General features: G+C 32.7%; 3 protein-coding genes and 2 long non-coding RNA genes across 7 annotated transcripts; 1 reads left to right on the forward strand and 4 right to left on the reverse strand.

The window, feature by feature from the left end:
• Positions 1–61,870: 61,870 nt before the first annotated feature.
• LOC114334746 (cytoplasmic phosphatidylinositol transfer protein 1) lies at positions 61,871–98,196 on the reverse strand. The gene is made up of 7 exons (XM_028284834.2): positions 97,887–98,196; positions 97,678–97,826; positions 77,502–77,598; positions 75,436–75,507; positions 74,528–74,782; positions 67,962–68,121; positions 61,871–62,100 (listed from the first exon to the last, which is right to left on the reverse strand). Exons 1-7 carry the CDS (start codon positions 97,935–97,937, stop codon positions 61,970–61,972), a joined length of 915 nt encoding a protein of 304 aa, XP_028140635.1. The 5' UTR covers positions 97,938–98,196; the 3' UTR covers positions 61,871–61,969.
• A 1,605-nt stretch (positions 98,197–99,801) lies between these two features.
• On the reverse strand, positions 99,802–100,731 carry LOC126891052 (52 kDa repressor of the inhibitor of the protein kinase-like). Its single transcript, XM_050660232.1, has one exon. It carries the CDS (start codon positions 100,729–100,731, stop codon positions 99,802–99,804), a length of 930 nt encoding a protein of 309 aa, XP_050516189.1.
• Positions 100,732–106,469: 5,738 nt separating this feature from the next.
• Positions 106,470–215,498, forward strand: LOC114334747 (histone H3.v1). Of its 3 annotated transcripts, none has more exons than XM_028284836.2 (15): positions 106,470–106,889; positions 114,923–115,056; positions 115,213–115,351; positions 126,698–127,059; positions 132,736–132,817; positions 132,928–133,015; positions 138,221–138,488; positions 145,301–145,564; positions 149,964–150,067; positions 157,410–157,448; positions 165,166–165,288; positions 185,252–185,503; positions 189,018–189,041; positions 205,141–205,197; positions 215,248–215,498. In XM_028284836.2, the coding sequence occupies exons 1-15, from the start codon at positions 106,814–106,816 to the stop codon at positions 215,267–215,269; spliced, it is 2,034 nt and encodes a 677-aa protein (XP_028140637.1). In that variant the 5' UTR covers positions 106,470–106,813; the 3' UTR covers positions 215,270–215,498. The 3 variants fall into 3 exon arrangements, with proteins under 3 accessions (XP_028140637.1, XP_028140638.1, XP_028140636.1); XM_028284835.2 differs by having other exon boundaries at positions 106,474–106,889; positions 205,138–205,197; XM_028284837.2 differs by lacking the exon at positions 157,410–157,448 and having other exon boundaries at positions 106,472–106,889; positions 205,138–205,197.
• LOC126878897 (uncharacterized) lies at positions 121,683–125,116 on the reverse strand. Its single transcript, XR_007695865.1, has 2 exons — positions 124,949–125,116; positions 121,683–121,990 (listed from the first exon to the last, which is right to left on the reverse strand). It is a non-coding gene; the product is annotated as an uncharacterized LOC126878897 (long non-coding RNA).
• A 55,910-nt stretch (positions 215,499–271,408) lies between the features above and the next one.
• On the reverse strand, positions 271,409–274,897 carry LOC126878905 (uncharacterized). The gene is made up of 2 exons (XR_007695869.1): positions 273,068–274,897; positions 271,409–271,801 (listed from the first exon to the last, which is right to left on the reverse strand). It is a non-coding gene; the product is annotated as an uncharacterized LOC126878905 (long non-coding RNA).
• Positions 274,898–288,358: the final 13,461 nt, after the last annotated feature.

Consider the following 288,358-nt stretch of genomic DNA (forward strand, 5'->3'; position numbering starts at 1 on the left):
AAACTACAAAATTTCACAAACTTGGCATTAGGATTTTTGACTATATTAGATAATTTTTTTATCGATTTTTAGTACATTTTGATAGTATCAGTTTTCTACTTTCATTTGGCATACGCAGAATTGCCCTATCTTCATTATTTTCTCTCTTATGTTATTGCAAAATAAAGGTCTCTGGGATAAACAATTAGAATAACTCTTAAACTAAACACTAAAGTTCTAAGGTAGTTTTAGTAGAAATTATTAACAAATAACGATTTTCACTTATTTTACCGTTTGCGTAGCAACAAATTAACTTTTTAACTTTCAAAAATCGGAATTTTGACGGTTCTTTAATGTTCTAAAAAATTAAATTTTGTAATTTTATGTCAACTCTTTAGCTTTTGAATGTGGTGCACAAAATCGAAAAAATCGCAATTTTTGCACTAAATTGTTAATAAATAAAAACCGGACGCGAACTCTAGGCATTAAACATGTAGGTTTTTATCCTATAGGTATACATTAACTAAAAAAGTAGTCAGCTACCTGGATCTTTGAGTGTCCCGAACATGGTCTATTTCTAGCTTATTACCCTGGAGTATTAGCTGCTTGTTTCACTGCGTTCCTTACTTTTGTTTTGTTCCGGGTTGCTTTCTGTGTTTGCCGATCTATGAGTAAGATACCAAGCATCTGTCGTTCCATGGCTCGCTGAGTTTTCCGAATCTTGTCAATGTTAATTTTTGTGAATGTCCAGGTTTGATCTCCGTAAGTGAGAACGGGAAGCATACAAGAATCGAACACTTTGGTTCGAAGGTTTTGTGTTACCTTTTTGTCTTTAAGTATGCATGAAAGTTTTCCGATGCGGCCCATCCCATTCTTACTCGTCTGTTTATTTCGGTAGTTTGGTTTTCTTTGTTTACCTTGATATTCTGACCCAGGTATATTTATATATTCTTCTACATGTTCCACTTTTGTACCTTGGATGGTGATCGTCAGTTGATCATCTTTTTTCGACATTAGCTTAGTTTTGCTGAAATTCATTTTCAGTCCTTTTTAAGGATTGTGTATGAAGCTCATCGATCATCGTCTTCAGTTCTTTCCAGCTGTCGGCTATTAGTACTACGTCATCTGCATATCTTAGGTGGTTTAAATACTTTCCATTTATCGAGAGTCGCTTCGTTTCCTAATTTAGTGGTTTAAAGATGTCTTCAAGTGCGGCAGTAAACAGTATTGCGGATATGGTGTCTCCTTGTCTCACTCCTCGGTTGATTTTATTGGCTTCGTTTTTCATTTCGTTGTCCATCATGACTATTATTTCAGCTTTTATTTTTATTTTATTGGCTTCGTTTTTCATTTTGTTGTCCATCATGACTATTATTTCAGCATGTTCATATATATTGTTATATTTCTATTTGATATGAAAATTAAATTGTGATAATTATAAACAGAATTCAATTTAATATAAAATATTTTCAATTTTCTCAACCACGGGCATATAAATTTAGAACAACCTGTATACAACAAATTGTTATATTTAATTTTAAGAAGTGATTAAATAAGACTCAAGTGAAATCGTTAATAGGTCATTATCGTTTGTTCGCGGAAGGATCGGTCATTAGCCGATGCTAAATAAGACTAAGTGGAAATAGAGAATAGGTCATTAAAATTTGTATATAGTAGAAAGTAATTTTAGAATGGGAATTAACTATTTTCTTTGAAATCCATTAAGCATATTTAGAAAGTTTAAAAATTGGTTTTGAGGAATACTGCGAATGAGAGTTGGTGGTGGAAGTTTGATTTGTGAATCTGGAAGGGATATTTAGAAAGTAGGGGAATGAATGACAAATAGAGAGCAGAATGTTTTGAACTGTCGAGAAGTGAAGTCGAGTCGTAGACGGTAGTGTACGGAGAGTGAGAAAGCCGGTGTAGTTCCGTGAGTGTGGAGTATCTATCGTAGAACGAGAGGTAGGCCAAGTTGAGAGTAAAAGAACCTCCTTGAGCCAAGAGTTCCCGGTAGCTGATTGCAGTTTCGAAAAAGGTAGAACACAGCATCATGACAGAAGCAGGAAACGAGAGCTATACGAGCTAGTTTCGGAGGAGAACATTACTGGAAGCCAGGACGAGGTTTTGATTGCAGCCAAGGATAGCAGGAAACGGGTCTTGTGTGAAGACATTCTCAGTGCACCAGAAAAAGGTCAGTCTCATTTGTTTGGACATGAATGTATGGGTTTTTCGTAGTAAATACCACATTTAAAATTGAAAAAACATAATCAATAATATCAGAAAAGCTTCATCAAACTTAAATAGAATTGTTGCTGATAAATCATAATAGTTAAATGTTAATAAAAACTTTCAATTGGAAATCAAAAGAAAATAAGATTCCCATGTATAAATGTTATGTTTAAGAATAATAAGATATAGCAAATATTAAGCAGTGATTGCCATTTAAATAAAATAAACAATATTTTGATTACAATTGTAACCCATATGTGTTATTATTTTACTCTTTTCTTTCCTATCCCGATTAGGAACCATTAAGAAATATTTAGAAGCCACGTATGTAAGTAATTAATTTTATAAAAAAAACCCTGAGATTGAAAACATATTGATATGTGATCTGGTAAATTAATTAGATTATTATTAAAGCATTGATTAAATTAAATGACATATAAAATTATTATCTCATATCAATAATCAAGATCACAACAACTGTCGTCCAACGTGGAGGGCATTTGAAAAGTATTTCTAGTGGCAAATTTGAAGGATAGATAGAGTAAAGCCGGTATTTGAAAATTTATATGCCTGTGGTAAAAAGTGAGATACTTACATTTGATAACATAAAATTTTAGATCTCTTTAGGTACAAATTTTACATAACTGATTTAATATTTTATTTTTACGATATTTACATTTGATATATTTATTGACAATTTATAATATTTGGGTGAGAAAAAGTCGTCTTGGTAACATACTAGTAAAATTTCATATTTGGCGGGGACAGTACTTCTTGAAAACAAATGTCTGTGACAAGAAGCCAAAGCAAAGACAACAAAAAACAAAAAGAACATTCAGACCAAGAAGATATTTTAGACACGACAATCATGGCATCAGAACAGCAAGAATTATCAGGAATAGATAAACTATTACAACTGATGCAACTCCAGTCACAAAAGCTGGATGACAATCAAAGAGAAACAAAACAAGCAATGGATGAAGCAAAAAGGACAATGGATAAAAATCAGGAGGAAACAAAACAAGCAATAGATGAAACAAAAAGAATAATGCAAGAAAATCAGAAGGAAACAAAACAAGCAATAGAAGAGAACAACAAGAAAATGGAGGAACGCATAGGAAAGTATGAAAAGGAAGTAAAAGGATGTTTGACAACAATGAAAAACGAGATGAAAGAACAAGAAATGAAAATCCAAAATAGAATAAAGGAGATAACGAATTGCCAGAAAAAAGAAATGGAAAGTTTGGAAAACAAGTTGCAAAACGCTATTCAAGCAGACATAGAAGAAGTGGAAAGAAAGATTGCGGAAATCAATACTCAACAAAATGTCGGAGAAAGAAGAGAAATGGTTATACATAGCACAGATGACGTGAAGATAAGGTTTGGCGGGGACGTAAGAAGATTACACCCAGTGCCGTTCATAAATAGCCTGAAAAAGAAAATACAGCACATCGGAAATTTCGAAACAGCAAAAGAAACTATCAGAAACCATCTCAAATATGAAGCAAGCCTATGGTTCGATAGTAAAGAAGAAGAATTCGGCAATTGGCAACAATTTGAACAAAAATTTTTGAATTATTTCTGGGGAAAAGTCCAACAATTGGAAATTAACAAGGAATTGCAAAATGGGAAATACAATGATAGGATGGGTGTATCAGAAAGGACATATGCTTTGCAAATTTACAATAATGCAAAACATTTACAATATAATTACTCATCGGAACAATTAGTCGAACTGATTGCAAGACATTTCGAGGAAACGCTGGAAGACCATATCACATTGCAAAATTACAAAGACATAGATAGTTTATGCCAATTCCTACAAATAAGAGAATCACGTCTAAGAGAAAGAAAATCAAGAAGGTCGCGAGAAGATTACAGGCCCCGAGAAACACAAGATTACAGAGATAGAAATCAAAATAGGAGGGACTATACAAGACGAGATTTTAATCCCAGAAGGGAAAACGAAAATAGAGACAACGGAAGAGGAAATTATGAACAAAGAAATAGGCAATGGAATGAGGACAGAAATCGAGAATACCAGAATAGAAACACCACACGCTCAAATCAAGAAAACAGAAATAATGGTAGACAAAATGAACAGGGATATCGAGAAAACCGAAACAGATCCGACAGACCAAGAGAAAATAGAAGAGAAGTAAATAATACCCAGACAGATGAATATTACGGAGAGAGACATTATGACGAAAATATAAACAACGATGAGCAACCGGCTCATCACAAAAATCAAACAGGAATCTTTTGTCACCCCAAGGAGTTTATTAAATTGGCAGGAAACAACGAAAAGAAAAATGGAGTTAATTTAAAATTTGTGGATGGATTTATCAACGAGAAACCAATTAAAATTATGATAGACACTGGATCTGAAATAACATTGGTCAACAGAAAACTAATAGAAGAAGTTAACTTAACAAATTTAATTTATAAAATACCTAGGGTAAATTTAGTGGGCGCAAACAAACGGACATTGGCAACTATAAATGAAGGCATACGAGTAATGGTACGACTGGGCAAGAATATGTATGCACTACAATGTGTCATAATGCCAAACATGTCACATGACATGATAGTAGGAGTGGACGAATTGGCAGAAAAACATGTAGTGATAGATTTTAAAAATAATACGATGAAACTAACAGAAGAAAAAGAAAAAGAACAGGACAAGGAACATGAGAAACAAATTACGGACGAATCAGGTAAAGAACAAACAGTGGAAATGAATTTGGCAGCGAAGCAAGGACAAAGAAGAAAAAGGAGAAAAGGTCAGAAAAAGATAAAAGAAAATGAAACCTGTGGCTCCTCAAAAGAAGAGTTGAGCCCAGAAGAAGAAAATTTGAGAGTATCAGAAACAAAGGAAACCTGGGATTCCTCAAAAGAAGAGACGGGCTCAGGAGAAGAAGAAATAAAGCTAAAAAATGAAAGTGAAAAGAATATGATTGAAACAGTGGTATTTGAAGAGGAGGTATATGCAAACGAGGATGCAGAATGCACGGTAAACATGTGTGAAGAATCTGAGGAAAAAGACAGAAGATTGATATGGGAAAAAGGGAAAGACAACATAATAGCCGACACTCTAATACAGGATGAGGACACTGAAAATAAGGAAACAATTACTCTACAGGTGGGACTAATTAGAGTAATACAAGAAGAAGGGGTATAAGACGTAGATTAAAGTAAGGAAATATACAGGGAGTTGGTTTTGCCTCGAGAAAATTTATTTAAAAATGCAGATAAATTTTATCGAATACAAGGCGGGGATTTGTTATATTTCTATTTGATATGAAAATTAAATTGTGATAATTATAAACAGAATTCAATTTAATATAAAATATTTTCAATTTTCTCAACCACGGGCATATAAATTTAGAACAACCTGTATACAACAAATTGTTATATTTAATTTTAAGAAGTGATTAAATAAGACTCAAGTGAAATCGTTAATAGGTCATTATCGTTTGTTCGCGGAAGGATCGGTCATTAGCCGATGCTAAATAAGACTAAGTGGAAATAGAGAATAGGTCATTAAAATTTGTATATAGTAGAAAGTAATTTTAGAATGGGAATTAACTATTTTCTTTGAAATCCATTAAGCATATTTAGAAAGTTTAAAAATTGGTTTTGAGGAATACTGCGAATGAGAGTTGGTGGTGGAAGTTTGATTTGTGAATCTGGAAGGGATATTTAGAAAGTAGGGGAATGAATGACAAATAGAGAGCAGAATGTTTTGAACTGTCGAGAAGTGAAGTCGAGTCGTAGACGGTAGTGTACGGAGAGTGAGAAAGCCGGTGTAGTTCCGTGAGTGTGGAGTATCTATCGTAGAACGAGAGGTAGGCCAAGTTGAGAGTAAAAGAACCTCCTTGAGCCAAGAGTTCCCGGTAGCTGATTGCAGTTTCGAAAAAGGTAGAACACAGCATCACGACAGAAGCAGGAAACGAGAGCTATACGAGCTAGTTTCGGAGGAGAACATTACTGGAAGCCAGGACGAGGTTTTGATTGCAGCCAAGGATAGCAGGAAACGGGTCTTGTGTGAAGACATTCTCAGTGCACCAGAAAAAGGTCAGTCTCATTTGTTTGGACATGAATGTATGGGTTTTTCGTAGTAAATACCACATTTAAAATTGAAAAAACATAATCAATAATATCAGAAAAGCTTCATCAAACTTAAATAGAATTGTTGCTGATAAATCATAATAGTTAAATGTTAATAAAAACTTTCAATTGGAAATCAAAAGAAAATAAGATTCCCATGTATAAATGTTATGTTTAAGAATAATAAGATATAGCAAATATTAAGCAGTGATTGCCATTTAAATAAAATAAACAATATTTTGATTACAATTGTAACCCATATGTGTTATTATTTTACTCTTTTCTTTCCTATCCCGATTAGGAACCATTAAGAAATATTTAGAAGCCACGTATGTAAGTAATTAATTTTATAAAAAAACCCTGAGATTGAAAACATATTGATATGTGATCTGGTAAATTAATTAGATTATTATTAAAGCATTGATTAAATTAAATGACATATAAAATTATTATCTCATATCAATAATCAAGATCACTACAATATATAATCAATATATTATCAAATTCCCTTCTACCCTATTGGTATCGGGATTACAATAATAACTTAGATATTGTGAACAAATTTACGCCACTGACTTCTATTTTGTGCCAAGACTCTTTCCTGGATTTGTCTCTCTTTTGCAGAACTTTTCCAATAGCTTGGTCCCATATTTCTCTTGGTGTTCCTCTCTTCCTCTTGATATTTACTCTCGCTTATCAAATCATCTTTACTGGTCTTCTATCGTCTAGTCCTTGTAAATGTCCCCACCAGCTGATTTTTATTTTTTTTTTTATAAATTATAAGATTCATTCCACTTAATTGCAATTTGCAAAATTAAAATCGGTTAACCGCCACGGGCGCGGCGTCAGGAATTTTTTTAAATTAATATTAATTTTTGGTGCTACGCGCAGGACAGCGGATAGTTTGGTCTGAGTGGGCATTCCAGTGACCTTTGATAATGATTAATACATTTTAATTTTTAGTACATTTCGATATAAATAAATAAATTTGTTTATTGCAAAATAAAAACACATACTCTGTCCTTTGAAATAACACTTTTTAGCAAAAACTTTATTTGTTCATATATTTTAACTTATAGAATAAAAGTTTATTGTTTTTAAACATATGCAATTGTTTAAACAATATTTCACAAACAATAATCAAATTAGTTTGATTTTTGTGGAAATAAAATATTAAAATACAAAGAAAATGCGTAAGAAAATAATATATTAGATAAAGATTGTAAGAAATTTTGGTGGAAATCAACTTTTGTGAATCGAACAACGCTCTCCTGCGCGTAGCACCAAATATTATGTTTATTTAAAAAAATTCCTGGCGCCGTGGTAGTTAATCGATTTTAATTTTGCAAATTGTAAATGAAATGTAGAGTATTCTTCTATATGTAAAAAAATTACAACTTGCTATCTGCTTTATTTTCAGTCCTGCAAAATTTGGAAAATTGATTTTTTTTGCGAAAGCTGGAATGCAAAATTAATTTTGCAAAATATTTTGAACCGATCTTAATCAAATTTACAGTATTGTTTGACTATATCATATAGCTTTTTCGTGTAAAATATGAAGGTGCTAAGTGTAGCATAAATGCGTGATAAACGATAAACGTAAAATGCGACTACTTGTTTTTTTAATGTTTTTTCGCAATTATTGCTATTTTGCAACAAGGGTGATAATTTTTAAAAATTTTAACCAATTCTATATTATAGTAAATTTAATTACGCAACTTTTATGTCAGTGCAACTTTTCTCGGGAGTGAATACTTTAAAAGTTATAATCAAAAAACGAAGAAAAAATCGAATTTTTCCTTCATTTTTTGACTACTTAAACAATGTTCCGGACCTTTCTGAGTGGGAGGATAACTCAATTATTATTATATTAGTTAATTCCAAGCAATTTCTGCAAAAAAAAAAGATAAGTCACCTTTCAACGTCCATTCCAAAAAAGATGCGCCCTGGACTATAAAGTTTTTGAGCAATCTAGTGTCGTAAGTGTCCAGACTAACTATTATAAGTCCAAGCATTGAAATAGTGATGTGTATGACTCAATAATCGGAACTGAATATAGGTACCTACCACGTATTAAAGAAGGCAAATTTTATAGCTACAAAATTTCAGAAATGTGTTTCATAGCACGCTGAATTACCATTCAGAGCGGCAGTTAAGGACTTAAAAATAAATATATTATTATTATCATCAACTTTCAAACGAATATAATGCTTTAAGTAGGAGACATATTTGTTATTCTCTTATTTTATGGAAGTCCTGGAAACAGTTGCAATTTATTAGTATTAAAATATGTATTTCTGAATACCCGATTATGTCAAGATCACTCCAAAAAATACGTTCTTCTTAAATTATTTCGAGAGACGTAAGATCTTAAGCATCGGCAGCTTTTCCTAGAAAGATTATTCACTGGCAAGGTTAAGATGACAGCGGTAACATGAGTAGAATATTTTAGCAAGAATAATCAAATTTCTGAAATAAAAATCTCATTTTTATAGGTCGAGTTCAAATAAAACTTGGCAATAATTTTTATAGCGTTCTTCTTCTTGTAAAAGCAACACATAAATTTCAGTTGTAATAAAGTGGTCTTAAAATTATAGTATGCAATGGGCGAATGAAATCACACATATGTGATATCAAAACATCAGAATACCTACACCATAAAGATAAAAGTCGAAAGCTTACAGTATGACTCCACAAGATACCTATTCCAAAAAAGAATAACAGAAAGAAGCGGAAGCATACATATCACAGAAAGTAATGCGGTTGAAGAAAGCTGGCTAAAAATGAGTCTAATATCTTAGCCTCGACCAAGTAAATTCTGGATGAGAGAAATATAAATAAAAATAAATCGTTCCCAAGGCGAAGAACTCCATGGTTTGGTACAGAAGTGAAGAAAATGAGGGCATAAAAATAAACGGTGAGTTAACCAACAATATAAGATATGCCGATTGCACGGTGATCCTTGCCAGTAGCATAGATGAATTAAAACAGGCAATAAAGATGGCTAATTCCGCCTGTGGTGACAAATGCACTGAAAAAAATATTGTACATAGTACCAATGAACGCCAATCATTGACTTTTTTTACATTGATTCAATGAAAATTTCGTTAATACTATAAACACGTAGCCATTAAGTAATGACCATATTCATTATTACAATGTAATTATATTCATTAAAAAGTAATGAATAGAATTATTAATCCAATGAATCGTTTTGTCTATGCAATGACTTTTTTCATAATACTAATAATTTTTTCATTGTATATATGAAACTATACATCAGGATTATGCGGTTAAATTAATAAATTTAAAACGTTGCACTAATGTACAGTGTTCTTTAAATTACGAACTCGTTTATTGAATCAATGTTTTCGTAACATTAAATCAATGTTTTCGACTTTGATTAATAACTCGATACATTGTTTTGATGTAACGCAATCATTGTATTAATGTAATATACCTGAATCAATTATCAATACATTGTAGCAATAATCTTGTACATAAACCGATACATTTCTTAAAACTCTATAAGTGTTTTTATTGGTGTAAAAAAATCACGTGAGAACAGTTGCAGCTTCCTAGCAGACAGTCACCCTGCAGACTCTGAGGAGCGGTGTTTGGCACTAGTGATTTGGTTGATTTTTCTAAGGTATGTATTTACATATATTTTTAACTATTTATAAATTATTTTGTTGGATTTCTATAAAAAAAAAGTTGTACTTCTATTTCCACTTTTGCAGATTGATATGGACATTGGAGTGGCATTTGGAAATGGAAATGGACTTATTGATGGATGGGACAGCAATTTCGAAAGAAGTATCTCCTTTCTTCGGTGTGAAAGTCATATCAAGGATAAAACAAATAAATTTTTATTTGAAAAGACTACCCATGAAGACATTACGGAATGTAAGTACCTATTTCATTATTCAATCCTGCATATCTAGTATTAATTAATTTTTCTTCTCTGTAAATTTTTTCAAAAGCTAATTCGACACATAAGTAAAAGAAAATAGAAACCATTTGAAAATATTTCTAAATGGTGTAATCTAATAAAAGATTAGTAAATTAAATTTTTAGGTGATTAAACCGTAAATAATTGAAAAATATTATTAACTCTTGCAGTCGGTAGTATCTATCAAAGTAAAAATAAACATCTCAACATCTAGCAATTTTTTTCAGGATAAATTATTTCTATAAAAAAAGTGATACCCAAAAATACAACTATGTTCACTATTTAGATTAATTTTTTTATAATAATTATTAATATAAATTGTAGATGGCTAACATGCAGTTCTTCTTTGGGTTCTACATCGATATTTTGTACGAACTAATAAAATGGTTAAAAAAAGATCTTAATGGACAACCAAATATATAATAAAATATACCATCAGAGATTTCGAGTAATCATTCTTACATCGGGAATACCCAGCAAGAAGTCGAAGATCATATTAGATTTTTGAAATCAAAGAAAAATGCCATTTAACCATTTGTTTTTTGTATGGGTGGTGATAATTAATCCCAGAGAGATGTTGTATTTATGGAGATGTTATTGTAGATGTATTTATTTTCACGATATTAGGTATACATTTTTTATATAATATAAATATATATATATATATATATATATATATATATATATATATATATATATATATATACAGGGTGGTTCATCTTATCCGCCTCGGTCTCTGTACAGAAAACCACTTGATATTTTAAAAAAATTTCTTCACAGAAATATACAGGGCCTTTAATACTACAACCTAAAAATAATGTGAATTATACAGGGTGTTCCAAAAAAGAGTGGTATATCAAAGTTATATTTTTTCTTATGGAATGCCCCTATATCTGATGACATTATTGAATTGACCTTAAAAAATAAGCTATACTTTCATAAGGGTTCCCTATACCTAAATACAGGGTGTTTTGATTTATTTCGATTTTTATAAAAATGTAACGTTTTAGAAAAAAATAACTATCTACGAATCTAAGAAGCAGTAACAAATTCTTTCTTGGATCTTAATAATAGACTATTTAGCATACTTAAACAGATGCTTATTGCAACAAAATTTCTTACAGGGTGGTCAAAATATGAGATTGTTCTATTAATAAATTCAAGCTGTAATAACTTACTTATTTTAAATGGAACACCCTCTATCTTACTAGTCTATCGCGTAGAAAATTTACTTAGCTTTCAATTTGTACTAGGGTTTCCTATACCTATCTTTTTACAGGGTGGTCAAAATATTAGATTGTTCTATTAACAAATTCAAGCTGTAATAACTTACTTATTTTAAATGGAACACCCTGTACCTTACTAGTCTATCGAGTAGAAAATTTACTTAGCTTTCAATTCTTATTAGGGTTTCCTATACCTATCTCCCTTCATTTTTTAAATATTTAAAGATTTCCTAATTTGTAAGCTTTAAAAATTAGAATTAAGTACCTATGTCGTGGTTATGTACAACACATCACCAACACCGGCAATATACTTAAATATCTCAGTCAAGATAGTTTCATTAATAAAATTCACATTTTTGTCATTTAATCACACAGAGTGTTCTTATTTTAAATGACATACTCGATAATTTATTCTTTATAATGGAAGATATTTAAAATCTCTTCAATTCCATGTTAACATTCTCAATACACATGTTATTCTGTAGATATAAATTCCCATGTTATTCTGTAAATACCCATTTTTACATATTTTTGTACAATAGGCTCGTTTTCGTCAAAGTAGCCATTGCATTTAATTGTTTGTAATTGCGATTTAAAGATTCAAACAAAAAGTGGCGTTCTTAAATTTACTTAATAACCGTTGGGTTAAGATATGGAAAATACCCTTACGGAATGAAATATAATTTAAATATCTTCCAGAATACGGCATCTAATATAGGGTATGCAGTTTAAAATAAACGTATTATTCAATTTCACATGCAGGCCAAAATCAACTAAAATAATACAACACTTTGTGTGACTACATGATAACACTGAAAATTTCATTAATGACAGTATCTTGTCTAAGTATATTGCCGGTGTTGGTGATGTGTTGTACATAAACACGACATACGTACTTATGTAATTCTAATTTTTAAAGCTTACAAATTAGGAAATCTTTAAATATTTAAAAAATGAAGGGAGATAGGTATAGGAAACCCTAATAAGAATTGAAAGCTAAGTAAATTTTCTACTCGATAGACTAGTAAGATACAGGGTGTTCCATTTAAAATAAGTAAGTTATTACAGCTTGAATTTGTTAATAGAACAATCTAATATTTTGATCGCCCTGTAAAAAGATAGGTATAGGAAACCCTAGTACAAATTGAAAGCTAAGTAAATTTTCTACGCAATAGACTAGTAAGATACAGGGTGTTCTATTTAAAATAAGTAAGTTATTACAGCTTGAATTTGTTAATAGAACAATCTCATATTTTGACCACCCTGTAAGAAATTTTGTTGCAATAAGCATCTGCTTAAGTATGCTAAATGGTCTTTGATTAAGATCCAAGAAAGAATTTGTTACTGCTTCTTAGATTGGTAGATATTTAATTTTTCTAAAACCTTACATTTTTATAAAAATCGAAATAAATCAAAACACCCTGTATTTAGGTATAGGGAACCCTTATGAAAGTATAGCTTATTTTTTAAGGTCAATTCAATAATGTCATCAGATATAGGGCATTCCATAAGAAAAAATATAACTTTGATATACCACTCTTTTTGGAACATCCTGTATAATTCACATTATTTTTAGATTGTAGTATTAAAGACCCTGTATATTTCTGTGAAGAATTTTTTTTAAAATATCAAGTGGTTTTCCGTACAGAGACCGAGGCGAATAAGATGAACCACCCTGTATATATATATATATATATATATATATATATATATATATATATATATCGAGAAAAGGAGTACGACCGTTAATCCAATATAAATTAAGGATCACTCGAAGAGTGGAGGGTTTTTCGGTCAATAGGTGGAGAAATAAGACAAAGAAGGTGGCTACTTCATCTATTTATTCGAAGACGTTTCGCTCTCTGATCAAAGAGCATCATCAGTTCATCTAAAAAGAACAATATGAAAAAAACCAAACATCCATAGAGAAGTTAATATAACAGTGTTACCTCAAAAAGACATGTAGCAGTCAAAGGTATAAAAAGTAACAAAAGCTTGAAACAATGAACCATTGAATCGTTAGGTGTAGAAACAATCAATAATACTAAGTACAGTTTACAATTTAACAAAGACTTAGAACAGCAAAAGAAGTATGTGGTTATCATACATGTATAAAAAAAATTTTATGTAAAAAACTTGTATTCGCCGAGAACTAGTAAGATCACCAAGATCAACCTTCCAACAAAAGCATATTAATTTAGTTTGATTTTGACTTTGGGTAACATTATTAAAATGATTGTAAAAGTTTAAAGTTGCAAATTAATAAAAAAGTATTAAAAGTTACCACAAAAGCTTCTACACTATTCAAATTCACTCGGCAAAATGGGCATTTCTAAGAACAACGAACCATCCCGTAAAAGACAGTGACCTTGAAGTCAAAATTGACAGCAACAAGGCGAAATACCAACCGCTAATGCATTTGAGCGGTAATTTTAAAGATGTATTATAATATTGTAAAGAAAACTTGTTGTTAGTTCGAAACATTAAAAAGAAAGTAACAGGTGGTTAACAAACACCATTTAACTTTCAAGGAATGGTTCGAATAAAAAAAAAAAAACAACCAAGTGAGGAACGATCTTTCCCAATCACCATAAGTGACTCGGTTATAGCTGGTTAGCCAGCCAAACGAAATTATAAACTCATCCAACTTCCACAGTCCAAGGTTCATCACACTATAGAACTGAGTAATTAATGAGAATTATGTAAATCCAATTAATTTAAAAATTTTTATTAAACTATTTTATCAAAAATTTTCAGCAATAAAAATTAAGTTAATAATAGTTATGGTTAAAGTAAAAAATTTTATTGAATATATTTAAGAGTGAAAATGTATACAGAAACCCACCATAGGGGACCATAATAAAGTAGACACTGATAATGACTAATTCTGCAATATTAATGCATGATAAATTTGACTCAGGTTACTAATGTCCGTTCTTTTATTAAGAGCATTGGGGTGCTTCAGTATTGAACACATTTCCAAGAACTGCCTTTTCACGAGATTGCGTTCATTGCCAAGAATCCTAACTTCATTGAAGTCTACCTTGTGTTTTGTGGTAATCGCATGCTGAGAAAGAGCACACGTATGCTTGGATAAGTTAATATCACTGCGGTGCGTTGTAAGACGCCCCCTTAATGATCTCCCTGTCTGACCGATATAGCACGAGTCACACTCAGCACAAGGTATGTGATAGATAACGTTAACTTGTTCCAAAAGGGACAAGGGTGTTTTAGTTTTAGAAAACAAATTTTTGACCGTCCTGGCATTCTTAACAGCAATTTTGACAGGAATGTTGTTATTTTTATACAGTTTAATCAGTTTTTCAGTAACATGAGGAAAATATGGTAAAGAGGAGTAATGGGTAGTTGGAGTCCCAAGTACAGTAGTAGGCAGAACAGTGTTGTTTGATATTGATCTGAGTTGGTCACCATTGGGTATGTCATTTAAAGAAGAACCATAACTCTGTGAATTGAGGTATTTGTTAATAAGGGAAGATGGGTAGGAATTCTCAATCAATATGTTTCTGAGCAGTATAAGGGATTCCCTTCGATTAGTCGGATGTGTCAACCTATTAAGCCTGCAGCTTAAAGCTTTAATAAGGTTTAGCTTATATTTCAAGGGATGACAAGAATGGTAGTTGAGAAACCTATTGGAGGCCATTGGTTTCCTATACCAACTTGTAGTTAAAGTATTGTCTCCCATTCTTATGACACGCATGTCTAAGAAGGGAATACTTTTAGTGGTGGGATCCTCAAGTTCAACAGTGAACTGTAAGTGAGGATCAAACTCATTGAAAATAGACAAGGTGGCCTGTATCTTGTCTGGAGGTAAGGCTAATAGTAGGTCATCAACATACCGCTTAATAAAAGGGACTTGGAAATCCAAAAGACTCAAACGGTCAGACACTAAATCATCCAGTACAAAGTTGACTAGGATGAGGGAGAGATTCATGTTGAGAATATTTTGTCTCATGCAGACAGATCTGACCTTCTATCTCTTAGGTCTTCTTCCAACAATATTCTGTTGAATTTTACTAAACGCCCTAGACAACCCATATCGGAGTTAGATAAGATATACAGGGAGACGGTATCGTTTTTAAAAACCCACCCTGATCTTCTCGTTCTCACTAGTGACAAAGGTAATGCCACTGTACTCATGGATAGAGATCAATATCTCAGTCTTAGTCAATCTTTGTTAGATGATGATAGGTACTACCAACCTCTCTCTACCAACCCTTGTTCTAAATTCACTAATAAAATTAATAAATTCATTACTCATCTTAAAAACATAAAGATCATTGACCAACCTCTAGCAAAATCTTTACATAACTATGATGGTTATGCTCCTAGATTTTATTGTCTACCGAAAATACATAAGCCTACACTCAGTATGAGGCCCATTGTCTCTTCAATTAATTCACCCAATATAAATATTGCTAAATTTTTGACTGACATCTTGTCAAAATCTTACAACTATAACAATGATTATAACATTGTAGATTCTTTTCATTTTAGTGAATTTATTAATGACTTTAAACTTCCACAAGGTTACATTTTAGTGAGTTTTGATGTGGTATCTCTCTTCACCAATTTACCTTTAGCTAGTGTCACTACCTCTTTAAGAAATCACTGGAGCTCCATCCAACCTAACTGTCCTGTGTCCTGGGATGTATTTGCAGAACTTTTGCAATTAGTATTTGACACCAATTTTTTAGTCTTTGACGACAAATATTACCTACAAATTTTTGGGACACCTATGGGTTCCTCAATCTCTCCCATCCTAGTCAACTTTGTACTGGATGATTTAGTGTCTGACCGTTTGAGTCTTTTGGATTTCCAAGTCCCTTTTATTAAGCGGTATGTTGATGACCTACTATTAGCCTTACCTCCAGACAAGATACAGGCCACCTTGTCTATTTTCAATGAGTTTGATCCTCACTTACAGTTCACTGTTGAACTTGAGGATCCCACCACTAAAAGTATTCCCTTCTTAGACATGCGTGTCATAAGAATGGGAGACAATACTTTAACTACAAGTTGGTATAGGAAACCAATGGCCTCCAATAGGTTTCTCAACTACCATTCTTGTCATCCCTTGAAATATAAGCTAAACCTTATTAAAGCTTTAAGCTGCAGGCTTAATAGGTTGACACATCCGACTAATCGAAGGGAATCCCTTATACTGCTCAGAAACATATTGATTGAGGATTCCTACCCATCTTCCCTTATTAACAAATACCTCAATTCACAGAGTTATGGTTCTTCTTTAAATGACATACCCAATGGTGACCAACTCAGATCAATATCAAACAACACTGTTCTGCCTACTACTGTACTTGGGACTCCAACTACCCATTACTCCTCTTTACCATATTTTCCTCATGTTACTGAAAAACTGATTAAACTGTATAAAAATAACAACATTCCTGTCAAAATTGCTGTTAAGAATGCCAGGACGGTCAAAAATTTGTTTTCTAAAACTAAAACACCCTTGTCCCTTTTGGAACAAGTTAACGTTATCTATCACATACCTTGTGCTGAGTGTGACTCGTGCTATATCGGTCAGACAGGGAGATCATTAAGGGGGCGTCTTACAACGCACCGCAGTGATATTAACTTATCCAAGCATACGTGTGCTCTTTCTCAGCATGCGATTACCACAAAACACAAGGTAGACTTCAATGAAGTTAGGATTCTTGGCAATGAACGCAATCTCGTGAAAAGGCAGTTCTTGGAAATGTGTTCAATACTGAAGCACCCCAATGCTCTTAATAAAAGAACGGACATTAGTAACCTGAGTCAAATTTATCATGCATTAATATTGCAGAATTAGTCATTATCAGTGTCTACTTTATTATGGTCCCCTATGGTGGGTTTCTGTATACATTTTCACTCTTAAATATATTCAATAAAATTTTTTACTTTAACCATAACTATTATTAACTTAATTTTTATTGCTGAAAATTTTTGATAAAATAGTTTAATAAAAATTTTTAAATTAATTGGATTTACATAATTCTCATTAATTACTCAGTTCTATAGTGTGATGAACCTTGGACTGTGGAAGTTGGATGAGTTTATAATTTCGTTTGGCTGGCTAACCAGCTATAACCGAGTCACTTATGGTGATTGGGAAAGATCGTTCCTCACTTGGTTGTTTTTTTTTTTTTATTCGAACCATTCCTTGAAAGTTAAATGGTGTTTGTTAACCACCTGTTACTTTCTTTTTAATGTTTCGAACTAACAACAAGTTTTCTTTACAATATTATAATACATCTTTAAAATTACCGCTCAAATGCATTAGCGGTTGGTATTTCGCCTTGTTGCTGTCAATTTTGACTTCAAGGTCACTGTCTTTTACGGGATGGTTCGTTGTTCTTAGAAATGCCCATTTTGCCGAGTGAATTTGAATAGTGTAGAAGCTTTTGTGGTAACTTTTAATACTTTTTTATTAATTTGCAACTTTAAACTTTTACAATCATTTTAATAATGTTACCCAAAGTCAAAATCAAACTAAATTAATATGCTTTTGTTGGAAGGTTGATCTTGGTGATCTTACTAGTTCTCGGCGAATACAAGTTTTTTACATAAAATTTTTTTTATACATGTATGATAACCACATACTTCTTTTGCTGTTCTAAGTCTTTGTTAAATTGTAAACTGTACTTAGTATTATTGATTGTTTCTACACCTAACGATTCAATGGTTCATTGTTTCAAGCTTTTGTTACTTTTTATACCTTTGACTGCTACATGTCTTTTTGAGGTAACACTGTTATATTAACTTCTCTATGGATGTTTGGTTTTTTTCATATTGTTCTTTTTAGATGAACTGATGATGCTCTTTGATCAGAGAGCGAAACGTCTTCGAATAAATAGATGAAGTAGCCACCTTCTTTGTCTTATTTCTCCACCTATTGACCGAAAAACCCTCCACTCTTCGAGTGATCCTTAATTTATATATATATATATATATATATATATATATATATATATATATATATATATATATATATATATATATTATAAGAAGAATCAATTTCTGTTATATTTAATTATTCGGTTTTTCCAAATTACATTATAAAAAGTTTTTTGTGTTAATTAAAAATATATGTTTTTTCTGTCTTTAAACTTATAGATACTTAACATTAGTTTGAGAATCGGCAAAAAATCGGTGCTTCAACCTATATTTGTAATATTTATGTAGATATTAAGTCGTCATTTTGTTTACTTATTAACTATTTGTATGTTATATACAAATATATATGAAGATGACATTCGCTGAACCAAAAAAGTACGTAAATATAATAAAAAAAACATTGATTCAAAAACGGGGAGCATTAATTTTCGTCCAAAGATCAGTATCGTTGGTCCATTGTAAGTAGATACATTAACTAATGCTCAAAAACATTAACTTCTATGAATTAGTACGTTCATTCAATGTACTTTCTAGTTAAGAATTAATGTACCAATACATTAATTCAATGTACCGATCCATTGATTCAATGTACCGATACATTGATTCAATTTACCGATACATTGATTCTGAACTAGAAAGTACATTGAATTAACGTACTAATTCATAAAAATTAATGTTTTTGAGCATTAGTTAATATATCTACTTACATTGGACCAATGATACTGATCTTTGGACGAAAATTAATGCTCCCCGTTTTTGAATCAATGTTTTTTTTATTATATTTACGTACTTTTTTGGTTCAGAGTGGGTGGATCGAGTAGCTCAGGAGTCAACACTGTCGGTCCTAAGCCCGGATAAAGGAGGAAGGTTGGGCAGTGGGCTGACAAGCCACTCCCGGAAAAATCACACTGTTACGAAACCTGAATATTTGCCTCGGAATACAGGACGGAACTTTCGGAAACGACTCAAGCTACGAAACATGGAATATGCATTTGGAAACTGGAATGTGAAAACGCTAAATAGGCCAGGAGCTCAAACCGCACTTCTGCAAGAACTAAAAAGATATAAGCTCATGATTACTGCTCTTCAGGAGACAAGATGGCTGGGGAAAGGTGTCACGGACACTAAAACTCACACATTTTTATATAGTGGGAAGGAACAAGGAAGAAAAGAATGTGGAGTTGCATTTGTGGTGGATAATGATTTTAAGTCAAAAATCATAGACTTCCAGGCAGTCACTGAAAAGATATGCAAGTTGAGAATGTGCACCCACTTCTTCAACCTTACAATGATAAACATTCATTGCCCAGCAGAAGAACAAGAGCAACATACAAAGGAAAGCTTCTACCAACAGCTGGAGGTAGTATATGATAGTGCGCCAAAAAATGACATCAAGATTATAATGGGTGATATGAATGCTAAAATAGGCAAGGAGCCGCAGTTCTATGGCACAATAGGAAAACACTCACTGCAGCATGAAACAAGCGAGAATGGGGAGTTTTTGATAAATTTTGCCACCAGTAAAAACATGGTTATAAGTTCCACATGCTTCCCACATAAAGACATACATAAACTGACATGGATTTCACCAGGTGGAACCACAACAAATCAATTTGACCATGTGCAGATAGACAAAAGGGCAGCCAGTAGTATCTCCGATGTAAGAACACGACAAGCATACACAAAGCATCTCAATAAACATCATATTACAAATAAACCTTTTAATAATTAAATGCCCGTGGTAATGTTTGTTTAATAAATACGAGTAACCTAGTTTTGCATGCTAGTATTTGATACAAGGTCGAGTTGCAATAATATTCAGTGGGTGTTTATTAACAGTCAGCACTTTAAATCACGGTCACCTCGGCTTACCAAAACAGTAAATAAACAATAACCGACTTTAATTATATTTTTACGAGAACAGATAAATCAATTAGCAGTTGAGATTCGACGGGGTAACATCGATTTCAAGTAAATAATATACCACCAGTTATTTTCTGTGATATATTTAACGTGTAAATAAATGTCTTAACAACGAACTATATTTACTACATCAACCCTCATAGTCGGGGTAACCACCCCTCAGTATCCAGGGTGGCTCAGAAGGCGGGAGCCACCATATGGCGATCCAAGACCAGGCGAGAACGTAGGGAACAAACAGGACTGGTAGACGGGACGAGTATAGAAATGGAGAAAAACGTCAATGTTCCGGCACCTCGACCACCCTAGACAACAGTGTGGTACCTACATGGAAATAATGGAGACATCAGGCAGACGCGGAGCTGAATGGAACGGAATGGAGACGGAACTACCATATGGAACATCGTGGGACAATGCTATGGAACGTGCAGCGAGAACTTTTGGGTGATACGAACACAAACGTATAAAAGTGGTGAGTCCATATTATCTATTTTTATGGTATTTCCTGATTCGTATAATATAAAATATAAAGTATAAAGTAATATTAATGTAATTATCATTTAAGACGCACATTACCTTTTAAGTTTTACCTATTTTTACTTAATTATTCTATTTTAATTTCCTTATGATACCAATATTTATAAAAAATATACAGAATTTTTTTTTAACCCTGATATTAGTTATTATAGGACGTAATGATACATTTTATTTGATACTGATTTTTATATGATTTTTTATATATTTACCAACATATTTTATCTTTGCTGATTCTTATCCATTTATTATTTGACTACTGATTTTTATTACATTTGTATTGGCTAAGCAGTAGACCCCTTTTTAATGGTGATTTATATTGAGTGATATACTGATTTTTATGGCAATTTACTATATTTTTACTATTTTTGACATAATATTTTTCATATATATTTACTATACCTCGTAAGACTGTCAAATTTATGCGTTCGTTACGGGTACAGGAATAAGAAAATTATGAATAAATGAGTAGCAACAAAGTTACTTGGGAAGATTTCATCAAAATAGTTGAGGAGATTACGCAAGAAGTAACAAGACAAAGTAGAAGGGTCTTGAAGAAGAAAGTACCTAAATCTAAGGATATACAAGAAGAAGTAACGACACAGCTAATTAAATTGTATAACAAATTCACACATTTAACGAAGAAAAATTGGGAAGCGCTATCGGACAAACAAAGAGAAGCGTGCAACAAATATTTCGGAAAAATAAGAGACAAAGTTATACGCTCATTTCAAGCTGTAAACTTAAGGACAGTAGTTCCAAGTTCAATACATCAACTAATCGACAAGGAAATAGAGGAAGAACAAAGCGACGAAGAAGTAGAAGAGGAAAAAAGTGACGAGGAGATAGAGGAAAAAATTGACGAGGAAATAAAAGAGGGAAAAAGCGACAGAAAACAAGAGATAAAAATATTAAACATGGCTCTGACAATCAACGAATTTTTGAATATTGCAAGCAAGGTATTGCCCAACGAGTTTGATGGAAGCGCAGGGAAATTACAACCATTTTTAGACGCATTAGAGTTACTTGGAAAAATAGCAGAAGGATCCCACTTATAGCAGCGGCACTGAAGAAAGAATTAAGAGGTGACAATCCGAAAACGATAATAGACAAGTTAACAAAGAAAAGGCAAGGAAACAAAGATGCAGCAGTGTACGCATCCGAAGTAGAGGAATTAGCGGAACAGTTGAAAGTAGCATACATAGCGGAAGGAATGCCATTGGAGTTAGCGAAAAAATACACAACGGAAACAGTTGTAGCAACAATGAAGCGAAACGTTAATACGGATAGAGCAAAGTTAATACTGGAGGCAGGTAATTTCACAACACCGCAGGAAGTAGTATCTAAATTTTTATCGATTGATACGACAGAGGAGAACACACAGGGAAGAGTGTTCAATTATAGGACGAATTATGAAAATAGGAGAGGACAACAGCAATACCGAAGAGGATACCACAACAAATACGACAGAGGAAGAAGAAATAACTTCGGACAACGGAACGAAGGAGAAGAAACAGGAAACCAACGGAATTATTCCAACAGAGGATATAGACAATTCAACAACCAAACGTACAGAGGAAACCAGAGAGGAGGACGAAACAGAAACGTAAGGCTACTTGAGTTAGAAGACAGCCAAGAGGAACCAGAAAACCAGCAGTTGGGGTTTTGAATGAACGAAACAAGGAAAGTACATAGTCAGAAGTGGAATATAATATTTACAACTTCGACTTAAACCTAACGAATTTTGTACGAATGAAAACAGGAATCCTAGAAAACACAAATACCTTTATCATAGACACAGGAGCTGATATTTCAATACTGAAATGTTCACAAGATTTTATGAAGGAACATGTGAAACCAAACACAAAAGCGAAAATAAAAGGAGTAACTAAAGGAGAATTACAAACAATGGGAGAAGTTGAAACAACACTAGAAGTAAAAGGATCTCGATTTGAGCATATCTTTCAATTAGTGGAACCTAGCTTTCCTATTCCAACCGACGGAATGATTGGGAGAGACTTCATTTCAAATTTTCAATGCATACTAGACTATGCTAACCTTAAAATGCACATCAAAGAGGACAACGATTGTTACATTAGTACAAACATTTTGGATAATATAGATAATGACACGATAATAATACCGCCCAGATGTGAAATTTACAGAATCGTAAAAATTTTTCAAACGCTGAAGAACGACAGGATAGTGGAACAACAAGAAATACAACCAGGAATATTCATAGCGAGAGCAATTATTTCAAGTAATAATCCGTACATCAAAATTTTTAACACAACCTACGAAACAGTAAAAGTAGAGACAAACGAAATCAAAACATTAGACATTAAATTATTCAACATATATAGACTGATCAACGACAGCAAGGATAGGAAAAAGGAATTACGGGAATCATTGAAGTTAGACATTCCAGAATACATACGCGATAAGTTAGTATCTTTATGTGAAGATTATTCAGATATATTCGCCCTAAGGCACGACATGCTAACATGTAACAACTTCTACGAGCAGAAACTGAGAGTTAAAGACCAAACTCCGGTATACATTAAAAACTATAGGACACCTCATGCACAAACAGAGGAATTAAACCGGCAAGTGCAAAAACTGAGAGACCAAGGAATAATAGAACCGTCTACATCAGAATACAACAGCCCAGTAGTACTGGTACCGAAAAAGGCGATAGATGGAAATAAAGCATGGAGATTATGCATAGATTTTAGACAACTGAACAAGAAAATAGTCACAGACAAATTTCCTTTACCAAGGATAGACTCGATACTAGATCAACTAGGAAGAGCGAAATGGTTTTCGGTTATAGACTTAATGTCAGGTTTTCACCAGATACCATTAGAAAAATCATCGAGAAAATACACATCGTTTAGCACAGAAAATGGAGCATTTCAATTTACCAGATTACCTTTTGGATTAAATGTAAGCCCAAATAGCTTTTCAAGGATGATGTCAATAGCATTTTCGGGATTAACACCAGACAAAGCATTTCTTTACATGGACGATATAGTAGTGATAGGAATATCTGAAAAACATCACCTAGACAACCTGAAAAAGACATTTGAGACATGTCGAAAATTCAATTTGAAACTTAACCCAGGAAAATGTCAATTTTTTAGAAGAGAAGTAACATATTTAGGACATGATCTTTCTCAGGAAGGAGTATCACCAGGCAAAGCAAAATATGCAGCGATTGAACAATACCCGACACCTAAGACAGCGGAAGAAACAAAAAGATTGGTAGCATTTTGTAACTATTATAGACGTTTTATTCAAAATTTTGCTGAAATATGCAGACCACTCAACAGATTATCAAGAAAAGGAGTAGAATTTTTTTGGTCAGAAGAATGTGAAAAAGCATTCAATAAGCTTAAATCATCTCTGATGAAGCCACCGATCCTAAAATATCCAGATTTCAATAAACAATTCATCCTAACAACAGACGCATCCAACGAGAGTTGTTCAGCAATTTTAAGTCAAGATTATAACGGAATAGACCTACCTATAGCATACGCATCAAGAAGTTTTAATAAAGGAGAATGTAATAAACCTATAATCGTTAAGGAATTACTAGCGATTCATTGGGGAATTAATCATTTCAAATGTTATTTATATGGAGCACCAACATTTTTAGTAAAAACGGATCATAAACCACTAACACATTTATTTGCAATGAAAGAACCAACTTCGAAACTTACAAGAATCAGATTAGATTTAGAGGAATACGATTTCGAAATAGAATACATAACAGGGAAAAATAACTATGCAGATAGTCTTTCAAGAATAACATTACATCAACTAAAGAACCTATACATAGACAATACCCATATATTAGCTATAACACGAGCTCAAGCAAGAGAAAATAAGAAGGAAGCAAGGCAAACGAAGGCAGAAAGCGAACTCGCACTACAGCCAGAAGCCCACAAACAGACAGTAAGAAAGGTACTAAATAATTTAGAGGCGCATAGACTACCAATTTTGTCTTTTGGAGCAGAACTAATCTCACCAAGGCTGAGCATTAGGGTCAAAAACAAAATAAAGTGCAGCAAGAGCATAGCCACAGGATTCAATCATTTCGATTTAAACCAAATGTTGGCACAGCTTGATAAGCTGGCGGTAGAGAATGCAGTACGTAAAGTAAAAATATACGTAAATGATATTATTTTTAAAGTGTGCACAATTGAGGAATTTATTAAACAAGGAAACAAAATATTAAAGAATGTTGAAATATACATATGTGAAGTACCAGAAACAATAGAAGAAGACAAAGAAAAACACAGGCTAATAGAAGAATATCACAATCATCCGATGTTTGGAGGACACGTAGGAAATAACAGACTCATAAAGAAGCTAAAAGCAAGCTTTAGATGGAAAAATTTGGAAAAAGACGTAAGAAAATACGTTAAACAATGTCATAAATGTCAAATTAATAAACCGAAAAAAACACATGTCGAAGAATTCGTGATATCGGACACTTCTTCCAAAGCATTGGACATAGTATATATAGATACGATAGGTCCATTCACTAAAAGTAACGAAGGTAATAGATACTGTATAACAATGTTATGTGAACTTACTAAATACGCGGTCAGCATACCCGTGTGCAATAAAGAAGCAGATACAATAGCCCGAGGAATTTTTGATCATTTCATACCAACATACTGACTCATGAAGCAAATAAGAACAGACCAAGGCACAGAATATAAAAATGAAGTAATGCAGGAATTAACAAAGCTATTAAAAATAGAGCACAACTTCTCAACGGCATACCATCCACAGTCCATTGGAAGTTGCGAAAAACTACACAGAACATTAAACGAGTACGTAAGAGCATTCATAGATGAAGACAGAGAAAATTGGGATGTGTGTTGCAGGATGTTCACATACTGCTACAATACAACCCCTAACGCGTACCATGGTTACACACCGTTTGAACTATTATATGGCAGGAAGGTTAACCTACCAGAAGACCTTACACAGGAGGTTCAACCATGTTACAATATAGATGCTTACTACAATGAGTTACGTTACAAACTACAAAGCGCACACGAGAGAGCTAGAACCTTCTTACTAAAGCACAAAAAAGAGCGACAAGAAAAGAATAAGCTCAAAGCAACACCACAACAATTTAAAATAGGAGACCTAGTCCTGGTAAAAAGGGAAGAGAATGGTAAGTTTGATAGTCTTTATGTAGGCCCTTTCACAATAAGAGAGGTAAATAATGTTAATTGTAAGATCAGATCGGAAAACAATAAAATCAAGGAAATACATAAGAATAGACTATATGCTTACAATCCGAGAACACCGTGAGTGACAAGTGAAACGGGAACAGTCTAGATAACGAACATTTTCACTTTTATTTTTTGTATCTAATTAGTATTTATAGGAAAAATGTATATATTGTACTTCGTAAAACGCAGCAAGTAATTAGTGGTACTATTAGAAAAATTTTCTTCCTTTTCCGTAGTCAGAAAATTTTCGGGGGAAGGGGAAGATGAATTGGGATACACAGCATCTCAATAAACATCATATTACAAATAAACCTTTTAATAATTAAATGCCCGTGGTAATGTTTGTTTAATAAATACGAGTAACCTAGTTTTGCATGCTAGTATTTGATACAAGGTCGAGTTGCAATAATATTCAGTGGGTGTTTATTAACAGTCAGCACTTTAAATCACGGTCACCTCGGCTTACCAAAACAGTAAATAAACAATAACCGACTTTAATTATATTTTTACGAGAACAGATAAATCAATTAGCAGTTGAGATTCGACGGGGTAACATCGATTTCAAGTAAATAATATACCACCAGTTATTTTCTGTGATATATTTAACGTGTAAATAAATGTCTTAACAACGAACTATATTTACTACATCAACCCTCATAGTCGAGGTAACCACCCCTCAGTATCCAGGGTGGCTCAGAAGGCGGGAGCCACCATAGAGCATGCTGTGGATCAGACCATATTTTACTAAAAACCAAATTTAGATGCAGAGTTAACAGGGAAAAAAACGAAAGACAACAAAGGACAAATAAACTGGACCTGGAAAAACTGAAGATCCAGGAATGTAAAGAGAAGTTTGAACAAGAAGCCGCAAATGAGTTAAGGACGCTAGAACTCTACTCCATAGAGGGCAAATGGAGAAATCTAAAAAAAAGTACTGACAGCAGCAGCATCCACCATGGGAAACAAGAAAAGGGAGAGAAGAGGAGCATGGTTTGAAGACGAGTGCAGATAAGCAGTAGAGGAAAGAAATGGAGCACACAAAATGTACATAACAAGAACACGGGAAAGACGAACATTATTTGAAGTCGCAAGACGGAAAGCAGACAAGATATGTAGAAAGAAAAAGAGAGCCTATGAAAATGGACAAATAGAAAAAAATGGAAGAAAATTTCAAAAACAACGAAATTAGAGGGGCTCACGAATACCTAAAAAAGATAAGAAGTGGGTATAAACTTCAAACAAGTCTATGTAAAGATGAAAGTGGGCAAATAATCAGTGACCAACAGAAAGTCACAGAAACCTGGAAGCATTATTTTCATGCCTTACTTGGAACACAAGTAGACATGGAAGATGAAATGGGTATGAACTACGTAGAAGAGAATGAAGTAGGTAATGGAGTAGAAGCTCCAACTATAGAGGAAGTTCTCGAAGCTATTAAGGCCCAGAAAAACAATAAAGCTCCAGGAGTTGACGACATACCAGCAAAACTGTATAAGGTAGGTGGCGACAACCTAGCAAATCACATCCACGCGCTCATCAACGACATATGACAAGAAGAGAAAATACCCGACGACTGGAAGAAAAGTATAGTATGTCCGATCTATAAAAAAGAAGACAAACTCCAGTGCAAAAACTACCGTGGAATCTCTCTACTATGTACAGCGTATAAAGTCCTCACGTATATTATAAACCAGCGGCTCCAACCACTAGCAGAAAATATTATTGGAGAGTATCAGACGGGCTTCCGACGGGGAAGATCAACACTGGATCAAATATTTGCAGTCAAACAGATCTTGAGCAAATGATGGGAACACGATATTGATGTTCACAACGTGTGTTTGTAGACTTCAAACAGGCATACGACTCAGTCAAAAGGAACAGACTATACTATATATTGGCTGAAATGGTAATACCACACAAGCCAATAAGACTCATCAAAGCCACAATGGATGAAACTCAGGCATGTGTACGAATACAAAAACACCGAACAGACTTTTTCAAAATTTCGCAGGGACTAAAGCAGGGAGATAGGCTGGCCCCCCAGCATTGTTTAACCTGGCACTGGTATGCGGTTAGTCAAATGCAAACTGGACGAGGAAACCTACTGACCAACCGAACGGTTCAACTGGCCGCTTATGCCAATGATATTAATATTACGGACTGGGACGTTTCGCCGTCGCCGTTTCGCCGTCGAGCCACTTCGCCGTCGGCCGTTTCGCCGTCGAGCCAGTTCGCCGTCGGGCGTATCGCCGTCGCCATCCCGGCATTGGTTAAGTTTACAAGAACGTGATAACACACTAACTTTTTTTATAGTAAATGTCGCAAGAACGTGATAACATACTAAGTTTTTTTATACTAAATGTCAGTGTAAATGAAATGCTGATGTTGCTAGTAAAACCAAGTTATATTTTCGTATTCAACTATACATTGTTTTCTTCTGAAAAATAAAATATTTACAGTATTAAAAATATTTAAATAGTTATATTTCATAATTATGAAATCTGATAATTATGACTAATCTTAAAATTTGCTCATCGCGTCCCTATATTTTTTCTTTTTCAAGGTTTTCTTTAATTAAAATGCAGCATTAAATAGATAAATATGACTATTATCAGATTCCCGGAAATAAACAATATGGAGAAAAGGGATTTCAATTTCAATTGTTTTTACTGTATCAAAAATAAAAAAGAATGTGTGTGTACTTTGTACGCACGTAAGAAGTTATACTTCTATTATATGATTATATGATTATATGATTATAAACGAAGTTAATATACTTTTTATTTATATTTTATTTAAATATTAAATTAATTTATACTTAATACTTCTCAAACATTTTTATCAAAACAGTGCCAAAAATTAAAATAATAAAAAAATAAAACACACACAAACACATTAAAAATGCCACAAATGATTTCTGAACATTAATTGTCGGAAAAATTTTTAACTAAATACGTATTTTCTGAAAATAAAATTATATAATAAATATACTTACAATCATAAAATGTATAAAAAAAAATAAAAAAATAAAAGTTTTTATTGGGATTCGAACCAACTTACCACGCGGCTGGTATTTGCGTTGTATTGGGATTCACCCGCATTAAAACTGCGCCACAGAGACAGCTTGTCATTATGTGCGAAGATCGTCTAACTAAACAGATTAACCTTTTGACATTTTTAACTTATGTAAATCAAATTATTTTGATTTTGAATTGAAATGATTTAGAATTGAAAAAATACAACAAAACATAGGGTAAGAAGACAATATATTAGGTGAATATTGATAGAAATTTTGATGATAATCAAATTATGTAAAAAAAAGTATTACATACTACTTATGTATTTTGGTAGGTTCAAGGTAGGTATCGGAGCCCGTATAACGACTAATAAATTTCGCAATCACTTGCGTCGTGCAAAGTGGCTATGTTCAAATATCATAACAAAATTTGATCAACTATTTATAAAACACTTACCAGTGAAAGATTCTTTAGCTTTGAATAAGCGAGATCTGCGGCACTCATACTAGGCACAGTTTGATGAGCTTTCACATTGGCATGCAACAATCATCTCTTCTATGTAAATAAGTCCAAAAATATAATATGAAAACTATTTAAAAAGGCAGTATAACCATTAACTAACTTTTTGTTTGTTGTTTCTCTTCCCACAAATTTTAAAACGCAACAAGCATACATTATAACCAAACACAGTCCCACAGCTGTGCCTGGCCACAGCTGCCATATTGGATAATTTTTGTCATGTCATTTGAACATCCAATCAGAACAAAGTTATAATGCGCATGCGCCCGGTCGCTAGGTTTTCCCATATAAAATTTCACCGTCATTACGCCCGTAAAGAAGTATAACTTCAAAAAACTTCATTATGCAAAAGTGATAGTATATAATCGTTCGAAAACCATTCAAAACTTACATACAAGTAATGATCATCCCGAAATTATAAGTACGAATGTTAACAACGAAATGGCGACGGCGAAATGGCTCGACGGCGAAACGGCGACGGCGAAATGGCTCGACGGCGAAACGGCCACGGCGAAATGGCGACGGCGAAACGGAGACGGCGAAATCGGCTGTTCCAAGTAGAAACACTGTAAGCGCCAATTCGAAAAATGTTCACCAGAGTAGAAAACGTAAAGTGGTGAAGTGAAGATGGAATGTGATATAATGTGTTTCATAGCAATGTTAAATTGCGGTTCTACTCATTTTTTATTTTTTTTTTCTTGGTAAATGGTAGATAACAACACCCTAAATCCAAAAATGCAATAAAAGTGATTTTGAAAAAAATGGATATACAGTGTTTCTACTTGGGGCAGCCGAAATGTCCTAGACCCTTAATATTATGAGTAGAATATGAACAGGAGCACAGGAAACATACGCAGAGTTAAAAACACAAACAAAAATGCTAGGTCTAGAAATTAACACAGAAAAAACAAAAATAATGTCTCAGACGAGAAGAAATATAGTCCCACCAAACATTATGCTTGAAGATGGCATTAAATCGGTTGGAAAATTTACATACCTGGGAGTAGTAAATATATGCCGACGGATCAGAAGATGGAGAAATACGGAAGAGAATAACGCAGGCAAACAGAGCTTATTTTGCTCTCTCCCATATATTTGGGTCTAAAAATGTCCACCGAAATACAAAGATGAGAATCTATAAAACTTTAATTCGACCAATAACATGCCATGGCAGTGAAGCCTGGGTCCTGAAAGAAACATCCAAACAACTCGACACATTCGAAAGGAAAGTACTGAGGAGAATATTAGGACCTGTGAGGGAAAACGGAATCTTCAGAAGTCGATACAACAACGAACTTTATCAACTTTATAAGGAAGCACCCCTGTCAGACTTCATTAGAATACAAAATTGCAATGGGCCAGACATGTGATAAGAATGGGAGAGAATAGGCTACCAAAAAGAGCACTGAATGCTAGAATGCAGGGAAAAACACCGGTTGGAATGCCAAGAAAGCGCTGGGAAGACACAGTAAACAGCGACGCACAAGCCCTTTTAGGAGTCCGTGTATGGAGAAGAGCAGCCACAGACAAGCAAGAGTGAAGGCAAAAAATAAAGGAAGCCAAGGCTCAATTTGGGCTATAGCGCCGTAGAAGAAGAACAAAATAAAATGACGTAGACTTCTGAAATAGTCATAACAGGTGACGTAATATTGACAGCTGACGTTACAGAGCCAATTTGACCGATAATTTTAAATGGGATATTATGTCTTCATCTGTCACTATTAAGCGGCCTGTTATGACTATTTGAGAAGCCTACGTCCGTTTATTTCGTCCCTCTGAATTTCACTATTATAACTAGTATAAGTATAACCGATCAAAAGATACGAGGGAGTGAGGAGACTTTTGGCTAGCACTGTACACACCTAAGTTGACCTAAGTCAACCTCACCTGCTCGTGTGATGATCCAGATCGTGGTCATCTGGTACATCCTGCTAGATAACTAACGAGGCTCTGACGTCCGAGTGATTGCCGGTATAAGCAATCCCCCACTTACTGACCAACGGCTTCGGGCGGATGAGTTGGTAAGTGGTAGGGCACCAGTGGCGAAGCGTCCATGTAACCACTGTTACCATTGGTAACAGTTACAAATCTTACAAATAAATATTTTATGACTACTACGAAATAATTCCATTTAAATTTTTTACCAACAGAAATACTTGTTAATAGTACCTAATTTAGTAAATAGCCAACTAGACGCACGAAAATATTAGCGAGATATGTGAATCCATGGCACGTTATCATAATATATTATTATGCTGTTACCAATACTGGCACTGGTAAACGGTACGCAGGAGAAACCCTCGCTATCGATCGGGACTAGCTCTGAAAATTTTGTATATATCAGTAGTGTCACCATTTTGAAGATTGGTAACGTTGGTTTAGTACCTATTACAGATTACAGTGTGCGTGCATTTAAACATGGAAGAGTATTGCTACGTATTGCGTAATTGATCAACTACTTGAAAAGTCATTCTACTTGTATATTTTTTATATATTATTTTAAAGAAAAAAATGATATTATTGAAAATGGAAGAATTAAAATATAAACAATAGTTTTCAAAATCTGTTCTGTTTCCTACTTGTTCATTATTTTATGTTAATTTTATGGTAGAATAATATGTTTTAGGGGAGTGCAATTAGAACGAGAAGATACAATGTTTCGGAAAAAATCAAACAAGGTTATATTTTTCTAAAACTTTTTTTGTTAGTTTATAAATATGTTAAAGTAAAAAGTTCTACTCACAAATTTCGCCGCTAATTGTTTATTAATTGTTTAAACAATAACAATTGTTTTGTATGAATAATGTTAAGAATATGAGTGAATTCAACATTTTATTTTGATAAAAAAGTTTTTATTTTAGTTTTGATTATGCTGAACCCGAATCTGACATTACAATTTGCAAATTCAAAATGGCGGATTCAAAATGGCGGATTTTTTCCTAAAAATTCCTTAAAAAGCAGTTGTAAAATCCGAATTTTTTTTATAAAACGTGTTTGTTTACATATATGTGGATATTTTTGAGAGGTTGCTGAAGCTGAATCAAATTTTGATAATTTAAATTATAAAATGGCAGATCCAAAATGGCGGATAACTTAAAAAATAGTTGTAAAATCATAATTTCTTTACAAAATGTATTTATTTCTACATATATTTATTTTTGAGAGCTTTGATAAACCTAACTTAAATGTTAACATTATAAACTATAAAATGGCGGATCCAAAATGCAAAATGGTCTTTATTTTTAACAGGTTGTTGAATCTGAATTAAAGATTAAAAATTTAAATTTCAAAATGGCGGATCCAAAATGGCGGATATTTAAATGAAAAACAAGTAGAATCCAATCAAACAAATATGGAATTTCATTCTTAAAAAAAAAATAAACAAATAATTTTCACAAAAATATTAAAAATTAAAATGTATTAGAAAGAAAGAACCAATTATTCAAAATCTATCTCTTCAATATTCAAAAAATTGTTGCAATGGAATCATAAATAAAAAGTTATTCTTAGTAAAAAGCTCTGCATATTCTAAAACTTTAAATGCAATCATAAAATATCAATTTTTATCAATTTTGTACAAGATATGTCAATAAATAAAAATTTCAGTTAGGAGTAAAATACATATATTTTTCATAATACTGAAAATTGTTATTATGGAAAGTTGTTCAGAATTAAAAACGATGTGTCAATATGCAATTACACTTTTATGCAATTTTTTTACATAATACCTCGTATAATATTGATAAAATATAATATTTTATATTTGCATATTAAGTGTTAGACCATGCACAGCTATTTATGACGAATAACTTTCTTCATAAAATTAATAATAAATCAGTTATCATAAATAATAAGTGAAAATTTAATGATGTTTGGTATAATTAATTTGAAACAATATTAAAAAAACAAATGTTCGATTAGAAGGATATAATTACATATTGGAACATAGTTTTTAATTCCAAACAACTTTTCTTTATAAAAATTTTCGATATTGTGAAATATAAAGGTACTTTACTCTTGAGTGAAATTCATATTTTTTGACATACCTCGTACAAAATTAACAAAATTTGATATTTGATGGTTGCACTTATGTTATATACGATGCAGAGTATTTTATAAAGAATAACTTTTTTTCGTAAAACTGATATTAAAAAAGTTAACAATAGGTTCCAAGTTACGCAGACATACTGTATAAGAGCTAAAAAAAATTTTTTTGTTGAACATTTATTATTTTTGAAGCTTATTATTAAATTAATTTTAGGTAAGTTTTACAGAAAAAAAGTTTTGATCACTCTGTATATACATTTTTTCAGTTGGTAATTTTCGGTTTTTGTATTACATTTTTGTTATCTTTCTTAGTTTTCTCAAAAAGAAATTGTTTATTTCATTTTTAATCTAAAATAATTCAGTGTTTTTTAAAGATTACATCCTAGGCTTTAAAAAAATATTAAAAAAATTGTATTAGATTTATTCAAACTTGAGTAATACCGTCTTAAAGTGGTGGGAATTCTGTAGAACTACGAAGTTTTCAAAAATTACATTTTTTGAGACAGCGTATTCTTTGAATTAAATTTTTGAGATTTTTTTTAATAAAACATCGTTTAGTAAGATGATTGAGAGGTAAGTTGTGCAAATTTTAGAGCTTTGTAAGTAAAATTGTATTAGTTACACATTTTTAAATCATTTTTAAACAAAATTCATGTAAGTCTCACTTTCCGCCCACACCGTACTTATGTCCATACGTTTTATTTCTTTTTATTACAACCATAAGATAGCTTATTTGATCTTCTTTCATGTCCAATTTGTAAAATTTCTTTTGATCCATTAGTTAAAGAATTACATTAAAAAAACTCAACCGTGCACTTCTTCCAACGCTAGTTTACATTGCGCCAATGTGTGTGAGAAGGGTGACTTTAGCGTTATAAATAAAAAATTACAGAAGCTAGAGATTTAATTTTAGAAAAATCTTTATATAAGGTTTTTTTTTGTAAAATTTTCTGAATTTTTCAATGGTCAATTCAGTTTTTTTCTAAAAATTATATTTTCGGAGTTATTTAAAAAAACATCTAACTTCGCTGTTCATTTGTTTAATAAAAAATGAAGCACCCACTTCTCGAGTAGAACTTTTTGATATGTTGTTTATTAAACATTTCTTAATGAAATTACAAAAAGTTTTATCTTGTTTGATTTTTTCCGAAGTGAAAATCTAAATGCACTCCCCTATTTAGTTTGTTTATTATTTATTGTTATACCTGTTACATATACATAATTACATACATATAATTTGGAAATAGTGATTTGTTTAATTTTATCCCACAGGATTGAAAACAAAAACTTATATTTGGGCGGTTCAAAATATTTTTTTTAAATAAGATTTTTTTACATCTGGTTTTGGTAACACTTTAGAAAAACTCACGCGTCGCCACTGTAGGGCACTCTTTTGTCCTGGGGTTGGGAAACTGGCCCTAAAGGCGGATGAGCTAAGATATTAGCCAACGGCATAGGAATACAGAAGGCAAGGGGAAACCACTGTATTAAAGGTCGTAAGATATTTTTAGTCGAATAATCATGAAATGAGAAGGCAGAGTAAGCAGACGGGTACTGATCATGGGTATCAGAGACCAAGATCCGGCAGGAAAGGAGTCAGGACATTTCAGGTCGTCAACCAGCAAAATCCCTGCAGAAAAAGAAAAAAGCAGACCGTGAATTTAAAATTGGAACGTGGAATGTAACCAGCATGTTTGAATCAGGAAAAACACACAATGTAATCCAAGAAATGAAAAGAGTTAAAATCAATATTTTAGAAATAAGTGAAACCCGATGGATAGGAAATGGAAAATGTCAAGTTAGAGACCATACGATATACTATTCTGGTAATAATGACACACAACATCGACATGGCGTAGCAATTATACTGAACAATGGAGTCTCACAACACGTGCAGAATTTTCTACCTTTTTCCGAAAGAGTTATGCTACTACAACTAAAAACGACAGACAGAAAAATAAACCTAATTCAAGTCTATGCCCCAACGGCCGAAGAAGATGACGAAGAGGTGGAATCGTTCTATGAACAAATTCAAGAGGCATTTAGAACTACCAAAGCACGTGACGTCACAGTAATAATGGGTGATCTAAACGCCAAAATCGGAAAGGGTAGCAGAAGTAACGTAGTGGGAAATTTTGGATTAGGTGATAGAAATCAAAGAGGAGATAGGTTGATACAATTCTGCCAAGATAATAATATGATTGTTACAAACACGTCCTTTGAATTACCTAATAGACGCTTGTACACGTGGAAATCTCCAAGAGATAATGAACATCAGAAAATGAGAAATCAAATAGATTATATAATGATCAAAGAAAGATATCGGAATAGTATTACAGCAGTCAAAACACAACCTGGAGCAGATATATCATCTAATCATAATCTCTTAGTAGCTCACATGAAAATTAAAATGAAAAGAATAGAGAAAACAGCAAAAGAAGAAAGAACTGATATAAGTGCACTAAGAAATCCAGAAATCAGAGAAAATATCAAAGGATTAACGAACGTCTAAACACCGTACAGATTGAGGGGGAATACAGTGAAGAAAATATCAATAAAAACTGGGAAAAAATAAAGGCTGACTTAATAGAACCTTCAAGAAAGTATCTACGCAAACCCAAAGAAACGAAAAAAGATTGGATGACAGACGAAATACTAAACATAATGAACAAAAGAAGAGCATATAAGGACAAAAATAAATCGTTATACCAGCAAACACAAAACGAAATACGGCGACAAATTCGCATAGCAAAAGAAAATTGGTTAAAAGAAAAATGTGATGAAATAGAAGTGCTACAACATAAACATGACAGCTTTAATGTACACAGGAAAATAAAAGAATTAACTAGAAAACCAGAATACAAACAAAATGTACTAGTTGATGAAAATGGAGACATAGTAATGGATACAGAAAACAAATTGATGGTATGGACAAACTATATAGAACAGCTGTTTAACGACAACCGAGACACAATAGATAACGAATATTTCGTTGAAGAGACTGGACCAGAAATAACAGAAAGTGAAGTAAAACACACCATTAAAGAACTGAAAACTGGAAAAGCTGTAGGACCGGACGAAATACCGACAGAAATATTGCAACTTATAGCCGACTGCAATATACATGAAATTGTCGAATTATTTAATATCATATACAGAACAGGTATATTACCTAAAGAATGGCTTCTATCAACATTTGTGACTATGCCGAAAAAGAGAAACGCCAGACAATGTTGCGAACACCGTATCATCAATCTAATGTGCCACATACTCAAAGTATTTCTAAAGATTATTCATCGTAGAATATACAAAAAGTTAGAACAAGACATTGTACAAACTTAGTTCGGATTTAGAAATGCTCAAGGAACCAGAGAAGCACAATTTTCAGAAATGTGCTAATACAGAGATGTTCAGATGTAAACCAGGACATCTATGTCTGCTTCCTAGATTATAACAAGGCATTCGATACGGTGAAACATAATCCGTTAATAAACCTCTTGAGAACAAAGAACATCGACACACGGGATATAAGAATAATAAATAATCTGTATTATGAACAAGAAGCTGTCATAAGAATAAATAATTTAAACACCAATAAAATAAAAATCAAAAGAGGCGTTAGACAGGGTTGTGTCTTGTTGCCATCACTGTTTAATGCATACTCAGAAGAAATATTCAAAAAAGCATTAGAAGATGAAGTAGCAAGCATAAAAATAAATGGCCTACCCATATGTGAAATTAGATACGCCGATGACACAATACTAATAGCAGAAACTATTAAAGATCTACAAAGAATTTTAGATAAGGTTGTTGCAACGAGTGAAGAATTTGGTCTGTCACTAAACATAAAGAAAACGAAATTCATGGTTATATCAAAGAAAAATATTAGAAACATCAATCTACACGTAAATAATAAGACGATAGAACGAGTTCAGAATTATAACTATTTAGGGACGAACATTAGTGAAACAAACGATTATACCAAAGAAATCCAAATACGAATAGAAAAGGCTAGAAGTGCATTCACTAATATGAAACAAATATTATATAGTAGAGACCTCAGCCTAAATCTTAGAAAGCGAGTACTAAAATGTTATGTATTTTCTGTTCTTTTGTATAGTGTGGAGACATGGACTCTCAATAAACAATGTCTCAATAGATTGGAAGCATTTGAGATGTGGACGTATCGAAGAATGCTGAGAATCTCCTGGACAGACAGAATAACCAATGAGGAAGTACTAAGGAGAATACAGAACAGCAGGGAGATACTGGATTCCATCAAAATAAGAAAACTTCAATACTTGGGTCATATAACACGTGGTGACAGATATGAACTCCTAACATTAATTATGCAGGGAATGATTCTAGGAAGGCGCAGCATAGGTAGGAGAAAAATGTCCTGGCTGAGAAATCTCAGAGAATGGTTTGGATGCAGCTCAACTGAACTCTTTAGGGCTGTAGTATCGAAAGTGAGAATAGCAATGATGATTGCCAACCTTCGTCGCGGAGATGGCACGTAAAGAAAAAGCACACACCTCTTGCGTAAATTACATAATTTAATTAAATAATTAATTATTTAATTACACTGAATAGAGAATTAAATAACCTTTCAAATGAGCTAACACACAACCCCTATCCTCATTTAAAAAATTATCGACTACGTCTTCACACCCATATGGATAACGTCGCTAGTATGATAAATGTGTTCTCCAAAAAAGTTATAATTTAAAAATAAACATTGACCTTATTTAATTAAAAAAGACACATATTCCTTAAATTTTGTGATTTGTTTACTGACAAAATTACCACTCTGTATTCATATTTGGATCGAAGAATCAACTTGTCAAATAGTTCAAATAAAATGATTGCCATTTAGTTCTATTAATAAACAACAGTCTACCATTAGTGTTTCATTGACATTAAGACTATAAGTATGTACAGTATGTCCCTGTAAGTTGGAACCATATGGAAAACTTTTTTATTACCTATTAACTTTACGAAAAAAGAAGTTATTTCTTCATAAAAAGTTCTGCATGGTCTAAAACCTAAGATTCATCCATCAGATATCAAATTTTATGAATATTATACGAAGTATGTCAAAAACTATGAATTTCGCTAAAGAGTAAAGTAGCTTTATTTTTCACAATATTGAAAATTGTTATTATAGTCTGTTCGCTAAACGCAGACGCAACTGGCTATTGATTTTAGTAGGTAATTTTTTTGTTTCTGGCCAATTTTGCTAAAATTGTCAAAATTACTAACTATTTAGTAATTATTAACTAGTTAGTAATTATTTTTTTTTTGCCAATTTTACCAAATTGGCAAAATTAATTACTAAAATCACTAGCCAGTTGTGTCTGAGTTTAGCGAATCGACTATATGAAAAGTTGTTTGGAATTAAGAACTATATTCTAATATGCAATTTCATCTTTTTAATGGAAAAAAATTTCTGAAAATTTTTCTTAAATTGTGGATAACCATCATTATTTTCAGTTATTTCAATTATAACTTTTATTGTTAATTTTGTGAAAAAAAGTTATTCTTTATAAAATATTCTGCAAAACACAACCATTTTATATCAAATGTTATCAATTTTTTACGAGGGATGTCAATAAATATGAATTTCTCCCGAGTAAATAAAATACCTTTATTTTTCACAATATCAAAAATTGTGAAAAATCCTTCTAATTCATCCTTCTAATTGAAATATTCTGAACTATAAAGGTACTTTACTCTTAATCGAAATTCATCTTTTTTGACGTACCTCGTATAAAATTGATAAAATTTCATATAACATTTTAGACCATGCAGAAGTTTTTATAAATAATAAATTTTTTTCGCAAAATTAATAATAATAGAGTTACCATAATTAAAATAACTAAAGTTGGTTATCCATAATTTAAGAAAAATTTTCAATTTTTTTTTTCAATTACAAGGATGAAATTGCATATTAGAATATAGTTCTTAATTAGAAACAACTTTTCATAATAACAATTTTCAATATTGTGAAAAATACAGCTACTTTACCATTGAGCGAAATTCATATTTTTTGACATACCTCGTATAATATTCATAAAATGTGATATCTGATGGTTGAATCTTAGGTTTTATATCATGCAGAACTTTTTATGAAGAATAACTTGTTTTCGTAAAATTAATAATAAAAAAGTTTTTCCATATGGTTCCAACTTACAGAGACATACTATATAAATGTATATACAGGGTGTTTGGTAACGAATGGGCCTTAGCTTGGGGCCGTGTCAAAATTAAACTTTATTTTATTATAACAATACGAAATTTGGTAAGCGAGGCTTTTTGGGACGAGAAATCTAAGTTCGCCACCAAACATGATGTATTACCCACTCTACATACTTTTTTAATCAAACCTTTATTCTCTTAATAATTTTACTTAAAAAAGATATACTACCTTCATCTCGCTAAACTCAATAATAATTGTGCCAGTTCTCATATTTACGTCACTGTATCGCAAATTCCATTTTTAAAGAAATTTGGGATACATTTTTGGAAATTATTATGGTTTTAAGTTTATTTTTCGGGTGTAACTAGAATGATATTATGCAATAAATTATTGTTGTTCTGAAGCTATTTTCTTGTGGCATTTTTACAATTTTAACTATTTAGAATGGGAAATAAGCCACAATATTATTAAAAAATGATTTTTATTAACGTTTCGACGCCCAAATCGGGTGCCGTTGTCAAAATACAAAATACTATTAATATAAACAAAAATGTTGTTGCTTAGTAAAAAAATTCTTCTAATAATTTATTTAATTTGACTCATTTATATCGGCAATTCAGATACATATGATACATTTTAAAGTAGAAGACTTTAAAATGATATTGCCAATATTTATGAGTTGCGTTCCTGGGACGACTTTACTGAAAGATAGTTCATTCGATTACATGAAATCAACCCCAACTCAAGAATATCCGTCACAAAAAATCATAGCATGTGATCTGTCTTTAAAAAGACAACCACATGCAACGGTGACATTAAAATTCTCGCGTTAGAGATCTCATAGTAAATCACGAGGGAAAACCAGGAAAAACCTCGTGATACTATCCCGACATCGTAAGTATTTGGTCTTACATTTAATTTACTCTCAAAATTAATTAATCGAAACGTTAATAAAAATCATTTTTTAATAATATTGTGGCTTATTTCCCATTCTAAATAGTTAAAAAAGCAATAAATTATGTTGCCTACAATGCGTTTATTTCGAAAACGGTTGAGTTTAGCAAGATGAATGTAGTATATCTTTTTTTAAGTAAAAATATTAAGAAAATAAAAGTTTTGATTTAAAAAGAATGTAGAGTGGGTAATAAAAAAAATTGAAGGTATTAAATGAGCGCTGAACGACGTATGTGGCGCCCTCTGGGTAATACATCATGTTTGGTGGCGAATTTAGATTTCTCGTTTCAAAAAACCCCGCTTACCAAATTTTGTGTTGTTATCCCATGCGTGTTATGAAATATTCAAGAATAAATAAAATAAAAGTTTAACTTTGACACTCTGTATTTCGGTTATTATCAACTTTCGTGCTAAAATAAGTTTGCTTAAATCGACCTATTTTAACCTCAGAAATCTAAGGTTAAGCTATGGCCCATTCGTTGCCAAACACCCTGTATATATACATACATACATACACACATACATACTTACAAATAGAAAAATAATGAGTTGAAAGACTGATAGGTTTTGTACACACTTGAAATGAATGAAAGAAGTGAAAGAAGTATATTAAAGTGTGTAAATGTATTTTAATTTCCTTAGCTAAGCGCTTTCGACATAAAAATCATCTTCAGAGCTAATGGTCAATATATAAAAAGTACCAGCTACTTAGGAATGTATTTTCTTGCATCGCATTAAGAAATTTGTAATTCAGGTGCACTGTACAACTCCGGCTGATGAAGTAACAGCCGGAGTAACAGCCGGTGTACAACTCCAGTGGTTGTTTTTATTGTTTTACCATAGAAAAACTAAAAATTAAAACTAACTTTCATCAGCCGGAGTTGTACAGTGCACCTGAATTACAAATTTCTTAATGCGATGCAAGAAAATACATTCCTAAGTAGCCGGTACTTTTTATATATTGACCATTAGCTCTGAAGATGACTTTTATGTCGAAAGCGCTTAGCTAAGGAAATTAAAATACATTTACACACTTTAATATACTTCTTTCACTTCTTTCATTCAGAAAAATAATGGTAGAATTTAATAAAAAAATATAAGCAATTATTTAAAACAGAATCAATATAAATAATGATTTTATCAACAAATTATTTTTATAGAAAAATTCATTATGCTAACTGTTGCTCTACACTAGGTTAACAGTCAAAAACGATTCAAACTTAATGCTTAGATCAAACAGGTAGCATTTTATGTAGGTTATCTGTCACTGTCAAGAATAAAATATATAAAAACGGGGATTTCATTTATTTTCTTTTTTTAAATAAATTTTATTTTAAATTAATTATTAAAACATCGAAGAACATCAAAAGCACATCGAGACAGTGGTTTGCATTGGCAACAAGAAGCAGCTTGTACGACATGGACATCCAACCCTTACCCTCCTCATAACCCTGAGCGAAAACGAAGACGTCTTCATGATGACTACTTGGGAGGTAGATTAGAGATGGTTTGTATATGAGCAGATGAGCCTGGTTTGGAGGAGAAACGTATAAACAGGGCGAGAGCACGACAAACACTGGAGGCTGAAGAGAATCGGAAGTTGGAGCAACATGGTATTGGAGAGCCGCGGTCATAAAATCCACATCGACGTTGCCGATATTTATATCGCTCGACAGATCGTTATTTAATTAAAAAGAAAAAGAGATAAAGTGCATTATAATTAATTTTGTTTTCTGTCCGACGAAATAAAAATATTAAAACGGTAGCAAACAATAACAAACTACGGGTAAAATCTAATGAATAACTAAAGATACTTGATGGATTCGACGCTTACTTGATGAAGGTTCATTTTATCTAACAATAAACCACGGAAAACTTTTGTTTTCAATAGTTCCACTAAATTTATTATAAATTAATGTTACTACAGCTGTTTTGGCAGAGTGCTTTTCTCAAGTGATATATTTTTACTATGCGTCTACACTTTATAGCAGGGGTGGGCAAAAACCGGCCCGCGGGCCGGATCCGGCCCTTTTGCTTATTTTATCTGGCCCGTTGAAAAATCCCGCAAGCAACTTTTTTTAATTTCTTTTATGCGATTTTGTTGAATTAAGAATATAGGTGTGCGTAGTGTTCATATACATAATGAAATATATATATAAGTAATAAACAGTATTGTAATTTCGAACGGCCGTAACCACATCCCTACTTTAAAGTATGCAACATACTTTCATACAGCGGGGGTCGGCTGACTACATAGAATTGATCGTGCAAGGGGCACTTCTCTCCGAAAAAAATTACGAATAACCGAGGACTAATCATCCCGAACGAACTGAAAGAACTAATTAAGGAAAGAAACATCACCAGAAGAAAATTCCAAAGAACAAGTAGAGAAGAATTCAAGACATACGGGGACGAACTCTCTGAAGAAATAAGGATAAGACTCAGCAGCCTCACCGAGGGCAAATGGCACAACAACATCAGGAAAGTACAAGAAAATCATGAAAATGTTTGGAAAATGCTGAGAGCCAAGAAAAGAAGAAAACAAAAGATGCCCCAAATAATCGACGAGGAAGGAACCCTTTCGAAACACAAGGAAAAGTGGGTGCAATCCCAAGAAGAATGGCAGAAGTACATAGGCAAAATCAGAATATGTCAGATCAACAAACCATCGAAGAAGTCAACAACGAATACTACAGGATGACAAGAAGAAACCAATTTTTAGTAGAGGAAGAAGACTTCCTAAATCCAACAGAAGTTGCTAAAATCATAAGATGATTAAAGGAATCAGAGCTCCAGGAATGGAAAGCATCCATAATATGGTACTCAAGGAAATACCGAAGAAAATGATAGTAGAATTGTACTATATTTTTAGATTTTGCCTAGAAAATGCGTATTTTCCGAACAACTGGAAACACGTAAAGATCGTCCCTCTACTAAACCCAAGGAAGGACGGAAGAAAACCAGAAAGCTACAGGCCATTATCCCTACTGGAATCCGTAGGAGAAATATTAGAGTTCATCTACAGAAGACTGGTACGGAAGTAACATACGGAAAGAAGAAGAATCATACAGGAGGGCCAATTTGAATTCAGAAAAGGAAGAAACTGTAAACTACAACTAGCAAGAGTTATCCACAAAAGTGTTATATACACAAAAACCTGGTTCAACAGGAAACAGAAGACAGGAATGGGAAATGGGCATCCTCGACATAGAGGAAGGAAGGCCTACGGCACGGAAGAAAGTCCTAATCTATGTATCAATATAAATTATTTATATCGCTAAGAGATAAATAAATAACAAAATAAAATCTTTATGACCATTAATTTTAATAACCGTTAATGGATCATATTTCTTTAAAAATTACGTGACATATTTTACTGGGCACAAATTGTTCGCATGTAGGTACACCCAAGTAAGACAATTTATTATTACTATTATCTCTTATTAACAGTCCAAATGCTTTAAAATGATACTTATAATATTTATGTCAAAAAAATTTCTTAATCAAGGAAAAAACGGTATATTCTGGCCCGGCAGACATTTTGAAAATTTCATTTTGGCCCGCGCTTAAAAGTATTTGCCCACCCCTGCTTTATAGTCTTTAACTTAATAAGTTCATGAGGCGGAAGCTGTTTATCTCAAGTGGGCCGTTCAGAATTATATCTGTATTTTTTTCTTCTTCTTCTTCTTTCTAGCATGATCGATCATTCTAGTAGGCTACTGCCTGTTCATTTCCATTAAGTCTTACCCGGTCGATGAGGTTTTTGTCCGTTTTGGTGGTCTACCTTGTGGTCTTTTACCTACTGGTTTATTCATTTTTGCGCTTTTAACGAGTCTGCTCTCCTCCATTCTCTTTATATATGTTTGTTCCAACATCTTTGTCTCTGTCTGACCCACCTTCCTATGTCCTGTATTCCACAGTTTTGTCTGATGTTTTCACTTCTTATTGTGTCATGTAGAGTTTTGCCCTGTATACTTCTTAGTATTCTCATTTCAACTGTTCTCATCATTTGCAACGTTCTATTTGTGTCTGGTCTTGTTTCTGCGGCATATGATATAGTAGGTCTTATTGTTGTATTATATACAGTATGCGACAAAATAAACAGTACTGAAATGAATATTGAAATGTTTATGAGTATTTAGAATATATCTAGTATGATATAGCCGTGCAAACATTATTCACGACGATGCACGTTCCCAATAAAACAGATGTTAAAGATGCCTTCTGGCCAGTGGCGGATCTACGGGGAGGAAAAATGAGGAAGTTTCCCCCCTAACAAGATCCAAAATTAAAGAAACAAATTTGTTCAAACATAAAAATATATTAGCAGACATGAAACCGAAACCACAGAAAGACATATTTAACCCAATAAACACAAACACGCTAGTTAGGAAAATTAAGGGAACTTAATGCCTATAAGTTATTATTTGTGTCTTTTATGTAATCTGAGTTTATCTTTATACGTCTTTTGGTTGGTTTTTCATTGGAAGTTCCCCCTAACGCAAATTTCCCCTCTCAAGGCAAATTTCTTGATCCGTCACTGCCTCTGGCATGAAAAAATCTTTAATTCTAGTCCGCAATTCCGAAATGGCAAACTTTGGATATGTCTGACGCCTTCAGAATTCCCCATGTGTACGCATCTGGTGGCGTTAGTTCTGGTAAGTGGAAACTCTTAACATGATCGCGCAGTATTCGAAGAGACTCCCTGGCAGTGTAAAAGTTGATCCCCTCCTGCTGAAACCATTGTCGATTTTAATCTTGGACCATTTTCTTGGTATTTTCCGTATGACCGAAAATAGTACTTCACCATAAAAAATTTTTCTGCAAAACTGAGTAGCATTCTGAAGCATCTAACATTATCATGACATTCACATAGGTTATAACGACCTTCGGAAACCACTCAGTACGTTTCGGCGCCTATACATACAAACTTGAGGCATACGATTTTCAGTATTGTTTATTTTGCTGCATACCGTATTTTGACTTTGCTTTCAGCAGGTATTTAGATATTTGTTCTTCCATACGATGTCTTTCAGGCATCCCGAGATTCTAGCTGCTTTCATTGTTTGTTCTCTGACCTCTTTTGAGAGATTTCCATAGCTTGTTATTTCCACGTTAAGATATTTAAAATGATTCACCTGTTCCACAGTTTTTTAGAGTTAATTTCCAGTTTGCATCTTATCGGTTCCTTGGAAATTACTAGGCACTTAGTCTTCTCGGTGTTGATGGGTATATTGAGTTCCTTAGCTTTAGTACTAAATGCATGCAGTAGCCTTTGGAGATTGTCATCAGAATTGGCGATAAGGACAGCATCGTCAGCGTTGTCAAATGTCCTACTCTTATTTTTGTTTTACATTGTTTGTTAATATCGTGTACAATTATTCGTGTAATTATTTTTGTATAAAAAGGGACTATACCTATTTAACGTACTTTAAAGAACTGAAATTGGACTATTTGAGCGGACCCATGAATGTTTTAATAATATATTATGCAACGAGCATTTCATGATGGTCATTATGAAGCAAGTATGAGGGATATGAAACGAGCCGCCTAGCGGCGAGTTAGAGTACGAACTTCATAATGATAATTACCTAAATGCAAGTTGTATACACGATTTTTTCTATGATTTTCATTCACAATAAAAAATATATTCAAATCTATTAATTTTGTAACGCAAACAAATTAAGTAGTTTGTCAGTTTGTTTACATATTGACAACTGTCACAGGGTATGTATTTGACTCGCCATTGGTCACTCCGCGTGTGCCACCTTGTAATGAAAATCTGTATCATAATGAAGTTCATTATGATATAAGTAATGAAATAATAATTGATAAATTATAGTATGAGAATAGAAAAAGTTAGAAACAATTTTTTGGCTTATAAATAAATTGAAAATCTCGGCAAGTATTATATTAAATTAAATTAAAAAAACGTTATTGGAAAGGACGTGACAGGATGCTTCTTTTAAAAAAGTTGAATTGCGATAAGTGGTTCCTGAGATACAACCGGTCAAAGTTGACACGAATTTGCGACGAAGTTATAAACAATAGGATGGTAGTTTTCAAACCATTACCTTTTTATTTTGGTCCCCTTTCCATATGCACATTTTCATATCTTTAAGATACTCATAACATATATTATAATATCGGTATTACGCGTGAAAAATACCAAAAATACCAAAATCTAGGTTGAACAAAATAGAATTTCAAAGTTCAAAATCGCTATGCGGTAAAAATGTTTTTTCTCGGCTTACCACAGAGCAACTTTCTTTCATTTTTTTTATTCCCAAGTAAGAGCACGTTCACATAATAGGCGCTTAACGCGCCTCTCATGTCAAGAACGGTGTGAAGTAAAATGTATGTAGTTGTAATCGCGCGTTATCAAAACGCGCGTTAAGCGCCTCACATGTGAACAGCTTCTAACTCGAGTAGAGACACCTAACTAACGCAATACCAAATTCCAAAGGTGCTTTAGTTTTAGTCTAAGAGCTAGTGAACCCTCCGACTAACGGTCTTTCTGTAAGGCTAGAAATTTGTATAGTGATAATTCATAGCACACCAAGGCTAAAAACCATGACGTGGCAGGCATCAGCCGTGCACGTGTATCTACCAGGTGAATCGAAAAGTGCATAGTTTAGGGGGAAAATAAACATTCTCCTGTAAAGTTTAAATTTAAGTATGTGTTTGAGTAAGTCATTTAGAAGAAATGTGTACAATGACAGGCGATTCTGAAGAGCATAAGACCTTGCCAGGCGAGGGGAAATATTAGAGGTTTTTTGAAGTTATATTTCTTTACGCGCGATACCCTAACAACACAAAACATTCCAGGAATGTACTAATAAAGTTCTATCAATATTTGAATGTCCTGGACATTTAGGGAACATTCGGTGAACATCTGTTTAAATTATTCCTGGAATGTTACCATAAGACATTCTGTGAACATACTACCAATGTTCCTATATTTTAAGTAGCCAAATAATACATACGTGTAACAGATACAACATTACTTATAACATACCAGACAAACTAAGTGACATTTTAGGCCTACAGTGCAATTTGGGATGCGATTTTGTTAATAAAAAAAATACTTATAACTTGTGCAAAACCGAAGAGAGGCATTTATATTTATTTCTTTTGCGTTCATTTTCAAATTCGCCGTGCATATATTTTTGTGCATGGCGCTTGAGGGGGCATCACGTGACTAAAAACGACCAACCAACGACCTCGCTTCGGCCATCTTGGCCACCTTGCCCGGCCTTGCCAATGATCGTTGTTTATGTTATTTGTGCTTTTTAAGAATATTTTTTTAATTCGGATACTTTTATAATAGCTTTATTAGTATTATTTATTAACATAGTGCATAATATGGTGTCCTGTTTTTAACGCAGTTGGAGTAGCAGAAACAAATGTAGATAAAAAAATCTGCAGGAATAACAAAGGTTAGTATGCAAATATGTGAACAAAGGCATGCCCTGTATTTCAGAAAATAAATTAATACTATTAATACCCTAATAATACTATTCATAAAAAATCTTTTAAGTAACGTAGATATAACAAAGTGAATAAAAGGCATAAATCAGAAGAATTATTTTATTTTATAAGTTAATAATTGGTCATATCCATTTATTATTTTAATAATAATTGTGAATAAGCTCAAACTACAGACTTCGCTTATTCCTAACTAAAATAGTAAATAGAGATAATAACAAAAGGATTTGTCAAACTAAAATAATTCTTTTTGCGTTTTTGCTAATGTATGCGTTTATAAACAGGATGGTAGACCACACACTATAATATGTAGTACCAACTAATGAATACACAGAATATTATAGTCGATTTGCTAAACTCAGTCTCAGTACTACTGAGTCTCGGACACAACTGGCTAGTGATTTTAGTAAATAATTTTGCCAATTTGGTAAAATTGGCAAAAAAAAAATAATAACTAAATAGTTAATAATTACTAAATAGTTAGTAATTTTGGCAAAAGTGGCCAAAAAAAAAATTACCTACTAAAATCACTAGCCAGTTATGTCGGAGTTTGGGGAACCGACTATACTAATAAACAATTTCTAAGCTGTTTTATAATATTTTGTGAGTTCATTAATCATATTTTTTATTTAAAACTAAAATTTGTTAATAATGCTTAGTAATGCATATATTTTGTAATTTTAGCTTTCCAGAAGATACTACGAAGAAGGCATGAAGTATAGATCAGATTTGTTAATAGAGGAGTATGTTCAAAACACTTTTTAGAAAAAGATATTGACAGAACTTCACTTTCATCTGTTCGTTTGAGAGACTGTGCTGTTCCAATATAGCTTATGTCACACAGGTAATATGCATAACCTAATTAATAATACAGTCCCTACAATATAGATACTGTTGTAATTCATTATCTACATCTGAGATCTAAGTTGACATTGTTGCCCAATTACAAAACATTTTTGAATTCATTTTAAGTCAAATATATCACATAATTATTGCGAAGTAGATTATACAACAAAACAGATTAATATTCAATGTAAATAAATAAAAACATCAGAAATAGAAAACAAGAATTAAGGTATAATCTTATGTTATAGTTATTAAGGTACCAAGGGTATTATAAGGATAATAACGCTTGAGGTCAATGGTGTTTTTAACAAGGGCCTTCGGCCTGAGGGATATACATTTACCGAAAGCTTTATTATTATAATACCCGTGGTGCCTTCACCGTTTAATGTCCGACTAAATTATTCTTTATATGCGAAAAATTTGAATGAATTTTTAATTAATTAGTTTTTAAATAAGTACATTTAATACCAGTAACAGTAGTAACGTAATTGTGGTAACCATAGTTTTACTTAGGTTAATATTTGTCAACTTGACAGTATCTAAGTCGTTATTTAAATTTAATGCCCAAGGGCGTTATATCGTACTTAACAGACTTCGAAATGTCATTATTTGTCAAATAATATACCAGTCGGACATTAAAGTAAATAATAAAAACAATAAATATAATGAATACTAAATACTTATTTGTTTGTGAAAAAGCTATTTCTTTGTGGCTTTTTTGTAATTAACTATTCTAATGGGGAAATAAGCCACAATTTACTTGAAACAATAATTTGTATTAATATTTCTACTTCCACATCGGATGTCGCTGTCAAAATACAAAATGTTCATTATTATTATTTTATTTATTACATATTATTTATTATTTATTTAAATATTATTTAATATTTATTTTTTTATTATTATTATTTATGCGTATTATTACCTGTAAATAATATTTCTTCTGATTGTTAATTGTAAAGGATAGAAAAATTACCTTTTATTTTATTTTCTTTTAGAATTAGCTGAGAGAAGTGGTCTACAAAAAACCAGGAAGGAAATGGAATATGTGGCTACGAAAAGCAAAAGAAAGGTTTACAAAGCAAATGTGACACATTTTTTTATAATATTTAGGAATGTCAGTAAATTACATTAAAAAATGTATGTAAAGATTTTTTGCAATAAAAATGTTTATATTTATCAAGGATGTATTATTTGGTATGGCCACATATCGTCAGTGATGTGACAATACCTCGTATCTGTTTTTTCAAGAGATTTGTAAGATAGACTAAAAACTTGTTTGGGCCACCTCCTGTTTTCATATATTTTTTGACTTGTTTTGCAGTAAATTCAACTATCTATTTACTACAAAAAAAAGTCAGAATACGTACGAAAACAGAAAGTGACCTTAAAAAATGTTTTTCGTCTCCTGCAAACCTCATGAAAAAACATATAGGAGGTATTGTCACATCACTGACGTTATATTACAGTGAATGTCTAAAAAATATACTGTGAATGTTCAAAGAACGTTCGTAGACATTCATGGAATGTTCCAACAAGACATTCAGTCTGAAAAATATACTGTGAATGTCCAAAGAACATTCATGGAATGTTCCAACAAGACATTCAGTCTAAAAAATATACTGTGAATGTCCAAAGAACATTCGTAGACATTCATGGAATGTTACAACAGAACATTCTAAGAATATTAAAAATGCTGACACAGCACTTTCCTGGGACTTTCCAGGGACATTCGTGTGCATTTGGGGACATTCCAGGAATGTTTTCAATGTCCTGTGTGTACCTTCTAGGAACATTCCTGGAATGTTTTGTGTTATTAGGGTATGAGGGTGAATTGTTATATGTTAAAACCTACGATCCCGGCGCATGCGCATTATAACTTTGTTCTGATTGGATGTTCAAATGGCATGTCAAAAATTATCCAATATGGCAGCTGTGGTTTGGACGGTTGACGGTTTGGTTATGTATGGTTGTTGCGTTTTAAAATTTGTGGGAAGAGAAACAACAAAGGTTAGTTAATAGTTATACTGCCTTTTTAAATAGTTTTCATATTATATTTTTGAAGTTATACTTCAAAATGTTTTAATTTATGTATGTATCAGTCCAGAAAAGGTGTGGAAAGAATATATTAGTGTTTTTAAATATATTTTTCTACAAACGTGTTAAAAATGCAATTTTTAGGACTCCATAGGAGCGTTAAAAATGCTACTTTAAGGCACTAGTGCTTTAAAAATTTTAAGGCACTGCAGTTAAAAGTGAATTGTCAAATTGTGAAACGTCAAAATATTTATATTTCATTTATTAACATTAATATTAATAATACAACTTGCACAATTTGAAAAAGGTGGTTTAAAAGGTTTTTTTATTATAATTTTGTGTTTTTGGATTTGTCTTCCTTGGGCGTAAAATAATAAAACATCTATTTTTATATTTCACTTGTCACCGTGATGTATAATTATGTATATCTGAAAGGTAACTAGCATGCGGCTTGATGGCCTTGTTGGTAGAGCATTGGACCAGAGATCAAAAAATCGCGAGATTGCGGGTTCAAATCCCGGACGATTCATATTTTTTTCTTTTTTTTTTTAATATTTGGCATTGTTAAGTTTTGGCTCATTTTTGGTAATTATTGTTAATTTTTTGTATTGTAACTGTTAAGTAGGTATATTTATTTCGTTGAAATTATATTATAATAAAAGTATAACTTCTTACGTGCGTACAAAGTACACACACATTCTTTTTCTAAAATTATTTTTTTGCATCGAACAAATTTTTTTTTAGGTTTTTTGAATCATTTCAAACAGAAAAGGTCTTTAGTGACTTTTCCCTTAGAATAATAGTTTTTGTTATATAAGCGATTAAAAATTTTGAAAATTGCGAAATCGGCTATTTTTAACCCTAAATCGGACATTTAACTAAAAATTTCAATATTGCCAAGGTAGGTAGATATTCTTTAAATATTGATTGATAAAATCCCGAAGAGTTTTTTGCAATACAATATCGAAAACCCCTTTGTTTTTTAATTGCTAATCAAGCGGGCGCAAAACTATAGTATAAGTGAGGACGTTTGAGTTTGCATAAATTCATTACCTCGAGAATGGGCAAATTTGAAGAGAAATCCTCAGACAGCTCGATTTTTATTCTTAAGTTAGGACTTTTTGGCATATATATATATATAATACTAGTGACGTCATCCATCTGGGCGTGATGACGTAATCGATGGCTTTTTTTTAAATGAGAGTAGGGGTTGTGTGATAGCTCATTTGAAAGACTATTTAATTCTCTATTCAGTAATATAAATATTAACATAATTATTTATACAGGGTGTACAAAAAAAATTTTTTATTACATTAATTTAGACAAAAAGAAGAAACAAAAACAAAAACAAAACAGTGTATATTTCAAAAATCTGACGATTTGAGCGGGACGTAAGGAAATGAGTGAGTCCCAAAGTTTCACAAGAAAAAAGCGAATATTTCGCGAAATGAATGACAAATCCAAAAACTAAAAAATACCTGCTCAATATTTTTCAAAAATCTATCGAATGATACCAAACACGTCGTCCCACGGAGAGGGAGGGGTGAATTTAATATTTTAAATACTAATCCCGCGATATTTCGTAAAATGAACATCAGATCGAAAAACTGAAAAATACACTTATTCAATATTTTTGAAAAATCTATCGAATGGTACCAAACAAAATCCCCCACGGAGGTGGGGGTTACCTTAAAATCTTAAATAGAAGCCCCCATTTTTTATTGCAGGTTTGGATTTCTTACGTAAAAATGAGTAACTTTTATTCAAGACATTTTTTCGAATTATGAATAGATGGCGGTGTAATCGAAGAAAATATTTGTTGGAAATGGAAAATTAAATTAAAAAATGGAAAGTCCCCACTTAAATGGAAAACTTTACTTAACTTTTTTTGGTTTTAGGACCTACTCTTCACAACGCAATAGGTCCCCATAACGCTCGAGTGACTGCACATTTAGCATACTTTACTCCCCTACCATAACTATTAAAACAATATTTGTTTAAACAAATTAAAAAATTTGGATATAATAAATATTTATTTATTATAACAAAACTGAAGCATTTTTAGCATTTAGTCATCGGCTCTACTCGAGGTGCTTCGGATTAAAAAAATGAAGAAAATTGCTCTATGGGAAGCCGAAAAAATACATTCTTTTAACGTATACCGATTTTGAACTTTGAAATTCTATTTTCTCCAACCTAGTTTTTTTATGGGGTTTTTGTATTTTTTATATTTTTCAAGCGTAATACCGATCGTTTTTATTATTGTAATATATGTTATGAGTCCCTTGAAGATATGAAAATTTGTAGTAAAAAAGAGGACCGAAATAAAAAGTTATAAGCTATACTCGTATCTATCTAGATTACCATCCCTTAGTTTATAACTTCGTCGCAAATGACGGTCAACTTTGCTCGGTTGTATCTCAGGAACCAATCCTCGCAATTTTCAACTTTTTTTCTTTTAAAAGAAGCGTCCTGCAACGTTCTTTCCAATATAGTTTTCTTAATTTAATTTAATCTAATAATAATTGCCAAAATATTCTATTTATGCTGTTATTCTTATTTATTCTGTTTTTTATAAGCCCAAAAACTATTTGTAACTTTAAAATATTCCTGAGACTCAAACAGTCTGTAAAGTAGATATATATAGTAGATATATAATAGGTAGATAGGTATAGTGAATTTTTATACAAAAATCATAGTTATTCTGGTGTATCATAATTATTTCATTATTATATTATTGCGACCGTAAATTTTTAATTATTTAATTTAATTGTTGCTAAACTATTTATTAGATTGTTGTTGGTTTCCGGAAATAAAATCTGCTACCAAAAAGCTTTTATGTATATTTTAAGATATTTAATTATAATAAATAATTACTTCCCCAAAATTTTAGTTAAAAATTAAAGATTTTATTGGGAAAACCCGGATATTCCGAGGAAAATTTACGTCGAAGGAAATCGAAAAAAAAATTCTGTATGCAGAATTAAATTACGGTGAATTTTTATCTGCGTGTTTTTGGTTTAAAGTTAGAATCTTCGGAGTTACAGAGCAATAATTGAAAAAAAAAAGATTTCGGAGCGCTAATTTGTTTATAAACAAAATAGCACACTTTTTGCGGACCTATATTACAAATATAATGCAATCTTAAGGTAACCAGACTATTATTGTAAAACTGAAATTCCACAAATAAACTTCGGAAAAATATTTTATCTAAATATCTTTAGTATTATGTTTAAATATTTCCCAAAAATAATTTCTGTTCCTTATCAAAAAACACCTGTAAGAGTAACCAGCATTCTGCAACCCCGCGTGTTATTTTCTGACCATAGTCGTCTAGAGGACAGTCCTAAGAGTCGTGAGAGAGCAGATGGATGGAAAATTCTGAGTTTGAGCCGTGAATGGTGAATGAAAAGCGTGGAAGAGGCGGAGCCGACTGGCACAGAAACTGGAACTATCAACGAGAGATCAGGGACGGCGACCATTACGCCGCGACACCAGCAACTTTTTGACGGCAAATTAATGAGCTGCAGTTTGAGAAAGATCAAGGATAGTGTCTCGGACGCATGTTCTATAAATCGGGATGTCTAGGTTTGCACGGTAACAAATAGAGTCTTAAACTGCTGAAACGGAAAAGAAAAATACTTGAGGCGTTCATAAATTTATACTTTTGTCAAGAAAATTAAGGACTGAAATATATTTTATAGCTAACCGTCACTAAATTCATTCATTATTGTACTCATTTGCCCTCATTTGCGGCAGTAAAGTAACACTTTATTGTACTGAAAGAAGAATTTTACTTTACCTGCCGCGATTAATCAAGATTAAATGTAAGTGGGCGATGGCAGTAATCGATTATTTATTTGAGTTAACTTACAATTTATTTACTTTAATTATTAAAAATATTGTACAAAATTTACGACATTGTTAATTAAATTTATGTCAAAAAGTGAAATTCTGTAGTATTTTGTAATTATATTCATATAAAATAAATAAAAACTTTATAAAAGAGGGTATATAATATACCCTCGTTTTCCCTATTTATAGTAATGTCTTTAGTCGAGACATTAAAGCACAAAAAAAGGCCTTACTGTCGATTTTTGGCGCAGTAAGACGGATTTTAATGCAGTTTGGTGCGTTGGATTCGTGAGAATGTCAGGAAATTTTGTGAACTAATATAATGAATAAGAAATCTCAAATTGCATTTGTGCATAAGAAAAATGCATTTCAAAAATGCATTTCGGTAAATAGTGGGAAAAATTGACTCAATTTTCTTACTCGGGGGGTTTTTGGGGTCGCTGAAAACGAATATGAGGTCGGCGAGAGTGTGCAAACTACCTGGTGCCTGCAGCGGGTGTAATAAACGTCTTCCTCTGGAGTATTTTGGTAATTTATCATATAATTGGCTTAAAATCATTACTTGGGGGTTTTTGGGGTCGCTGAAAATGAATATGAGGTCGGCGAGAGTGTGCAAACTACCTGGTGCCTGCAGCAGGTGTAATAAACGTCTTCCTCTGGACTATTATGCAAATTTGTTAAATAATTGGACCAAACTTGTTACTCGGGGGTCTTTGGGGTCACTGAAAATAAATATCACAACGCCTAAATTCTAATTTCATATCATTTAAAGCAGTTTGAATTAAGGCGCAAGTGGATAATGTGGTTTTGCCTTGAGATAAAATTACTAGATACAGAATGTACTTAATGGCTATTGCAAAAATAAAAAGATTGTCATTGGAAAAATTATTTCATCTGTTGATGCATTTACCCAGCATTATGTTTACAAACACAAATTTGGCTGCATGGAGAGGACAGTAACATGAACCCAACCGATTGGTCATGGGAATTACAATATAATGTATTAATTCCAGTTAGAATGACTCAGCCACCTGGTCCTCCAAACATTTTAAATTCAATATTCTGTAGTTGTAAGTCAGACTGCGGCAACTCATGCGGGTGCAGGAAGCATGGGTTAGTTTTTAATTTAGCCTGCAAAAATTGTGCAGGCTCTGATTGCACAAATATTGCATTGGACTCGAGAGAGGAAGGCAATAATGAAGAAGAAGATGATAATGATGAAGAAAAGAATTTTAAAGATAAATTACGATAAATTTTGTATAATGAACTTTTTTAACCATAAATATATTATATTAATAAAAATTTATGTTTATTTATAATAAAAATACCTCCCTTTTCGATCACTATAGTTACATCGAAGAAAATAGATTACCCCAAAGACCCCCTAGTAACGAGTTTAAACTAATTATATGATAAATTACCATAATACTCCAGAGGAAGACGTTTATTACACCCGCTGCAGGCACCAGGTACTTTGCATACTCTCGTCGACCTCATATTCATTTTCAGCGACCCCAAAAACCGCCGAGTTACAAGTTTGGGCCAATTATTTAACAAATTACCATAATACTCCAGAGGAAGACGTTTATTACACCCGCTGCAGGTACCAGGTAGTTTGCACACTCTCGCCGACCTCATATTCGTTTTCAGCGACCCCAAAAAACCCCGATTAAGAAAACTGAGTAAATTTTTCCCACTATTTACCGAAATGCATTTTTGAAATACATTTTTCTTATGCACAAATGCAATTTGAGATTTCTTATTTATTACATTAGTTCACAAAATTTCCTGATATTCTCACGAATCCAACGCACCAATCGGCATTAAAATCCGTCTTACTGCAAAAAAATCGACACTTCAATTCTTCGAATGCCTCGACTACTTATTAAACACAACCTTGATAGGTCTCTGATCGATATCGTTTTATGGGTTCTTAAGAGGTTTTTTTTTCTTTTCTTTGACTCTATAATGACCTGTTTGCAATAGTAATTAATAGTACACTTTTTTATTTAGTATTAAGTAAATTAGAATAATATGTATTTTATAATTTGTATTAGTTTTAATAGTTTGTTTTTTGTATTAGTATATTATTATTATCAACATAACATGTATCTGGCTAAATAGCTAAGTGCTAAAGCCACAAAAAAACTTTACCGATTTAGTAATTATTCAATATCGATAACTGCCAATTAAAAATCGAAAGCGGCTATCATGCAAAAGTCATTTGTCATCACTGTCATGAAATTTGTATATAATATATAGTTTAGCTGGTTTAGCTCTCCAGGGCCCAGAGCACGCCAAATAGAATTCTATTTTGCTGACGTCACAAAATAGAATTTCATAATGGGAGAATCGACGGTTGCTAGGCAACGTGACGTCACTAAAATAGAATTCTATTTTAGTGACGTCACGTTGCCTAGCAACCGTCGCGTCGATCCTCCCATTATGAAATTCTATTTTGTGACGTCAGCAAAATAGAATTCTACTTGGCGTGCTCTGGGCCCAGGCCTAGAAGGCCATGGCTTGGTTTACTATTCCTTTCCAATCTCTCCTATTTGCTGCTTTATTTTTCCAATTTGTGATTATCAGTTCTTCTATGTCTTTTTCAACATATTTCTTCCATCTGGTTTTCGGTCTACCTTTCTTCTTCTTTCCTCCTATTCCTCCTGTTAGTATTCTTTTGGGAAGTGTCGTGTTTGGCATCCTTTGGATATGTCCCAACCATCTCAGTTTTTGTGATTTTATGATCCCTACTATGTTTGGTTCACCATACCTCCTCTCCAATTCCACATTTGGTCTTCTTTATCCACATTCCATTCCATATCTTTCCGCCAAATATTTTTCTTAGGACTTTTCTTTCCCACACTTTAAGCAAGACTTGCTCGGATTTATTCATCGTCCATGTTTCACTGGCATACAATACTATAGGTCTTATCACTGTCTTGTATATTCTTATCTTAGCCCCTCTACATATGTTCTTATTTCTTAATAAGTTGTTTAGAGCAAAGACACAACGATTACCAGCCATAATTCTCGCTTGGATTTCTTCTTTTATAATGTGGTCTCCATAGTGAATGTCGCTCCTAGATATTGGAATCTCTCTACTTCTTCGAATGTATATATTTTTGCCTCTGTGCGTTTATCGTCAGATATTGTCCTTGTGTTTATTCTCGTTCTGTCCATTCCATATATTTAGTCTTTTCTTCGTTTATGTATATCCCTTTCTTTCTTCCTATCGCCTCTAGTCTTTTTAGTATTTCTTTTAATTCTTGTTTACTTCTGGCTATCAGTATACTATGTCATCAGCGAATGCCAAGCATTGGTGTTTTCGTTGGTATACAAGTCCTGTCCTGTTAATTTCGGCTTCTTTGATGACCATTTCAAGAAGGATACTGAACTACAATGATGACAGTGGGCCTCCTTGTCGTACCCCTTCACGGACCTTAAACTTATCTGTTTCCTTTCCATTTATTTTAACCCTGTTAAGGTTCACCAAACATGCTACAGTTTGTTGTATTCTAAATATTCTAATTTGTTTGTTGTATTCTAATGACGTTTCTTGAACTTGCCTCATTATAAATATAGCGTAGGTGCATAATTTTTCAGACCTTAAACCTTGCTGTTATTCTGCTGTTATAATTTTATTCAGTTTGTTACTACTTTGGTTATTAATTTTAATTTTGTCCGATTTGTCTCCCTTTTTGAAGAGGGGTATTGGGATGATGATCTTTATTCTTGTGGTATTCAGTTTTGTTCTGTTCTATTGTTCCATTATTTTTTGGATTAGTTTTAATAGTTGTTTGGTCAGATCTTGTCCTTCGTACTTTAGGAGTTGATTCGATATTCTGTCCTTTCCTGGCGAGTTTCTATTTTTTAAATTTCCTTAATGCTTTATTTACCTCTACTTCTTCAATGTTTATTTCTTCGTTTGTTTTCACTTCAGGTGTTGGTGGTTCGTTATTGTCACCTTTAGAAAATACAGATCAAAAGTAGTCTCTCTCCGTTTCCTTCAGAATGTATTTCGTTTTTATTAGTTCGTTTTATCACATAGAAAACTATATAACTTTATAGCGTTTGTAACAAACCGAGGTCACGGAACATCTCATTTAAAAGGTGAGCCCCCCTCCCTCTCTACATTGCATTCTTTATTTTGTAATACGTCATCCGATTCACCTAAAACCCCAAAAAACTTTAAAACTCAAAAATGAGGTTAATGATTGTACACTAAATATTTTTAAGTTTACACTTTATATATATTGAAACAGGAGACGCACTTTCGCAAAATAATTTTGAGTCGTTTATTTTGCACTCAAGTGTATATACATTGGTAAATTGATACTATTGAATTATTGCTAATTTATTTTGATGTTTTACCGACTTCCCTCCTCCTCCAAAGTGTCTTCTCTATCGAAGTTGGCGATCAATATGGCAAATTTCTCTCTGTTCTGGGCTTGATGAATTAAGTAATTTCCTATTGTTTGGGTCCAATCTCTGATGTTTCGTACTCTTTATTTCAAGTTAAGAATAGAACATTACGCTTACGGAGATCAGTATTGCCAAACCTATCGCGTACGGGTGGATACTCGACTGCCGATATACGATTCATTCTAGTCAACACGGCATGGCATCGCCGCGCTGCTATCACTCGTAAGAAATACATGGCAACATCTCCGCAATGTTCTATTCTAAACATGAAACGCTCCATAACCAACATTTTTTCTTCCTTCCTATACCCCTTTTACCTTATTCGATCTTGCCGAATCTAATATTACCTTCTTCTTCTTAAAAGGTGCCGAGACCGCTTGTCGATCGTTGGCTCTCATGTTGCCCAGCATATTTAACAATCACAGTTGCACGAAATAGTTCAGTGCTAGTTTTCCCAAACAATTGGCGTAGGTTTTTAAGCCAAGAAGTTGTACGGCGGCCCACACTTCTTTTTCCCATTATTTTACCTTGCATGACAAGGTGAAGTATGTCATATTTTTCTGGGTGACGCATTATATGACCAAAGTATTCCAATTTGCGCCTTTTAACCGTGTTCACTACTTCGCAACTTTTATTCAAACGTTGCAAAACCCTTTCGTTTGTGACTCTTTCTACCCAACTGATCTTCAGAATACGGCGGTAGACCCAATCTCAAATGTTTCTAGATTTTTTTTAAAGCGACTCTGTCAGGGACCATGCTTCAACCCCGTAAAGTAGTACTGGGAATATATAACACCGAAACATTCTTATGCGAAGTTCCAAATTTAGATCATGACTGCACAGGATTTTCTTAAATTTCATAAAACTTGTTCTTGCTTTGGCAATTCTACGTTTTATTTCTGTACTAGGGTTCCAGCTTCCATTAATATGAGTACCCAGATATACAAGACTACTTACTCGTTCAATTGAGTCATTACCGATTGTTACGTTAAAGTTATTATTATTTACGGCTGCCTGTTTACTAATAACCATAAACTTTGTTTTTCTTACGTTGAGTTTGAGTCCATATATCGAGCAGAACGCCACCATTCGGTTCAATAACGCTTGAAGATGTTCAATTGATCCTGTCACTAACAAGGTATCATCTGCGTACCTGATATTGTTCATAACCATACCATTAATGAGTATGCCCTCTTTTGCGTTTTCCAACACTTCATTTAAGATTGTTTCAGCGTTAAACAACATTGGTGACAATATACAGCCTTGTCGAACTCCACGCTTGATTTTTAGTTCTTCAGAGCACTGATTCCCAACCCAGACACAATACAGCCTGGCCCCAATACAAATTTGCGATTATTCTAATGTCTTGAGAATATGTAGCATTTTTTCATGGCGAACTTTATCAAAGGCCTTTTCAAAATCAATCGCGCACATGAAAACTACATGATTTACATCTCTACATCTTTGAATTAAAACTTGGCCGACAAGTTCCAAGGCCACAGCGAAAACCGAATTGAGTACTTGAGATTCTTTCCTCAATTTTTCAATACATGACTCATTAGGGTGATGGTACGATAGTCGCTGCATTTTGTGGCTCTGTTTTTTTGGTAGTACAACAAATGAGGATTTAAGCCAATCTTTAGGAATTTTTCCGCTTTCGTAGATTAAGTTGAATAATTTCGTAAGTATCTTAATGCCCTCGGTACCTAAAAGCTTTAGTGTTTCTACGTGAATTCTATCTGGTCCGATCGCCTTGCCATTTTTTGCGTTCTTTATAGCGTATTGCACTTCTTCCTTAGTTATTGGAGGACCGCTTATGTCATTTAGCGTTTCTAGTTCGCTTCGTTCATCATCGAATAATTCCTTTATATATTCAGTCCATCGTATTAGTTGACCTTCGATATCGATTATAATTTTTCCGTTTTTATCTTCGATTAGTGGAGGTTTACATTTTTTATTCAGTCCTGCAACTTCTTTCAGTTTTTTGTGCATATTGAATGCGTCGTAGATACGCTAATATTACCTAGAGCTGCTCAAATTGCCTATGGCGCATTATGTGTCCTAGATATAACGTATTTTTAATTTTGATAGTATTGAGCAGACGATGAACGTGTGTTCATTATTTTCAGTACTTCTTCATTCGTAGTTTTGCTAGTACAACTTATTCTTAACATTCGGTGGTACATCAACATTTCGAATGAATTCAATTTGTTCACGTCATACTGTTTTAATGTCCATGTGTCACAAGCATATAGTAATAGACCACACATAACATTTTAGTATTCTACGACTATACCTTTTAAATAAAAAAAACATTTGTAAAAAACTGTGACTAGGTGACTAAGAAATAAAGTTATGAAAATTATTGAAAACTTTATTAATAAATTAGCTAAATAAAAAATGTACAACAGAATAAATAACATTGCACAATGAATAACTACATCTTCAACAAGTACTATTTAAAACCAGTTCGAGAAATATCCCTTTTTTGTAGGGGATTTTGGTGTTTCTGGTGGTGTTACTCCTAATAGAGATTTATCCTGTAGTCCATCGCCTCCTCCATCAACGCCCACTAACGACGCTTCTGGACCTGAAACATTTTTAATAACTTTAAAGACTTAATTATTTAAGTTGAATAACAACAAAGTTGAACAAGAGAAGCTAACCATAATAATAAAATTCCTCAGGTGTAGTGTGCCTCACCATCTTCTACTATCACGAGTCGCCCCTGCTATTGAAGTTATTTTAGCAACTGGCCACGGCGACAGCCTACGGGTGGGTTCATTATGCGCTACGCTAGAAAAAAAATGCACGGGTCGCCCGTGGCGTCGGCGTGTGTCAGGTCTCGGCGCCCTCGGCTGGGTTCAATATGAGTCATGCCTTATTGTAAGTTATACCATACGTTTAGATGTTGATTAGAGATAGGGCGACTGAGGAAAGCGCTAAAATTGGCAACATTGCTTATGAGAATGAGTTGCATTGCTACTGTAGAATCGATGAATTACTGAATAAATCGGCGTGACTCGAGTGTGGGAAGCGGGGAAGCAGTGTTGCCATGAATTGGATGTATTCCTATATCTAACTTAAAAGTAAACACACGGTATGTTGCTCTACCGTATCCATAGATTTTGTATACGGTATTTAGTAAACTAATGCCTATGCATGTAGTTTCTGCAGTATTTCTGCTATCCTTTGTAAATAGAGAGATTCCACGAGTTTGGGATTTTGTATTTCTGCCTGCACATTTTGAAAAAATGTAAAAATCATAGCTGTTTAAAAACAGACACGTAATTACAAAAACTACAATGAATTAATAAATTACAATATGAATCCATTTAGGATAGACAGACATCTGGAGCCACTTATTGTTAAGAATATTGTTTGATAAATAAACCAAACTAATAGAATTGAGCCCATCTAAATCAAAATCTGCTAAATCTTAAATTGTTCGTTTTCCATTTTTTTACACATTTTCAAAGTTATATACAGTTCGTCTAATATACTTACCGTTGCACGTCATTATCTACATCAGAGATCTAAGTTGACATAGTTGCCAAAGTATAAAAAATACTGAATCCATTTTAAATCAAATAGATCACATAATTATTGCAAACGTGGATTATACAACAAAACAAATTAATATTGAATGTAAATAAATAAAAACTCTTTAGAACTAGAAAACAAGAATTAAAACCTTGATTACACGTAACGAGTATTGTAGCGAGACAGTGTTCTCGGCCGAGTGCTCGTTTGGTATAAACATACTAACGAGTACTTGGCCGAGTACTCGACCCCGTCACAGTATAAAGAGGGACAGTGGAACCACTCTCCGAAAAATTGGACGTAAAATCTTTAGTCGCGCATGGCGACCGCGCAATGTTCCTAGTCGCTTTTACCCCACTCTCGCATTGCTAGTCGCATAGAAACGTACGGGTTTTAACAGGGAAAACCCGCATCCACCACTGGTGAATTACCAATTGCGTACTGCCGGTATTACTTCTTGAGATCAAAGTGCCGACATGGAAGTGGTTTTACTGTCCCTCTTTATACTGTGACCCAGTCATATGGCGAGACAGTCACTCGGATCCTGTTCTATTTACTAGGCCGAGTCTTCGACCTCCCACTCTTCAATCGTATACTCGCCAATCCACTCGATATGTGTAAACGACACTCGCTGTGCAACTGTGCATATTACCACTTCATCCGAGGAGACGACTTGTGTTAATCAATGTGATTTGTGATTCTCAAAAATAGCTAACAAATGGAACTCAGATAGGACAATAAAGTTTAGTTTAATTGTATAGATAAGTCACACCCGTGCTTATGAAATTTCAAATCTTTGGAGTAGGTATAAAAATAAACAAAAGCGTGATACAGCATATGTATCGATTGTAAAAGAAATAAATATTGTTGGTTTTAAAACTCAAGAAGTCAAATAAAAAAATGTAAATTCGACATAAATACATATAGATAAGAAATAAAAAAAATCAATGAATCGAGAAAATCCATTGTCTATAGTCCAAAGACGCTTATCTCCTTCTCATAATATATCCGTCAATTCTTGTATAAACAGTGGTATAAGCCGTTTGATATATTTTTAATGTTAGCTTTACGATACATAAGTACACTACTCCTTGTTTTTGTGAATCGAAACTGAACTGACTCGCCTCCAAATTCAAAAATTACAAAATACGTATAAACCATCTCTCGCCCTCACCACTGTCTCGGCCTAGTAACAGTTTGCTGTCTCGCCACTGTACTCGTTACGTGTAATCAAACCATTAGTTATAATCCTACGTTAAAGTAAATAATAAAAACAGTAAATATAATAAAACAAATAAATATAGTAAAGCATAAAAACAAATATGAAGTGTCATCACCGCAACTGTCAAATACATGCCACCAATTTATGCCAAAATGTTACCTTTGTTCGCTCGCAGTTATAGTGTAATCCGAACAAGTGTGCTTTATAAAAACGCTTTATATTCCACTTATACAAATTAAATTATGAAACAAGTTAGGGTATGTGTCTTTAAATGTACATTAATACAAATATTCCAATATTATTTCTACGCGTATATAATAAAATATGTCTAGTAGCTGTAATTCCAGTGTACTCGACAAAATGATTCTAAAAAAGAACACACCTACCGCCTAAATATTCCGTGTTGGTATCATGTGACGTCAGGGGCTATGACGCGGATGCCGTGCAACGGTAAGTATATTAGACGGAGTATATTAATCTACAGGCATACAGTTTCGGCTCAAAACCTTCTACATCGGCTTTAAAATACCAGTGGAATGTTGACGTTAGAATCAAACAATGATGTACACTCTTTTATGAACAATAAAATAGTTCTTTTTCTTGTATATTTTGTATGTTTTCCTATCAAAATGGTTCAATACCCACTTTAAGTGCAATAATTGCGCCTAAAAGCAGTTGAAAATGAGGAATTTGGACAATATTATGTGGGCTTAGAATCAAAATCTGCTATACCTCGTTTTTTAAATAGGAGGAGTAATTCAAATTTACCGCGCCGTAATGCTTGTTTGTAATTGGTCCAACTACAGGCAAGTTTACTCCAGTAAATTGGTTAATTAAGTTATATCAGCGATTTTTTTGTTTTTTGCCATATTTCTTTAATTTTTAGATTTTTAATCTGCGTTTATTTAAAAAAACAGTTGTTTTTAGAACTTTTTAGCGACGTATTATCTAGTATAACATTTATAGACAAGGCGAAAACGGCGGGTTCGTTGGGAAAAATATTCCCATGAGATTTTTTTGCATAATTACATTCGTGAGACATCCCAGAATAAGGTTCAAGAAGTCGCCCACGTGAAAAGTGGGCCAAATTTTTTTTAACAATATTTTTTAATCAAATTGCAAAAAATCAATATTTTTGACAGGGACAATTTTTTTGTAGGTTTTTGGACCATTTTGGGTAAAAAAGGTCTCATAATTTTTCTCTAAAGTTGATCGTTTTCGAGGTATAAGCAATTTAAAATTTAAAAAACGAAAAATGGCGATTTTTCAAGGCTTAATAACTCGGTTAAAAGTTATTAGTATGAAAGTCAGAAAGTAACTAAATCAAAGTTTAATGCCCCCCCCCCCCCCCCCCGCCACCCCATACAAGATCCCGAAGAAATTTTTGTCATTATTTTACTACTAATCTGTTATTTTTAAGTAATAATATTGAGCGCCATGCACGTGGTAGCCGGCCGCAAATGCTGAGTGCGAGAGAGATGCCACTCCGGCAGTCCAATTGTGCATCTTACTTGCACTCACATTTACGGCCGCCTACCACGTGCAGGGCGCTCAATATTAGTACTTAAAAATAACAGCTTAGTAATAAAATAATGACAAAAATTTCTTCGGGATCTTGTAGGGGGGGCATTAAACTTTGATTTAGTCACTTTCTGACTTTCATAATAATAACTTTTAACCGAATTATTAAGCCTTGAAAATCGCCATTTTTCGTTTTTTTTTTCAATTTTAAATTGCTTATAACTCGAAAACGATTAACTTTAGAGAAAAATTATAAGAGACCTTTTTTATCCAGAATGGTCCAAAAAACCTAAAAAAAATTGTCCGGGCCAAAAATATTAATTTTTGCAATTTGATTAAAAAAAAAATTTGGCCCACTTTTCACGTGGGCGACTTCTTGAACCTTATTCTGGGATGTCTCACGAATGTAATTATGCAAAAAAATCTCATGGGAATATTTTTCCCAACGAACCCGCCGTTTCAACCAAAAAAGAAGATGGATCTGGTTATTTTTTTTAGTGACATTATTGGGTGTGAATATGTCGTTTTTACTCCTCCTATTTAAAAAAAGAATGTGTGTGTACTTTGTACGCACGTAAGAAGTTATTCTTCTATTATATAATTTCAACGAAGTAAATATACTTAACAGGTTATTTGTATTTTATTTAAATATTAAACTTTCTTATCTACCACTTTCAAAAAATTTTTATTAAAACAACCAAAAATTAAAAAAATATATGAATCGTCCAGGATTGGAACCCGCGACCGGTGCGACCTTTCAATCAGTGACCCAACGCTCTACCAATTACGCCACCAGAGCTTCTTTAAATGACACGTACGTTTCGGATATAATTACACAACACGGTGACAAATAGACATATAAAAATGTTATACCTACATATTTTATTATCTTACTATAGAGAAAGACAAATCCAAAAATTATAATAAATAATACATTTACTAAAAACACTAAAATATTCTTTTAATGACGTATTTGCGCTGATACAGATACATACATACCTATCTTGAAAGATTAGCAACGAACTATTACTGTCTGTGTGCGCATGCGCGCAGATTTATGAAATTTTACTCTCAATCGCATCGCGCCTAAAGAAGAATAACTTCAAAAATAAAGCGTAAATCCAAACTAAAAGTACAAATTTCTGAAGATTTAAATTTAAACGCACAAAAATGACTATACCAAATTAGTGTGCCATTTTATGACATTTATTGATGCCCCTTTGATTGAGAAATGCCGGATACTTTTTGGAAAATTTACATTTTTAATCGTTTTTTAGTCTCCTGAAAAATTTCTAAACATGGATCTAGCAGGTTTTGATTCTATAGCCTCAATTATTCAATTTCGTATAGATTGGGAGTTTAAATAGATCTCGATGAAAAGAAAGTGAATAATAATAGATGCAATACAATGGATCTGAAAATATAATAATAATAATAGTCCTCCGTTTTATACCGCTCACGTGGCTTTGGGAGTATAGCAGGGTAGTCTGCTATATCTAGGGCCTACGGTATACAAGGAAGGTAACAGGGCCAGTGCTACGCTTCAACCGCCTATTATTACCCCTGGTTTTACCCAAGGTACTCATTTTATTCAGGCTGAGTCGACCTGGGGCCTATAAACATTTTTAAAAATGTCTAGTTGTTCTTGCCGGCGCGGCGGTAGGATTTAAACTCCGGCCAACCAGCACGCGAGCAAAGCATACTACCGCTTAGCTACGCCGGCCCTGAAAATAAATTAGGCAAAATCACACTTGAAGGAATACTTATTGAAGTAGTTAATAGTATCACACTAACGAAGTAAATGGAAGAATAAGTAGGGTAGTTATATAAAAAATGGTGAAAATTACTAGACTTCACAATAAAAACGCAGTACCTGGGCACAGGTAACCTGTAATTGTAAGTAAGGAAAAAAGAAAAGAAAAAATAGCAATAAAAAGAAGAATCCGGATTAAATGAAAAAAAAAATGATTTGGTTTTATATTTTATTTTATAGATAGAATATGTTTGCATATAAACTTCCAAGCTTTTATTTATATTAGTCGCTTTACTTCGATCAATGTTGCTGTTTATCTAAAAGTCATTTAATTTGATGTATAAGAGAGCTTAAAAAAATAAAAATGATGTGAGATGAGGACAATTTATATTGAAACATGCGACTGACATACCTGATGTTGATGGTGATCCCGCTGACTGTTTTAATAAGGAATTAGTTTGCGATTGTAGTTGTGACTCATATTTTCTAACATCCTCCATATTCATTTCTACCCATTCGTCAATCCATGTAAATGCCTGTCTATGGCCCAAGAGAAGAACTTCTCTTATACACTAAAATTTACACATAGGCATTAATAGATTTTATATTTTTTTTTAAAACAGGGCTGGACAGGCAGGCAGGACAATGCTATTTTAAGCAAGCCTGGTGGAAAAAGAACATCATAGCTGAAATATCTAAGACAATGGTACGGAAAATTGACTACATCGTTATTTAGAGCTGCTCTCAATAAAGTCACGATAGCGAATATGATAGCCAACATGATATCCAACGATTGATAACGATCATAGAACTAAAATAAAAAAGACTAATAGTTTCCTGATTTTCGATCTTGTTTAAAATATACCTGAAACTACTTCTGGTAGAAGACACAAAAACATGAGAATTTTCCTATATAAAAATTAGACCTGGATCCCGCGTACCAAAAAAAAAGTTGATTAATAGCAAGCTGAAAATTTGTTAATAGCTTAACGGTGTCTAGTCGGACACGGACAAACTTTGATGCATGGAAACACTGGAACAGGTTAAGTTTTAATTGTGGAACAGGTTAAAAATTTGGAACGTCCGACTACGAAAACATTCCATGTATTTTGTCGGACAGAACTTCCAATTGATTTGTTACCATTTCATTAAACTCTCATGCAAAAATCAGACTGGTGTTTATCACCAACTGGGCATTTTAATGAGTGGAACACGAAGAACATGTTAAATGACAGGAATCATGTTGGTTAGTAATAGCAGTCTGATTTTTGCATGAGAGTTTATTGAAAGGGAAACAAATCAATTGGATGTTCTGTCCGACAAAATATATGGGACGTTTTCGTAATCTGACGTTCCAAATTTTTAAACTGTTCCACAATTAAAACTTCCCCTATTCCAGTGTTCCCGTACATCAAAGTTTGTCCGACTAGACACCGTTAAGCTATTAACAAATTTACAGCTTGCTATTAATCAACCTTTTTTTTGGTACGCGGGATCCAGGTCTAATACGATTACACTGTGAAAATGTTATCACATGTCCACTCGATAAAGCACCTGCCTAAAAATATAAAGATTATTTCATACAGAGTAAAAATCAAACCATCATCATTAGCCCATAGTCGTCCACTGCTGAACATAGGCCTCCCCTAAAAACTTCCATTCAGATATATTTTGAGCTGTTTCTATACAGTTTGTACATATTCTCTGTGGCATATATCTGGACGCACAGAAGTTTTAGAAATTCAAATTGAATTCGTTTTATATTTATGTTCGATTTGAATTTGATTCAATGCCAAGAAGTGATATTAGGAAAATAATTGGTAAACACGAGAATATAAATGATGTCGTAATACAATAGATATTACTATTTCACGACCTTGTATAAATAAAGCAAGTCGCAGATTAAAAGTGAAGAGGTAGATAGAAAGAATTCAATTCGATTCTTGATCTGGGTCAATTGCACCTATGTTAAGTTGATGATGCGCAGTGATGAGCGCGCTAATAACCGGCAGAATAACGCAAAATATGGAAAACACATTAAGTTGTGAGATAAAAAGAAATGAGACTAGTGGAGGTGGGAGATTTAGCGATAAAAACCTATAAATTTACATTCTACTTATTGTTTCCCACCTTTAGACGTATCGGACGAGTTTGGCAACTGCCACTATGACAATGATAGTTTTAGGTGACATACTCCTGATACGTCTAAAGGTGGGAAACAATAAATATAATGTAAGTTTACAGGTTTTTATCGCTAAATCTCCCACCTCCACTAGTTTCATTTCTTCCCAAGTAACACAGAACGGGTTTATTAAGTCTTTTAAGGATGCTTTAAAACTGTAGAATAAAACTAAAATTAAAACCAATTGGTTTTTAAGTAAACTTTAAGGTTGCAATAAAACCGCTTTCAGCATAAAAGGGTCCACACTGAAAGAGGTCAATAAAACCAAAAATAAAAACCTTTTTAAAACTTTGTTTTCTTAAGGAACTGGTTTTAAAGCAGCTGTGAAGGTGCTTTTAAAACCATGTTAAAAGACACTTTAAGTGCAGGCAGTTTTATAGCAAACTTAAAAAGGTTTCTTTAATGGAGACTTTTAAAGACAATTTACCATATTAAATGATTCTGTAAACCCATATGCTCCATATAGGATAACAAATTTTTACATGTGTTATGATAGGTAGATACGTATTTGTAACCATAAAATAATAAAAAGTAGTTGGTTATTTCGGACTGTCAAGGTAGAAAAACACTTGCCCTCCCAACTTTATTGATAATGTTAACAAAAATAGGTCTAAATAACTCACGCGCCCTAAAATTTCTGACTTGTGGCGATTAAAAAATAATAATAATAAAATAATTTAAATCCGAAAAATATTAATTTGAAAGAAATATAATTTTATCTACAGTTTTAATGTTTTAATGTTAAAATAAATTGAATTTATGTAGGACGAAGTAGTTTTCAATCCTAATAGTAAATTATTAATATTGAAAATATTAAAAATATTACTAAAAGATTTTTAAATTGAAAACTTATTGGTACACTTTCCTGGTGACACCTCCAAGACTTCTACAATTTGCAAGTCAAATGGATGCTGCAGTGAAGACGAGAGGGAAGGAATTCTACACTATGCAATTCACATCCCCCGTCTGCAGCTGGTAAAGTTCCAACGGAAAAATGCACCTAGTTACTCTACGGAGTAATACGACTATAAAATAAAAATGTATACCATTTTTATTCAGTTGCAATGCGAAGGCAAAACAATCCTACTTTTCAATTAGAATACGGAGTGCAGTCCACTCCCTTGAATCGCGATTTTCGGCTCTTATTGGAGCCTTCATCGGAAGGAACGTAGGCACTGTTCTCCATATTTTAACTGATTCGTATCGAGAGGTTTTCCCACCCATTGCAACTGAAGTGATGATAGTAGGTGGCTAGCGCCATCTGGAATTGAAAGACGAAGTAGTTTTCAATCCTAATAGTAAATTATTAATATTGAAAATATTAAAAATATTACTAAAATATTTTTAAATTGAAAACTTATTGGTACACTTTCCTGGTGACACCTCCAAGACTTCTACAATTTGCAAGTCAAATGGATGCTGCAGTGAAGACGAGAGGGAAGGAATTCTACACTATGCAATTCACATCCCCCGTCTGCAGCTGGTAAAGTTCCAACGGAAAAATGCACCTAGTTACTCTACGGAGTAATACGACTATAAAATAAACATGTATACCATTTTTATTCAGTTGCAATGCGAAGGCAAAACAATCCTACTTTTCAATTAGAATACGGAGTGCAGTCCAGTCCCTTGAATCGCGATTTTCGGCTCTTATTGGAGCCTTCATCGGAAGGAACGTAGGCACTGTTCTCCATATTTTAACTGATTCGTATCGAGAGGTTTTCCCACCCATTGCAACTGAAGTGATGATAGTAGGTGGCTAGCGCAATCTGGCATTGAAAGACGAAGTAGTTTTCAATCCTAATAGTAAATTATTAATATTGAAAATATTAAAAATATTACTAAAAGATTTTTAAATTGAAAACTTATTGGTACACTTTCCTGGTGACACCTCCAAGACTTCTACAATTTGCAAGTCAAATGGATGCTGCAGTGAATTTATGTCTTTAAGTCGCTTATTTATAGTTTTTTTTGTAAGCCTTATATTGTAATCTATCATGGTTTTCAGCATCTCCAGAAAGAACATCAATCGACAGAGAATTGTTCAGATCAAATGGTTTTATTTTATACCTTTCCAATAGCATATAAGGTTGCCTTGGAATTAAAACCTTTTAGTTTTAATGCTGCTGTCAATAATGCCAGTCGGTTTTAATGTGACTTAAAATCGAGGCGTCGTAGTGCTGTGTGTTGTATTCTTTGAAAAATAAGCCGTAATGACCAGTTAGTTTATATTTTAAGTACTTGCGACTTATTTCTTCCATACTAACTGTACTTTCACTTTTTACAACACACTACACCACTGTTTCGCTCTAAAACAAATGGCCGACCATTTTGGAGATGAAAAAAGAGTAGATGAGTTTAGTTTTATTGTTTCTAACAAGAAGTATAGTTTAGTCTTTACGATAACCAAATTGATTCAGTTAAGAGCGTTTGGTTTTAATATAGCCTAATAATTGCTTTTAAGAAAGCAACTTTAAAGAAAACAAAAAAATAGTTTTAAGGCATATAATTTACAGACATAATAGTCTTGAGATCAAGTAGTTTTAATAATAGGTTTTATTAGTCATATTAGGAGAATCTTTAAAACTGCAATAAAACTAAATGGTCACAAACTAGAATCTAATAAAGCCAAATAGTTCGGAAGTTCTTCATAAAACTGATTAGTTTTAAAGTTAACTTAGAATAAACCATTTTAAAACTACAATAAGACAAATTATCTATTAAGATTAATTAGTCTTATTTGATACTCTTATTAGATACTTTAAAGCTAGTGACAAATGCTTAACAGTTTTAAAGTTCTGGCAGTATATCTACAAGGTAACTTTAAAACCAGTATCTTCTTATTTACCACAATAAAACCTTTATAAACCTTAAATAAAACTAAAATGTTTTTATTGTGCTACTTGGGTTTTATCTCACAACTATATGTTATGTTTTCCATCATTTGCGTTATTTTGCCGGTTATTAGCGCGCTCATCACTGTATAATAAATTAAAAAGTACAATCCGTCTTTCTTTTGGGAATAGTGAACATGAAAATGAGTCCGGCTATGAGTCCTACACAACACCTCTTTATGTCATCAATCTATATCGTGGGCGGTCTTCCCGAGTTTCGTGTATCCGCTCTTGGTGGCTCAGTATGTGATTAACCTAGTATAACCAACTTTGAATTTTAACCTTGCTCAACATTTTAATTTTAATGATGATGGTCTTTTTAGATCGAAAACGTTCGGTGATTTTGATGTAGCCCTTTAAGGGATTTTAATAAATTATATACCTTTTATAAAGGATTTTCAATTATTTTTTCTTATTACATATTATGTATTTCACATAGAGTTTAGTTTTGTTATCAGTTAAAGTGGCGATTTGATCAACTTTATAATCAAAATTGTATCGTAAATAGTGATGCTGTTATTGCGCTAATAACCTAAAAGGTTGATGCCCTTCATAGATATATAATACTCTAGATTGCGACTTGCGATCTTAAAATGGGTGACGGTTGCGACAGAGATAAATGAGCCTATTTGGTCGGTAGTCTCTTTTTAATTTAAGGGTAATATCGACGACGTGAATATCCCACTTTATCGAGTAATATGTGTTGACAGTTGGAGCGGGTGGTGACGGGAAATGGTCTTTGGTCTTCGGACGTGGATAATCGTGGTTCGAATCCCATACCAACTTTACTTTTTTTATTTTTATTTAATCAATATTGCGTTTATTAGATATTTTTACATCTGAAAAATGGACCTAAGTAAATCTAGCAGATAATAAATGTATGTATAGTAAGTTAATATTGGAATACATAATTTGTGAACTGCATAGTAAAATAAAAGTCATTCGTTATTAATATAAATTCGTCCTTATTCGAATCATATAAATGTTTGTTTTGCTTCTACTTTTTTAAAAAATTGTAACAATAGTTTCATAAATAAAAATAATGTCTAATTACTTATAATTGAATCGGTCATTTCAAAAACAGCAAAGTCCACAATTTTCAGAAACTAACTTTTTGAGAGGAATAGACTCCTTTAAGATAAACGTTGTGTGCAAAAACGACACCAGTCCAGTAAAAACATTAGGAACAAAACTACAATATAACTCTGAATTTTGATGTCATCCATTTCATCCATCTTTCGACTATATAGTTAGTTTTCTTTGCTCTTCTGTAAAATTAGGAATATGTGACTCATGTTGTTTTTTAAATGACCGATTCAATTAATAAATCGATGGTACATTATGTTGATATTAATTATTGGTAATTTTTTACGAATATTTTTAACAATTACTTTACACTATTCTACAATTAACTTATTAAAAAAATAACATTGGCTTTTATATTTTTAAAAATCTATAGGTACCTACACAGTTTTTCTTATTTGTTATATATTTCTTTGCATAGATTTACTTTAGAGATGTAATAATATCTAATAAACGCAATATTGATTAAATAAAAAATAAAAAAAGTAAAGATTGGTATGGGATTCGAACCAGGATTATCCACGTCCGAAGACAAACGACCAGTTCTCGTCGCCATCCGCTCGAACTGTCAAACCATCTAAAATACTCGACGACAGAGTAGGATAGTGACGTCGTCGATACTCCCCTTGAATTAGAAAGAGACTACCGACCAAATAGGCTCATTTATCTCTATCGCAACCGTCACCCATTTTAAGATCGTAAGGCACAATCTAGAGTATTATATATCTATGATGCCCTTTGGTATTTTTAGAATACAAAAACGAATCGGTATTTTGAGTAATATTGTAACAATAGGAACAAGCTAGGTTAAATACATACCGAATGTATAAACTCTTCTACTTTAGTCTGTAGGCCGAAAACTTCAAATGAGGCATGTACCAATTTATATGAACACATTATTGGTTGGCAGTTACTCCTCCAACCATCGACCAAGGGCCCTCTGTGTGTTTTTCGGGATTGAAAAAATCGAGGATCTTCTTCTTCTTTATAGTGTTTTGCTGATACTTCATCATATGCAATATCGATATGGTCGACTGTTCTTTCGGCTAATTTTTCCGGAGATAGGCCGAGACACTGAAACATGTTTATAAATATTAGAAAATGGTCAATTGGTTAGTAAATAACTAATTATAATTTATATAAATTAGATATATCCAAAGAGTGACTTCACTTTAATTTTTTCTACTACTTCTATTCAATATACGAGATAATAAGAAAATTGTGTAAAATAAATGGATATAAAATGGTAGAACAAGACAATTGATACTATGAAATACAGCAATTATAAAAAAGCCTGTATCTGAATGTAACATAAATCCTTGCTTGTTCATTGGCGAATTGATAGCTCTACGGAAGGTTTTCACTCCATTTTGCGCGGTTGTAACAATGGGCCTCTCAGCGGATCAACGGGTAAGGTACCGAGCGCGCATTAATTCCAACGCACTCCCACTAGACTCCCTCCACTACCGATGGATGCCAGGTGAGGGGCCGCCGACATGGTATTTAAGAAGAGAGCCGAGGAAGAAGAGGCAGTCTTGCGGCGTTAAGCTATAGCCTCCCTGGCTAACGAGTGTAACGAGATTAGTTCTGATAAAGTTTTATTTTTAATATTGTTAATATTAAAAGTAAAACTTTCGTTCGTTATAAAACCTCGGAATGTAATCGTTTCATGGAAATTTGTAACAACTTAATTATGGAAAAATATTTAGATAAAAAATATAACTTACATTCTCTGTACACCCATTGTTGTTCTCATATTTGGTTTCAATTGATATGTTAAATCTGGGAATAAAGGAACACTACAAAAAAAATAACAAATGTAATCGATTAAAACAAATGAGGCCGTGAGAGCCAGAGTGGCCTAACTGATTTGAACATTACTTTACATAATCAGAAGCTAACAATGTCCGATTGTTGTAGTAATTGTATGTTGACCAAGAATCATTATTGGTCAACATACAATTACTAAAAAATCTGACATTGATAGCTTCTGATCATTTTCTTTGATTATGTAAAGTAATGCTCAAATCAGTTAGGCTACTCTGGCTCTCATGGCCTCAAATATATAATGACAAATAACTTGTAGTAAAGTAATTGGATAAAGTCTCCTTTTAGCTCAATACAACGATTCCTTCGATTTCCCAACTTCTTTATACCGTCCAAAGAGTATTATTCTGGAAGCTCTACAAAATAATAGGTGTTTGTTTCGTCAAACACATATTACAAGCAGTCTCTTCAGATTTGGAAACACATAATAATCGGAGGAAGTCAAATAACGAGAATAAGCCGGATGCGAAAACAATTCGAAGCCAAATTCATGAATTTTTGCCACTGTCTCAGCGCTCTTATGAGCCGGTACCTTATCTTGAAGAAACCACACTTTTTGTGCTGTATATGGGGCCGACTCTCGAGAGTTCCTGCTTCAACTTGTTCAATAATGTACAATAATATAGGCCATTGATAGATTTAGCTTTTCATGACAATTAAATTCTTGACAGTTGTAACGTTACAAACGTCACATCTTTGATATTTTATTTTTAAATAATTATTTTATTTTATTTTCTTTAATATTTCATTAATAATTATTTTCTATTCGTTTTAACTTGCTTTTTCGTTAAAAACTTGTTTCTATTTACTATATCTCTTTTCATTTAAATCATCAATTGAACATACTGAACGTACCCCGTATATTCTTACTCTGTAAATATCTGTCTTAATACGGAACATGCCTACCTTTCTACAGTTCACGCTGTCATCTCAAAATGGTGATGGTAATCTTATACGCTGTGAGCTCGTACATAGAGGGGATATTTACAAATTCGCGAGCGCCAGTAGTGACAAGTCTGTAAACCTTTACCGGAAAAAACATTAATTATAAAAAATATTAGTTGGTCAAAGCTGTGGTATATATTTTTACCTTAAATATACTTACGTTTTAAATACTGAATTAAGTTTTTTTACTGTTCCGTAATATGTAATTATAAATTATTCTAATAATCTTAGCGCCATCTACACGATAATTGTGAAAGTATCCGAAGTAAGAAATTCATATTTTATCAATAGAACGTAAAAATGATTGGCAAAATCTTAAAAAAATCGATTACAATTAAATTACTTTTTTGCGTTGTAAATATTAAGCGATAACAATTAAATAATAAATTTAAAAATTACCGGTGAAAGTTGAATTAGTAATCCGCTAGGAGCGCCACCAGCGAAGCTCAGAGCGTATAAAAGGCAATTACAGAGCTGATAATAGCTATCTATTTCCCGACTTATTATTCTCTTAGGGTGAGTTTTGTATTCTAAGTTTTTTATAGTCTACTTTTAATTTTTTATAATGATGTTTTTACCTAACCTCGACGTTACTCTCCACGTGTATTAGTATCTTAATTTTGCATATTTCATTGCATCTATTGATAGGCTTTTAGTAATCAAATTATTTAACTATTCCGTCACTATTAATTATATTTTGTTCCTTTGCCAATGACTACTTTTTACGATTATTTGGCAAAGGCTCGTTTTTGATTTTTCTTCTTGATGTTTGATATGAGTTTTTATCTTATAGTTTTTTGGGAATAAAGATCACAGTCCTCCCTTCGGGAGCTTCAAGCCTATCACCGATGATGGAACTAAGGCTGACAAGAACAAAGATGCATCTCTAGACAGACAGCAGCACCCAACATCTAAGTACAACACCACCAAGACCGTAGCTGCAGGGACCTAGGGCCACAACATCTGCCCAGGTCTACCTAGCCTTAGAGCAAACAAAAAAATATATAAATTATGTACTTACTGTATATTCAGTTATAGTAAATGGATAAAAGTTCCATGACTTCTCTGTTACATAAAATATCTTTGGAATGACAGACTGAACCCAATATGGAAGACGGCTAAAATAGAAAATGTAAATAATATAGTCAAGTCTGAAACGAAAACTAATAAATAGGCGATAGGAGAGGCGGAGACAAGTTCCCACCCCGGTTGATCGGAAAAAAGTTATTGATTTCAGTATGTCATGTATTTTCTCGCCAAAAAAAAACTCTAAATAACGAAAGAACTAAAATTTAGTTTCTCGTTTCACATACTCTCGTTGTGATTTCTTAATACAATAAGCATCACAATTAACGCACCACCTTAAAAATGTGACATTTTTGATGGCTCGTATTTCCTAAACTTGTTGTCCGATTTTAGTGATTTTTTTAGTATATTATAGCTTTATTCTTCAAGAACATGAGGTGTAATAATAATATTGCTAAGTAGGTAAGTTTCATTGTATACCGGGTGTAACAATGATAGTGTGTTTTTTCCTCAAAGTTTGGAACACCCTGTGGAATATTCTAGCGTATATAAAATATTGAAATTAAAACTCAACTGTAGCCTTAGGCTTTTTTAACCTTTTGCTTTTTGATTCATTCGCTTATGTGGGATAATAAAAAGTTAGGTACTTTAACAACTAGCCATGTTATTCATCAATACAGAGTGTTTCTAAATAAGTGCGACAAACATTAAGGAGTGAAAACATGAAAAGAAGACATGAAAAAATAATGACCGTTTGTTTTATAAACATATGTCCAAAAATACTTCGTTTCCGAGATACGGGATGTTGAATTTTTTCTTACAAACTGACGATTTATTTATTGCTCTAAAACCGGTTGAGATATACAAATGAAATTTGGTAAGTTTTAAGAGGTAGTTATTGCGCATTTTTTGACATACAATCAAGAGTTTTATTTCACCATTGGCGTGCATACGGTATGTATCTAAAATGTTTATATCCGTATGCAGGCCAATGGTGAATATAAAATTCTTAGTTGTATGTCATAAAATGCGCAATAACTACCTCTTAAAACGTACCAAATTTCATTTGCATATCTCAATCAGTTTTAGAGCAATAAGTAAATCGTCAGTTTGTATGAAAAAATTCAACATCCCGTATCTCGGCAACAAAGCATTTGCGGACATATGTTTATAAAGCAAATGGTCATTATTTTTTCATGCAGAATTACCCCATAAAGTTTGTCGCACTTATTTAGAAACACTCTGTATTGAATAACATTGCTAGTTGTTAAAGTACCTAACTTTTTTATTATCCAACATAAGCGAATGAATAAAAAAACAGAATGTTAAGAAAGCCTAAGGCTACAGTTGAGTTTTCATTTCAATATTTTATATACGCTAGAACAGCGGTCCGCAACCTTTTTGATATACCGAACCCAAAATTAAAAAAAGAGTTATGAGCGACCCCAGAAAAAAATCACTACATTAACAAGTGCAAAGGTTGGTTCAGGACGAAATTCAGGTAAACTTCAATTATCCTCCATGTTGTACTTAGCTGTTTTTCTTTCGTAAATTACGTTGAAGAGTTTATTTATTTTGGAAAGTAATATTAGAGCAAACTATGCTTTTAACATAATATTTATGATGGCATTAAATGAGACAAGCAATTATTTTAACATTTTATTTTTTTAAAAAATAGGTACATATACGTAAGTTTACAAACTAATGTGAACCTTGTGCTTGCACACTTGCAGTCAGTATATTAATTCTAGGTGATATATTTTCAGAAAGAGACACCCTCAAATCGGGTTCTACGTTAAGTTTGGAGCGATATTTTGTTTTTATAACAGTCAATGTGGAGAAAGCTGTCTCGCACAGGTATGTAGAAGCGAATGGCAGCAATTTCAGCAGAGATGTTTTGTATAACAGTGGATATTCCTTTTCCATCATTATCCAGAACTTGGATAGATCCGTGGTTTTGAAAATAGATCGAAGGCTTTCATCGGACAATAAATCGATCAGCTGCTCCTTTTCTTTTAAGTTGATCTTCACAGTGTTAAGATCACAAGTGAATGGATTAATTATCCATTGGTCGCCGTGTGACGTATCTGGGAATCATATTACCAAGTCTTGCTTAAGGCTTGTAAGATGCATAATGATTTTGGTTCTAATTTCCTCTTCGAGCTTTATATTGTTTTCTTCAGAAAATTTCTCCAAACATGACAACATCTCGTAGTTTTCATCACTGATTTCGTCTATCCACAAACTTATTTTCCTACAAAAGCTTTTATTTTGTTAGCCAAAATCAATACATTTGTACTCTTCTCTTGTAACGATTGATTTAAATCATTAAATTTTTCAAAAATGTCCGAAAGATAGCCAACTGTTGCCAGCCAATTTTCATTCAAGAAATATTCCGCTAGCTTTGGTTCCCGTTCAAGTAGAAATATTCTGATTTCCTCTTTGAGATCAAATACACGTTGGAGTCTTTTTCCTCGCGATAACCACCTGACCTCCGTATGTAACAGTAGATTTTCGTATTCTGATCCCAATTCGCGAACATTATTTTGAAAAGGCGACTGTTCAATGCGCGAGCTTTAATAAAATTTATTATTGTTACGACTTGTTCTAACACTTTATTTACATCTGGTTGCAAATGTTTTACTGCAAGGGCTTCACGGTGAATCATACGGTGAACAAAGCCTACGTGAGGTGCAATCTCATTTACTACTTTTGCTTTGAATCCTGTTCGGGAGCCGGTCAATGCAGCTGCGCTGTCTGTATACACAGATACACAATATTCCCACGTTATATCATGGATTTCAAATTATTTTCGATTCTCTCCGTTTTAAAGACATTGTGTAATTGTGGAAGTAAAGAGAGGTTATATTTTGGGCATAAACCTTAATAAAACTTGATAAATACAGGACCTTGTTGACTTGGCCAGGGTTGCGGACCGCTGCGCTAGAATATTCCACAGGGTGTTCCAAACTTTGAGGAAAAAACACACTATCATTGTTACATCCGGTATACAATGACACTTACCTCTGTAGCAATAATATTATTACATCAATATTCTTGAAGAATAAAGCTATAACAGACTAAAAAAATCACTCAAATCGGACCACAGGTTTAGGAAATACTTCTTCTTTAAGTGCCATCTCCGCGGTGGAGGTCGGCAATCATCATAGCTATTCGTATTTTAGAGACGGCTGCTCTAAAAAGTTCATTTGATGTACATCCGTACCACTCTCTCAGGTTGCGCAGCCACGATATTCTGAGTCTCCCTATATTTTTCCTTCCTTGAATCTTTCCCTGCATAATCAATTGGAGCAAGCTATATCTCTCTCCACGTGTAATATGTCCGAGATATTCCAATTTTCTTGTTTTGATGGTATTTAGGATTTCCATTTCTTTATTCATCTTTCTCAGAACCTCTTTGTTTGTGACGTGTTCTGTCCACGATATTTTCAGAATTCTTCTGTACACCCACAACTCGAATGATTCTAGTTTTTTCATTGATGCAGCATTCAAGGTCCAAGCTTCCATTCCATAAAACAAAGTCGAGAAAACGTAGCACCTAGCCAACCTAACTCTTAGCTCCAACTTCAAATCTCTTGTGCAGAGCACTTTTCTCATTTTGTTAAAATTTGCTCTAGCCTTGTTTATTCTGATTTTGATTTCCTGTAAGTAATCTCCTGTGGAGTTGATCATTGTTACAAGGTATGCATATCGGTCGACTCGTTCGATATTGGATCTTGAGTTTTCGATATTCTCATAAACTTTGTCTTCTTGACATTCGTTGTTAGCCCGTATTCTTGTCCAAACTCTGCTATTCTGGTCACCAGTCTCTGAAGATTCCCAATATTTTCAGCTAAGATGATAGTGTCATATGCATATCTAATGTTGTTAATGGGAACTCCATTTACCTTTATTCCAGCTGTTTCACCCTCAAGAGCTTTTTTCAAGATCTCTTCCGAGTAGGCATTAAAAAGAATTGGCGACAACACGCATCCCTGTCTCACTCCACGTCTGATTTCAATTTCCTCTGACAGCTAGTCGTTAACACGTACTTTTGCTCGTTGTTTATAGTATAAATTCCATATAATCCTCAGGTCATTGTAGTCTATCTTCTATGATTTCAGGACATGCATTAATTGTTCATGTCGTACTTTGTCGAATGCTTTATTATAGTCAATAAAACACTAGAATAAAATAGAAATACTAGACATCAAAAATGTCCCATTTTTAAGGTGGTGCGTTAATTTTGATGCTTAGTGTATTTCAGTTTAACACAATGAGAATCTTATGCCTGGTTGCACCAGCAGATCTTAAGCTCTAGCTTAGCCCAGCTCAACGTATAGATAAAGCCGCCTTGAGTATCACTTACGTTGCGCCATAATTTTGGATTCATATCTTATTATCAATTATATCTGTTATTATATTATAACATTCTTATTTATTATATTAATTATTATCTTATTCTCGTCTTAAGCCTAAGATCTATTGGTGCAACCAGGCATTAGAACCGTAAATCTAAAACTTCTATCGTTGGAACCAACATTCTGGTGTCAACCTAAATCCGTGCTTTCTAAAATTTGCAAATCAAACGAATGACAAATGAAGCAGACTAGGGGGAATCTAAGATTGCACTTTACATCCCGTCAATTTATCTAGGTAAAATTTTATCTAATGTTGATTCCGTTTATTCATAATAGGAGTAAAACTAAGAGAAAATGAAAGACAGTCAATATTTCATTCTGTTTCAGAGGCAACCACCATCCTCTTACGTCTGTTTCACCCTTTTGGGATCTTCAGAGAGGCCTGTGGTCTGCTCTGAATCAAAACAAAAACCAACTGTCCTATTACTTTGTACAAAATATTATTTTGCTTACTATAGTATATTTTAACAATTTCAATTTAACTTTATCAACATAAAATAATTATGTAATATGTATCTAAGCATAATATCTAACCAACAGAGGGTTAAGTTTTATGTCGGAGCTGCTTTCTGAACACCCATATAATCGGCAATAGTTTGCTCTAAATATAATATGTCCGCAAACACGTCGTCTATACATTCATAAAAGCTTATTTCGAATACTTGTAAGCATTAAGGTACGATTCCAAACAAAACTGCAAACCGCAGACCGCACACCGCAGCGACAGACCTACTGGTTCATATGGTTTCTTATGAGCTGTGTGCCGAGTACAGCGGCACTGTCGCCGACGCACGCAGAACGTCGCCACCGCAGTACCGCACCAGAACCAGTAGTGTCGCCGACCGCAGAGTGATAGCACGTATTTTTGATGTTTCCAAATTGACTGAAAAGTGAAAAGAATTGAAATTCTTTTAAAAATGAGTTTTTTTTCAAAAAAAGAAGAAGACCATTTAATTAATTTTGTAGCAAAATATTCAGTTATTTACGACGAAAGCCACGTTAACTATTATCGTAATAATGTCATTAAAGAAAATATTTGGAAAACTTTAGGACAGGAGCTAAATAAATCATTCATCGCCGTTCATTGCGTCTGACATCTTACTTATACGACTTTTAATACTACTATACATACTATTATAACTTCCCATCGAGCAATGCTGTTGTCGCTCTTATGTAGATGCAGTTCTGCTCGGAATTGGTCTGACCGCAGACGACACTGCCGCTGCAGTCTGTGGTTTGCGGTCTGCAGTCACTTTCGGAATCATACCTTTAAGAGGACACATCAGCGCGTAATCAATATTCAGAACTGTGATGTATCAAACACGTTATAAATAACGTGCACGTTATCCTGCATTTACGTTAAATTCTACAAATTGATGATGTATGACAAATAACGTTTCTCAAAAACGTTATCTGGTAACATAACAGGTTCATTTTAACGGGACCTATTTAACCTCTTGTTATAAAATAACGTATGCTATAAAGAGTAAATAAATATAAAAAATGGACAATTTAGTCCAGAATTTTGTCAGATTGTAAACGTCGGGTTATTAAAATACATAATTAGATGATGCTATTAGGAGGTTTGTTAAAGTTATTTTCTATAAAAAATAGTGTATTATTTTTTGAGGTTATGTTATTTGTAAACAAAAACATTTTATTCATATAAATGAAGAAAACATACAATACGGACTATAGACACCAGTTTGGTCAGATTGGGTAAATCCATTTGAATGTTCGTTTTGTAGTTTATTTCAATCCTTGTTGAGCCATTTTATAATATAACAACACGACAAGCAAAAATTAAATAAAATGCACAATAGAAAGAACACCTCACGGACCGAGGACCGGGAATTTCAAATAACCTCTTGGTTTTGGTGCTAGATATGCGATTAACAAGATGCGTATTACGCTGCACGCTGCATGTTTATGTCTGTCTTCCTCTAACTTATTCAATTTCTGTATACTGTTATTCTTGTCGCGCAAGACGATACTTTAACGTTTTGAAAATAACATGCTCGATAACGTGCACGTTAAAAACATGATACCTACATCACATCTAATTTTTGGCAACACGTTATACAGGCTGTTATAATCAAACGTTATGATAACATAACGTGTACACGTTATTTATAACGGGTTTGATACATCACAGGGCTGATTACTTCGGGGGATAGTTAGTAGCACATCCTTTTTCTAACTTTCTGCCAAACTTTGGCAACAGTGCGTCGGCTATATTTGACAGTGTCTAGATGAAGGGACAATATTGTGACAATATACTCAATACTCATAGGCGCGCTAAATGGAATTAATAGAAATCAATTTTATTATTAGCAAATAAATATTTATAAAAATAAACCAAAATAGGTGAAAATTGTATGTTAACATAATAATATATGTATTTGCCCGAAATAATAATAAAACGGGATTGTCAATCCCCCCATATTTCGTATTTCGATGTAACACATGTGGAGGTGTGCCGTAATAAGACTACATCAGAGTGTAAAAACATACAACTAGCGTGACTCGTTCCCTGTTCAACTGCTGTTGGCGTGCATATAATATAGTATAATATACTATATTATAGCTTGTCTCGGTAAGTTCGCATTGATTATGCATACTCTAGAGAACAGATGGTTGCAAACATATATCTGTTATAGGTTTAGGATCGTAAAACAAACAAAATTTGTAATTTGTTTAATTTAATCGTGATAATAAAGGAAACCAATATGGTACATATGCTGACGTTAGTTTGAAGAACATAATAGAAATGTTGTGAAGGTTTTTGTGTAAATGTGACAATTAATAATAATCTATTTGTTTCAAATAGTCCAACAACTTATTACACAATAGTTCTATTACACAAAAATATAATAAATTAATTATAAACAAACACTAATTCCCTATGGATCAACACTAACGAATTCCAATATCTTAGAAAACAATACACTACTGCACTGAACAAATATCGATACAGATAGCAGAACAGATAAGAGAATTGTGCTATTACATTTAGAAAACCGACGCAGGTTTGTCAAAATGACAGTGACTATTTCTGTATGTTGTCTAATCAGTTATTAGTTTTAATATATTCGATTTCTTGTTATAGATAATCAATTTTAGTAGATCCAATGTGACAGAAAATCTAGGCATGGGATAAACAAGTTTATTTGAAGAAACTGTATTTTTGTTCTTCATAATAGCGGTAAAGGCTCGTTTTTGTAATAATGTTAATTATAGTTATTTCCACATACTAAAACATTTCTTAAATTGGACTCTGCACCGCCATTCTTTACTAAATTACGAATATGTGTGCCAAATATCTTAACAAAATATTCAAAATTAAAGCTTCAATCTTGGAACGCGTTTTCCGTTTTGATGGCGCGCTGATGTAGCCTCTTAAGATGTTTTATTTTTTGTATGAAAACCATGTCTCGTATGGAAAAATGGGAAGACAGATTTTTTGTCACAAATTGAACGAGGAATTCAAAAATTATTTTTAATTTGAAATACCTCAGTAGCGTACTATATATTTCTTTAAAAAAATTGAGGCCATTACATTTATGAGGGCCAATGACAAATATAAAATTCTTAATTGTATGTCAAAAAATTTGTAATAACTACCTCCTCAAACTCACCAAATTTCAATTGCAATCTTAACAGGTTTTAGAGAAATAAATAAATAGATGAAGTTTCTGTTGGAATTTACCAGCTGAACAGACGGGGTCGTGAATTGTAAGTTTTTTGAATTCCCTCTTGTCTTCTTCGCTTCAGCATCCATTTGGCTTGCAAATTTTAGAAGCCTTGGAGGTGTTACCAAGGAAATTGACCAATAAGTTTTCGACTTAAAAATCTTTTAGTAATATTTTAATATTTTCTAAATATTATTAATAATGCTATTAGGATCGAAAACTTCATCTTTTAATTGCCAGATGACGCTAGTCACCTAATATTTTCACTTCAGTTGCAATGAGTGGGAAAACCTCTAAGTGCTGATCAATTGGGGTATGGAGAACAAGCCTACGTTCTTTCCTGAGGCTCCAATAAGAGCCGAAAATCGTGATTCAAGGGACTGGACTGCGCTCCGTATTCTAATTGAAAAGTAATATTGTTTTGCCTTCGCATTGCAACTGAATTAAAAATAAAATTTTTATTTTATTTTTATATTGGTCTTTACTCCTTTGAGTAACTAGGTCTATTTTCTGTTGGAATTTACCAGCTGAACAGACGGGGTCGTGAATTGTAAGTTTTTTGAATTCCCTCTTGTCTTCTTCGCTTCAGCATCCATTTGGCTTGCAAATTTTAGAAGCCTTGGAAGTGTTACCAAGGAAATGGACCAATAAGTTTTCGATTTAAAAATCTTTTAGTAATATTTTAATATTTTCTAAATATTATTAATAATGCTATTAGGATCGAAAACTTCATCTTTTAATTGCCAGATGACGCTAGTCTCCTAATATTTTCACTTCAGTTGCAATGGGTGGGAAAACCTCTAAGTGCTGATCAATTGGGGTATGGAGAACAAGCCTACGTCCTTTCCGATGAGGCTCCAATAAAAGCCGAAAATCGCGATTCAAGGGACTGGACTGCGCTCCGTATTCTAATTGAAAAGTAAGCTTGTTTTGCCTTCGCATTGCAACTGAATAAAAAATAAAATTTTTATTTTATTTTTATATTGGTCTTTACTCCTTCGAGTAACTAGGTCCATTTTCTGTTGGAATTTACCAGCTGAACAGACGGGGTCGTGAATTGTAAGTTTTTTGAATTCTCTCTTGTCTTCTTCGCTTCAGCATCCATTTGGCTTGCAAATTTTAGAAGCCTTGGAGGTGTTACCAAGGAAATGGACCAATAAGTTTTCGATTTAAAAATCTTTTAGTAATATTTTAATATTTTCTAAATATTATTAATAATGCTATTAGGATCGAAAACTTCATCTTTTAATTGCCAGATGACGCTAGTCTCCTAATATTTTCACTTCAGTTGCAATGGGTGGGAAAACCTCTAAGTACTGATCAATTGGGGTATGGAGAACAAGCCTACGTTCTTTCCGATGAGGCTCCAATAAGAGCCGAAAATCGCGATTCAAGGGACTGGACTGCGCTCCGTATTCTAATTGAAAAGTAAGATTGTTTTGCCTTCGCATTGCAACTGAATTAAAAATAAAATTTTTATTTTATTTTTATATTGGTCTTTACTCCTTCGAGTAACTAGGTCCATTTTCTGTTGGAATTTACCAGCTGAACAGACGGGGTCGTGAATTGTAAGTTTTTTGAATTCCCTCTTGTCTTCTTCGCTTCAGCATCCATTTGGCTTGCAAATTTTAGAAGCCTTGGAGGTGTTACCAAGGAAATTGACCAATAAGTTTTCGACTTAAAAATCTTTTAGTAATATTTTAATATTTTCTAAATATTATTAATAATGCTATTAGGATCGAAAACTTCATCTTTTAATTGCCAGATGACGCTAGTCACCTAATATTTTCACTTCAGTTGCAATGAGTGGGAAAACCTCTAAGTGCTGATCAATTGGGGTATGGAGAACAAGCCTACGTTCTTTCCTGAGGCTCCAATAAGAGCCGAAAATCGTGATTCAAGGGACTGGACTGCGCTCCGTATTCTAATTGAAAAGTAATATTGTTTTGCCTTCGCATTGCAACTGAATTAAAAATAAAATTTTTATTTTATTTTTATATTGGTCTTTACTCCTTTGAGTAACTAGGTCTATTTTCTGTTGGAATTTACCAGCTGAACAGACGGGGTCGTGAATTGTAAGTTTTTTGAATTCCCTCTTGTCTTCTTCGCTTCAGCATCCATTTGGCTTGCAAATTTTAGAAGCCTTGGAAGTGTTACCAAGGAAATGGACCAATAAGTTTTCGATTTAAAAATCTTTTAGTAATATTTTAATATTTTCTAAATATTATTAATAATGCTATTAGGATCGAAAACTTCATCTTTTAATTGCCAGATGACGCTAGTCACCTATTTTCACTTCAGTTGCAATGGGTGGGAAAACCTCTAAGTGCTGATCAATTGGGGTATGGAGAACAAGCCTACGTCCTTTCCGATGAGGCTCCAATAAAAGCCGAAAATCGCGATTCAAGGGACTGGACTGCGCTCCGTATTCTAATTGAAAAGTAAGCTTGTTTTGCCTTCGCATTGCAGCTGAATAAAAAATAAAATTTTTATTTTATTTTTATATTGGTCTTTACTCCTTCGAGTAACTAGGTCCATTTTCTGTTGGAATTTACCAGCTGAACAGACGGGGTCGTGAATTGTAAGTTTTTTGAATTCTCTCTTGTCTTCTTCGCTTCAGCATCCATTTGGCTTGCAAATTTTAGAAGCCTTGGAGGTGTTACCAAGGAAATGGACCAATAAGTTTTCGATTTAAAAATCTTTTAGTAATATTTTAATATTTTCTAAATATTATTAATAATGCTATTAGGATCGAAAACTTCATCTTTTAATTGCCAGATGACGCTAGTCACCTATTTTCACTTCAGTTGCAATGGGTGGGAAAACCTCTAAGTGCTGATCAATTGGGGTATGGAGAACAAGCCTACGTTCTTTCCGATGAGGCTCCAATAAGAGCCGAAAATCGCGATTCAAGGGACTGGACTGCGCTCCGTATTCTAATTGAAAAGTAAGATTGTTTTGCCTTCGCATCAAGCGCGGCTCCTCCTTAGGGTCAATTGGTCAATGACCCCCCTAAAATAATCTCATAAAAATACCAATTTTATTAAAAATATCTTTTATCTAAAACTTCACTCTGAAATATAAAATTCTCTCTCAGCAGTCTGCATTGGCAAAACAAATATAATAGATATAATAACGTCGCGCCTCGCGCTATACACAAGCCCGTGGCTGGGCCGTATTTTAAATTGTCTATATACAGTTCTTATGGCTTATGGACAAATGCATGTAAAATAGAAAAGAGACGGCAGATAGCAATTTCGTGGGCGAGAGTGGGAGTGACCTTTCCGTCGTATACCTCTAGTAGAGTCGACGGCCTCACGTTTAGTTAGTTACCGTCTGCTGACCGCACTTCACGGCAGGTCTATATCGATCGCGGCGTATTTGCGTAATTTATTTTGTTTTGTTGGATTTTTTTGTGATTGTAACAAAAACAAGATGAGTGTTGTTGACGAAATAATTGCCTTAAAATCTGCTGGAACACTAAATTATGAACGGCGGCTTGAGAAAAAAGAAAGTGGTCGACCAAAACCAAACATGAATTTAAAACAAACAACAAAGGATAGGGGTAAGGACATTCAAAGATATTTTAAAGAATCAATGTACAATTTGTGTGATTGGATTTGTGGCTGCAGTGTGAGAAATGCATTTTTTTGCTATCCGTGTTTACTGTTTTCGAATGACGCTGTATGGGCGAAAAATGGAGTAACTGACATTAAGCATTTAAAAGTGAAAATTACAAAACATGCCTCTTCAACTACTCATATAAATTCATCAATGAGTTACGCAAGTTTAGGACGTGTTAACATAAGACAGCAACTTGATAGTGTATATCGTAAATCTGTGCATGACTTTAATGAATTGGTATCTAAAAATAGGTATATTTTAAACAAACTAATCGACTGTGTAAAATTTTGTGGAGTTTTCGAAATTGCATTGCGCGGTCATGACGAAAGTGACAGCTCCAATAATCGTGGAATTTTTCTGGGCCTTATCGATTTTGTTTCTGAACTGGATTTAATGTTTAAAGAACACATTGAAAAAAGTACAGTATTTAAAGGAACATCGAAAACAATTCAGAACGATATTTTAGAATCAATGTTAGCCATTGTGCATACTCATATCATGAAGGAGATTGGCCAGACAAATTTTGTGGCCATTCAAGTAGATGAGACCACAGACAGCTCCAATAAAACGCAGATGATTATCATATTGCGATATGTATTAACTGGTATTGTACATGAAAGATTTTGGAAATTTGTTAACCCCCTAGGTACTACAGCACAACATTTAACTAATGTAATATTGGAAGAACTTCAATTATTAAAAATTAATGAAGCACCTGAAAAATTGATTGCCCAAAGTTACGATGGTGCATCAGTCATGAGCGGTAAACTGGGAGGAGTACAAACAAAAATTAAAGAAATATACCCAAATGCACACTTCATTCACTGCTATGCCCATCAATTTAATCTTATCCTCCAAAAAGCGGCGAGTCAACACAAACCGATAAAAATATTTTTTGCAAATTTACACGGATTTTCGTCCTTTTTCGGCCGATCTCCAAAACGTACGATGGTTCTGGATAGAGTGGTTAAAGTAAGGCTACCTAAAGCTGCGCCTACTCGATGGGCTTTCAATACAAAATGTGTTGAAATTGTATACACTTATAAAGATGATTTAAAATCTTGCTTAGAGGAAATTATTGATGAGGAGCAAGATGGTAACAATATAAATCAAGCAACTGGTTTAAAAAGACATTTGGAAGATGAGCATTTTTTATTTTGGTTAAATTTTTTCCATAAAATAATGCCCCATGTTGATATATTGTTTAAACAATTGCAAATGCGAGACATTGATGTTATATCTGTCAAAAATTGTATCCTGTCTTTTAACAACAATATCCAAATAATTAGAAATACTATTTTGGAATCAGAAGTACCAAGCACATCAACAGCAAAAAAAAGAAAAACTACTGCAGAGGATCCAAAGCGACGAACTGCACTTGAAATTTGTGATATTATTATATCTGAAATAAATCACAGGTTTAGTTTCAATGATCATCTCATGATTTCACAGTTATTCTACATAGAGAAATTTGAAGCATACACTACCAACTTTCCGCAAAATATTTTAAAAATGGTGACGGCTAATTATCCCACAGTGAATATTTCCAAACTAAAATCGGAACTTGAAGTCTTATATTGTCGTGAGGATTTTCGCAATAGTGCTGGTGCAGTAGCCATACTTCAGCTTTTTATTAACATGAATTTGTCTGAAACATTTTCTGAAGCAGTGAAGTTATTAAATATTTTGTGCACACTCCCTATGACAACCGTGGAAAGTGAGAGATGTTTTTCTACTTTAAAAAGAGTAAAAACATTCCTGCGTAATACGATGGGACAACCTAGACTTAGTGCCTTGTCTATGCTGAGCATCGAGAAAACGCTTGTCAAGAGCATTCCAAATTTCAATGAGAAGGTCATAGACTATTTTGCAGAACTAAAGGATAGAAGAATTGACTTAAAATATAAAAATATTTAAAGTAAGTTTCGTTTTAATAAATTTACAATTTATTATACTATAAATATTCCTATCTATATATCAGTCAATAACCTGTTCATACCATTTTTCCTATATTTTTTAAAAGATTTACTCTAAAAAAAGACAAATTTAATTTTCGGAAAACTAGGGTAAATAGTATTGAGTTTTATCTAAGTCTGTATTTTTTATCTAAAATATAAATGCTAAAAGATCTTTTAAATACTTTAAAAAATCAACAGTTTGAAGTTTTCAAACCAAAATGACCCCCCTGAAGATTGACCCACGAGCCGCCGCTGCTTCGCATTGCAACTGAATTAAAAATAAAAATTTTATTTTATTTTTAAATAAATAAATCATCAATTTCTAAGAAAATTTTCAACAGCCCGGATCTCGGAAACGAAGCATTTGCGGACATATATTTACCTAGCAAACTGTCATTATTTTTTCATGCAGAATTACTCCTTAAAGTTTGTCGCACTTATTTATAAACACCCTGTATACAGGGTGATTCCTTAAGAATGTCCAATCTCTTAGTTATAGATTCTAGAACTCAAAATTTAAGATTTAACCCAAATCACTTAAATAAAATTTGCCTCGTTACTGAGTTACAGGGTGTTTTATTTAAAAATTTAATCACAATTTTTACCCAGTATTTTAAAAACTATTTGACATATCCTTGTCATACTTTGCAGAAAATGTAGTTACCGTACACCTTACTAAATTATGATAAACAAACGTTTCTGGATACTACAAGAGGTGTACGACAAGGGTAAGTGGATGGTTTACCCTTCGCAAATGGTACGCCACTGGCGAAAAGTCATTAGTTTTCGAGATATTTGAAGTTGAAAATAAAACGGCACAGATCTTTTGAGTAATGAATTGCGCTCTTTCATTTTTAACTTCAAATATCTCGAAAACTAATGATTCTATCGTTACTAATGAAGAGTACATTATTTACATAGTAAGTATTGGAGAATCTAAAAATTATGCTAAAATAAAAATTCCATCAGTGGCGTAAAATTTGGGAAGGGTCAACCATTCAGTTTCCCCTGTATGCCTCTGGAAGTAGCCAAAAACGTTTATTTAACATAAATTAGCAGGGTATACAGTACCTACACTTTTTGGCAAATATGATCAGGATATGTCAAATACTTTTAAAGTACTGTGTATAACTAATTATTTTTAAATCAAATATTCCTATTACATAAGTGTTAACTATTTGTATCCAATACTTTAAAAGTATTTGACATATCCTTATTACACCCTACTAAAATATGTTAAATAAACCTTTCTGGCTACAATCAAAGCCGTACGACAGGGGAAAGTGAATGGTTGACCCTTCCCACATTCTACGCCACTGGCGGAATTACTCTTAGTGAAATTTTTGGATTCTCCAATACTTTCTGTGTAAATAATATACTTTTTATTCCTACCGATAAAATCATTAGTTTTCGAGATATTTGAAGTTAAAAATCAAGAAGCACAATACAATAATCAAAATAGCTGTGCAGTTTCATTTTCAACATCAAATATCTTGAAAACTAATGACTTTATAGTTATGAATAAAGAGGATATTATTTACCTAGAAAGTATTGGAGAATCGAAATATTGTGCTAAAATAGCAATTCCGCCAGTGGCGCAGAATTTGGGAAGGGTAAACCATTCACTGTCCCCTCTCGTACGCCTCTGGTAGTAGTCAGAAACGTTTGTTTATCATAATTTAGTAGAGTGTACGGTAACTACACTTTCGGCAAAGTATGACAAGGATACGTCAAATAGTTTTAAAGTACAGTGGAACCCCGATAAGTCGGCCCCCGATAACCCGGAAGTCCGGCTAACCCGGACCGATTTTCATCAGACAAAAATTTAACAAATAAACAATTTAACAATTTTATCAAATAAAAATGTATGTAGGCCAAATAATATTTCAGAGATAATGTGTATTTGTGTAATTTGAACACATAAGTACAATAGTAAAAATGATTCATGCACACGGTGGCAGCCAGAGCGACCGTCTCAGCTTATCGGAAAGAACAGACACCTGTCTGTATTCCTTTTTCTTTATTTATGTCAAACTGTCTTAGCATTGTTTAAAAAAGACGTGACTATTTAAAAATTCTTGTATTGTGTGTAGTACAGCCTATTAATCACTTCCGTTCTGTAATGTAATCGTGCTTCAGATTGTGTTTGCTTTGTCTACGTAATGGTAACAAAACGTAAAAATGTTGCAGTGACAATGGAAAAGAAACTAGAAACATTAGGTAGGATTGATAAAGACGAATCTTTAAAATAAATGTATTGCAGCATCATAATATAATATTATGCTACCATAGGTCTGGATCCCGCGTATGAAAAAAAAGTTGATTAATAGCAAGCTAAAAATTTATTAATAGCTTAAGGGTGTCTAGTCGGATAAACTTTGATATATGAGAACACTGGAACAGGGGCAGTTTTAATTGTGGAACAGGTCAAAAATTTGGAACGGTCAGAACACGAAAATGGCACATTTGTTTTGTCCGACAGAACAGACTTAAACTCTCCGAACAGAGATTAAACTCTCATGCAAAAATCAGACTGCTATTTATCACCTGTCATAATTCCTGTCATTTGACATATTCTACATGTTCCACTCATTAAAACGCCAATTTGGTGATAAATAGCAGTCTGATTTTTGCATGAGAGTTTAATCTCTGTTCGGAGAGTTTAAGTCTGTTCTGTCGGAAAAAATACATGTGCCGTTTTCGTGGTCTGACCGTTCCAAATTTTTAACCTGTTCCACAGTTAAAACTTCCCCTGTTCCAGTGTTCCCATATATTAATGTTTGTCCGACTAGACACCCTTAAGCTAATAACAAATTTTCAGCTTGCTATTTATCAATTTTTTTTTGTACGCAGGATCCAGACCTACCATATTATGGTGTCGGTACATCTCTACAGTATGACTGAGTTTTTTACCAAGAAATGAACAAAACTCTACACTCTATACAACTATACGTAATTTAGATGTGTACTGTGCATATGTGTTTCATGTTTTTGTAATTGTAATGGAGGTTTTTTATTAATTTTTACTATATTCTCCGGCTAACCCGGATTTTCGATAACCCGGATCGGCCGCGGTCCCGATTAATCCGAGTTATCGAGGTTCCACTGTACTGGGTAAAAATAGTTATTAAATTTGTAAATAAAACACCCTGTAACTCAGTAGCGAGTCACATTTTATTTAAGTGATTTGAGTTAAATCTTAATATTTTGAGGTCTTAGACAACTTAGAGATTGGACATTCTTAATGAATCATCCTGTATATAAAAATTTTATGGCCGCTAATTATTTTAATTTCATTTAAGCTTAAAATACTTTGGATTTATCTATGGAATCAGTTGTGTGGTAGACATTCATGTTAACTATATGAAAACAATACGAACATCCTTTTTAATTGCCACTAAATTGAAAAGTGATTTTATACTTCTGTTTTATTGATTTTTTTAATTAAAGATTTGAAATTGATTACATAATCTTATGTAGAAGTAAATATCCAAAAATGCATAAAATAAAATATATTATATTAAATTTCATTTTTTTATTTTTAGCATATGGCTACATCACAGTTTTAGTCCGGGATGTAGCGTCAGATTTGACCTGAACATTTTGGCATTGCTGTTTTTTTATACAGGGTGTTTCATTGGGAAAGTAACATACGTTAACTGTAGAAAGAGGACACTTAGGCGGTCTCAAAAATACCATGCTTGATGCCCTTTTCTTCAGAATAGAAAGATTAGCATCAGATACAAAAAAATATTTAAATATAAAATTGTACCTTAAGAGGATGGGTAAGTATTTTCGGCTACCATGCTATTCAAATGGAGATTAATTCTTTTCGAATCCTGAGTATTTTTAAAAAATTTAAACGCAGAATGAAAGATTACGTTATTGGCGAGGGCCGAATGTCCCTGAGAACTTCTATAATGTTTATTTTAATAAGTTACAGGGGTGAAAACCTAAGACAAAATTTAGTGTGATATTTAATTTAAAATATCTCATTCAAAATAAACTTTTTATTTATTCTAAGGGACTTTCGGGCCTCGGTAATTCTTTTTAATCTCGGATTAATTTTTTTCGAATCCCGAGTATTTTTGAAAAATTTAAACGCAGAATGAAAGATTATGTTATTGGCGAGGGCCGAATGTCCCTGAGAACTTCTATAATGTTTATTTTAATAAGCTACAGGGGTGAAAAACTAAGACAAAATTTAGTGTGATATTTAATTTAAAATATCTCATTCAAAATAAACTTTTTATTTATTCTAAGGGACTTTCGGCCCTCGGTAATGATATAGTCTTTAATTCTGCATTTAAATTTTTCAAAACAATTTATTGGTTTTTTCAGTATCCGAAAAAAATGACACAATGTCCGTGGTAATATTTCCAAATCTATCTTTGTCATACAATGCACTCAGTCGAATAGAATATTGTCAGCATACTGTCGGTCAGACAGTGACAATCAGTGACAATTTTAAATATTTGACATGGCATCGGGAACATTTTGAGTTGTTGATTAAATAATATTGATATATGTATAGTGTATTTGATAAATAATTGATTTAAGACGTGAACTTAATAAAAAGTTATTTATTGTGTATTATTTGTGGAAGAACCAAGCAGAGAATACATCAGGACACAGAATAAATAACCATATTTATATGGTTATTTATTCTGTGATCCAAGTATTTTGTTGTTAAAGATGTTCAAAATTGTAAGCGTTCCATAGTAACAATATGTTATTAAAAAATCACTTTAACAGTTTTCCTCTTTTCTCGATTGAGTATTAGTGTTTGTTGTACATATACCTAAATTATTACAATCACTGAATACATAATTAGTGAAAAAATTATCACATTTATTAACTGAATTAATAATTTGCAATTATAAAAATAACAGTTATCCAATAACATTTAAATTAATGATGACATTTTCAAGTAGAATGACATTCTAGTAATGTTTACATATCCATACCAGTGTGAATTTTACTACATGTAATTTGCTGTGTAAAGACAGAAAAAGTAGGGATTCCCGTAAAATATTTGCGAATTATGTACCGATGGCCTTAATTAATTCCCCAGAATAAGGTTAGCAAAAATGTTTTCTGTTGTAATAATTGAGTGAGCTATTAATTGACAATTAAAACTTGTAATAACATGCAAAAACCACCTTTACCAACCCTTTTACAGTCACCTCTTTTTGCGACTGAGGGTTTTAAAAGGATTTAATATTAATAGCCTTAGAGACCTTGTAGAAACCTACAAAATTATTTTTTACCAAACTTTCTAGGATAAAAAATAAAAAAAGTTATGATTAAAAAATCAATATATTTTTTTGAAAAAAAAAGGAGAAATCCAATTGGAAGCACAATAATGTAAGTTAGCGGTGTTTTTAGTCATTGGCCTTATTCATACTTCTTTATTTATGTATTAGTAATAGATTCTAGAAGTTTGACAGTTGTAGAATGATTGGTTTTAAAAAAACTGGAGTCAAAAGCGAATAACGTATTTTTGTAGTTTGGTAAAAATGTAGGTTATTTAATTCCCAAGAACTTGGTTTGAAAAAAATTTTCTATGACAAAAATTGAGTGAATTGTAAATGAGTATGATATCAAAAAACATTGATTTTTTCGATATAAAACCAACACTTTCGATAGCGAATAAATCGAAAAATATTAATTTTATCAAAAAAATGTATAGAACATTTTTTGTTTAAAATGAATGTTTTTATCAACTTTTGAAGTCAAAATATAATAAAACGTTTCCACCCCCAAGATGGGGTGGCAATCACCTCCATGGTAAAAGCGCCTTTCGGTATCATAGAGATTTTGATCCTTGGACTATCCACTACTTATTCTCAAATTTTCAAGCAAATCGATCCATTCTGTAAAAATTGCTAGGTGAAAAGCTTCGGTTCTTGGACTAGGAGTACTGGAAGGAGAATGTCATTGATTGAAAATTCTAAGGAACTGGTTTAAATGCAGTTCCATAGAACTCTTCAGAGCAGCGGTAAATAAAGTTAAGATAGTGATGATGATTTCCAAGCTCCGATTGGGAGATAACAATTAAAGAAGACGAATAGGTATAATATAAACATCATTGTATCCCATACACATCAAGTAACACAGAAGTTTGATTTAAATATGTCCACAAAAAAAAAGAACTCGAAGACTAATGGGTCCTAGAGCCCTATTTGGAGATTCTATTTTTAGTTAGAGAACAGTACCTCTTAGCTTTAGCTAGATGTTTATATCTTATAGAAACCAATATTACGAAAGGTTAAATAGTGGAAGCCTTACTATGATTTCTTATCAATCAATACGAGCCAAATGCTAAATAGTATGGGGGATATCCTCATAATGGTTATGGTTAACCTGTTATTACTACTAGGCGATTAATTTCCTTTGTTAATTTTTTGCCAAATCTGTGCATGAAAGCGGACAGTAAATATAAGCATAATAAAGTAACTTGTTTATGTTAGTACCTTGAGAGATGAATTCTTTTTTCTGTGAATTGTCCTTTGCCGTGTTTTTCGTCCAAACATTCCCTGTTTTCAACTACTTCCACTCCTTCGCCATCCCCAGATTGTTCTAAACTATGTCTCGCTATCATATAAAGTTGTCCTATGTGATACTTTTAAAAAGAAAACATAATTACTCTTAATTTAATAATAGGAATTTTGCTTAATATTACCTCTTCCACAGTCATGGGCATACATATTCTGTATTCTTTCGTTAGCACCATTGTAACAATATTATGACAAAGATAAACGGTTATTGTAAGTTTTTTAAAAAAATAAGAGGATTATTTATAAAAATAATCAATATTCACTGACCAGAAATTGAAAATTTAAAGTTCATTTCATTCCTTCCATTGGACTGTTTGTTGACTGACTGTCAAAATGCTGTCAAATTGCAAGACGTTCAGCTGACAGTTACTTGAATGACGTCAAAATGATCACATGGCAACACTGCCAAACTTAACTTTCGTTCTATGTATATCACTTATCACTTCGCACCATCAATAGGGCTTTTCATTCACAGTCATTTGTTTCGAGCTTCTGTCGTATGTCGTATAATCCGTGTATATTAATATTATACACAGATTATACAACATTTGACAGAAGCTCGAAACAAATGACAATCGATGAAAAGCCCTATGCAAGACTATCACAACTCAAAAATTACCATTTTTTGTTTTTTATGAATCTGTAATGGTAATGGGTAGTCTAACATAATGAAAGAGTATTATAACTCAAAATTTAATATAAGACATTATTAAACAATATTAAGTTATAATACTCTTGCATTATGTTAGACTACCCATTACCATTACAGATTCATAAAAAACAAAAAATGGTAATTTTTGGGTTGTGATAGTCTTGCATTGATGGTACGACTTATACTCCATCTAATTTACTTACCGTTGCACGTCATCCGCGTCATAGCTTGTGACGTCACATGATGCCAACACGAAATATTTAGGCGGTAGGTGTGTTCTTTTTTAGAATCATTTTGCCGAGTGCACTGGCATTACAGCCACTAGACATATGTTATTATATACGCGTAGAAATAATATTTAAAGATTTCTATTAGTGTTAACTTAAAGAAATACACAATAATTGGCTCCGTGCGTCTCCCCTCTACTTACAGTCACGTGACACGCTGTCAGATTTTGTCAGGACGTTTTAACATTGAGTCTTATGGGATTATTTTGTTAAACTTGAATATTTTATTTTGTAGTGATAATAACCGAATACAATTGTTAGAATTCATTAGTTATTAATTTATACTGTAATTTATAGTGCAACAAAAATATTTTCTTTTTCGTTAATAAAGATTTATTGACATAAACTGCGATAGTGAGATTATGTATACAAAATCAAACTGATAATCAATATTGGAAATAGAAGAATTTATATCAGATTAAGTGCGTTTTTATTTTCTGTTTATATTAATACATATATATCACTAGCGGGACACGGCATTTTTTTTAAATGTCTCATTTAAACATACACGAAGCGTCCTGATGAAATTTCAAAAAACCGCCACCATGAGCAGGTCGGTCGATTTTGCTTTGACACTTTGTTAACGCTCAGAGCGAATATGTTTCATTTAATACACTGTAACTATAATAGAACAAAGGTGATGTTTTGGCATAAATTGGTAACATTTATTTGACATTTGCGGTGATGACACTTCATATTTGTTTATATTCTTTACTATAAGTATTTGTTTCATTATATTTACTGTTTATATTATGTACTTTACAGTGGCGGATATAGGAAAATATTTTGGGGGGGGCCCAATAACCGGGGAATCCGGGGGGGGGTATGGAATAAGCAGAGGGGGGTTCGGGTATACTCCCACGAAAAAAAAATTTAAAAAATTGGTATATTTTTATTTTAATTTAATATTTTAAGTTTACAACTTTATTACAACTTTTATATTTTAAGTTTACAACACAAAATCAAGGTTTCTTGGTACACTCGCAAACTTGTCAAGAACTTCTTCATTGCTTATTGCAAAGTCTCTGTGGATTGAAAGCAACGCTAGCCCATTAAGCCTATTTTCCGAAGTGCTATTTCTCAAGTATGTTTTTAGCCTTCTTAAACTTTAGAACGATCTTTCCACGGTTGCCACAGAAACAGGCAGAACAGTTTTAATAGAACATAAATGTTTGGGAAGAAATCTTGGTCACATTTTTCAAGAGAGCTTACGGCTGACTTGGGAAGATTTTCATACTTCTCTTGGCTCCACCTTTCTTTCCACAGCATGAACTCGCTTTCCACAACCTCATTATGGGACAAATCCTCTTCATAGGAATTGAAAGCAGGTTCCAATGCACAGAAATCAGTTTTGATACAAAATTCTGGAAGGATGTTTTGTAAGGATGCAACTGTTTCCTTGTGAGACTCAAAGCGTTCCTTCAGCGAATTGCAAAAATCGTCTAGGTAAGGTAAATAAACAGCTCGGCGATAGTACTCTTCTTGGGTACTGTATGGAACGTTGTTGCGGGCTGTTTGAAGGCGGCAAATTCTAGGAACCTCCTCTTTAATCTTAAGTTTGTCAGCCCGCTCCTGTATTTGACTATACAGGACTTTAAAGTTGTTATCGGCATTTTCCCTTTCTTTTGAAAGCAGATCTAAGACATTCGAAACATTTTTCACAGCCTGTGTGAGATCTAAGTTCTTTTTTTGAAGATTCTCAGATAAGTTATGTGTTTTAGACAGCATATGGCTCAAAACAAAAGTATTTACAAGAAATTGAAATTGAGTGATAGAACTACCTAGAGCGTGTGCCTTAGGCGCTGAGTCACTTGATTCTTCTTCAATTTTCAAAAGGGAAAGACTGACGGGTTCCAATAGTTCCTTAAATAAAAGCACCGAGTCATGCCTCTCCACCCATCTTGTTTCACATAAAGAAATAAGTTTCTTTTTCTTTTGTTCAGGACAACATTCAGTAATGGTTAATTTTAATACTTCAGTTCTTTTGGCTGACTTATGGAAGAATGCGCAGACTTCTTTAATAACGCCCATGCAATTTTTTATAGAAGGTATGTTACTTGCATCTGATAAACATAAGTTTAGGGTATGTGAAGAACAGTGTGTGTACAACGCTAGAGGCAGTTTCTGTTTGATGCACGCTTGCACCCCTCTGAAGGGCCCTCTCATCGTGGAAGCACCATCGTACCCTTGGCCTCTCAATTTGTTCAGGTCAAGCCCTAAGCTTGACAAGGTATCCAAAACTGTGTTAGCTAATGCTGCCCCAGTAACGTCATACACTGGAACAAAAGTCAGGAAATCTTCTCTGATTTTATATGATGAGTCGTCGACATACCGTACACAAAGAGAAAACTGTTCAACTTGACTAATGTCAGTTGTTTCGTCTGCCAAAACAGAGTAAAAAATAGATTTTCTGACATTTGTGACAATCTGACTTTGTATCAAATGACCAAACGTGCTAATCAGTTCATTTTGAATAAAAGAACTTGTGTACATACTCTTACCACCACTGCTCAATAATTGAAGTTTTAGATCATTGTCTCCACTGTTAGCCCTGTATCTGAGCAATGATCGGAAATTTCCATCATTTTTTTCTGGCTCTTCTAAGCCTATTCGTCCACTGTCACGGTGGCCTCTTAGTGCTATTTGTTGCCTCCCGCAAAATCTTATACTTTCTATTATAGGAATAAGCTTTTTCCTGTTTTCTTTAATATCTATTATTCTTTGAGCATTTAGTTGATTGATAACACTCTCCGATTTTTTAGTTACAACAGATTTTGTATTTTGAGCTACCAAAATTGATCGTTTGTGATATGTACATTTTTCGTGTTTACCAAATACTTCTTTTGCCTTTTTCAAATTAGTGAAAGCCTTATTTACCAATGCCCCTGACATTTGGTGGTCTCCTTTTCCTACAGTTTCGGAGTGAGAAAATATTACGCAGTATTTACAAAATGACCCAGATTTTTCCTCGGAATATGCTAACCACTTAAATTCTTCTAGCCATTTCATTTGAAAAGATCTAGCATGGTTTGAACTAGAAATAGTAGGAAATTTATATCCAATCGGAGGTTTCCAAACATTTTCTAACAGTGAATTTTTTTCTTCATTTGTTAAGCTTTGAGTAGAGTTGATTTGACAATAGTGTCCAATATCATATTTGTTTGCTCTTACTTGTAATAAGCCTAACTGGTTACGGTCCTCTGCTACTGGAAATGGATCGGTGCTCGTAGTAGCAACAACAGAAGACGCAGCATCATTGCTAACGGCACAGTTAACTTCACTAGGTTCACTTACGTTTAGCCTTTTCGTAAAAAAGGTTTCAATTGAAGCTTGTCTCTTCATAACGAAATGAGCTGAACTATATAACAACGGATAACAACAAACGAATAACAAATAAAGCAAACTCAACACCACTTAATTGCAGTTTGTAACTGACGCTTCTCTGAAAACAATCAACACAGCATGCGCCGAGAACGTTCCGCACAGCGTTGCCATATCTCTAAAATTAAAGCGGTAGTAAGTAAAATGTACTGGCTCCGTTAAGAACGACTCTGAGCAAAGTTGCCGTTTAGGGAGATCCCAAAAAAGGAAGGGGAGAATAATGCACGGACGTAAGTGAGGGGTTACCATAATTAGCACCTACTTCCGAGTCCGAGCTTTTTCCCCTTTTTCTTGTTTAATGTCTTAACAATTTTTCTATTACATATTTTTCAAAAATTTTGGAATTCATTTGACAATGATAATCTCCACTATAAAATAGTAGTGTAGGCTCTATAAACCAGTTATGCTCCTTGGATAAATCCTTCCGAACAGCCAGCATGCACAACAAACAGTATATATCAATCTCCATAAAATCAATCAATCTCCATCCACTTCAATATTTTGTGTTAACTTGTATTTTTTAACTTCATCAACCATTTTTCATTTATTTATTTTTATTTCGGGAGGGGCCCGGGCCCCCTCGGCCCCCCCTTATATTCGCCCTTGGTACTTTAACGTAAGATTATAACAATTCTTGTTTTCTATTTCTAAAATTTTTATTTATTTACATTGAATATTAATTTGTTTTGCTGTATAATTCACTTTCGCAAAAATTGTGTGATGTATGATTTAAAATAAATTCAAGAATTTTTTGTAATTAGGCAACAATGTCAACTAGATCTCTAACGTAGATAATGACGTGCAACGGTAAGTAAATTAGACGAACTGTAGCTAACTTCTCGGACCCCATAAATCGATGGCTTAGTGTGAAAACCTCTTATCTCGTTTTACAGAAAACTTGAGGGACGGAGGGACTTTCATCTGAATTTCTGTAGACTCTAACCTAAGAACAAAAAACTGTTTTTAGATATTTTTGATTCTGAACACATTAAGATCGTTACAATAAATTTTTCACAAATATTTTAGGCGAGAATATGCAGAAATTCAGTCAGGGCCGTAACTACCATTGGGGCAACCGGGGCAGTGCCCCGGGGCCCCCGGCTAAGGGGTCCCGTAGGGATCTCTTTTTGTTGGCCGTACATTGATTTTAACGAGGTCAAATAATAAACTTTTTAAAGTACTTTCAGTCAAGTTCTACTTCGAGTTGTCCGGTTGTAAAAAGTACACTGCATAAATTAATTCTAACAACTTCAAACATCGATTTTAACCTTTTTCACCTGCACCATTATAAAAAATTTTGTCACAAAATCTCTCCATGAATTAACCTCTTTTCTTTGCTTTCAAACCACAAAGCAGCTTCGTCTTTTAGATGGCTTCTTATAATGTCTTTGCAGTCTTCGAAATTCTGCATATGTTGGAATTTGTTTTTTAACACTTTAAGGAAAGGTGCCGGATGTCGTTTTCTAATATAACCGCCAAATTGAATTCTGCTCTCTTAGAGGATCCGAGGGTCTCCTCCTTTTTGACACTTCCTTTTTGGCGATTCCCGAGAATCTTCTCCTTTTTGACATTTTCCTATCTCATTCAATTTTTCTTCCACTTTTTCCTTTTTAGTTTTCTGTATCTGCTCAGCAATCTGGTTTAATTCTTCCTGCATTTTCTCTAAATAAACCTTTATGTCTTAATATTTTTACATTCGGTTTTGAAGTTTAAAGACATTTTCTTCTTATTGTTTCATTACATTATCCGTTTTTGTTTTATCTGTTCTGTTCATTTTGTTGTTTTACTTTTAAATCCTAAGGCGTTTTCTTATCTTTCTGCTAATAGCAGAAAGACAAGAAAATACCTTTCATTTGTCGTTTATTTTCTTCTTTCATTGCTTGCATTTGACTTGTTTGTCTCTATATTAAGCCTATTCTTGTCTTTCTGTTCATAATTTATTTTCTTCTTGTTGTGATTTCATCATTTGAAACAATTGTTCAGACCTTGCTGATTCTTGTTTGTTTCTAAGTTTTCATCTTTATTTCGTTCTTAGTGTACGTTATTAAGATGTTATTTGATGGTACAGTGGAACCCCGACAAGTCGGCCCCTATAACCCGGAAGTCCGGCTAACCCGGACCGATTTTCATCAGATAAACATTTTGATTTTCAATATTTTGTATTTTTCAATTTAATTGTGGCTTATTTCCCATCAAAATAGTTAATTATGAGACAAACCTTTCAACAATAAAAATGTATGTAATATAATATTTGAGAGATAATGTTTATGTGTGTAATTTGAACTATACGATATTAAAAATGGCTCATAGCACACGCCGCAGAAACAACAGCCACCTGTCTGTAGTACCTATTCCTTTTTATTTCAAACTGTCAGCATTGTTTAGGAAAGACTATTTAAAAAATTCTTTTATAAACAATGGTCTTTAGTTTTCACTGCTCTTAAATAACATTGATCGTTGTGACTGATGTATTGTGTGTCTTGTATTGTTCGCTTACGTTTGTGTTTGGTGTTTTTTTTAGTAATTTTAGTGAGTAGGTACTGTGCATATTTATAAAAATATTACATGTTATTTCAATTCTAACAGAGTTTATCTGTAAGTATACCGTGTTTTATTAATTTTTACCATATTCTCTGGCTATCTCGGATTTTCGATAACCCGAATCGCCCGCAGTCCCGATTAATCCGAGTTATCGAGGTTCCACTGTACTTGTAAAATGATTTATCTTAAAATAACGTGATTTCGATTTTTTTTTTGTGTTGGTCAACTAAAATAGCAATACATAGGTACAAGAAACTTCAGTCATGGAATGCATTAAAATGCGTTTTCAAGGGGTTAAATAAAAAAAAATTCCGGAGCCCCCGGTAGGGGCGCCCAGATCACGTGTGCCCCGGGACCCCCAACATTGTACTTACGGCCCTGAATTCAGTTTAAAGACTCTCCTGTAAAATTTTCTGTAAACTGAGGTAAGAGGTTTTCATATAATAAAAGCCATCGAAATGTTGCCATCGAAACATGAAATATTTAGGCGGTAGGTGTGTTCTTTTTTAGAATCACTTTGCCGAGTACACTGGCGTTACAGCCACTAGGCATATTTTATTATAATATACGCGTAGAAATAATATTTAAAGATTTCTATTAATGTTAACTTAAAGAAATACACAATATGTTTCATTTAATTTGTATATATATAAATGGATTATAAAGCGTTTTTATGGAGCACATTTGTTCGGAATACACTGTAATTATTATCGAACGAAGGTGACATTTTGGCATAAATTGGTAACATTTATTTGACAGTTGCGGTGATGACACTTCATATTTGTTTATATACTTTAAAGGCCGCGTCTCACCATCAAATAATTTGATCAAACAGTTTGGGCAAACTCCGGAAGTACGTCAAAGTGACGTCACAATTGCAGTTTTTTTGAAATTCTAAAAATCCTGTGCTCTCACTATCAGTCTAGTTTGAACAAATTTTTTGTATTGAGTTGTCTAACTTGTTTGTACTTTATTTAAAATTAAAATTTTTCATTATTATCCACAATGAACACTCAGGATGTGACGTCACTAACTGTCACTTTCAGTTTGCTCAAATTATTTGATGGTGGGACGCGGCCTTAAAAGTATATAAACAAATATGAAGTGTCATCACCGCAACTTTTAGTTGGAGAGCCCACCACTAAGTATTTGTTTCATTATATTTACTGTTTTTATTATTTACTTTAACTTAAGATTAAAACTTAATTCTTGTTTTCTATTTCTAAAGTTTTTATTTATTTACATTGAATATTAATTTGTTTTGCTGTATAATCCACTTCTGCAAAAATTGTGTGATGTATTTGATGTAAAATGAATTTAAGAATTTTTTGTAATTGGGCAACTGTCAACTTAGATCTCTAACGTAAATAATGACGTGCAACGGTAAGTAAATTAGACGGACTGTATACCTCTAGGATTAGACGGACTGTATACCACAGATTATATAACTGTCATTGTCAAATATTGTCAGCTTCTCTTTAAATTAGGGATTCCAATGAATTGTCAGTGGTGGCCGGTGGATGGCTAAACTGACATGGCCATAGACATAGATAAGGGGGGTGGTCCTCGCGTATCTAATGTTTACATTAAATATTGACAAATTTGTAAAGAATATCCTGTTTGGTTTTGTTTTTTTGTTAATTGTGTAGCGAAATCTGTGAAATTGTGATAGCAAATTAAATATGAAGTGGTTTAATAATTGGATACGCCTATGGATGACAGTTTTGCCATCCAGCAGCCATATTATATCACGTGATTTGGAATGCCTAATTAGGCATTCCAAATCAGGTGATATAATATGGCTGCTGGATGGCGAAACTGTCATCCATAGGCGTATCCAATGTTTAAACCACTTCATATTTAATTTGCTATCACAATTTCACAAATTTCGCTACACAATTAACAAAAAAACAAAACCAAACAGGATATTCTTTACAAATTTGTCAATATTCAATGTAAACATTAGATACGAAATGACCACCCCCCTTAACTATGTCTATGGCCATGTCAGTTTAGCCATCCACCGGCCACCACTGACAGTTCATTGGAATCCCTAATTAAAACCGATTTGAAGTTTGAAGTTCAAGTTTCAAGTTGAAGTATTTTGAAGCTCGTTACAAGTTTATGTTTGTGTAATTTGTGTTTTTGATGCAAGTTTAAATAATTATAAACTTTTAAAGTGAAATTAAAAATGGGACGAAGAAAAAGATCTAGTGTAGAATCACTATCACTTGACCAATCTGAAAATTACATAAAAATGGAAATTGGTAAGATTCCCATTTACTTTTTTCAAATGATTTTCACTATAATCAACTCAAATCTACCTACAATTATTTCTAAAGATAAATACCGATCAAATTTCGTCCAGTCTGGTTCTACATTTTCGATTTATTATATAGACTATTTACCATCTTAGGATATTAATTCAACAAAAAATGACAGTAAAGCTTGTTTTTATTTTTCAAATACCTACCTATGTTGTACTGTTGAAAATAAAAAATATCTCGTTTAGAATACCTACCTGAATATGAAATTAAAATAAAATAGTAAGAAAACTTATGATTATATTAACTATAGCTTGAATGAGTGTTTTTTTTAATAGAAACCCTTGCAATATCAATAATTTATTATACTCTTCACCTTTTTATAAGTTATTTACTTATAAAAAACTAGTTCCATAATTTTAAAATAAAATGATTTCTTTTTTCTGTATCAACCCCTTTGAGAACAGTGGGATTGATGACAATAAGTAAGATGTGTCTATATTCCAGAATTCCCTCTATTGGTTCCTCATTATTCTGTAAGTCAGTCTCCTATTTATTTAAATTTGGTTGTGCCATGAATGATTTTTATGTTACATCATCTGAAATAGTAAAACAGCTCCCACCAGACACCATGTCACTTTTGTTTCTTGAGGTATCTTCTAACTACTCACTAATTTTCATGAAAATCGATGCAGGTTCAACAAAATCAGAGAGGAAAACCTTCAGTCACTTCACTGTGCTATTTCAAATGGTGATGAGTCATTCTGAATTTTTACTGTTGATATCATGGTGACCATTGTCAGTAGGGAACTTGCACATTTTTTTTATTAGATAATAATGTTCAGTTTTGTTTAAAAATGAGATTTCCAAAATTTCACGCTTCAAAAACTCGTAATAACTTAGAAATACATATTTAAAGTCTTCAGCGGTATAAAATAGTTCAAACGGCATGTGACGTCACATAGTTTTGCATTAGTTTTTATTATGGTTATATTTCGCTGTGTCTAGGTACACGCTAACGTGTACGCAAATAAAAAAGTTAGGTAGACGCGAATTAAACTTCATCAAGCCAGTGACATCATTATTTAGCTTGCGCAGTTACTATATATTTTGGTACATGCTATTTTGATATGTTTAGTATTTGTTTGATGGAAACATATTTGTTAAGGGACGGGAAGCAGAACTATTCAGATGTTTCAAACTTAATTGTAATAAATCAATGTGTATATTATAAAAGTATATATTTAGGTTAGCAAAATAATTATATGTATTTAGTTGACATGACATGTAGGTACAAAATATTGTTAAAATAATTTTTATACATAAGTGAATTACTATAATCAACTATTCTAAATGCAAAATAAGCCACAATTTAACTAAAAAAAATATGTGTGTGTGTGTGTGTGTGTGTGTGTGTGTGTGTGTGTGTGTGTGTGTGTGTGTGTGTGAAAAAATGGCTTGGATGCGAGTCCGTTAGCCACAGATTTTTATTTTATTTTTACCTCAATTTATTAGTTTTGTTATATTTATACGTATTTCACTTAAATGATTATATTTGTTTCTTTCAAGTAGTTTATGAGTAATTTAAATATTTCCATTTTATGACAACTTAGTAGATATTCTATACTAATTGGAAAATGAACTTGTGTTTGTCGTAAATTGTAATATAATTGATTTATATATCTCTCGTTAATTTTGCATTCCAAGAAAATATGGTTTAAATCTCTAATCGAAACATTATCACAAAAACATACTGATGAATTAATTATTCCTAATTTGTGCAGATGTGCCTCATATTTCCCGTGTCGAGTTTTTAATCTGACGATAGTAGAAATATCTTGCTTTGGCAGGTTATATTTAAATATGTATTCAGGTGACGGAGGAAGTTCTTGATGTAAAGAAAAATATAAATTTTTTGACATGCTTGTAATATTTTTCCATTCTTTTTTCCATATTTTATTTATTCTAACTTTGACGTCATTTATTGCATCTGTCGATAAGATGTGAGTTAGTATCTCACCTTTTTTTATTGCATCTTTGGCCAACTCATCCACTTTCTCATTACCCAGTATACCGACATGCCCTTTTGCCCATATAAATACTGCTTCCACTTTAGACAAATTATTTTTTATATTACATAAAATTTTTTATTTGTATGAACTAAAATCAGTATTTTCAATTGCATATATTGCAGATCTGGAGTCTGTTATTATCACAGCTTTTTCAATATTATTCTCTTTGATCCATTCTAGAGCTTTTTCGATGGCTATAATCTCAGCTGTAAAAATACTACTAATACTAGATAATTTGTAATTATTATGTTGATGGGTATTTTGCACATACATAGCACATCCTACTCCTGTTTGATTTTTAGAACCGTAAAAAAAATATGTTATTAACGTTTAGACGTCCAGATCAGATGTCATTGTCAAAATACAAAAATTAGTCAGATTAAATAAAATATTGGAAAAAATTTTTTACTAAGCAACAACATTTTTGTTTAATTTAATAATATTTTGTATTTTGACAACGACATCCGGTTTAGAAGTCGAAACGTTAATAAAATCAATTTTTTAGTTAAATTGTGGCTTAGTTCCCATTTAGAATAGTTGATTACAAAAATGCCACAAGGATAATAGCTTTAAAACAAGTTAATTATTATTGTGAAAGCTTTAGGTCTTCCTTTTATTTTAATCTTTTACGGTAATACTATTTCATTTATAACTAAAAAAATATATATTAATTTATAGTCTCTTATCTTTTGCATACTGTTTTAAAATGTTCTTAAACTCATTAAAAGAACTAAATAATTGTCCGCACTCCGTAGTTAATTTAAAAACAAACACTAAACAAATAAAAAATAAGAAATCACTGACACTCTAACTTTTTTATTTGCGTACACGTTAGCGTATACCTAGACACAAACTTATATTTAGGTATATTCTTCTTCTCATTCTTTAATTTATTGGCCTCAACCTACTTGGGTATTTGGCAAGCTCATCGTCGTGGAATAAGTCAAAAATATTTATATTCTAATGACATTTATCGTATGTCATTGTAATAATGTATACCAGTTTGTTAAAATTGTAGTTTTATACTGTTTTTGAAGGAAAGGAACGAAGGTTTACTATTGAAGATAAAACCATTTTGTAAAAGTAAAAATTTTCTATGAATAGGTCAAACGATCAAAAACACTTGTAACGTCACATAAATGTATTTTCTACTGACGTTTATAACGTCTAATTTAAAATTCTGTTTACTTTATTGGAAAAATGTAAATGTAAAACCAAGTGACGTCACGATGCGTTTTGGACCACCTGTTTGAATTTGAATTTTTAATCGTCTTTAGGGGCCAAACGAAAGACAAACAAAACTTTTTTATCTTTGATACATGTTTTAAATTATGTTCTGTTGTGATTTATAACATTTTTTTCGAATTTAAAAATTTATGCAAGTTCCCTGTTGTATCATGCATATCGAGTTTTTTTTTAATTAACTCATTCATAGCATTGTAAAGTCTTATGACACTGTCATGTAAACGATGTGTAGTGTCTCCTATTCGTCTCAATATGAATATCAGATCTTGGGTACTCCTTCCTTTTCTGAAGCCATGCTGGGATTCTTCTAATTTTATTTCTAGTTGTTCCCTTAGCCTTTTTTCAATTATTCTATTGAATATTTTGGCAGGAACGCTTGTCAATGTAATACCCCTATAGTTTTCGCAATTTCTTGCGTCTCCTTTCTTAAACAGTGGTACTATTATATCTGTTTTCCAATCAGATGGTATTTCCTTTGCTGTGATTATTTCATTTAGTATTTCTCGGAATTTTTCTTTTGAATTTTCACCCATGTACTTTAACATTTCAGCTGTGATTTCATCTTGGCCTGGAGATTTTCCCAATTTTAATTTGTCAATGGCTTCTGCAATTTCCTCTTTTGTTATTTGCTGCATTTCCTCTGTATTTTCGATCATGTCTTCCTCTTTTTCATGTTGATATTGTTTCCATTCTGTTAGTTCTTCAAAGTACTGCTTCCATCTTTGCATTATTGCTCTTTCTGTAGTTAATATATTTCCTTCTTTATCTCTTATGTTTCTTAATCTATGTGTTGTCTTTTGTCTTAGCTGTTTCAATGTACCATAGAACAATTTCTGGTTATTAAAATAGTTTTCATTCATTTTGTGTCCAAAATCTTCCCAAGACTTCTTTTTTGCCGTTTTAATTTCTTGTTTAATGTCGTTTCTGGCCATTTTATATTTTTCGAAATCATCCTCTGATTTGGTTTTTAGATACTTTTTCCATACTTTTTCTTTTCTTTCACTTTATGTTGTATTTCTGCTGTCCACCATTTACTTTTCTTCGAATATATGTTTGTGATTTTAGTTGTTCCGCATACTTCTTTTGCTGTTTTCAATATGATTTCCTTAAATTGCTTCCATTTATTTTCTATTCCTGTGTTAATTGCCTTTATAGTCTCAAACTGTTTGGTTAACTTCTTCTGGTATTCCTCTTTACTATCTATTTCTCTTAATTTGTAGCTTTTTATTTTTTCTTTAGTTATCTTCTTTCTTTTTTCTGTTGTGTTATGTGTGTGCACCCTTAGTTCCATTATAAGCAAGTAATGGTCAGTGCTTATTTCAGCCTCTCTTTTTACCTTTACGTCTTTTATCATCTTTAGGTCTTTTCTTTTAATTAGGAAATAGTCTATTATGGATTTTTCTTTTCTCGATGAGATGTCTCTAGTATATTTGTGTATGTCTTTGTGCATAAATTTTGAATTCGTTATAACCATATCATTTGCTATACATAGGTCTATGATTCTGTTTCTGTTATCATTTTTCATTTCTTCTCCATGTTGCCCTAAGTATCGTTCAATCCCTTTATTGTCTCTTCCCACTCTACCATTTAGGTCTCCCATTAATATAATGTTTTCTCCTTCGTTATCCATCTCTGCTCGTAATATTTCAAAGAATTCATCTTTTTCCTCTTTTTTAGCATTATTTATCATTTGGCCCATATGCTACGATTATGCTGGTTATATTTGTATTTTCTAGTTTTACTTCCACTACCAATAATCTTTCGTTTATATATCTTTCACCTATTATGTTATTTATCTTTTCTGTTTTTACTATTAGGCCTACACCTCCCGCGCCCCATTCTTTTAAGTCAACTCCTGACCAATATAAGCGGTAATCCTCATTAAGATCTACTATTCCTCTACCTTTCTTTTTTATTTCAGTTACTCCCAAGTAGTCTATATTTTGTAGTTTCATCTCTTCAATTATTTCCTCTTCCTTACCGTTAATACCTCGCACGTTCCATGTAGCCATTTTTATGATTTCCTTTTCATTTTTCTTATGTTCCGTATTTTTATATATCTCACCATTTTTGTTCCTCGCTATATTTGTAGCTTCATATATATTTTTATTCGTGTCCATTTTATTTGCTAGGTTCGTTGTGTTTGATTTCATGTCGCTTTCAATTTCTGCTATTCGTTTTTTGGATTTATTACTTCTAGTTTTTTCATGTAAACGATGTGTAGTGTGTATTCAAGGCTTCTAAACGAGTGAGATAGAAGTACCATCTGGTGTACCTCAGGGTACGCACCTAGGTCCTCTTCTGTTTAAAATCTATGTTAATGATATTGTCTCCTGTTTTGTCCATTCACACTCTGTCATGTTCACAGATGATTTAAAACTTAATAAGAAAATCATGAATATGTATGAATACAACCTACAAGCTGATTTGAACCGTTTGAGCCACTGCACAGTGGTTCCAAATGCTGAAAACGTGGTAATGAGGTAAAATAAATAGTCCCAGGACAAGTGAGCCATGTACAACTTTATTTAAGAATGCATATTATATTGAACATGCTGTAAAACGTTTTCTGGGTTATAAATTTAGTGCTGTAAAGCATACTCTTCTTTTTTAAATATGTATTAATTTAAGATAAAAGTTGACTAAAGATTTGATAACAATAAATGCCTAAAATTTGTTAATGAATAAACAGTAAAAATATTCGTGAAATAATCAAAATTTCATAAAAATGCACTCAAAGTACATAATTCTATGATTAATGTTTGTTAATCCTAAAATGTTCAGTCAGAAGAGATACAGAATCACATTGGTTTAGCTGCCTTTAACACGTTCTGTACTGATGGCATACATGTGAGCCACATGATGCCTTTCATGTATGCCGGATGGCACGCATGTATGCCATTGATTATGCACATTTTAAATATGTATTTTTTGTCAGTCATAAGTCTAAGTCTTAGAGTCAGACACCCGCACGCAATGTATTAACTGATTTTGCATTGTTGGCAGTTGTTTGAATACAAAAGTGTGAAATGACGTATATTAGATGATTCTGGCGATTGTTGCATATGTATGGGCGGTTGTACATAAGTAATATTATACTTCAAAAAGAAAATGTATTGGTAATCAGCAATTTCAAAACTACCTTATATAAAATAAATAATATAAACTAATATAAAATTACAAAAAGATATGCGTTTAAAATAAAATTTTCGAACTGCTTTCGACCATATTGGATCCGCCATTTTGTTTTGCACACTTCATTTCACTTTACTTCATAATGTCGTTTTTATAAAAATTCACTTTCAACATTTTTCCCAATCGTGCCTAAAGAAATATACAGTAGAATGTTCGGCAAATCCAAACCAACATAAAGTGAAAAAAATTAAAAAATTCAAGACAAAAACTTAAGAACATGTTTATTAGAGAGAGTAAAACCAGAAAATTGAACAATCTGGGATTAATAGGTCTTTAACTCACTCACTTTTTTATAACGCATGGAGGTGCAGCGAATTGATTAAGCGATGTTAAACCATTTACACATAAACATTACATTGACCGGTAACGCAGCAGAGTTCTGCTCCACATAATACAGAGCCACACCCAGGGTTTTAGTGGGATCTCCGTGTGACACTCAATATGGTAGGGAAACTTCTTCCTCACTTTCATCTTCGTTAGGGTTGCCTTGAGGTTGAACCAATGAACTGTCAATACGGATGGAATAGGCACGAAGACAATTAATGCGGCCATGATACAAGAGAGAGGTCCTAGAGAGAGACAGAGAATGTGCTGGAAAATTTAACAGGCCGTGTAATTTCAGTTGCCTATATCAACTTAAATCGGGGAAATAGACCTCATATTTTTAAAATTTTATTAACTTAACTTAATTTTTAAATACTGCCTATCAGCCCTGATACCAAGTTAAAAAAATATGAGGTCCATTTCCCTGATTTAAGTTGATATAGGCAACTGAAATTACACGGCCTGTCAAATTTTCCAGCACATTCTCTGTCTCTCTCTCTAGGACCTCTCTCTTGTATGTTGGTGGCAATCTCGCTTCACTATTTGAATGGGACAGGGCCATTCCATCCGTATTGACAGTTCATTGGGTTGAACCAAGTCTAGAATGTCTTCATCCGTAAATTCTTGGTACCCATTGTCGTCAGCTTCAATCCATTCTATAATTGTACTTTCTTTTTCGTTTTCTCATCCTGTTGCTGTATGACTTCTAGGTCATCTTGTAATGGAGCGTGGAAAAATGGAGCTTCTTCAAATTGTAAATCTAGCCAGTGAGTTAGCAACTAAACACAAACAATGACACTGGATCTGCATCAATGACATTAATCTGAGATGGGTGGAAGAGGGAGAGAGTGAGACAGGTGCAGCGGCTTAAAATCAACGACAATGAAAGCTTTGAATTATTAGTTAGGATTAACTAATTAATGTTTGGATTAACTTTCGGATAATCTGAACTTTTCGGAATCCGAACAGACTGTCCCCCCAATTAGTTCAGATTTGCGGAGTTCTACTGTAAATTCAAAAACATTCAAAATATTGTGTTGTCAAAAATTAAGATGTTTTGAAAATTGCTGCCCAAAATATGTTTACCCTGTGTAAATCAGTCTTCTTATGTTACTACTCTTATTTATAAACGAACCATAGTAACATTAGATATATTAGTAATATTACCCATTATTTACTTATATACTTTTCTTGTTTTAGACAATCAAGCTTTGAGAGGAAAAAATAAAGTTTTAGCTCAAACTGTAGCTAAAATTCAACAAGAAAAAGCTTTATTTCAAAAACAAGTCACACATTTGCAAGAAGAATATTTTGCGTTAAACTCAAAATATGTTGTAAGTATATCTAATTAAAAAAAATAGATTAATTAATTTAATCCTTAAAGTCGCCAGTTTACGAAATAACGAATTTATTCCTTTCATTTGCATCATACTGTATATGTTATGAAGAAAGTATTGTCAATTTTAATTCATATTTTGTTTGTTTTTTAGAATTTAAGAAATATCTTCAGTAGAATTGAGAGCACTACCAAAAATTCATGCTTTCCTAGAATTGCAGAAGCAGTAAATGATATGGCGCAAATAATGCATTTATGTGCCTTAGGCTCACTTGTTAATGGAGCGGGAAAAGGTGAATTTAAAAAAATATAGGTATATACACTCACGGACAAAAATATTGCATATTTGGAAATTAACGTGTGAAATAATATTTTTTGTGCTGCCCCCAGTGTCACAGAAATAGGCTTTCTTTTCCGAGTGCGATCTTTTATTGTATCATCACCGACTCACCACAGGACCACAGCGACTCACCACAGGAATCACACCAAATGGCCTGTATCGATCAGAAACCGCCAGGCTTTGAACTGCCCCACAATACATGGACGGCGCTGAACAGAATAGGAACAGGTACCGGTAGATGTGCTGACAGCTTGCATAGATGGGGAAAGACCCTTACTCCTGAGTGTGACTGTGGTGCGCAACGGCAGACCGTCCGCCACATTATTGAGGAATGCCCCCGAAGGCGGTACCCTGGAGTTTTCGATGAGTTCCTGAATGCGACCGAAAATGTTTTACATTATATTAATACATTAGATGTTCGTTTGTGATACTTCATGTAATGTTTTATATACTTTTTGAAGTTATACTTCTTTACGCGCGATATGAGGGTGAATTTTTATATGTTAAAACCTACGATCCGGGCGCATGCGCATTATAACTTTGTTCTGATTGGATGTTCAAATGACATGTAAAAAATTATCCAATATGGCAGCTGTAGCACAGCTGTGGTGTGGACGGTTGACGGTTTGGTTATGTATGGTTGTTGCGTTTTAAAATTTGTGGGAAGAGAAACAACAAAGGTTAGTTAATAGTTATACTGCCTTTTTGAAGTTATACTTCTTTAGGCGCGATTTCATTGAGGGTGAAATTTTAATAATCTGCGCACACAGGCAGTTCAGAGTTCGTTACTAAATGTTTTAATTTATGTATTTATCAGTCCAGAAAAGGTGTGAAAAGAATATATTAGTGTTTTTAAATATATTTTTCTACAAACGTGTTAAAAATGCAATTTATAGCACTCCATAGGAGCGTTAAAAATGCTACTTTAAAGCACCGGTGCTTTAAAAATTTTAAGGCACTGCAGTTAAAAGTGAATTGTCAAATTGTGAAACGTCAAAATATTTATATTTCATTTAGTAACATTAATAGATATTAATAATACCTATTTTGCCCAACTATTTACCGGGTTGCAAATTTATAATAAATTGCCTATTTCAAAATGCACTTTTGAAATGAATTTTTCTTATGCACAAATGCAATTTCAGATTTCTTATTTATTACAATAATTCACAAAATTTCCTGACATTCTCACGAATCCAACGCACGAAACTGCATTAAAATCCGTCTTACTGCGTCAAAAATCGAGAGTAAGGCCTTTTTTTGTGCTTCAGTGCCTCGACTAATTCGGCCAGAGATCGAGAGGTCATGAGTTCGAATCCAGTGCAAACCTATACTTTTTTTTATTTTTTTGAAAGCGGTAAGCACAAAATTAGTTTGGTGTTTAAAAAAAATTAAAACAAACTGTTTAAAGTATATTTATTTTTAAGAAATCATATAATAGAAGTATAACTTCTTACGTGCGTACAAAGTACACACACATTCTTTTTTTAAATTATGTGTTCTTATTGTATCTATGCCGTACGATAAATAAATAAATATTGTATCATAAATATAAAGGTTATAATCGGATGTAAATTTAATATGGGCTATATGGTGGCCAATATAATTTTTAAATCGAATCTCATCAAGGTAAGTATTTACTATTCTACTGACATGAAGACTTGCATCATGGTGCATTAACACGAAGTTGTTATCCAATATGGCTGGCAAATGGAAAAAAATGATCTTCTAAAATGTTTTTTAATGTACATATCAGCTGTCATTCACTCAATCACCTCCACCAATTCGGTCTCTCCTTTCCAAGAAATACCACTCACCATATGGAAGCAAGATTTACAAAACTTGTTGGCGAACAGTATGTCAGTTGTAACCTCATACAAAGCGTTAGTTTCGGTGGTGGCGGCATAGTGCTAAAAAGGGTGTATTGCTTTGAAAAGACATACCGAACACGTGGAGGTGACTAGGCGAATGCCAACTGATATGTACCATGAAAACATTTTAGAACATCATGTTTTGCTATTTGAAAGCCTATATTAGATATGATATATCAGTGCTAATGCACGTCTTCATGCTGTTAGCATAGTGAATTGCTGTATTACTAAAGATTTTTCGTTTATCATTAAGTACTGGCACTTTCCCAGAAGAGTGGAAAAAAGTTATATTTCTCCTATTTTTAAGAATGGTAGTAAACCATGTATAGAAAATTACAGACCCATTTCCAAAATTTCTATTTTTGCAAAGATTTTTGAGTCAATTATTGCTTCAAAAATATTTTTTTATGCCGGGTAGGTCTACAACCACAAATCTAGTGATTTTAGAAGAATTCATTTTGGATGCCTTTGGGAAGGGGGCTCAGGTCGATGTGATCTATACCGACTTCTCAAAGGCATTCGATCGGGTTAACATCAAGATTCTTATTAAAAAACTAGAAGCACTAGGAATTCATGGATCCCTACTTGAGTGGTTGGAGAGCTACCTGACAGACAGGCTTCAGGTTGTCAAAGTCAAGAACTATCTTTATGAAGAAATTTTAGTTAGGTCTGGCGTCCCACAGAGTGGTCATTTATCGACTATTCTTTTTATTTGTTTCATAAATGACATTTTAGAAATCTTTGAAAATTGTGTTATTTTGTTGTATCTGATGATTTGAAAATTTTTAGAATTATTAAGGATGTTAGAGACTGTGTAAAAATGCAAAAAGATGTAAACAATTTCTCACAATGGTGTACAAATAATGATCTTTCACTTAATATCGATAAATGTAAAATAATGCGCTTTTTTAGTAAACTCACAACCTATCTGTTTTAATTACTCTATAAATAATATATTTCTGGAACCAACAAACACTTTCAAGGATTTAGGTGTATTTTTTGATCCCACTTTATGTTTCAAAAATCACTATAATTTTATTTGTAATAAAGCTTTTAAATTACTTGGATTTTTGAAAAGAACCTTGTCAGAATTCAATAATGTGGATTGTTTTAAAAGTGTGTATTGTTCTATGGTTAGATCAGTTCTGGAAGATTCCAGCACTATTTGGTCTCCTTTATATAAATGTCATATTAAAAGCATTGAGAGAGTTCAGAGAAAATTTCTACGCTTTATAGGCTATAAATTAGGGATTTCTTCAGAAGATATAGTGTATTGTGACATTTTAAAATTGCTTAATATACCAACATTAGAAAATCGTCGTTTAATGCTAGATTTGGTTTTTCTTTTCAAGATTGTAAACGGAATTCGCCTCAAATTTTGCAGAGTGTAGGTCTTAGGGTTTGTCAAAGGTGCACAAGATCTAAGGACGTTTTTCACTTAGAATACCAACAAACAAACTATTGTCTAAATAGACCTATAAGACGGATGTGTCAATCTGGAAATGGTTTAGATGTAGACTTTTTTTCTAGCTCTCTGAATAGCTTTCGAAAAAAACTGAAAAAATCTGTTTAAAATACAATGCAGGCTGTCACTGTAAACTGTCATTTATGTATTTATTCTATTCATTTGTTTTGTGTAAATTGTATGTAATTATTATTGTTCTAAAACTGTTAATATATGAATTATTGAATGATTGTAATTATTGTAATTGGTATAATCGTAAATAAACTATTTATTTATTTATTTATCTATTTAATACTTACATTGATGCGATTAGCATTAGCATTACATATAGCCTGATATAGCCCAGATCAGATTTAAATCCGATTATAGCATTTTTATATACTTTAAAACATCGCATTTGGAAAAGAAATCTTATTCCTATGATACAGGGGGCTAAGGATAGCAGCATAAAAAATTTCAATTCATTATGCAATATTTTTGTCTGTGAGTATATTTTGCTTGTAATTTAAAAAAACAGCAAATATCGCTAAATAAAATTATTGAACCAGTTATATTCTCTTGCAATGATTATTAGTTCTTAGTTCTCGCGTGAGTGTCATTTTTGAGGGGAAACTCATCAATTTTTTCCTTACAACTATTTCTGCACATTTTTCAAATAGCTGCAATTCCTCAGATTTTTTGATTTTTGATTTGATTGTGTACTTTTACGGAATGTATCGCCTTCTAGTTGTTGTATGATGTTCATCAGGATCTTCTCTAACTCACTCCATTTTCTGTAAAAATAGCAAATGTTATTATTGTTTTTTATGTTGCGAGCAAAACCTCGTGATACTATCCTGGTTTTTTCCTGGTTTTCCCTCGTGATTTACTATGGAATCTCTAACACGAGAATTTTACTGTCACCGTTGCATTTGGTTGTCTTTTTAAAGACAGATCACATACTACGATTTTTTTTGTGGCGGATATTCTTGGGTTGGGTTTGATTTCATGTAATCGAATGAACTATCTTTCAGTAAAGTGGTCCCAGAAACGCAACTCCTAAATATTGGCAATATCATTTTAAAGTAGAAAACTTGTATAATATATGTCTGAATTGCCTATATATATATATATATATATATATATATATATATATATATATATATATATATATATATATAGGCAATTATATATATATATATATACATACCAATCGGACAATTAGAAGCCCGGAATACTTAACAGACAACCCACAGCCCGGGTGAAATATTCATCTTATAGGAGTGTATTTTCTATTAAAATGATCAGGGTAACGAGCTTATCAAGAGAAACCTGAGAGGGGAAATAATTTCCTTCATTTATTTTTTTATATGTACTAAATAGACTATTAGTAGCCCGGAGTATAATCCAGCAAATCGAAGCCCAAATGTGTAAAAAAGTATACTTAATACATTTTAGGAAGCCCTGCTGTGTTGCCAGCTTACTTTACGACCCGGGCTTTGAATTGACTGTGTGCTCTTTACATGGGATCACGCATTATATGTTTTTTGTTGGTTCTTTAGTTTATAGCAGGGACTCCTAATGAGTGTTGGTCAAGTCCTTTGGAAGTTGAAATTCACAACAGTTACAAGTCAAATGTGACTAAAATGGAATTAGACCATTTTGAATTTCCACTCTTCAATTATTGTTTAAGGCCATCGGTACATAATTCGCAAATATTTTACGGCTATCCCTACTTTTTCTGTCTTTACACGGCAAATTACGTGTATTAAAATTCACACTGGTATGGATATGTAAACATTACTAGAATGTCATTCTACTTGACAATGTCATGATTAACTTTAAAGAGATGGCTTTTAAATGTTCTTGGATAACTGCTATTTGTATAATTGCAAATTATTAATTCAGTTAATAAATGTGATAATTTTTTCACTAACTAGGTATTCACTGATTGTAATAATTTATATGTACAACAAAAACTAATACTCAATCGAGAAAAGAGAAAAAATGTTAAAGTGATTTTTTAATAATATATTGTTACTATGGAACGCTTACAATTTTGAACATCTTCAACAACAAAATACTTGGATCACAGAATATATTATCCTGATGTATTCTCTCCTTGGACCTTCCACAAATAATACACAATAAACAACTTTTTATTAAGTTCACGTCTTAAATCAATTATTTGTCAAATACACTATATGTATATCAATATTATTTAATCAACAACTCAAAATATTCCTGATGCCATGTCAAATATTTAAAATTGTCACTGATTGTCGCTGTCTGACAAGCAATATGCTGACAATATTCTATTCGACTGAGTGCGTTGTAAGACAAAGATAGATTTGGAAAATATTACCACGGACATTGTATTCATTTTTTTCGAATCCTGAAAAAAACAATAAATATTTTTGAAAAATTTAAACGCAGAATGAAAGACGGAATTATTGCCAAGGGCCGAAAGTCCCTTAGAATAAATAAAAAGTTTATTTTGAATGAGATATTTGAAATTAAAAATCACACTAAATTTTCTCTTAGTTTTTCACCCCTGTAACTTATTAAAATAAACATTATAGAAGTTCTCAGGGACTTTCTGCCCTCGCTAATAACGTAATCTTTCATTCTGCGTTTAAATTTTTCAAAAATACTTATTAGTTTTTTCAGGATTCGAAAAAAAACAATTAATCCCCATTTGAAGAGCATTGCAGCCGAAAATAATACCCATCGTCTTAATGGTCAACAAACTCACTCCCAATGTTAATTTGTATTATTTGTGATTAACTTCAATGGATTAATCTGTAAAGCCATGAGAAACAAAAAGTTTGGGAACGACTGGTAATAGGATCAAATGCATATTGAAAAGTCTGACAATGTGATAAAATGGTTTATTAATTTAACACATCCTATTTAAAAAAAAGGTTATATTCGGTAGAACAAACATGTGTGTAAAAATAGAAATAAACTAAAGAAAAAGTAAAATATCTTATTATATAACTATTAAAGAAAAATGCATTCGGTTAAACTAATAAACATTTCTAATTTAAAATGAAAAATGGTAAAATGGGTCATTTTGCTCTAAAAGTATTATACACTAAAGTCTTTATTTTCAGCCAGTCTTTATTCTTTGGAAAGTCCTTATATTTAGGGATGCATTCTGCACACTCGCCTGTTTTGGGCGCAATTTTCTTCTGAATATGATCCTTAAAATAATGACATACTAGTGACTTTTCTGCCTTAGACCACCGTTCACGCCCAGCGTTACTTTTCTTTTCTACAAAAAAATTGATTATAGTTCTACATGTTTTGTATAGTGTGTTCATCAACATTATTTTATTTCGAAAAATAATTCAAAAAATCTGTCGAGTTTTACTTTTATTGTAACAGTCGTTTATTTATTTTATAAAACACCTTGTATATTGTGAACATATTAAATAGCACTTCCTTTGTATATTGTGCCAATGTGTGCTTTTGACCTGTGGGTGAGTTTCACCTCTTCTCGGGGGTGAAAAATATACGTTTAAAATAAGTCCAGAAATGGATAAACTGACTAATTATAAGTAACTTTTGTTCTATTCTATAGCATTTTTTCACGAAGTTAATACTTTTCGAGTTATGTGCGAGAAAATAATATGTCACACTTTTAAGTTATTGAGAAAAATGATGTTAAAATTTTTATACTAGAATTTTTTTACTATAAGATCAAAATATAGTAAATTTATAGAATATGTAGTCCTAAAACTAATATATTTGTTAATAATATTTAAAATAATAATTTATTATATATTTTTTATACAGTGATGGGCGTACTAATAACCGGCAAAATAGCGCAAAAGATGAAAAACATATTAAGTTGTGAGAAAAAAGAGACGAACACTAATGGAGGTGTTAAATTTAGCGATAGTAACTTATAGATTGACATTATATTGATTGTTTATCACCTTTAAACGTATCGGACGAGTTTAAGAAATGCCACTGTCACAGTTACAGTTTTAGTTGACATACTCCTCTGATACGTGTAAAGGTGGGAAACCATCAATATAATGTAAATGTATAGGTTAATATCGCTAAATATCCCAGCTCGACTAGCTTTATCTTTTTTTATCTCACAATTTAGTATGTTTTCCATTTTTTGCGCTATTTTGCCGGTTATTAGCGCGCTCATCACTGTATAATATGTAATTGTGTACATAGGTCCTTTATGCAGTTACATTTTAAAAATTTACTGTGTACATAGATCCTTTACACTCTAGAAAATATTAATTTTAAAACGTGTTTGACTTCTTTGAAAGATCTCTAGGTTCGAACAACGTACTTTTAACATAAAAAACATATTTTGAAAAAATTGTCACATACACCCTTCATGAACTTGTGTCTTCAAATATAATAATAAAATAGAATAATAAACCTTATTCTTATTGTATTTTTAATTTATTGCAATTTTTTGTTTGCATTTTATTCATAGATAAAAATAATAATTTATTTATTTAATTAAATTGTCAATATTAACTAATGTATTTATAGAAGACGTTTAATTATTTGATTTTTTAAATAATTGAAATAAAAATTATATATTAACAAGATGCCTAGTTGCTACTAGCAACTACTTACTTATATAAAATCTCATTACCAGTTTACCATTCACCGTTTATTTTTTTAATATTAACATAATAGTAAATTTAAGATTTTGTTCACAGTGAATATTTCACAGGTAGTGAATTTTTGATCAATTCTAAAAAAATGTCCGTACCTCATTTTCATTAATGCCGTTTTGATTGGCATTTATTTTGGCCATCGCTAGCATTCTTTGAGATCGCTTCATCTCGTTATGCCGGCACAACCTATTCATTAGAAGGTGATATTAAACAAATGATCTAATATCTTTATCGAGAAAAATGAAAACATGTTGTGTTACTACGTAACAGATTTAGGGCGTCGTAAAATGCGTACAGCATATATATCTGGGTCTGGGTAATATATCCGGTTTATATACCGGCTAGAACAGAGGCTTGCGCAACAAATGCATACCGAATTTTATTCGAATATTCTAATACATTATATTTAAAAAAAAAACTGTTATTTTCGGATCTCAAAAATGAAAAAAGAATTTGCTACAGCTATAGACAAGAAAGTTAATTTTTCGATAAACAATAACCCTTAAATAAATAAAAAAAAAACCGCAAATACCTTGCATAAGTCAGTGGTCCGCGCTTAGTTAATATATTTTTTATTACACTGGTTTTAAAGAACTAGAAAAAGAGATTTTAAAACTGCTTGCCTTAAAATAAAATCATTTGTTGATTCCAGAAATGCCATTAGTTTAATTGAATCAGATTGGGTGCTTGAGCCATAATAATAAATTATAATTGTAAAAACATACGTTTTGTAGTTAAAAGCTAGTTTCTATTTTGTAATAAAGATGTTGATCATGCAAATCGTCCAGATTTTTAGCTTTTTAGCTGCTACATCAAACAATAAATTAAAAAGTCAAATATTTCAAAACTATATGACTGAAAAAAAAAAATAAAACGATAGTGCTTAATTTTCACTTATTTTTGAAAGAATTCAATTACAAATATTTTCAACTTATTTTCAAAAACATCGATGAAGATTCGGGTATGTTTCGGGTGTTTTCTTCAAAAGATATGTACATTTATGAAGTAAATATAAAAAATTAGCTTAACTTTTTAACTTAAGTGCACTTATGTTAGCACTCCTACACATTAATCTGAAACCTCATGTTAAGTGAGTTTATCCTCCGGTTGACCTAACCAAAAAATTTTGTTTACGATCTCTAATTCCATTAATCTTGATATAAAAAAAGCAAATGAAATATATTTGAATTTTTAATATAATTTTTCTATTCTACTGTCATAAATTTGAAAGAAAACAGGGACTTTCTCCAACAAAGCTTGTCCAATTCGGATTTTACCAGCCTCTACAACACAAAATAGGACCTATATTTGTTATCCTTTTAAAAATAGTACTTGTTTGTATAAATATGTGCAAGTAATGTGATATAAATCCATGAATCGATCTTAAAAAAGTAGTTTTAAAACATGTGGATTTAATCTTGTTGAGTTAACCAGTCTGATTTTCACTTAAATTGTGGTACACTTAAATTAGTTGGGCTATGAGATGTAATTAATTATAAATTTCGACTGTAAAGCGGAGTCATATGGGTGGTTTATGTGAAATTTATTGAATTTATCTATTTAAAAAATATACTCACCTCACTTCCATTTGTCCTGATTTCATCTTCATGACTAGCATTTACCATTGCTACTATTCATTGCGAACGCTTCATTGGGGACGCACAAGGCCCGCACAACGTATTCAATCAAACACAATGTATAATCACAGATTTGTTATCTTTAAGATGAAAAATTAAAACATATGATATTGCCATGTTGCCTTTTTTAGGGCTTCGTAAAATGCTTAAAACATAAATCTGTATAAAAACATATACACCGACTACAACAGCGACTCCGCGGCAAAAGCTTGCACTAAATGGTGTATATATAGATATAAACTCCATCATTATGAAGCCCGAAAAATTGCAGGTTTTCTAATATTTACTCATTATATATGCGAACTTTGGGCAACTTAAAGACGGCAAGCTATTAGTAACCCCCCAATACATGTGTGTGTTCGACCAGCTCCTTCCCCTTCCCCCTGTAAGTCTAAGAACGACAAGAAAATCATACGAAGCCCAAAATCGGGCTTCGAAAAGGCTGGAGGGCTGTGAATAAGCCGTAGAATGTTCACATTTTGGCTTCCTATTGCTGGTTAATATGTATATATATATATATATATATATATATATGAGTCAGATTAAATAAATTATTAGAAGAATTTTTTACTAAGCAACTAGTAATATTTTGGACATCTTGGATAGTAGTGTACCCTATGTAACTCACAGCTGAATCTTATGTTTGTGCGTCACAGTGTTGCCATGTCATTTCTTTCATAATTTCAATCAATGTTAAATGTACCTACAAGAATAATAGAATAAGAACGTTTACTTCTCTGTCATTATACTAGGTAGAATGACAAATGAGGTGTCAAATGAAAGCTTATAATCCAAGGATAGTACTAAAGGTGAGAAATTAGACCTAGATTGTCTGCCCTCAAAAAATAAGCGTGATATTGGGGATTTCTAATGGCCAACATTAAAAGTTGCACTATTTTTTTTCTATAAAACATTTTGATCTAAAACTTACCAGAAAACTTCTTTGTACTCTCTACTTTCAAATAAACGTGATTAAGAAGCTAAATTTTAAACTTCGTCACACAACTTTTACGATTAAACTTTGCAATGCACAAATCCGCACCTCTTTCTTTGAAAAATTCATAACCTTTATCATGATAAGAATAAAAACTTGAAGCAGGTACCTTTGTCTTCAGAAATATTGGAGCTGTATACTGTAAAAATTTCAGAAAAAATATTAAAATGGAACAGAGATGTAGCGAGGTAAACGCAAAAAACGTGATTTCATTTTTTTTTATTTTTAGGTTAAAATTGCGATTTTGACAATGTTCCCCCACATAAAATTCAAAATAAACATCATTTTCGTTTTCAGCACCCTCGAAAATATAAAGTATGAATAAAATTAGCCATTCACCCCTCCGTGATCAGTATCTCGAAAACTAAACGCTTTTTTGAGGGTGCCCCGCTCGTGTATATCACAAAAAATTGTAACGTGATAGTATAAAAAAATAGAGGATACGGCAACGGTGTTACAAGTGATGGTCGGATCCAATGCCAAAATCTACACAGACATATTAGGGTGCACTAATATCCAAGATGTCCAATATTTTGTATTTTGACAACGACATCCGATTTGGGCGTCGAAACGTTAATAAAATTAGTTTTTCAAATTAATTGTGGCTTATTTCCCAATCAAAATAGTTAATTATAAAAATTCCACAAGCAAATAGCTTCAGAACAACATACATTATTATTTCTTTAATTTTTCAGATCCAAAAACTTTAAGTGTCAAGCCACATACTGTAAATGGAACGGTGATACAAAACCCAACCATAACGCTTTCACGCTTTAATGACTTAGACTTAGAAAGTAGCAGGTCTACTAGTTCCAACAGCAGCAGACCAAATTTCGCTCGAAACAGTATTCCAACAGGGATGTCCATGAACAGAACAAGTGGAAGCCCAAGTACTAGTCGAGCTTCTGAAGAAAATCCTGTTGAAAACAGTCCAAATTCCCCCCTGTTAAATAGTCCAGACTATATTTCCTTCAGCAGGCGAAGTAGCAGAAGAAATGTTGTATCTGACTCTGGACCAAATACCACGGTTGATGAAAATGAAGAAGAAAATAGCAGAGTATGTATACAAAGTTATTTAGGTTTAGAATTAAGCTACTCATAACTTCCAATGCAGATTTTCCAACCTATAGGTGAACTCAAATTTCTAATGTCATAATTGCCCACAATTTTGCTCTAATCAGTTAACGTTTGCCATATGTTTTAGTACATATAGCGAGGTCTATCTCTTCGGTACGCCATTATTTTGGTTTCCGTGTCCAATAATGATCTATTGCCATCTTCTAAACGTAGCACTTTTTTGGCGAAACAATGTTTTTTTCAATACCGACGAAATTTCTTTGGTCGTATTGAGGTTTTGAACGACACAATAATGTATGGTGACATCTTCCGGAACATTAAAAAAATATCCCTACTGGACTATTATATTTTTGACTCTGATATTAGCGCATATAACTTTTTTTTGTATTTTAAAAGTTTTATTTTAAAATCCTTTTAACCACTTAAAATCCAGTGTTTTGGCTATATGTCCAGTGTTTTTGCTATATGGGCAAATTTTTAGCCAAATCGAAGTATATGTATTTTGGGAATGGAGGAAAATGTAAAAAACGGTATTTTAACGTTTTTTATACTAAAATTTGGCCAAAAACTTGTTTTGAATAAAAAATTCTAGTTATAATGCCTTATAATGACATTTTTGATTCCCTTCTATTCAAACATTATTTTTTCCATTATGATAAAATGTACAAATTTGTTTAAATAAATACCAAATCACTGTAAAATCACTTAAAATGATATTTTGAGAAAAAAAAAACCGGAAGAAGACTATTCGGGCTTAAATGACTTATTTTTACGTTCCGCAAAAGCTATACACCAAGTTTCAGACAAATCGGAGATCAACAAGTTTTTGTCTGATGTCCGATTTCACCAACGATACCTAAGCAGTTGCCTTATTAAGTAATTCTTATCGATAGGCACTTCCTAAGTCTATACTTAAGAACAATAGCGTTTCACAAGTAAGAGAACTGCTTATCTAGGAAATTCTTTCCTAGGTATTAATTCGGGTACGTTTGAACTATTTTTGATAAATAAAAAGAAGAATCAGATGACATTACATTACTTTTTCGATTATTTGTCATTATTGTTTGTTTGCCAAGTTGGTTTTATTCCATAGATAAGGTATATATAAGTAGAATAGATAGGCAACTCTTTAATACGTAAAATTGCAATGTATACAGCGCCCTCTGTCCGGTTTAGTCATGAACTAAATGGACAATGGCGGGAATTTTAAACGTTCAAATAAGCTTTGTTGCTAATTATTGTAGTAAAACAGGATTCTATAGCATAATGCAAATTATAAAAATAATCTTCACACATAAACATAAAAAATAAAAATAATCGACAATTGTTTCTTACATTAGCGATTATTTTTTGTAATTTGCATTACATTATGGAGTCTTTTAATGCAATTATAAATATAGTTCATACAATAGGAAAGGTAGAAAAACAAAATTCAAAAATTAAAATGTTTATTTAAAAAATTAACGGCACAATTTACAGGAAAGTACCAAAATTAAAGCTCATAATAAAATTAAAATATTTCCAGTATCTTTTTGTAACATTGCCGAGTTTATAAACACATCAATCATGACATTAAGGCAGCGCCGAAATTAACACAAAATTTTTAAATTACATGGATGCAAAGTAACCCAAAAGAATATTCCTTACTTCTCAGTCCTGTTTGGTACACAGCATTTAAACACCATTTATTCAAAAATTTGCACACAAACTGAATATTTTACTTTATAGTAAGAGAACAAAAGTCTTTGTTAAGCTAATCTATAAGTAAAAAGTAAAAAAAAACAATTTAAGAAAATAAATCCAAACGCGTATGTAAACAAACAACGATGTCACCAGATGCCATTGACAAGACAAAATAAAATGACATTTCTGCACAGCGTTGCCACATTTTATTTAGAAAATCTACTGTAAGTCTGTAAGTTTAGCTAAAATCTACTAAATCAAAAACTGAAATATACTATAAAACTTTATTAACGTATTTGTATATAATGTAGGACTTTTTATAATAAAAACAACAGCTGACTAACTAGAAATTAATATAATATGAATATTTGTAAAAAAACCAAACTTTTTTAGATTTTAACTGGGAAAAAACTAATTAATTTTTATCAGTTTCATATTTAATATTTGTATATAATATTTTGTCATCCACTGATTTCTGCATGTCAGGATCAAATTCTTCACACAATTCTTTCGCATTTTACATTGGAAACACGTACACACAACATTTTTTGTTTTGCAAAGTTACATATATGCTTAGATATTTTAGTTTTCCATCGTTAGCTTCTTAGGCTCACCAAATGCCATAACTCTTCAATAACACCTTATATACTGCTTACACTGCTACTTGAAATCTGCAAGTTTGTTGAAACTGAACCAGAATCCAGTTTCATTTCTCTGTAAATTCATCATCTACGTCCTGAATCTTATTTTCGGTAATGACATTGGGAAATTGTAACAAAATGTCTGAAAACTAATTTAGAAATGGGGTAAATACTATAACAAGCAAATTTCTTTTCAGTCATAACAAAATGTTGAAATATACCAAAAATTTACTAAAAAATATTGTCTATATACTAGAATTTTTTAAACAATATCAAAAATCTACCAAAAAAGTAGAAATCTACTATATGTGGCAACGCTGTTGCAGTTTCTGCAGATGCGATGACATGCGCATTTGGAAAAGTCTTTAGTGGCGCCACCTTTCCAGTTTAGTCAAGAATTAAAGAGAATGAACCGTAATTGCCATTAAGGATAACAGTGCATGGTTTTATTCAGTTTTGTACTGTTTAGTTATTTTATTTAGTACATAGTTAGTTATTTGTGAATTAAGTTTTGTATGTTATTTGTACAGGGAAATGGAGGAAAAGAAAAGAGTTGTAAATTTCACATAGGTATGACGAAAAATGAAAGTTAGTTGAATTGTCATTAATGAAATCATTTTAAAATAAATAATATGTTGAAACTTGTTTCTTTTATTATTAATTTTTAATGACACACTTTTAATGATATCATGAATGGGTTTTTGAAACACAAAACTAGTTTGTTAGGTAGTAGGTAGACTACATAATTTTGTCAATAGACCTGTAAAAAACTCTAAATGATTTTCTATATTTTCCAACACATAATATATTATTAATATAAAATAAAATACACAATTACAACTAATATACCTAATATTACAGAATAACAGAAAAATTCAGGTAAATTGCAAATTATTGACAAACGTCACAAGTACATTAGTCAAAATTGTAAAAATATAACCTGACTGTCAACGATAAGTAATACCTAAAGTTTAGGGAGATCGAAAAACGTATCCTACCGTAAGGTAATGCTTAAGCGGTTTAGGCAATACTTATCGTATGGTGAAATCCGTTTTAGAGTTAGGAAGTACCTAAACCCCCTTAGGTAATTCTTAAATATTTAGGTATCGTTGGTGAAATCGGGCGTGAGTGATTTGACATGGAATGTGTCATATACAATCTTAACATTCGATTTCAGCAATAAAATAACTGCTAAAAAACGTTTCCTGGCTTTTACTAATTTTCTCAAAGTATATCTAAACGGATCATCACCAACAGAGATGAACTATTACGGGTAGTAGAAGACTTCTATACAGAACTATACCACAGCTAACAAAACCAAGGTGAGCCACTAGACGATTCAGGAAAAAGATTAGTAAACCAAGGATCAGAATGCCTGATATAACAACAGACGAAATAAAGAACGCATTGGGGAAAATGAAAAGGAATAAAGCTCCGGGAGAAGACAATATCGTTTTAGAAGCCGTAAAGGTTGGAGGAAACAGACTTTTAATGAACATAAAGGAACTGTTCAAGTTATGTCTGCACCAAAGTGAAACACCTACAAGATGGCACAGTGCACTTACCATCTTATTACACAAAAAGGGCGATCCAACAGACCTCCAGAATGACCGACCCATAGCCTATTAAACCACCTCTACCAGTTATTGAATAGTGAATTGAATATTATAGAATAGTGAATACAAGAATAATAAGAAATAGACTGGAAACAAAATTAGATTTTTATCAACCAAAAGAACACACAGGTTTTAGGAAAAACTTTGGCACTAACGACCACCTCTACTGCATAAAAGGGTTATAGAAAAATCCATCGATAGTCCAGGGAAATAAGATTTTTCTCGTGACACATCCCCCTCCAGGCCGAAACCAAATTTTTTGAGTAGTATGGACATCTATATTAATAACCTATATGTTTCCTGCAGCCGATTTTGATGATATACATAGATTATATATATTAGATGATATACAATGATATACATGATGATATAAACAAATGAAGATAAAAAAACGGTAAATTTTCGCTTTTTTCGTCTATTACCAGAAAGTTAAGCATTTTAAAGAAATTTGAGAGTAAGAAACTCATAAATCGTCTAAAAAATTTCAATATGGCTTTCGCTAGATATGTCTATCCTTATTGGTTGCTTAGAAAATTGCAAAATAAATCAAAAATTTTGGGTTTTTATAAATATTCATAACATGTAAAAATTAACTTAGAACCTTCTTATTACACGAATTGCTGAGACTTCTGGTGCTTAAATTATATTTTAAATTTCAAAGCAATTGGTCAAATAGTTTAAAAGTTATTTAATTTGTTTATCCCAAATTCATTTTTTTTGCAACACTATAAGTCAGAAAATTATGAGGTTACAGTAAGTCTTCTAACAGTTTATGTAAGAACATTTATACTAATGACTTAATTAAAAAAAAAGGACAAAAAGTAATTTTAAACAGTGTAAAATTATTTTGCAAAAACACGTCGGTTTTTGCTTACTTATAAACAATTAGAATAACTTTTTAACCGTTACCCGTAGAAAAAGTTTTTTTTCATATTTGGAAAGACTGAATTTTTATACACATTTAGAAAGAAAAACAATAATTGTCCTAGGACAATTACGGACGAAGTTAGCCCCCCTTTTTTTTTAATTCACATGTTTTTGCACAATAATTTTGCAGTATTTAGAAATATTTTTTGTCATTTTTTTAAATTAAATTAATAGTATAAATCTTCTTTCATAAACTATCCAAAGTATTAGTGTAAGTTCATCATTTTCTGACTTATAGCGTTGCAAAAAAAATTAATTTAGGATAAACAAATTAAATACCTTTTAAACTATTTAACCAATTGCTTTGAAATTTAGCCGCAGGGGCGCGCCTGATAGAAGAACTGACATAAAACTCCCACAGGTTGCTTCGATTATTATTATCAATATTATTAAAGCACAGATAAAAAGAAATATACACTAACGAAATCTATATAACCTTCAAAACACAATGTTTTTAAATACAAACAGTTGTTTCTCTTTCAGTGTTGACTGACAGTTCGTTATTCTCTTTTCCTGGAACGAGCAGCGTGACGTCACATAGCTTTTCGTGTTGTTTAAAATGGAAAGCTGGCGATCACAACTTTAAATGCTCGTTGTAAATTAAATATTGCGATTTGAGGGTTGATGTTTGGTATGCGTTGTTTCTATATGTAGACAAATACAATAAATAAATAAATAAAAAAATGTCAAGTTCCCTATTAGGGAAGGCCTAAACGAATTTCCCAGTAAAATATCAATCTAAAGTATATTTTAGAAATATATTCTATTATCCTATTTGTTTTTTTTTAGATTGATTTTGTGTCTCGTTGTCGTAGAAGAAATGCATTAAGCCTGCCGAGGGAACATGTACCGGAAGAAGAACATGAAGAATGTAAGTTATCTTATATTTTTTTTTATTTTGTACTCTTGTGAAAATCGAGTACATCTACCAAAATGTATATTTTCAGTAATGCCCTATTACATGATGAATTTGGTTTTCAGTTGATTTTAGTTCAAACCTTGCCATGGAAGAGGAAGATGATGAGTTAAATGAAGAAGATGTTGAAAATAATGAGGAAAATAATTACAGGTATTGTTTAATTACTTTTTGATTCGTAGTATTATAGTAAGAAGTCCATAATCCCACCGTCAATATCATTATTTAATTCGCTTTTATATTAATTATACAGTGAGGGATAAAATTATGGCATAAATTTAGTTTTTCGAGAATGGGCGACTTTGGAGACCTATCCTCAAAAAAAGTCGGAAGAGCTCCATCCAACTTTTTAGAGCTGCCATAAATAAAGTAAAAATTGCCATGTTGAAATCCAACCGTCGCCGTCGATAGAAAAACAAAACTTTAAGAACGGTCCAGGACGCATCTGTAAAAATATGAGTACAGTTGGATGTTGAGAGGTGAGTCCTATTTTTTACAAAAATTGCTTGGAAATATAATAATTGAGTTATCCTCCCACTCAGAAAGGTACGGAACATTGTTTAAATAATCAAAATGTCAAAAAATGAAGAAAAAATTAGCTTTGTTTCTTCGTTGTTTGATTATAACTTAAAAAGTATTAATTTTCGAGAAAACATGCACTGACATAAAAGTTGCGTAATTAAATTTCCTACAAGATAGGATTGGTTACATTTTTTAAAAATTGTTACCATTGTTGCAAAATAGCAATAATTGCAAAAAAACCATAAAAAACAAGTATTCGTATTTTACTTTTTTCAACCATTTATGCTACACTTAGGACCTTCATATTTCACTCAGAAAAACTGTATGATATAATAAAACATACTGTAAATTTCATTAAGATCGGTTCAATAGATTTTGCAAGATACATTATTTCGCAAAAAAATACAATTTTTCAAAATTTTGCAGGACTGAAAATAAAGCAGAGAGCAAGTTAAATTTTTTTACATAAATATAGAAGAACAGTGTGCCTTTGCAAAATTAAAATCGGTTAAATAGCACGGCGTCAGGAATTTTTTTAAATAAACATTATTTTTTTTGCTTATAAACAAATAAAATATCTTTTAAACTACGCGATCAAATTAAATTTATAAAAGCTCATTGGAAAGGTACAGTCCGCCTAATTTACTTACCGTTGCACGTCATTATCTACGTTACAGATCTAAGTTGACATTGTTGCCCAATTACAAAAAATTCTTGAATTCATTTTAAATCAAATACGTCACACAATTTTTGCGGAAGTGGATTATACAGCAAAACAAATTAATATTCAATGGAAATAAATAAAAACTTTAGAAATAGAAAACAAGAATTAAGTTATAATCTTACATTAAAGTACATAATAAAAACAGTAGATATAATGAAACAAATACTTATAGTAAAGAATATAAACAAATATGAAGTGTCATCACCGCAACTGTCAAATAAATGTTACCAATTTATGCCAAAATATCACCTTCGTTCGATTATAGTTACAGTGTATTCTGAACAAATGTGCTTCATACAAACGCTTTATAATCCATTTATACAAATTAAATGAAATATATTATTGTGTATTTCTTTAAGTTAGCATTAATAGAAATCTTTAAATATTATTTCTACGCGTATATAATAAAATATGTCTAGTGGCTGTAATGCCAGTGTACTCGGCAAAATGATTCTAAAAAAGAACACACCTACCGCCTAAATATTTCGTGTTGGTATCATGTGACGTCACGGGCTATGACGCGGATGACGTGCAACGGTAAGTAAATTAGATGGAGTATATTTAAAAACGCTTCTTTTAAAAAAAGTTAGGTTATGTTCGGTAGTTTCTGAGATACAGACTTTGAAAGTTGAGCGCCATTTACAACAAAAGTATAAACAATAGGTGATTTTTTCTTGCGCCAAAATGTTTGTCATTTGAAGGTCTTTCTATGTACAAACTTTCATGTTTTAAAATCACAAACACCTTAAAAAAAATAATAAACATATTCCGGATCAGTAAAAAATACTAATTATTGAGCTGAAAAAAAAAATGGAAACTTTTAAAATGGAAAAATAAAAAAATTTCATTATCTTGGGTTCTACTGAAGCGATTTTTATCATTTTTTTAAACCGATGTAACTCGAAGCGAAAGTTACGAATAACGTATTGATAAATTTTAATTTTTAGTTCATTTCGATATAAATAAAAAAATTGTTTATTGCAAAAAACACATACTCGTCCTTTGAAATAATACATTTTTAGCAAAAACTTTCTGTGTTCATATATTTTAACTTAGAAAATGAAAGTTTATTATTTTTAAACATTATTTTTAAACATATGCAATTGTTTAAACAATGTTTTTTAAACAAAAACGATAAAATCCTTTATAAAAAGTATACTAATTTGTTAATTTTAATGTGTAATTTTTATAAAGGATTTATCATTTTTGTAATATATGGTACAGCCAACTACAGGAAAACTTTTTCCTCGTGATTTTTTAAACAAATTTAAAAAATAACGAAAATTAGAGCACACAATTTATATTTTTGGTTATAAATGAAAATAATAATTAAATTATGTAAATATTGTAGTACAAAAAATTATAATTCAAATTTGTAAAAAAAAACAGTGGTTTAATGTAATTGGTAATGGTATAAAATTTACAGTATTGTTTTATTATAATATCATAAAGTTTTTATGGGTAAAATATGAAGGTCATAAGTGTAGCATAAATGGTTGAAAAAAGTAAAATGCGAATACTTGTTTTTTTATGTTTTTTTTTTCGCAATTATTGCTACTTTGCAAAAAGGGTGACAATTTTTAAAAATTTTAACCAATCCTATCTTGTAGGAAAGTTATTTACGCTACTTTTATGTCAGTACAACTTTTCTCGGAAATGAATACTTTTAAAATTATAATCAAAAAACGAAGAAAAAAATCTAATTTTTTGTTCATTTTTCGACATTTTGATTATTTAAACAATGTTCCGGACCTTTTTGAGTGGGAGGATAACTCAATTATTATTATATGAGTTATTTCCAAGCAATTTCTGCAAAAACATATGAGTCAACTCTCAACATCCATCTCAAAACAGATGCGCCCTGGATTAGAAGAAGTATATTCAATGTTCATATTATTTCAAGTATATAAAAAGTTGTTGATGCTACGTGATTAACATTAGAGTCTTGTAATCCAAAGGTCTTGGAGATAAATTCCGCTTACCTAGTCACATTGTTTCATTGAATCTTGGACCCTCGAAACAATGGACAGTCGAAAAGAAGAAAGATAGACGCCACTGCAATGTTCTGTTGGAGACGAATGTTACGAATTCCTTGGATCGACCAGACCGTACGATAAATAATTCAATTTTAAGATAGCTAAAAGTTAGCCAACGACTCTCCATAAAGTCCATCTCCAACAATTAAAATATTTTGGACATGTTATGAGAGCAAACACAGAAAACATGGAAAGACTCATTAGACAAGGAAAGGTGGAAGGCCGAAGATCACGAGGAAGATTCCCAACAAGATGGACTGGTCAAATTACAGTAATATACAAAAGACCTGATTGTCTTGACTTCTTATTCATTTTTCTTCCTAAGTTTTTACTATCTTGTTGAAAAAATTATCTTCTCGATGATTCAAAACATGATTGTGTAACCGCTTCTCAGCTGTGTTTGGACCTTGTAAGGTCCAATCCAAAGTGGCAAAGAAGCCATTTAAAACTCATCCGAACCTCACTCTTTCTATATCATGACATTACTCTAATAAAGACTATTAACAGCAGAAATAAAACAGTTAATGAAGTTAGTTTTCAATCCTAATAGCAAAATTAATAATATTGAAAATATTAAAAATATTACTAAAAGATTTTTAAATTGAAAACTTATTGGTATATTTCCCTGGTGACACCTCCAAGGCTTCTACAATTTGCAAACCAAATGGATGCTGCAGTGAAGACAAAGGGAAGGAATTCTACACTATGCAATTCACATCCCCCGTCTGCAGCTCGGTAAAGTTCCAACGGAAAATGCACCTGGTTACTCTACGGAGTAATACGACTATAAAATAAAAATATATACCATTTTTATTCAGTTGCAATGCGAAGGCAAAACAATCTTACTTTTCAATTAGAATACGGAGCGCAGTCCAGTCCTCTGAATCGCGATTTTCGGCTCTTATTGGAACCTCATCGGAAAGAACGTAGGCACTGTTCTCCATACCCTAATTGACTAGCGTCGAGAGTCTTTCCCACCCATTGCAACCGAAGTGAAGGTATTAGGTGACTAGCGTCATCTGGCAATTGAAAGATGAAGTTAGTTTTCAATCCTAATAGCAAAATTAATAACATTGAAAATATTAAAAATATTACTAAAAGATTTTTAAATTGAAAACTTATTGGTACATTTCCCTGGTGACACATCCAAGGCTTCTACAATTTGCATGCCAAATGGATGCTGCAGTGAAGACAAAGGGAAGGAATTCTACACTATGCAATTCACATCCCCCGTTTGCAGCTCGGTAAAGTTCCAACGGAAAATGCACCTGGTTACTCTACGGAGTAATACGACTATAAAATAAAAATGTATACCATTGTTATTTAGTTGCAATGCGAAGGCAAAACAATCTTACTTTTCAATTAGAATACGGAGCGCAGTCCATTCCTCTGAATCGCGATTTTCGGCTCTTATTGGAGCCTCATCGGAAAGAACGTAGGCACTGTTCTCCATACCCTAATTGACTAGCGTCGAGAGTCTTTCCCACCCATTGCAACCGAAGTGAAGGTATTAGGTGACTAGCGTCATCTGGCAATTGAAAGATGAAGTTAGTTTTCAATCCTAATAGCAAAATTAATAACATTGAAAATATTAAAAATATTACTAAAAGATTTTTAAATTGAAAACTTATTGGTACATTTCCCTGTTGACACCTCCAAGGCTTCTACAATTTGCAAGCCAAATGGATGCTGCAGTGAAGACAAAGGGAAGGAATTCTACACTATGCATTTCACATCCCAGACGGCTCGGTAAAGTTCCAACGGAAAATGCACCTGGTTACTCTACGGAGTAATACGACTATAAAATAAAAATGTATACCATTTTTATTCAGTTGTAATGTTTAGGCAAAACAATCTTACTTTTCAATTAGAATACGGAGCGCAGTCCAGTCCTCTGAATCGCGATTTTCAGTTAATATTTGATGAATGTCGGTGTTTTGTCATTTCTTCCTTCATTACCTTCTCTATAAACTTTAAGCGTTATAAGTCACACTCAGACTATCATACCTTGTAGAGTCATCAATGATTCATTATGCTATGGATGGATTTCTACTTTAATTTTGTATTTTATTTTAGCCAACGGCTTATGACAATTGAGGAAGTCGACGAAACTGATCCATCGATGATAAGCAATCATCCATCGATGGTAAGCAATCGATCGATGGTAAGCAATCCATCGATGGAAAGCAATCATCCATCCATGGTAAGCAATCATCCATCGATGGTAAGCAATCATTCATCCATGGTAAGCAATCATCCATCGATGGTAAGCAATCATCCATCGATGGTAAGCAATTCATCGATGGTAAGCAATCCCTCGCCAATTAGGGACCGTATTAGAGAGGTAAGTTTTGATCTACACTCACCGGCACAAAATTTCGCCACCCAAAATTTTTGATTAAGTTTTAGACAAGGCAAAAACGGTGGGTTCGTTAGAAAAAATATTCCCATGAGATTTTTTTGCATAATCACATTCTTGATACATCCCAGAATAAGGTTCAAGAAGTCGCCCACGTGAAAAGTGGTCCAATTTTTTTTAACAATTTTTGAAGATATTCTTCTTTAGGCGCGATTCGATTGAGGGTAAAATTGTACATAAATCTGCGCGCCTGCGCACACAGACAGTATGTAGTTCCTTGCTAATCTTTCAAGATAGGTATTTATGTATCTGTATCCGTGCAAATAAGTCATTAAAAGAATATATTAGTGTTTTTAGTAAATGTATTATTTATTATAATTCTTGTGTTTTTGGATTTGTGTTTCTCTGTAGTAAAATAATAAAATATTATATAAACATAACATTTTTACACTACTTATCGCCGTGTTGTGTAATTATATCCGAAACTTACATGTCAATTAGAAGTACCTCGCTGGTGTAGTTGCTAGGGCGTTAGCTCCGAGATTGGAATGACGCGGGTTCGAATCCTGGGCGATTCATATTTTTTTTTATTTTTGGTTGTTTTAATAAAAATTTTTTGAAAGTGGTAGATAAGAAAGTTACTTTAATTTTTAAATAAAATACAAATAACCTGTTAAGTATATTTACTTCGTTGAAATTACCTATATAATAGAAGAATATCTTCTTACGTGCGTACAAAGTACACACACATTCATTTTTTTTAATTAAATTGCAAAAATCAATATTTTTGGCCCGTACAATTTTTGTTAGGTTTTTTGGACCATTCTGGAAAAAAAAAGGTCTCTTGTAATTTTTCTCGTTGATCGTTTTCGAGTTATAAACAATTTAAAATTGAAAAAAAAAACGAAAAATGGCGATTTTCAAAGCTTAATAAATTGGTTAAAATTTATTATTATGAAAGTCAGAAAGTGACTAAATCAAAGTTTAAAGCCCCCCCCCCCCTACAAGATCCTGAAGAAATTTTTGTCATAATTTTATTACTAAGATGTTATTTTAAAGTAATAATAATGAGCACCAGCACGTATTAGGCGGCCGTCTATGGTGAATGCGAGAGAGATGCCATTCCGGCAGTCCAATGGGGCATCTTACTCGCACTCACATTTACAGCCGCGTCAATACGCTCTTACGGCTTATTGTTAATAATTAAAAATAACAGCTTAGTAATAAATTAATGACACAAATTTCTTCAGGATCATGTAGGAAGGGGGGGGGGGGCTTTAAACTTTGATTTAGTCACTTTATGACTTTCATAATAATAATTTTTAACCGAGTTATTAAGTCTTAAAAATGGCCATTTTTGCGTTTTTTAAATTTTAAATTGCTTATAACTCTAAAACCATCAACTTGAGAGAAAAATTAAAAAGAGACCTTTTTGTCCAGAATGGTCTAAAAAACCTAAAAAAAATTGTCCAGGAAAAAAAATAATTTTTGCAATTTGATTAAAAAAAATTGTTAAAAAAAATTTGGACCACTTTTCTCGTAGGCGACTTCTTGAACCTTATTCTGGGGTGTATTACAAATGTGATTATGCAAAAAAATCTCATGGGAATATTTTTTTCCAACGAACCCGCTTTTTTCGCCTTGTCTATTTGACAATTTATAACTGTATTATTTTTACTACGATTTTTCAAGATTCTTGCATCAGTTTGTAGGTACGTGTATTTTGATGTCGTTTGTTATTATTCCAGTAATAAAAAAGTTTTGCTTAGATGACTTTATACGGGGGTGAATAGATGCGTTGTATTTTGTCCAAACTTTAAAAAATTCTGTGGAAAAATTAGAGGGCTGATTTTGTTTTATACTCCTTTTGTATTATCCTTGAGGTATCCCTAAGATTTTGTTTTTTTAATTATCCGAATATCTATTTTCTTGTAAAAGCTGTAAATAAAAGCACTGCTTTGGAGGTTTATTTAATTAGAAATATCAAACGCACTAAAATTAACAACACAAAAACAAAATTAACAACAAAACAAAACGATTCAATAGCGGCTATGTCCACCTCTCGCAGCAACGACTGCTCACAATCTGTTTGGCATCGAATAATGATGTGTTATTCTTGCCTGGGGGATAGCCCGATATTCCTCTACCAGGGCCATAACTGTACCAAATTTTCTGGAGGCCTAGGATGACGGCGAATAGCTATTTTTAATTCAGCCCATAAATGCTCAATAGGATTGAGATCTGGGCTGCATGCGGGCCATTCTAATCTTATCAATCTAACCTTTATTTAAGATATTTATGTTTATGAGTCAATCAGTGTTTTTATTCACAAAAAATTGTACAGCTCTTAGCTCTTACAAGAAAAGAAATATTCGGATAATTCAAAAATAAAAATTTTAGTGATGCCTCCGGGGTAATATGACAGGACTATGAAACAAAATCATCTACATCATCATCAATAGGTTAGGATAAAATACAACGCTTCCATTCACCCCCGTATAATGCCATGTCATCAAAAATTTTTTGTTACCGGAATAATAAACGATATCAATACATGTACCTACAAACTGATGCAAGAATCTTGAAAATCGGAGTAAAAATGATAAAGTCATAAATTGTCAAACTTAATAAAAAATGTTGGGTGGCGGAATTTTGTGACGGTGAGTGTATATTAAATTGTTCATTTGTACATTAAATTTTGAAGGCTAATTTTTACATTGAAGAATAGAATAGTAATATGCTTTAATGTAATTGAAAATTGTATAATTTTATAGACACAGCTTACAAAGAGTCAGAAAAAGAAACAATAACAAATACAATTTACTAAATTCATGAACAAAAACAATATTTAAATAAATTGAAAATTTCATAATATACCTTAGGAACTAATAAGTTTAAGGGGAAAGGCGCAAAATGTCGCCTGTCAAAATTTTCAATGTGTTTTAAATGTATATATTTATATTCATCTTTTTTCGAATCCTGAGAGAACTAATAAATATTTTTGAAAAATTTAAACGCAGAATGAAAGATTACGTTATTACTGAGCGCCGAAAGTCCCTTAGAATAAATAAAAAGTTTCTTTTGAATGAAATATTTGCAATTAAAAATCACACTAAATTTTCTCTTTTATTTTCGCCCCTGTAACTTATTAAAATAAACATAGAAGTTTTCAGGGACGTTCGGCCCTAAGTAATAATGTAATCTTTCATTCTGCGTTTAAATTTCTCGGGATTCGAAAAAAATTAATGCATTTAAAAAGCATTGGATCCGAAATTTTGTGAAATTATTAATGAAACATAAATAAATTGGATATTAAGTTTATATAAAATAAATAAGATGTTTAAAAATAAAGTTTGAGTATAGTTTAAAAATAATTATTAACAACTAACTTTAAAAAGGTTGCATAAATACAAAATTTACTACTTTATCAGTACTTAATTAAACCTTTTGCAAAATTGATAAAAATATTGGTTCCTTTATTAAGAACAAGCTGAAAATGCGAGCAATATCATAACGAAAATTTTGTTTATTTATGTATTTTAATTCATAATATGGAAAATTGCTATTATGAAAAGTAGTTTAGAATTAATAATTATGTTTTAATGTGCAATTATATCATTCTAATTTAAATGTTATGAACTATAATGGTAGTTTACTTTTGATCGAAATTCATATTTTTTATATACCATAGTTTTTATGAAGAATAACTTTTCTTCGTCAAATTAAAAATAAAAGAGTTATAAATGAAAATGTTGTTGGTATCCATAATTTGAGAAAAATCTTCAAATATTTTTTTCCATTAGAAGGATGTAATTGCACATATCAGACCATAATTTTTTATACCAAACAATATTATTTCATATTCTGTCGGTTCGCTAAACTCAGACACAATTGGTTAGTGATTTTAGTCAATAATTTTGCCAATTTGGCAAAAAAATAATTACTAATTAGTTAATAATTACTAAATAATTAGTAATTTTGTCAATTTTGGCAAAATTCTCAAAAACAAAAAAATTACCTACTAAAATTACTAGCCAGTTGTGTCGAGTTTAGCGAACCGACTATATTTTAATTTCTTAGCAAATGGAACAGTCCATTTATCATAAAGGAGAGGCCGTATACCCGTATAAACCTTTTTAAAGCTGTTAATAAATAATTATTGCTTTTAAAATATACTCAAATTGTATTTTTGAACATCTTATTTATTTTATATAATAATTAAATTCACTATCAAATGTCATTGATGTTTTATTAATACTTAATTTAAAATTTAGTTTGACATTCACGAAGTGTCAAACTCAAATGTAAATAGCCTATGCTTTGCTTAACAAATTGAGATTAAAAAACTAGCCTACTTAATAGCAACGATTTCAGCTGGACGTCTAATGTGTCGGCAGAAAATAAAACGATTGTGACGTCACATTTTAGACTTTGAAGTCGATTATCTCGAAGACGGTTAGAAATATCGAAATGCCGTTTTCAGATTTGGATTCAGAAGAAAAAACTACATAAGAATCCATTGATAAATCTGATCTGAGTATTGCAGGAGCGGCAACGCAATAACACACACACTTTTGCGAATTTATAAACGAAATGTTTTACTTGAAAAAAATATAAAGCATTATGTTACTTTATAATATATTTAGTCGGTTCACATGCAAGACTTTTATTATTTCAAAAATGTAATTTTTAATTCTTTGAAAGCTTGTTGATTCTAAAATTTTGAAAAAATTGGGTGGGGTGACTGTAGATGGCAATTGTTTGGATATCCCGTCGCATGGCGACGTTTAAAATTACTAGTGAATAATAAAATATGCACTGTTTATAGCTAAAGCTTTTAAATATTGTTCTGAAGGTATTTTCATGTGGCATCTTAATGCAATTTAGTATTTTTGGTGGGAATAAGCCATAATTTAACTTTAAAATTAAGTTTATTTGATGTTTCAATACCCACTCCGAAAAACTTGTCTGATTGTAAGATTGTACGATTTTATTAAACATTTACTATATACATTACATTTTTTGTTATTTATTTTTAATATACAGGGTGTTAACTTACCTTAGTACAAATGTGCTCATAAAAAAAGCTACAGCCGTTTGAAGTTACAAAATGAAAATGGTTTTTTTTTTAATATATGTATATGTATACACCGTTCTTAGGCGTCAACGCCCTTCGGTAGGGATCTATGGAGGAGTATCACCAAGCCGGAAGCCCTTATCCCTTCCCGTACCGCTCCTCCATAGGCCGATCAGACGCCAGTTTATTCCAGACCAAGCCGTAGACTCTATTGAGTTTTATACTACGGCGTTGGCCTTTTATAAATTTCATGACCTAGCTGAGGCTCGAACCAGCGACCGCAAATCGTAAATCCACTAAACTTGTCGATCGACTGAGCCCCAGCTAACTGGACCGTCAAGACCGACAATATATCGAAATTTTTTTAATATATCGAAAACTATTAGAGATATTTTATTGGAAATGGACATGGGGCATTCTTATGGCAGGAACATCTTAAAACAAAATTATAGTGAAATTTGTCCACCCCATCAAAATTTAATGGGGGTTTAGTTCCCTTAAACCCCCCCAAACTTTTGTGTACGTTCCAATTAATTCACTATTGTGGTACCGTTAGTTAAACACAACGTTTCTAAAACTTTTTTGCCTCTTGGTATTTTTTAGATAAACCAGTTTTTATCGTGATGCGGCTTCTTTTTTAATATGTTTACATAAAAATTTTATGAGGGTTTTGTTCCTTTAAACCCCTCAAATGTTTGTGTACCTTCCAATTAAACTATTATTGTGGTACCATTAGGTAAGCACAGTGTTTTAAAAACTTTTTTGCCTCTTAGTCTTTTTTTGATAAGTCACCTTTTATCGAGATGTGGCTTCTTTTTCAAAATATACCTATTAATGTAAATTATAAATAAATTTTCAGATTATTAACAGCTCTCTATAATCGTACTTTACCATATACAAATATGTGGTGGATTCGGCAAATATTCAAAATATCTCGATAAACACTGGCTTATCGAAAAAGTACTGGGAGACAAAAAAGTTTTAAAAACATTGTGTTTACCTAATAGTGCAACAATAATAATTTAATTGGAACGTACACAAAAGTTTGGGGGGTTTAAGGGAACAAAACCCCCATAAATTTTTTATGGGGTGCACACATTTCACTTTAATTTTTTTTAAGACGTTGCTACTATAAGAATTCCACATGTCCATTTTCAATAAAAAATCTGTAAGAGTTTTCGATATATGAAAAAAAATCGATTTTCAGTTTGTAACTTCAAAGGGCTGTAACTTTTTTGTGTGCACTATTGTATATAGGAAAGTGAGGTTCAATCAACGTATTTTTGACCCCAGGATCTGTGGTATAATTTATGACCAATCTTTTGGGGACACCCTGTATAATATAATAATTAACGACTACAGATGCCATTTTTTGATAATACATCTATTGAGATATCAGTGGTTTAAAAAATTGGTGATATAATCCATTGGAGCATAATTACTTAAGTGATTTTTTTATGTATTTCCAAAAATTTTGAACTAATTAACTATGTAGCTCCTAAATAAGCAACTGTTTTTATAATATTTAGTTATTATTAAAATATTTAGTTCCAATTTTGGAAAATGGCTAAATATTTCAACCTCCTATTTCTCGATACGATGATTTCTGACTTAAGAACTTTTACCTCGTGACCACAGTTATTAAACATCATATCGAAAGTCATCATTATTTATAGTTGAGCTTTAGCTATTAACGTTACACATTTATGACCTTTTTTAGATACGTATTTATCTAAGCCCTCTCGGACCCGAATATATAAATAGAATACAAAATACGACTCAGCAGTCCCTTTTAGGAAGCCCTTCATCTCTCTCCGGCGAAGTTAGCAACTCCATCTTAGACGAAAACAACACCTTCCTCAGCGGTAGCCCAGGCCAGACTAAATTTGCCAGTCCTACATTGAACGATTTTTCGTTTTTATCACCCTCGAGCACTGCGTCCGAGTTTTTCAACAAAGATCGATCTGATTGGTCTAAGACAGAGGTTAGTAGGTCTTCATCAAAGTAAAATATATCTGCTAATCTTTGTTTCACGTTAAGAACAGAACGTTACGCTTATGGAGATCAGTGTTGCCAAATCTCTCGGGCACGGGTAGCTACTCGACTGCCGATATACGATTCAATCTAATCAGTACGGCGTTGTATCGGCGCGCTTCTATCGCCCGTAAGAAATACATTGGGCTATCTCCGCAATGTTCTATTCTTAAGGTGAAACGCTCTATAGTAAGGTAAGTATACTGATGGTCAAAAAAATGCAACACCTAGAAGGACAAATATTTTTTTAAATAATTATTTATGGAGGTATTCATCATAATTTACTATTATTTGATTACATTACAGGGTGTCCAGAAACTCTACCGACAAACGAAAATAGGAGATTCCTCAGATAATTTTAAGATAATTTAACCCAATTCACTTAGTCCGAAAATGCTTCCTAAGGGAGCTAGAGCTCTTTGAATATGGCGTCTTGTAATTAGTTTTTCTTAAATATCCCCAGAACGCTTCTACACTGCGCGTCATAGAAAACGGGCACCCTAAAAAATGGGTCATTTTTGATGTCGCGTATCTCCTTAACCTGTTGTCCGATTTAAGTGATTTTTTGAATATGTTATAGCCTTATTTTTTGTCAATATCCCTGTAATAATATTTTTGCTAAACAGGTAAATTTTCATTGTATACCGGGTGTACGAATCAAACCGTGCTTTTTTCTTAAAGTTCGCAACACCCTGTGGAATATTATATCCTTTATAAAATACTGAAATTAAATTCCGACTATAGCCTCAGGTTTTCTGAACATTCTGTTTTTTGATTCATTCTCTTATGTTGGATAATACAAAAGTTATGTACTTTAACAACTAGTCATGTTCTTCATCAGTATAGGTTGTTTGTAAATAAGTGCGACAAACTTTAAGGGGCAATTGTGCCTGAAAAAATAATGACCGTTTGCTTTATAAACTTATGTCCGCAAATGCTTCGTTTACGAGATACGGGATGTTGATTTTTTTTTTACAAACTGACGATTTATTTTATTGCCCTAAAACCGGTTGAGATATGCAAATGAAATTTGGTAGGTTCTAAGAGATAGTTATTGGGAATTTTTTGACTTGCAATCAAGAATTTTATATTCACTATTGGCGTCATATGCTATATCATCATTGGCTATATGCACGCCAATGGTGAATATAAAATTCTTAATTGTATCTCAAAAAATGTGAAAAAAACCCACCAAATTTCATTTGTATATCTGAACCGGTTTTAAAGCAATAAATAAATCGTCAGTTTGTAAGAAAAAATTCAACATCCCGTATCTCGCAAACGAAGCATTTGCGGACATACGATTATAAGGTAAACTGTTATTATTTTTTAATGCAGAATTACCCCTTAAAGTTTGTCGCACTTGTTTAGACACACCCTCTATTGAAAAAGAACATGGCTAATAGGGAACTTGCACTAAAAAATTTTTTGCATAAAATTGTTAATTTATGTTTTAAAATGTTATATTCAAAATATTACGTCTTAACAATGAATAGTGTACGTACAACATCTAATCAAAGTTCCGCGCCTAAAATTTCCGTTTTAAACAACTTAAAAGCGAGACCTGGGGTCTGACGTCACAGGCCACTCGTATCGTTTGTCCGTTCGGGGTGGGCTATTGAATTTAATGCAGTTTGCCCATAGATAAATAATATAGTTGAAATATCTTGTTTTACTCTGTGGCAAAAATGATTTTTTCTGTGACAGGCAAAATATTAACATTTTATCTCTGTTGACATGTATCAAAAAGTTCTTTTTTATGAAATTACTTTGTTCGTTTCTTGTGTTGATGAACAAAGAAGAAACAAGTAACTTAAAAATAAACAAAACTTTTAGTAATAAAAGTAAGAGTAACTAAAAAGTATTGGTGCTACTATAGTATGCGGTCTACAGTCGGGTTTCTACTATAGCTTGCGGTCTACCGAGGGATGCGGTGTAAGTATAAGCTGAGATGATAAAGATATTACCTTGTAAAATTACAATAATGATTCTTCTTATTTATGCGTATTATTAACTTTGTAAAGAAGGATTTTGTTGGCTATGTACACGTTCTATCGGTACGTCTGCTAATCACCATAATCTTTTCTCAGAAGGCTTTGAACACAATAATGAAAGGCTCCAGTAGGTACTAATAAACATTACAATAAAATATAATCTTTATTATAATGCAAATTACACCGTAATTTTTTCCAGGATATACGAAATCCTTCGATTAGAGGTAGGTAGATCAAATTCACGGGGTAAACCGTATACTATAATATAATGGTACCAAACTACTGTTATAAACGGTTTAAACATGCTTATTAATAACTCTTACTTATTTGCCTTGACACCTCGCATTTATCCAATAGAATAGCTTTTACTACTTTTTATAAAAGTTGCCACGATGAAGACATCAACGGTAGGTAAGTTAGTCAGATTGACCTTTTGAAAACCCTCGTCCGTCATATTATGCGTTTTAAACTCTTTACAAAGTAGCACTCAACTTTATCAATTTCAGTTTAAAACTAAGCTGATTGGGGAACTACTTATTACAATATATAAGATGAACATAAATAATACCTAGGATTTTTTCATTAAACACGATTAAAATGTAATATACCCGTGATACCTACCCTAATCGCGTTGTTTCCGCCGGTTGACCGTGGCCGGTGACGTCGAACCAATAGAAGGACGTTCAAGAGCCTCCTAAGATATTTGAATTTTATAGCATTTTCAAAGCGCCGTAATTAGCGTACGGGTTAAAAATATTTGTTTTTTTCGCATGCAAGCGTTTTAAGATCATGTTACCTTATGTTTTTTAATATAATTTTAATATTTAAAAATTTTTGCAAGTTCCCTATTGTTAAAGTACCTAACTTTTGTATTATCCAACATAAGCGAATTAATCAAAAAACAGAATGTTGAGAAAACCTGAGGCTATAGTTGGGTTATAATTTCAGTATTTTATAAATGCTAGGATATTCGACAGGGTGTTGCGAACTTTGAGAAAAAAACACAGTTTGATTCGTACACCCGGTATACAATGAAAATTTACCTGTTTAGCAAAAATATTATTACACGGATATTGACAAATAATAAGGCTATATATAATAATAAGATATTCAAAAAATCACTTAAATTGGACAACAGGTTTAGGAGATACGCAACTTCAAAAATTACCCATTTTTTTAGGGTGCCCGTTTTCTATGACGCGCAGTGTATTTAGAAAAACGAAAATTGGTACGCGTATTTATCATCCAGAGATAAATCGATTTCATTCATTGTGAACTTTTAGTACCGGCCATAGGCGCCCGTTTTGGGTAGGGCAACGGTTATTTTATCCCATAACTTTTTTGTATTTAATTTTTAAGCATTTTTGACTATGGGTTATTAAATTGTGAGGTATTCTAGTACTAAAAGATACTCTTAAGTCTATAGGATACACCGTTTTCTAGAAAAATCAATTTGAAAATTTTTTCGTTTCTTGAATTTAAAAAAACTATTTAGAAAAACGAAAACTGGTACGTTTATTTATATTCCACAGATGAATCGATTTCATTAATTGCAAATTTCTAGTATCGGTCATATGCGTCCGTTTTGGATAGGTCAACGGTTATTTTATCGCATAAATTTTTTGTCTTTAATTTTTAAGCATTTTTGACACTAGATTATTAAATTATGAGGTATTCTGGTACTAAAAGTTACTCTTGCTTTAAATTGGTAAAATACGCCGTTTTTTCTTGAAAATTTTTTTCAACTTTTTTTCATCAATAATTTCATCCATGATGAGGTTAAACAGCAGCGGGCTCAATGAGTCTCCTTGTCGTATGCCTCTTTCCACTGATGTCGGCTGTGTTATTTTGTTATTAATTCTGACCTGTATGTTATTTCTGCTGTATATGTTTTCGATAGTCTTGATAATATCTGATGGTATGTTTCGTTTATATAACAGTTGAATTACGTCATTCAACTCTACACGGTCGAATTTCTTTTGTAGATCTATGAAGCAACAGTAAGCAGGGACGTTGTATTCTAGTGATTTTTCCATGACTTACCTGACGACAAAAACTGCATCCTTACAGGATCGTCCTGATTTAAAGCATTGTTGTTCATCTGCTAGATCTATTTCGTTGGTGATTTTGGTGGTTATGACTTTTGTGGTCAGTTTCAGAGCGGTACTGAGCAGATTTATTCCTCTGTAGTTTTTGGGTACCGTTTTATCACCCTGTAACACGTTTCACTGTATTTCGACTCCATTGCGTATTGATAGAGCAACTATAAAGTATGTATTTTTAAAATTAAGGGTTGTTAAAAATTGTAACTTCGCGCTTTTTAAGTAAAGAATAAAAAATTATTTTGTGCTTTAGGCAGAAAATGACACGACTTATCGACCATCAGCAAGTACCGTAGATTGGAGCGAAGATAGCACTACTCTAGAACGAACATTAATCCCAGTACCTGAACAGACAAAGTAAGTACTAATATATTGTTTTTTGTCATAAATATACAGGGTGTAACAAAAATACAGATCATAAATTTAATCACATATTCTGGGACCAAAAATAATTCGATTGAAACTAACTTACCTGAGTACAAATATGCACATAAAAAAAGTTACAGCCCTTTGAAGTTACAAAATGAAAATCGATTTTTTCCAATATATCGAAAACTATTAGAGTAGTAGTAGTAGTATCTTAAGAAAAAATTATAGTTAAATTTGGACACCCCATAAAAATTTTATGGGAGTCTTGTTCCTTTAAACCCCCCCAAACTTTTGTGTACGTTCCAATTTAATTAATATTGTAGTACCATTAGTTATACACAATGTTTTAAAAATTTTTTTGCCTCTCAGTACTTTTTCGAAAAATCAGTTTATATCGAGATATTTTGAATATTTGTCAAATCCACCACATATTTGTATATGGTTAAGTACGATTATGGAAACTTGGTAATAATATGAACATTTATTTTTGATTTACATTTTTAGGTATATTTTGAACCATATTAAAAAAGGATCCACATCTCGATAAAAGATGCCTTATCAAAAAAATACAAAGAGGCAAAAAAGTTTTAAAAACACTGTGTTTAACTAATGGTATCGCAGCAATAGTTTAATTGGAACGTACACAAACATTTGGGGGGTTTAAAGGAACAAAACCCCTATAAAATTTTTATGTAAACATATTAAAAAAGAAGCTGCAACTCGATAAAAGCCGCCTTATCGAAAAAATACTAGGAGGCAAAAAAGTTTTAAAAATATTTAATTCAACTAATGGTGCCACAAAAATAATTTAATTGGAACGTACACAATTGGGGGGGGGGTTTAAATGAACAAAACCCCCATAAAATTTTTATGGGGTGTCAAAATTTCACTATAATTTTTTCTTAAGATACTACTGCCATAAGAATACCACATGTCCATTTTCAATAAAAAATCTCTAATAGTTTTCGATATATTGGAAAAAATCGATTTTCATTTTGTAACTTCAAAGGGCTGTAACTTTTTTTACGTGCATATTTGTACTAAGGTAAGTTAGGTTTAATCGAATTATTTTTGGTCCCAGAATATGTGATTAAATTTATGACCTGTATTTTTGTTACACCCTGTATAGTCTGGTGCAAATGAAGGAATACATTATTGAGGTAATTCCTTAAAAATGAAAATGCATATGGATTCTGTATGTGCACTTCCTGATGAATTTTGAAAAATATTTATTGGTTTTTTTAGTGATTTATGTCCAACGTTTATGTTATGTCTAGATAGCATTTTTGACATTATTTCGGTAAAACCATTAGCTTAGGCAAACTTCTTTAAGTAAAAGAAGAAGTAAACTAATTTTGATTAAAAAATTTCTGTTTGTAAACACTAATGTATAAAAGGCTATAAAATTTTAAAAATTAACATTTAGAGCCCGTTCACATGACAGGCGCTTAATGCGCGGTTACAACTACAGTAAAACCTCCGTTAATCGAAATAATTGCGGGGGGGGGGGAGGCCGTTTCGGATAACAAGAATTTCGGTTAAAAATAACATTGTTTTTTTGGATTCTTCTTGTATCAAATTACATAGTATTGGTGAGATATATCTGCAAAACATCGTTGTCAAAGGAAAACACAAAAGAAAATAGAAGATTTCTTAAAAAAATACTTTAATCATGTTCATTTTTCTTAATTTTATTGTTTTTTTTTAACTTACCTTTTATTAAGGCCATCGGTACATAATTCGCAAATATTTTACGGCTATCCCTACTTTTTCTGTCTTTACACGGCAAATTACGTGTAGTAAAATTCACACTGGTATGGATATGTAACATTACTAGAATGTAATATACTACTTGACAATGTCATCATTAACTTTAAAGAGATGGCTTTTGAATGTTCTTGGATAACTGTTATTTGTATAATTGCAAATTATTAATTCAGTTAATAAATGTGATAATTTTTTCACTATGTATTCAGTGATTGTAATAATTTATATGTACAACAAAAACTATAATACAATACTCAATCGAGAAAAGAGAAAAGTGTTAAAGTGATTTTTTAATAATATATTGTTACTATGGAACGCTTACAAAAATTTTGAACATCTTTAACAAAAAAAATACTTAGATCACAGAATATATCCTGATGTATTCTCTGCTTGGATCTTCCAACATAAATGGATCTTCTACATGGATCTTCATAATAAACAATAAATAACTTTTTATTAAGTTCACGTCTTAAATCAATTATGTATCAAATACGCTCTCAATATTATTTAATCAACAGCTCAAAATATTCCCGATGCCATGTCAAATATTTAAAACTGTCACTGTGTCTTGTCATCATATTCTATTTGACTCAGTGCGTTGTATGACAAAGATAGCGAATGTTCGATTTGGAAAATATCACCACGGACATGGTGCCCATTTTTTTCGAATCCTGAAAAAATTAATAAATATTTTTAAAAAATTTAAACGCAGAATGAAAGACTATAATAATATCGAGGGTCGAAAGTCCCTTAGAATAAATAAAAAGTTTCTTTTGAATGAGATATTTGAAATTAAAAATCACACTACATTTTCTCTGAGTTTTTCACCCATGTAATTTATTAAAATAAACATTATAGACGTTTTCAGGGACTTTCGGCCCTCGGTAAGAACGTAATCTTTCATTCTGCGTTTAAATTTTTCAAAAATACTTATTAGTTTTCTCAGGATTCGAAAAAAATGATTCCCCATTTGAATAGCATTGCAGCCGAAAATACGTACCCATCCCCTTAACGAAATTATTGAAACTGGCAGCCATTTCGGTTAAACGATGTTTCGGTTAAAGAGGTTTCGGTTAACGGAGGTTTTACTGTACATACATTTTACTATTAAACATTTATTTTACCGTTTTGATTGATGCAGTTTTATATGGTGAATTGGAGGTAGAAATTACAGGACACCAAGGTTCAGTTTGGGCTGGAGCGCCATTGGAAGAAGATATGTTCCATTAAAGAATAATTCTTGATAAGTTCTACTGTTTATTCAGCTGCATCTTTGTTTGATCGAAAAACAAATTTCGATGCTTCAGTTTTGTGTAGTATGTAAAATATCCAAAGGATTAGTGCAGTTAATACTGCAATAGATACAGAAGAACTGCACAAAACAGCATTAAACATTATATGTCATATAATATATTGTTTATCATCTACAGAATCAGAAACAACCAACCAGGGATAAGAAACATGACAGGTTACGAAGTGGTCATACAATTTAATTACGTAGACTCCGTCATCACTAATTAGTGTTTTAACATTCCGAAAAAAAACCTTCGGTTTTTTTCGTTTTTTTTCCTGAAGATCCGGAAAAAAACCAAAAGTGGAAAAATTCAATATTAAATTTAATTAGGGATTTCCAATGAAATAAAGTTGTTTCTAAAAGAGTGATGTATAAAATAAAAATTAAACAATAACAAAATATATATTCTCTCAAATAATACAAAATAAAATTATCAATACTCATATAAACAAAACAAATATAATGAAATATATGTTATTTTCATTAAAACAAAATAAAACCAATAATTGCATTAACTAAAAAACAAAATAAAATACTGTTTCTAAATCAATACTTTTTAATCTGAATTTTCCTCTATATCAGAAATTGTACTTTTAGATTCTTTATCGCCATCGGCAGAAGTCTCATTCTCTTCATGATCATTAATTGCATAAATACAGTGCGTCCAAAAAGTAACGCATAAATTTATTATTTCGCAAACCGGCGACTTTAAGGAAAAATCCTTAAACAGATCGATTTTTATTTTTAAATTACGATTTTTTGGCATATATATATCATTCTAGTGGCTTCATCCATTTGGGCGTGATGACGTAATCGATGATTTTTTTAAATGAGAATAGGGGTCATGTGATAGCTTATTTGAAAGGGTATTTAATTCTCTTTTCACTAATATAAATATTAACATAATTATTTATACAGGGTGACCAAATTTTTTTTTAAATTCAATTAACAATTGACACAAAAAGATGAATGTGTGTGATTTGTTTAATTGTAAATATATTTTACTGCTGTCAGAAAACATAAAAATGTTTTATTTAAAAAATAACATTGATTTTCGCTTAAACGTAATGTTCAAATTTCCAAAAGTCTGGTGGGTGGCAGCTTTAACATTGAATTTAAGCGAAAAGCAATATTTATTTGTCAAATAAACATGTTTTTTCTATTTTCTGACAAGAGTAAAACGTATTTTTAATTAAATAAATTACGTACCTACATTCTTCTTTTTGCCTCAATTAATTTAATTAAATTTTTTTTAAACACTCTGTATAAATAATTATGTTAATGGTTATATTAGTGAATAGAGAATTGAATATCTACCCTTTAAGTGAGCTATCACATGACCCCTATTGGGCTTTTCATCGATTGTCATTTGTTTCGAGCTTCTGTCATGTGTCACATAATATTAATATATCTACGTCATACGTCTCTGGTTTGTACCATTGTTATATACCAATAACGTATGACGTAGATGTATTAATATTATGTGACACATGACAGAAACTCGAAACAAATGACTGTGAATGAAAAGCCCTATTCTCATTTAAAAAAATCATCGATTAAAAAATCATCAAAAAAAATTGTAATTTACAAATAAAAATCGACCTGTTTCGGGATTTTCCCTTAAAGTTGCCGGTTTACGAAATAATGAATTTATGCGTTACTTTATGGACGCACTGTATAGTAAGTCTTCACCTTCACCAAATTCAACCTTGAGTGATGTGGCTTTTTATATTTATGTAGTATTCGCAATGTCCAGTGTCATTTGTTTTCTTTTTTCCTGCAACATTTTCATCCGAAATATACATGTTACTGCGAATTGCAACATGTTTTTCAACTCGGGGATTTGTAAGTCTCTTCCTCTTTTTTGAATGTATATGTTCAAATGATGACCAATTTCTTTCACATCCAGAGGAAGTTGGTACCAACTGAAGAAAACGTACTGCAACAGGTTGCAAGGACTTATTAGTGCAAAGACCTTGCCACCACACAAATGGTTGTTGGCAGTCTATTTTTTCTGCAACATCCCATAAAAGAGATTTTGAGCAAAATCATGTTTTCGATTTATACATTGCTGCATTAGTAACAATTACACTTCCCTGTAGATTGAGATGAATTGCAATTCGCTGAAAAACTTCCATACAATTTAAACGCTCCTCATCGGAAAGGCCTTTTCTTCTAAATCGGGATCCACAAAATATGTAGCTTTATGGATGTCTTTGCAGCAAAAACTTATTCTTTTTTTAAGATGTCCAAAAGTATTTTATTACAGATAGGACAGGGGAATGAAGTTTTAGAGAGTGTTTTAATTATGTAGTTGTTGTTTTACGATATGTTTAAAATGTTACAATAGACCCATGTCACTTTGAACTACTATCATTGTTTGATTTGCGTGTATAGATATAATGCTATGTGGAAATGCGATCAATGATTGTCCCCGTTTAGGATTTTGTCCTCTTCAGGGTTTGTAGTGAATGTATAATGTTGGCAGCATAAGCAAACAGTCCGAAAAACACACTGGGGCAAGCGCCGTATCCTGGTGTTTTTTGGATCCTGGGTTATGCCGGACGGTGGTGTCCAGAAGGCTAAGAAGTCAACAGAGAAGAAAGTTTGATGGATTGTTGTTGGTTCCATAGACATTTACGTGTACTGTCCGTGCTTTGCTCTAGACCAATCTCCGTAGAAACCATTGTACAACGACAGGCGAACCAGCGTCCCTCGTCGGCGGTCAGGAGGTGGCTTTGAGCGCAGCGTGGACAGTGTGCGTTCGAGTGGAGAAAATAGTTGCGGCTATTTTCTTGGGACGAACAGGTATAATTGTGCAATGAAGTTGGGAAACCGCAAAAAACCAACTTCTCCCTGTTCGGGGTAGGGAAGAGGATGTGTTAAAGGTGGGTACGGAAGGCTAACGGGGTAGCCTCGAGGATGTTTTCGTACTCCACCGGGAGTTCGTCAATGCATGTTTGCATTAGAGCGGACGGTAAATGAATCTTTTTGCGTTTGGGCTTTCGGTGGAGTACGTGGCCGGAAGATGAACAGGAACATTTGAGAGATTCTTGTGTGTCGGAGGGGGGCCGTTAATTACTTTGATTGTGAAGTTCCTGTTCAGAGAGTTTATTCTCTCGGTGATTTTGGGGATGTTCGAGATGTTATGGATTTCGTTTGAGGGATATCGCCAGTGCTCATAGTTACATCTACGCAAGATTCTACGTTCAGCGCTCAACAACCACTCTTGTTTTGATCTAGCGCAAAGAGAGTAGAGGCAAGATTTGTACTCCATGACGGGTCGAATAAAGGTCTTGTAAGTGTGAATGAGAGTCTTCTTGTGTGTCTTGCCAATTCGTCCAGAGAGAGAGTTGAGAAGTCTGGCCCTGTTCCTTACCCTATCTAAAGTTGCCTTTAGATCTGCGTTCCAGTTAAGGGTCCTGGTGAACAGAACTCCTAAATAGTTCGCAGTCGGACTAACAACAAGCCTTTCTCCCAACAGTCTCAGAGGATATTGGTCGTCTTCATTAATTATGATTCTATGTGACACAGAAGGGGCGCGAAACACAATTGTTGTTTTGTTCGCGTTCAGCGTGACTCTCCACTTACAACACCATTCACCAACTTTGAAATTCATTCATTCAACTTTGAAAGAGTGGAAAGTTTTAAATACCTCAGAGTAACGAGTAACAATCACTGCAGATAACGATATCACGGAAGAGATTAAAGGGATAATTCAGGAAGCAAACAGATGTATGTATAGCCTCCACAATACTATTAAATCTAAGAGCCTAACACGAGCATCAAAGATCAGAATATATAAAACAGCGATTAGACCTGTGCTCATGTATGGGTGTGAGATGTGGACTTTGATTGACCAAAGCAATTGAAAGAAAACTTCGATGTTTTGAGATAAAAGTCCTCAGAAGAATCTTTGGACCTTATCACGACCCTAATAGCAACCAATACCGAATGAGAACAAATGCTGAGGTCAAGCAGATGTATAGGGCGAGTGACATAGTCCAATACACGAGCGGGACACACTCAAAAAAGCGCTTAGTTTTCGAGATACTGACCACGGAGGGCCGAAGGGCTAAGTTTATTCATACTTTATATTTTCGAGGGTGCTGAAAACGAAAATGAGGTTTATTTTGAATTTTATGTGGGGGAACATTGTCAAAATATGTATAATAAAAAATAACATGTCAAATTTGACAGATTTAATTGGTTGCTGTCGGCACCCATTTTCAATATATAAACTTTATCAAATGCATCATTCTTTTACAGTCTGGAACAAACAGTCCTGAAATCAGATTCAATCACTACGTGAGTATATTATTTATAACATTACTAATTTTAATAAAATCGAACTAACAAATAAGACATAATATATTTCTACTATACTTTTGATATATTGAAATTGATTAGGTTGGAGTAGATTCCAAACATTTATAGCCCCTAGATACTTTATTATTTATAAAGAGATGAACGGACTAATAAAAATAAAACACATTCAGAAGGAAACAAATTCAAACTGTAACTACTGTAACTCCAGAAACGGCTGATCGCGCAACCACATACTACGTGGAGTAGTAAATGCAGTAGTAAAATAAAATAAATTAAAACAGAAGTTAAAATAGTAGAAAATAAATTACATTAAAAAAATTAAAATAATTAATATTAAAATAAAATAAAAATGTATACCATTTTTATTCAGTTGCAATGCGAAGGCAAAACTGTCTTATTTTTCACTTAGAACAGAGAGCGCAAACCAGCACTCTAAATCGACGATTTTCGACTCTAATTGGAGTCATCATCAGAGAGGCGTAGGTTTGCTACTCTCTGCCCCAAGTGACGAAACTCCGAGAGCTTATCCCCGCATTGCAACTAACGTTTATGGAGTAGGTGTCTATCGACATCTGGCAACTGAAAGTCAAAGTTTTCAACCTAATAGAAATATTAAAAATATTGAAATTTTTTAAAAATATTGCTAAAAGATATTTAATTGAAAACTTATTTAGGGCAGTCAATGAGGGTATTTGCGGATATATACTACATCGATTTACTTGATATTTTCACAGTAAGTAGGGAATAGCTCAAGAAACAAAGTCTACCCTATGCCGATGCGCGCTTTTATCTTGGGGGTGGTTCCCACCCCTTCTCGGGGGTGCAAAATGTTTTGGTTAAAATAGCCACGAAAGAGGCTAGAGAACCTAATTTTAAGCAAAAACTGTTCTATAACTATTTTTTGAAAACTCAATACTTTTTGAGTTATTCGTGGTTGAAAATTGGCCATTTTCATTGAACAATGACACCTTTTCGGAAGGATTTTTGCGAATAACTTAAAAACTATGCATCTAACAAAAAAACTATATAAGATATTTCTGTAGGTTATACAAAAACAAAGAGTAAATGAAGTAAAAGACAGACGTACTCTCAATCATTTATTGTAACTTCCGACGACCGGTTTCGCTCTTTAAAGTATGTAGAGCATCTTCAGGTCAACGGTTACAAGTCACTATGGTTTGTTTTGTAACCAAGAGGAGTGATTCAAATTTACCGCGTTGTAATGGTTGTTTGTAATTGGTCCAACTGCAGGCAAGTTTACTCCACTGTTTTAAAATTTTGACACTAGTGACGTTTCATAGGTTAATTAAGTTATATCGGCGATGTTTGTGTTTTCTGTGTTATTCCTTTAATTTTTAGATTGTTAGTCTGCTTTTATATAAAAAGCAGTTGTTTTTTGAACTTTTTAGCAACGTATTAATTTAATATAATATTTATGGATTACCGTTGAGGGCCGACTAGATCAACCAAAAAAGAAGATATATTTGGTTATTATTCTAGTGACTTTCTTGGGTGTGAATCTGTCTTTTTAGTGTACTCCTGCTGGTTAAAAAATAAACTATAAATGCTACAAATAAAAACCAGAGTTAGAACAATGTCTGGTTGTAAAAGACGCTAAAGATCCATAAGATCAAGCCAATGTTGAACAACATACATAAAAGTAGTGATTATAGCAGACAAATACATATGCATGTAAAATCGGGGGCGGTAACAAACGTCCCCAAGCTTACAAACACATGCAGATGTATACCGTCTATAATCATGCAACTATAACGTGTCGTACTTACATTCGGATACAAGGAGCTACTATCTCAGTATTCATTAACATGATGTTTTTGCTTAAGTTATGCTAACGGGATAGCATAACTTAAGCAAAAACATCATGTTAATGAATACTGAGGTAGTAGCTACTTGTATCCGAATGTGTAAGTACGACACGTTATAAGTAATTGCATGATTATAGACGGTATACATCTGCATGTGTTTGTAAGCTTGGGGACGTTTGTTACCGCCCCTGATTTTACATGCATATGTATTTGTCTGCTATTTTCACTACTTTTATGTATGTTGTTCAACATTGGCTTGATCTTTTGGATCTTTAGCATCTTTTTCAACCAGACACTGTTCTAACTCTGGTTTTTTATTTGTAGCATTTAGTGACTTGTAACCGTTGAACTGAAGATGCTCTACATACTTTAAAGAGCGAAACCGGTCGTCGGAAGTTACAATAAATGATTGAGAGTACATATGTCTTTAAAATGAACTCTCGCATGCAACCCATTCAACATTTAAAAACAAAGAGATTCGTTCCTTCATAAATCTTCTAGTTAAAATACAAATCCCTCTGATAGGTAAGAAGAGTTTGTTTTTTGCTGCATGCTCAAATCGGTGTATTCAACTTGAAATGACAGAGAAACTATCGATTTTAGGTTATAATGATACTAATAACTTTTGTAGTGCTTGAAAAGACCTTTAAAATGAGCAATACTAAATGTGGATTAGATTCAAACTAAGCGAGATATTCTGCAAAACAGTTGATGACTAATGTATTTTAAGAAGAAATGAGAAGTATATTTAACCCCTCATCCATCAGAATTTAAATGCATCGTTTTACTTCTACACTACTTTTTATTATAGTGTTATTTCTATGTTCAAAAAGTTGGACTGGATTAAAATGAATGGTTTTTGAAAAAAAAATAAGATCAAATTATAGAGCGCATTTTTAAATTTTCCTAAATATCTTCCTTTTCCTCCATGTAACTCGAAAAAGATAAGAGATACGAAAAAAAGATACCACACAAAAATGTAGGGCGTTTTCAGATAAAAATTTCCTTTTTAGTTTTCATTACTGTATCTCTTATCATTTTCAAGTTACATGGAGAAAAAGAAAGATTTTTAAGAAAATTTAAAAATGCGCTCTGTAGTTTGATCTTTTTTTTCAAAAACCATTAATTTTAAACCCGTCCAACTTTTTGAACATAGAAATAACACTATAATAAAAGGTATTGTGGAAGGAAAACGATGCATTTACATTTGGGTGGATGGGGGTTAAAATTACTTCTCATTTTTTCTTAAAATACATTAGTTATCAATATTGTTTGCAGCATATCTCGCTTAGTTTTAATGTAATGGACCTTTAATATAGCTCATTTTAAAGGTCTTTTCAAGCACTACACAAGGTATTAGTAGCATTACACACCTAAAATCGACCGTTTCTCTGTTATTTCAAGTTGAATACACCAATTTCAAAATGTACCAAAAAGCAAACTATTTTCACCTACCATATCTCTTTTTGCATTATAACTAGAATTTTTATGAAGGCAAGTGTCTCTTTGTTTTTTTTTATAACCTACAAAAATGTATAATATAGTTTTTATAGTTAGATGCATAGTTTTTAAGGTATTCGCAAAAAACCGCTCGAAAAGGTATTCAATGAAAATTGCCAATTTTCAACCACGAATACCTCAAAAAGTATTGAGTTTAAAAAAAAAAATTATAGAACAGTTTTTGCTTAGAATTAAGTTCTCTAGCGAATTCCGTGGTAATTTTAACCAAAAAATTTTCCACCCCCAAGAAGGGGTGGGAACCACCCCTAAGATAAAAGCACACATCGGCATAGGGTAGACTTTAAATTAGGAGATAAGTAGAGGCTAGGCCCAAAATTTCATTAAAATACATGCAGTAGGATAGAATTCGGAGTTAATATCCTATTCTTGCTCCCATTGACTGGCGTAATTGGACCAATTGGCTTCCGTGGTCTCAGTTTCCTGAGCCCCTAGACACTACCCCTTCACTACTCACTGCAACACTGCTGTTTTCGACGTGGGACCGTTCATTTATACCGTGGTTTGGTGGAATGGCGCTTGGGTGGTGGTTGGTTCGAAGATTTTTGACGATGGGATTTCGATTGGTAGGTGGAACGGACGATGTTTTCTTTAGGAGGGGTCTCCAAGTCGATGGCAACCGGGTGCCAACATTTCTTTCGTTTAGATAATTTGGCGGTTTTTCGATCTCTGTGGCTTCTCGGATAATTCTTGGTTTATAGAAGCGGATGGAGGGGTTCTAGAGTGTTCAAAGTCAATTTTGTGACCTGTATGAAGATGGTTATGTTGTGACATAGATTATATCTTAACGAAAAATAGAAACCTAGTAAAAGACGTATCGGTATTAAATCAGTTTGACCTAGGAAGCGACCATAGACTAATAAGAACAAAACTAGTAATAAACAAAAAACTAGAAAGAAAAAGAATACATGAAAAAAGATACAAATGGACATCTGAAGAAATAAAAAATAGTGAATTTAATAAAAAGATAATGCATGCATTAAATCAAGTTAACATGCAGCAGATAAACTCCAATGATATTGATGATTTGAATAACCTTATAACCGAAACAGTGAACAAAAGCATTCTGCAACTGAAAAAAACAAAAACAACACACAATGAATTAACAAAAAAATCTTAAATAAATCTAACAAAAAGGGAACCGCAGAATATAGAGAACTTAATAGACAGATTAGAAAAAGAATCAGAAAACAAAAAAGAAAAGAAGAAGAAAAATTAATAACAACAACTATTGAAAAAAAAAGAGTATGAAATGCCTCAGACCGACACTAGGACGACGTCAGATAATATCATTAATGGGAAAAGACGAAAATGAAATCATAACTAGAGAAAGCATACTGAAACGAATAGAAGAATTTTACACGGAACTCTACAGAACACATCAACAAGACGATGAAATGAGACCAGCACGGAAATTAATAAAAAAATTTGGATCGGAAATAATGCCAAAAGTAACAATTTCAGAGGTAACTACAGCATTGGGAAACATGAAGAGAAATAAAGCTGCAGGAGAAGATAGGATTACCACAGATATGATATTAGAAGGAGGTAAGGAACTCATTACAATTGTAACTAAGCTTATAGGCAGTTGTTTACACCAGGGCAAAGTCTCTAAGAGCTGGAACAACTCTAAAGTAATCTTATTACACAAGAAAGGTGATAATCGAAAGTTGGAAAACTACAGACCTATCAGTCTATTGTCACACTTATTTAAAATACTCATCAAAGTTATAACTACCCGACTAACAAGAAAATTAGGTGAATACCGACCATATGAACAGGCAGGTTTTAGAAAAGCCTATTCAACTTCCGATCACCTGTTAACCACAAAAATATTAATAGAAAAATGTAACGAATACAAGTTTCCAGTTTTTATAGCATTTGTAGACTACGAAAAAGCTTTCGACACTATAGAACACACAAAATTGTAGAATAGACAGCAGATATATTAACTTAATAAAAGAAACTATGAACCAAGCTAAAGCTACCTAAATGAAAATGAATACACGAACCCTGTAGCATTAAACAGGGGAGTCAAACAGGGAGACACTCTATCACCCAAACTGTTCACCTTAGTTTTGAAGGACGTTTTTAAAAATCTAAATGGGAAATATAAGGGAATAAACATCAATGACCGCTACCTCAGTAATTTACGATTTGCGGATGACATAATCGTGATAGCTACTGACCTACAAGAACTGCAAACCATGCTTTCAGAACTACGCACAGAATCCTCTAAAATAGGACTCAAAATGAATTTAAACAAAACAAAAGTCATGCACTCCGAAGAAACGATGATAATAATAAACAACAAAGTTATAGAAAAAGTTGAAGAATATATATACTTAGGACAAAAAATAATACTAAATAGGGAAATTCAAACGGAAAAAATAAAAAGAAGAAGAAAGTTAGCATGGGCAGCATTCGGCAAGCTGAACTATATACTCAGAAATCAGCAAATTCAACTACATCTTAGATCTAAAGTTTTTGATGCATGCATTATTCCGATATTAACATATGGGGCACAAACATGGACAATCACAAAAAAGAACATGAACATACTCAGAGTCACTCAACACGCGATGGAAAGAGCAATGCTTGGCATATCACTTAAGGACAGGAAAACAAACACATGGATAAGACAGAAAACCAAAGTCACCGATGTGGTACAAAAATCACTAAAATTGAAATGGGAATATGCTGGACATGTAGCTAGGAGCGATCTTAACAAATGCCACAGAACAATTCTAACCTAAAGACCATACGAACACAAAAGACCCAGAGGCAGACCTCCTATGAGATGGACAGATGATCTGAAACGAACTGCCGGGAAAAATTGGCTACAAGTAGCGTACAACAAAAAACAATGGAAAGGAAGACTTGAAGAGGCTTCTGTTCAGATGTGGACGTGAATGGCTAGACGAAGATGAAGATGGTGTTGGCCTAGAGCTGAAATTGAATATTGCGAACAGATATAGAATGGTAAGAGAGGGTTGAATGCTCGAATATATGAAATTTATTGAAATAAAAGCAGATATCGAGCACCTAGTTTATTTAATCTTGCCCAAGTATACTTTCGCTCCTAGAGCATCATCAGGGGCGTTTCGTCTAATCAGGAAGTTGAAAAATACGTAATAGAATAGTCTTTAACCAGTCGATCGTAGATCATACTAAGCGTGGGAACTAGGTTCTTTGAATAGAAATTGTAAACTGCTGTTTTAATTACCTCAGCTTCTTTTTCATTTACTGCTTTATATGTAGAAGAGTCACTCTGCTTTTTACAAGGTTGAATTCTATTTGTAACAACTTTCCACCCTGTTGTATGGCATCCTTGTCAATCTAGATGTGGCCTTGATAGGAAATCTACCGTCTTCTGGATTTGGATTATCTTCTTTTACCGTTTGATAAGCATTCCTAATAGTTTCTTTGGCATCATCAGATAAATTTAAGCGCGGTTTACTTAGCACTAGCTTCATCGATCCCTGACATTTTACTTGACTAGTCGTGACCTAACCACCGATCTAAATGCAAGAAAATAACTGCCTGAATGTGCAAATGTCAACCTTAAATGTTTGCTCCCCCCCTTTCATAATGTTTATGTTTTCTAGATAAATAATTGATATCTACTTATACCTAAATATATATTAGCACGAGAATTATAGTGTGTAAAGCTATAGAATAATAGTTACAGGTATATCTTATCTTTAACTAACGCACTTACTAATGATTTTTGAAGTTATACTTCAATTTTAGATTTTCTACGATTCATCGAGGGAAAAGTAATTGCGTGTAAGTACAGTTGATAAATAATGGCGTGTTAACGTTATTTTTAATTTTTGGTATTATTTCAAGTATTAAAATTAGTTTAATATTTAAATAAAAATAAATTACACTGTTTAAAATATATTTATTTCGTTGAAATGATAATAATGGAAGTATAACTTCTTACGTGCGTACAAAGTACACACACTCTTTTTTTTAATTTTCTTTTATTTAAATATGAAAGCTTCAGTATAGGAAGTTCACTTTGTTTAAAGTGAAAACGGTAGAAAACAGGTAATAATCTATCTCCATAAAATTCGCGCACTATTCATAGTTCTGTAAATAATATAAAATCCGGCACTAGTAAACTGTTCCAAAACTATTGCCATCCGTCGCAAAGATAATTATGGAGGGATTAGTAACATCTACAGTTGTAAATTTCTTACATCTTCATGGAAACTATACTTCCGTGTAATAAAACATAAATGTAATGATTTAATAAAGAAAAGTAGAAAAAGAAGGATAAAACTTCTATCTTACCTTACCTGTTGTTGCTTAGTCCATAAATATTTTTCCGATTGGTCTTTCAGTTCAACGCCAGTTGTACCGACACCTCCATCTAGGGTAAGACGTAAAAGGAAAAAGAAGAGCTCAGAAATATCCGTGCCAAATTCTAGTCCTCTCTCCACACTCATTACCAAGAGAAAAAATGGGTAAGTTTTAAAATACACCACTTTATCAAAACGTTGCCAAATTTTTTTCTTTAAAAGAGCCGGTGACCATATGAGAAACACGGTTATATTCTATGTTCAGAGCTGAAAACAATCATAAAAAACAGTTCGGCTCAGAATATGTATATACACTATGTTTTTTTGTGTTAATTTGATGGCCTTGGCTGAGCCAATTAGCCAGACATTTTATTTTAAAAACAAACATTTTTTTTTCAATCAGAGGAATTTTTTCTTTATTTCTTTTTTGTTTTTTTTTTGTTTTGTTTGTTTTTTTTTTCTTTTTTTTTTCTCTCTTTTTTTTTGTTTTTTCTCTTTTTTTTTCTTGTTCTTTTTTTTTTCAAATATAATATACAGTAATTATTTAAATCTACAGGGTTAAAAAAAAGAACAACAAAACAAACATGTTTGTTTTGTTTTAACAAACATGCCTGTTTTGTTTTAACAAAATTACTTAAATACAGGGTTAATTATATTGCTACAATTTATGTTTACAGTTTTAACTATTTATAATGGGAAATAAGCCACAATATTAGTAAAAAATTATTTTTATTAACGTTTCGACGCCCAAATCGGGTGCCGTTGTCAAAATACAAAATACTACTGATTTATTTTGACAACAACAGTACTGATTTATTTTGATATTATCAAAATATTTTGACAACGGCACCCGATTTGGGCGTCGAAACGTTAATAAAAATCATTTTTTACTAATATTGTGGCTTATTTACCATTATAAATAGTTAAAATTGTAAAAATGCCACAAGAAAATAGCTTCAGAACAACATTATATTTACAGTTTTTGATATGTTCGTAAATTGTTTTTAATGTATTAATATCTTCAGAAAAAATCAAATTGTTTAGGTAGACGGGAAGTGGAATTTTTAAAATATTAAGATTATCATAAAATTTGTTTATATTAACTGATTAATGGGAACATTCGAGGAGAATATGTAGTAGATCACCTTCTTTTCCACACTCACAGTTAGGTGACTCTGTGAGACCCAAACTGAACATATGAAGGGGAGTAAGAGCGTGATCACATCTTAATATATTTATAGCTCTTATGAAATGGCGATTTGATACAGAATGAAACCATCTTTTTATGGGAATTTCAAGCTGCATTTGTTTGTAATTACTTTCAGTTCTCGTGTTTCGATAATACGTTTGCCAGTTTTCTTATTGATGTCGTTTACTAATAATAGCAATATCCGAAATGGGTAATAAGTTCAAGGGAGGTTCTTCGCCTATTTCTAGGGCGGATTTGGCTAGCTTGTCTACTACATATTTCGTTACCCCTAATGCCCGCGTGTCCCTTTATCTATGATATATAGTGATGTTTTTTCCTAACTTTGCAATTTTATTATAAAGAGTCATAATTTCCAGTTCTATTTGATTTAGTTGTTGGGACTTCTGTACGTAAGTTAGTCTGTCAACGACACTCTTACTGTCTGTAAATATTATGCAGCTATAGGGTTCGTTGCTATATATGTGTCTTAAAGCAAAAAGTATCGCTATCATTTCAGCAGTGTATATCGATAATTCACATGGCAATTTGAATAATTTTTTAAATCCACTTTGAATATTTATTATTGCACATCCTACTTTGTTTTGTACTTTGGATCCATCTGTATAGTAAAACTGATAATATGGCCATTTATGAAGTATAAATGATTGAAAAACGGCTGGATTTAAATTAATATCCATAAAAAAAGTATCAATTTGTTTTGAGAAAAGATCTTCTAATACATGGGAATACATAGGTGAAACTTGATTTTCATAAGTATAGAAAGTGCTTCGGTATTGAGATATTTTCAAGTAACTATCTACAAGAAGTGAACATTTTTTCTTTGTCCAATATTTATGAGTTAGATCTAAAATTGATAACTTATGTATATCCTGCAGATAGTTTGTATTTTTTCCTATGGTTCTAGTAATGAATTTATCACTTAAAAACTGTCGTCGAAATTCCAGGGGTGGTTCTATCGCCTCAACTTCCATTACATTCACGGGTGTAGACTTCAAATATCCAAGACAAATTTGAAGGCATTTACTTTTTTGTATTTTTAATTTATTCAAATGTGTGTTTGCGGCAGTTCCATACAGATGACAACTGTAATCGAAAATAGGACGAACCATAGTACGGTAAAATAAAAGTGCTATATTTGGATCGGCACCCCAATTTGTTCTACAAAAAGCTCTTAGAATATTCATTGAATTTTCAGACGTTTTGACATGATGGATGTGATCCTTCCATATACACTATGTTGGTAAAAAATTCATACAAGTTAATCGAAGTTTATGGGTAAAAGTGCATATCTGTTCAGCATGTTTGCAAATGGTGTGTGTAGAGAATTCAGTGAAGATTGAAGCAGAAGGCCTTCAGATTCACCGTGAATTTCCGTTCGGCCTTCACTGAATTCTCTACCTCTACACCATTTGCGAATTCAAAAAGAATTCAATATGACAATTTCATCTCAGAAAACCAAAACAATAGTAATCAGTAAAGAACCAATCAGATGCAAAATAAAAATTGATGGTATCAGTATTGAACAAGTAATGGAAGTAAAATACCTTGTAATTACATTGTCAAGTTACGGAGACCTAGACAAAGAAGTGTGAAATCAAGTACAAAAAGCAAATAGATTGGCAGGATGCCTTAATAACACTATATGGCGAAACCGACATATTAACACTGAGATGAAGTCAAGAATTTATAAAGCCAGTGTAAGACCAATAATGACATATGCATCAGAAAAAAAGACCCGATACAGTCACAACACAAAGACTACTGGAAACGGCAGAGATGAGAGTACTGAGAAGAATTACAGGAAATACACTGAGAGATCGAAAGAGGAGCGAAGATATTAGAAGACAATGTAACGTACAGTGTATAAACGAATGGACACTAAATAGAAAAAAAGAATGGAACAACCACATAACCAGAATGGGGGAGACACGTGTGGTCAAAATAGCAAGAGATAAATCACCAATCGGTAGAAGAAGGATCGGCCGACCGCGCAAAAGATGGAGTGACAACCTTCCATAAAGGTATTAATCCGCCAATGAACAAGCAGAATTGCTTATAAAGAGGAAGAAGAAGAAGATTTGCGAAAATGTTAAACAGATATGCACGTACCCATAAACCTCATTAACTTCGATTTTACCCATAAATTTAAATCAACTGACGATAAATGTCTTCTTCTTCTTCCTTCTTGTATGTGCTTTAAAGCCTGTTTCTTCTTTAATATTAGCCTCCTAATTTGTTTAAACTATCGCACTCTCTTTTTCTTGGTCTGCCACTACTTCTCCGTCCATTAGGTGACTTATCTCGTGCTATTCGTACTATCATATCCTCTGTTATTCTACTAATGTGTTCGTTCCACTCCTGTTTTCGTTTTGTCACCCATCCATTAATGTCTTCTACATTGCATGATCTTCTTATGTTTTCGCTTCTCTCCCTATCCAACAGACTTTTCCCTAATCAACTATTTATAATGGGAAATAAGCCACAATTTTACCAAAAAAAGATTTTATGAACCTTTCGAAGCCCAAATCGGGTTTCGTTGTCAAAATACAAAATACTACTAAAATAAGCAAAAATGTTGTTGCTAAGTAAAAAAAAATTCTTCTAATAATTTATTTAATCTGACTCATTTATATTGGCAATTCAGACGTATATTATACATTTTAAAGTAGAAGACTTTAAAATGATATCGTCAATATTTATGAGTTGCGTTCCTGGGACGACTTTACTAAAAGATAGTTCATTCGATTACATGAAATCAATCCCAACTCAAGAATATCTGTCACAAAAAAATCATAGCATGTGATCTGTCTTTAAAAAGACAACCAAATGCAACGATGACAGTAAAATTCTCGCGTTAGAGATTCCATAGTAAATCACGAGGGAAAACCAGGATAAAACCTCGTGATACTATCCCGACATCGTAAGTATTTGGTCTTACATTTAATTTACTTTCAAAAAACTAATACCAAATTCTGACTTTAATATGTTTAAATTATAAATAATATTAATAATACATAGATATACAATAAGTAATACTAAAATATAAAATTTGTACTCGATATGTTATTGAATTACTAATCTCTAATTATGCTAAATGAAACCAATTGTGTCGCAAATTCCTCGGTAGAATGCAGTATGATGTGGTTACCCATACTGAAAGAGGAAGTGAATAGAAAGAAAATACGACGATTAGTAAGTCAATAACATATCGAGTTAGTACAAATTTTATATTTTAGTATTACTTATTGTATATCTATGTATTATTAATATTATTTATAATTTAAACATATTAAAGTCAGAATTTGGTATTTGTTTTTTGAAAGTAAATTAAATGTAAGACCAAATACTTACGATGTCGGGATAGTATCACGAGGTTTTTTCCTGGTTTTCCCTCGTGATTTACTATGGAATCTCTGCAGAATTTTAATGTCATCGTTGCATTTGGTTGTCTTTTTAAATACAGATTACATGCTATGATATTTTTTGTGACAGATATTCTTGAGTTGGGGTTGATTTCATGTAATCGAATGAATTACCTTTTAGTAAAGTCTTCCCAGGAACGCAACTCATAAATATTGACGATATCATTTTAAAGTCTTCTACTTTAAAATGTATAATATACGTCTGAATTGCCAATATAAATGAGTCAGATTAAATAAATTAGAAGAATTTTTTTACTTTCAACTTGAAGCAACAACATTTTTGTTTATTTTAGTAGTATTTTGTATTTTGACAACGAAACCCGATTTGAGCTTCGGAACGTTAAGGCTATGGGTACATAATTCGCAAATATTTTACGTGTATCCCTACTTTTTCTGTCTTTACACGGCAAATTACGTGTAGTAAAATTCACACTGGTGTGGATATGTAAACATTACTAGAATGTCATTCTACTTGAAAATGTCATAATTAATTTAAAGAGATGGCTTTTGAATGTTCTTGGATAACTGTTATTTTTATAATTGCAAATTATTAATTCAGTTAATAAATGTGATAATTTTTTCACTAACTATGTTTTCAGTGATTGTAATAATTTATTTGTACAACAAAAACTAATAATCAATCGAGAAAAGAGGAAAAGTGTTAAAGTGATTTTTTAATAATATGTTGTTATTTTGGAACGCTTACAATTTTGAACATCTCTAACAACAAAATACTTGGATCACAGGATATATCTGATGTATTCTCTGCTTGGATCTTTCACAAATAATACACAATAAATAACTTTTTATTAAGTTCACGTCTTAAATCAATTATTTATCAAATACACTATATATCAATAATATTTAATCAATTTCTCAAAATATTCCCGATGCAATGTCAAATATTTAAAATTGTCACTGATTGTCAGTGTCTGACTGACAATATATGCTGACAATATTATATTCGGTTGAGTGCGTTGTAAGACAAAAACAGATTTGGAAAATATTACCACGGCATTGTGTTCATTTTTTTCAAATCCTGAAAAAACCAATAAATATTTTTGAAAAATTTAAACGCAGAATGAAAGACTAAATTATTACCGAGGGCCGAAAGTCCCTTAGAATAAATAAAAAGTTTATTTTGAATGAGATATTTGAATTTAAAAATCATACTAAATTTTCTCTTAGTTTTTTCACCCCTGTAACTTATTAAAATAAACATTGTAGAAGTTCTCAGAGACTTTCGGCCCTCGCTAATAACGTAATCTTTCATTCTGCGTTTAAATTTTTCCAAAATACTTATTAGTTTTCTCAGGATTTGAAAAAAATGAATCCCCATTTGAATAGCATTGCAGCCGAAAATACGTTCCGATCCTCTTAATAAAATCTTTTTTTGGTAAAATTGTGGCTTATTTCCCATTATAAATAGTTGATTATAAAAATGCCACAAGGAAATAGCTTCAGAACAACATTAAGACTTTTCTCTGATATTCGTCGAAGTATTTTCATCTCTGTTGTTTCTAGTAGTCGTCTCGTTTTAGATGTGTCAGGTCTTGTCTCCGCCGTGTATGTCAATATAAGAGATCCCGCCGCTTTACTTGCTTTTAAACTTTGTTGTCGTACTTCTTCTTCAACATCTCCGTAACTGGTTATATCTATTCCCAGATATCTAAACCTTGCTTCCTGCTTTATTATTTTCCCATCAATTTAGATTTTACATCGTAGTGGGTATTTAGATTTTGTCATACATTTGGGTTTTTCTGCTGATATTACCATATTGTATTTCTTGGATGTTGTATTGAAGATGTGTGTTAATCTTTGGAGATCGTCTTCTGTCTCGGCGATTAATGCGGCGTCGTCTGCATAACATAATATTTGGATCTCTTTGTTCCCCATTCTGTAACCATGACCTTTACGTACTGCTTCTATTATTTCGTCCATTATTATATTAAAGAGCAGTGGGCTTAACGAGTCACCTTGTACTGGTATAAACTATGTTAGTTTTCCATTTATCTTTTTGCCTGTATTCGATTATGGAAGTAGATGTTTTACGATAAATGTGAATAGGTGAAATCCATTTTGTATTGAAAATGCGTATCATAGCATGCATTTCATGTTGACGGTAACAGCGAACGCGACCTTCATCTTGGCAGGCTGCTAGGCCGACACTAAGCAATGCAGCGAGACGAAACTGGTGGGGTAAGAGAGAAGGAGTTAATGTGTAAGGCAGTGTTGCCAGATTTCTCCCAGCACGTCAAAATTTTTCTCAGCGGTATAAGGGACCTTTTTTACGGATGACCCTCGTATATCATTATAATATGTGAAGGGTCAGAGGGAAAAACGATGAATGTAAATTTTTGGTCATTTTGCGATTTTTGTGCAATCTGTTAGCTTAGAAAGGGTACTATCAACCTGCGAATGGCCAAAAGGAGATAACGATGAGAATCGTCTTAAACACACGTCACAAAATTGGACGCAAGGGGGAAAACAATGAATATAGGGCCTAGGGCTTCCAATCCCGGAATACCGAGATCTCGGTATTGCGGGATCCCGCGTCATTTTTCAATCCCGCGTGGTGCGGGAATACAGTCGCGGGATCCGCGGGATTTGCGGGACTGAAAAAAGCGTACATTGGACCTCTGGTCAGCGCGATTACTTGGTGACTGGAGAGCAAATTGTACGGATGTTTAAAGTCCCACCAACTAAAAATGACATGCTTCAGGGATACATCAAGAAAGAGTATGGACGAAGAATTACATGTATTTACCATCCATATGGACATTTACATATAAATCCTTAGAAGGAATACCGCCGACAAGTGTGCAAGTCTAAAGGGCATTTTCTGCTGCTGGCTATATTGCCTCTAATACGCAGTAGTTTGGCTGAGGACAGTTTAGATATGTTGTGTTCCCTTCGCAAACATTTTCAATTGAAAGCTTTAGCTAAATAATAGTAACTATAGCTAAGTAATATAGCAACTAAATAAGTAAACTATACAAATTTTCAGTTAAAAATGTGTTTTTTTGTTGATTTTGAAAATTTTGTTGGTATACTTTTTGAAGAAACTAGTTTTTTTGTTCTTTCAGTATTTGTTACGATGTTTTGTGAGAATAAACGGTGTCATTTGATTGATCTCATACTAATAGTAATAGTAATACTTAAATAAATGTGGAGTTAGGTGATTAATTTATTGTTGTACCTATTTGCCTTAAGTGGCGACGCCGCGATAAATTACAGCAATTTATTGTGACGATAAATTGCTGCGATTTATTGATTCTTTTAAAGCTGTTTAGACGCTGCGATAAATTGTTGCGATTGATTATAAAGTGAAACAACTCCGATAGTTACAATAAATTCATGCAATCCGATACCAACTCCAATCCAATTCCGATAAATCGTTGCGATGTACCGTTTACACACAACGATAAATTAAAGCAACTCGATTGATATCGATAAATTGCTGCGTTTTATCGCTGTGTCTAAACGCTGCCTTATATATAAATATACCGAGATCCCGCGGGATTGAAAATTCGTAGTCTCGCAAATACCGAGATTGAACTTAGACTGCGGGATTGGAAGCCCTAAATGAATATATAACTTTGATTCTCACTTTACCGAAAATGCTTCCAGATACACATTCATCGTTCTTCCCATTGACCCTTCATGTATATAAAAATATCTTGTCACGATGTTCGTTTGTTATAATATCCGAAACTACTGAACAGGCTCAACGAAATTTTGTGAAAGTATATTATTTGGTCAAATTTAAAAGATAGGATATTTTTGTCTCAATAAATGACCCTTATTATATTTAATTGTAAACTATTAGTTGTAATTACTTTTGAGTTTCATAAGTTTTCAATAGATGACGGTAAACGTTATACAGTTTAAATTAAATTGAGCTTATTTATTTAATAGGTAGCGCTGTGTATCAATTTTCAATGTTTCTTTAATCATCATTACGTAGCGCTACAACCCTGGGTTGGTCTTGGCTGACTGTACAACTTTTTCCAATTTGTGCGGTCTTCCACCAACCTAGGGTCAAATGGAAAGTTAATTTTCCGCAGATCTGCTTGGATGTTATCTCTCCATCGCATTCTGGGACGTCCGAGTGGTCTTTTGCCTGTAGGAATCTCCTCCCATACCAGTCTTTACAAGTCTCTCGTTATAAGTCTGTGCACGTGGCCTGCACATCTTAGTTGCTGTGATTTAATTTCTTGGACAATATCGGCGTCATTGTAGAGTACTTTTAATTCGATATTGGTTCTGATCCTATACTGGTTTGTGGTGATGTCGTGGTGAGGTCCTAAAATGTTTCTAAGTATTTTTTGTCCAAAACGTCTGAGCTTTTCTTCGTTTGCTTTGGTCATGGTCATGTTTCTTTAATGCCATAACTATTTATTCCACATGTTTCACAAATTTAAGGCACAAACAACGCGTGTGTTCAGTTTCTTACGTATTATTACTTGATTTTATTTTGAATGTGCCGTGTGATATATTGTAGGTATATTATTAATAATATTACGCAACATTCTGAGTATAATTTCAGTTAGGTTTTATTTCTAATAGTAATTCTAATCTAATAGTAATTCTCAGCGGTAATTTTTAGGTTACTTTTATTAATTAGTTATGTTTACATGGGATTAAGCCACTTCTTCTTCTTTCAATACCCTGTCCAATTATCGAAGGTTGGCCATCATATTTGCAATAATAATACGGCAATACGGAATAATTTACGGCAGCTCGAAACAGATTAGCGGTGGTTTCTTGATAGCATCATCATCATTGTCTCTACATGGTGGGTTTTGGCTTGTTCCAGAATCAGCTTCCATTCCTTCCTATCCGTCGCCTTGGTTTTCCAATTTCGCACTCCCTAACACTCGCAAGTCGTCTTCCATCTGGTCCTTAAATCATGCTCTGGGCCTGCCTCTTCTCCTTACTCCATCCGGTCTCTGGCTACTAATGTGTTTCGACGGCTCCACCTCATTCATTCTCTCTAAGTGGCGTAGCCACCGCAGCCTTTTTATTTTGCTAGATCTACCAATACTAGGCTCACTATAAAGGCGATAAAACTCAAAATTATAGCGTCTACACCATAATCCGTTTTCCTGCCCGCCTTTATAGATATGTCTGAGAATTTTACGTTCAAAACAGCCTAACCGTTCTTCGTCACTGTTTGTTATCGTCCACGTTTCTGACGCGTAAGTGAGGACGGGCTTGATTAGAGTTCTGTATATCAATATTTTTGTTCTTTTTGTGCCTATGTTTGATGTTAAAAGTTTCTTTAATCGATAGTACGCTCTATTTGCTAGATATGTACTTTTGTAGAATTGTTTTGTTTTTAATTAAATAAAATTATAGTTCATCGTTTAAAAAGAAAATTAAAGAAAATTATCAAAGACCATTAGATCATAGATTCTCATCCCAATCTAATTTAGCTATTAGACAGTGTTTCGGGAAAGTGAAAACGATTAGTGATAATGATTCGACGAAATGAATTGGTACACTAACAAACAATTCGTGATTAGAAAGTGTACATATCGTTTGGCGAGAACAATAATGTTTTTAAAATGTTTCCGGGAAGATTTAATGATGGTAAACATATTGTTTTAGTTTTTAGAAGTAAAAGTAGTATGTAGGAAAAATCTAATTATGATATTTCTTAAAATTTGACAAATTGGAAAGATATATAGAAAAATATTTGGTTCTTCAGAAATGTGGTATGAAAGGTTTTGAGAGAGGCTTGTTTTTGATTGGGTGGAAAAGATCGGTAGAAGGGATAAGAAAGTTGGAGTGAGATATGACACCAAAGTGTTTCAAATTCGTTCGGTTCTGCGCATGACGTCAATACGTGACTAGTTGGCGGCGCCAATTTGAAATAACCTATGGATACCATGAAGAGTGGAAGCATTCTGGTAACAAAATTACGGATTATTTATGTTAAATTTCTTTTTACGAAACGTAATGATAAAGTAATGGATATAAACTTTTGTGAATTATGGATTTATTGAAGATAAAATAGGCAAATGTGCACTTAAAATTGTGATGCTTTCATTAAAATTATTATCACACTAACATAATTATGACATTCACTGAATACAATGAGAAAAACCTTATTAATACCTACTAAATTTCAACACTTTCCGTTATTAAAAAGGTTTTTCGCATCTACATCAGTCCCGTCTTTGAGAGGATGTGAAATCTTATTTTCGTTAGAGGTTTGGTCATCACATCTGTAACTTGTTCTGCAGTGGAAATTTGTGAAGACTTTTTAGTTTGATCACAATTTATTAGGTTATATCGTCCTGTTTTCATATCTACCGATTCTTTTATGGTCATCTTCACCATTCTGTGAGATTATTTCATTATCGATCTCATTTTTCTAATTAAGAAGTAGCTATATAATCATGATCATTTTTGGAATTATTTTCTATAAGGAGGTATTGTAGAGACAATTGAACTCGTTTCTGACAACCAGTTTTTCTAAATGTTTAACATTTCTTGCCAATGTGACCTTATTCTCTTCCTCAACAAAAATTCTGTATCTTCTTCGTCTAAACCAATCAAATAACGTTTGATTGCTTTTTTGTTAAGTTTCTTTCTTATTTGAACTGGAAGTTGTGCGTAACAGGTTGTAGCTGTGATTCTTAGATGATTTATTCTATGTCTCTTACCTATTATCCAGAGGTCTTATTAATACTAAATTTCAACATAAACTTAATACTTCCTTTCCAAGCTTTAATAGGTTTTTGGGTTAAATAAAAAATAGAATACATTTAACAAAACACTTTTTATTAACTTTAATAAACAAAAATGTGTTAATTATGTTGTATTAGCAAACCAGATGACATATTAAATACTAATAACAATCGTTAAAAGCTTACAACCTGTATATAAATAGCAGAAACAAACCATGGAAACAACCAACAACAAATGACAAAATGTCGGAATCGTCACGTATTGACGTCACTTGACATTAGGAGCTGCGTGGTGTCATATCTTCGGTTTCATTATATCATGGTTGGAGTCTGAATTTGCGAGAGAAGAGAGGGTCACTGCATAATGGATATCTGAAGAGAGCAGTCGAGTTTTCAAAAGTGAGAAAATCAGTGTAAAGTGGTGTGATCGGCCTTTGCGAGCAGAATCAAGTTGAAACCAAATCGTCGACCGGTTGAAATTTTAATTTTCCTGGTCCGAGGGAGATTCTTTTGTTTTGTTTAGAACGAGTAGCTGATTGATATCTATTTGCACAAGTTATCGAACAAGGAGAAAATTGAGTAAGAGAATTTGAGCAAGTCTTGTGTGTTGTTTTGGAAGCAGTTTGGACGAGAGGGACCTTTTCGCAACATCCAGAGAGTACGTTGGGAGCATCGAGGACCACGCAATCCGGAAAAGGAGGAAGTGAAGAAAAAAAAGGTTAGTCAAATCATTTGTCGGAAGGGAGAGAATTTGTTCATATCAGAACCATATTTGCTTATTTGTTTATTGAAGATTACTATATAGTGCGGCAGATTCGTGCAAATATTTATAAGAATTGCACATTTAATGATACAAGCATATAAATTGGGCCACATATACTGCACATATAAAGGTTCAAATTTAGATATGAGGCCATCTCAGATTTTGCCTTTTACAAAAATGGCGGACATTCAAAATGGGCGACTATACATATGTGACTAATAGCACGATATCTTTTGAATGAAAAGTCCGATTTCAACCAAATTTGGTACATAGGTTCTTTTTGTGATTTACAAGGTCTATGTCGTGAACTGGAAGAATCGGTTTACCAGAAGTTGTGTTTTTCCTGGTTTTTCATGTAAAACTATTTTATATTATGTAAATAATTTATTTTCAATTTTTTTACCCTGTATATATTAATTTTTCATAATGGTAATACCACCATTGAAAAGAGCGTAAGAATATGTTTTAGAAAATATTTTGAACTTTTTAGTTATGTTAATTACCATTTAATAAATGCATAACGTATGTTCACATGTACCTTTGTGTGGCAGATTCGTGCAAATATTATAAGAATTATTGTGAATTTAACGGTAGAAGCATATAATTTGAACCACATATACTACACATACAAAAGTTCAAATTTAGATATGAGGCCATCTCAGATTTTGCCTCTTACAAAAATGGCGAGTATTCAAAATGGCGGCTATACATGTGTGAGTAATAGCACGATAGCTTTTGAACGAAAAGTCCGATTTCAGCCAAATTTGTCATCAAGGTTGTTTTTTGGATGAATAAGATCGAGGTTTTGAACCGGAAGAATCGGTTCACCAGAAGTTGTGTTTTTACTGTTTTTTTTTTATGTAAAAATCTGTTGTTTTTTTCAATTCTTTCACCCTGTATATATTAATTTTTCAAAAAGTTAATACCGCCATTGAAAAGAGTGTAAACATAATTTTTACGAGAGATTTTGAACTTTTTAGTTATGTTAATTACAGTTTAATAAATGCATAACGTATCTTCAGATGTACCTGTGTGCGTCAGATTCATTTTGAATGCCCGCCATTTTTGTAAAAGATAAAATCTGAGATGGCCTCATATCTAAATTTGAATCTTTGTATGTGTAGTGTGTGTGGTCCAAATTATATGATATAACCATTAAATGCACAATAATTCTTATATTATTTGCACGAATCTGCCGCACATAGGTTTATAGGTACATGTGAAGATACATTATGCATTTATTAATTGGTAATTAACGTAACTAAAGAGTTCAAAATATTGCCTAAAAATATTTTTACGCTCTTTTCAACGCCGGTATTAACTTTTTGAAAAATTAATATATACAGGGTGAAAGAATTATTAGAAAAACAACATGTTTTTACATAAAAATCAGGAAAAACACAACTTCTGGTAAATCGATTCTTCCGGTTCAAGACTTTGGTCTTGCACATCAAAAGAAGAACCTATATACCAAATTTGGTTGAAATCGGACTTTTAGTTCAAAAGTTATCGTGCTATTAGTCACATATGTATAGTCGCCATTTTGAATGCCCGCCATTTTTGTAAAAAGCAAAATCTGAGATGGCCTTTTATCTAAATTTGAACCTTGATGTGTGTAGTATATGTGGTCCAAATTATATGCTTCTACGATTAAATTCACAATAATTCTTATAATATTTGTACGAATCTGTCACACATAGGTACATGTGAAGATACATTATGCATTTATTAAATGGTAATTAATATAACTAAAATTTTCAAAATATTTTCTACAAAATAACTTTATGCTCTATTCAATTGCGGTATTACCTTTTTGAAGAATTAATATATACAGAGGGAAAAAATTGAAAAAAAACATATTTTTTACATAAACAACCAGTAAAAACACAACTTCTGGTAAACCGATTCTTCTGGTTCACCACATCCATCTTGTAAATCAAAAAAAGAACCTATATACCAAATTTGGTTGAAATCTGAAGACTCGTTCAAAAGTTATCGTGCTATTAGTCACATATGTATAGTCGCCATTTTGAATCCCCGCCATTTTTGTAAAAGGTAAAATCTGAGATGGCCTCATATCTAAATTTGAACCTTTATATGTGTAGTATATGTGGTCCAAATTATATACTTGTATTAAATGTGCAATTGTATCACATATCGGCCGCACTAATAATGCAGTTAGTCATTTCAAATTTAAGAATTCAATTCAAATGAATAAAAGTAAAATTTATTAAATTTATTATGAGAAAATAAAAATTTATTTAAATAATTTTTTTTTTTTTGTTAAAACAAAGAGATATCAGAATTAAAGTTTGATTTATTAAGTAAGAAATTGTTGCAACAAAGTTAAATTTAGTATTTTTAAATCATATGTACACGGTTTATTTGGTAAATGAATAATATATTACATTTATATGATATTGAATGTTTTTAATTTCCCTGTTCCATCCTGGAAGAAGTAAGCAACTAGAAATACTAGAAGCCACAAATCATAGGTATTGTATCAAATACAGAATTAGCCCTGAGAATAAAATTTATTGGAATATTTAATTTGAATTTAGTTTTTGTTTTACATAGGCAGTGATTAAAGTAATTGACCAATTAATTAAATTAAGAATTTGCTAATCAATCTAAATAAAGAGATAAAGTAGAGCATAACAGTACGTCTGTTAATTTCTGCAGTTACTGTATTACTTTGGTTCATTTGTGAGCCTAGGTATACAAACTCTCTTACGCCTTAAAAAATATATGTTCCAACCGTTAGATCTTCAGGTTTGACTACTTGATTGTTATTTATGACCTTCATATACTTAGTTTTATTAGTGTTAACGTGTAGCCCCATTCTTTTTGCTGCTGCTACCAATGTCGTGAACGATTGAACCAGGTCCCCCTTTCTTCTTGCTATGATGTCAATGTCATCTGCATACGCTAGTATTTGTACACTCCTATTAATAATGGCCCCTCTTGTTATTCCAGATTCTCTAATAACTTTCTCTAACTCTAGGGCAATGTTGAATAGAAGGTACGATAGGCTATCTCCCTGTCGAAATAATGTTTGTGTCTGGAAAATTCTTGAAATTCCATTCTGCACTCTAACCTCACACTCGACTGTTGAGAGGGTTGCCCTTACCAACCTCCCAAAGTGTATTTTGATATTAAATTCTACGATGGTTTGTATAATGCCTTTGTGTCTACACTGTCATAGGCGCATCTAAAATCCACAAACAAATGGTGAGTATCAATTCCATACTCAAATTGTTTTTCCAAAGCTTGTCTTAGAAGGAATATTTGATGGATAGTAGAGTTTTCTTTGCGAAACCTACACTAGTATTTCCCTAATATGCTTTTACAATATTCCGACAGTCAATCGTTCAGAATGTAGGCCAATATTTTATAGGTCCCGTTTAGCAGGGTAATGCCTCTGTAGTTATCGCAAACTGTTTGGTCTCCTTTCTAGTGAATTATACCTACGTTTCGGTCTTCTGGTAGTTTTATCTGTTCCAAATCAGTTCTACTAGCCTGCTTATACTACAGGTCAGATTTTTTGCGCCATGTTTTAAAAGTTCAGAAGGTATGCCATCTCTGATCCAGGAGCTTTGTTTTCTTTGGTCTCTTGATAACACTCTCGAAGATTTCGGAGTCAGGATGTTCTTCTTTGGCCTTCTCTATTTTTATTTGGCCATTTCTATCCAACTTTGGACATAGGCCTTCCCCAAATCTTTCCATTTCCGTCTGTACTTGGCTGCGCTTTTCCAGTTAGTTCCTGCAGCTTTTACAATATCGTCCTTCCATCGCATCTGAGGTCTTACGCTGTGTTAAATATCAAATATTCAGAATTAATATCCGATATTGAACCGTATAAATTTATCACCCCGTATATCACATCAACCAATTTGTTATTATATTTAAACATGTGCGTGTTATTTAATTTGTTTAATTGTTGCAATTCATAAACAATATTTTCGGCAATGGACAATAATTTAGCTGACTAAGAAAAAACCTTTGTTCTTTTGTCGTGTGGGCTATGACCCAGTTCATGTTGCCAACAAGAGAGAACATACTTTTAGAATCATTCATTAGAATCAACTCAACCAGGCCAGATGTGCTTTTAACTCCATTTCTTTGAGTAACTTCAACGAGTCAATATGTAGCATTATAATAGAATAAAACTAATTCGCGTACGAGCCACATATCAGTACAACTACGTTCTCCCGGGGTTGGTTCTACTACCCTGGTGTCAGTCGCTATCAATAAATTTTCTAAGTGCTATTGGTGTTTCAATAACAGCCGATCATCCTCCACTGAGCCCGAAGATTAAACACGCTGCCTCTTCTTCCAGTCCACGGTCTCCAGTTTTGTATTTCAGCATTCCATCTTTTATCTTCCTGTCTCGCATTGTGGCCCGCAAATATCCATTTTAACCCTGTTATATGTTCAGTTTCATTTTTTACTTTTGTTTTCTATCTTATCTATTTGGTTGATTTTCTGTCTTGTAGTTTTATTCCCAACATGGATCTTTCCATTTTTCTCTGAGTTATTTCTATTTTGTTTATGTTGGCCTTTGTTAATGTCCATGTTTCTGAGCCATACGTCAGAACAGGAAGGATGCACTGGTCAAATACACGGGTTTTTAGGTACTGTTGTATCTTTGTGCTTTTTGTTATCCATCTTAACTTTCCAAACGCTGCCCACGCCAATCGGATTCTTCTCTGTACTTCAATTGTTTGGTTCTCTTTATTAGCTTTGATTATTTGACCCAGGTATATACAGGGTGAGTCATGAGGAACTGTACATACTCCTACCTCGTATAGAGGCCCCTATGGGGAATAACAAATGACCATTAAAAAGTGTCTGCTCCCATTGTTTAATAATATACAGGGCGAGTTTCGCATTTTGACAGAAATTTGTATTCGTCATAATTTTTGAACGGTCAGATCGATGCGTCTCTTATTTTGGTCAATCGTAACACTATTGCCACCTAATCAACTGATTTATTCAAACTAGAAAAAATCAGGTCCGGCTTTAAAAAAATTAGTTCGTTTGGGGCTTAGAAAAAATTTCACCCTGTATAAGCTTTTTGAAAACTCTAATATGAATTTTACAAATAAGACAAATAGGTAATTAAAATAACATATTTATTTTTTTCCGCACACGATTGCTTAATTTTTTATAAAAAAATCAAATTTGATTATGAATTAAAAGTTTGGTAAAGTGAACCATAGATTTAACAAAATTAACTTTTATTACCAAAATTAATTTTTTTTGAACAAATATTTAATTTATGTAACCAATCAACTAATTTATTCAAACAAGAAAAAAATCAGGCCCGGATTTAAAAAATAAGTTCGTTTTGGTCTTAGAAAAAATTTCACCCTGTATACGCTTTTTGAAAACTCTAATATGATTTTTACAAATTAGACAAATAGGCAATTAAAATGGCATATTTGTTTTTTTCCCCACACGATTACTTAATTTTTTATAAAAAAAATCAAATTTGACTATGAATAATTAAAAGTTTGGTAAAGTGAACCATAGATTTAAAAAAAATAACTTTATTACAAAAACGAATTTTTTTTAACAAATAAGTTTGTTTGGGTCTTAGAAAAAATTTCACCTTGTATACGTTTTGTGAAAACTCTAATATGAATTTTACAAATAAGACAAATAGGCAATTAAAATGGCATATTTAATTTTTCCTCACACGATTACTTATTTTTTTATTAAAAAATCAAATTTGACTATGCATAAAAAGTTTGGCAAAGTTTTTGCATAGATTTTAAAAAATTAACCTTTTTTACAAAAATTAATTTACAAAACAACGTTTTTCTTAAAATTAAAAGTTTTAACATTTTTGTTTCTATGACACGTCTAGATCTAAAACTTCTCATAACACTTCTTTTGGACTCTACAGTTTAACATAGACGTGATCAAATTGATAAATTTTAAATTTTTCCACCTAATTTTTGCGATTTACAAGTTTGCAACTTTTACAAGAAGAAGACTGAAAGTCTACAACAATTTTCATAGTCTTCACAATGGTAAGAGGTATGTGCTGTAAAAATTTTAGAAAAAAATATTAAAATGGAACAGAGTTGTAGCGAGTTAAACCGTGAGTTCATTTTTTTTTATTTTTAGGTTAAAATTCCGATTTTGACAAATTTGATTTTTTAATAAAAAATTAAGTAATCGTATGGGGAAAGAAATAAATATGCCATTTTAATTGCCTATTTGTCTTATTTGTAAAATTCATATTAGAGTTTTCAAAAAGCGTATACAGGGTGAAATTTTTTCCAAGACCCAAACGAACTAATTTTTTTAAAGCCGGACCTGATTTTTTTCTAGTTTGAATAAATTAGTTGATTGGATGGTAACATAAATTACTTATTTGTGCAAAAAAAATTAATTTTTGTAATAAAAGTTATTTTTTTTTTTAAATCTATGGTTCACTTTACCAAACTTTTACTTCATAGTGAAATTTGATTTTTTTATAAAAAATTAAGTAATCGTGTGCGGAAAAAAATAAATATGCCATTTTAATTGCCTATTTGTCTAATTTGTAAAATTCATATTAGAGTTTTCAAAAAGCGTATACAGGGTGAAATTTTTTCTAAGACCCAAACGAACTAATTTTTTTAAAGCCGGACCTGATTTTTCTAGTTTGAATAAATTAGTTGATTAGGTGGTAATAGTGTAACGATTGGCCAAAATAAGAGACACATCGATCTGACCGTTCAAAAATTATGACGAATACAAATTTCTGTCAAAAGGCGAAACTCGCCCTGTATATTATTAAACAATGGGAGCAGGCACTTTTTAATGGTCATTTGTTATTCCCCATAGGAGCCTCTATACGAGGTAGGAGTATGTACAGTTCCTCATGACTCACCCTGTATATTCGTCAACAACCTTAATACTGACATTATTTATATTTACATTTATTCTGTCATTTGTATTTGTCATGATTTTTGTTTTACTCATGTTCATTTTTAATCCTATCTTCTCTGATGCGTGTGCTAGTTGACTCAGTATTGGGGCTAGTTCTTCTTAGTTGGTTGTAATAAGGACAACATCATCGCAATATCTGAGGTGATTGAGATTCTTCCCGTTTATGTTGATACCCAGGTCTTCCCATTCCAGTTCTTTAAAGACGTCTTTCAGATCTAAGGTGGAGTTTTGGGGATATTACATCTCCTTGTCTTACGCCTCTACGTATTTCTATAGGATTAGTTTTGTTTGTTTTATTATCCCATTCGACTGTCATAGTTGCAGTTTTATAGATGTTATGTAAGAGTTGCCTGTACCTGGAGTCTATTCTGCTGTTATTTAGAGTTTTTCTATCGCCCATATCTCGACACTATCGAACGCTTTTTCATAGTCTACAAAGGCTAAACATAAATCTAAACATAAATGTTTAGATTATGGTTTAAGGATTATGGATTAAATTACATGTTTAAGGTAATATCTATTAATACTAATTTTCTTTAGTTTCTAGAAGGCGGATCTGGCTCTTTCAGTGTGTTTGCTTATTCTATTGTTTATATCCCAGTTATCGTTAACGTTGGCGCCCAAATAGATAATATTTTAGACTGTTTTTAACTTTGTTTCATACGCTCCGATGTTTATTGGTTGTAACTGTGCTTATGGTTGTTTTGCTGACAACCATAAGTTTTGTCTTAGAAGTATTAAGGTTTAGCCGTGATGAATATGGGCTAAAGTTTAGCCCATATTCATCACATGTTTCGGTCACCCTGTTTACAAGTCGTTGCAACTCTTTTTCATTGGAAGCAATCAGTACCGTGTCCTCTGATTAAGCCGCAATAATTGATTGTACTGAAAATTACATTTTATAGTTTTCTGACGTTTCATTTCCACTACGGAAATCGTTTTCAAAAAAGATTATTTTAAAATAGTGACCTGTTATTATAACCAATAGCTGTTTTTAAAACAACTATTGGTAATATCTTGAAATATCGTATAACTTGTTTACAAAGTTTCATGTAACCCAATCTGATATGATACTTTTCTGTTTTTTAAGGGGTGAAAAGATGGCTCAAGTTCTGATAAAGAGAATGAATTTGAGCACTTCGACTAGTCCAGTGAAAACCATTAGCGAATCATTGGACACCGTTCCTATTACAGATGTAAAACAAATAAAACAAAGAAAGACTAGTAAAGCTAAACCTAAATCGAAAGGATCACCTTCAAAAGTTAAAGCTACGAATACGGAGAAACAAACTTCCAAAGAAACTGTCAAGAAGAAAACAAAAGGAAAAGAAAATCGAAAATTGTAAGTATGACATTTGTTAGTCTAGAAAAACAAGCTCAACTTTTTGTGCCTTTTGCTGCTCTCATATCTAATCCTCATTTGTGGGTCTATCGGTGACATGTTTATCTAGGAACGTGTTTTTGAAGAACCTTTTTTCACAAAACACTTAAGAGGAAAGGAACATTTTGACGCCTGTTAAAATTTTCAATATATTTTAAATGTAATCATTTTTTTTTCGAATCCTGAGAAAACTAATAAGTATTTTTGAAAAATTTAAACGCAGAATGAAATATTACATTATTACAGAGGGCCGATAGTCCCTTAGAATGGATAAAAAGTTTCTTTTGAATGAGATATTTGAAATTAAAAATCACACTGAATTTTCTCTTAGTTTTTCACCCCTGTAACTTATTAAAATAAACATTATAGAAGTTTTCGGGGACTTTCGGCCCTCGGTAATACCGTAATCTTATCTTTCATTTTGCGTTTAAATTTTTCAATAGTTATTTTCCTAACAAGTGCAGAAAGTCATACTTTTCCGCACGCGACTACAGTCGAGTGCGGAAAAGAGACTTTCTGCAAGAGTTAGGAACAATATTTTTTCTAAGAGTCTTTAAAAAATGACCAAATCTTAATCAATTAATTTAATTAATATGAAAATACATACACAAATTAATCCTTTGACAAGGTTGTCAAAACCAAACTTTCAATATAATTAGTTAGCATGACGACGATCTTGGTTTCCATGACGATTATTCAAAACGACTGTTATTGTCTACCGATTTGACTTTCAAATGTTATGTCAAAATAATTTTATTTCATCGAATTGTCGCGTTAATTTCATTAAAACAGGAACACAATAAGATACATTTGAAATAAAATAGTAAATATCACAAGGAAAAAATAAAAAAATATAGTAAATAACATCTAAATATTAGTTTATTGCATGTATTATAATTATTTTAAGGCCATATTAAAATATCTAAACGCGTGCGGAAAAGTAAAACTTTCTAAACTAAAACGCGTGTGCGAAAGTAGACTTTTTGCACGCTTGTAGAAAAAAATACTTATTAGTTTTCTCAGGATTCGAAAAAATGAATCCCATTTAAATAGCATTGAAGCCGAAAGTTCGTACCCATCCCCTTAACTCTAGATAAGTTGCACGGCAATTTTTCACTATAATGCGTCATAAGGTATCTGACTATATTTCTTACACTATAGTGTGACAATAATTGCAACATAATCCGCGATTTCTGAATTTGATTTTCCAGAATTAAAAAACCTAATGATGACTGAACAAATTTTTTTATCGATAACTTTACCTCTACCGATTTAAAATAAAAAATAATATAATTGAACTAATACATCTAGAATATTTGTAAATCTTTTCAGTCCTGTTAAGAAAATATTCTGAAGGACGAATACTGGGATATGTCCCTGTAAGTTGTATCCATATGGAAAACTTTTTTATTATTAATTTTACGAAAAAACGTTATTCTTTATAAAAAGGTCTGCATGGCCCAAAACCCAAGATTCAACCATCAGATATCAAATTTTATGAATGTTATACGAGGTATGTCAAAAAGTTTGAATTTCACTCAAGAGTAAAATAGCTTTATTTTTCACAATATTGAAAATTGCTATTATGAAAAGTTGTTTGGAATTAAAACTATATTCTAATATGCAGTTACATCCTTCTAATTGAAAAAAAATTTTTTTTGAAAAATTATAGATAACTAAATTATTTTTAGTTATTTTAATTCTGATAACTCTTTTATTATTAATTTTGCGAAAAAAAGTGATTCTTAATAAAAAGTTCTGGATGGTCTAAAACCTAAAATACAACCATTTTATATCAAATTTTATCAATTTTATACGAGGTATGTCAAAAAAGATAAATTTAGATCAAAAGTAAAGTATGTACCTTTATAGTTCAGAATATTTTAATTAGAAGGATGTACATAATTATATACTGAAACATAGTTTTTAATTCTTAATAACTTTTCATAATAACAATTTTCGATATTGTGAAAAATTTTACGTATTTTACTCTTGAGCGAAAATCATACTTTTTGACATACCTCGTATAAAATTGATAAAATTTGACATAAGATTGGTGTATTTTAGGTTTTAGACCATGCAGAACTTTTTATTAAGAATAACTTTTTTTTCGTTAAATTAATAATAAAAGAGTTATCTGAATTGAAATAATTGAAAATAATGTTAGTTATCCATAATTTTTCAAAAAAACAATTTTTCAATTAGAAGGATGTAATTGCATACTGGAATATGGTTTTTAATTCCAAACAACTTTTCATAATAGCAATTTTCAATATTGTGAAAAATAAAGCTACTTTACTCTTGAGTGAAATTCAAACTTTTTGACATACCTCGTATAATATTCAAAAAATTTGATATTTGATGGTTAAATCTTAGGTTTTGGACCATGCAGAGCTTTTTATGAAGAATATCTCTTTTTCGTAAAATTAATGATAATAAAGTTTTCCATATGGATACAACTTACATTACAGGGACATACTGTATAACTTAATGTCATTAGTAATTATCTTCTTCTTTTTGTATAGACATGATTGTCTGTTTTTTCAATGTGCCTCCAATAAGTTGTCGTTCCATCGTTTTCCTGGTCTTCCAACTGATCGTCTACCTATTGGGAACCGTGTCTCGCCGTCCTTACTATGGTTGGTGTCATTCGGCTTATGTGGTCATTCCATTCTACTCTTCTCTTTTGTACCCAGTTATTAATGCTCTCCTCCTTGCATCTCCGTCGTATATCTGTATTTCTATCTGTCCCATAGTGTCTTACAGTCGATTTTTCGAAGGGTTTTCATCTCTGCTGTTTCTAGCAATATTTTTGTCTTATGTGTGTCATTATTGGTCTGATGACGGTTTTGTAAATTCTGCCTTTCATTTCTTTTCCCATAGTTTTATTTTTCCATATTGTTTCATTGCACTATTCTCTTGTTCTTCCACTTTTGTTTCGAGCTTTCCATAGCTAGATCGTGTAATGCCTAGATATTTATTCTCTGTCACTTGTTCAATTATCTGATCCTCCAGCTCTAATTTACATCTTATTGGATTTGCTGTCACAAACATGTATTTTGTCTTTTTTGGAGAAATTAACATGTTAGGTTTTCTGGCGGTTATATAACTGGTGCAGCATACGTTGTAAATCATCTTCACTTTGACATATTAGTATTTTATCGTCTGCATAGCAGATTATTTTAAGTTGATTTTCTTACATTTGGTATCCTTTTTTAGTTCTTACTTTTTGTATTATTTCGTCCATGATCAGGTTGAACAATAAAGCATAGGCGTAACCAGGGGGTGTTTCGGAGGTTATAACTCTCCCCCCCCCTATTGGGATGTACTTTAAGCTCTATATGCGTAACACCATTACTATTCCATACCCCCCAGCGACCCTCCAGTAGTTGTAACCCCCCTCTTGGGGCCATCCTGCTTACGCCGTTGCAATAAAGGACTAAGAAATTACTAATTATGTATTATCTATTTTCAGATCTCCCATGCAGATACCTAAGTCGTAAGTATTCTTCGGAATATTTTTCTATGTGCAATTATCCGTTATCAAAAATGCGTTGTTAATTATTTTAAGTTAGTATGTCAATAAACTATTAAAAATAGCTATTATATAAAGATTATCAATAACAACTCTGAGCCACATGGATTGTTTAATAGACCATCATACGCGTTACGTTGATCAGGAAAATAGAATAATCAACACCGATTGTTCTTATTGACCACGGTACATCATTTTTGTCTCACCTCTATTATGGAACGATAATGAATTACAGCTCTGAGCTACATTGTAGACTATTTAGTAATATATCATACGCACTCTTTGTTGGTCACTGCACAATACCCGTTTGCATATCGCGGATATTATTTGAAGTTGATATGAACAGGATATTTAGAAACCAATGGAGAAATCATTGGTTCCTAAATGGTCTTATTATCACTGATATGGATAAAATGTACAAGGGAAAACAATTTACAGTTGAGTCCACGATTCTTTACCCGTGCGTCATTAATACTTGCGAGATAAAACACATACTTTTTATCTAGCATCATTCTCTACCACTTATGAAACTAAATACAAACCAGCTACCGCCTGTTATTAAGTAATAACACATGTTATTTTTATGAAGGCTATAGACTCTATACATCTAAAAGAGATATGTACAAAAAAAGACGGTTGGGAATGTTTTCAGATTTTAAGTACAATTTGTGACGTTTCTGGTTTGTTTACTTTTGTGGCTGTCAGTCTGTTGAATTTTTTGCTGTTTTTTGTCGAATGCATTTTGAAGTTTTTTTTATATTACACAAACAGTTGTTTTCACAAATAATTTTATATTGGAGTTTGAAATTTTATGGTAGGTCTATTTTATTTTGCCTTTCATTTTTACAACATACAAAGCTAACCTCATTCACACAGTTAAGGAATGGTTGTGTATAAGTTTTCGCCAAGTGAATAAAATGACAAAAAGAAAATATGAATTATATTCTTCTGGCTAATTGGCTCGGCCAAGGCTATCAAATTCACACAAAAAAAAATATATTCTTTATAAATTGTTTATTTTTTTATTAATCACTAATGATATTAAAATAATTTATTAAGCTACTTCAAATGTAGCTGTAATTCTGCACCAAAATTTTAAAGCAAAACTTACATTTGACATTCTATTTATTTGATAACTAACGTCAAATTTTATAATATAACCCATGATCGGAGCAGTAGCTACTGTCTGTCACTTGCTGTTGCGTGGAGTAAATTTCCGACTTATTTCGTATGCCTTAACACTAGAAAGTCGGGGGGGGGGGCCAATTTGGCCCCTGTTGCGATTTGAAGTTATTGTAGTTTTTTTATTTGAGGCAATAATTTAGCAATAATTTGAGGCAATAATATTTAGCACAAAAAAATATTGTTTACTAAAGTTATTAAATGGTTTTTCTAACAAATCTACCATAGAAGTCTAAAGGGGCCAAATTGGCCCTGTGTAAGTTATTATCGTTTTCTGGGAAATTCGACGAGCCTTTCTTTCAAATTCCTGTCGAATGGGTAAAATTATATTTATGTATGTTTATTGTAAATTGTATACTGGTACTGATCATCTACGTAATAAAAATAAAATTGTTGGTGAACACAATTAAACACAAAGATACAATTGTGGGTGTAGAGGACCAAATGACGCGTCTTTATACTACAAAAGTAACTTCAAGACGATGGCCTATGTACGTGTTTGATAATACTCTTGACTTGGAAGCAATAAATGCATGGATTATTTATAAAGAAATAACTGGAAGTAGACTCAGTCTTTGTAAGTTTATTATTCGGCTGTGTGAAGAATTATGGGCCCCATACCTTGCCTCCCGAAATCTGGAACTACGCCTAGCAACACCAGGTCTACCAACAACTATCACTGTTACTATCCAAAAACGACAAAAATATTTTGTAAAGGAAATCATACTTCCAATCATTGCCGCGGCTGTAACAAGGCAATGTGTGGCAAATATCAAAAACTGCAAACTGTATGGTGTTCCGAATGTTTTTGATAGGCAGCGAATGTGTTAAACAATGAAAGTAAAAAATAAAATCAGATTCTATAGTCTAGAGTAGATTTAATTTCTTTAAACTGAGTTTTAATTGATTAAAGAACGTGGGGCCAAAATGATCCCTTCCGGCTTTCTAGGTAGGTAAGCTAAGCCCGACTTTCTAGTGTTAAGGGGCTATCTTAGTGTAAAAGTACGAAATTCATATACTTTTTAGAGTACTTATACGCTCTGAGCTTCGCTGGTGTCGCTCCTAGCGGTTACTAATTCAACTTTTACCGGTAATTTTTAAATTTATTATTTAATTGTTATCGCTTAATATTTACAACGCAAAAAAGTAATTAAATTGTAATCGATTTTTTTAAGATCATTTTGACGTTCTATTGATAAAATATCAATTTCTTACTTCGGATACTTTGACAATAATCGTGTAGAGGGCGCTAAGATTATAATAGATTATTTATAATTAGATATTACGGAACATTAAAAAAACTTAAATTCAGTATTTAAAACGTAAGTATATTTAAAGTAAAAATATATACCACAGCTTTGACCAACTAATATTGTTTATAATTAATGTTTTTAATTTTAATTTTAAATTAATCACTTTGACATTTATGTCAAATTTCCGGTAAACGTTTACAAACTTGTCACTACTGGCGTTCGCGAATTTGTAAATATCCCCTCTACGTACGAGCTCACAGCGTATAAATATATTAAATACCAATTGTTTTGAAAATTTGCATGAGCATTTATTATAAACAGAAGCACATGTAAAACAATTTTTATAACAAAAATATTGAAAATTAAACGAGTTATGCGCCATCTACTAGCACCGTGAAAATAAAAACGTGGCTCCACTGCTGCAGTGATTGGGACTAATATACATATATCCTGAAACATAAAGTTTCAAAGTGATTATTGAAATATAAGTTATTTCCTATACCATCTACTAGGATTTTTGAAAAATATTAATTAAATTAGCTAAAATATTTTCAGTTTCAAAACATCGAAGTAAAAAGCGAAACTAAACAAAAATATCGGAGAGGACCACAAAAAATCAAGTGGTGGCTGCTGAAAGATGAGAAAGAAGGTCTATTCAGGAGAAGAATAGTAGAAAAAATATGTTGGAACATGAAAGGAAGCCCTAATACAAGGAGAAAAATGGCCAGTAGTATTAGAGAGACTGCCATTGAAATACTTGGGAAAACGTCAGGAAAAAAGTTTGAGGATACAGAGACTTGGTGGTGGTCAAACGAAGTACAAGGAAAAATAAAAGAGAAGAGAAAATTATATAAAAAGTGGCAAGAAACCAGATCCGACACAGATCTTCAAAACTATATGGTGGCGAAAAAGGAAGCGAAAGTAGCAGTAGCAAAAGCCAAAGCAGAAGCGTATTCAAACCTATACGATCAACTTGATACCAGGGAAGGCGAAACGAAGATATATAAAATAGCCAAACAGAGAGCAAAGAAAGCAAAAGATTTTAATCAGATTAGATGTATCCGAGATGAAAATAATAAAATACTAGTTCACGAAAGGGATGTCAAAAAGAGATGGAGAAAGTACTTTGACAGCTTATTAAATGAAGAATTTGACAGACAGCCTGTAGAGTCAACGGAGACAGTAGCAGCAATGGTCACCAAAATAACCAACGAGGAAGTGGCTCAAGCGCTTCAAAAAATAAAGAAAGGAAAAGCGGTAGGACCAGATGATATTCCTGGGGAAGTATGGAGAGTATTGGGAGAGACAGGAACAAGGTGGCTAGCAGGTCTATTTAATAGAATTATGGAAGTCGGACAAATGCCAGACGAATGGAGAAGCAGTATACTGGTACCTGTTTACAAAAACAAGGGAGATATACAACAATGTACAAACTACAGGGCTATAAAACTGCTTAGCCACACCATGAAAATATGGGAAAGAGTAATTGATAGACGGATACGTGAAGAGACCGAAATATCCGAGAATCAATTTGGCTTTATGCAGGGTAGATCAACAACAGATTCAATTTTCATTATAAGGCAGTTGATGGAAAAATACAGGAGTAAAGAAACAAACGCTCATATGGTATTCATTGATCTTGAGAAAGCATATGATAGAGTTCCTCGAGAGATTCTGTGGTGGGCACTCAATAAGAAAGGAGTCCCTGGTGAATATGTAAAAATTGTGAGGGATATGTATGAGGGGGTAACGACTAGTGTTAGGACAGGTGTGGGAGAGACTGATAAATTTCATGTGAAAGTAGGATTGCACCAAGGCTCTGTGCTTAGTCCGTATTTATTCTCATTAGCTTTGGACCAGATAACAGCGAAACTACAGGGTAACATTCCATGGTGCTTAATGTATGCTGATGATATCGTGTTAGTAGGAAATGGTGAAAGAGACTTAGAACAAAAACTGCAACAGTGGAGACAAGCTCTGTATGAAAAAGGTTTAAAACTTAGTAGGACAAAATGAGAGTATTTGGAATGTTAATTTAAAGATGGAGCTACTACAAATAAAATGGTATCTTTGGATGGTGAAATGATTGTGAAAAGCAATAGTTTTAATTACCTAGGATCGGTATTACAGAGTAATGGAGAAATAGATGGAGATGCATGCAGCAGCATTAGGGTTGTCTGGATGAAGTGGAAAGAAGTGAGTGGTGTGTTGTGTGACAGAAAAATTCCAATGAAGCTGAAGGGAAAATTCTATAAAACAACCATAAGACCGGCTATGTTGTACGGAACTGAATGTTGAGCAGTGAAAAAGAAAGAGGAACAACGAATGCATGTGGCGGAAATGAGAATGCTTAGATGGATGGGTGGAGTGACAAAGAAGGATAAAATTAGAAATGAGTATATTAGGGGAAGTCTAGATGTGGCACCAATTGATGCCAAAATGAGAGAGCATAGGTTAAGATGGTTTGGTCATGTTCAACGTCGAGACGTTAATCACCCAATACGAAGAATACCTGAAGTGCAGATTCCTGGAAGTAGTAGGAGAGGAAGACCAAAGAAGACCTGGGGGGAGACGATAAGGCAGGACATGTTGGTAAAGGGGATTGACATTGATATGACTCAAGATAGAATTGTATGGAGAAATGCAATTAGGGAAGCCGACCCCGCATAGGGATAAGGCAAAGAGAATAATGATTTTCAGTTTCAAAACCCGCCAAATTGACATTTTTTATCCGATCAAAAAACCCGTAGTTGATGGTATAGAAAATAACTTATATTTCAATAATAACTTTAAAAATTTATGTCTCAGGATCTCTATTAGTCCTAATCACTGCAGCAGTGGAGCTGTGTTTTTATTTTCACGGCGCCAGTAGATGGCGCATAAATCGTTTAATTTTCAATATGTTTTTATAAAAATTGTTTTATAAGTACTCCTTTTTATAATAAATGCTCATGAAAATTTTCAAAACAATTGGTACAGCATTTTTTATTTTAGAAATTCCCAAAAAAGTATATGAATTTCGTACTTTTACACTAGGATAGCCCCTTAAACTTTAAATGATGACGCACGGTTAAAGAACCCTGGACTTCAGTGTATTGGGGAACTGTGTATTAATAGAAGGACCGATTTAGAAACTAAAGAAGTAGTGACAGGACCTGATATAACCCAGTACATACATATAACAAACAGTAATGACACTCTGCGACCTTGATGAAGTCACGCATTTTTTTTTCGCGCAGCTAGATTGCGGCGAGAAGTCGCAGACCTCACTGCGCTTCTGCATACTTTCAACTTGAAGGTTGGACTGGCAACTCAGGTGCGTAGTAGCACAATTGCAATAGGGAACTTGCATAAATTTTTAAATATTAAAATAATATTAAAAAACATAAGGTAACATGATCTTAAAACGCTTGCATGCGAAAAAAACAAATATTTTTAACCCGTGCGCTAATTACGACGCTTTGAAAATGCTGTAAAATTCAAATATCTTAGGACGCTCTTGAACGTCCTTCTATTGGTCTGACGTCACCGACCACGGTCAACCGGGCTAGCAGTCGGAAACAACGCGATTAGGGTAGGTATTACGGGTATTATAGTGTATATTAAATTTTAATCGTATTTAAATGAAAATTACCAGTTATTATTTGTATTCTTGCATAGTTCTACAATCAGTTTATTTAGTTTCAAAGTGAAATTTATAAATATTTAGAAATTACTAATGTTTTTATAACGTATAAGTACTATTACTCACGAGGGTTTTTCAAAAGAAAGCGATTAGGTTATAGGTCTGGATCCCGCGTATGAAAAAAAAGTTGATTAATAGCAAGCTGAAAATTTGTTAATAGCTTAAGGGTGTCTAGTCGGACAAACTTTGATCTATAGGAACATTGGAACAGGGGAAGTTTTAATTGTGGAACAGGTTAAAAATTTGGAACGGTCAGACCACGAAAACGTCACATGTCTTTTGTCCGACAGAACTAACTTCCAATTGATTTGTTACCCTTTCATTAAACTCTCATGCAAAAATCAGGCTGCTATTTATCACCAAATGGGAATTATAATGAGTGGAACACGTAGAATATGTCAAATGACAGGAATGATGACAGGTGATAAATAGCAGTCTGATTTTTGCATGAGAGTTTAATGAAAGGGTAACAAATCAATTGGAAGTTGTGTCGGACAAAATACATGTGACGTTTTCGTGGTCTGACCATTCCAAATTTTTAAACAGTTCCACAATTAAAACTTCCCCTGTTCCAGTGTTCCCATATATCAAAGTTTGTCCGACTAGACACCCTTAAGCTATTAACAAATTTTCAACTTGCTATTAATCAACTTTTTTGTCATACGCGGGATCCAGACTTATTATTCTGGGGATTGTATAGTACATTTTAATCGTCTTTAATTGAAAATTCCTAGGTATTATTTATATCTTATATATTGTAAGCAGTTCCCCAATCAGCTTAGTTTCAAATTGAAATTGATAAAGTTGAGTGCTACTTTGTAAAGAGTTTAAAACGCATAATATGACGGACGAGGGGTTTTCAAAAGGTCAATCTGACATCTTACCTACCGTTGATGTCTTCATGGTGGCAAATTTTATAAAAAGTAGTGAAAGCTATTCTATTGGAGAAATGCGAGGTGTTAAGGCAAATAAGTAAGTATTATTAATAAGCATGTTTAAACCGTTTATAACAATAGTTTCGTATCATTATATTATAGTATACAGTTTACCCCGTGGGTTTGATCTACCCCTAATAGAAGGATTTCGTATATCCTGGAAAAGATTACGGTGTAATTTGCATAATAATAAAGAAACTAAATTTTTATAAAGTTTATTATATTTTATTGTAAGGTTTTTGTTTTCCATTTTGATAAAGTATATTACACACTAAATACAATAACATAAATACCGAGTAAGCAGCACAGTTATTCGACACGCACAACTGGCAATAGCAAACTGCATTCAATGCAATAGCCAACCGAACGGGCGAACGATACGAGTGGTCTGTGACGTCAGACCCCAGCTCGCGCTTTTGAAGTTGTTTGAAACGGAAATTTTGGGCGTGGAACTATTGGGTGCGTTCGGACGACCATAGCGGCTGGCTGCCAGCAGAAATCGGCTGAGTGGTTGCATCCAGCCGTGATAGGGAAAGCTTAGTAAATCTCTCAGCGGCTGGCTTCCAGCGGTGACGTCTGACAGCTACTGCTGGCTCAGCTGTCCAGCCGCTGTGGTCGTCCGAACGCACCCATTATCAGTTGTTGTACGTACATTATTCATTGTTAAGACGTAATATTTTGAATATAACATTTTTAAACATAAATTAACAATTTTATGCAAAAAAATTTTTTAGTCCAAGTTCCCTGTTGCAGCTGGTTTAACCTTGTACATTCGTTTTAATATGTTGTCTCTTGAAGGTATTGGAACTACTGAGATCATTCAGAGATTTGATAATTTACTTGACCTACTTAATTCGTCTAATATGTATTTCTAAACCTAAGCCCTACAATAGGGCTTTTAGTAATTCTGATGATGACCAGAAAGATTTTTATTGAGTCAGTCCGGTCATAACTTTTCACCTCAGATGACAGATAAGATAGCTGCTTCTACAAAACGAGAGTTCAAAAACTTTAAAGGCGCCGATGAGATTGTCACTACTGTTTGTTTTTAATACTGTGATATAACTATGGACCAAGTAGAACAAGCAGTAAGATTAACAAAGAGTAGAAAAGCGACGAGATCAAAAGAAAAACTGAATCAAATAGTGAAGCTCTTCGAACGTTCAGGTAAAATATCCCTCCTTCATATTTTGAACAAAATTTATGGGACTGGCTATCTACTAACGGATTGGATGCTGTTGACTTTGGTGACGATATCAAAAATCAGTGACACAAAAATCAACCAAATGTATTTCTGTTTGTATTGTTTGACCAGTATGTATTGCCGTATTTATATAGTTGCCTACCTTCCGAGTTAATCTAGATTTGCAGATGTAGCTAGTAATAGTATACAGGGTGATTGATTAGTGGGGCAAAGCTCAATAGATCCGCTATAGTAATAGATAGCAATAAAAGTTAATAACAAAAATTGTAGCCAACTTTGTTGCCAATTGTTAGAATGTTAGAGGGTGTTCAATAACACAGTGGCAGACCAAAGTTATGTTTTTTTAAATGGAACACCCTATTTCGAAATTCTGTTAACTTCTCCATCACTAAAATATAAAGGTTTGTTATGTTATACAGGGTATTTACAAAGTTATAACCAATTTTATATGAAAATCATAACCTGTTCAACTGCCTGTATAAATAAAAATAAGGAAAACAGCAATGGTTTATTAATGCCATATTTTTTAACGTATTGTGAAAATTTTCAAGAATTATTGATATTGCTAATTTTCTTTATATCAAATACAGGGTGAGTCAAAACGCAAGTACATTATTTTATCAGTAATTTTAAATGGAACACTCTGTATTTTATATCACTATTGAAAAGTTCCATTACCATACTTTAATTTTTAGGTAACATTCCTTCTTCTTCTTCTTCTTCTTCTTCTTCTTCTTTTTGTATAGACATGACTCTATTTTTTCAATGTGCCTCTAGTAAGTTGTCGTTCCATCGTTTTCGTGGTCTTCCCACTGATCGTCTTCCTATTGGGGAACCGTCTCTCGCTGTCCTGACTACCTTATTTGTTGTCATTCCATTCTATTCTTCTGTTTCTTAGGATTTGCATCTCCGTCGTATATCTACTTCTAGCTCTGTCCCATAGAGTCTTACCATCGATTTTTCGAAGGGTTTTCATCTCCGCTGTTCCGAGCAATCTTTTTGTCCTCTCTGTGTGGGGTCGTGTTTCTGCCGCGTCATTATTGGTCTGATGACTGTTTTGTAAATTGCCTTTCATTTCTTTTCCGATATTTTTATTTCTCCATATTGTGTCATTCGGGCAACCTGCGGCTCTGTTTGCTCTATTCACTTGATCTTCCACTTCTGTTTCGAGTCTTCCGTAGCTAGATAGTGTGATGCCTAGGTATTTAAATTCCATCACTTGTTCTATTATCTGACCTTCCAGCTCCAATTTACATCTTATTGGATCTGCTTTTATAACCATGCATTTTTTCTTTTTTGAGGAAATTAACATGTTAAATTTTCTGGCGATTATGTTGAATTGGTGCAGCATACGTTGTAAATCATCTTCACTTTGAGAGATTAGTATTGCATCGTCCGCATAGCAGATTATTAAGTTGTTCTTCTCCCATTTGGTATCTTTTTTTAGTTCTTACTTTTTTTTATTATTTCGTCCATGATCAGGTTAAACAATAAAGGACTCAAGGAATCCCCCTGTCTTATCCCATTGCCGGCTTCAATTGGGTCAGTTAGTTCATCTTCCTCTTTTACTTTTATTGTGTTGTTCTGGTAAATGTTTTCTATCGTTTTAATTATTCCCAGAGGTACCTCTCTCTAGTATAACAAGTGGATAACGTCCTTTAATGTGACCCTGTCAAATGCTTTCTTAAGGTCCACGAAACATAAATATGCCGGTTTGTTGTATTCCAACGATTTCTCTTGAACTTGCCTCATTAGAAATATAGCGTCAGTGCATGACCTTCCCGACCTAAAACATTGTTGTTCTTCTGCTAATGTTATAATTTCATTCAATTTGTTTGTTATCACTTTTGTTGTTAATTTTAATGTTGTGTCTCCTTTTTTGAAGAGAGGTATTAGGATGCTTGATCTCCATTCTTATGGTATTCTGTTTTGTTCTATTATTTTTTGTATTAGTTTTAATAGTTGTTTAGTTAGATCTTGTCCTCCGTACTTTAGGAGTCCGTTCGATATTCTGTCCTCTCCTGGAGATTTTCTATTTTTTAATTTTCTTAATGTTACCTTTACCTCTTCCTCCTCGATGTTTATTTCTTCGTTTGTTGTAACTTCAGGTGTTGGTGGTTTATTATCGTTGTTTTTAGCAAATAGAGATCGGAAGTAGTCTGCCCATGTTTCCTTCTGAATGTGTTTCGCTTTTATTAATTCGTTCATCTCCTTTCTTTGCCCTCTGATCATTCTCCATACTTCTTTTTGTGTTCCGTAGAAGTTGTGTTCCATCTGTTTTGAGAAACTCTGCCAGTGCTCCCTTTTTATTTGCCTCACTAAAGTATTCGTTTCGTTTCTGATTCGTTGGTAGTGGTTGTATGCCTGTTGTGTTTGTTTTGTTCTGTATTGTAAAAAGGCTTTCTTCTTTTCTTCGCATTTTATCTTAACTTCCTCTTTAAACCACTGGGTTTTCTTATTTAATATGTGAATATTCGTTACTTTTCTCTCTCCAAGTGATTGATTTTTGTTTGTGTTGGTGCTGCCCTCTTAGGTGTGAAATATTTCATAGTGATTCCTATTTTACATAATACTAGGCTATGGTCGCTACCTACATCTGCTGAGTTGAGATAACATTCCCTATGTCTAAATTTATTAGCTTTCGAGATATTTTCATTTTTCAATGGACCAGTAGCGTGGCCACCCAAATCCCCAGAATTTAATAAACTGGACTGATTTTTTTGGAGTTACGTTAATAATGAAGTTTATAAAATACCTCCAACAACAAGGGATGAGATGAAAAATAGAATACAAAGTGTATTTCTTAATGTTGTTCTGAAGCTATTTCCTTGTGGTATTTATATGATTAACTATTTAGATGGGAAATAAACCACTTATTTTTATATAAGTGGCTTATTTCCCATCTAAATAGTTAAAGTGTATTTCGATGTGTTAATTTACAAATGCTTCGTAGAATAAGTAGCTCATTCAATGATCGTTTTTAGACGTGCATAAATGTGTTACTGCTGTTTCACATTATAAGAATTTTGAACGTTCGAGGGATTTCTCGTGCCGTAGTTTTGTCGCACTTGTCCTTTTCACACAATAAGAATTGAGTCGCACGAAGATATTTTGCTGTGCTGTTTGGTATATTATTTTTATTTACACTTTGTGGCTGAGGTAGGTACATGATACGATGTCGTATATGTATCATTACGATGATCATTACAAATGGGTATTTTTTGTCCATACTTTTGTCCTAATGTACTGTAATGCGTATTTAATTCATTTGCAATTTCTATTTTGTCAGTTATTATTACTCATGTTTTTAATTAAAAGCCTTAATTTGTTTTTATAATCGTTGTTCCACTAAGTTATTTGTGGGATCTTGGATTAGCTCATCTAATTAGCTCATACAATATATGTAATAAACTATTCTAAATGGGAAATAAGTCACAATTGAACTAAAAAAATGATTTTATTAACGTTTCGACATCCGATTTGGGCGTGCAAACGTTAATAAAACTATTTTTTAGTTAAATTGTGGCTTATTTCCCATTTAGACTATTTTATTATAAAAATTCCACAAGGAAACAGCTTCAGAACAACATTACAATCTATGTTTTTCATGTAGATAATTTAAAAGACCCTCTGTCATCCATTCATTTTTAAATGTTGTTCCCCTCGTTTTAAATGTTGTTTTTAGATATTTTCACACAAGGCGTGACCGCCGCCCTACTCCAGTTTCCACCGAGTTGTTTACCCTATAAAACTAAATATAATTTCATAGAATAAAAGGTATATTTTATATGGAGCAAAATCAAATTATAGCGTTGTGTTTACTTTATCGTCGAAGAAAGAGAAATAAGAGGAACCAAATTCATTGGGTTCATCCTATTAACACAAAAAGATACGATTTACATATTTTTATATTCACACATATTGATGGAACACCCTCTATACTCAACGTTAATTGCAATTATGTAAAATAAAGTTTATTATAATATACTTATCAGTTTTAATTACTGTTGTTATCATTAACATATAATTAATTTTGCTGTACGTATAAAATGTGTTTTTTTCTTTATCACCTAATTCGTCAAATTAATTAATTCCAATTAACCAATTCACCATTCCAAGCATTTCTCGTCAAGTTTCTATCTTTATATATTTTATCATTTCAATGAACAGGTCTCGCTTCAATTAATGTTATTAATATTTCACTATCAATCTGAGATATCATAATATAAAGTATATGCACCTACTTTAAACAGCCACAAAGTGTACATGAAAATAATCTACCAAACAACCAAAGAAACTACCTTCGTGCGACTGAACGACAGTATCATATGAAAGGATGCATTAAGTCCCCTATGCTACTGGGTGCGTAAAGATGGCACGGCTGCCGTCTGTTGTTGTAAGCGAGGGACGGCATAAACACGGCGACTTCACCGAACGTTCTAGTCAGAAAGGCTTCATATGATTACATGCGCCACCATTGGAATGTCGTCGTGCGTTCTAACGCTGTAACATTTTTTTATATACTAGGATTAGTTAATAATTAATTTACCCGTTGGATTAAATTTTAAACCCACTAGTACTCATTACGGGTACGCCTATGGCCGTTTTCGTAAATAACTACCCCTGGCTAATTTTATTACCCTAACGGTAGAATTAGCGGTATTGGCAAGTTCGTTGTCGGTATGGCAAACGCAAATAACTGGAGTCTATTATTATAAACAGAACCATTCTTTTATTGCAGCTTTGCGAACACAATGTTTTGGAAATAAACCTTGCCCTTATTTTATATAGCTCTTGCTATTGTTATCTGTTTCGCATAGAAACCTCCCAAAGTTTACTAACATTCCGTTAGGTATTCCATTCTATTCAAAGAGGGAATGGGCATTACCAGGTTTTATGATCACTTTCGGTTTCGGTAATATTTCAATTAACTTTCCCTTTCGAAAACCCCCGTTAGGTTCGTTGCTTCCTCTTGCGGTCTGTTTGAAGCGCGACCCTATTTCAAAGGATCTATTTTTTTTAACACTTTACAACTCAAATAACGTTACTTTACTTAAAAACGCAAATAGGTCGGTTCCTTTTGAGAAATGCAATTTTTTTGAGTATGGAGATTATATCCCCACTTTTTTAGAAGGAAAGCATCGCAAAGATTGCGAAGCGAAGATGGACTTAGCGGCTGAATGGCAAGAAGTACAGACGTGTGTCTCTAGAGTACCGTATATCTGATCTACCGTATATCTTATCTGAGTGATATTCACTCTCTTACCGGATCTGTAATTGGATCTAACATCCGATTAGATTCAATTACCAAATAACTTCAGTGTTTGCTTACTAAGTAAAGTAAATAATATAGAGTCAGTACAAATTAAGAGGCAGAGTATCTGTAAGTGTCTTAATAATCCTACCTAAAACTATTTCCAAAAATAGAGCAATCTAAGGGCTATCTACCTCAACATATCTTCATCTGTGGTTAAGGCTAACCTCCGATGAATCTCATCAGCGATTTCATCAATACAATTTTTTGTTCATTAATAAAACTTTTCATTATCAAAACTAAGTACAAACATTCGCTAATTCATTAATAGCTGTGCGATTGACTTTTTGTTTATGAAACCACGTGCGGGGTGGTTTTTGATTTTTGAACAGTAAACGTTTGTTAACTTTGTATGCTTTGCATTCAATTTTATTATATCGTTGTACGTTATATTTTCTATCAATCATTAAGCTTACCATATCAGTTATCTCGAGATAAGCCCTTAACCAGTAAAGAGAGATTTCTCATTATAGATGCTTGATTTGTTTCTTTAATTCATAACCAGGCTCTCTTTACTGTGTTTTTAATTGTGCATGTTTTTGTTATAATATGTTACTTGTATTTATTCCATCATAATTTTTGTTTATTTCTAACTGTACACCACAACACATTAATTGTTGGTGCAGTTTTGATGGGTGTATATACATTGTTTTCTCTTTATTTCTTGTGTTTTTTTTTTGGACTCACCCTTCTGGTGAGCCATTTGTTAATATATTGTTTTTTATTTATTTCACTAGTTTTATTTATCTACTATTAATAAGTTCCCTGATAAATGAAATTACCGCTAAATATTAACTAATTAACTGTCTCTATCTTTTCTTGTATTTGGTCTCAGAACCTCATTATCTTTCCTTACCTACCTGTTTTCGTTTCTAAGGTTTCTTAATTTTCCCCTTTCAACCCCAAAAAGTTAAGTGGCGCCCTGTATCTCTTCTCTTATCTTAGGTAACTTTACCTATCTATCTTTTTATCTGTTTCTCTCTCTTCTCTTATCTACCTTCTCTTGTCTTATCTTTACCTATTTCTTCTATTGGCTCCCTTCCACGTTCCAAAAGCTAGTTTCGAACCCACGACTCGCTCTCCACCTACCATCTGGCTGCCGTCGCAGTGTCTCCATTGGTGACCTTTCTAGCACCATCCAAAAAAAGGTTTCCGAGGTTACAACCCTCGCACGTTTAAATTCTTATAATGTGAAACAGCACTTAGGAGGTAATTTTGAACACCGTATATGTAATGAAATATTAACAATATTTTATTAAAAGTAGCTTCTAATTTTTTCAAACATGTTTTTTTGCAAAATGTACATTGTTACATTTACTTACAAAAGTAGTGTTTAACTGTCTTCACAAAATCTTGTATCTTGTGTTTGTGTGTGTGTGTTTTTTTTTGTAAAATTTATTACTATTTTCTTTCTTTATTTGTTACATTTACATAAAAAAATAGTTTTTAATTGTTTCAAAAATGTTGCATGTTGTGGTTGTGTTTTTTTTGGTAAAATGTATTACTAATAAATTATTTTTATTTCTTTATTTGCTATATTGTTACATTGATTTCAGGATTGATAATCAGTAATCGTCAATTGTGAATTCAGTCATGGCTTACTTAAAATTTAGATAAATTTAGACACATAAAATAATTTGCTCTGAAACATGAAAAATCTCGAAAACTAATAAATTTGGACATAGGGAATGTTATATAAAAATTAAAGTACGGTAATATTACTTTTCAATAATGATATAAAATATTTCAATAACATTACTGAGAAAATAATGTACTTGCGTTTTGACTCACCCTGTATTTGATATAAAGAAAATTAGCAACGTCAATAATTCTTGAAAATTTTGACAATAAAGAAAAAATATGGCATTAATAAACCATTGCTGTTGTGCTTATTTTTATTTATAAAGGGAGTTGAACTTGTTATGATTTTAATATAAAATTGGTTATAACTTGTAAATACCCTGTATAACATACCAAACGTTTATATTTTTGTAATGGAGAAGATTTCGAATATAAAATAAAATACAGGGTGTTCCATTTTAAAAAACATAAGTTTGGTCTGCCACTATGCTATCGAACACCCTGTAACATTCTAACTAATTTTGTAATGTGAAGCTCAAAGTTGGCTACAATTTTTGTTATTAACTTTTATTGCTATCTATTACTATAGCGGATCTATTGAGCTTCACCCCACTAATCAATCACCCTATCTATTATAGTAGGATAGTAAATCAGATGCCAGAAAATGCAACTTTGATAGTTTGGAGTGATTTCCCTCGCAAAGTTCAGACTTGACATCGATAAATTTTTCTTTTTTTCTTGTCAACATTTCAGAAAGGAATATTTCTTAATAAGAATTAAATCTTGATAAATAAATGAAAACAATTATTATGATCGTTACCAAACCAAATGTTACTGTGTTGTTAGTTATTAACGAAATGATTCTCTAAAAATTTTATTAATAAAAGCTAATTTATATATTTTCAGCAGTCCTCGGTTAAAGAGAGCTTCGAAACCGCTCCTATTAAAAGAGCCCAGTTTACAAAAGTGAGTATTACAATTCGTTCAAATCTGATATAATTAGGAATGAGAACCCGTTCACGTGACAAGCGCTTAAAGCCATTGATAACGCGCGATTACAACTGCATACATTTTACAGTCGGAAAAATGAAAGAATACCCATGAACGATCACATTAATCACTTATTTTGTATTTTCTGTCTTTTTCTATAAATAACAAACTTTTGTTATAGAAAAAGGTAGCAAATACAAAATAAGTGATTGATGTGATTGTTCATGGGTATTCTTTCATTTTTCCGACTGTATATACATTTCATTCAAGTCGTTCACATGTTTTACTGAAACGGGCGTTTAATGCTGCATCAGCGCCCGACTGTTGTAAACGCGCGTCACCGCGCGCTTTGAGATCATTGGTTTTCTGCATTACCTTTCAGATGACCGGCGCTTTTGCAAATAGATGGCGTTTGCTGAATAGAGAGTAATAATAATAATATCGTATGGCATTTTTGCCGGGGAGATCCTTTCGAACAGTTCCGGCGCCATTTACATCTTTAACCCTGTTTCAAGTAATTAGTGCCGATGTACACTAGCCCAGGGGGACCTACGGCTTAACGTGCTCTCCGAGGCACGGTGAGACGGCTCGTGTCATTATTGGAAATGAAAATGGTTTGCCTTTGGCAGGGCTCGAACCCACGTGCACTGGCGTATGCGGCCAGCGATTATGCCGTTACTCCACGGCCACTCACACCTATGAGTTTTTTGAAATTTTAAAATTTTTTTATATCCCACCTAAAAAAAATAAAAATGAAAAATTAAGTTTTTGATGGTGGGGGAAGGGGGTAGTGGGTTAAAATCACATAGAACTTAAAAAAAATGAAAAAAATTGATTTATGGAGGGTACCTTTTAATTTATTTATCCCGTCCATAAGTGGAAAGTTCGATGCGCCACTGTCGACGCATGTGCCACTAAAAAGTGACGGCACAGTGTTCATTCGTTTTCTTTTAGGTTCTACTATTTAAGTTATAGGGTCTTATGGTGCCTAAAATGATTAGCAAATCTCACCTATTCGCCGTGTGCAAGTACTTGGAGGGGATACGAGAAAAGATCGTGCGCGAATAGCGGAGAAATCTTGCAACTTTCTTAAATAATTCATTGTCAATTAAAATTTTCAAATTCACGTATATTTTATATTTAATGTCAATGAAGAAGAAAAATTATATGTTGCTCCACAATATTGATATGATATGTAATTATTATATAAATGTAAATTTAATTAATTTTATTTTGCTTGTAGTAGTGCATTTTAATAATTAATTTTATTTACTACATACAATTGTTTACCTTTTAATAACATAACCTTAATATTGTTCTTTCTTTTATAATTTTTTCGGGGTATGGCCTTGATAATTTTCCAGTGACCAGGACCAATATGATTGGCCAATATAATTAAAAGTGCGAAAAATGTTGCCGAGCTATGAAACCAGGTGTCGCTTTTCCGAACTTGCACGGTCCCAATACCGGCTCCTAGTCTATAATAATCATCTTACAATATGGAAGAGCAATTTTATAAATTAGCCTAGAAAGCCACTGCGCATCCGCTAGCAAAAATATTCTAATTCGGATTTTTTGCACAATCTTACTCAAAAAGCACTTCTTTTAACAAATTTGCATGTTGCTAGGACCAAAAGGTGGTCAAAAAATTTTTAAACGTTTTTTTTTTGTTTTTTTCCTAAAATTATTTTTTTGCATGGAAAAAAGTTTTTTTAAGTTTTTTGGATCATTCCAAACAGAAAAGGTCTTTAGTGACTTTTCTCTAAAAATGATAGTTTTTGACATATAAGCGATTAAAAATTAAAAAATTGCGAAATCGGCCATTTTAAACCTTCAAAAACTATGTGAAAAACTTAAAATTTGAATTTTGCCAAGGTAGATAGATATTCTTCAAACATCGATTGATGAAATCCCGAAGAGTTTTTTGCAATACAGCATTCAAAACTCATTTGTTTTTTAATTTCTAATCACGCGTGCGCGACCCTATTTTCCACCGTTGCATGTGTATACAGTATGGTGCAAATGAAAGGAATAAATTCGTTATTTCGTAAACCGGCGACTTTAAGGAAAAAACCCGAAACCGGTCGATTTTTATTTTTAGGTTATGATATTGTGGCATATAATATGGTATACTAGTGACGTCATCCGTCTGGGCGTGATGACGTAATCGATCATTTTTTAAATGAGAATAGGGGTCGTGTTGTAGCTCATTTGAAAGGTTCTTCAATTTTCTGTTCAGTAATGTAAACATTTACATCAGTGGTTCCCAACCTTTAATGTGTGGCGACCCACCTTCTGATGTTTTTTCATATTCGCGACCCATCCCTCACCCATGATGTTATATATTTACGGTATTCAGCTACTGTAAGAGCCACGCCGCGACCCACCTGAAATCCGCTCGCGACCCACTAGTGGGTCGCGACCCACCGGTTGGGAAACGCTGATTTACATAATTATACTGAAAGTACATACATTGAAAGTGGTTATTCATTTTTTATTTACATAATTATTTATACAGGGTGTCCAAAAATTTTTTATTAAATTAAATTATTTGACAAAAAAAAAGTAGAAGGACACCCTGTATAAATAATAATATAAATGTTTATATTACTGAATAGATAATTGAAGAACCTTTCAAATGAACTAGCACACGACCCCTATTCTCATTTAAAAAAATCATCGATTACGTCATCACGCCTAGATGGATGACGTCACTAGTAAACCATATATGCCACAATTTCATAACTTAAAAATAAATATCGACCTGTTTCGGGATTTTTCCTTAAAGTCGCCGGTTTACGAAATAACGAATTTATTCCTTTCATTTGCACCATACTGTCACGTCGGTGGAAAATAGTGTCACGCACGCTTGATTAGCAATTAAAAAACAAAGGAGTTTTGAATACTGTATTGCCAAAAAACTCTTCAGGATTTCATCAATCGATGTTTAAAGAATATCTACCTACCTTGGCAACATTCAAATTTTCAGTTTTTCACATAGTTTTTGAGGGTTAAAAATGGCCGATTTCGCAATTTTTCACTTTTTAATCGCTTGTATGTCAAAAACTATCATTTTGAGAGAAAAGTCACTAAAGACCTTTTCTGTTTGGAATGATCCAAAAAACCTAAAAAAAAAACTGTTTTCCATGCAAAAAAAATAATTTTAGGAAAAAAACAAAAAAAAACGTTTAAAAAATTTTTGACCACTTTTTGGTCCTGCCAACATGCAAATTTGTTAAAAGGAGTCCTTTTTGAGTAAGATTGTGCAAAAAATCCGAATTATAATATTTTTCCTAGCGGATGCGCAGTGGCTTTCTGGACTAAATAGCTATTTTAGGAGTTGTTATTTTTGCATATTATAGGTATAAAATGGAGAATTTATGGACAATGTATTATTAGGGGATAGTTCATATCCAGTCCTCAACTACCTAATGACAGCATAGTAGAATCCTTAAACAGCCTAAGTGCTGTTTAATCAATCACAAATTACTTCAAGAGTTGTTATTGAAAGAACATTTGGTATTTTGAAGAGGAGATTTTCCATTTTAATATGTGGAACCAAATGCAAGTTATCTTTTATTTAAAGAATAATAACAGTTTGTTCAGTTTTACATAATAGTGCAGTAGTTAATAGAAAAAGCGTTGATATACTGGCAAATGAAGATGCTGTTGGTATTGACATATGTAGAACAAGCCATGGCGGTATATTTTCAACCAGGAGGAAATCTAGTCCAACGAAATTAATTTTATAAATTATTTTGAAACATTATTATAGATAATTGAATATTTTAAACTATGAACATTCGTATTATTGAACTTTTCAGTTTATTGATATAATTATATAGTTTTAAAAATATATTTATTTGTTATCAAAATATGGATTAAGGGGAACGGAGCAAAATGCAAAATTTTGACGCATGTCAAAATTTTTAATGTGTTTTAAATATTCATTTTTTTTTCGAATCCTGAGAAAACTAATAAATATTTTTGAAAAATTTAAACGCAGAATGAAAGGTTACATTATTACCAAGAGCCGAAAGTCCCTGAAAACTTCTATATTGTTTATTTTAATAAGTTACAGGGGTAAAAATAAAAGAGAAAATTTAGTGTGACTTTTAATTGCAAATAGTTCATTCAAAAGAAACTTTTTATTTATTCTAAGGGACTTTCGGCCCTCGGTAATAAAGTAGTCTTTCATTTTGCGTTTACATTTTTCAAAAATACTTATTAGTTTTCTCAGGATTCGAAAAAAAAATGAATACATTTCCAACACATTGAAAATTTTGACATGTCAAAATTTTGCATTTTGCTCCGTTCCCCTTAATTTGTAATAACTTTACTAACTTTTAAATTTGGTATACATCGTATTACTTTAAACTAAACACTGTGCAACGACCTTTAATAAACAGTGAGGTTCTTTTAAAATAGTATTAGCCATGTAAATCAAACTTAAATGGTTGGGGGGGGGGGGTATAGTATTTTTGATTGTTTTTTTCGATTTTTTTTATTGGCTTATTCGATTGTTAATATTTTCAAGAGTATACCATTAAAATTTCAAGTTAATCCGAGCAAAATTGACGAAGATATGAATATATACAAAAATTTTGTTAGTATTATTGACAAAACTACATTTTTTTAAACGCGTTTTCTGAAAAACCTGTTTTTTTTTAGGCTGTAATAAATAGTGTGTCGTTACTGCCTTCTAGGTCGTAATTAATTAAAACTCTCTTCTTAGTTCAAATACATTATATTATTTACACTCAACTCCATCAATGACTAACCATAACAATCTGTTTACATATATCAGTAGCGACCTACCTTACATTAATTAAATACTGAGTACAATAATCTTTCTCCACCGAGTTAATGTTTATATACACATTTAAATAATAACAAAACATGACAATTCAATGTTACTTGCGGTTATTGATACAAGAACAGATACTACATGGATTAATGACTTTGAATGAGTTTTAAACATATTTTGTACAGGGTGATATTATAATACCACACCTCCCCGTTTTGTTAAAATTACATATTTTTAAAATGTGATGCTCCTCTTTCCCTTTTACAAAAATGTTTATGGTTACCTAATACTATTTTGAAAATTAAATTTCCTAACTATGCTAACTAACTGTAACATGGTACATTTCAGATGAATCAATTTTTCCCTAAACATGTATATTCTTTTTCCTATTTTACACAAAAGTTCATATTTTCCCTATACTAAAACTGGTATTTTATAACCTATTACTAGTTCACGTACTTTCACGTCGTGTCTTTTCGTCCTTTTTTTTCGTTCACTAATTCACTTCATCAAAACAGTGTCCACAGTGAATGAAATTGATCCTAACTTTTAAATAGTCTTTTAGTGCCTATAAGCCGTAACTAATCTAATTGTAATAAAATCTCGACTTTAATACTTCCTAAGCTAAGCTAAATATTACCTAAACTTCTATTAAATGGTATATAAAAAAAGAATTTAACGTTACTTTACTATTTCATCTTATTATTTCAGTCTTATTTTGATTTATTTATATACGCCTTACTAACTTTAAAATATTGTACCTATAATAAAAATGTAATCTCTCTAAAACTTTTAATATGTGTCTCTAAAAAAACTTCTAATAACTCTCTTGTACCTATGATAAAGATTTAATCTCTCTAAAAACTTCACTTTTTGTGTCCCTTTGCTTACTATCTACTAACACTATTGTAAGATATTGTCTATCCTTAATTCAAACACTTCCATTTTCCGCGAAAATTTAACCTGAATTCATTATATGCATTTAAAATAAGTTATTTATAATTTACGTTACTTTAGAGAAAAAAAATTACAACTTTAATTCTTAGACAAAAATTCAATGATTAGCTACTTATTTGCTTAGTATCTTCTTAATTTTGCTTGTTTATTTTGGCATTTTTTACAAATTTTATGTCTCTTCTTTCATTTTTCCCACATATTTTAATAAAATTCTCTTTTTTTCCTTTCTTTTCTTCTTGTCTGGTACTACAACTCATATAATTCATTTTTCTTCATATAATAGCACTTCTACAGTGTACATAATTCATCTTCATATACATATTTCATATAACAATCATATATCATTTATCTCATATATCATTTCATACAACGTCATAATCATCACTTCATATACTAGCTCCGATACCTTCGTTTTACCTTAATAAAAGAGGTTTCACTCGGATGTCTTAGTTCTCCGCCAACATTAACCCGAATTTTCGCCCTGATCTGTACGCACCATTAAGGTGGTATAGTTAACTCAAAACACGAAATAGGTATTTTATGCGGTTCAAATTCCTCTAAAAATATCACAACCTCAATCCCTTGCTTTGAGGCCGTTGTTTATTCACGAACAATCATGAATAAAATAGGTACTCTCAAAACACAGAGTGGGTCTCTAATAAGCTTTCAAGCTTCTATAAATCACTTAGTATTAGTACCTTCCTAATTTGACAAGAGCAGTGGGTTTCTTATTGTCTCTAGTTGCCTCATAATGTTTAGCTTATAATATTGTTAGTTATTCTTCTTATCTATATAGTCCTCCAGATTCTTTATCTCGACTCTTCAGGTCGGTTCGTTAAAAATATATCTCTTGCTTATAGCAATGTTTGTCTTAAAGCTCTTATATCAACGTATGTCATCACTAATCATTATTCATTAAAAAAATATCATTTATCACTCAAAAAAATATTAATTCAGGTTCATCTCATACAAAATTTAACACAAAATCGATGAAAATGTATCTATAGAATCAATAAATATCAATAATAAAAACAACTGGCTAATAAAAATTCAATAGTAGTATACATATTCGAAAAAAATTCAATAAAAATTCAAAAATAGCATATGCAAAAGTTAGATAAAAAGATTCAAAATCAGTTCATATCTCAAAATTCGATAGACATTTTTGAAAAAAATTCGATATTCCATAAAATATTCAAAAATAACCGTACTAAAAATCGAAATCGGATAGATTTTTCAAATAAATTCAATAAAAATTCAAAATTCAATAAAAATTCAATAATAGCATATATAATAAACTTCGATAAAAATATTCAATTCAAAAATCACTTCATATTTCAAAATTCATAGATATTCTTAAAAAAAAATCGATACTTCATAAATTATTCAAAAATCAGAAAAGATAAATATTTAATGTTCAATAATAATATAAAACGAGGGAAGCATTTTTAATAAAGATAGACATTCTTACTTACATTTTATCACTTTGTCTTTGTTCCCTGGGTTCTCTGCATCTTCGTCCTGGTCCATCTTCGCCGTCTCCGTTTCCAATTTTTGTCGCCCATTTTCAGAAGATTCTCCCAATTAATTTACAGGAGCGCCATGTAATAAATAGTGTGTCGTTACTGCCTTCTAGGTCGTAATTAATTAAAACTCTCTTCTTAGTTCAAATACATTATATTATTTACACTCAACTCCATCAATGACTAACCATAACAATCTGTTTACATATATCAGTAGCGACCTACCTTACATTAATTAAATACTGAGTACAATAATCTTTCTCCACCGAGTTAATGTTTATATACACATTTAAATAATAACAAAACATGACAATTCAATGTTACTTGCGGTTATTGATACAAGAACAGATACTACATGGATTAATGACTTTGAATGAGTTTTAAACATATTTTGTACAGGGTGATATTATAATACCACAAGGCGGTGTACATCATAACTCAAAAAGTAATGCACCGATCTTTCTGAAATTTTGCACACTTCTTTTCTAGATATTTTACTAGGTAGTGACGTCGAGTTTTGGCTTATTTTAACAATTTTTTTTATTTATATTACCATTTTTCTCTTTACCAAACACACTTTTTTTTGTTTTTTCGATTTTTTCACTTTAAAGTTATACCATGAATTTAAAAATCAATATAATCATAAAAACTCGACGTCACTACCTCAAGAAACTCTTAACCTAAAATAATATTTTTGGTTTATATGTTTCAAATGATTCTGTCCGAAGATATAGTGTACACCGCAAATCATCTTCTTTTTGGATCGTCTACTTAAAAATGACGCCACTGCTTCATTTTTTAATATTTTTCAATAAAAATTTAACTGAATAATCTTTAAGTGTTGTTCTTTAAGATATCTTTTTACCCATTTAATTGAACCCCACCACTTTCAAGGGAAAACGTTTTAAAATTATGCAAAAAAAAACACAGAATTATCTATACCCCCTCAATGTTGATAATTTAATTTTATTGCAGTTTGTTACTAACTTTATAAATAAGTACATTATATTGGTTACTGATTTTAAGTATTTTATTATTTGATAAAAATAATAAACTTAAAGATAAAACCCATAGCTAAATTAAAATTCATGGTGACGTTTCAATTATTACTTTAATCATCGTCAGAATAATAAGTTTCTTGAGCGGATGCTTTAAAATAATTTTAAAGGAACAAACAATAATTAATGAAAACGTAAAAAATGACATTGACAATCATTAGGTTAAGTCAATAATTTCAAACATGCCATGTCTTGTTGCGTGTTTAAGGGTGGCTTCAAAAGAAATATGGATAATGCCTCCTTGATGCTGAGTTCCGTTGGAGAACTTGCATGACCAATGATTGAGAAGTCCTTACGACTAATAGGGTGGTTAGAATCAGTCATATGTTGGAATACTGCTGAATTTGGAACTGTTCTTGATCGTCTTCCTAAGTGAGGAGTGACACCTAAGTGTTCGCAACATCTGACATTAAAGTGACGTCGAGTCTTCCCGACGTACGTAGCTGCACAGCTACTACATTTGAATTGGTATATAATGTTAGATGCGAGATCACTAGGAATCATGTCTTTCACATGGAAACGAGATCCTATCCTTTCCAAAGTCGTGAAAGCAAATCTTAATTCTATAGAGGGAAATGCTTTTTTAATTGTTCTACGGATGTTGCGTCGGATTTGTAAGCTGTGGTAACCAGTATATGGAAGTTTGATATAGATCTTTTTTTTTTATTTCTTCTACTTTGCTGTTTGGTTGGAATTTGTTATTGAAAAAACGTCTGATGTATCTTTCTAAGAAGTTCAACGAAAAACCATTTTTACTTAAGGTGATACAGTAGCGATCAACAGGTAGCCAAAACGCGTTCCAAGATTGCGGCTGTAATTTTGAATATTTTTTCGAGATATTTGGCACACGTATTCGTAATATAATAAAGAATGGCGGTACAGAGCCCAATTTGAAAAATATATTAATATGTGGAAATTACTCTGTAATTAAATACAATATTAAAAAAACAAGCCTGTACCGCCATTAAGAAGAACAAAAAATTACACTTTCTTCAAATAAACTTTTTTATCCGATGCCCAGATTTTGTGTCATTTTGGAACTACTAAAATTTTTTATTTCATTAGTATGTAGTTCCAAAATGACACAAAATCTAGGCATCGGATAAAAAAGTTTATTTGAAGAAAGTGTATTTTTTTGTTCTTCTTAATGGCGGTACAGACTGGTTTTTTTAATATTGTATTTAATTACAGAGTAATTTCCACATATTAATATATTTTTCAAATTGGGCTCTGTACCGCCATTTTTTATTATATAATGAATACGTGTGCCAAATATCTCGAAAAAATATTCAAAATTACAGCCGCAATCTTGGAACGCGTTTTCGCTACCTGTTGATCGCTACTGTTTCCTCTTAAGATCACCTTTATGTTTTCTAACTCTTCATGTAGGAATTGCCAGGTTGAACAGATAGTGAAAGCGCGGTGAACAAGTATATTGATTAAACTTGTTTTGTATTTGTTGGGAATGAAGCTATCTGCGTTTATATACAGGCCGGTGAAGGTTGGTTTTCTGTATATTGTTTTTATATTTTATTATTATTAGGAGGTCGTTAATAAATTTATCAGCATAGAAACTGAACCAGGGCGGCCGAGCCAACTCACATTCAACGCGCGTTAAGCGCTTGTCATTTGAACATGCCCTAAGACCACATACACGAAATAAATATATTTTTTGTTTCAGGAAATTAAGAAGAAGTAGATAAGGCGAAATACGCATCTTTAGAAAAAATATTTTAGCTGTGTAATTTTTTCTCTATATGACATTTTAATGTTTATTTCTATGTGACAAAAAATATTTAACATTATAGATTTAAATAAAGACTGTATGTACTGTAAGTATATCACGTTCAGTAAACACCTACGTACTTTAGTTCTGTCTTTTACCTTGTAATTTGTTACTATTCATTAATCAAATACAAATGTTAAGATAATTATGGTATTATTGTTGAAAACTACATTGAATCTAACAGCCACAATGACGACGAAGCAAAGATTTTGTAAATGTGACTTAAACTGACGCCAAACTAATGTTTAATATCAGATGAGATACTAAAACGTTTGCCCCGCAAAACAATAGGGAACTTGCACATTTTTGTTTTATTACATAGTAATGTTCAGTTTCGTTTAAAAATAAAATTTTCAAAATTTCACGCCCCAAAACTTCATAATAACTTAAAAATACAAATTTAAAATATTCTGTGCATTTAAATCATTATAAACGACCGAAAAACCGCGCGAATTCTAGTGACGTCATATAATCTTTTGTAATGATAGTTCTGCTCTCTCATATTAGTCTGGGCTGATTTTATCGGAGAATAGGCCATTTTTGGGAAAAGTTATTTACCAGCAATTGTATTGCTGGAATCGAAGCTTATGATTATATATATATATATATATATATATATATATATATATATATATATATATATATATGCTATATATATATGCTAATATCTTTATGGAAGATTTTGAGACCCGAGCACTATCCACATCTACGCTCAAACCCACATGTTGGCTACGATATGTTGACGATACATTCGTCATTTGGCCCCACGGCAGGGATGCTTTAGCGTCTTTTCAGACCCATCTGAATGGTATACATCCCAGTATCCAGTTCACGATGGAGATGGAGACTAACTCATCCTTACCGTTTCTCGACGTTCTTATTAAGAAGAACCAATCACAAGGTTTTCATCACTCTGTTTATCGAAAACCCACCCATACCAACCGCTACTTGCATGGCAACTCTCATCACCCACCTTCTCAAATTAATTCAGTCATTAATACTCTTGTCTCCAGATCAATCCGTCTTTCCGATGATGCAAGTAGATCTACTGAACTCTCTTCTTTAAAACAAGCCCTCATCCAAAACGGTTACCGCGAAAATCACATCGATAGGAGCATCCATAAACTTCAATCTCCCGCTCAATCACAACCCAAAGAGTTAGATCCTGATCATACGAAAGCTTTTCTTCCCTATATCAAAGGTGTTACTGACAAAATCGACAGAATTCTTAAACCACGAGGAATAAAAACAGTATTTACCCCCCAACAAAAACTTTCATCTCTTGTCCGATCCGTCAAAGACAACATTCCAAATGAACAACACGGAGTTTATGAAATTCCTTGTGCAGACTGCCCCCGATCTTACATAGGACAAACCAATCGTAGAATCCAAAATAGGATTTATGAACATTCCATATCTGTTCGCAATTCCGATTCAGTTTCAGCCCTAGGCCAACACCATCTTCATACAGGTCACAAAATTGACTTTGAAAACTCCAGAACCATAGCCCCCATCCGCTTCTATAAACAAAGGATTATCCGAGAAGCCATAGAAATCGAAAAACGGCCAAGTTGTCTCAATAAAAGAGATGACGGCATCCGTTTACCTTCGACTTGGAGACCCCTCCTAAAGAAAACATCGTCCGCTCCATCTACAAATACAATTCCAGCCGTCAAAAATCTTCGCGCCACTCCAAATAGTCTTCGCGCTAATTCCCACTCCGCCACGTCATCGACAGCCACGTCAGTTACATCAGTCCACGGTATAAATGACCGCCCCAGCGTCAGCAACAACAGTATTGCAGTGAGTAGTGAAGTAGTGAGTAGTGAGTGTAGTGTCTGGAGCCTCAGGAGACTGAGACCCCGGAAGCCCTGAAGATGACGTCAGAGAGGACGTCGAAAGCTCGGCCTAGAAACCAACGACGCGGTTCAACCCGGAAGCCTGGTGAGTTTAATTTTAATATTAATTCTTTTGTTGATATTGATTTTAGCTTTAAGTTTCATATATATATATATATATATATATATATATATATATATATATATATATATATATCTAGTGTTAGGGCAAAAGGACTTAAGTCCATTTTTGGCCAAAATGAGTTATCTACACATTTGGTTGTAAATTGTGAAGAAGTTTGTTTTGGTAAAAAAGAATTAAGTCTATCTTAAAATTTAAGGTTTTTATTAAGACTGGTTCAACGAACATAAGTTACATCAGGCTATTTTTGTTTGAGCAAATGAACATATGTAACTTTAAATCCTTTTTACCGAATGCTATTTTTTTAGTTTTGTCCGATATCAACGACTTATGAAACTTAAGTCCTCTGTATCAATAGTCCACACATAGGTGCCGATGTAAGTGTTTATGACATAAATCTTCATGATCGTGCTAAAACACTCAGTTGTTGTTTGATAAACGCTAAAAGTTTTCTTATTCTTCTTCTGTTTCTTTTTATAAGAGAAAGTACCTACTGGACTTATAACTGTACATAATTGTGCTTCAGGAGCAGCTTCCTCTTATATCGGGCATGAACCAATTGCTCACCGTGGTGCAAATGAGATTGCTTCTTGTCTTTTCAAGGAAATAATGAACCTGCCACCTGAAGTCAGTAAAATAACCTTTTACTCAGATACATGTGCAGGGCAGAATAAAAATTTCCACGTAGCTGCCATATTCATGTCAGTCCTGCAAATGGGAAGCTCAATAAATGAGATCAACCATAAATTTATTATCTCTGGGCATTCACACATGGAATGCGATGTTGACCATTCCCTTATTGAAAAACAGAAAAAAAAATCGGGAATGGAAATTGCTCATCCTCATGATTGGGCAACTCTCAATAGACGCACAAACAAAAAACGTCCATTTAAGGTCATTGAATTAACTTCAGATGGCTTCTACGATTTTGCTGCTTTATTAAGGACAACGTTTGTAAAGAAGCAAAAAAATGTTGATGGAGAGTTTTTCAAATTGCAGAAATGTCGTTGGCTGCAATACAGAAAAAAATATGCTACAATATTTTATAAGAGTTCTCTGGAAGAGTCAGAAAATTTTAAGGAAATTAATTTTACTAAAAGAGGTCGACAAAGTGCAATAGAACTCAAGAAAAAGTATGATGGGTTAATATATATAGCTCTTGAAAAACAGCAACATCTTCTAGATCTCTTACCGTTCGTACCAGAAGTATACAAAAATTTTTATCAAGAACTGCCAACTACAAGTATGATGAACGATAAGGACCCAGATTTAGAGTAGTTTGTTTCTGATGACGAATAACTTCATCACAGTTATATTATAATATAAAAACTAAATATTACTGCTATTAAAATGTAAAATTGTGTATTTAATATGATTAAAATATCAGGTCAAAAAAACTTAACTATTTTATTCTTTGATCCAAAGGACTTAAGTCAGATGAAACTTTATTATTTTACAATATTTCATTATCATTATTTCATATCAATATAATGTTATTAAAATGTAAACTTGTGTATTTAATATAATTAAAATATCTGGTCAAAAAGACTTAAGTATTTTATTCCCTGATCCAAAGGACTTAAGTCAGATCAAACTTTATTATTTTACAATATTTCATATTAAACTATATTATGTATTGTAAATAAGCTATTTTTGACCCATATGTGCTGACACAATATTTAATTAGAATAAAAATAGATTTAGCATGTGTCATCAAATCTTTAAAAATTATTTCTGCAATATTCCATTTACTGACTTAAGTCCTTTTACCCTAACGCTAGAGATATATATATATATATATATATATATATATATATATATATATATATATATATATATATATATATATATATATATATATAGGAGGATCTGACTCAGTTTCGATATCTGGTTTTATTAGCTAAGTAATAACAACAAAAATATCTGTATTACTTATGTATACACAAAAAAGGCAAGGTAAAAGATGTATCCTTATTTTCACTGAGCACTAGTGCACCTATTTCGGTAAGAATTGCTTGTTCTATCTTTAAGCATATTTATAAAGAATGTTCTTCTTTGTAGCAAGTCCTGAAGAAGCCTAAAAACAATAGGCGAAAGCTTGACCAAAATAAAAGGCACTCACTTTGAGGCACCAGTCTTTCATTGCTTCCTCAGTACCAGGGTTTTCCCAGCTGTTATCTCAGTACTTTTATATATATATATATATATATATATATATATATATATATATATATATATATATATATATATATTAATAATATAGGTATGCAAAGTCCGCAGATAGTGTGCTACTATTTTTATTAACAAAATGGCGCCCCCAAATCGTGTTTTTTTTAATTTTTGCTCCATAACTCCGAACATTTTAACTTTACACCAAAAACACCCTAATAAAACTTCACCGAAATTAAATTCTGCATAAAAACATGTTTTTCCCGATCTGCTCCGACGAAAATTTTTCTCGGAAAATTCGGGTTTTCCCAACAAAATTTCAAATAAAGTTTTAGATAAGTAATTATCTACCAATGGTTCTAATGGTTTTCAGGTAACAAAAGGACTGAAGCAAGGTTGTTGTTTGTCTCCCATACTGTTCAACATATATATCGATGAAGCACTCAGGCACTGGAAGAAGAAGTGTAAAGGGATGGGGCTATCTATTGGGGATGAAACGTTATATACGTTGCACTATGCAGATGACCAGGTAGTTATTGCCCAAGACAAAGAAGACCTGGAGTATATGGCTAGAAAACTAATGGAAGAGTACAAAAAATGGGGTCTCGAAGTAAATGTCCAAAAAACACAATATCTTTGCGTAGGAGGAGAAAATAATCCAGATGACCTCGACTTAGAAGATGAAACTATTAAGAAATGTGACCAATGTACATATTTGGGGGTAAAACTGACAAAGACAGGACGAAGTGATGAAGCCATAAAAGACAGAATAACCAAAGGAAAACAAGTTATAGGTGCGTTGAATTCAGTATTATGGCAAAAAAATATAAGACCGGAAACGAAAAAACGAATATATAATACCATATTAAAACCAGTAATCGTCTATGGCTCAGAAGTGTGGCAGTTATCACAAAAACTTAAAGGTAACCTATTGGCAGTTGAAATGGATTTTTGGAGGAGAGCAGCGGGAAAGTCTAGATTAGAACATGTGAAAAATGAGGACATCAGGAGACAAATGAAAGTACAAAGATCAATTATAGAAGACATCGAAAAACAACAACTAATATGGTACGGACATGTTAGACGTATGGGGGAAGAAAGACTACCCAAAAAGATATTAGAATGGGTACCACCAGAGAAAAGAAAACGAGGACGACCACCAACAACATGGATCCAAGGAATCTCAAAAGCAATGTCAGCAAGAAATCTATCTGAAGAAGACTGGCAGAATAGACAGGCTTGGCGAACGGGAACCCAAAGGCGTATTACGCTGTGAACGGGATATATATATATATATATATATATATATATATATATATATATATATATATATATATATATATATATATATATATATATATTATCTACCAATAATTAAGCCGGTGAAAATTAAACGAATATCTTAGCAACAATTCAATTGTTAATTAATAATTTACGGTCGCAATAATAACTAAAATAATTATGATACACTGATCAAACTTTGAAATCTTATAAAGATGAGATGCCTATTTAATATCTTGTCGACACAATATAAATTTTTGATTGTTTTAAATAATCTTTAAATGTTAAAAAAAATAGTTATAAACAAATTAACGTTTCTCAGAAAGTTTTTATTATATTCTAATTTTAAAAATAGGTAAAATGCGTATTTCAAAGATCTTGAAAATGAATACTTTAAAACTTTTTTGCAACCATTTGCAAAAAGTTATGAAACAGCAAAGTAAACATACGATTACTACGTTGTTTATATTTTTTTTTTAATTCTTTCAAAGCGTAAAAGTGAGTTTAAAGTACAAGCTATTTACTTACAAAAAATATCGATTATTAGTTTAATGGTTATTTGTTAATTAAATATTATAAATATTTTTTTTGTAATTTACACGCGCGAAAGTAAACTAATACAGTACCGTAGCTAAAATTTTCCCTCGAAGCGACGACCACCGCGCGACGTACAGTATTTATAAATAAAATTATGTATTATAACCCGTCCACATACACAACCGGCGCGAGTTTAAAACGTGTCAGTCGCTTCGAGTGAACATTTTAGCTTCGGCTCTGTATCAAGCCTACTTTCGCGCTAAAAATTACAAAAAAGAACATATTTAATCTTTGATTAAAATATAACCATTGAACTAATGTTTGACATTTTTTGAGAGTAATTAGTTTGTACCATAAACTCACTTTTAAGCTTTGAAACAATTAAAACAAATTATAAACAACGGAGTAATCGTATGTTTACTTTGCTGTTTCATAACTTTTTTGCAAATGGTTGTAAAAATTTTTTAAAGCATTCATTTTCAAGACCTTTGAAATACGCATTTTAAGTATTTTTTTTAAATTATAATATATTAAACAATTTCTGAGAAATGTTAATTTGTTTATAACTATTTTTTTAACGTTTAAAGATTATGCAAAAAATGAAAAATTTATATTTTGTCGACAAAATATTAAATAGGCATCACATCTTTATAATCTTTCTAAGTTTGATCAATGTCTCATGATTATTTTGGTTGTTTGTTATTGCGACCGTAAATTGTTAATTAACAATTGAATTGTTGCTAAAATATTCGTTTAATTTTCACCGGCTTCTGCAGTTATAATCTATACCAAGAAAGCTTTTATTTCACCAAGTTATTTAATTATTGATAAATAATTACTTGCCCAAAAAATTTATTTGAAAATTCGAGATTTTGTTGGGAAAACTCACATTTTCCGAGGAAAATTTTCGTCGGAGCAAATCCGGAAAAACATTCTTCTATGTAGAATTAAATTGGGGTGAATTTTTATTTGAGTGTTTTTGGCGTAAAGTTAAAATCTTCGGAGTTTTTGGGGAGAAATTTCGGGGCGCCATTTTGTTAATAAAAAAAGTAGCACACTATCTGCGGACTTTGCATACCTATATTATTAATATTTAGGATCATAATATTCGATTCCGGCAATAAAATTGCTGGTAAATAACCTTCCTTTGTACTTTACTAATTAGACCAGCGTATTATAACTATTTTTTTTTCAAAATTTAAAGATTATGCAAAAAAAAACGAAAAATTTATATTTTGTCGATAAAATATTAAATAAGCATCTCAGCTTTATAATCTTTATACGTTTGATCAATGTATCATGATTATTTTGGTTATTATTGCGATCGTAAATTTTTAATTAACAATTGAATTGTTGCTAAAATATTCGTTTAATTTTCACCGGCTTCTGGAATTACAATCTATACCAAGAAAGCTTTTATGTCACTAAGTTATTTAATTATTGATTAATAATTACTTACCTAAAATTTTATTTGAAAATTAGAGATTTTGTTGGGAAAACCTGCATTTTCCGAGGAAAATTTTCGTCGGAGCAAATCGGGAAAAACAAAACTCTATGCAGAATTTAATTGCGGTGAATTTTTATTTGGGTGTTTTTGATGTAAAGTTAAAATTTCGGAGTTACAGAGCAATAATTGAAAAAAATACGATTTGTCGGCGCCATTTTGTTTATAAAAAAGTAGCACACTATCTGCGGACTTTGCATACCTATATTAATAATATATACAATCATAAGATTCGATTCCAGCAATAAAATTGCTGGGTAATAACTTTTCCATGAATTTTGTTAATTAGCCCAGAGTACTATGTTTAATGACATCTGTGATGAATGGAACCTTCAGATCTTCATGTAATGCTAAATTCGACGCGAACCAAGGTGCGTTTGTGATCATGCGTAGTATTTTTGACTGGCTCCTTTGGATGATGCTTGCACATCCCGGGACTTCGATACCATACATCCATGTTGGTTTGATTATGGTGTAATATATCAGTATCAGATCATCTATCAGATATCAGACTATCACTATAAATATCAGTAGTTTATTTTCCAAGCTTAGTTTTGATTTTCTACCTATTAACCAGTAGAGTTCTTTGACTTTTTTGACGTTTTGGCGTTTTTGAAGAGATATTATTGAATTGCGTTTGTGTTTACTATAGAAAATAAAAGTAAATACTAAAGTGTTGTTTTAGTACCATTGTGTTAAAGTACAAACATTAAAAACCCCAATAAAATATTTATTAGATTACCATGCCACTCGATAAGAAACGACGTTTGATAAATTGGTTACATGCATGTTGAAAAGACTACGGAAGTTTTGATTTAAATTTGTCTTCTTGCATAGCCTCCTTGACAAAAGGTAGACCTAGAAATAGCGCTATCGGGGGATGGCAGGAGACAGATTTAAATCAAAACTAAACCGTCTATTTTTGTATTTTTACTAATGCCATACTCTGTATGAGAGTACAAAGACTCGTTTCATATAGTTTCTCTGAACCGCATTTTTGGAATATTTTCCCAGCGGTGCCTTTTGATATTTTGATATCTAGGTCAACAGAAAACTAGAATCGAGTCGCCATTTATTTCACTTATTCCCCGTTAGAGGGCGTTCTAACCTTACTCCGGTATAAATAGTTTTATTGTATACCGAGAACTACGGAAGTTTTGATTTAAATTTGTCTTCTTGCATAGCCTCCTTGACAAAAGGTAGACCTAGAAATAGCGCTATCGGGGGATGGCAGGAGACAGATTTAACTCAAAACTAAACCGTCTATTTTTGTATTTTTACTAATGCCATACTCTGTATGAGAGTACAAAGACTCGTTTCATATAGTTTCTCTGAACCGCATTTTTGGAATATTTTCCCAGCGGTGCCTTTTGATATTTTGATATCTAGGTCAACAGAAAACTAGAATCGAGTCGCCATTTATTTCACTTATTCCCCGTTAGAGGGCGTTCTAACCTTACTCCGGTATAAATAGTTTTATTGTATACCGAGAACTACGGAAGTTTTGATTTAAATTTGTCTTCTTGCATAGCCTCCTTGACAAAAGGTAGACCTAGAAATAGCGCTATCGGGGGATGGCAGGAGACAGATTTAAATCAAAACTAAACCGTCTATTTTTGTATTTTTACTAATGCCATACTCTGTATGAGAGTACAAAGACTCGTTTCATATAGTTTCTCTGAACCGCATTTTTGGAATATTTTCCCAGCGGTGCCTTTTGATATTTTGATATCTAGGTCAACAGAAAACTAGAATCGAGTCGCCATTTATTTCACTTATTCCCCGTTAGAGGGCGTTCTAACCTTACTCCGGTATAAATAGTTTTATTGTATACCGAGAACTACGGAAGTTTTGATTTAAATTTGTCTTCTTGCATAGCCTCCTTGACAAAAGGTAGACCTAGAAATAGCGCTATCGGGGGATGGCAGGAGACAGATTTAAATCAAAACTAAACCGTCTATTTTTGTATTTTTACTAATGCCATACTCTGTATGAGAGTACAAAGACTCGTTTCATATAGTTTCTCTGAACCGCATTTTTGGAATATTTTCCCAGCGGTGCCTTTTGATATTTTGATATCTAGGTCAACAGAAAACTAGAATCGAGTCGCCATTTATTTCACTTATTCCCCGTTAGAGGGCGTTCTAACCTTACTCCGGTATAAATAGTTTTATTGTATACCGAGAACTACGGAAGTTTTGATTTAAATTTGTCTTCTTGCATAGCCTCCTTGACAAAAGGTAGACCTAGAAATAGCGCTATCGGGGGATGGCAGGAGACAGATTTAAATCAAAACTAAACCGTCTATTTTTGTATTTTTACTAATGCCATACTCTGTATGAGAGTACAAAGACTCGTTTCATATAGTTTTTCTGAACCGCATTTTTGGAATATTTTCCCAGCGGTGCCTTTTGATATTTTGATATCTAGGTCAACAGAAAACTAGAATCGAGTCGCCATTTATTTCACTTATTCCCCGTTAGAGGGCGTTCTAACCTTACTCCGGTATAAATAGTTTTATTGTATACCGAGAACTACGGAAGTTTTGATTTAAATTTGTCTTCTTGCATAGCCTCCTTGACAAAAGGTAGACCTAGAAATAGCGCTATCGGGGGATGGCAGGAGACAGATTTAAATCAAAACTAAACCGTCTATTTTTGTATTTTTACTAATGCCATACTCTGTATGAGAGTACAAAGACTCGTTTCATATAGTTTCTCTGAACCGCATTTTTGGAATATTTTCCCAGCGGTGCCTTTTGATATTTTGATATCTAGGTCAACAGAAAACTAGAATCGAGTCGCCATTTATTTCACTTATTCCCCGTTAGAGGGCGTTCTAACCTTACTCCGGTATAAATAGTTTTATTGTATACTGAGAACTACGGAAGTTTTGATTTAAATTTGTCTTGTTGCATAGCCTCCTTGACAAAAGGTAGACCTAGAAATAGCGCTATCGGGGGATGGCAGGAGACAGATTTAAATCAAAACTAAACCGTCTATTTTTGTATTTTTACTAATGCCATACTCTGTATGAGAGTACAAAGACTCGTTTCATATAGTTTCTCTGAACCGCATTTTTGGAATATTTTCCCAGCGGTGCCTTTTGATATTTTGATATCTAGGTCAACAGAAAACTAGAATCGAGTCGCCATTTATTTCACATAAAAGATATTTTAGTTCATTCTCAAAGTCTTCATGTATGTGAAAATAATTTTGAGGTAAGTATTTAATGTCTGGTGTCTGCTTAATAGTTTTTTTTATAAATCAAGTGTATTTTGAACAAAAAGAAAATACAACTTTTGGTATATTTTGGTAGATGTACCGGGTGTCCCAATAAGAATGGCTCTCGGCCATATCTCAAGAACCGTTTATAGTACAGCTTTGAGAAAAAAATATTTATAACAAAAGTTGCCTCGGGAAAAGCCTGTAAATTATTTTCATAATTGTAGGTCCACCGCTAGAGGGCGTAATTGAATATCAAAAATTAAAAAATCAAAATTTAAAAAATTTACCTAATGAAAGGGCACTGGAAATCCAATCATCAAATTCTTCATAAAATTCTGCGCATCTTTGATTTCACAAGCTTAAGTCTCCCTTTGCAAATAAGAGGTGGGGGTGAGTGGGAACCTTCTTATGAAAAAATGGCTGTAAGTCCGGTTCTGCGAAATCGAATTTTGCATACTTGGTCTTGTTTAAAACATCTCTTTTTGGTCCATGTAAGTGTCTTATTTTCAAAATATCCTAATAAGTAATATGCAAGCTAGGAGGCGTTATTTAATTATTTTCAGAAGTCTAGTTTTCCTTGGAAAATATTAAATACAAGTATGCATTTTTAATCATGTATTACAAAATTAGACCAAATTAGCAACATAATACCGAAAACCACATGTCGATACCTTTTTTCTATCACGAGATATCTTAAGAAATGTGTAAATTTTAAAAATAACTGTTACTGTCACCGGTAAACGAGGTTAAGGAAAAGTAGTAGTCTAAGAGCTGGGAGCGGATTTTGTGCGTGATAAGTAATATGGAAAAACTATACGGGGATATGTTGAATTAGTTGTGGACATGACTTTCACCAACGGCCGGAAACCAGAGTTGGGGCCGAGGGTAGTTATAAGGGGTCAAAGTCGCGGTTTTTATTATTTTTTTTATGACGCTAATGATCGAGATAGTTCACCAAAATTTGGGAATAAGTAGGTCATGACGTACCTAAGTAAAATCTCTAGGGGCTCAACGCTGCGTGGCCGACAAAGGAGTGGGGGTAGGGGTGAATATAAAAAATATAAGGGGTTTTTTGCGACGTTCGTGATTGAGATAGTGCACCAAAATTTGGGTATAAGTAGACCATGACATAAATAATTAAAATCCCCAGAGCCGGAAACCAGAGTGGGGAAGGAAGGTAGTTATAAGGGGTCAAATTTCCGTTTTTTATTATTTTTTTTGTGACGATCATGATCGAGATAGCGCGCCAAAATTTGGGAATAAGTAGGTCATGACGTAACTAAGTAAAATCTCCAGAGGTGGAACGCTGCGTGGCCGAGAAAGGGGTGGGGCAGGGGTGAATATAAAAAAAATGTAAGGGGTATTTTGCGACGTTCGTGATTGAGATAGTGCACCAAAATTTGGGAATAAGTAGACCATGACATAACTAAGTAATATCCCCAGAGGCGGAAACCAGAGTGGCGGACGAGGGTAGTTATAAGGGGTAAAAGTCGCTGTTTTTATTATTTTTTTTTTGTGGCGCTCCTGATGGAGATAGTGCACCAAAATTTGGGAGTAAGTAGGTTATGACGTAACTAAGTAAAATCTTCAGGGGCGGAACGCTGCTTGGGGTACAAAGGGGTGGTAGGCAGGGGTGAGTATAAAAATATATGGGGTTTTTTTTGCCGTCCATGATCGAGATAGTGCACAAAAATTTGGGAATAAGTAGATCATGACATTACTAAGTAAAATCTCCAGGGGCGGAACGCCGCGTGGGGGACAAATGTTGTGCCGGGTCACAAAAAAAATAATACACACTGCGACGTTGACCCCTTAAAACTACCCTCATCCCCAACTCTGGTTTCCGGCTCTGGGGATTTTACTTAGCTAAGTCATGGTCTACTTATTCCCAAATTTTGGTGCACTATCTCAATCTAGCACGTCGCAGAAAACCCCTTATATTTTTTATATTCACACCTACCCCCAACCCTTTATCGGCCACGCAGCGTTACACCCCTGGAGATTGTACTTAGTTACCTCATGACCTACTTATTCCCAAATTTTGGTGCACTATCTCGATCATGAGCGTCACAAAAAAAATAATAAAATCGGCGATTCTGACCCCTTATAACTACCCTCATGCCCAACTCTGGTTTCCGGCTCTGAGGATTTTACTTAGTTATGTCATGGTCTACTTATTCCCAAATTTTGGTGCACTCTCTCAATCACGAACGTCGCAAAAAAACCCCTTATGTTTTTTGTATTCACCCCTGCCCCACCCCTTTGTCGGCCACGCAGCGTGCCACCCCTGGAGATTTTACTTAGTTACGTCATGACCTACTTATTCCCAAATTTTGGTGCACTCTCTCGATCATGGGCGTCACAAAAAAAATAATAAAAACGTCGATTTTGACTCCTTATAACTACCCTCATCCCCAACTCTGGTTTCCGGCCCTGGGGATTTTACTTAGTAATGTCATGATCTACTTATTCCCAAATTTTGGTCCACTATCTCAATCACGAACGTCACAAAAAACCCTTTACGAGGTGTGACAATTAAGTAATGAGACTGATTCCATGAAAATCGTATATTTCAAAATTATTCTACAACTCTGCCATCCCCTTCAAAGTAGTCCCCTTGGGCAGCTATACAACGATTCCAGCGCGTTTTCCACGCTTCGTAACATTTCTGGAACGCTTCGACTGGGATGTCCGCGAGTACCCTCGTCACGGCCGCTTGGATGTCCGTAATCGACTCAAAATGGGTTCCTTTGACCACCGATTTTGTTCTAGGGAACAGAAAATAGTCACAAGGTGACATATCGGGCGAATAAGGCGGCTGTTGCAACACGGCGATCCATTTAGAGGCCAATTACTGGAACACGCTGACGGCGGTGTGGCACGGCGCGTTGTCGTGATGGAGGATCCAGTTGTGAGCAATGTCTGGGCGCACCCTGTTGACTCGTTTTCGCAATCTTTCGAGTACTTGGCGATAGTAAACTTGATTAACGGCTGTTAAACGCCGATCTTTATGGATTAGGGCCCGCACACGTTGCGCATTTGCATCAGTCCGCACCTCGATTGGTCTCCCGCTCCGCCCCTCGTCTTCCACACTTTCACGCCCCTCCTGAAACTCTTTATGCCATCGAAATACCTGGGCACGACTAAGAGCACTATCACCATGCACTTTTACAATTTTAGCGTACGTTTCCGAAGCTGTTTTGCCCAATTTGGCGCAAAATTTTATCGCGACGCGTTGCTCTAGATTTCGTTTCTCCATTTTCGTAACGAGCACCACTAACACTTGTCTACTCAACACGAAACCGCAGGCGAACTAAACAAGCTCGAGCGATGGTCAATATATCAATCGAAAGGGGAAAGGATGCCGGGGAAGGGGATAGGAATTTGAACGTCGTAGGTTTGCCACAAGCACGGCAATAAAATCAGTCTCATTACTTAATTGTCATACCTCGTATATTTTTTATATTCACCCCTACCCCCACCCCTTTGTCGGCCACGCAGCGTTCCGCCCCTAGAGATTTTACTTAGTTACGTCATGACCTACTTATTCCCAAATTTTGGTGCACTATCTCGATCATGAGCGTCATAAAAAAAATAATAAAATCCGCGACTTTGACCCCTTATAACTACCCTCGGCCCCAACTCTGGTTTCCGGTCGTTGGTGAAAGTCATGTACACAACTAATTCAACATATCCCCGTATAGTTTTTCCATATTACTTATCACGCACAAAATCCGCTTCTATCTCTCCGACTATAGTGTTGTATGTAAAAATCAAATAAACATTTTCCAGATGTAAACGTATATAATTAATTAAAACAACAATAAGACAAACAACACTATAAAATATAACAAAGAAATAAAAGCAACTACTTACTTAGTCTTAGTGACTGCCTAAATGTTCAAATTGTTGCCCATCATTTTAGATGCAAACATTTACTCTTTCAAGAGTAGATTGAATAGTAACAGATTTAACTGTTTTAGACTTTTATTTATGGGGACGGATGAAAGACCTTGTTTTAGCCGCTAGGCCCACTATTCGAGAAAACATGATCTAGAATCTAGAGAATACGAAAGGCCATTCAAAGTATTGCGAAATCAGAAATTGAGACTGTTGTTCAATCTACTCTTGAAAGAGTAAATGCTTGCATCGAAAATGTTGGGCAACAATTTGAACATTTAGGTCGTCACTAAGTAAGTAGTTGCTTTTATTTCTTTTTTATATTTCATAGTGTTGTTTGTCTTATTGTTGTTTTAATTAATTATATACATTTACATCTGGAAAATGTTTCTTTGTTTTTTTCATAGCACACTACTTTTCCTTAACTTCGTTTACCGGTGACATTAACAGTTGTTTAAAATTTACACGTTTCTTAAGATATCTCGAGATAGAAAAAAGGTATCGACATGCGGTTTTCGGTATTATGTTGCTAATTTGGCCTAATTTTGTAATATAGGATTAAAAATGCATACTTGTATTTAATATTCTCCAAAGAAAACTAGATTTCCGAAAATAATTAAATAACGCCTACTAGCGGGCATATTACTTAGTAGGCTATTTCGAAAATAAGACTCTTACATTGAGGAAAAAGAGCTGTTTTCAACAAGACCAAGTATGCAAAATTCGATTTAGCAGAACCGGACTTACAGCCATTTTTTCATAAGAAGGTTCCCACTCACCCCTACCTCTTATTTGCAAAGGTAGACTTAAGAGGATCGGTACGTATTTTCGGCTGCAATGCTATTCAAATGGGGATTCATTTTTTTCGAATCCTGAGAAAACTAATAAGTATTTTTGAAAAATTTAAACGCAGAATGAAGGATCACATTATTAGCGAGGGCCGAAATAAGTCCCTGAGAACTTCTATAATATTTATTTTAATAAGTTACAGGGGTGAAAAACTAAGAGAAAATTTAGTGTGATTTTTAATTTCAAATATATCATTCAAAATAAACTTTTTATTTATTCTAAGGGACTTTCGGCCCTCGGTAATAATTATTAAGTCTTTCATTCTGCGTTTAAATTTTTCAAAAATATTTATTGGTTTTTTCAGGATTCGAAAAAAATAAACACAATGCCGTGGTAATATTTTCCAAATCTATCTTTGTCTTACAACGCACTCAGCCGAATATAATATTGTCAGCATATATTGTCAGTCAGACACTGACAATCAGTGACAATTTTAAATATTTGACATTGCATCGGGAATATGTTGAGTTATTGATTAAATATTATTGAAATATAGTGTATTTGATAAATAATTGATTTAAGACGTGAACTTAATAAAAAGTCATTTATTGTGTATTATTTGTGGAAGATCCAATCAGAGAATACATCACGATAATATATTCTGTGATCTAAGTATTTTGTTGTTTACGATGTTCAAAATTGTAAGCGTTCCATAACAATATATTATTAAAAAATCACTTTAACACTTTTCCTCATTTCTCGATTGAGTACTAGTCTTTGTTGTACAAATAAATTATTACAATCACTGAATACATAGTTAGTGAAAAAATTATCACATTTATTAACTGAATTAATAATTTTCAATTATAAAAATAACAGTTATCCAAGAACATTCAAAACCCATCTCTTCAACTCTGAATCGAATATAAACAAAACCTGCCTTGAACCCTTTTTATCTTTTTCATTTTACTCAGTTTTTGAGTATTTAGAAACTGTCTTTCGGTCCTTTTCCTAGACGAAGAGAAGGCAAATGCGTGGCCTAAGTGTCCTCTATTTGCTTTCTCCTATTTTCGTCGTCTCTACGTGATTATATATTGTAAAATCCGGAGATATGAGATGCAGCTAGAAAGCAGTTTATTAACGAAAAGTCTTAGATTTAAAATATTGTTTATTATATTTTTATTTCAATTATTCTAATTGTTTAAAAAGTAGTAAACTTTGTATCTGGGGCTTTTCGTTGTTTTCCTCGTAATACGAGAGATGTCGCTAGATTGCGTCTCAAAAGGTGGGTTCATTGCATCGCGATGGTTTGCCTTAAAAGAGGCAGAATGTTTGTATTCCCTTCAGAGTTGTGACTGCATAAACTTCACTGATGATGCATAAGGATGCTGAAATAGTTGCTATATGGAGATGGTAGTCCAACTCTGAATCGAATATAAACAAAACCTGCCTTGAACCCCCTTTTTTATCCATCTCTTTAAATTAATGATAACATTTTCAAGTAGAATGACATTCTAGTAATGTTTACATATCCATACCAGTGTGAATTTTACTACACGTAATTTGCCGTGTAAAGACAGAAAAAGTAGGGATACACGTAAAATATTTGCGAATTATGTACCCATAGCCTTAAACTTGTGAAATCAAATATGCGCAGAATTTTATGAGGAATACGATGATTGGATTTCCAGTGCCCTTCATTAGGTAAATTTTGTAAAATTTTGATTTTTAAATTTTTGATATTCAATTACGCCCTCTAGCGGTGGACCTACAATTATGAAAATAATTTCCAGGCTTTTCCCGAGGTAATTTTTATTATAAATATTTTTTTCTCAAAGCTGTACTATAAACGGTTCCTGAGATATGGCCGAGAGCCATTCTTATTGGGACACCCGGTACATTACACATTGAATGATATTTACCTACACAATATTTTCCTGGAACTGTTTCTACTATAAAATTAAAATAAACTAATCATAATAATAATAAAGAATTATGTTCTTAATGGGCAAGTTATCATACTGTCCTTTAGAAAAACCCTCTTCTAATTTAACCAAAAAATGACAACAAAAACACTCAAATGTTATGAAATAATATATAGTTCACAGCAACTATCTAAAGATTTATAAGACTGAGATACTCCATAAAATGATTACAAGTAAACGAATATCAAACGTAATGAATTAATGGCGCGGACCTCAAAAATTATAATATGACGTCAGTACCAATGAGGGCGCATTTTGGGCTGGCTGATATAATTTAAATTTTCTTTCGATTTTAATCGTCTTTTGGGGCCAAACGAAAGATAAAAACTTTTTTCATTGATATATATTTTAAATTATGTTATGTTGTGATTTATAGCATTTTTTCGAATTTAAAATTTTATGCAAGTTCCCTATTGCCTTCAGACTGGGGAAATTTTCAGGTCCGGGAAATCGTAAAAAACCGGGGCCAATCCTGGGTTGATCCATAGCGAGCGATAGAGCGATTACTCTTTTAAACGTAATCCAAAATGATCGTAATGGATCGTAAGACTAAAATATTTAAAAAATTGACAAATTAATGCCAATAATTTATTATCAGCATTGGAATATGAACCAAAAACTAATAACAAAAACATAGTAAACCAGTAATCTTAAAATTATAGTAAAATAAGGCAACAAATCAGTTTAAAAGAAAGGCAGAAAGTTTAAACCAAATAATCTTAAACTAAACTAGCCTGCTTAATAAAAAAAGCACAGTATTCACGTTACGTAATTTATTTCTTCAGTTTAGAATTGAAGTTTACAATACAGTTTAAACTTAAGTTTAGAATCTATTGTGGTTTATGTATAAAGTTGCATTCATTATAATAAATTGAAATAAAATTATAATAAAATTCATTTTAATAAGTGTATTTTTTTTTCACATTCATTGCAATTTGAAATTTACTATTTTTATTGGGAATGTGCCAAAATTTTACTTTAAAATAAGTATATTTTGACTTCTCGATTTCCACTTCAGAAATCGTCCTCAAAATATAATACATGAATGTTTTCCGAATAAAAATAGTAAATTGCATCTTCTAAAATGTCTCAATTAACATCAGCATAATGTGATTAGTCTCGATCTTAAACTTTAAAGAAGAAAGCTACTTTTACAAGCTACTTTAGTAACTTAGAGGAGAAATCCTAAGCCACTAGCTTTAGTGGCTTAGTAGGAGAAATACCAAGAAAACGGCTCAAGTCTTATTGCACTTCCAAAAAAAACAGGAGCCAAAAAATGCGAAGAATACCGTACGATAAGCCTGATGAGTCTGCAGCGGCGGATCCAGCATCGTTAAGAGGGAGGGCCGATTGGCTAAATTTGTATAAAAATAAATTAATGTTTTTATAATCTTTATAAAATATTGTTCTCCTAAAATTGTTCCTAAAGATAATTCATAGGAGAATTTACAAGCTATGTAGAAGTCAAATTTCACCCAACCAGTTCGGGTTCATAAATGCTGTTGGTACGAGAGAGGCTTTGTTTTCAACAGAAGTCTTATTCCACAGATGTAGAGATGTCAATTGTGACGTATACGCATGTCTGTGGTTGGCTACGAAAAAGCATTTGATCGAGTACAGTACGCCAAGATGATGCAAATACTAAAAGAAGTAGGAACGGTGGAGGCTCAGTTAAATTAGAAATTGAAAAATTTTTTGGTGCCCGTACCGGGAATCGAACCCGGGCCCTCCAGCCTGTTAGGCCAATAACATAGCCGCTTGAGCTACGGCCATCATCTAGTACTTGTTCTTCAAGTGTTATATTTGCGACAGAGGTCGGCAATCATTATAGCTATTCGGAATTTTACTCTGAAAAGTTCATTTGATGTACATCCATACCATTCTCTCAAGTTGCGCAGCCATCAGAGGTGTAGCTACCGCCGTATCAGCCGTATCAATTATACGGGGCCCCAACGCGGCATGTCGAAACAAAATTCTATTCAAACAATTGAACAAAATATTCTGCATTTATTTCACCATTAAAACGCTTTGAAACAGTGTACATATATTGTTGGGATATCGACATTTTCGTGTAATGGATTCTTTATTATAAACTATATTTATGTACTGTACAGGTACTGTTCTTACGATGTCAGTTGGACCAGTATAAAAACAAAATTCGACACCGATTGTCGGCGCCGTTTGTAAAACATAGGCGGCGCAATAGAAATTAATGAGTAAACTTTTATTTTTAAATTATGGTTCAATATTTGTTAAACAGTAATAATGTTGTTAATTGTTCACATTTCTTTATGAAATTGACACCAAAGATAATTAAAAATACATAATACAAATGAAATTTAACGTGCTTATTAATTTGAGAACTAAAGAAATAAGACTACACTTTGAATATACACATAAAATACATGAAAACGAACAATTCGTCTTCCAGTCGAATTGTCTTAATTCATGACTAATGGAGAGATCACTTTTACTACTGTACATGGGACATATTTTTGACAAGTTGAAATATATCACTATCCGTGTGTTCAGAACTTGATTCGACACTTGTTGTGTTTATAACTACCACACCAATATTGGAAAAGAAGTGAAAGGCGCAATTTACACAACAGTTATCAGACCAATAATGACATAGATACGCGGCAGAAACACGACTTGATACAAAAAGGACAGAAATAATGCTAGAAACAGCAGAGATGAAAATACTTTGAAAAATCGATGGGATATGGGAAGAGCTAGAAGTGCAGATATACGACAGATATGCAAGGTGGACAACATTAATAACTGGGTAAAAAGCAGAAGAGTATAATGGAACAACTACATGAGCCAAATGACAAAAAACAAAGTAGTAAGGACGGCGAGAGACGGTTCCCCAATAGGAAGATGATCAGTTAGGTCTGTATCCCGCGTATGAAAAAAAAGTTGATTAATAGTAAGCTGAAAATTTGTTAATAGCTTAAACGGTGTCTAGTCGGATAAACTGTGATATATGAGAACACTGTAACAGGGGCAGTTTTAATTGTGGAACAGGTTAAAAATTTGGAACGGTCAGACTTAAACTCTCCGAACAGAGATTAAACTCTCATGCAAAAATCAGACTGCTATTTATCACATGTAATAATTCCTGTCATTTGACATATTCTACATGTTCCACTCTTTAAAACGCCCATTTGGTGATAAATAGTAGGCTGATTTTTGCATGAGAGTTTAATCTCTGTTCGGAGAGTTTAAGTCTGTTCTGTCGGACAAAATACATGTGCCGTTTTCGTGGTCTGGCCGTTCCAAATTTTTAACCTGTTGATGGATGGAACCTCAAAGAATGATGGAAGCACTAGATAGTAAATCGACAAAGATGGGACTGAACATCGCTTACAGTAAAACAAAAGCCATGACCAATCAACAAGGAGAACTAATAATTACAGTGGCACAAACAAGAATAAAGCAAGTAAAAGAGATATTCTAGGACAAATCACTAAATTAAATAAAAAAAATCAGACCGAAGAAATAAAAAAAATTAATGAGATTGGCCTGGGCATCACTCGGAAAACTGTCTTTTATTCTAAAGAAAAAAAATACCCCAATACCTAAAATCAAGAGTCTTCAAGCAGTGTACACTCCCTCTTCTCATATATGGCTCTTAGACATGGACACATACAAAGGAAAATATGGAGAAAATAAAAATATGAAACATGAAAAATTCCATTAATTACATTATCCAATCAGCGGACTGAGCAAATTGACGTCATTAAATCTCGCATAATATATGGGACATCCTGTATAAACAATACAGTTATTAAAATTTAAAATTGATCATTAAAAGTATATAATACTTACAAATGCAATTTAATGCGCTTATTCATTTTTTAAGTACTAAAGAAATGAGACAAAAAATGTATTATAAAAATAAAATAATTGTAAGTTATGACGACGACACTGTTTATATAGTGTTTATATTGCTTGCCGCCTTTGAAACATGAGAAGGTATTTTGACCAGATAACGATATGATTTGAGCCTAAGCACTTCCGAACAATTTGACCAATTACTCTTCAGTATTGCCCAATAAGATACGTTAGAAAGTAATAAGCCACACCCGCGTCCATGTGGACTAATACAAGGAGTGATCAATTTTGAAGCAAGCAAATGTTTATATGGTTTATCTTTATTTCTATGCTCTTCGTAGAATTACTGACCGGACCCCAAAAATGCTTCTGGTCCAACTGACATCGTAAGAACAGTACCTATCTATTTTATGCCTCTTGCCGTTCTGTAACAACAGGGGTTTTTTATTTCCAAGCTACTTCTTATTGTCTATTCACCGTTGGCTGTGTGAGACATTGTATAATGTATAATGCGAAATTGCAATATTTGTAATCGCTTAACTTTTGATAAGTTGAAACATTGAAACAATGTGTATTATTTGCGTATATTTTCGTGTAATCTGTTCTTTATCTAATTGTATTAGGTATATCTATTTGCCGGTCGCTCGCCGTTAAAGAACAGAGCTTCTTTGTTTTCGTTCCTTTTTAATGTCTATTCACCCGTAGCTTGAAAAAACTGAATCTGTGTTAAAACAATGAGTCTCAATTAAAATCTGTTTTTCAACTTTGGATTATTAGAGTTTATTAGATTGATTATTATTATCTATATTTGAGTGTTATACGCTAAACTTATTAGTTCCTAAGGTTGTATTATGCAATTTGCAATTTATTTAAATTTTGCAATATACATGGTGTTTCATTCATAATTGGAAATAATTTAACGGGCTCAAAATATGTGATTTAACCCAAATCATCTAGTCTGAAAATGCTTCTTACAGAAGCTAGAGCTTTTTGAAAAAGGCGTCTTGTAATTAGTTTTTTTTTAATATCTCCAGAACGCTTCTATTTAAAGAAACCAAAACGGGTACCTACGCCTATTTATCTTCCTTTTTTATCTTTAACTTTTAAGCCTTTTTGACACTGGATTATTAAGTTGTGAGGCATTCTAGTAATAAAAGGTACTCTTGCTTTAAGTCGGTAGGATACATCGTTTTCTAGAAATTTTGGGAATTTTTAATGTGAGAAAAATTTTCAAAAAAACTATGAAAAGAAAAAACGAAAACTGGTATGTTTATTCCAGAAATTAATCGATTTCATAAATTGCGAATTTCTAGTACCGGTCATATGTGTCCGTTTTGAGTAGGTCAACGGTTATTTTATCGCATTATTTTTTGTGTCTTTAATTTTGAAAAAATTTTGACACTAGATTATTAAATTATGAGATATTCTAGTACTAAAAGTTACTCTTCTTTGGGTCGGTAAAATACACCGTTTTTTGAAGTTATACTTCTTTAGGTGCGATTTAGATTGAGGGTGAATTTATATTGATCTGCACGCATGCACACACCGACAGTATGGTATTAGTCGTTATACGGGCTCTGATTGGGTGTTGAAATGATCTGTCAATAATAAATAATTGTTCAATATGAAGGTAAACAAATGTATAATATATTAGTTTTATTGTTGCGAGGACAGAAACAAAAAAGTTTATAATTGTAGTGACATTTAAATAGTTTTTAAAAGCAACAGGTATAATAATTGTAAATGTATCATAGGTACCTACCTATTTGAACCTACCAAAATACATAGTATATAATACTTTTATTTACATAATTTGATTACCATCAAAATTTCTATCAATGTTCACCTAATATATTGTTTTCTTACTCTATGTTTTGTTGTATTTTTTCAATTCTAAATCATTTCAATTCAAAATCAAAATAATTTAATTAAATTCAAAAATGTCAAAAGCTTAATCCGTTTAGTTAGTCGATCTTCGCACATAATGACACATTGCCTCCGTGGCGAAACGTTTAAGGCGAATGAACCCCAATATACCAACTGCGCTGATAGCTGGTTCGAATCCCAATAAAAACTTTTATTTTTTTTATTTTTTTTTATACATTTTATGATTGTAAGTATATTTATTATATAATTTTATTTTCAGAAAATACGTATTTAGTTAAAAAAATTCCGACAATTAATGTTCAGAAATCATTTGTGGCATTTTTAATGTGTTTGTGTGTGTTTTATTCTTTTATTATTTTAAATTTTGGCACTATTTTAATAAAAATGTTTGAGAAGTAGTAAGTATAAATTAGTTTAATATTTAAATAAAATATAAATAAAAAGTATATTAATTTGGTTTAAATCATCTAATAGAAGTATAACTTCTTACGTGCGTACAAAGTACACACACATTCTTTTTTTTTAATTTGTTGTAAATTTTGATTAAATTCTAAAAACGAAAAAATTTCAAATCGATTTTTTAGAAAACGGTGTATCCTACCGACTTAAAGTAGGAGTAACTTTTAGTACTAGAATACCACACAATTTAATAATCTAGTGTAAAAATGCTTAAAAGTTAAAGACAAAAAAGGTATGCAATAAAATAACCGTTGCCCTACCCAAAGAGGACGCATATGACCGGTACTAAAAATTCGCAATTTATGAAATAGATTCATCTCTGGAAGATAAATAGCCGTATTAAATTAATTAAAAGGCGCCATCTTCAAAGAGCTCCAGCTCCCTTAGGAAGCCTTTTCGGAGGTGATTTGTGTTAAACCGTAATATTTTGTATCTACAAATCCAGGAATCTACAGTTATAATATTTCCAATTATTAATGAAACCAAATTTCCAAATGTATTGTTTTGTTTTATTTCATTATCTTTTATTTTGTAATAATAATGACGAGTTGTATAATTTCAGTAAACTGTATTTGTTGTTGTTTTTTTTTTCTACTCTTTGTACCTACGCTATGTCTATAAAATTGTAAAATTTTCAGTGGCAATAAAGTATATTTATATTTATATTCTATTCTATAAACGAGTTTTTGCTGCTTTTCTTGAACATTTTTTTAGCACTATCCCGTATCAGTGGTGGAAAAGGGTCCCGCGACAAACTTTGATAGGGGGCCCCTGTGGGGTTAGCTACGTCACTGGCAGCCATAATATTATACGTCTTCCTATACTTATTTTTCCTTTGATCTTTCCCTACATAATCAGTTGGAGTAAGTTGTATCTCTCTCTCCACGTGTAATATGTCCAAGATATTCCAATTTTTTTGGTTTTGATTGTATTTAAGACTTCCATGTCTTTATTCACCTTTCTTATTTCTTTGTTTGTGACTTGTTCTGTCCATAATTTCAGAATTCTTGTATGCATTGTCTAGTACAGGTAACCAAAACGATTTATAGACTAAATTGAAAATACAGTGAAATCAAACATATCATCATCAATGGCGCTACATCCCTAATTGAGCCTCGAACTCTCCAGTCTATTTCGCCCGTCGTTTCTGTTTATCGTCAACCGTTGACAATTTGCTGTGCTAATCTTCGTCGCGTCCACGTCCATCTCAGTATTGATCTATCTCTACTTTCTTTCTTACTGGTATCCCTATAGGGTTCGTTTGGGGGTATTTTTCATTTGCTTTTGACACAATGTCCAGCCCATCAATTTACTATTTCGTTGTACTTCTCGTAAAATTCGAAATTATATCATCGCCTTCCCCAAATACCTACCATTCTCAAAGACTGCGCCCATTATGCTTCTTATCAACTTCCTTTCGAATATGAGCACAATATTTGCCCCTATTTTGGGGATGGTCCATATTTCTGACCTATATGTCAGACCTGGTAGGATGAGTGTTCTATATAGGGTGAGGCAGATAACTGGCCTATTAGAAATATCTCGAGAACTAAAGGCAACAGAATCATGAAAATTGGACTAAAGGGGTTTTGAGGGATGATCTATTAAATGAAAATATTTTCATCTCTTTGCAACTTCCGGTTATACCGGAAGTTGCTTATAACTTGGTTTTTTAAATGGGACACCCTGTATATTTTCACATTTTTGGATTCTCCTGAATATCTTCTTTCTTAAAATATGAGATTTTGTAATATTATACAGGGTATTTTAAAAGATATTTACGTTTTATTATTAATTTCGTAGCAATATTCAAACCCTTTAGAATTCTAATAGTTTGACATTCAAAACTCTGTTAACGTTCAAATGATTTTTAATATAGTCTATTATTGTTAAGAATCATTAGTGTAGCTAATTTTTAAATTTTAGTATACAGGGTTGGTCGAAACTCGGAATGAATATTTTCTGAGTTTTCTTAAATAGAACACCCTGTATTTTAGTATTGTAATGAAATGATATTTCATAGTACTTTTTTATTTTATAAGTATTCTCTATAAATAACTGCTTTAATTTGTGAGTTATTGGTGATTCAAGCTAAACATTAATTGCAACAAAAAATACGTAAAATTTTGTTAGGTTGGCCGTGAAAATATTCAATCACAAAGAATTTTTCAGAAATAAATACATATTAATCCAGACTGATCCTTAAAATTACCAATAATGGTTTAGCTATCAAAATACCTACGTAGTTAAGATTGTTGGTGCGACTAACAATTAGGCACAAATTAAAGCAGTTAGGTATAGGGAATGCTTAAGAAATAAAAAAGTGCCATAAAATATCATTTCATTACAATACTAAAATACAGGGTGTTCCATTTAAGAAAACTCAGAAAATACTCATTCCGAGTTTCGACCAACCCTGTATACTAAAATTAAAAATTTAGCTATACTAATGATTCTTAACAATAGTAGACTATATTAAAAATCATTTGAACGTAAGTAGAGTTTTAGTTGTCAAACTACTACAATTATACAGGGTGTGAATGTTTCTACGAAATTAATAAAAAAACGTAATTATCTTTTAAAATACCCTGTATAACATTACAAATCCTCATATTTTAAGAAAGAAGACATCGAAGAGAATCCAAAAATGTAAAAATATACAGGGTGTCCCATTTAAAAAAACGACGTTATATAGAAGGTATAACCGGAAGTTGCAAAGAGATTAAAATATTTTCATTTAATAGATCATCCTGCAAAACCCCTGTATTCCAATTTTCATGATTCTGTTGCCTTTAGTTCTCGAGATATTTCTAATAGGCCAGTTATCTGCCTCGCCCTGTATACAGGGTGTCCCGAAAAGAGTGGTCATAAATTATACCACACATTTTGGGATCAAAAATAGTTCGATTGAACCTAACTTACCTTAGTACAAATGTGCTCATAAAAAAAGTTACAGCCCTTTGAAGTTTCAAAATGAAAATCGATTGTTTTCAATATATCAAAAACTATTAGAGATTTTTTATTGAAAATGGACATGTATCATTCTTATGGCAGAAACATCTTAAAACAAAATTATAGTGAAATTTGTCCACCCCACAAAAAATTTATGGGGATTTTGTTCCCTTAAACCCCCACAAACTTTTGTGTACGTTCCAATTAATTTATTATTGTGGTACCATTAGTTAAACACAACGTTTTTAAAACTTTTTTGCCTCCTAGTATTTTTTCGATAAGCCAGTTTTTATCGAGATGCGGCTTCTTTTTCAATATATTTACGTAAAAATTGTATGGGGTTTTTGTTTCTTTAAACCCCCCAATTGTTTGTGTACGTTCCAATTAAACTATTATTGTGGTACTATTAGTTAAACACAGTGTTTTTAAGAATTTTGCCTCTTAGTCTTTTTTTTATAAGTCACCTTTTATCGAGATGTAGCTTCTTTTTCAAAATATACCTAAAAATGTAAATTATAAATAAATTTTCAAATTATTAACAGGTCTCTATAACCATACTTAACCATATACAAATATGTGGTGGATTCGACAAATATTCAAAATATCTCGATAAACACTGACTCATCGAGAAAGTACTAGGAAGTTTTAGAAACATTGTGTTTAACTAATGGTGCCACAATAATAATTCAATTGGAACGTACACAAAAGTTTGGGGGGGGTTTAAGGGAACAAAACCCCATAAAATTGTTATGGGGTGCACAAATTTCACTTTAATTCTTTTTTTAATATGTTGCTGCCATAAAAATGCCACATGTCCATTTTCAATAAAAAATCTCTGAGAGTTTTCGATATATGAAAAAATATCGATTTTCATTTTGTAACTTCAAAGGGCTGTAACTTTTTTTGTGTGCACTATTGTTAAGTGAGGTTCAATCAATCTATTTTTGACCCCAGAATCTGTGGTATAATTTATGACCAATCTTTTCGGGACACCCTGTATATTGTTAGTTTGGTTTCTTGGTTTAAATTGTTGTTTGTTTAGTCCAAAATAACATTTGTTCGCTAGCAGTATTCTTCGTTTTACTTATTCAGATGTGTCGTTATCGTTTGATATGAGAGAACTCAGATATGTAAACTTATTTACGACCCCAGAATTATAGTGGTCTAGGCTCACGGTTATTAGACTTTATTACGGTTGCCTTGACCGACAGTGGTGGGGAGACTTATATTTTTGACTTTACGTCACAAGAGTTCACATTCCCATACTTTTAAATGATTTTCGATCATTGAATGTGTGTTATTGTGTATATATGTGTATTATTTGTGTTATTATGAAATAATAAGACAAATAGTACACATTTTATCTTATACCGGGTGGTGAATCGTAAAAAGGGCCATCAATGTAAAATTCTAAATTGTTGAATTCCTGCTTCCCTAATTATTTTACATCAAAGGTCATGAGAGAATACTTGTAGAGAATTAAAATCTATTAAAATCAAAAGTTAAAATTGTTCTACGATTTAAATGCATTCCAAAATTTTGAAAAATATGATACATTTGCCACAATAGGTATGCGTGTAAAAGTTAGGCCACACGTTACTATTTAACTGACAGTGCTCACACCATTGACTGAATAAAAAATCTTTACAAAAATTTGGAATATGTTTAATTATGTAGACCAATTTTAACAGTTATTTTCAATACATATTTCACTCTTCTACAACTTGTTTCTAATGTCTTTTGATGTAAAATAATTAGGGAAGCTGGAATTCAACAGTTTAGAATTTTACATTGAGTCAATGCAAAATTTTGACGCATGTCAAAATTCTCAATGTGTTTTAATTGTATTCATTTTTTTCGAATCCTCAGAAAACTAATAAATATTTTTGAAAAATTTAAACTCAAAATGAAAGACTACATTATTACCGAGGGCCGAAAGTCTCTGAAAACTTCTATAATGTTTATTTTAATAAGTTACAGGGCTGAAAATAAAAGAGAAGTGTGATATTTAATTTCAAATATTTCATTCAATAGAAACTGCTTGTTTATTCTAAGGTGCTTTCCGCCCTCGGTAATAATGCAATCTTTCATCCTGCGTTTAAATTTTTCTAAAATACTTGGTTTTCTCAGGATTCGAAAAAAATCATATTACGATTCAAATGACAGTACACTCTCGTGACGTAATCGCACCCTTAATGTTCATTGGTTAGTCGATTAAGGCAACCGTAGTAATGTCTAAGAACCGTGGTCTAGGCTGAAGGTTTGTTCGGCGTTTCTAGCTCTATCTCTGTTATTTCGAATCGATGCCAATATTTTGGTTTTTTCCTAATTTATTTTGAAAACCAGTATTTTGTGCGACTGTTAAGAAGGTCTAAAACATCTCTTCCCCTGGGTGCAATCGATCAAATCCAAATCGTTAGTGTAAGTCATAATCTGCGTTGACTTATTAAAGATTATTCCATATTCCCTTATTGTGTAACTCGGTATCTCTCTCACAGTCTTTTCTAGCGCTATATTAAAGAGAAGACACGCCAACGCTTCTCCCTGTCGTAACCCTGCATATATTTCAAAGGCTTGTGACGTGTATTTTTACTCTGCACATCACTTTACTCATAAATGTTTTAAAAAAAGTCTTATTCATTTATGGGAATATTACGCTTGCTCTAAAGATCACAAATAGACAAAACGTATCAATATTAAATGCATTCGTTTTTCTAAGATTTGACATAGCACAAAAATCTGGTCAAATCTAATATTGGTCAAAGATGTTAAGGAATATTTTGTATATTGTGTTCAAAAGAGTTATACCCTTATAATTTTTTACATTACAACAAATCTGCCCTTTTGTGCAGTGAAAATATGATTCCAGTGCACCGTTCCTCTGGCATTTGTTTTTCTTCCTAGACTTTTGACTATTATGCTGTGAATTTCGTGCATAATGCTGTTTCTTCCATGTTTGATGGGCTCTGCAGGGATATAGTACACTCCTGGGAACTTGTTTTTTTTTGAGGCGTCTGATTGCGTCTCTCACTATACCTGTACAGGTCCAGCGAGCTTTAAAGGGATCATAGCCAATACATGCCCAAGTAGCAATTTTACGACCTGCAACCAATTTTGTCCTAATGAGACGTTAAATTTAAGGACAAAATTGGTTCACAATAAGCCTTAACCAAGGACAACGTCTGTTTTTCCTATGGACCAACGTTGCTGCTAATAAGTAATATAATCTGATGACCAACCGACATCGGGAATAACGACGTCAATTATTAGGATAAGGTTTGACGTTAAGCTGACGTCGGTCTTAACCTATCTGTAGTATAAGTGCAATTAAGTGGCATACATCAACGACTACTCAACGTCGGGAATTACAACGTATTTTTTAGGATAGATGCCAACGTTCAGAGGACGTTGGTGTTTTATCGAGTATGGTAGACGTATTTTTCGGGAAGACGACAACGACAATCCAACGTTGAGAATACCAACGTTAATTATTAGGTTAAGGTTTAACGTTAAGCTGACGTCGGGTATAACCTCTATACTACAATGTAATTTACTGGAAGACATTTAACGACTGCTCAACGTCGGGGATTACAGAGTATTTACTAGTATCGAACCCAACGTTCAGGAGACGTCGGGTGTTTTCTCAGTAGGTATACGGTAGATTGCTGCGTGTACTTGCGGGAAGGTGAGAACGACAATACACGTAGGTAGTAACAACGTAGTACTTAAGTAAAGTTGTATACGTTAACCTGACGTCAAAGTTTTTTTTATAAGATACCTGTAATTTACTAAAAAACGTCGACGACTATCCAACGTCGTAAAGTAAATCTGTCCACCAGATTAAGGCGTGTTCACGACGACGACCGGTCGTCGGGAGTCTGCCCAAGTAGCAATTTGTCGACGCGACAACGTTGTCTACCGCGTGGCAACGTTTTCTTACAACGTTGTTATTGCCTAGAAGACGACCCTATTCTGCATTGATTTGGTGGACGATTTTTGAGTTGTCTTAACGTTGCCTAGGCAACCTCCTGTAAGCAGCATCGTTTCGTAAGCGTTGCATAAGACAACTGAAGCGACTATAAAAAGCACCTGCGCGTGCAATGGTTGCTCAAAGAGTCAGACTAGTTATGTTTTTTTACCTATATTTTTAACACCTGTATGGTGAATTCGAAAACCAAAAAGTAAACTGTTTTGACATCGTATTGGGTATTTAATTTTATATAAATACATAAAGGACTTATTACCTGATGTGAAATTTATAAACGCATCTCAGATTACCGTCAAATATGGATATTTCACCTTTAAAAAACACACGCGCTCCTTTTTTTATGACATTTTTGACAAAAATATGCAAATTTAAAAAATCAAATTTTAATATAAATGTCAAAATTTATGTTAAAGATGTTCTGTATAACTTTAATGTATTGATGGTGCTTTTAAAGGTATCAGAAAATGCCTGCATTTTTTATATTCTGTGTTTTCATTTTATTTACATCCCAAAAATCTCAAGTAAAACAAAAAACAGTTAACACAAAAAATCGCCGGTATAACTTAACTAACCTATGAAATTCCACTGGGGTCAAAATTTGATAAATGTCATTACTGTCAAAATTTTATAAGAGTGGAGTAAACTTGTCTGCAGTTGGACCAATTACAAACAAGCATTACAGCGCGGTAAATTTGAATCACTCCTCTTGGTTAAAAACAAACCATTAGTAGGCAATATTTTTTAGTAGATTTTTGGTATATTTTAACAGAATTTAATCCATTTTTTTCGAATCATGAGGAAACTGTAATAAGTATTTTTGAAAAATTTAAACGCAGAATGAAAGACTGCATTATTTAGAAAAACCGAAACGTTTCTTTTGAACGAGATATTTGGAATTAAAAGTCACACTAAATTTTTTCTTTTTTTCACCCCTGTAACTTATTAAAATAAACATTATAGAAGTTTTCAGGGACTTTAGGTCCTCGGTAATAACGTAATCTTTCTTTGTGCGTTTAAATTTTTCAAAAATACTTATTAGTTTTCTAAGGATTCGCAAAAAATGAAAACATTTAAAATACATTGAACATTTTAACAGACGATTTGCGCCTATCCCCTTAAGTTAGCTGTTGTTTTTATTATAAAAAATCCCAAATATATCCCAAAAATCCTTAAGTATATTTTAGTTTTTGATTTAGTAGATTTTAGCTAAAAAATGGTAATTACCAGTTGGTGGTTTGGAATAATTAGGTTTCCAATTTTGTGGAATTCCTCTTGGGACATTTAGGACGGATGTGCATATCACTGATGTATTACTGTATATTTACATGGCCTAAAAAGAATCTACTGATTTTGTGAAAACAAAACTACTGAAAGAGTAAAAACGGACCTGGCAACCCTGTCTACGAAAGCTGATACAAAGATTAAGGTTATCAAATCTCAAATCTACTGATAAAACCATGGAATGGAAACCAGCTATTAAAAAAACAAATAACCAGGTTGTTAAATAAATCGAAAATTTCCATCAAAATAAAATATATAATAATAAGAAAAAAATAAGGTTATAAAGTAAATTCTTTTTCTCCTCTGGAAATTGCCGTAAACGTATCACACCTCTAGAACAACACAGGGTCGTGACGTGACAGACAACTCTACTCAAACTCAACTACAGAGTCGGCCAGGGCGTAAATTAGTTTAGCATTATAACATTTTTAAGTCGTTGCGATTGTTGAAAAAACTGAACTGTGATATGTAGTTGTCACAATGGTAATAAATTAGTTGCCCGTATAACTAAAGGTTGTAACATCATAATGTCAGTTGGGGTAGGGGACGTTGGCCGAAACAACTGAAAATTCTCTCGGGCAACGTTGTATACAGTGCATTTGTTTGTACTGACAACCAATGCGTCGAAAAATTGCTACTTGGGTGTCGTCAAGACCAGGGCCTGGATTCCGTGCACTGTAGATATCTACATGTCGCTTTCTATCGATGTCAATTTTCGTAAAAATATTTGAATTTTAGCTTTAATTGAATTATTTTCTAGTTTTGCTAGGTTATACTCTAATTGATGCTGAAGTGAGACTTAGTAAAACAAGAAAATATTTGAATTAAAACTAAAAATTAAAATATATTGACACTGCGCATATCGCTTTCTATTAATGTCAATATATTTGAATTTTTAGTTTTAATTCAAATATTTTCTTGTTTTACTAAGTCTCACTTCAGCATCAATTAGAGTATAACCTAGCAAAACTAGAAAATAATTCAATTAAAGCTAAAATTCAAATATTTTTACGAAAATTGACACCAATAGAAAGCGACATGTAGATATCTACAGTGCACGGAATCCAGGGCCAGGTTGTTTGCGCGTACTTTAGGACGTATTAGGTATACTAATAGGTAAATTCGAGGTGTGCAAGGTAAAAATAGGTTATACTAAAGGTCGGTAGGGGGTGTCCTGTTTTTATGGGTTAGGTAATGTTTGGCAATTTTTTGCTAGATTTTAATGAATATTTGATTTTAATTAACGAATTTTGTTTATATATAAATCAAGGATAATTTTGTATGGGTCTAGACATAATAATATGTTTTTTTAATTACGATGGTTATTTCTATTTTTACCGTTTTGTTCGATTTAACCTGTAAATTTCTGAGGCGCTTTCAGTGTTTAGCAATTTTTATACCTAGTTTAACAGTACACTTCCTTGCGTTTGTAAATTTTCGACCGCATTATGCAATGAGGCCGATGATTAATAAAATAATTATACAAGTCACTTAGATTATATTCTGTATAGAGTAGGAATGGCCGTGTGGGATGCGGCCACTAAAAAGAACCCACATAACAATTTCATGTTCTTAGTAGATTCATAGAACATACTTTTCAGAAAAAGTATATACTAAGAATATGCGTAATTACCATTGCGAATGTGCAGAGCACATACTGAGTATATACTACATTACAGTACTTAAACGTTCTATGTATATACTTAGAATGTACTACCGCACTTCTTCTCAGTATATACCAAGAATATACTTTTTAGGATATTCTAAGAAGGTGCTATAAACCTTCTATTTATATACTTAGAATGTACTACCTCACATCTTTTAGTATATAGGAAGAATGTACTTTTTAGTATATGGGAAGAATATTACAAGGAAGTGCTATATTGCTCAGAAGCATGTTTTCAGCATCACCGAATCTCATCCTAGGTTCTACTTTCTACTAAATTTACATATTACATATGAGAATGTAGTTAGTACATTCTACAATATTACTTAAAAAGTAAATATAAAATATTATATAAATTTTAGTTAGTTATATCAATATTATATAGGTAAGTAGGTATATATATTTAGTTATTATGTGCATATAAAAATAAAAATGCTGAATATATAAATTTATATATTCATATTCATATACCTATCGTACCTAAATAAATATTATGTAACATATGTATGTAAATAACTAAAATTTATATGTTGCTTATATGTACCTATATACATACTTACTATTTAAGTAATATTGAAGTACCAAAATGAATTTTTTATTTGTAAGTTGACCGCAAACAAAATAAAACGTTTAATTATGCATGTTCCTATTCCTGGTTGAAATACTTGGTCTTCCTCACAACACAGCATAGACATTGTTAGTGTTAAGTGTAGACACAAATGCCAAATGCCTATTCAGTAACTATTTTCATATTTTGTATTTTTCCTTTGTTCCCAACCCCCTACCCGCTAACCCCTATGCAGGTATGCAGCGGTCGTTTCCGCTTTGTTTGTGCCGGTTGTGGGTTTTGGCTCAGCCACACAGCTTACCTGAATGTCAATTCCATGTAAAAATAAAATTCTTCATAAGAATACTCAATAAACTTAATCAAAATAGTAAATGCATTTCAGTTATGAAAGCGAAACGACAATTTCTCCTTTTTCGTTAATACAATTAATTCTTAAACATTTTTACCATACAATTAAAACAATTTTAAATAATGAATTCGGTAGTTTAATTAATAGTACCTACATACATAAATTTTTAAATTTCATTAATTATTCTTAACGAAGTTGATAATCTATAGGCTAACATTATTCTTCCTATACATACATATATATTATTTTTAAGATATTTTAAAAGTATCTACTTATAAGTATGTGTTAAGTATGTACTTATAAGTATGTGCTAAGAATATTCGGTAAAAGTATATTCTGAGAATAGTATCTACTTATAAGTATGTGTTAAGAATGTACTTATAAGTATGTGCTAAGAATATTCGGTAAAGGTACATTCTAAGAATAAACTTTTACGAATATTCCGAGTTACTACGTACACGAATGTACTCAGTATATTCGGTACGAGAATATACTTTAAAGTATGTGCAAAGAACATGAAATTTAGAATGTTTTTTAAGGTACATGCTATGCTTGTACTACGCATATACTAAAAAGAATATACTCTGACGAATGTTGGTAGTATATGCTTAGAACATGATACGAACATCATTGTTATGTGGGAATACACCCATAGTATCTCCTACTGGTTGTAAGAGGCGACTGCAGGAGCAGCTGACCGCTGTCCCTACCCAACATTCCATCTCGTCCTATACCCAACTATTTACCTAGAACCTATCTCAGCCACACCCCGAGTGTCGGATGAGTCCTCTTGACCGTGTTTGAGTGGAAGAGGTCCATTTTGCGCGGGGTGTGTGTGGCATGTACATGTCGCGCACCCTACACACAAACCGCGTAACTTGCGCCGCTCTCCATTCATACACTCCTAAATTCCTCAATACCGAGTGATTGCCGGTATAAGCGATCTGCCACTTGCTGACCAACGGCTTCGGGCGGATGAGTTGGTAAGTGGTAGGACACTCTTTTGTCCTGGAGTTGAGAAATCGGCTTCGAAGGCGGAGGAACTATTAAGTAGTCAACGGCATAAGGATGTGGAAAGCCACGGGATGACTACCACATTATATATCCCTAGTAAAACCATCATGACGAGTAGGAGATTTAAAGATGATATGCCATGCGACCCGATTAGCAACCGGCGTCGTCGAGTTTCCGGGCTGGACGATGTGAAATCAGAGACCGGCCACGCAACGGTGGGAACCAGGCCTTGCGTGGAAAATATGCGACTGGATAAAACAAATGAAAATGTCAGAAAATATACTGTTAAGATAGCTACATGGAACGTAAAGGCGGAGATACATATGCGCTCTGCTCGGTGTGCGAGCCGCTCGCGTGCAGCGTATTCGTCAGATTAGTACGTGTTTTCAAGTGACGCTCAAACGGCACGCACACGGCGCACCACGATCTAAATTCTGTCGGTTTTTCAACAAACGCTTTGATGGTTCGCAATACGTATTTGGACGGGTTTGCGAGTGGTTTGTTGGTTTTGGCGCGCATGAGTTGAATATTTGTTAGTAATGGAATAACCGGAACTGTCGGAAGGAAATATCTAACTTATTGATGTTTACCGTGGAAAATCAATATGGTGGGATCCTCAATAAAGAACCATTTAATTTAAAGAAACAACTTAAATCCGATCTGAACGGAAATAGAAGCTGAAATAAAAAAATGTACATGCGGACCTTTTTAAAAAATGTTAGTTCATTGTTGTACTAAAAATAACATGTATTAAAAATAAGATTTACTATTTTATTTGGGCATAAGCCACAATTCGAGTTTGAAATCAAGTTTACTTGACCTTTCGACTTTCACTTCGGAAATAGTTATCAATATCAAAAAAACATTCATAAGCAGATATATATTATGTGTCACCGGAAAGCGAAATAGGTAACGCACGACTTGGAGAACCTATAGTTTTCTAACTTCGTGTCTGGTGAAGCAACGCAGTTGAAACAAGCGGAATATTATAATTGTGTCACCGGAAAGCGAAAAAGGTAAGGCACAACTTGGAAGACCCAATAGTTTTCTAACTTCGCTTCTGGTGAAGCAACGGAGTTGGAACAAGCAGATATATTATAATTGATTCACCGGAAAACGAAAAAGGTAACGCAAAACTTGGAAGAGCCTATAGTTTCCTAACTTCGCTTCTGGTGAAGCAACGGAGCTGGAACAAGTAGATATGTTATAATTGTGTCGTCGGAAAACGAAAAAGGTAACGCACATCTTGGAAGTGCCTATAGTTTCCTAACTTCGCTTCTGGTGAAGCAACTGAGTTGGAACAAGCAGATATATTATAATTGGGTCACCGGAAAGCCAAAAAGGTAACGCAAAACTTGGAAGAGCCTATAGTTTCCTAACTTCGCTTCTGGTGAAGCAACGGAGTTGGAACAAGTAGATATGTTATAATTGTGTCATCGGAAAGCGAAAAAGGTAACGCACATCTTGGAAGAGCCTATAGTTTCCTAACTTCGCTTCTGGTGAAGCAACTGAGTTAGAACAAGCAGATATATTATAATTGGGTCACCGGAAAGCCAAAAAGGTAACGCAAAACTTGGAAGACCCAATAGTTTTCTAACTTCGCTTCTGTTGAAGCAACGGAGTTGGAACAAGTAGATATATTATAATTGGGTCACCGGAAAACGAAAAAGGTAACGCACAACTTGGAAGAGCCTATAGTTTCCTAACTTCGCTTCTGGTGAAGCAACGGAGTTGGAACAAGTAGATATGTTATAATTGTGTCTTCGGAAAGCGAAAAAGGTAACGCACATCTTGGAAGAGCCTATAGTTTCCTAACTTCGCTTCTGGTGAAGCAACTGAGTTGGGACAAGCAGATATATTATTATTGGGTCACCGGAAAGCCAAAAAGGTAACGCACAACTTGGAAGACCCAATAGTTTTCTAACTTCGCTTCTGGTGAAGCAACGGAGTTGGAACAAGTAGATATGTTATAATTGTGTCGTCGGAAAGCGAAAAAGGTAACGCACATCTTGGAAGAGCCTATAGTTTCCTAACTTAGCTTCTGGTGAAGCAACTGAGTTGGAACAAGCAGATATATTATAATTGGGTCACCGGAAAGCGAAAAAGTTAACACAGGGCTTGGAAGAACCTATAGTTCTCTAATTTCGTTTCTAGTGAAGCTACGCAGTTGAAACAAGCAGATACATTACAATTGTGTCACCGGAAAACGAAAAAGGTAACGCATGACTTGGAAGTACCTATAGTTCTCTACTTTTGTTTCTGGTTGTAGAAACAAGCAGATATATTATGGTAGGGGAGCAAAGTATGCTAAATGTGCAGTCACTCGAGCGCTTTGGGGACCTATTGGGTTGTGATTATTAGGTCCTAAAACCAAAAAAAAATAAAATAATAATAAAAAAAGTTAAGTAAAATTTTCCATTTTAGTGGGGACTTCCCATATTTTTAATTTAATTTTCCATTTCCAACAATGTTTTTTCCGATTATAACGCCATCTATTAATAATTCAAAAAAATGTTTCGAATAAAAGTTGTTTATTTTTATACAAACAATCCAAATCTGCAATAAGAAACGGGGGCTACCATTTAAGATTTTAAAGTAACCCCCCACCGCACCTCCGTGGGGGGTCGTGTTTGGAACCATTCGATAGATTTTTCAAAAATATTGATAAAGTGTATTTTGCAGTTTTTCGATATGATGTTTATTTTGCGAAAGATCGCGGGATTTGTATTTAAAATTTTAAATTTAGCCCCCACCCCTCTCCGTGGGGGTCAAGTTTGGTATTTTTCGATAGATTTTTGAAAAATATTGAACACGTAGTTTTTAGTTTTTCAATCTGACGTTCATTTCGCGAAATATTCGCTTTTTTGTGAAACTTTTTGACTCGCCCATTTCCGTACGCCCCGCTCAAATCGTCATATTTTTGAAATATAGACTCTTTTGCATGTACTTAACTTACCTTATCTTAATCTGACAATTTCGAGTATTTTTAAGGATAGATTTTTTTTCGGGCCCCCCTGAACGAACTCCCCTGTGTTAAGAGCCAATATATGGTGGAGGTACATCTGCAGGGTACCACGTTTCTCCCCATATGATAATCTGACGCGCTCGAGTAACTGCAAAAATCCCCGCTCGGGCTCCCCTACCATTATATTTGTGTTGCCGGGAAGCGAAAAAGGTAGTTCCCGAAATGTTCCCAAACTGTGGCTTATTCCACATAAAATAGTAAATTGCATAAGATGACACAAGAAAATAGTTTCAGAATAATACCAAAATAAAGTAGTAGAAGTACAGGACAGAGACATGATTATCTACAATTACTACATGTTCGTAAGTTTCCTCTGGATCGTCAAAATGAAAAATTTTAACGAACATTAACCGCGCCACAAACGCGCGGCGCACACACGGCGCGGAGTTCGTGGCGCGGATATCTGTCTCCGCCTTAAGAACTCTTTATCAGACTGGAAAACTAAACAACGCAATTAATGAAATGAAGAGGCTCAAAATTGATATTCTGGGGATGAGTGAAATAAGATGGCCAGGTAATGGTAAGTGCGAGAAGGAGGATGCAACAATATTTTTTTCAGGCAGCAGAGAAGAAGATCAACCATAGGCATGGAGTAGCGGTTCTAGTAAATAATAAAATCAGAAAACATATAAAAAATTTTATTCCATATTCAGAACGCTGCATGTTGATCCAGATAAGTGCGCACCCTCTAGACATAAATATAATTCAGGTTTATGCTCCCACATCTGAGAGTACTGATGAAGAAATTGAAGAGTTTTACGAACAATTAGACGAAATCATAAAAAACCTAAAGAAACAAGACATAACCATGGTAATGGGATATTTTAACTCCAAAATAGGAAAAGGCGAAGTCGTGATGTAGTTGGCAAGTATGGGTTGGGAACAAGAAATGAACGAGGTGATCGACTAATACAGTTTTGCCAGGAGAAAAACTTAATTATCACTAATACTTGGTTTAAGTTACCATTAAGAAGATTGTACACTTGGAGGTCACCACAGGACAAGTCTGGGTACATCGTTAGAAATCAGATAGACTTTATAACAATCAACAAACGATTCCGTAACGCAATAATATCAGCCAAAACATATCCTGGAGCTGATATAAACTCTGACCATAATCCTCTTGTAGCCCAATTACGAGTCAGACTAAAAACCTTAATCCAGAAACAGAATAACAAAAGATTAGATATGGATCAACTTAGAAATCCCGAGATAAAAGTCAAGCTTACAAATAGCATTAATAGTAATGTTGCTTTAACAACAAATACGGATGATATTGAAAGAGACTGGATCAACTTAAGGGACGCTATATGCAACGGTGCGAAAGAAGTAATTGGTGACTACGAGCGGAAGAAGAAGAACGAATGGATGACAGATGAAATATTACACCTCATGGACAGAAGGAGGGAAAATAAGAATACTCCCGAACAATATAAAGAACTGGATAGAACTGTCAGCAGAAAGATAAAAGAATCCAAAGAGAAATGGTTACAAGAAAAATGTCAAGAGATAGAAGAGCTAGAACGAAGACACGATAGTTTTAACATGCATAAAAAAATTAAGCAGTTTTCTTATACTTACAAGAAAAAACAGTTTGGTAAGTTAATAGACGAGAACAACAAACTTATTGTAGATAAAGAAGAACAGTTACAGACTTGGGCAATTTACATAAAAGATTTGTTTACGGATTATCGTCATATTTCTACGAACTCTCTTGATCTGAATGGACCAAAAATATTGAAAAGTGAGGTGATAAAAGCTATAGATCAAACGAAAGATGGGAAAGCAACAGGATGCGATGAAATACCAGTCGAATTTTTAAAAGTTTTTAACGAGAACAACATGAATGTAGTATTGAAACTGTTCAATAAGATATACGATACTGGTCAAATTCCGTCGGACTGGCTGAAATCTACATTTGTGCCCCTTCCCAAGAAATCCAATTCTAAGACGTGTAGCGAATATCGCCTTATAAGTTTAATGAGTCATACCCTTAAAATATTCTTGCGTATTATCCATTCCAGAATACGAGCAAAATTAGAACACAGCATAAGTAAAACACAGTTCGGTTTTAGATGCGGTTTTGGAACTCGAGAGCCCCTATTTGCAATACAAGTCTTGATTCAAAAATGCCTGGATCAACAGAAAGATGTTTACGCCTGTTTTATCGACTATGAGAAAGCATTTGATACTATCAAATATGACAAACTCATAGAACTATTACATCTTTCAGGACTTGACACTAAGGACATCCAGATTATAAAAAATCTATATTGGAATCAAACAGCCCACATAAAGAATGGACATATGGTGAGTGAAAACATAACCATTTCTAGAGGGGTTAGACAGGGCTGTATTCTTTCGCCACTGCTTTTCAACGTGTACACGGAACAAATATTTCTAGAGGCACTAGAAGAGTACAATGAGGGCATCAAGATTAATGGCGTACCAATAAGTAATTTTCGATATGCAGATGATACTGTTATACTAGCCGATAACATCGAAGATTTACAGATGATGCTAAATAGAGTAAATACAACTGGCAACCAATTTGGACTGAAGATCAATAGAAAGAAAACTAAATTTATGGTGATCAGTAAAAAGAACATTCAACATATCGACCTGAATATTGAAGCCGAACGTATTGAAAGAGTACACCGATTTAAATATCTGGGATATACAGTAAATGATAAGTGGGACCCAGACGTAGAGACCCACATAACAATTTCATGTTCTTAGTAGATTCATAGAACATACTTTTCAGAAAAAGTATGTACTAAGAATATGCGTAATTATCATTGCGAATGTGCATAGCACATACTGAGTATATACTACATTACAGTACTTAAACGTTCTATGTATATACTTAGAATGTACTACCGCACTTCTTTTCAGTATATACTAAGAATATACTTTTTAGAACATTCCAAGGACGTGCTATAAACCTTCTATTTATATACTTAGAACGTACTACCGCACATCTTTTTAGTTTATACTAAGAACGTACTTTTTAGAATATTCCAAGGAAGTGCTATAAACCTTCTATTTATATACTTAGAACGTACTACTACTGCACATCTTTGTATTAGAAGAATATATTTTTAAGGATATTCTAAGAAAATGCTATCAAGTGCTATATTGCTCAGAAGTATGTTTTCAGCATCACCTAATCTCATCTTAGGTTCTACTGGTTCTACCAAATACCTATTATATTTACATATTTTAATGGCAAATGAGAATGTAGTTAGTACCTACACTCTGCAATATTACTTAAAAAGTAAGTAATACATATTTATACATTTTAGTTATCTATATAAACTATTATATTATCATATTTAGCTAAACTAAACTATGTATGAGTAACTAAAATTTATATACTTATATGTAGGTACTTACTTATATGTATTTATTAAATAATATTGAGTTACCAAAATAGATTATACCTATTTTGAAGCACCGCAAACAGAATAAAGGAGATTATGTATGTTCTTTAGTCCTAGTACTTTATCATTGGTCTTCATCCTTAACACTGCATAGATTAACAAATATAATGTCTATTTTGGATTTCATATTTTACCGTTGTTCAGGTAAGAAATGGTCAGAATAAGACAAGACGGGGTTAGGGGGATGGGGGATATGTATTGTGGAATAACATCGGTGCACCGGTGGTTATAGTGTTACCAAACCGAGGGAAATTTCACTTTTTGCGGGAATTTTCAACATAAAAGGTGATAAAGGGAAAAGTTAACTCAAAAGGGAATTTTTGTTCCAGTCCAAATTGTAAAATATTAAAAAAAAATTAAAATATTTGAAAATAATTAAACATATCTTCTCAGATTTTGTAAACAGGAGGGAATTTTTTTATAAAAGTAAGAATTTTTAAGGTTGACGGAAAAATCTTACTCGACGGTTGGCAACACCAAAGCCGTGGGTTTTGGCTATAGATAAGGGGGTGGTTTATTGGCATGCTTTGGTTCTGGAATGGCCCGTACTGAATTGAATGTACCTAAATTCAAATTCCAAAGATGTAATGGTAAATGGTAAAGGTATTTCAATTATGAAAATGAATTTTTAATAATAAACGTTAATACAATTAATGTTTAAACTTTTTTACCATACAACAATTTTGAAATGAAATTCGTCCAATACTACCTACATACATAAATTTTATTCATTATTCTAAAATATAACGAAGTTGATAATCTATAAGGCTAATATTATTCATACTTCCTATACATACATATTATTTTTAAGATATTTTAAAAGTATCTACTTATAAGTATGTGATAAGAATGTACTTATAAGTATGTGCTAAGAATATTCGATAAAGGTATATTCTAAGAATAAACTTTTACGAATATTCCGAGTTACTACGTACACGAATATACTCAGTATATTCGGTACGAGAATATACTTTAAAGTATATGCAAAGAACATGAAATTTAGAATGTTTTTTAAGGTACATGCTATGCTTGTACTACGCATATACTAAAAAGAATATACTCCGACGAATGTTGGTAGTATATGCTTAGAACATGATACGAACATCATTGTTATGTGGGGATTAGGATCCGAATTGAAATAGCAAGATCCAAATTCATAAAAATGAGAAAGCTCTTAAGCAACCGCAACCTAAGCGTTAACCTCCGATGGCGCGCCACAAAATGCTATGTACTCTCTACGCTACTTTACGGAGTAGAAGGGTGGACGTTAACAGCAGCAACTATAAAGAAGTTAGCGGCTCTAGAAATGTGGCTGTATCGACGCATACTGAGAATTCCTTGGACAGACAGTGTGACCAACACAGAGGTATTGAGACGAATGGGTAAAGAGTTGGAATTGTTAACAACTGTTAAAAGGAGGAAAGCGTCATACCTGGGCCATGTGTTCCGTAATGATAAGTACAGTCTGCTACAGCTTATCGTCGAAGGCAAGATTGAAGGTAGAAGAGGTTTGGGCAGGAAGAAGAAATCCTGGCTGAGAAACTTGAGAGAATGGTTTCAAATACCAGAAGCTGCGAACATAATACATGCGGCACAAAACAGAGAAACCTATCGTTTGATGGTCGCCAACCTTCGGTAGAAGACGGCACATAAAGAAGATAGAGTAGGAACCTACTTAAATAAGTATCAACAGGCCGTCAGCATCTTAGTTTCTGATGATTTAATATCCTCCAAAATTATTAACCTATTTGGTAAAAATGAAGTGTGTCGGCCGTACTTCTGTGGTAGAGAATTTTATACTATTACTTTACAAGACCAAAGTCCTAAAAACTAACGTAATTTGACGATAAAATATCTCGAGCTGAGAAGTCGATAGGGGGACGTCGAGGCAACCCGTATTTCTATTCCCCACTTAGGTGCAAATAGCGGTTTTCTGACCGTCGTCGCAACGTCGCGTATTAACGTTGGGGCATTTAATCCAACGTTAAGACGTCGTAATATTACATCCAATTGCTTCTTGGGTGTATTTCGGCTCTAGGCGGTTGGCCAACAAAATATTTTCAAATAATTATTATATTATATAAGTCCAATACTTCAGTCGACTGCTGGATTCTGAACTAAGCCACGCAAATGCAAAAGCCCGCGTACATTTACCATTTCAGTCTGTTTTAAATCAGCCGAACGAGTCTAGAGGTGGGCTAAATTACGATAAAGAGATATTTGATTCATTGTGATTTTTGTCTGTAATTGAATCGGTCATTGCGAAAACAATACATGTTACAATGTGTAAATTTTTGAGGAATCGTAAAAATATTCTCATTAATAGTTGGATATTCCGAGATAATACTATATTTTATATAAGTATTATGGGTTATAAATGAATCTTTCTGAAAGGCAAAAAAAGTTTAAATGTTTGAATGTAAATTTCATGTCGTTGAAAAGCGTCGTCATTTTACCCAAAATATGGACATAGATTGTTTTCGCAATGACCGATTCAATTGTGATTTAACAGAGCAACGAAATATTCGTATGTTAAACTCCTAATAAAAATGTTTACCACTATGGACCATCGTAAAATTCTACACGTGTTATTATTTTGTTTAGGTCACTATTATAAAATTGGGTTTGCTATTAGAACGCATACCATGCCACTAGTGCCAAACAAAAATAGAAAAATTTAGTAGTTTATGGAACGTTTTTATAGAAGTGGATGATAATTATGCATCATGCATTATTTTTAAGATAAAGCTGTCTTATAAAACTTAAAGAACGTAGAAAACAAAATTGTAATACATTATTGTTTCCCATAATGCACAAAATGTTAAAGGTGGTACACAAAATGATATGAAAATGAAACATTTTGGAGGCTTTGCACACACAATAAATAAACTTTATTGTGAACGATGGCTTAAAGGATGAGGAAATCAGCCACAATTTAACTTAAAAAATTATTTTATTGACGTTTCGACTTCCACCTCAGATGTTGTTATCAAAAGTTATATGAGGAAATCATTTAAAATTTAACCAAAATAAAAAATACCATAAGCCACTTTAAAAAGAGTTCTACAAGCAACTGCTAAACTTTTAGATTTTCAAAAAATCCAGGAAATGGGAATCCTCTCAAATTACTTCAAGATGTTTCCACACGTTGTAATTCGACATTTTATATGTTGGAAAGATTTATTCAGCTAGAAGAAATTGTTAAGGCTATTATAAGCATAACAAATATGTACGTAAACACTAGTTCAACAACGTATGAATGGAATTTTATTAAACAGTCGATAAACTGTCGATTTCAACTTTTCTTAGCACAAAAGGTTTTCGACTAATTCCTTTTAAAGATCCAACAAATACGGAAATAGCACAGAAAATAGAATCGCTCTTATTGCAGAAAAACTTGGAATGAAACACAAAGGATAAAGGATTTACGACTCAAATTTTATTAGAACATGAGAAAACTTTTGCAGATCCTGATGATATTATAGAATCGCAGAATCAGCCACGACAAGCAGGGCAATAATAGAAATGCAAAGATTTAGGGAATGCGATCGGTTGCCGCGAAATGAAGATTCGTTACAATGGTGGAGAGAAAATAAACATATTTTCCTTATCATGCACAAGTAGCTCAAGAACGCCTTAGTGTCATTGGAACATCAGTGCCTTGCGAACGGTTATTTTCCAAAGCGGGTCTAATTATTTCTATTTGAAGAATAAAAAGGTTAAAAGGTTGCTATTCTGAAATTTTAATTTAAAAGTAACAAATAGTAACTAATAAGTATTTGTAGCAAATACTGGTATTTAAAGTTTACTTTGTATTTAGTTTTTAAGAGGGTAGGCGCAAAATTTCGGGCCAATGCTTTTTAAATGCATTTATTTCGAATCCTAAAAAAACTAATAAGTATTTTTGAAAAATTTAAACGCAGAATAAAAGATTACATTATTACCGAGTGCTGAAAGCCCCAGAAAACTTATATAATGTGTATTTTAATAAGTTACAGGGATGAAAAGAAGAGAAAATTGAGTGTGATTTTTAATTTTAAATATCTCATTCAAATGACACCTTTTTTTTATTCTAATGGAATTTCGGCCCTCGATAATAATGTAATCTTTCATTCTGCGTTTAAATTTTTCAAAAATACTTATTAATTTTCTTAAAATTCGAAAAAAATAAATGCATTAACGTCCCGAATTTTGGCCATTGGCCCGAAATTTGGCGTCTATGCTCTTGTTAGATTTTCTATTAACAATTAAGACAATGAAAAAAACATCAAATTATTTATTAATTCAATATTATTTTCATTACAAAAACTACTTTTTGAATAAAATTGTTTTTATGCATTCTAGCAAACCCAATTTTATAATCATGACCTAGACAAAATAATAATACGTGTTGAATTTTATATTATACCATAATGACAACATTTTTAATTAGGAGTTTAAAATACGACTGTTTTGTTGCTCTGTAAAAATCACGATCAGTTACATTTGATTCCCAATACTTAGTTTAGCCCACCTCTAAGGGTCCGCATCGCGCCAAGGAATAGAACCGCACCGACCGGCGACCTGACTACATGCAAAAGGCGACTGCAGATCCTTCTAGCTCTCTATGCATACGCGGTACGAATAGATTATTATTTTTATAAGTTTATGGATATGTATTTAAAACATATTTTTTACCTAAAATATTGTCTGAAGCTATTTATTTGTGGCGTTTATGTAATTTATTATTCTAAATGCGAAATAAGCCACAATTTAACTTAAAAAAATGATTTCATTAGCTTCCATTTCGAACGTCGTTGTCAAAATACAAAATATGTATTGATAAATTAAACAAAAATGTTGTTGCTTAGTAAAAAAAATCATCTAATAATTGCCAATATGAATGAGTTAGATTAAATTATATTATTAGAAGAATTTTTTTTACTAAGCAAGAACATTTTTGTTTAATTTATTAATACTTTGTATTTTGACAACGATGTCCGAAGTGAAGGTCGAAACGTTAACAAAATCATTTTTTAAGTTAAATTGTGGCTTATTTCCCATTTAGAATAAGAAATTACACAAACGCCACAAAGAAATAGCTTTAAAAGAATATACATAATATTATAGATAATGCCAATCATCATTATCCATAAATAGGTACACATGAAATATTTAGCACTATAAATATTAAAATAAATATTTTAGGTTAATTTATATGTTTTAAATACATTATAAAACATAAAAATAATTAGTCGAGCATTTTGGCTCGCAATTTTTTCGTCCAGCATGGATTTACTTGAAATTTTCACAGAAGGTAGGGAATAGTCCAAGGATCATTTTCTATATCATGCCGCTGTACGCTAAAACCTTGGGGGTGGTTGCCACCCCATCTCGGGGGCGGGAATTTTTTATTACATTTCAACCATGCAAATCGATGTAAAACGTTATTCTAAGAAAAAAATGTTTTTTCATTTTCTTCGTAAAACTAATATTTTTCGAGTTATTCGCGCTTGAAAGTAACAGTATTTCGATGAAAAAATCGAGTTTTTTAGAGGGTTTTTTGAGAATACCTCGAAAACTATGCATTTAATCAAAAAAACTGTAGATGTCAAAATTGTATCTTTTAGTAATACAAACCAAATTATTTTTATGTAATATCTTTAAACCAATACAAACCGAGATACGGCTTGTTAAAAGTTAGCTTTTTTCGTCAAATGCATAATTTGAAATATTCAAAGTAAAATAACGGAAAAACTTTGCATTTTTCGAGGAAAACTTTAATAAACTTTTTTCAAGCATACAGTTAGTCCTTTCAGAAAATAATAATAGAAAGTTCTAACCTGAAAATTAAGCGACCTATGATCAAAAAAAGGTCGGTACCTGCTTTTCTCTATGAAAAAATCGGTGAAAACAATCCCCTAACTACCCTCCTAATTAAAAATTGGTCTTCACCTTTCTGTAATTTCCTTTTATATTTATATTATCAATACACCTAAGAAGTTTGACCTATTTGAAAGTCCTAAGTTTAGGAAAATTGGAGTTTAAAAAAAATAAATTTTTTGGAATTTCCCATTTTTCACCTTTTACTTCAGAATATCTCCGAAAATACTGGAGAGACGAAAAAAATGATGAATAACTGAATTGTAGCTTTTTTAATAACTAACATTTCCTTATACATAGATTTTCATTGCAGTGAACATTTGGCGAGATATAGCTGTTTAAAACCTCTATTTATGAGCAAACACCATCTTATTCGAGCCCTTTAAATTCACCCTAATTAAAAACTAAGGGAACTTACGGAATTTAGTTTACACAGTCTTATAACTCTTAAAAAATCCTACAAAGTTATTTTTGAAAAAAACTTTTTATCACCAAAAATGAAGGAGATAAAAAACGTTTTTATAAAACGAATTTTTTTTTGAAAAATTCGGATAGTCCGCTTATGGATAATTTTCAATGTATGTATAATACCACAGAACCGGTTCGTATACTGGAAGATGACTAAAAAACTATTTGTATTTGTACATATTTGTAAATTCGTATTTTTGTGTAAATAAATGTTTTTGTAATTCTTTAATTCTACTTTTTTTTCTGTATAGATCTATTAAAATATCTACTTATAAAAACTGTAAAGTTATTAAGGGTGGTTTTTAAGGGTTGAAATATTATGATATTATATCCTAAAGTCATAAACAATCATTATTTAACCAATTAAAACCAAATTTTACCCATATTAAAGTTTACAATGTTTTTATACAACTTTTGGCAATAAGGGGTAGTTAACACCCCTAAAAATAATCAACGCCCTTAAGCATGATATAGAATATGAAGTACAGGGTGAGATGATGCTAATCCAATTTTTATGTAAATCGATGCAAGCCGAAATTATTCTTTTAGGATAAGTAAATTTTTTGTATATAGCTCCAACAAGGGTGGTTTTAAGGGTTGAAATATTATGATAGTATATCTTAAAGCATAAAACAATCATTATATAACTAATAAGAACCAAATGTTGACAATATTATAGTTTAAAATGTTATTTTATAATTTTTTACAATTAGGGGTAGTTCTTACCCTTAAAAAACCAAAAGCGTACAACGGCTCAATATAGAAAATTAACTAGAGGGTGTAATGAGCCTAATCCCAAATTTTTGTACAATCGATGCTGGACGAAAAAATTGCGAGGTTTTGCCATTTTTTCAGCTTCATTTCCTCGACTAAATAACCCATTCGTACCGCGTATGCATAGAAAGCGATCTGTAATCGCCTTGTCTGTGCATGTAGTGGGTTCGGTTCGGTTCTATTCCTTGGCGCGGTGCGGACCCTCAACTCCGATTATCTGCTTTCGGCTCATTCGGCTGGACTCGCTATTTTAGTAAACTCCTAAAAAGAGAGATAGAAGTAGGAGGTTCTAGTTCAAAGATATTTTCTACATGCCAATGTTAATGTTGCTTTGATTTCTCGTTTTAATGTCTGGAACTTTTATATTGGACCACTATCTCAAATGCAGTTCAAACACTGTGTCTTAAAAACCTATGTTCCATATTTCTTTGATTTATACTGTATGTCTATTTTTGTACCTACACCCCAGTTAACAGTGTTCGTACATATAACGTCAAACAAACGTCAACATTTTGGGAGAAGTTACGTCAAAAGTTACATCAAATTTTACCTAAAATATACGTATAAAAGTTACAGCGATGTTACGTAACAATTTTACGTTATTTCTAGGTAATCTTTTTAACGTCACAAAAATGTCACTTTAGGAGAATTTTCGGTATAAATGATATTTATAAATAGGACTTAAAATTATTGTGTAAATAAAACCACATACATGATGCTGACACATTTATTAAATATTTGAAATAAACATTTATTATATATTTGACTTTTATGTGAGAGAAAGAGACAAAATTATCAATAGCTACTTTATATTACAATACATAAACATACCCTTGAAGTAATCTTCATTCGTAAACTGCACACTTTCATATCAGGACTTTTTTAGGCTTCCCCATTTTTAGAAGATATTTCCGTACATTTCGTTTTTCAAGTAAACTGTCATTGAATAGAATTCTATTTTGTTTATACGATTTAGGGAAAGAATGAAACGATAAATTACTATTATGATAGGTACGCTTTATCCAAGAATCACATTGAGGCACACAACAATAATAATTCGATTTTTTTGACATAACTCCATAAAAACAAACACGATTTTAATCACGGAAATGTAAGGTTAGGTATTAATGAAAGGTTCGAAATAAATACGCCATGGCGATGCAATCTCAAACGAGATCTTATACGTGTCTATACCTACCAAAAAGCCACGTGTTAGAGACGAATAAATTCATACGCATTAAAACCTACCAAAGAGCCACGTTCCAGAAACGAATAAATTCATACGTATAATATACGTATTAAAATTTCGTATCAGTAACGTCATTTTTTGATAGATGTTACGTAACAATACAAAAAAACCTAAATTTAACGTTAATGTAACGTTATCTTGCTAGCTGGGACATCGTCAGTGGTGGTTTCTTCTTCTTTTAGCATCGTAACCCTGGATGGGTCTTTGCCTGTCTGGCTATATCCTTCTATTCAGATCTCTCTTGTGCCCTTCTCCTCCATTGTCTTATATTCATGGTTTTCAGGTCGTCTCCCACGTCATTCAACGATCTCGTTCTGGGCCTTCCTTTTTTTGCTTTCCTACCGGCTTCCATTGTAATGTTTTCTTAGCTGTTTTTGTATCTTCTTGTTGCTGAACATGAAAGTCTTTGACTTTTCACAAATCTTACAGTAGCATACCGTTCATTCAGTTCGTTAACCTCGTTGTTTCTCCTGATTCTCCATGTGCCGTCTTTCTCTTGCACCGGGCCATATACTTTTCTCAGTATCTTTCTCTCGAATGTCCTGAGTTGGGCTTCATCTATTTTCGTTATTACCCATGTTTCACAACCATCTTACTACGGGTCTAATCAATGTTCTGTAGATAGTCATTTTGGTTCTTTTGTCTAATAATTTCGATGTCATCAATCTTTTATTAGCATAGTAGGTACGATTTCCACTGGAAATACGTGCATTAATTTCGCTACTTACGGAATTCTTCTGATTGATTTCTGTGCCCAGATATGTGAAGGCATCCACATGTTCAATAGTATAGTTGTCTATTGCTATATTATTTTCATTGTCAGAGGTGTTCTTTTGATGGCCATGTACTTAGTTTTTGTTTCGTTTATTTTAAGCCCTCTTTTTTGTGCTTCAGGATCAATTTCCTTGAACGTTTCCATTAGTCGTGTCTTGCTTCTACTAATAATGGCAACATCGTCTGCATATGCAGTAATTTGGCTGATGACTTCCTCAAGAACTAGGTTGAAAAGCGTCTCCCTGTCTCACTCCCATGTTGATGTCAAACAGGGGAGAAAGTTCTCCATCTACTCTAACTGCTGCTTTTGAGCCCTGCAACGTCATTTATATGAGGCTGACAGTGGCGTACTGAGCATGGTTCCGCGGGTTCCGTGGAACCAGGGCTCGGGCCCCACGGGGGGCCCGCTCTATCGCCCTTTTTTCTTCTTTTGTTTCTAGCTTGATATGGACATTTTGAACCACACAAGTACACAGTACACACTAGGAAATCAAACTGCTTAATAATTTTTAATTCTTGTGTAGGTACTTACAAATAAAAACGAAGAATATCTACCAATATCAAAATCCGGAATTGGATGAACTAACTAATTCTAAGCAACTTTTTTTCTATACCGTTTTTTCACGAAGTCAATACTTTTCATGTTATTTACGAGTAAAAATGTTTATTTTTCAACAAAAAACCACGTCGCAGGCGGTTTTTCGCAAATAACTCAAAAAGTAAGAAAAATGGTGTATGTATAAGGTCTGTAGACCCAGTAGAAGCACAGTTGTAGCTAATGAAAAGTAAGTTCTTACTAGTCAAATTCCAAATCGAATATTTAAACGTGAAATAACCAAAAAATCAAGCACTTTTCGGGGAAAACAAAAATGTTTTAAAATATTTTAAAAAACCTTTTTGTTTTTTAAAAAAGTTTCTAACATCATAAGTAAGTAAGTTACGATCAAAAGAATGTTAGTCCATTTTTTTTTGTTGGAAAAAAAATCCTGAAAATCACTCCCAATTAGCATCCAAAAGTAAAAATCGTTACCGCTTCAGAAATTACTTTACTTTATATTGTTTATAACATCTGTAAGATTCATTGGTTCAAAGTGCTTATTTTTGAATAGGCTGCAGTTAAATGGGTTTAAACGAGTCACTAATCACGAGAGTATGCAAATTTTGAACAGCCATATCTTAACCAATTTTGGCTCTTCAGGAAAATAAAAAGTCCAAAATACAATAGCAATACCCATAATATAATTATTTAAAAAATATTATTGTTTTACTACTTGAGATTTTTGGTATTACCAATAACTTACAAGAGACCAAATTTATTTTGAGCGCTACATACCTACTTAATTTTGATGCTAGAAACTTTCATAACAAAAACAAAAATAAAGCTTTTTTAAACACTTTAAGAAAGTTGCGATGAGTTTTTCCCTAAAAGTGCTTCATTTTTTGGTTATTTCAAGTTGAAATATTCGATTTGAAATTTGACGAATAAGAACCTACTTTTTATTACCTACAACTCTGCTCCTACTGGGTCGACAGACTTCGTATATACACCATTTTTTCTTTTTTATAAGCTATATTTCTACTAAGAAATTTTTTTTTCGATAAAATACTTACTTTTTAAGTTATTTGAGAAAAACAGTATAAAAACGTGTTTTTTTTTTGTTGAAAAATATCCATATTCACCCGCAAATAACTCAAAAAGTATTGACTTATAGTGAAAAAATACTATAGAACTAATAGTCCTGTCGACAGGGGGGTACAACGGCCTCCTTAATTCAGATGGACTTACCCAAGTTTTTTTATATATTTTGACCCGCAGAATACGAATTTTTTGGGTAACAGTTGATCCGGATGTCGATAAGATTGTTATAGACAAAGAACTTGAGGAATTACATAACAGCGATTTCTCGCAAAACAAAACATCTTTTTGTATTTTTTGGGTCATTTTAAGCAAAAAATATTCCTACAAGTTTTTTCGTAGAATGCATAGTTTTCGAGATAACCGCCGTTGAACTTTCAAAAAATCGAAAAATTGTAATTTTTGAACCCGAATAACTTTTGATTAAAAAATAAAGTAGCAATTCTGCTTACTGCATTTGAAAGTTTAAGTCAAATTATATCGGTTTTGATTATTTGCATTGCTACAAATTTATTATTTTATTGTTAAACAAAGCTATAAACACCTAGTATGTGAGTGATGCTTTCAATGATTTCTCATTTAAAATCGAACGAGTAGGTAGAGTAGCTACGAGTGCAAGCGAGGCAATTTCTACGTAGCATGCGTTAAAACGCATGTATTAGGCACGGGAAACACTATGTGTTTATAGATTAGTTTAACAATAAAAAAATTAATTTTTAGCAATGCAAATAATCAAAACCGATATAATTTGACTTAAACTTTCAAATGCGGTAAGCAGAATTGCTACTTTATTTTTTAATCAAAAGTTATTCGGGTTCAAAAATTGCAATTTTTCAATTTTTTGAAAGTTCAACCGCGGTTATCTCGAAAACTATGCATTCTACGAAAAAACTTGTAGGAATATTTTTTGCTTAAAATGACCCAAAAAATACAAAAATATGTTTTGTTTTGCGAGAAATCGCTGTTATGTAATTCCTCAAGTTCTTTGTCTATAACAATCTTATCGACATCCGGATCAACTGTTACCCAAAAAATTCGTATTCTACGGGTCAAAATATATAAAAAAAAACTTGGGTAAGTCCATCTGAATTAAGGAGGCCGTTGTACCCCCCTGGCGACAGGACTATAAAGTTGCTTAGAATTATTAGTCAGTTTATTCAATTCCGGACTTATCTTAAACGTATGTTTTTCACCCCCGAGAAGAGGTGAAACTCACCCCCAGGGCAAAAGTACCCATCGGCACAATATCACTTTTTTCTTTGACATGTTAGCCATGTGTACGCCAAATTTCATGTCAATCCAAGCGGTTTTTTAAAAATTACAGCAAATGTTCTGAGTAAATGGACTATAAATTAGCGTGAGTTTTTATAAATATGTATATTTATGATATACATTTTTTTGATATATGCTGATTTATATTTAATGTTTACTAGAAACTTTGATATACAATGTGTGTATTTGTTGGGCGAGCGGGCCCGCATCCCAACTGGGACCAGGGCCCGCTGATCTATCAGTACGCCACTGGAGTCTGATATATTTTTGAAGTTATACTTCTTTACCGGCGATAGAGGGTGAATTTTTATATGGTAAAACCTAGCGACCGGGCGCATGCGCATTATAACTTTGTTCTGATTGGATGTTCAAATGACATGTCAAAAATTATTCAATATGGCGGCTGTGGCACAGCTGTAGTTAGATTATTTATGGTTGTTGCGTTTTAAAATTTGTGTGAAAAGAAACAACAAACAAAAGTTAGTTAATAGTTATACTGCCTTTTTAAATAGTTTTCATATACCTATATTTTTGGACTATTTTGGACAAGGAAAACTCATTCTAATTTGGTAAGTAGTTTTTATTATAATCGTATTGTAATTATACATTTGGATTAGGTTGAAATACATACATTTATTTTCTCAAGAATGCGGATTTTAGAGAGAAATCCCAAATTAGGTTCGATTTTTATTTTTAAATTATGATTTTTTGGCGTAGATTTATTTATCTAGTAGGTATGTAATGCTTTGATTTACATACTTAATTTGATTACCAACAAAAGTTCTACCAATCTTCATCTAATATATTGTTTTCTTACTGTTTTGTTATATTTTTATATTTTCTTCCACAAAATTTAAACTACATAATTTAATTTTCAAAACAACTGTCAAACAGTAAAACGTTCAGTTACCGTATTTTTCCACATGATAAATAATGTGGGATTGGACGAGTGAGTCTACGCTTCGATTACGAATCAAAGCGCCACGAAATTCACGGGTTCAATTCCCGATGCAAGTTTTATTTTTTTATGCATGTTATGTAAGTATATTTGTTATATAATTTTTTTTTCAGAAAATGCGTATTTAAAATTTTTGCCAACAATTATTATCGTTCAGAAATCATTTTTTCTTTGTGGCATTTTTCAATGTGTTTGTGTGCGTTTTATTCTTTTATTTTTTTAAATTTTTGGTATTGTCTTAAAAATCAGATAATATGTAGTAGAAGTATAACTTCTTACGTGCGTACAAAGTACACACACATTCTTTTTTGGTATACCTAGATTACGGAGGTCTTCCAGCATTTTGTCTCTTTTCGCACTATCAAAAGCTTGTTTAGTTCTATGTCGTAGGTATTCATAAGCTTTTTCTTTATCGTTCTTAGTATGAATATGTTGTCTGTAGTGGCTCTATTTGGTCTGAATCCATTTTGATAATCACCAATTATATTTTCAGAGTATTTTGACAATCTATTGTACATAATGCCAGAAAGGATTTTGTATATTACATTTAGCAATGTAATTTTTCTGTAATTCTGGCATTCCCTCTTATATCCTTTTTTATATATTTGCTGTATAAGACCAACTGCCCATTCCTCCGGAATTTGCTCCTTGATCCATACCAACTTTATCATGTAATGGATTCTTTCCCAGGGTTCGGATCCTACATATTTTAACAATTCTGCCGAAACTCTGTCCGTCAGTGGTGGTTTATATTCCTTTATTGTCTTATTTAGGATGTTAGAGAACTTTCTAGTTTCATGTCGCCCGTTTAGCAATTGAAGCTCTTGTATAATCTGGTTTTCTAAGATCCGTTTTGCTTAGATGCTCGCGTTTTCCCTTCTTCCTAAGTTCTGTTTACATTGGCTCCTTATCTCTTGTTCTTCTTTGTTGCATAAGTTTATATGCATATTTTTTTCTTTTAGTTGTATTTTCTTCTTTTTCATGTGTCTTGTAACATCCTGATCATAACAAGACCAGGGCATTAAGCAACACCACACTGTTGGGAGAAACGATGGGAGGAATTCCTCGAACTTCCCTTAGGATATTCAAAAGAAAAACGTCCACCGTTCCATCCATCAGAATGGTGCTCTGCCCGACTGCTCAGCCCTGGGTTCGTTCCCTGTTCATTCTTCCTTCACACCCATCCCAGAAAAGTTACAGGAAATAAAAGTCTACCTAATCATTTTTAAATACGCTATTTATTGAAATATAAAAAAAACTTAACAAAAATCATTTTTATTGTATACTGATAACCAAGTTAATTTTCTAAGCCCGTGACCGAGACCCCGCTGGTAATCGGTACAAAAGTTATAAAGGTAAAAATTTACTCAGCTTTAAGTCCTTCCGTCACAGTTCCTAAAGGAGGTCCCCAATCCCTGTAGAATTTGTCGTCGCCGGCAGTTAAGGGAAGTCTAGGGCTACGTTGTTGGTCTGTCTTGTCTCTGTAGGGCTGTCTTGTTTAATTTATTCTAGTGCATCAGGATACGGTTGTAAGCTAATTCGCTCTCCAAGGTAGCGGTAGAAGGTTTTCTTTTCCAGGTGCTTGATTAAAATCTTCTTCCCGAGGTAGGGGCTAGAAAAATTCAAACAAGAATCAGTTTTCTCCCAAAAGAAAGGCCCGATCAGAAATAAAGCTGAGTATTGTGAGAAACACGATCTCAGCAAAATCTCTGACCACGGCGTGGTATTATACTATAATATACCAGAGAAAAATAAATAAAATTATACAAATTTTTAAGCTTTATTTCAAGGAGAAAGTAGGTATCTGCAATCGGGGAAAAACCTAGGCTAAAACTAGATAAATCTAAACGGGAACTGGTGTATGTTTTCAAAAGACTGATAGTGTGTAAATAAATTTATTAAATCAGCTAAGTACTTTCAGCATATTAATGCCATCATCAGAGCTATCCTATAAAAAGACTAAGTTGAAAAATCTTATTCATAAAAAATTATAAAGTGAAACTTACGTCTTATAGGTGTAAAAACCTCAAAAGAAGAGAAAACTTCGAACAAACACATTCTATAGTTTAAAATAAACCCAGGGATATAACCACTGGTTAGGGTAAAAACCCTTAAATGTTTAAAAAATCACATTTAATGTGTTTTTATAAAATGGCTACCATTCTTACAAACAGCTGTTACTGACAATATTCAAAAACGACAGGCTGCTGACGGAAACAATAGTTCCTAGCGACATCTGTGTTATTAAACTTATTTAAAATTTTTGAAAATGACTAAGTTGTCATATGTAGGTTACTAATTAGTATGAAGTTAAAGTTAATATGAAAAACTGAAGTTCATACTAACTTCATACTAATTAGTAACCTACATATGACAACGTAGTCATTTTCAAAAATTTTAAATAATTTTAATAACACAGATGTCGCTAGGAACTATTGTTTCCGTCAGCAGCCTGTCGTTTTTGAATATTGTCAGTAACAGCTGTTTGTAAGAATGGTAGCCATTTTATAAAAACACATTAAATGTGATTTTTTAAACATTTAAGGGTTTTTACCCTAACCAGTGGTTATATCCCTGGGTTTATTTTAAACTATAGAATGTGTTTGTTCGAAGTTTTCTCTTCTTTTGAGGTTTTTACACCTATAAGACGTAAGTTTCACTTTATAATTTTTTATGAATAAGATTTTTCAACTTAGTCTTTTTATAGGATAGCTCTGATGATGGCATTAATATGCTGAAAGTACTTAGCTGATTTAATAAATTTATTTACACACTATCAGTCTTTTGAAAACATACACCAGTTCCCGTTTAGATTTATATAGAAGTGTGTACAAGTCAAACAGTCTTTTTCTATTTAAAACTAGATAATCAAACTTACCCATTGTTTAACGGCCTACACACAAACACGATAATGTATGCGAATATTGTGCCTGATTTACGTGGCAATGGCAAAAGGGAGCTAGTACAAATTTTTATCGCATTAAATAGCTTCGAAGAGATGTACTAATTGACTTGACGGTAGTAGGGTCGCTTCTAGAAATATATAGTCCGAGGGACAAATACCTGTAGCGTTCAATCGGCTGATTGAAACGTTACAGTCTCATCCTTTAAGGACATTGGCGATCATCATGGCCCATTTTATTCTGTCTGCAGCGGTTCTAAAGAGTTATATTGTTGTTTTTCCAGTCCACTGCTTTAAATTTTTCTACCAGGACGTGCGTCGTCTCCCCGGTCCTCTTCTTCCTTCTACTTTCTCTTGTATAACCAATCGCATCATCTCATAATTTTTTATTTCTTAGTATGTCACCAAAGTAGCTCATTTTCCTTTCCTTCACTGTGTTGAGTATTTCTTTTTTCATCTTTCTTAACATTTCCGTGTTCGTTATGTGTTGTGTCCATATTTTCCACATTTCAAAGCTGGTAAGTCTTTTTTTGCACGATTGATCATTTTTGACTGTTTACCGTGACAGATTTTACGTCAGTAGGTGACATTTACTAGCAACTCGACGGTAAGTAATCCAACTCGACGGTAAGTACAGTAAAACCTCGATACAACGGACTAATTGAAGGGAAGCCGAAAGTCCGTTATATAAAAATAGCTTTAAAATAAATCAGATTATTTGGAAATGTGTCCTCATTTTGCTATAATAAAAAGTTTATTGAAATTCTTTGTAAAATACAACGTTTGGGATCCAAGGGGACCCCGTTATTATGCAATGTATGTTAGTAAAGGCAGGGTTAAGTATGTATAAGATTAACAGGACGTTTTAAATTTTTTTACATTTGACCTTATTTTTGGTCCGTTATATCCGAAGTCCGTTAAATAGAGGTCCGTTATATCGAGGTTTTACTGTACTCCAACTCGACGGTAAGTAATTCACTTACCGTCGAGTTAAAAAATCTCTTAATTTTAATTTATTTTTTGAAAGAATAAAGAAAACTAACGAATTATTTATTAATATTGAAACTTATGGTACAATTTGTTAAATTATTTTGCAGAATTTCTAAATATGGAATTTTATCGTCTGGTTTATTACCGACTGTAAAAGTACGCTGGATGTTCGTTTTTATATTGGGTACTTTTACAATCATTAAACCATCGGTTTGTTGGATGTCATTCATAGTAATATTATATAATTCTTCTCTTCTACAGGCACCAGATATTCCCAATATCATTGCGACCTACAAATTATGAAAAAATCTTCATTAGAGTATTTCTTTTACCTAAACTAGCTTATATTACCTTGTGAACTAGAAATTCTTCATCCGTTGCTTCCATCAGAAATTTTTCAAATTGCTCCCGTGTAAAAATGCTCGCTTTCTTAGGCCTATAGCCAACATTTTTTCTCTTCAAATACGCGATCAAAGTTGAAAACTTGGAAATATCAATGCCATCATAAAGAAAAACGGTGGATTTAATCATTGAATATTCTGCCCAGAGGCTTCCAGGAGCTTTCTGCATATGTCTTTGAACGAAATATGCCAATAGTCTTTTCTTCGATTCTTAAATTCTTGCCTTCGCACCATTTTTTAAAACTTTGGTAGGTATTTTGATAACGGATTTTGGATTTTTCGGGAATAATTACGGAACACCCTTCTTCCCAAGCCCGTTCAATTTCTTCAAATTCACTTTCGCTCATATTTTAATTTATAATAATCAAAATTGTACTTAAAATTATTGACAACTAAATAAAAACTCAATTCTCCATTGTTGTTATGCACCGTAGTTACTACCTAACAACCAAAGTATCTATCTTGATAAAATGAATGAAACTAGACAATATGACGAAAATGTTTAATTTTATAATTTATAATGGTATCAATCGTGCAAAAAACGTTATAGTGGAGTCACTGAAGGTTTTCACCTCCGATTTCGTTGAACCTAGTTAGAAAATACTTCAAGGAACAAAGGTGACATGATGTTAACTTGCGCTTTTACCCTGGGGGTGGTTGCCACCCCTTCTCGGGGGTGAAATTTTTTTATTAAAAATAATACCAGAAATCGATAGAGGGAAAACTTCTAAGCAAAATTTGTTATATAAAGTTATTAACATAAATCAATACTTTTTGAGTTATTAAATATCAAAGATTTTATTTTTTCTTAAAAAAATGCATGTTTTAAAGCTGTTTGTCACGTATTACTCAAAAACTATAAGCTTTTGTAAAAAAGCTATTATTACCAAAATTAGAGATAATAAAAAATTTACTACACTCCCTACTTAAAGAACTAAACTAATTTTATTTTAAAGTGAGTTCTGGGTAATTGAATGTATATTTTTTTCGACGAATACTCAAATCTAAGTATTCAAGCTTACATAACGGGAAAACGATGCATTTTATAGAATATACTTGTTAAGCACTTGTCAAAGTACTTCGGAATACCTATCAAATGAGCTTCTCTAGAAGTTAATAGCATCAAAATTAAGCAAGTTATGATGAAAATAAGAGAACCCTTTCGATTTTTTTAGGAAAAAGTTAAAAACTAAACATACGCCATTCCCGCAAAAATTAAAATTTGTAGTAATCCTCACAAAAATTTCTTTATGTTATCATAGTTAATTATTTCAACAAATTTGACCGGTTTAGAATGCATGTTTTTGAAAAAAAGGTATATTTTAAAAAAATCAGAATTTTTAGAATTATCGTACTTTTCATTTTCTTTTGATAATAACTCCAAAAATACTCAATATACGTAAAAAATGATAAATATCTAAATTTTTGTTTTTTACAAAAATACTTTACCCATTTTACTATTTTCGTAGAGTAAAAAGTAACCGAGATAGAAACGTTTAAAATTTCAATTTTGCTGCGAGAACCATGTAACCGGGGCCATTTAACCTTTTATTTTTAAAAAAGTAAGAGGTATAAATGACTATTTTGACGTTTTTTAATAGCTCTTGGAATAAAATTTTAACCAGTTATTAGATAAACTTTAAAATTTAACGGAGTTATTTACAAAAAAAGAATAACATTTTTTAGAAAATTTTTTAAAAGATACATTTTGAAACATTTTTGGTGCATAAACTTTAATGCTATAAACTTGTTCGAGCACTTATTTGATAGATATTTCAATAGAGGTATAAATGACTATTTTGATGTTTTTTAATAGCTCTTGGAATAAAATTTTAACCAGTTATTAGATGAACTTTAAAATTTAACGGAGTTATTTACAAAAAAAGAATAACATTTTTTAGAAAATTTTTTAAAAGATACATTTTGAAACATTTTTGGTGCATAAACTTTAATGCTATCAACTTGTTCGAGCACTTATTTGATAGATATTTCAATGAGCTTTGACAAATGTTTAATAAGTTTATGTTATAAAATGCATCATTTTCCCGGTATTTAAGCTTGAATACTTAGATTTGGGTACTCAACGAAAGGAATATACATTCAATTACCTATAACTCACTTTCAGTTAAAACATTGAAAGGTTTTTCTAGTAAGGAATTTATTTGATTTTTTATTAGCCTCAATTTTGACAATAATAAGTTTTTTGTAAAAACTTATAGTTTTTGAGTTATTTATGAAAAATCGGTTAAAAACATGCATTTTTCTCACGAAAAATTAAAATCTTTGATCTTTAATAACTCAAAAAGTTTTGATTTATTTTAATAACTATATATAACAAATTTTGCTTATAATTTGTTGCTCTATCGAATTGTGGGGTTATTTTTTATAAAATAATTTTCACCCCCGAGGAGGGGTTGCATCCACCCCCAGGGTAAAAGCGCAAGTTGGCACCATGTCATCTTTGTTGCTTGAGATATCCTCTAACCACTCACCAATTTTCGTGCAAATCGATGGAGGTTCAACGAAATCGGAGGTAATAGCTCATATTCACCTTCAGTGACTGCACTATGTAAGCATGTCGAACGTTAAGGGTAACCGATCTCAGACAATAATTGGATTCGTCGCCCCGCTCCTCCTCCAAACAATTGTCTTCGATCGGTATAAAACCCTTACCGTTCTCCATACTTAATATACTATTTCACTTGTGTCCGTAATTGTTTAGGCTTTAACTCCGTATAAAATTCAGACAATACGTAACATCTCAATACTCTAGTTCTAATTTCTATTCGCGTTTTTTTATTGCATAATGCTGTTTTCATTTCATTGAAAGCTTCTGGCCCTCTCAATGGGTCATTTTATTTCAAGGCTGCGGTCCCATTGTTCATTTAGCTCACATCCCAAGTAATTATTGTATCTGGGTACTTTCTCTAAAGCTTTTCCTTTACGTAGATTGTTTCGTCTTAAATCTTGTTCTTACTGACAATCGCGATTTTTGTTTCTTTTTGTATGTTCAGAGCCATTACATACCTCTCGCAATACTGCGTAGTGCAGTAATGTATCGTCTGCGTATCTGAGATTATTTACTAGTGTTCCATTAATTGATATTCATCATCACCATCATCAACCCGTACTCGTCCACTGCTGCACATAGGTCTCCCTCAGCTCTTTTCATCTTTCTCTGTTTTGTGCGGCTTGCATCCAATTGCCGACAATACGCTTCAAATCGTCAGCCCATCTGGTTAGTGGTCGTCCTCTGCTCCCTAGTGCTTCTTCGTGGCCTCCACTCGACAATACGTTTTGTCCATCGGTTGTTTGACAATCTGGCGACGTGTCCTGCCCAATTCCACTTGAGCGACGCGATTCTTTCGACTGCGTCCGTTGTTTTTGTTCTACGACGTATTTCTTCGTTTGGTATTCGGTCCCTCAGGGAGACACCCAACACCTGGCGCTCCATAGCCCTCTGAGTTATGCGAATCTTGTTCACTATCTTTTTTGTAAGTGTTAATGTTTCCGACCCGTAAGTGAGTACAGGCAACACACACTGGTCAAAGATTTTCCTTTTTAGGCACATGGGTAAGTCCGATTTAAATACATAGCTCAGTTTACCAAACGCTGCTCAGGCTAATCCTATGCGACGTGGGAGCTCACACGTCTGGTTATATCTTCCCAACCGAATTTCATGTCCCAAGTACTTATAAGATGCAGTCTGCTCAATATCCATTCCATCAACAACAATATTACGATTTAGCACCAGATTAGTCATTATTTGCGTCTTGTTGATATTAATCTTTAGTCCGACCTCTAAGGAAGCGTGATATACGTTCAACGTGATACGAAGCGTTCAACATTATTATTGCATCATCCATACGATCGGCTATAAGGACGATGTCATCTGCGAATCTCAAATGACTGAGCTTCTCTCCATTTATATTGATACCATATTCGTTCAGCTCTGCCTTCTTAAAAGTGTGTTCTAAAAGGGTTGTGAACAGCTTTGGTGAGATGGTGTCTCTTTGCCGTACTCCTCGCTGCATACATAATTTATTAGTTTGTTGATCAGAGAGTCTTACGCTAGCCGTTGCATTGTGGTAGATATAGTTTATCATATTTGTGTAGCGATGGTCTATTCGGCATTCTGTCAATGCTTCCAACATTTTCTGCTGGTTTATGGTATCGAACGCTTTCTCGTAGTCCACGAATATCAGTGCCAATGACTTGTTGTATTCCGCCGAGCCGACTTCGATATCAAGTTTTTTATTACCAGTAAGTGGTCGTTAGTGCTATATCCGGATCTAAACCCAGCTTGTTCTCTAGGCTGATAGAAGTCTAACTTAGCCTCCAGTCTTTTTTTGATAATTTTTGTGAAAAGTTTATATATGTGTGATATCAGACTGATAGGACGGTAGTTGTTTAGATCTGTTATGTCACCTTTCTTGTGCAATAAAACAATGACTGCATTGTTCCATTGAGAAGGGGTTTTTCCTTGTTAAATGCATTCGGTGAAAAGTTTGGCCAAAACCTGGATAATTTTATTTCCACCTTGTTTGATAGCCTCGATCACTACTCTGTCATCGCCAGGGGATGTATTATTTTTCATTTCTGAAAGTGTCTTTTTAACTTCGTATGGTGTTACTTCTGGCATTAATTCTGATCCCTGGTTTGTGATTTTGGGCAGAGGCTGATCTTGCCTTGGGTTGGTGCTCTCATACATTTCGTGATAAAACGATTCGACAACCTTTAGGATTTCGCTCTATCCGTAGCAATGTTGTTGTCTTTGTTTCTTATTCTCTACATATTTTTTTGCCAATGTTATTCGTATTTCGCCGCAAAACTTTTAAACTTTTGTTTTCTTGAATTATTTGAGTTGTTTCTCTTGTATTGTTTTCTCTTATGTCTTTTCGGATTGATCGGTGGACATCTATATTTAATTCTTTCAGTGTTGTGTAATTGGAGTCGTATTTTTCCGTCAGTTGTCTTCTTTTACTTATTAACTCTTTGGTATTTTCGCTTAATTTTTTGTTATGGGTCACGACCGTCGGGCAGCACTCCCTTTCGGTTTCTTTTAGAGCCTTCGTTATGAGATTATTTGCTAGTTCGATATCTTCTATTTCGTTTTCTAAGTCTTGTATACGTCTGGTTAGTATATCTTCATAGATGTCGTTGTCTTCTGGGGGAATCCATTTCTTCTTTCGTGTTTTGAAGATAATCTTTGTTCTTTCCAAGTTGACATTTAATTGTATCCTTTCTCGGATTAATCTGTGGTCGCTTCCTATCGAAAATTTGTTAAGTACTTCAACATCTTTACTTATTTCTTTTCTATTCGTTATGATAAAATCTATCTCATTTTTGACACTGCCATCTGGGCTTATCCATGTCCATTTACGCTGAGGCTTTTTATCTAAAAAAGAGTTCATCGTGGATAAATTTTCCTGGTGTAAGAAGTTGAGCAGTGTTTGCCCTCGTTCATTTCTTTCGCCGTACCCATACTTGCCCATTGCTACTTCTGCATCATCTTGTTTAATAACCATTTTCGCATTAAAGTAATTGATATTACATCTCTTTAGATTTTTGTTGGTCTACTCGACTTATTAGTCCAGAAAGCCGCTGCGCATCCGCTAGGAAAAATATTCTAATTCGGATTTTTTGCACAATCTTACTCAAAAAGGACCCCTTTTAACAAATTTGCATGTTGCCAGGACCAAAAGTTGGTCAAAAATTTTTTAAATGTTTTTTTTTGTTTTTTTCCTAAAATTATTTTTTTGCATGGAACAAATTTTTTTTAAGTTTTTTGGATCATTCCAAACAGAAAAGGTATTTAGTGACTTTTCTCTAAAGTTGATAGTTTTTGACATATAAGCGATTAAAAATTCAAAAATTGCGAAATCGGCCATTTTTAACCCTCAAAAACTATGTGAAAAACAGAAAATTTTAATGTTGCCAAGGTAGGTAGATGTTCTTTAAACATCGATTGATGAAATCTTGAAGAGTTTTTTGCAAAACAATATCAAAAACCCCTTTGTTTTTTAATTGCCAATCAAGCGTGCGCGACACTATTTTCCGTATTAAATATAAATGAATAAATTCGTTATTTCGTAAACCGGTGACTTTAAGGAAAAATCCCAAAACAGGTCGGTTTTTATTTTTAAGTTATGATATTGTGGCATATATAGTATACTAGTGACGTCATCCATCTCGGCGTGATGACGTAATCGATGATTTTTTTAAATGAGAATATGGGTCGTGTGCTGGCTCATTTGAAAGGTTCTTCAATTCTCTATTCAGTAATATAAACATGTACATAATTATTTATACAGGGTGTCCAAAATTTTTTTATTAAATTAAATCATTTGGCAAATTGACAAAAAAATTAAATTATTGGACACCCTGTATAAATAATTATGTAAATGTTTACATTACTGAATAGAGAATTGAAGAACCTTTCAAATGAGCTAGCACACGACCCCTATTCTCATTTAAAAAAATCATCGATTACGTCATCACGCCCAGATGGATGACGTCACTAGTATACCATATAAGTCAAAATATCATAACTTAAAAATAAAAATCGACCTGTTTCGGGATTTTCCCTTAAAGTCGCCGGTTTACGAAATAACGAATTTATTCCTTTCATTTGCACCATACTGCATACACATGCAACGGTGGAAAATAGTGTCGCGCACGCTTGATTAACAATTAAGAAACAAAGGAGTTTTGAATATTGTATTGCAAAAAAATCTTCGGGATTTCATCAATCGATGTTTAAAGAATATCTACTTACCTTGGAAACATTAAAATTTTCAGCTTTTCACATAGTTTTGGAGGGTTAAAAATGACCGATTTCGCAATTTTTCAATTTTTAATCGCTTATATGTCAAAAACTATCAACTTTAGAGAAAAGTCACTAAAGACCTTTTCTGTTTGGAATGATCCAGAAAATCTAAAAAAATTTTGTTCCATGCAAAAAAAATAATTTTAGGAAAAAAACAAAAAAAAAAACGTTTAAAAAATTTTTGACCAACTGTTGGTCCTGGCAACATGCAAATTTGTTAAAAGGGGTCCTTTTTGAGTAAGATTGTGCAAAAAATCCGAATTAGAATATTTTTCCTAGCGGATGCGCAGTGGCTTTCTGGACTATATGGCTTTCTGATATCGGTATAAATTTGTAATGATTCTGACATATTGATCATCTATTTCTCTATTCCGTAATATGTTTGCAGATAGACTTGCTAAACTGTTTATTCAATTTCTATCGGCTTCTGGAATTATAATCTGTACGAAAAGAGCTTTTATATTACCAAGTTATTTAATTATTGATAAACGATTACTTATCTAAAATTTTAGTTGAAAATTAAAGATTTTGTTGGAAACACCCGCATTTTCCGGGGAAAATTTTCGTCAAAGTAAATCGGGAAAAACACGCCTCTATGCAGAATTTAATTACGGTGAATTTTTATTTGGGTGTTTTTGGTGTAAAGTTAAAATCTTTGGAGTTATAGAGCAAAAATTGAAAAAAACACGATTTTTGGGCGCCATTTTGTTTATAAAAAAAGTAGCACACTATCTGCGGACTTTGCATACCTATATTATTAATATATACAATCATAAGATTCGATTCCAGCAATAAAATTACTGGTAAATAACTTTTCCCAAAAATGGCCTATTCTCCGAAAATCTGTCTTGACTATTACTTTCCTGTTATGCTATCGTCTAGTTTCTTGTAGGCGCGTTCATGGATCACTCACAAGAAAACTTTTAAAACATGGTTCATCAAACTGATCGTCCTATATTCCTCACATTTCATTCATCATCATTTGGCTCTACAACTCTGTGAGTCTTGGCCGCGTTTACTATTTCCCTCCATTGTTGTCGGCCCTGAGCAGCTATTTCCCATTGCTGTACTCCCATTTTGCGTAGATCGCTGGCTACTGCGTCCTTCCATCTCTTTCTAGGGCGACCAACTGACCTTTTTCCATCGGGCCTTTCCCAGAATGTGGCGTTTAGAAGTCTTTCGTCACTTGATCTTAGTACGTCACATTTCATTGCGTTGGATATTTGGGTATTGGGATGAACTGAGATATTAGCCATTCTTTCGGAATTTCCCTGGTATAGTAAATTTACTAACATATCCATGTGGTTCTCTGTTATACTTCATTTGACGTTAAGAACGGAACGATTGGCTTATGCAGATCAGTGTTGCCATAACTCTCAGGCACGTGCTGCTACTAGACTTAGACTGCCGATATATCTACGGTTCATTCTAATCAGATGGCATGGCATCAGCGCGCTTCTATCGTCCATAAGAAATACGTAGGCCTATTTACGCAACGTTCCGTTCTTAACGCTCTATATTAATAAAATTTATGTATATGGGTATTTCATCCGGTCCCATGGCTTTATCATTTTTATACGTTTTAGTGCTTTTTCAATTTCCTCTTTGGTAATTGTAGGTCTATTTCTGCCTCTTGGTTCTAGTGTCTCCTTCTTTTGCCCTCTTCTATTTTCTAGTGATTCTTTTAACGGCATTCGTCATCGAATCAATAGTTGCGTGTAGTGGGTCTTTCTGGTCCTAGGATGTCATTTGTCGCATCCTTAATTGTTCTTCTACTTATATCTCATTGATCATAGCTGTTGAATTATCATCTATTCTTCTTCTTTCTAACATGATCGGTCAATCTAGTAGGATATTGCCTGTTCATTGCCATCAAGTCTTTTACGGAGATGGCCATCAAGACTTTTACGGAGGATGAGGTCCATCATTCTCTCCATCGTTTTGGTGGTCTACCCTGTGGTCTTTTACCTACTGTGTTATCCGTTTTTTGCGATTTTAATGAGTCTGCTGTCCTTCATTATCTTTATATGTTTGTTCCAATATCTTCGTCTCTGTCTTACCCACCTTCCTATGTCCTGTATTCCACAGTTTTATCTGATGCCTTCACTCCTTATTTTGTCACGTAGAGTTTTGCCCTGTATACTTCTTCTTCTTAGTGTTCTCATTTCAACTGTTCATTTCATGTTCAACTCATCATTTGTAACGTTCGATTTGTGTATGGTCTTGTTTCTGCCGCATATGTTATAATAGGTCTTATTGTTGTTTTATATATTTTGACTTTGCTTTCATTATTTAGATATTTGTTCCATACGATTTCTGTCAGGCATCCCGATATTCTAGCTGCTTTCATTGTTTGTTCTCTGACCTCTTTTGAGAGATTTCCGTAGCTTATTTCCGCACCAAGATATTTGAAGTGATTCACCTGTTCCACAGTTTTGGAGTCAATTTCCGATTTGCATCTTATCGGTTCTTTGGAAATTACTAGGCACTTAGTCTTCTGGGTGTTGATGAGCATATTTAGCTCTTTAGTTTTAGTATTAAGTGCATGCAGTAGCCTTTGGAGATTGTCTTCAGAATCGGCGATAAGGACAGCATCTTCAGCGTAGCAAACGACTCTAAAGAATGTGTTATCCATCTTAAATCCAGCTGTTCTGGGAAGGTTTTCTATTATTTTGTCCATTATTAAATTAAATATGAAAGGGATTAGTGAATCGCCTTGACGGATTCCTGTGTTTATAACTATGTCTACTGTTGTGAAATGTCCTACTCTTATTTTTGTTTTACATTGTTTGTTAATATAGTGTACCTACTAGGTTAATTAGCCTGTGGTTTAGCCCTTTTTCTCCCCAAATTTGTAACACGTCCTTTAACCGCACTCTGTCAAAAGCCTTAGTCATATCGACGAAACACATATATGCACGTTTATTAAATTCTATGGATTTTTTCGCTTTCTGTCTGATAACAAATATTGCATCAATCTATTTTTCCGGAAACCTTGTTCTTCCCGTATGGTTTTAGTTTTAGCGATTTCTTCCAGTATAGTTTTTGTGAATGCTTTGAGAGCGCTGTTAAGCAGTGTTATTCCCCTATAGTTTTCTGGATGTGTTTTCTCTCCCTTTTTGAAAATGGGTATCGTTATACTGTTTTTCCATTCGCTTGGTATTCTCTATTCTTCTATATTTTTAAATGAGGTTAGTAATTCGTTCTACAATTTTTTCCCTCCGTGTTTAAGGATCTCATTGGTGATATCGTTTGGTCCAGGACTTTTTCTATTCTTAAGGGACTTTATGATGTTTTCTATCTTATCGTTTGTTATCTCAATGTCATTGTCCTCCTCATATCCATTTTGTATCCGTTCTACATCCAAGTATGTTTCCCATTGCTGTGTCGTAATTGTATTAGTTTGTACGGTGTCCTTGACTTCAAGCTTATTTCCTCTTAGCATTCCCCACACTTTCCTCTGACTCCCTTATGTCTCTTTCCACTTCTTTTGTAAATTTCTCCCAATGGTTGTTTTTTTATTTCTTTTATCCTTGCGTTTACCTCGTTCCGTTCTGATCTGTAGTTGTTCCAATTTTCTGGTATTTTATTTCGTATATATTGGATGTATGCATTCTTCTGTTCTTTCCTAGTCTCTTTCCTACTACTTCCATGGCAGCACCTACTATGTTATTTTTTACTGTTTTCCATTGTTGGGCTATGCTATCTTGCGTACTAACTGGCCTTTGGGCGATTTTCTGATTTAATTGGTTTTCATATAGATATTGTGTGCTCTCATTTTCCAGAGCTTCAACATTGAATTTGCTGATCATTTGTGGTTTCGGTTTTGAAATTTTAGGTATCTTACTTAGTCTCATTTTGCAAAGTAACAGTTTGCGCCATTTAAAGTTCTTACATCTGTTTGAGGTGTAAGTTCTCTGTTAGTAATAATGTAGTCTATCGTCTATTGTGTTATGATTTTCAAGGTAATTTTGATATGTACCCTTCTAGTGTGCAAAGCAACAGATTTAAATTTTAACGAGTGCTTTTAAATAAAACATGGATAAAAATAAAACACATCATGTATTTAATTATTTTATTACACCAACAATCATATCGTATATTCATAAGTTTTAAATAACAAAACTTATCCTTAAAAATAAAATTTAAACAAAATAATAATAAAATTCCTAAAATAATATGGAAGCATTTTGTATGGATTGTTGCAGCTAGAATAGAAAAAAGTCCCGTAAAGCATATGAAAATATATATTTACAAAAAAGTAAAGTACCCATATAACCAATTGCTGTTTAAAAAACGAAAAAAATGTACACTTGTTCTTTTCGCAGGGCTTGTAACTATCTTCAAAGAAAATCTGTTGTTACCTATAAACGCATATCGAAGAATGACAACTATAAATGCTTTCAACTTATTATAATGACTATTATCGGAGTTTTAAGGGGTTGTTATTTTTAATCTAATAAATATACTCCAAAAATTTAATTCTCAAAGTATAAAAATTGGTTACAGTTTAAATTTGAGTAAAATTTATATTCAAAATGATATAAAACCTATTCCGTATCCCAAAACCTAAATAAAATTAGCCATATACCAAGATTTAAATGGATACTATAAAAAGCAATAGAGATACGCTCAGAGTATTCGAAATAATCACGTAGAAAGGAACTTTGTGAGTAAAATGTATCATTAGGATGACTGTTAATCATGTGATGACAAGAAGGGACAATTAATAAAAAATTTAAAGAGCTGTAACAACAAGTCGAAATTACTAAAAGTTCACGTTGAATATGAAATTATTTTGCTGAGCAATCTCAAAAAACCCAGTTAAAATACTTTACTTATAGATCACACAAACATAATCGTCACTCAATATCAAGGTATAAATTAGTCAAATGAAATCCCTCAATTAGAAGAACACTTTAGGTAGGTACATCCTCCAATTGTGTTAGTGAATGGTTCATTTGTAGGTATGCATTATTTACCAGTTCCAAGATAAGGGAAATTATTATAGCTAACTTTTTTTAACACTTAAAATGTCACTAATAGAGATTATCCAGATATTTTGCATTTAATTTTTAATAGTTAGAATATCATTTATTTGAAATAATCTTTTTGGGTGATTTAATTAACATTTAATTTTCATATATTTAACATTTTTAAATATGAAAAATTTGAAGAATATATGTGAAAAAATTCATTTTGTTTGTGTTTCTATAAGAATATCTTTTGATTGAGGAATTGGCAAGTAAATAGTCAATAAATGCAAATATTACATTATATTGTTTTCGCTTTTTTCTAAGTAGGTAGTTTTTTTAGATTATCTTGGGAACCACTCACAAGCAAAATTGGAGGATAGACCAAATCGATTCTAGGACTAAGGGGATTCATTTTGCCTACCTATATGTAAAGTATCATAAATATGTAATAAGGAGTTTACTTGTCTTTGAATAAAATCTACATATAATTACTAATCGCTTGCGAATTTAGTATTATATGATTCAAATACAATAAAGAAGATGAAGAATAAATTGAACAATAAATATTTAACTCTTTGGCAAATAAACTAGTTTACGGAATAAAAAAAATGGATGTTGCCACATCAGACCAGTTTAAATGGACAAAATCTCTTTAGATATTTTTATAACATAATAAAATCAATAAAAATAAATACATGGGTCATTTAGTTTCAATTGAATTTGTGTAGTTGCCCATCCTGTAGATTTTTGTGAGTAAAACGGCAAAAGTGGTAATGAATATTTGTTAAAGCTTTTTACATGAGAAAAAAAAACTATAGCTTTTATGCTGCAGCAAGTATTCTGCTAGTTTCGATTTTGTTCATGCTAGAAAGTTGTTGTTTTCTTAGTGCATTGAAACGATTATTTTTTATCATGGAACGACGTCATTTAACTTTGGATGACATAAATAGGGCTATAGGCCTTCTTCAATATGGCATGTGACAGATTAATGTATCTGACCACATGAGAGTGCCACAAAAACGCCTCCACAATTGACTTGTAACACTTTAGGAGACCCCCATGCGCTAAAAGATATATTTGTTTGCTGCATGCCACATTGAAGAAGGCCTACAGCCCTATTTACCTCATCCAAAGTTAAATGACGTCGTTTCATGATAAAAAATAATATTTTAATGCACTAAGTAAACAAGAACTTTATAGCATGAACAAAATCTAAACAAGCATAATATTTACTGCAGTATATAACTTATATTATTCCACTTATTTTTTCCTGTCCTGTATAAAGCTTTATCAAATATTCGATATCACTTTTGCCGTTATGTTTTACTCGCAAAAATCTACAGTATTAGCAACTATACAAATTCAACTGAAATTAAACGACCCCATGTATTTATTTTCATTAATTTTATTATGTTATAAAAATATTCCTAGGCTTTTTCGATGTATTTAGCTTTAGGGAACAAAACACGAATATTTGCATAATATCATAAAAGTTAAAATTGCGAATTTCATTTTAATTGTAACTTGCTAAACGGAAGAATTTCTACAGTAGCACTAACATCGCGAAAAATACAAAAATTACAATCAGTTGTCGATTTTCTTCTTTGAAGATAGTTACAATACACCAATAGAAACAAGAAATAAAGCATATGTTCTAAAGCTAAAAATGTCTCAAGTTTTTCTTATAGCCTAAATACAATACAATATAAGTACATCTGTGGAATTTTTTCTGAGTATTGAGGTAATACAGTAATTTATCATTTTGTTGTAAAACAGTATGTGTTGTACTGGTTCAAGGCATCTTGTTGCTTAAGGTAGTTATCTAGCTAAACACCGAGTTGCAAACATGCTATAATCTCTCCCTTTTTGCAAAACGGCTGAATAGAGTGTTGGGTCAGTCACTGTCAGTAAAAACGACTCGAAACCAGGTTATTTGGTACACACTCTCATGTTCTTAAAAAGTTCTCCCAAAGTAATTGTTTGTTTATATTGATTTACATAATATGGGTTTAAGTGTGGTGCTGGATTAAAAACGTAACGATATGAAGGAATGAGACTGTATCTCAAAATA

This window comes from Diabrotica virgifera, chromosome 1 (assembly GCF_917563875.1).
Source record: "Diabrotica virgifera virgifera chromosome 1, PGI_DIABVI_V3a".
Classification (NCBI taxonomy): Eukaryota; Metazoa; Arthropoda; class Insecta; order Coleoptera; family Chrysomelidae; genus Diabrotica; species Diabrotica virgifera.

What these genes read in the sequence shown, in the direction of transcription:
- LOC114334747 (XM_028284835.2), top strand. Translation starts at nt 106,814, where the DNA reads ATGGGACGAAGAAAAAGATCTAGTGTAGAATCACTATCACTTGACCAA. An exon ending in GGAAGAAGAACATGAAGAAT is followed by an intron (nt 132,818 to 132,927) that starts GTAAGTTATCTT and finishes TTTGGTTTTCAG; the next exon opens with TTGATTTTAGTTCAAACCTT. An exon ending in GGAAAAGAAAATCGAAAATT is followed by an intron (nt 185,504 to 189,017) that starts GTAAGTATGACA and finishes ATCTATTTTCAG; the next exon opens with ATCTCCCATGCAGATACCTA.
- LOC114334746 (XM_028284834.2), bottom strand. Translation starts at nt 97,937, where the DNA reads ATGGTGCTAACGAAAGAATACAGAATATGTATGCCCATGACTGTGGAA. An exon ending in TGCCCATGACTGTGGAAGAG is followed by an intron (nt 97,827 to 97,886) that starts GTAATATTAAGC and finishes TCTTTTTAAAAG; the next exon opens with TATCACATAGGACAACTTTA. An exon ending in AAAAGAATTCATCTCTCAAG is followed by an intron (nt 77,599 to 97,677) that starts GTACTAACATAA and finishes TTTCTATTTTAG; the next exon opens with CCGTCTTCCATATTGGGTTC.
- LOC126891052 (XM_050660232.1), bottom strand. Translation starts at nt 100,731, where the DNA reads ATGGGCGTTATTAAAGAAGTCTGCGCATTCTTCCATAAGTCAGCCAAA.